Genomic DNA, 220087 nt, shown 5'->3' with positions numbered 1-220087 from the left:
ACTTGTTGGACTAAAATGCTCACACCTCTCAAGTTGTTGGGTTACCGGTGCAATTACATCCAGAAAATAACCAATCGTAAGCTGCACTTACCTTGCAAATAAAAATAACAATCTTGGTAGCACGTTAACAGACGAATCAACTCATTACTGCATCAACACCAGAACACTCCATTTGCAATAGAAAATCATGATCGAGGACTATTCAAAACGATGTCGATATATAGACCAATTATACCATATGGGTCTCCCTCAAAATTTCCTATAAAAAAGATATGTAGACCAATTTTTTGGGACAAGATCTCTAGATATCATATACATACAGAGAGAATATGAATCTATCATATATCAAAAGTACATGACGGAGCAACTACAAAAAAAAAAGATAGACCTCCTAGAAAATCCCAAAAAAGCAAAACATCTGAACGTTGATTAGTGTGGGACTAGCAGTTATAACGGTCTAGATTAAATAGGAGGCCCTCCACGATTCAACCAAAGCAACATTACGGTGGTACCATAGCATACCAGGTTCGATTCTCCACGCCGTCAAAACAAAACATGGTCTGATTCTTCATGTCATGACGTTGCATGCGCTCCAACCCAGCTCCAATAAAGTCTTGCTGCATGCTCGTTCTTTTTTTTTACGGGCAAGCAGGATTCACTGGGATTCAATTAGAAGGGAACAACCGTACAAGGTTAACAAAAGTAAAAAAGTAAAAAAAAAAAGGAGAGGCGTCAGAAAGACGCCTCCAGTAAAGCTTACTACTCTCGCCTTGCCTCCCTTTGGAGGCTTAACTCATTCTTGATCAGGGTGCCTACTCCTTTCGAAATGGCCTCATTTTGAAAAATTCTTCGATTCCTCTCTTTCCATATGTTCCAAATCGTGTAGACGGCCACTGTTACGTCTTTGTGCTTCTCCTTTTGTTTCCCAATCTTTATACTTCTGTTCCACCAGCACTTTGCATGCTCATTCTCTCTCGCTAATTAATCTCATAAACTTACTCTATTAAATCTGATTGATTCTGGCAGCAATCTTATAGCCAGGCTGGGTGACGCACGGGCAATAGAATTTGTCCTGTATAACTTTTGCATGATTTCTGCATACATTTAATGCATACGCTATATAGTTTGCTAATTAGCTGCACCTACCATTGTAGCCATTGCATTTTTTCTGGGCGGCGCCAATAATGTTGATTCCAACTTAAGAAAAAGCTGGTGCTTGATAAAGAAGAGATTAGTGATTTTAATATAAGGTGGCTTGCTCGAAGTTTGCCTTTTCAAACAGATTAGAGATTTACTCCTATGTTGTTAATTATAAGTTTTTTTATTTTTATTCAAGTCAAACTTCTTAAAATTTGACCAAATCTATTAGACTCCCTCCGATCCATATTAATTATCTCAAATTTTTCCAAATATGAATGTATCTACGTCTAAAAAGCGTCTAGATACATGTAATATTTCGACAATTAATATGGATATCGGAGCGAGTATAATGCACAATGAGAGACATCGGAGAAGCACGACATTAAGCCACATCATCTGAATTATTTCAACCATCGGTTGTTATATTTAACAATCAAGATTTAATGACCGAAATATGTTAGTTGGACTATCATCAAACATCAAAGTGGTTTAGGGCCTACCTAAGCCTAATATGCTAGGGTTAGTGTTATGCTGGACGTCTAGCATTTAACATCAAACTGGCTTAACACTCTCCTAGACCCAATATGCTACCAACATCAATATTTTTTAAGGTGCAACATACTCTCCGTCGATCGAAATGCCCCAAATTTTAACTATGATTACTAATTAACATCATGAATGAGCTACTAATTAGCTAGTGAACCAAACATTTACTAATCAAATACTGCTACAAAGAAAATAAAAAGATTAGCTTGTGATTTAAACTTTAACCTGGGTATCGATAGAACAGTCACGTAAATAAAAATCATAATCGCATTATTTTATTATCGTCAAACTTCCTACTAATATAACTTGGCGCAAACATGACACCATCATGTAAGTTTTAATTTTGTGTACAGACTGATCCATATCATGTATATATGGTCAACCGTCACAGGTAGAGATCAACAACTGGCCGGTGATCTAAAGTTTCCAAACTTTAGTTGTGAATTACTATCTAAAACCGCATGCAAGATACAATAACATGCTTTTGAACTTTTTGGTGTAGTGAGATTGGTAATTTTACTTTTATAAGGGTATTGGGCGTTGATTGATCTTGCCTTCCTACTGACCAATCGTGCTCATGATCCGAACTTCATGTGAGTTTACTACTCTAAATAACATCAAACACACATGCCGTCTCTCTTATAAACGCTTCCATCTACCTACTATGACCTAAGCTATAGTTTCTTATACTGATATAATATCACATACAAATGATACACACATACACAAATTATCACGACCATTTTAATGTCTTTGTAATTTATAGTTATGATTGTTTCGCATACTAGAAGTTGGAAAGTAAAAATGCATGAAAATGTTTCCCGTGCAATTGCGTGGGACACATTTATGATAAATCAAATACAGTTAAACCTTCCATACATGAAGATTTATATAAACATATCAGGACACTAAAGATCATCCCTCGCATTTGCGAGGGCCACGGTACTAGTTACTTATATTTACCATAGAATATTAATTACTTATACCAAATCAATAAAACACACTCAACCCACGTTGGACAAGAACTTTACTGCGACACAATTTAAAATATTAAGAATATAAATATTTGGAATGTGAACCTCCACCAGCTAGCATTAAGACATTAAAACCACATAGCATGAATTATTTTATTTCAATGTACCTAGGCATCCCAAATCACTGGTTACCATGTGAAGTCTTACGAAAATTCGGCAGAATTAAATCATATAAATATGGATATTCAATACTATTTAGCGAGCATGAATACCAAAGAAGACAACTCACACAATTTTCCTCATCAAAATCAACAATAGAATTAGACCAGAACTTGATTCATAGATGCAGTTGCAGTAAAGCACGTAAACAATTAGGACAAACGCTTTGAACTTCATGTGTGATCGAACTAACTAGGAACCATAGAAAATAGAAAAGGAACTATCTCAACCTTGGTTTTTCACATAACACATGTAACATAAATCGGTACCTTTTGCAATATCTCTGAGTTGTTTTCCATGTAACAAACTTGTAGCATTGCAACTTCTGCATAATCATGAATATTGCAATTTGTATGCAAACTAAGGAATCAAGCATATCACATCTGATTTGTAAAATATTAATTGTGATGCATTCTGGACCAATGCATTATATCAGATACAATTATTCGTTGTTTTTGCACAATCTCAACCCAATCACAATGCATTTAAAGACCTATGATAATAAAACGTGCTACAACATCTAATACAAGAATAATTGGTAAATGCCACAGGATTGCGTTTCATAAATTTGACACACCAATCAAATTTAAATGCAGACCAAATTAATAATTAATACAAACCATACTCCTATACGCGCTACTATACTACTCATGGAAAACATTACTAGCAGCTGGTACACTTGTTAAAAACAGAGCGCGTCCAACATAAATAAGCACAACCAAAACCACACCTCATCAGCATCCAGCACAATCAAAATGATCCTACGGTTACGGTTAGACCAAGCTGACTTTATGAGCCTATCAAATGTTTAATTCGTGGGCCTGGCAGAGTTAAATGCGATTAGACTGTATCAAAAATCATAAAGTAGTAAAATCCTAGGCGAGGCAATTCCCATTCCTACGCACACGGATTCTAGAGTCCAATGAAATCAAAATAGATCGACAAAATCCATCCGCTGCATTTAAATCCTCCGAGCAAGCGTTTCTTTCGGGTCAGGTGGGCGTTCGGTTATAACTGAAATTTTGGTTCGGTTCTTCGGGTTTTCATGAAATTCGGTTCTTCAAATATGAGGACCGAAGTTATCTTAAAAATTTTGAGAACCGAAAGTTCGTTCACCGAAAATTCGGTTCGGTTTTCGGTTCGGAACCGAACTAACAGAACATTGTGTTTACGGCAAAAAAAAATGAAAACAAATTTAGTTCAATCTTCTACTTACAACAAAAAATAGATTTAAGTTACACGCAAAAATAAACGCATAATCTTATGTGACACAGACACACGTAATGAGTAAATATCATCTAACATGCAATGAAAACATTAAATTTTAAAGATGCAGCAATGAACTTCGGTTCTTCGGGTTTTTTCGGTTAACCGAGGCAAGAGACCGAATTAACCGAACAAACTTCGGTTCTTTGAGTTTGCTGACCGAAATTTTAAACGGTTCTTCGGTTTCTGGTTCTTCGGTGATCGGTTTCGGTTTCTCGGTTTTTATGCCCACACCTACTTTCGGGGCCCTCTCGCAAGCTGACCCACGTACGGGTCCCCTTCTCCGCCTGCTTAAATTCCCCCCTTCGCTCCCTCCCTCCTCCGGCAGCAGCAACCGAAGAAACCGCCTTCTCCCTCGCCTTCCTTTTACTTCATGCTCCTTTTCGTCCACTCGCTCTCGAGAGAGACCTTGTCGTGCGTGAGAAACTCACAGATCAATGGCGGCGGCGCTGCTGCCGGAGACGACGGTCGGGGCGATGCTGGCGGCGACATGGGAGCAGGTGTGTGCCCCGGTGGTCGTGCCGCTGCTGCGCGCGGCCGTGGCGCTCTGCCTCGCCATGTCCGTGATGCTCTTCGTCGAGAAGGCCTACATGGCCGCCGTCATCCTCGCCATGCGCCTGTTCCGCCGCTGCCGCCCCGAGCGCCAGTACCGCTGGGAGCCCATGCGCGAAGACGAAGGCGACGACCTCGAGCTCGGCGGCAATGGCGACTACCCCGTGGTGCTCGTCCAGATCCCCATGTACAACGAGCGCGAGGTGAGCACGTGACAGAAGACATGGCTCATGAGGCCGGCCGGCCGGCTGCCGTGGTGAATGCAGCATTGTTGCAGTATCTTTCAATTCTCTGGCAAACAATGATTTTTTTGTTTGTTCCCTTTCGATAAGGGAATGTTCCGCGGTCTCTGGATTGGTAAAAATTGATTACGCGCGTTTCTGTTTTTGAGGGGAGGTTTTGACTCCTGCCTGGCTGGCTGTGGCTGCAGGTGTACCAGCTGTCGATCGGGGCGGCGTGCGGGCTGTCGTGGCCGTCGGATCGGATCATCGTGCAGGTGCTCGACGACTCGACGGACCCCGCCATCAAGGTAAAATTAACCCGGATGCACGCACGCACGGGATTATTATTCTTCCAGTTCATCCCGGCCTTTCTAAGCCGGTGTTCTTCTTTTTTTCCTGCACGCTACTCTTTCTTGGCCCCAGCTGTCAGTAACGGTAGCTCGCCGCAAGTAATAATCGTGCTGAGCTCTGACACACTGACGGTTGCAACTGCATATACACGCGCCAGGTGGCACGACGGTTGCACCCCATGAAAATACATAATTAAAGCTTATCATTCACTGACAAGCAATACTACTATTAGTACTCCATCTGGGAAAATTTAGCAAAGCTTTGCACCTGCTTGCATGCTTGCTTCCAAGTTCCAACCCGGATCTAGCTGAGCTTGTGTCATTAATTTAGCATGCTGTAATTTGGCTTTTCTCCAATTTTATTGATGGGAATGGCCCTTAGAGACTGGCAGCATCTTTTCTTTGGATGTCCCCTGGAGAATATGATCGATGTGGTGCAGTGCACGCATGCCACTCTCTTAATTCCAGCTCGACAAATTAATTCCTCTGTATACATCCTGGTATTTCTGGTTATTTTTCCGAGTTTCTTGCATAAATCTTTTACCACCTTCCTCTCTCTCTTGCCTGTATATATGCTCGCTGTCAAATTGCACCTTGCAGCTAACCTTTTTTGAGTGAAAATTACAGCTAACTAGCCGTGCAGTAACACTAGGATAGTTTTGGCCTTAATTGCCTGTATATGCATGGACTGATGTGTGTGGATCATGGATGCAGGAGCTGGTGCAGGTGGAGTGCCAGCGGTGGGCTCGGAAGGGCGTGAACATCAAGTACGAGATCCGGGAGAACCGGCGGGGCTACAAGGCCGGCGCCCTCAAGGAAGGCATGAAGCACAGCTACGTCAGGGACTGCGACCTCGTCGCCATCTTCGACGCCGACTTCCAACCCGACGCCGACTTCCTCCGCCGCGCCGTCCCCTTCCTCGTCCACAACCCCGACGTCGCGCTCGTCCAGGCCCGATGGAAATTCGGTACTACGAAGCGTCCTCCCAGCACGATGTCTTTGTGAAAAAGTTATGTTTGCTACACGTGCTCCTGATGCTGTTTTGTGCTGCGCATGCAGTGAACGCGGATGAATGCTTGATGACAAGGATGCAGGAGATGTCTCTGGACTACCACTTCACGGTGGAGCAAGTAGTAGGCTCCTCCATCTATGCCTTCTTCGGCTTCAATGGTAAACTTGATCTCAACACATATATGCATTTTTGCATGCGTCTTTTGGAACCGCTGGTGTCTTAACAGGCAGAATATACGCTCTCTGTGAGCACAGGTACCGCTGGCGTGTGGCGAATTGCTGCTGTGAATGAGGCAGGTGGCTGGAAGGACCGAACCACGGTTGAGGACATGGATCTGGCAGTCCGAGCAAGCCTCAAGGGGTGGAAGTTTGTATTCCTGGGTGATCTCATGGTAAGTTAACATGCACCGGTATCCTATCAGTCATGAAGCACCTGATGCATCGCTGGTTTGTGTGTGCTACGTCGCTGTTAAGATCCAAAGCTAACGCAGAAGGGTTTTCAGGTCAAAAGTGAGCTCCCGAGCACATTCAAAGCGTTCCGGTACCAGCAGCATAGATGGTCGTGCGGGCCCGCAAATCTGTTCAGGAAAATGTTGATGGACATTGTCAGGAATAAGGTCCATTGCGCTAAGCTTTATTCTGGGACGAAAAATAGTACTGGCATATAGAATTTGTTGCTGACGAGGTATTGATCTTGATGCAGAAAGTGACGCTGTGGAGGAAGATCCATGTCATCTACAACTTCTTCTTGGTGCGCAAGATTATCGGGCACGTTGTGACCTTTGTGTTCTGCTGCCTTGTTATCCCGGCCACAGTCTTAGTTCCCGAGGTTGAGATACCAAAGTGGGGTTACATCTATATTCCCAGCATCATCACCCTTCTCAATGCTGTTGGGACTCCAAGGTGCCAATCCTCTAAAGAACTATACAGTTCTTGTTCCTGACTTCTTGGATAAGACTTACCTGAATACTGACATGTGAAACAATCAAATGATACAGGTCTGTTCACTTACTTGTCTTCTGGACTCTGTTTGAAAATGTCATGTCATTGCATAGAACAAAGGCCACCTTCATTGGTCTATTGGAGATAGGTAGAGTGAACGAATGGGTGGTGACAGAAAAGCTTGGCGACGCTCTGAAGATGAAAACGCCAAGCAAAGTTCCCAAGAAGCTACGGATGAGGATAGGAGAAAGGTATATGACCACAGTTTGCTTACTCTAGTGCATTTCTCAACTATCGGAACTAAACTTTAATACGGAATCAGGTTGCATCTCCTGGAGCTTGGTGTTGCAGCTTACCTCTTCTTTTGCGGATGCTATGACATTTCATTCGGGAACAACCATTACTTCATCTTTCTGTTTATGCAATCCATCACTTTCTTCGTTGTCGGTGTGGGATATGTCGGGACATTTGTCCCGCACTGATAACATAAGCATGATGAGGGTATCCGTCTTCAATTTACAACTGTCTTCAACCCTTTCGTCTCATGGTTATAAACCACATGAAAGATAACATCAGGCAGCCTTCTGTTGGGTGTAATGTTGTCAGAAAAATCCAGTGTAAAAGCACTGCAAGACAAGAAATCGATATGTAGGTGGTTTTAGCTGCTAGGAGTGTGGTGAAGCACCGAAGCTCATGAGATCGGTGATGATCAAGCAGGCTGTCTAGAGTCTCTGCATCACCGTAACAAGTAGATAAAAAATTCCTCAAGTTTCATCCATTCTTAGCAGGAAGATTCGTTGTGACAAGAAAATAAAATGACTGGTACCTGCACATCTTCAGTTATTTCTTTTACCATTTCTTTCTCCTGTGTCAATGTAAAGTGCAATAATAAACATAGGAAATCGGGCAGATTTCATCTCAGGCAACTGTGGTAACATACAGAGATAGTATCACAAAAGCTGATCTCTAGTCGTTGCTTGCCGTGAGATCAACTGTGCATGACTTGTCTGAGTTCACCGGACAAATGATTGAGTTTAATGTTTCCTTCAGACAGCACTGCCAGCAATGCCTGTCAGTCCGGTTATTGACAGACTGTCTGTGGATTTGCCCGACCAGCTAACAAATGAGAGGGGCCTGCATGCAACTCAACAATTCATAGGAGTGCTACACATCCAAAAGTTACGGTTCCACAATTATGCAAGTGTCCAAATCACGGGGAGTGCATCTGTAGATCTGTAGATGTGAATGTGTGATTGAAGTGTCCGCAGGCTGAGCCTCAATAATTTGGGAAGAACCTGAACAGGCGATAAGATCTTGTGGTACTTGCTGTTGCATCAGAAAGCAAAGGTAGAAGAATCCTTTTTTTTAAGGCAAAGGTAGAAGAATCCTAGTGACAACTGACATGCACAGCGCAAAGGGCAAACAAAATTGAGAGGTGTACCTAGTAACACCTGTCCTTTGCTCCACATGCTTCTCCATGTCGAGTTTCATGCTCGCTCTAACCAATTCACCCCAAACCTAACCGTTGACGAAAGCTGGGCAATATGCTCTTCTTCAACACTCTGTTATCCCTCAATTTACCTTGCTAGCTTGGGAGAGGTAAGCCAATGTTCAAAATGCAATAGCTTCCCACGAATCAACAAGGATTGTTCACATCTCCAACCAGCTGCAATGGTTGACGCCATCCGTAACTTGTACGGACTGCTCGGTGTGACTGATCGCACCAGCCAACGCAATGCAGGCCTCACATATCGCCGAGCACTCGTCGTGGTACAAGTCCCCAGAAAGGAAAATGTGCTTCTTCCCCTGGAGCTCGACAGCGCTCCAGGCAGGGTCTTTCCTAATGCCGAGCGACTTCATGGTCTCATGCGTGCTGGCCACACTGTCCCACATCTCGCAGGCGGCATACGTGTTTGCCAGGACGACATATTTGCCAGCGTTCCCAGGCTGCAGCCGGAAGAAGCGCCGTGCGGCGAGCTCGACCAGCCTCACATCGCCGTGCTTTCTGCAGGCGCCCAGCAGTGCACCCCAGACCACCGAGTGCTCCTGGCAGTCCGGAAGGTTCTTGACGAGCTCGTACGCGTCGTGGAGCCTGCCGACCCTGGCAAGCATGTCAACCACCGCCGCGTAGTGCTCGCTCTTCGGGGTGAGGCCGTAGTCCAACGGCATGGATGAGAAGTGCCTCAGCCCCTCATCGACGAGTCCGCCGTGCGCACAGGCTGAGAGCACGGCGAGGAACGTCACATCGTTCGGCCGGAACCCGTCCCGCGTCATCTGGTCGAAGAGCGCCAGCGCCTCACCCACGTGCCCGTGCTGGCCATGCCCGGAGATGACCGCGGTCCACATGGTCACATTCCGCTCCGGCGCGGCTGCGAAAGCCCGGCGTGCATCCTCGGTGCTGCTGCACTTGAGGTACATGTCGACGAGCGCGCTGTTGGCGAAGACGTTGCCACCGACCACGTCCGACTTGACCATGACGCCGTGCACACGCCAGCCGTGCTGCAGCGCGGCCAGCCTCGCGCACGCGCAGAGCACCGACGAGAACGTGAACTGGTCCGGCCTCAGCCCCTCCGCCCGCATCGAGCCGAACATCTCCAGCGCCTGCGATTCCAGCCCGCCGCGCGTGCACCCCGATATCAGGGCGTTCCATGCCACGACGCCCCTACGCGGCATTCCGTCGAACAGGTTCCGGGCGACGCCGAGCTCCCCAATCTTCGCGTAGAAGATCAGCAGCTTGGTGGCCATGTAGTCGTTGCAGTTGAACCCGGTGGAGATCATGCGCGCGTGGATCCTCTTGCCGACCCTCGCGTCCCTCCGGTTCACGCATTCTTGCAGCAGAAGAGCGTAGGTTCTTGAGAAGGGGCACACGGTTCTCCGGTGTAGGAGACTCACGGCCTGGGATAACTCGCCTCGGATGCACAGCGACCTCAACGTCCGTGCTAAGCTAGTCGAACCCATGGTGGCGTGGCCCAAGGAAACCACAGGTTCCTACTACTACGGACTGCGGTCTACGCTTACGGGACGTGTGCTCAAGACGTCCAGCCACAGCCACGCCCACTCGGCAATCGGGTATAGGCTCAGGTTGCCCGAGGTGAGATTCTTATTATTTTAATTTTTGCGTGGAGAGATTTCACTATTTTAGCCGGTTGTACTTTTTCATAAAATGTTGGCATATTTTCCTCCTACTTGTGAGTTGGAAGCTATGTAGAAAATCATAACATGGAGTTTGGTATTGTACGAGAACTTAAATGGCAATCAAAGAATAACGGTCAATCCCCTTTCAGGCTTACAACTGTATAATTGGTACCCAGTTTTATCCAGATTTTTATTTGAGTAATTCTAGGCCAGCTATGTGTGGTTATTATACAGTAGTATAAAAAATCTTGTTCTTTTTGGACATTAGCCTTCCTTGTTTTTTTTTTTGAGGACACATTAGCCTCCTGGCAGGATACTGAACAACTTCTGGACCACATTGGTGCTGAAAGTCTTGGCCCAAGACAGCAGCTAACAACAATTTTCCAGTCACAACAATACATTTCTGATTGATTTAACCCAAAGAAACAATTTTGAATTTCTGAGGGAGATTGCTTATGGCTGAGTCCTTTTATACGACAATACGATGGAAGCCATAGCCTAGGTCGGAGGGTTTGTGCGCGGCGGCCCAGCCCAAGGCCCAGGGAGACCGGCCCGGAAAAGTGTTTCTTCCTTTCTTTGTCATGCGTTTTCCTTTCTCGCGGGTGGCGTTCTTGTGAGCGTTACTAATTTGTTTCCGGGAGAGTTACAATACTCCTTAAAAAAGAATCGGCCCAACGTGGATGTCTTCGTAGGCCTTGGGCTGCGCGGCCGGCGCGTCGCACAGCGTTGTCGCTTCGCCCGCGCAAGCAGACGGGATGGGCGCTAGGGTTACTCGCCTCCTTGTCCACGACTCCTGGGTTAGCCGCCGCTGTCAGCCTGTCACAACTCTCTTCCTCTCTCGTGCGATTCTCGTGCGACTTCCTTTTCTTTTCCCCACACATTATTTGATTTCCTTCCCTCCCCTTCCGTCTCTCCCCCTTCTCGCTGCCGCCTTCCCTCTCCGCGAGCCGCCTCGCCGCCCGGGTCGCCGACGCCAGCGCCCCGCCCGCCGCGGAGCAGAAGACGCCGGCCGTCCCCGACCCTACGCCGCGCGCGGCGCCGCTCACCCCCCCGAGACGTAAGTGAAGAGGTCAAAACCCTATCCCTCCCCTTCCCGCGAAACGGATCTGGTCCCAATCCCGATCTGCTCCGGATCTCTCCCCCGCCCCGTAGATTCGATCGCTCTTCTCGGTTAGCTTCCGTTTGCGATCCCCGATTCGTTCGATGGCTGGCTGGCTGTTTCGATGTGCCTGGGCTGTGGGTGGAGTGTGCTGCTAGATCTGGGTTGGTTTCTGGGGTCAACGGTCGAGAGTCGAGCGGTTCGGCCCGTGTGGTTGATAGTTAGATTCGTGGGCGGATGATGATGATGCGATGGACCTTGACGACTTGTGTTGATGCGTGGGGAGTAGAGTATCTCACGCTATGCTAGGCGGTTGTTGAGTCTCTGATGAACTGGACGCACGTTATTTATCTGTCCATAGAGTTAAATTGTTGAACTATTGCTGACACATGAACTGCCATGTGGATGTTCCTGCCTTTATGCTGCCGTACTGTGAAGTATGTGTAGCTCTAGCCTCCAAGTTGGCTTCATACCTGTTATTTAGTACCGTGCAACTGAGAGCCCAAGCTTTGTTTCTGATCATGCCCTGATTTTGGCTCAACTCTTACTTTCCGTGTCTGCAAGGCTGGAGTTTTGAAGATGCTCAACTCCTACTTGTTTGCTGATGCTCCATTTATTTTTTTAATTTAATTCTATGTTTTGAAGAGACTTGGGAGCTGACAGTCTAATTGTCTGAAGCTGGAGTGTTGTATATATATTTATTTTTCTTGCACTGCTAATTAACTATAGTACATGCTCTTGCGAACCACACCAGATTACATGTGAGCTGATGACTTGTAAATTGTATTGCATCATTTACGTTCCCGTGGCATGTTATTCGATTGTTACATAGTATCATATTCTTCTCCATCATTCTGCTTCGTTATAGTTTATTTCTTCTGCATCTTCCATACTTTATTTGTCTTGTTAATGAAGTAGAATTTTGTCAAAGTTTGTGTTACCTATTTTAGCAATTGTGAATGTTTTTGTTTATATGGATCTGTAGGATTAAATATGTTTAGTAACAGCATGCTTCAGTCACTTTGCATTGTACACGATTTTAGTGTGTATTGCTTTAGCCTTACACAAAAGAGGACTCTACTGTGTTGTTTATTGTCTATTTACATTTGAGAGGGTTTATATTTCTTTCATTATGCGTTTACTTCTCATGTGATGAAGCTGTATATAACTCCCTATCTTTTCTGCAGAGTCAATATGTCACTGGATGTTACTCAAATACTCTTGAGTGCACAATCTGCCGATGGCGCGATTAGGAAGCATGCTGAAGAAAGCCTCAAGCAGTTTCAGGAACAAAACCTCCCAGGTTTCTTGTTCTCCCTCTCAAGTGAGTTGGCCAGTGATGAGAAACCTGAGGAGAGCCGTAGGTTGGCTGGTTTGATCCTGAAGAATGCACTCGATGCAAAGGAGGAGCACAGGAAGAGTGAACTTTTTCAGAGATGGCTGGCACTGGATGCTGGTGTCAAGGCGCAAATTAAAGCATTGCTGCTGCAAACTCTCTCGTCTCCTGTTGCAAATGCCAGATCTACCTCTTCTCAAGTTATCGCGAAGGTTGCTGGTATTGAGATCCCTCAGAAGCAATGGCCTGAGCTTATAGTATCACTACTCTCAAGCATACATCAGGTGCAACCAAATGTCAAGCAGGCTACGCTTGAGACACTTGGCTACTTATGTGAGGAAGTTTCTCCGGAAGCTGTTGACCAAGACCAAGTCAATAAGATACTGACTGCCGTTGTTCAGGGTATGAATGCTTCTGAAGGAAACTCTGAGGTGAGGCTTGCAGCCACACGAGCATTGTATAATGCGTTGGGATTTGCTCAGGTTAACTTCTCCAATGACATGGAGCGTGATTATATCATGAGGGTTGTTTGTGAAGCAACCCAGTCACCAGAGGTGAAGATAAGACAGGCTGCTTTTGAGTGTTTGGTGGCCATTTCATCCACTTACTATGATAAGCTGGCCACATACATGCAGGACATATTTAACATCACTGCAAAGGCTGTAAAGGGAGATGAGGAGTCAGTTGCACTTCAGGCCATTGAATTCTGGAGTTCTATATGTGATGAGGAAATTGATATTCTGGACGAGTACAGTAGCGAGTTTACAGCTGACTCTGATGTTCCTTGCTACTATTTTATCAAGCAGGCTCTACCGGCCTTAGTGCCAATGCTGCTGGAGACTCTTCTCAAGCAGGAGGAAGACCAAGACTTGGATGAAGGTGCTTGGAATCTTGCAATGGCTGGGGGAACTTGTCTGGGCCTGGTGGCAAGGACTGTTGGGGATGATATTGTTCCTCTTGTGATGCCTTTTGTTGAGGAGAACATAACGAAGCCTGAATGGAGGCAAAGGGAGGCCGCAACATATGCATTTGGATCCATTTTGGAGGGCCCATCCGCTGATAAACTTGCACCCCTTGTTAATGTCGCATTGAATTTTATGCTGTCAGCATTGATAAAGGACCCAAATAACCATGTCAAGGACACGACTGCTTGGACCCTTGGAAGAATATTCGAGTTTCTTCATGGTTCTGCACTTGAAACTCCTCCCATCATTACAGCTGAGAACTGCCAGCAAATACTTACTGTGCTACTTCAAAGCATGAAGGATGTCCCAAATGTGGCAGAAAAGGCTTGTGGGGCACTCTATTTCCTTGCTCAAGGCTATGTGGATGCTGGATCTGCATCACCTTTATCTCCTTTCTTTCAAGATATTGTTCAGAACCTTCTTATGACCACTCACAGGGAGGATGCTGGAGAATCCAGGCTGCGTACTGCAGCTTATGAGACTCTAAATGAAGTTGTCAGGTGCTCAACTGAGGAGACAGCTCCTATTGTTATGCAGTTGGTACCTGTGATCATGATGGAACTCCATCAGACACTTGAGGCGGAAAAGTTGTCAACTGATGAGAGGGAGAAGCGGAGCGATCTGCAGGGCCTTCTTTGTGGTTGCTTGCAGGTCATTATCCAGAAGTTGGGAGGAATGGAGTCAACAAAATTTTCGTTTTTACAGTATGCAGATCAGATGATGGACCTCTTTTTGAGAGTTTTTGCTTGTAGAAATGCCACTGTGCATGAGGAGGCTATGCTTGCTATTGGTGCATTAGCATATGCAGCCGGTTCAAACTTTGCAAAGTACATGGCACAGTTTTATCAGTATTTGGAAATGGGTCTTCAGAACTTTGAAGAGTATCAGGTCTGTGCCATTACTGTGGGTGTTGTAGGTGACTTGTGCAGGGCACTGGAGGACAAAATTTTGCCCTACTGTGATGGCATCATGACCCAGCTCCTGAAGGATCTATCCAGCAATCAGTTGCACAGATCTGTAAAACCACCTATATTCTCCTGTTTTGGTGATATTGCACTGGCAATTGGGGAGAACTTTGAGAAGTATCTAATCTATGCCATGCCCATGCTTCAAAGTGCGGCAGATTTGTCGGCGCACGCAACTGCAGCGGATGATGAGATGCTTGACTACACAAATCAATTGAGGAATGGCATCTTGGAGGCTTACTCTGGTATTCTTCAAGGATTTAAGAGTTCACCTAAGACACAATTGCTGATGCCATATGCTCCACATATTCTTCAGTTCCTTGATGCTCTTCATAATGGCAAGGATATGTAAGTCGCCATCACTGCCTCCAGTTTCCTAAATTTCTTTATATTTTCATGATCTTTTTTCTAATGATCTCTTATGGTTTCAGGGATGATTCTGTGATGAAGACTGCAATAGGTGTCTTGGGAGATTTGGCAGACACATTGGGTGTCCATGCTGGTCCTTTGATCAGTCAATCCACCTCAAGCAAGCAATTTTTGGATGAGTGCTTATCATCAGACGATCCCTTGGTCAAAGAATCAGCTGACTGGGCAAAGATTGCAGTTAGCCGTGCGGTTTCAGGTTGATGTGACGTTGTTCTCGAGTCTGCACATGCATCCATCCACATGTTGAGTCCGGGTCTTCGGTTGCATCATGTCTGGGCTTGCTCTTCGGAGAAGCCCACACATCCTCACAGCAGAGTCGGGGGGGGGGGTCCTCACTAACCCATGCATCAGTACATGCGTCAGCCCAGCCTTTTCAATTCTGCGGAAAAGAGGGTTAAGTTGGCCGCCTGCTAACTTTTCTAAAGGCATCTGGAACCTTCATTTCTTACTGGAGGTCTGATGAGATTCTATTGTAGCTTGTCATGCTGATGGTTTCCTCGGCTTGGCATGCATGGTTGTGGTCTGGGTGCTATCGCTTTCCTTTGCATTCATTGCATGCATCGAACATCTGTGTCATGGTCTACAAGGCCCGGTTGCTTATGGATATATTAAGCAAAAAGGGGGGCTCGCATGCATTGTCACCGGATTATTTTGTACTGCTCTGGGCTAAGTTCGCTGTGTCGGACGTGTCCGTCCCTAGCTGTTAGATTGTTTGTTTCCTAGTATTTTCCTCACGTGCATTGTCTTGCATTCATTCATGGTCTTTTTGTAAGGGTTTCTTTTGGTCAAAACTTTGACGGCATGCCGTTGTACAATGCCTTGCATGCGTCGGTTTATTTCCAGGTGTTATTGGGGCAATGCAGAATTGTGCTTTTTTTTGTCATCTATGCTGCTGCTCCGTTTCTGCTTCTTTGAAGCTTTGCTGGTAGGGAGGAAAAAACATTATAGGTCCTGAGTGGTGTTTTTCGGGGGCTGTTGTCGAGTGTGAGTTGGTTACAGGAATTGTATTATTCTATGGATCTCTGCTGCCTCCTACCCAATGTGTCATATCATTTGCTGGGCAGATTGAAAATATATGATGATGAATGATATGGATTTTACTTTCCTTTTATTTATCCATCTCTTCACCGGCACACGTGCATGAATGATTGCCATTGGAGACGGGGAAAATATCACGTGGAAAGCCACCCATTCGGTAGAAACTCTTACCCTCCGTTTATCTTTTTAGTCCCAGCCACCCAGTAGGCAGTAGCGGAGTACAGTACAACGGTGTCGTGCTTGGACGTCCACAAGTCAAAAGAAGCCGATTCGTACCATCAACAACGTCGCCTGGACGAGGATTGGCACTCTTCCTGGTATCAGAAGTGGACGTGGACTGGCACAACATAATTACTATCCCGATAATAGAAGCGGAGCTGATATGATCAAATAGCTAGGGTATGTTGATTTGATTTGATAGAACCTCGTGTTTCTTTTCCAGTCTCTATCACTATGATTCTAAGTGGAGGAGGTACACTCGTTCAAAAACAAGTGAAGGTGGTACTCGGTATCTGGACTTATCGTAAATGTTTCTTGCACTATTAACAAAAATTCTCACTAGAATCATGGTATTAGTACAAAATAAATGTATGATTGCATGCAAAATTTTATGCAAAATTGCCATGTATAATGTACTGTACAAGATAAGATATTAAATAGACTATGTATTGAAAAAATATCTCTTTTTTTTGTACAGCACAATTTATAAGTTAAAATTGCACAATCTTTTTTGATGCACTCTTACATTTACATCCACTACTAACATATGTACCTATAATTCTTCTATCCACGCTCATAGGCCCTTACTGATAGGGGTAAAGGTGTCCGATGTTTCGATGAGAAGATAGCTATCGATTTTTGGGTGGATGTCGATGTTGACGAACCGGCTACAAACGTGCGAGACGTTGCGCCTTAGCGATCGCTACAACAACTTCCGAGGTTATTGACCAAGCCGGAGCTAGATCAACCTGATCACGAAGGATCAATTCCTGCATGCAACCGAAGAACAAGCAAGAATTATAGATGCAATCAAGATATGCGAATAAAGGCGAAGCTTTATTGATGGGATTCTGCAAGCGCGTAATACAGAAGGTCGATTTGACACTTGTGCCTATGGCGAAGAGTAGCAAATAGCTAAGTCTTAAACTAAACAAAATCCGAGTCTAAACGAAGACCTAACGGGGGTATATATGGAAGACTAGAGCGATATGCGGCCAGCCTTGAGAAAGAAGGCCGAATCCTACTCTAGGTTGGTTTCCTTCACCTATACGGACTCTAAAAGTTCAGCCCATGTATGTGGACGAAATTACATGGGCCTAGCCCAAACTTAAAAGGTGACGCAGCACCATATAATTATGTGGACGAAAATATGAAGGGAAAAGCTCTATATTTCGCCCACGTCTTCATCTCTCATTATGGTGGCTTCAACGTTCTAAAATCTCCCGTTGCGGCGCCATCTTCAATCCTCACACGCTTGCTGCCTTCATCTCCATGCGTGGTCATGCTCCAATGCTTGTCCCTCTCATCCATGCTAGGTCCATCATTCCTAAGTGTGACAAACACATCTGATTTAAGCAGCATCATATTCTCATGTATGTGAAGAATCGTTCCAAGAACCGAAAATACTTGATAATTAAGTTGGCGTGCACGGGCTCTTGTGATAGGTCCTTGTAATGTAACTGTAGGTGCTGCGGGTGTATCAACATGTGGATGTCCTCGTCACTTACAATTTATAAGGTACATGAATTATGGGTTTAGATACAACTACGACTTGCATAATTGGCCGAAGAGACAAAGAGAGAAAGTGCGGCGAAGCCAAGTGGCGACTGGCAAGACATGTTTGGGGATTTGAAGAATCTTTGAAAGCAGAGCAAACCAACAACTCAACAAAGCCACCAAATATGAGCGGCAATCCCAAGGAGAAGAAATCCTATCGATCAGTGAGCTTCTCCCCTCCTCCTTTGATCAATGCACAGGCTCACACTTTGAACCCTTGCTCGTGTCAGGTCGATCAACCGTGGAGTTGAAACTTGGGGAACGCGGGCTGTTGAGACTTGAGAAGGGGTGGGGTGGGAGGGAGGGGGCGAAGGGGTGGTTCGAGCAGGATCCGCTTATGTGCTGTTTTTCTCGGTAACCAATGCAATGGATCACCTATGCATGGCACCTCAGAGTCCGGAGGATTGAGACTAGTGGAGAGTAACATATATTAGTAACATGCTTATGTTACTGGTCTAAGTTATCACCTTCATAGTAAAGAATAATTTATATGTGGTGTCATGTATTGTGTTATTTATTGTGTTGTAGACGCATCTTATCTTGATTTGTCACCTGACGCCAGGACAGGTCTCCTGGCCGGAGAATCCTACAGGCCCAAACACAACTCTAGTCGACCTGACACATGAGAATTCAGTGCCAAAGCTGACTCTTTCCGCCGAGAACTATTGTTAGTTTCCTCTTTTCTAGTTTTCCACAATGCTCAATAGTTTAGTTTGACTCTACAGGCCGCTAATGAACTGACACAAGGGAGATCGCCACACTAGAGCTACATGCCAAGAACAGAGAGTAATATGCCCTCGCTATGAGTTTAATTTAGTGAAGGTGTTTGCATATTCAGTTATTGTATTTGATGTCCAAATAAATCCAGAAGAGAAAAATGCATCTGGACTTTGATCATCATAACGCCACACATCCTCGGGGCCTCGCTGAATCCGTCAAAGGAGGCACGCAGAGGCACTATTTGCCAGGACGACGTACTCGCCTGGATCCTCTTCGGTAGTTCAGTAGCTTCGCATCCCGCTTTCACGGCGCTTGAGATCTCTTCTGAATTCTGATGTACAGAGAGCTCAACATCGGTTTTCTGTAGTAGAGCTTCTAATTTGGGCTTCCCAGCCTCTCTAATGGCGTCTTTGTATGGAGTACTACTTACAAGGAGAGGAAGGGAAAACAGGCTACATGTAACTCATATATCCAAATCTAGCATATACAACTGAAAATTCGGTTCCTTTCCTTTGCCTTCTAGCTTTGTTTTTTCTTCTTCCTATCTTCTTCTTTAGAAGAGTTCAGAGTTCAGACATAGTATATCATGCCGACCTCGAGGGTGGAGGCGTGCGGGACGGTGACGGCGTAGTTGGGCCCCCGGCTGTTCCTCCTCAGGAAGTCGTAGCCGAAGTTGATCACCAGCCGGCGGAGGAAGCTGGAACCGTTCTTGGCCTTGACGTAGGAGTGGCCCAGGATGAATGCCATGCCTGCCTCCCGGGCGTCAGTCAGGTCCTTGAGCTCCTCCTGCACGCCGGCGTTCGGCCTCAGGCTCGTCGCCGGCAGCACGAACCTCACCCTCTTCTTCACACCCAGCTGCACTGGCACCGGTGACGGCGATGGTGACGGGGACTGTATCTCCCCTGACCTGGCACGCGAGGAACCGATGGCGATGGTGCCCCCAGCCATGGCATCATCCTCCTCCAGCATGCGCATGCTGCCTGAGGCAACGACTGACATCCGCTCCTCGTCAACCTTGTCGTGCTCTTCACCATGCCACACGCCGTTGGCCTTGGAGGCCGCTCCAGCACTGGCACCGCCTCCTGAGGAGCGTATGAACTCGGCGACGCTGCACACGAGGTCCTTCTCGAATTCCTGGTCGTCCATGTGCACGTCGTGGTACCCGTACCGGACCACGCACCGGTAGATCCTGTACTCCTTGGGCCCGATCCTTCCGACCAGGAACCGCTCCTCAGGTGACACGTGTGGCACCGACACGTCCTTGATGCACATGAAGATGAGCACCTGATCATCACCAACACCAACAAATTAACGGTGAATGTCTGAACGACGGTCAATGCGATCAAGGTTCAGAAGGAAAAGAAGAAGATTTTGTCAAGTACGTACCTGATGGAATGCAGGTAGGTTGGTGACGAAATGGGAGAAGATAGCAGGGATGCCGCTGTCGATCTCGGTGTGTATGAGGCCGATGCCCCGGACACGGACGATGCCAAGGTTCGGGCTGAGGCTGAGGAGCCAGTTGATGGACACCTTGTTCTGAAGGTCGAACTCGTACTTCTTGATGGTGCCATAGTGCCAGATGCACATCACCAGCATGAAGAAGAAGGAGAGAGCGATCGGTGCCCAGGCTCCTTCCCTGAACTTGATGAGCGATGCCGAGAAGTAGAGTGCCTCAATGGTGCCGAAGAACACGATAAACCCGAGGGCGAGGAATATGCTCTTGTGCCAGCACAAGACTATCACCAGCGACATCAGACATGTCGTGACCAGCATTACAGTTATAACAGCCAATCCTGTTTAAAACAACAAGCACCATCATTCAGATGGACTGTCCATACTCCTTCACTTTGTATGCAATGGATAGGGTCAATTTGAAACTAGAAGATATATACTGTACTGTAATAAGGTGTCAAGAAAGGAAACAGTAACATGGTATACCTGATGCGTTGCCCAAGTGTTTCGTGTCTCTGAATCCAATGGTTGCGCCTAAGCACAGTATCATCAGGATCCAATTGATCTCCGGAATGTATATCTGTCCGTGTACTTTGGAGGATGTGTGCACGATCTTCACCCGGGGAAAGCAGCCTAGAGCAGTGCACTGCTTGATCATTGAAAATGTACCAGTGATAACAGCTTGGCTCCCCACTACTGCTGCGAGAATGGCGATCGCGAGAACGGGCCATCTGATTTGTTCTGAAGATGACAGATTCACAAATATTAAAAAAAAGCAGCACTAGGAGAGGCGATAAATATAATATTATTCTTGCTTCTGATGAAAGATCTGAGGAACATGACTTGCCAGGCACAGACACGTAGAATCCGATCCTGTAGTCTCCTTCCAGGATATGATGCTTCGACAGATAAGCAGCTTGGCCCATGTATGCAAGGATCAGTGAGGGATAGACCATGCAAGTAAAAGCAATCTGCATCCAGGAATCACTTATCAGAGACAGACAGTGGTACACCAGTGCTGCTTCTATAATGAAGCACTGGAATAGAAAAAATTTGAGCATGCAGCATCTGTTTCTTCACCTGTATCGACAACTGATTAAAATGCCCCAGATCTGCAAACATAGCTTCAGATCCTGAAAGAGCAAAGCAATCATATTAGAAGACAAGAACCAAACTAAGATCCAGGAATTTAAAAATGGTTGCGGAGCATAGTACCAGTAACACATAGCAGTATTCCTCCCAGGGACATCCAACCTCCTCTCTGTGTTTTCTTCAAGAACTTGTACATGTAATACGGGGATAATGCTCGATAGACATGAGGTTCCCATATCACAATATTGTAAACACCAATCATGCTTATACAAAGAAGCCATGCTATCACAATCGGAGCAAAAAGGAATCCCACCCGGTGTGTCCCATAGTGTTGCAGTGCAAACAGGCAAACCAGTATGAAGCAAGCAAGGGGTAACTCAACATCTGCAGAATCGCATTAGGAAAGTAAGATTAGAAATATCTTTAGACAGAGCACAACAAATCTACAAAAAATAATCAGAATAAAGTACAGTACACATGTGCAGGACTAAATTAAGTATGGAAATGCTAAATTATTGGTTCCAGAGTGAAGAATGGAGTTCATCTGCTCTGAATTTCAGAATTCATCACATGCTAACTTCTTCCAGACGTCAGCATGCGTTGCCTTTCGCAGGTTATAAACCTTATTGTTACTGCCTGGCAAGGATCTTATGTATTCGAATGTAAATTTAACCGGTGAGAGGTGTATGACCAGTAACTGGAAATACTGATTTTTACTGCTGGTAACTTAAACATTCAAATGCTATTTGATATTACCTGTCAGTAAATAACCAAAAAATGTCAAATTTGCATAAACTTTGATCAAAGTGGTTTTTGTTCTCCAATATGACTATTTAGTATTTAGCAGAGGGCACCGGTAAGGCTGGTAACGGTCGGTAACCAAAAATACTTCCCAGTTACCACAAATACCGGTCAGTTACCAAAACCTAACCTTCTTGTCTCATCCTTGTACCAACAGTACATGAACTAAATAGGCATAGAGTTTTCAATAAGATCATCGTTTCCACCCGAAGTTCCATACAACTACACGGAAAGTAACATTTATTGGAGCCATCAATGACGAGGAAATTAGTCTATTTTCCTGCTCAAAACCACTGATAAGTGTTAGGCCTGTGATGACTAGCTTGTGATAGTACTGCCTTTATTTGATATCCACACATCCCTGTTTGTGGTCATGCTCTGTCAAATACCTTCCCAAAATGAACTGCAGTACCGCACAAACACCGCTACGATCAGGCACGCAACTGATCAACAGGGTTGGTCATATCCTTGCAGTTAACATTCGCAATCCATAGTTCCATTCCCCATGACGCAAACTGCAGGTCACATCAGTCCTGGTTTTGCCACGACCACCCGGATTACCGCATTATCTACCATTGCTTTGGCATAGTAATACAGGTAAAAGTTGCAGGCATAAAGCAATCGTTGACATAAGACTAATAGCCTAACAGTGCAGCAATTCTACCACCAGTGGATCTGCACAATTGGGAGTGGACCAGACTCCTGAGTCACCTAGTTCAGAGCTTGAATCAAGAAACAGTGCCACACAAGACAGGGAAAACAAATCTACACAACGAAACAGAAAGGGCCATGGCCATGATTGGATCCTTACATTTGTGGTGTCCCTTTTCCATGGACAGCTCCAGCCCAGACACCGCGGAGAACACTGCAATAAACAGAGGAAATCAGCATTCCACATCAACCGCCCCCAAAAAATAACAGATATTAATCAGGGGGGTCGCGGACGACGCACCGGAGATGGCGGGGGTGAGCACGCCGTCGCCAATCACCATGCAGGTGCCCACCAGCGCCAGCACCAGCAGCACCCGCTGCAGCACCTTGTGCCGCTCCAGCATCCGCCTGACGCTGGCGGCCGCGCCCCCGCCGCGCCCGCCCAGCGTGGCGGCGGCGGCGGCATTGCCGTTGGTCTCCAGGTACTTCTTGGCGACGGCGCCGTCGCCGCCGTCCTCGTCGCCGGCGGCGGCGCGGCCCGGCGGGAGGAGGGTGGCGCGCGCGTGGCGGCAGAGGAGGGAGTAGAGCGCGAAGGTGCCGCCCTCGCCGTTGTCGTCGGCGCGGAGGACGACGCAGACGTACTTGAGGAGCGGGAGGAGGGTGAGCGTCCAGAAGACGAAGGAGAGCACGCCCAGGATCTCCTCGTTGGTCTCCGAGTGCTGGATGTCGTCCGCGAACGCCGCCTTGTACACGTACAGGGGAGACGTGCTCAGGTCGCCGTACACCACCCCGAGGCTCTGGTACGCCAGGCTCAGCGTCATCCGCCATGGCAGCTTCTTGCGCCCCTGCCTCCCTCCTCCTCCTCCCCCAGGCTTCTCCTGCAAACAGAACGCACGCAAACATCAGAAGCAAAACCAACCGAGATCACAGGAAACCGCCGGAAACTCCCAAGATCAGGGGCCAGAACCGCACAACAAAAGATTGACCCTCGATTGAAGCGTTCAACCTCAAGCTTCAGAAGGATTCCCAGCACCATACCTTCCTATCTGGCGGAGTGCCCGGTGGAGCCGGCGCCTCAGGATCCATGGTAGAGGGGCTTTTCATTTCAATTAATCCACCGCCCACTGGTCGAACCCGGTCTGTGCACTGGAGCAAGCAACAGAGGAAGCAAGCAAGCGCTACTACTAGCCTACTACTGTGGGGGAGTTGGGAGTTGGGATTAGGTGCTGGTGACGTTCTTGAATTCTTGGATATATGTATCTATGTACAGAGATCAGCAAGAGACTCAAATGAGGTGGGATTAGGTGGGATATGTTCAGAAATCTCGAGGCTTTGAAGGGGGGGTCAAAGGAGCAGAGCAGGGGCAGGTTTGAAGGGCGGCAGGCAGGCGGCAGCAGCACTGGTGTGAGCCTGCGGAGGCAGAGGAGGGAGACGGAGGGAAGGTGGAACTATATGTGGAAGGAGTTGAGAAGCAGCAGAAGAAGGCTAGAATATGGGGGAGTGGGGCAGGAGGAGCAAAACCGCAAAAATGAAAGATTTTTTTTTTTTGCAAGAAAGGCTTGCTCAAAAGCTACTTGTATGCTAGTTGTTGTTAGTGACGTGGCCGACTACTCTGTAAAATGCTCCATATGGTCTCTTGGGGAATTTATTTTCGAAAAGGAGGAGATTTGTCTTGGGGATTTTCTATCCTCTTCAACTGAGTGACTCGAATATCATGGGACAGAATGCATTACTCCAGTTTGGAATCGTTATGAGGTGGATTGTTTCAGACACAACAATCTACTATCTATTCTGAAATAAGTGACCTGAATTTGTATAAAAATTTATAAAAATCAACGTCACTTATTTGGTGACGGATGTAGTATCTAAATGCAAGGTTACATATAGGAAGAATTAATAGTTTTGCATACTTGTAATATAATATGTGCACAATAAATTGGCGTGGACTCAGTGGTTTGACTGAGAACGGATTACTGTACTAGTTCAACCTCACATACTAGCTATTACACTGGATGGGATGAGAGATTGGGAGATTCTATGGTTGCTTTTGGCTTCAAGCATGTACAAGTCATGTGACGTAGTAGATGTTTTACGTGTAAATTAATATTCTTTAAGTACACAGACAGTCAATCATATTGCTATTAGTGCACTAAACTAAGATTCAAAGCATTAGTTTATACTCAGATGCTGGCAAGGGCATCTCTTCAAGGGGAGTCTCCATTTTCTTTCCAATTTTCTAACAGAGGACATAGACAAATAACACAATCCCGTGAGGTCTCAAGTTTTCTCATTTGTTCAAAACTGTTAATCATTTATGTATTTTTCTCCGGTTCAGGGGGTGAAATGCGGGTCATTTTTTTCCCTCACACCGTCAATTCTCTTCCTTCCGCTCTTTTCTCTCCATTGCTCTTCTTGCCTGCACTCATTCGTCTTCCTCTTCCCAATCTAATTATTTGTGATGATCAAAGCATGTATTATTTGTGATGATCAAAGCATGTATGTACGTGTAAAACATTAAAAAATAGTGAAATGGACAAATAGAATATTCTAAAATACCATGGAAACCAATGAGAGCTCTCATATTTCATCCCCGTTTATATGAACAATCTCACAAGTGACAAATAGAGAAGACAAATGAGAGCTCTTTTTTGGAGATGCCCTAGGAGCATCCACTGCGCTATACTTTTACTCACAAAGACATGTTCATACCGGTTTTAAACTCTAATGAAATTACCAAAAAGATGCCAGAGTAAACAGGGTCAACAGTCCCATTAAGTTAGAGAAACAATGTGCAAAAAGAATTTACAATTGCACTGTAACCACTCTTTAAGAAATACTTCATACTTTTCACAAATGTTTTGGTGGTCTTGGCATCCCCAATTTACGAATGCTCGATGTAGCTGTCCAAGCCAAATGGCTCTGGCTTCAGCGCACCAAGAGTATTCCGCAGCAAGCAATCGACATATTAATTTGAAGCTGCTACCTCCGCCGATGTCTCCGACGGTCGTTCTACTACGTTCTGGACTGACCCATGGTTCTTCTCCTCTCGCCTCAAGGATTTGGCACCCAACATTTTTGCTTCTGCTCCGAGGGGAGATCACAGCCTGACAATGATGGAAGCGAAATCCAATCACAGATGGGTCAGAGTACTGAATCTCTCTCAGGTTGCTGATCATTGGGACGAGTTTTTATGTCTCTGGGACATTGTGATAATACCGTTCTGAACACTAGAGAAGACTCCTTCTAGTCGTCAGCTACAGGTAAATTCTACATATGGTGTGTTTTTCGGCGGTCGCGAAACCATGCCAGGTTTTGACCTGATATGGAAATCTAAAACCCCCACCAAATGCAAGATCTTTTTTTGTCTGGCTTGCCGACATCAATGTTGGACTGCGGATCGCCTCGAGAGGCGGGCATGGATCATCCTGCAGCTTGCCCACCTTGCGTCCAACTGCCAAAAACCATCAACCATATTCTCCTAGGCTGTTCATTCTCGAGAACTGTTTGGTTCGACATTTTTTTCCAAATGGGGCAAGGAGCAGTGGGTGCCAGGAGATGATGCGACGTTGGCGGCCTGGTGGACAGAGATTCAGATTAGGGGCAAGGAGAGAAGAGACTTAGCGATGACCATCAGTCTAGTTTGTTGGACACTCTGGAAGCACCGCAACAGCATTGTGTTCGACAACAAATGCCCGAGCATCGCTTCGCTCATGGCAGAGGTAAAAGACGAATGGAGAAACCGGAAGGACACGAAGCTGTTCAATGGAGAAAGTATTTTCTATAATGTTCAGGGCTAGCTGATAGTGTAATGTGGAGAGACACGGGTTAAACAAACTTGTAATTCTGTAATCATGCTTCTGAGCAATCTTCTATCTATAAACAACAATGAAAAAAAAGTTTGACAAAGAATCACTTTATAAATATGTTTTTTTTAAACATGAAATTTATAGCAATGCATTCGTATCAAAAGTTCTTGCGGATAACTGGTGATTTATTATCATATAAATTACATATCAATAAATTAATTATTGGTAAAAGTTTTGTCCTAACGAAATAAAATACCTTTATGAAAAAAAAAGTAGAGTAGTACTAAGAGTTTTGTCCGGTACTACAATCTTTAACTTCCTCGAGTAAAACAAAGACATCACATTTATCTTGAAAACTTCCTCAAGTAGGGTGGACATGTCTACGTCCCGGATCGCTTAATTAACCATAAAGTTTTTCATATTATAAAAATGTATCTGTCCCCTCGTCCGATTAGTCAGCTAGTACTACTACTACTCGTATGGGAGGAAAAAAATTCGCTTTCCACCTTAGTTTTCATAAAAATATATTCAACCATTAATTTGAAATCATTTATAGTTGCAGCAACCGAACCTATGAAAACAATCCTATTTTCATCCGTCAACGGTACTCATCCCATTTCAGCCACATCATCAGATAGTCTCTCTTTCTATACCTAGACCGATTTGTTTGCTGATGTGTGGCAGTGAGACTTGACTTCTGTATTTGCGTTTCATGTCAACCAAAACTCCTTGCGAGGCAGCCACAAGTTGCAGAAGGAAAGCTTCAGGGCATGCACAGTATCCGGAGAGAATTCCATGTATTTGCCACCGAGAGTTTGTTCTAGATGTGTCACTTAAATTTTATATGGATACAAATATGCCACTGCCGTTTCGTTAACCGTTAGTTGACCGTCAATTATTTTAACTGAAAGACAAAACAAAATGGTGGTCTTGCCGACCAACCCCATGAAAGCCGGTCCTGCGGGCCGCAGCATCTCCACACAGAATCCACCAGAAAACCAAACGATCTCTCGTCGGCCCCACGGAACCCCAACCGGCCCCAGGCCTCACGACCGGCTACTACTACTGTAGAGTAGAGTAAAGATCGTGCGTGGCAGCCGGCCAGGCGGCGTGCGGAAGGACGCCGCGAGGAGGGCGATTGATATGCGAGTGCGCTTCTCACACTCGGCCGTGTGCGGTCCTCCGTGTGGCCTCCTACTCTACTCCCCGCGTCTGTCCCTCCACCACAAAACGGCAAAAGGAAAGAAAGCTCCAGGCGTCGCGGCCGAGACGTCAGGGGCTCCACCTGGTGGCGACCTAAAACCGTGACCTGTTGCGCACCACAGCTGACAGCCCACAGGACGGGACACTAGGACAGGAACCCCGATCGCACGGCCACGTATATACACGACCGCACCACGTCTTTAAAGTTAAAAGTAGTAACGGGCTCCGAGCCAGCAAAAACAACAATTGGGTACATTCCACTTTCTATTGAATTTGGTGATTTTCATTGGGTTCATCTGAACCCAATGCTTGTATTGTAGCTCTGCTCCTGGTAGTACTATTTCCGGTTGCTTGTCGAAATATTACATGTATTTATACTTTTTTACATATAAATTTATTTGTATTTGGGCAAATTTGAAACAAATAATACCGGCAGGAGTTAGCAGTAACTGGCCCATTCTACGTACTCCTACAACGTTACTACCCCGTTGCCACGTCCGGGTCTTAATTCTTCGTTTCTCTCTTGTCACCAAGGCAGTTACAGTACAGTAATTGTTTTTTTTTTCAGAGTCTCCGCTCTCGGTCAGGTGTAGTCTTCGAACGCGCGGACGGACGGATGGTGACGCGGGGACGGCCTGTTTGGACGGCACCGGCTCGGAGTTTTGCTCCGTCGAGTTTATTCGGCCCGATGGTGCCAGGTCAAGTACCGTCCTGATTAAGAGGCTTTTTAATTTGAAGGGAACCACGGGCGTAAAGCATTCTGGAAAAAAAAGGCTTTTTAATTTGGAATCCTAGGGCGATGGAATTAACGTCCTGCTAACACATGTATCATGTAAGCAATTAAGCGCGTGAGCGGGGCTAACGAGGCACGGAGACAAAAATGGCATAACTCGAAGCGCTTGATCTTTTCTACTCCTGTTTGGACTTGGATCTCTTCCATTTTTTTTCCGTCCCGTGTCTCTAGCCACTCTGGCAGCTAGGTCACAGCGTCCGTGACGAAGAATAGTCATGTATCACTAGAGGAATAGCATTTTTTTAAAGGAAGGAATACCCCCGCTCTGCATCGATCTTAATATTATTAAACAAAATATTGTAGCATCATCAAAAACTACAACTCAATAGTGCTAAAAAGAAATCGCAAAAAAAATGAAATAAATCAACCATTATCCAGTCTAAACTCGCGCGCCACCCAAACTGGCTGTAGAATGTCCGTGAAGTCGTCTTCAAACGGCTGCACCCAAAATTCATAGAATCTATGGCCTCCATCGGAAGCAGTAGGCTCAAGGAATAGCATAAGTGAAAATAAATAAAATCATACTGCCTAATTATTCCTCCCGTCACATAATTCTTGTCGTGGTTTTAATTTAAAGTAATTTATTCTTATTTTGCCTATGTTACGAATTACGACTGATAAGACATAGTGACGATATTCTACTATTTAAGAAGATGTATGATTATCACACACTCTATCCCTGAAACGCCAAAACCAATATATTTTTGAAACGAGACGGCAAAAAGGAATTTTAGCATTGGTTAGTGCATCGACGTCTTCACGTAATATCCATTCCTGTCTATCTAGTGCCACTAAGCTTTGGCCTCTCCTTTGCAAGCACGACTTCCCTTTCATAGCAATCATACAGTGCGCCTTCCCTCTCCAACCGAAACAATATCGCACTCAACTTCCCCTCTTTACCATGAATGAACTCAAACAGAAAAACAAACAACACAATAACATAGTACTACTACGGTATAATATAAAGACCTCTCATTGCACCTTTCCTAATAAAACCTTTTCATGTCCCCCGCACCATACAAAAACGAGTAATATAAAGTGAGTCGTAGAAAATGCCAAAGCGGCTCCTGCTGCCATCAACAACGAGATGTCACGCATGATCGATCGGTGCGTCTTTTCTCTGGCTGACCCAATTAAAATTTGGTCGTGCCTAGCTCCATCAGCCGCTTGTTGTTTTCTTTTCTTGCGATTTGGCTTTGTCATGAGGATGACCATATATATATCCTACGTACTTTAGACCAATATTGGTCGACGCGTATATATATGGGGTCACTTGGCACTAAATCGTCACAAATATACGTACGTGTGTTAACTTTCAGAAATGAAAGCGTATATTGCCATTCACTAAAAAAACGTTGTTGTTGGGTCAAGATTGAATTCCTTTCTTTCCGAGAGTCTTATTGTACGTTTCGGTCTACTTCATCCGTCACATATTAATTGTCGCAACTGTGTGTAGATACACATTTATCTAGACGACACTTAATATGAGACGGATTACAATTTTGGATAAATATATCTTACTCGCAACGCCAGGAGGATATCATTTTAAACTCAAAAGTATCATATGTTTTTATATGCAACATTAATAGTGAATTATTGCATATATTTTTTGTTCCTTTTGTGTAGAAGGTGTTCCTCTCTAGTAGATTGGCACTAACAATTAATCTCGTGTTCGATCTGCTCAGCAGGACCTTGTGCTGCTTTGGTCATCACAGCAGCAGCATATCCGACCCATATAAATAAGAGTATACGCATGTTTGCTGGCACACCTTTTGGATGCTCATGAAGATGAGCAGATGAAGATTGACATGCATCCAGCTAGTCTCAATTGCATCGATCGAATCTTACGATTTTAACATTTTTAACATGTGTGCGATAGGAAAACACTAGGAGGACAAAAGTACAGAGCCCCCCGTCCAGCATCCTATAACTAGAACCATGCCCCAAAAGGGTTCCTGTCTGGTGTCTGCTAAACACATGTTATTCCTGATTCACGTCCAAACCTAGATCCACTACGACCAATAGTAGTATTATAAGCTAGTGCAATCACCATGCCTGACGCTCGAACATTACGTGTTTTTTTTGTATTTACCAAAAGAGGGCAACAGTACGTGTCATGCCTGACTCTCGAACATTGAAATTTAATTAGTACCATATATATTTCTTAATGGATTGTTCATCAGGGAGCCTAGAAAGCAACCACTGAAACTATTATCCACTTGGGAGGCATCACACCCCCTCGGAATATAGCACCTCTGATTCGCATTTTTGTTCGAGTCCCTTTGTTAATTTTGCCTCAACGGAATGAAGTGTCTCCCTGCAGGTTCAGGTTGCTCAAGTGTTTAGACCCTTTTGTTCTTGAACAGTTGGTGTGTGAAGACTTTTGTAGCTGCCATATGAAAATATCAATGACCGGTACTCTGTGGCTCTAAGAATAAGAACATGTGCTCAAGGGATGAACTCCCAAAATACATAGAAATTTCAAAAATTACAAAGTAAAATAATCACACACATAAACATTCCAATCTTTCACATGCTTGAAACTTTTCATGGATTTTTTGTTTTGCGACACGGAAAATCAATTGCATAGAAGCACATGTACAATTACACATGTCCTCAAACCCTGAAGGGATGTATTTATATCAGGCAGGATATATTCTCTTGTTTCTTTATGGCAGCAGCGCTTGCAATGTGGGTGCAAAAGTTGCACGCGTGCGCGACGTGCTTGCACATTTATACATATAATCCTGGATGGAACCCATCACCAAATCTGATTAACAAATGGTCCGATGACGATAATACCCAACATTCCAGCTTTTGTGCTAGAACGCTGCCGGACTCGTCCGTCCGTTGTTTCAGTCTTAGAAGAAACAAAGTCAGACAAAGAAATCATCGGCAGCTTTTAAGCTAGCTAACAATCAATCAAAACACTTAATCAATCATGGTATTTGCGTTGGCAGGTTACTGGATTGCCGACAGGGCACAGCAAGTTTGAAGACATTTTCTTACACGCGATGCCTTCTGCAAGAAAAGTTTTCCTTAGGTTATTACATTCTGCGTCAGGTCATGTGGATGGAACATTTGGATCACTGGGCATCTAGGGAGATCACCGCTGACGGGAATGTTGGAAAATAAGGACAAATAATAAATAAATTAATTAATTAATAAAATGGACGGCAACATCGGTGTCTTGCGCGTCATGGTGAGTCATAACAGACCGTGGGCGGTGACCGGATCTGATCTCTAACGAATAAAAGAACAGGGGTAGCAGACACATAGACAGTTGTATATTTGACTTCGTGCTGTTAGAAAAAAGAACACATAAATGTGATTGATCCTGCTCGACTTACTAGCGCCCATAGTATATGCTTGTGGTAAGTAACATTGGCAGCCTCGAATTCTACAAACATGAGCTCAACCACCAGCTTTTGCTGCCTGTGTATGTATATGTGGTTCATGCTCACTGGCTGCCGTGAGATCATTTGTTTACTAAGATCCATGGGATTAAGTAATGAAATTATTGGAGAGGGGAACTTCTTCTCCCCGATCGAATGAAGCATTTCAATATGGACTGAATCTTTTTTTATTCCCTCCCGATTTCCGCTCAGGATACCTATACGATTAATAATATTCCCCGACATTTAGGCACTTTCTTATTTGCCATTTGGCCTGGCTTGAATTGGAAGGCCTACACCGTTAGAAGGTTTTCTAGAGACGACCAGCAAGAACGAACAAGCTAGTACTGGAGTAGTATCACCAAGCTGAACAAAAAACAAAAGGGTCTCATCAAGCACGCCCTCGATGCAACCCGGCATCATATATTTGTCTATCGAACCCCAAAATAAGATGCTCGTGTCGCCGTCAGCCGGCCTCTTTCTTCACATATAGCACAAAGTGGAGCCGGAGCTTCGGGCCACGTTGAAAGCCATTTCCAGGACACGGAAGACAACGACTGCACTGCCAAAACCAGCAAAGGCCACAGATGGTGGGGGGGAAAAAGAAGGAGAATGAAAGAAAGAACTCTGCTTGTGTTTCGCTTGCCTCTCTGGAACCGGTACGTGTTTCCGGTGGCATGCATTTGCGTGTGAGAACTCACGAAATGGAGATGCCCCCGACGTGGTGTGGAGAGAGGGTTCTTTGTCATGTAACCGATGTCAAAAGTCGATGTAACCAAAGGGCAATAGTGGAGCGGAGCAGATCAGGGATCGGTCTCTGTTACTTACGTGCAGAATTCTCGAATTGCCTGGCAACCGTACAGGTTTCATGGGGGGATCGGCGCAGCGATGCTTTCGGGCTCTGGAGGTTTCTGCGAGAACGGCTTTCTTCGTAGCGGTCGTTCTCGTATCACGCAACTTTCAGTTCAGTCCCAGTGGTCATTGACAGTGCGCCGCGGACTACCGTGTGATCCGAAATCAACGGCCCCAAGCCATACACGAATTCCACGTGAGATACTCAGATACGTACACTCAGGACTTTGTTGTCACGAGATTAGTGAGGAGATCACGATTGATAATCCGCGCTTATATTAAATCCGTGTTACGCAAATTGGGATAATCGAATTGTCTTGAGAGACCCCGCATGCAACGAGTTGGGGCTCCAAGTTGGCTACGGAACTCGAATAGACATGGGGGCCGGGCATGGCAATTATTGGAGAATATCTCGGCTCTTGGCATCAATCCCGTATCAACAACACTTGCATTTGCAGAGCCAGATTCCCCTGTTCACCCGGAAACAGCATCGTCGGGCCTTATCTCTTCTCCGGGGGCAAAAGGGCTTAACTCCAGACATGCATGCACGGACTCTCGCGCCGGTGATTAGCTTAGCTAGCTTGCATGCCTCCCCTGGGACCAACACTGCAAAAAGAAAATCATACAACAACAGTGTACGATTGGACCAATAAGCCGTGGATCCGTCCACTCTTTGAGATCTTCCCTTCTTTTCCCCAGGCACGTGCGCCATGCCAGCCTACATATTCTCAGTCGAGTCAACGTGGAAAGACTTGTCATGTCCTCACCAGTACTAAAAACAGCCAGAAGTATTTAGAAGCGGACGATCAGTTTGACCGATCAGACGGGCATGATGGACCGTACGAAAACCGTAGGACCGATCTTCACCTTCACTTCACCCAAGAATACAGACATCTGTGTACCCAGCGGCCAGCTCGATCTTTCTTCTCACGCAGCAGAGGTTGTCTTTTCATGGCGGCCAAACGACCGAACAATGGAAAAGAAAGAAAGAAAATAGAGTACATACGTGCCACTTTTCACTGTGCGTTTGGATGTCGATATATCGCAAGCAACTTGATCGAAGCTAGCCGGCGTGTCCAATCCATGTATGGCCGGGGTTGGGTCTCCTTATCCCAGCCGGCAACTACAACAACTCGCTATAGCTAGCTCCTGATCTCTCGCGTGACTCATCGCGCACTAAGCAGCGTTGCCCGCGCCGTCTTTTCGGGTGATAAACCTTGATGAGAGCCTCTAAAGGTGAAAAAGGGGATTAGCCAGCGAGCATATGCTTTGCTTATCTCGGTGGGCAAGTTGATCACTTCCGCTGCTTGGTTTTCAGTCGATATCAGGATCGATCGAGGATTCCGCTGCGACCGGCCCATGGATGGATCACTGGGGGATCTGCACACCCTTTTCCTGCCGATCTCGACTGGGTATTAGGTATGTTGGGCGCACTAATGCACTAGGCCTTTTTGCAAGTGTGCTAAGTGAGGATGATTAATTAGAGTGATGTGTGTGTGGACGTACATCAGCTGCTACGTGCGCATTCTTGGGTGCCGCGTTAGTGGGAGTGCCTGACTTGATCGATCTTCCTTTTTTTATTCGGCAAACTTAACGCAAGGTATGTTTTGTCGTGATATATATAAAGGAGCTTTAATTACCTTGTTCATTTCGCAAAATTGTTCTGTCTATTCGAGACCCGCGTAAAATGTCTTGCCCCGCGCTACGCAGAAACTTGGGACAATTTCCCTGTTCAGAATGGGGAGCATGCATGCATCATTTTGCAACACGCGCGAGGTTCACCTGGAGGAGATTTGGCGACGGTCGCCGGCGGAAGAGCCAAAGCACACGCAGCTGCAGCTGCTGCCGGCTGACCAGACTGTTGCCATTTGCCGAAAGCGAACGTCCTAAAACATGCTACGTACTGGTAGCACGTTTTTTTCTTTCTTTTTTCTTTTGAGAGAAAGCGTACGGGTAGCACGTCGTTACCTCGATCCCTGATGCCGGCCTTTAGGACCGCTGGGCCCAATGGGCTGCGTGAACCCTATTTGGTGGCTGACAGACAAGCAGCCCGCCAAGTTGGGTCGGCGCAACTAGCTTCGGTACTTTCCTTTTGTATTTCCCATTTTTTCTATTTTAAATAATATTATTTCACTTTAAAAAATTGTGTTTCTTCTTTCTTTGCGAGAAATACAGACTTCGTTATGATGTACGTACATGAATTTTTCTTTTGAAGTACATGAACATTTCTTTTCAAGGTCATCAACATTTTTTTTGTGAAATACATGAATATTTCTTATTCATGAACATTTCACATGAACTTCTTTGAAATGCATGCATTCTGTTTTGAAATTCATGAATATTTATTTTAAAACACATGTACATTTTTGTGGAATACGTGATTGCTTCTTTGAAAGCAGATAAACAAATAAAATAATTTCTTACCATATTTTAGTTTGTTTGAGTTATATAGGAAAATCGTGCCAAATGGGCGGCGCAAGTAGTGGTCAGCCCATTCAAAATCCTTTAGGCGGCATACCATTTAGGGGCTTTGGAGAGGAGATCGATCCGTTTGTCCCACACCGACCAATTGACCTAGCAAAAGCCGGAATAACAGTAAGACCTAATTATTTTTCTCTTGCTGCGCCTCGTCTTGCGGACTTCTTACTCAAGATTATTTATGGGTGAGCAAAGCCTCCCTGCCTAAGACCCTTTTCCTTTTGAAAGCCCCTCAAACTATTTGGTCTCCCGTGATAAAATAAATATTTAATTTTATTAACATTCGCGTGCATGTTCAATAAAAAAAGTTCAAGATGGATTTGGATGACAAATCATCGTGGTGATTTTGCACACATGGAAGTCCTATTGGAAAACAAAACGCATTTGGCAAAATTTAGGAGTTTATATATTGAAATTCAGATTTCTTTAGGACAAAAAAAATAAAAGGTGGTCAATCAGGAAAAAACCGGAGGAAAGAATTGAAATGGGCATGAAATATCCCGGAGCTTTTGGAACCAGAAAAATAAATTCAGAATTATGTACCACTCGGATGTGCGGTACATGCTAGACATCAGATCCAAACACCCTTGAAAATCTGTTTTTTGTTCCTTTAAAGCAAAAGAGGCTGATGAACTGCAATTTCTAACTAGTTTCGGACTTGAGTTTTGTTTGTAGAACCTTGTAATCGCTAGCTGGCGATGCTTTGGCAATTTTGTCAAGTTTTTTAACTCCTTAACTAATGAGAAGAAGATTTTTATTTTGCCTTTGTTTCATAAAGAAAGAAAAATAGTACTCGTGTGAAGTTTTGTTGTCTAATCCATATTATAAATTCTAGGCAATGATCTTTCCTCGAGCATAATTTCATGGAATATTGAGCTACATGATTATCACCAACAAGCTAGTATGTGATGTAACTTCCAGATTGTGATGAACTTGAGCTTTGCAACTAAAACAAAAGGTTAAAATACATGATTATGTTAGAACATGCTGCACTGCCCTATCTCTTTGGGCCTCTCGTATGTGAAGACCGGCCTTGTACGTGCACACCGAGCGTCATTGACTGGTATGTCAAGTCATCTTATAAAACCGAAGTCACCCTCAATGGCGCCGACATTGCACAATTACTTTCTTACTTACTGCAAACTATGCACCGACAACATGTAAGAAACTGATTCACAACAGGTGATAATCAACTGGTTTATGTATAACATATATTTGGTTTACTCCAATGCCCCGCTGGAGACATGCATGCTTCCTTGCAAGACGATCTGTACAATTGCTGATTTCTCACCACTTTTTTTTAGGAAATGATTTCTCACCACTTACAAGATGCATGTGTTTCTAGCTCCGCTATTTATATTGGAACATTGAGTATTGCGCTTGACAGCCAAGATCATCCGTCTTATGCCATGTTATCATTCATGCATAATGAACTTTTATAGTTACCTCCGAGCATTTCACCAAGCGGTGAAGAAACTTGTGGTTACATTCAAAATGCATGAGTGCCTCTTCTTAGATACGATGCTAACCTGGGTGCAACATAGTTTTCTCTCATGTTGATGGTACCAGTGGCGGATCCACATACAAGTAAGAGGGTTCAGATGAACCCACAAAAATATAGTATCTGAAAACACCCTTATATTTATCAAATATTTGCAAAAAAAAAGTACTCAGAGCACAATATTTTAGATATTTTTAAGGCATTGCACCCATAGATTTTTTTTTTCTTTGGGTCCGCCAATGGGTGGTACCTAGTTTTGCCGGAATAACGACTGAGTACGATGGTGGCTGTAGTATCCAGAAAGGGATGAACTACCACAGACCCATATGTTCTGAAATTGGGATTATTATTATTTTGAGAGGAAAGACAATAGATCAATGATCTATGATAAATATATTAATGAAAATGTATGTTACAAATATACAAGATAACAAGAGTTGTTATCTGAAAAAATTAATCCAATCCCTAAAACTGGCATAGGTCTTTCTTTTGGTTCGGTGGAAAACAAGATTCATTTCATCTTTGAAATGTCTTCTGCATCTAAAGAGAAATGCATGGGTCAAGCGGATGCCTTTGCAATCTATTGCTTCGTTATTGGGATGTAAATCATAACGTCATGAAAGTAGACTATGTAGCTTTGTTTCTTTTTTCCATATAGTTAGAAGGCCAGGTTTTACAATTAGAAGATAACAGAACAAAAGAATCAGAATTCACCCTCCATACACGTAATTTCAGATAGACTTGCTGTCCTTGGCGCACAAGAACACACGCAAGACCTAAATTAGAAGTTTCGGAACAACTAAAAGAAGGAACAAGTTCCATTGATACACATAAGGTACCAAGGACCACCGAAATGTCATTTTCGACCCATCAAATATCATGACGTTTAAGAGCTTTTTTGACAAAGTGTCCTCTTCTTTAGTCAAATGCCTTCTATGTTGTTCAAAATACTCAACCGCCAAACCATATCTTTCCAAAACTAACAGATATGCCATTTAAGACGAGTATTTAAAAATGATAAAGCATAACCTGCAATCGCGGAGCGTAGTAGATTGAATTAACTTCTTTCCAAAACTAAATGTATCTCTCCCGTTCAAAATACTCAACCGCCATACCACATCACAGATCTACTTGGCACGGCACTTGCAGAAAATTATCTGCTTTATTTGGCTTACTCCAGTATTCCATTACGAACTTTACACCCAACCATTACTACAGGAATAATCATCGACGACTAAGAATTCAAAAATTAAAAAGCGTCTGAGAGAGCTTTGGAGAACTTTGAATAGGATATGGACCGGCAAACCATGGTTCATATATTTATAGCGTCTCTAATTTGTACGCAGTCATGTGTATTCCTCATCGAGTTTTCGCCCCTGTTTCATTTTCAAATCACCCTTTGGTGCCCCAAACCAACTTTTGCTGAAGATCGAGAGCGGGCAAAACTGTGTGATAATTCATACAATTCTCTCTCGGTTGTTCCAACTGTCTCAAGAGGACGACGTTGATGAGGTAATGCAGGGGCTGCTCGTATAATAACTTCAACGATCTTCTGAGACCCAGCCATGAAGTGGCGGAACCACGGTGATCAGGAATAGGGTTGTGCTTTTATGTACGCTTGATACATTTCAGCTCACCTGTGACCTGACCAGTGCACCTGAAGTATCCCACATTATAGCAAGAGTACGAATATGCACCACTATGCAGAAAATAAATAAATTCTTACAGTTACATGAGCTAATCCAACAGATCTCAACCCAGGGTATGACAGACTCGCTAAGAAATAGTTATTTCTCGGTCGCCTAAGAAATAGCAAAAACCGTTTTACCTTTTACTTTCACTTTTGTGACACAATTTACTCAATTTAACAGAAAACAAAGGGAAATGCAATTGTGAGTTTGTGACACTATTTATCCTATCTAGTAGTATTGGTTTTTCGTTCTCCATGAATTATGACAGATCGGACCCACTTGTAGGGCCTAGTTGGCTTTCTCTCCAAAGTTTTGTTCGCTCACCAAAACTCTCTCCTCTTAATTCTCTTCAATGATCCTTTGCCTCCGTATTAGTAGCACGCATTCCATTACGCTAAACCCATCATTCTCCAGCCCCAGAGCACTTCAATTCAAGAGCTTGTTCCCTGAATTCAAATATACATATAAAAACTAGATGGAGTAATTAGTGTCACAAATGTGGTCAAATGAAGTAACATTGTAGAAATTCTATTAAATGTGATAGACAGTGTCCGAAAAGTGAAAGTACTACCTCCGTCCAACAATAAGTGGCGTATTAGCTTTTCTTTGACCAATGCTTTGACCACAAATTACTCTATTAATATATGATTATATGTCATAGATTCATATTCATTATATTTCTACTCAAGGATATTTCACTAGTACAAAACAGACTATCAGTGTCGTGCGAAATTGCCTATCAGTGGCGTGCAGGCCGCACGCCACAGACTTCTGGCCACTGATAGGTGAGCTATCAGTGGCGGGTGAAATACACGCCACTGGTAGGGAGACCTATCAGTGTCGGGTTTTCTTGACCGACACTGATCGGCGCTACGGCCTGACAGAGATAGATTCCCGGCCGAGCCGCGCGACAGGCCTAGATGGTCTATCAGTGGCGGGTGCAGTGTAAGTATTAGTGGCGGTCAATGCCCGACACTGAAGATTTACGGCACTGAAAAAAATTGTTTAATTTATTTAATTCCCAGGTTAATATACACAGCAATATACCAGAATTATACACAGAAATATACACAGAAATCACACAGTTCATTCCAGAGCATATATATATCACAACAGCATCCATATGCATAATAAAAACCTTCATGCATCACTACATTATTAAGTTTAGAGGCAACAAAAGCAAATCATCATATTACATGAATGGATTACAAAGTTTAAGCAGGATATGACCGAACAACCGGTCCTGCGTAGAAATCGCCCACGTCATCAATCACCTTCCTGTTGATTACCTTGGCCATGTTCCTTTGAATGTTGTAGACAAGCCAACCTGCATCGTGTATATCCCGCATCTCCTCATTCCATTTCTTGTGCAGCTCCTTCAATGACGTCCTCCATGCGGGCTTGAAGTTAGTGATTCAATTCTCGATGTGGTGGGCGCAGTAGTAGCCGCAGTACACGGTGCCTCGAGGCTGTTGCAGGCAGCGGAACCTATAATTGTGTTGGAGCCTAGGCCTGCCATAGGTAGGAAACCCGTCTTTCTTTGCTGAATCCCAAGCCGAATCGATCAGATTTCTGATGGGTCCCCAATGGCGTTGTGGTTCTTCTTTGCCTTTTCGGAGTGAATCGAAGTATGTGACCGTGCCCCACGGTACACAAATGATTATTAGGACCCAATGTTCCCTGTTTTGAAAAGAAACAAATAGTTATAGGCAAGGATAACAATGTAGTGGATCAACAAATAGATATATGTTATTAAATAAACTTACTCCAAATGGTAGGTTAAAAGGATGAAGTCGCGGTCTTGGTATTTGAGCATTGCTTGCTGAAGGTACAATTGCGACATATCTCTTGAAACATCTTTATGCTCTCCAGGACCCATCATTTGGTGGGAAAATGGTAATGGGTCGAGTACGACCACATCATGCTTCTTTATCCGCATGGCCTCCCTTATGTAGTACACACACCACAGCCTTAGCATGCTGTCATCAAGCTTCTGGCGGTTGAAAAGGTGAAACATATCCACGAAATCCCGTGCGGAGGTGAAGGAACCTTTCTGCATGCCCCCGTCTACTGGGTTAAAGAAGCCATAGTCCTCTGGCACTAGAACGTTTAGTTGCTGGGCATGCTGTGCAGAACCCCTCGATTGGCTCATATAAAACTCGTGAAGTTGTTGCATCTCTCGTGGCAAGCCACGAAGGTTATTGGGCCCTACGATCGGTCGTCCAGGGTAGTAAATAAGATATTTGTCCCCCATTCTACTCACGAGATAGGATCCATCATCCAATCTGGACCCATATTGAGGGAAGCGGTTCAAGCTTGAAATATCAGGGCTTGTTTCCCAATTCTCATCGACTTCTGGCACATGAAATGGATCCTTGCCCTTCTCCTCGGTGTCCTTTCTGCAGCCCTTTCCCCTACTCCCTCTCTTTGTGTTGCCTCGCCTACTTTTGAAAACTTTCATCTCCTCATCTTTGTAGACCTGGGGGATCTTGCGGCCAAACGCTGACTCTGCGGCCCCCGACAGTGATTCCATCTGAGGTGGAGGGAGGCTTGGTTGCCTAGTGGGTAGGCGTGCTCTCTCATATGGCGGCGACACTTGAGTGTTTTTTGCGCCATCAACGTCAGTAGGGCACGAGTTTAATTCAGGGTATTGGGAATCCGAGGGGTCAACAGGGGACGGCATACCTGGGGAGTAGCCAAGAGGCGATGAAGAAGGAGCTCGCTTGTTTGAAAGAGCTGGAGACACACCTTTTCTCGCTGATGGAGATGGAGTAGGAGAAAGCATGCTCTGTGTCGCTACCAACCTCCTAGGCCATGCAATGAAGTTGCTCTCGCATGCGCCTAGAGTATCCATGTCTTCCTTTGAAGGATAAGGGACTATGTAGTGAACATGTTGCTCGACGACGGAGTTTACCTGCACCTTCACATGGTCATCAGGCATGACTCTTCCATGCAAAAGCGCCGGTGTTTGTCTGGGCATCAAGATGCCGTGTGCGCCCACCTCAAACGTGCCATCCTTGTCCACAAGAATCCGGCAAGGGATGCCATCCTGAGCGTAACAATGTAACATTGTGTGAAAGCATGTTGAGCAATGAAAGGAGTGAAGTAGGTAAGGCAAAGATGCTTACCGTGATGTTGTCGCTTGGACCCGGATTAGGTATTGGAACTTCAGTAGTGGCAGACCCGGAAGCAACGCTACTGCTCCTCGGCAGACGCTGCAGACCCCGACTGCGCGTGGGGAGACCTTGAAGCAATAGACCCTGAATGCCTTGCGCACCAGACTTTTGCAGCACCACATTAATGTCCACGCCACTTTCGTGTAAGCCATTGAGTAGCACAGAGAGAGCTTTCGCTGCGCCAACTGCTTCGGCCTCCTTCGCCCTTTCGAGTATTTCATCGTTGTCGCACACTTCCTTTTTCGGCACTTGGAATCATCCTTGCCGAAAAATTTCTTCCATGGTGCACCTTCTCCCTCCCCTAGTATACGGCTTGTATGCTCGGGCCTGTTTAAGCTATAGGTCCGAGTCGACTCCCACCTCTTGCTATGGACCGAGTAGTTGGAGCCATCTGACATCTCCTTCTCCTTCCTCTTCTTGTAATTAATAGCTCGGTCCTGTAATAGTAAGACAAAGGTAAAGTGAGTATTGACGGTGTTATAGGAAGCTACACTATAACATGAGCACTTGTAATCATTGCCTTACCCAAACTTCTTGGAGGTCCTCTTGCATATCCTCTTGCCCCGCCCACTGTTCCTTTCTCATATGCACTCACATGAAATCTTCGGTGCGTTGATGCTTAAGCTTACCTTTCAAAGGAGGCACTATGCCATCTTTGGCCATCTGGGCATCCTCCTTGTCCCAAACCTTCTTCTTGCTCTCTTTCCCACGACTTCTGAGATGGTGGTTGTGCTTCTTCTTCTTGCGCATCTCAATATATTTCTCTTGCCTCGCAATAAAGTCGGGGTCCTTTGCTTCCTTCCTGAAAGATGCCCAATCTTTTGGGGTAATGGAAGGCCATTTTTCCTTAACCTTCTCAATGGGAACATCGAGCTGATGCTTTCTTGCAGTGGATTGCCAGTTACTTATGCCCGTACGCATTCCTTGGTTGGCGGCTCTATGAACTTCTTTGACATGCTCGGGCTTAACCTTGAACCTGGCCTAGACATCCGTGAAGCAAAGTTCTTTTGTCATCTTAGGAACGGTGGTCCACTTGTGAACTATACGGCAATTTCGCCGGACAATGGCTCCTAGGGTGTTGCTGAAGGTATCAGCTGCCTTTTTAGGACTCTCAGGCCGGCCTCTAGCAGAAATCCTAGTGACGACATAGACATCGTCCTTCAAAATGTGGCTCCCTCGCTTGGTAACCTTCTTTTCCTTACTAGCCGAGGGAGTAGGTTCTACTTCCCCATTGGTGGGTTGCTCTTTGTCACTTGGGTTTGAAGAGCCGACACCATTAAGTGATGAGCCCGAAGAAGAATATCCACTTGAATATGTCTCATTCAGACCTTCTTCAGGTTCCTGGTTGTGATCTTGCGGAGGTGCTTCTTGAACAACTGGTTCTTCAACCATTGGTTCTTCACGGGTTGGTTTTTCACGGGTTTGTTTTTTAGTCCTAGACATTTTGAGTACCTATATCATCAACGTAAACATATATAGTATATGGAAAATTTGGGCATAACTTAGTTGGGAAAATGAAAATATCGGCATGACCTATGCTATAAAACTAGCAATTTAGACTACGGAAATTTATACCTGCATTGGAAAGCCCCCACCCTCAGATTTAATTACCCCCTCGGCACAATGCCGGACCCGCACGATGGCAGGGAACACATTCATATGCAAACACCAAAACTAACCAAGCTTGCACATAATACCAATGAGATAAATTACGCATTGACATGATGAACATCTAAACAATTTACACATTGACATGATGAACATGCAAACACCAAAACTAACCAAGCTTGGACATAACACTGGCATGATGAACATCTAAACAATTTACACATTGACATGATTAACTTCTAACACAGAGGGGGGAGGAGATGGCCGGCGCCAGATTGTATGATTTTCTAAGCCATTTTGTAGTAATTTAATTTTATAAAATTCATTTGACATCAGAAATAGCTCAAATTTGGTATGAAAGCTCAATTTGTCCACTTGAACATACACACAAAACATTGGAAAATAATAATAAAGTTAAGTACAAAATATGTTCAAATTGGGATCTCAGGTTAAAAGGTATACTGGATATTGACTCATAAGAGCCAAAGTTGGATGAATATGTACTTCATTTCATATTTTTCACACCAATTTTTTTGTGTAGTTATATTACTGTAATAATTGTTTCCATGACAATTTTCAGAATATTTTGATCAAAAATGAATTTTATAAATTAATTTTTAATGAAAGTAACCATCAAAATCATACAAATATGTGTTTTTTTTTTGTAATTTTGGATTCATTTTTTGGTTGGGATAGAAACATGCCTAAACTCACACAAAAGTATAGTCCATTCAGTTTTTGGGAGAACAGAGAATTAAATATGAATTTAACAAAACAATCCATCAGATCTATTAGTGGCGGGTTTCATAGTAGAAACCGCCGCTGATAGGTCACCAAATTTGTCCAAAATCCTAAGTCTTGCAGGTCAGCTATCAGTGACGTGCACAACAGAAAATCCGCCACTGATAGGTCACCAAATTTGCCCTAAATCCTGCAGTTCAGCTATCAGTGGTGTGCGCTATAGGTAATCCGCCACTGATAGTGCTCTCTGATCCTGTTAACTTGCTGTTTATAATTGAATAAAGGCTAAACAGAAACTTATAAACTGCATTTGACACAGGACATATAACAAGCATACAAATAGCTTAAAATTCAAATATGGTTCAAATTGAGTTGCTAACACATACATATATGCATGGTTTCTGACAAATACACACATATAGGACATAAAACATAAAGAAATAGAATTCTTTAATCATCTTTCCTACTCTTCTTCTTCACCCTCGTTCGGTACGTCAGTTTCTCACGGTGGGTTTTCCTGACGTATGCTTGTGTAGTTACTTTCTCGTTACCGGTACTTTTCCTCGCCCGTTTCCTCGTCTCGATTGTGCGTTCCGCCTCTTCGTCATCTGCGGCCGTCGTAGGATCATGGAAACCGTCATAGTCTTCTTGCGAAGTAACTCCGTTGAGTCCCACGATGCTTCTCTTCCCTCTCCTTACGACTACACGGCTTTTATTTGACGGATCTTCTATGAAAAATACTTGCTTGCATTGGTTCGCAAATACCCATGGTTCTTGGCTTGCTGGGATTGCTTCGACGTTAACTTGGTCACGAAGGATCTCAGGTGGTAGCATCATGGTTGTGAATCTATGACCATCAGGTTTCACGTTCGTAGCCCATCTCACATGAAAAAGTGGGATCCTGGTGATGGAGTAGCCCATCTCACACGAATGCTTTAGTCTTGGCTTGGCTATCAGTTGCAGTTTCGGAAACCAATACTACACCGCTATTTTGATATTGACTTTTACAATCCTGAGATTTCGTGTAGTATGTGTACCCGTTAATAGCGTAGGCTTGCCATGTGGCGACGTTATAAGCTGGTTCCCACGACAACCTTAGCACAGTCTTTTCGTTTTCATCTACCGGCTCTGTCTCATACCAATACTCCTTTAGCCACTCAGCGAAATGTTTATTGTGCTCTCCGTGGATCCAAATTTGTCCTTTGGTAGGGTTGTTGTTTTGAAGCTCTTGCATGTGCATTTCCTGGTAAGGCCGGACCGCATCAATGTGTTGAAGCACCACCAAATGTGCTCTGTTAAAGTCAGCTGCTCTCCTCTTTGAATGTACTTCGATATACTTCTGCCCCAAAAGTCCTTGGCCAGCTAGCTTGCCCTTGTGCCTTGATTCCAGCACGCCTATTGCTTTCTGATCCGCCAGCCAATCTGTGCAAAACTCGACGCACTCTTTTACCAGGTAGCCTTGGAGGATGCTACCTTCAGGACGCCCTCGGTTATGAACATAGCACTTCAAAACCCCGTTGTATCGTTCGGGCCCATACATGTTGTGCAAAAAATATGGCCCTAGGCACAATATCTCGTCGACGATATGGACCATTAAATGGACCATGACATCGAAGAATGTCGGAGGGAGGACTTCTCAAATTCACACAATATCTGTACCGTCATAGGTTGCAGTAAGAGACAACGCTTCACGGTAATTGAGTTTTGCGAGATCGTGTCAAAAAAGTAACAAAGCTTCATCACCGTCTCTCTTACCCCAGGCTCCATGGCACCCCTGATTGCAACTGGGAGTAACTGCGTGATAATCACATGGCAGTCATGAGACTTCATACCAACTAGCTTGTGACTCTTCATGTCAACGAGCTGCTTGATGTTGGGGGAGTAGTTCGAAGGGACTTTGATGCCTCGAAAGCACTCGCACACTCTATGCAGCTCGTCCTTGCTCAGATTGTAACAAGCAGGATTAAAACGTGTACTCACCATCACGAAACCATTTTTGTCTTCCGGTGACACTTCTTCTTTTGCCCACAGTTCATTCCGTATCTACAAAATTTCCAAGTCTTTCCTTGCGTTCGGTCCGTCTTTCGTCTTGTCAGGGATGTTCATCAGCAATCCCAACACGCTGGCACATACATTTTTCCCGACGTGCATCACATCAATGATGTGTCGGCATCGCAAGTGTGGCCAGTATGGCAGGCCCCAGAATACAGACCTCCTCTTCCACACGGAGGTGTTCGGGCCGTCCTTATCTTTGACATTTTCTGCTTTCCCAGGCCTAACCTTCAGATCCTTGACAATATCATAGATTTCAAAGCCAGACTGTTCCCTAGGTTTACCCTCGTGCTCTTCCTTTCCGTTGAAGCTCTCCTCATCAAGCCTCTACGGGTCTTTAGGGTGCAACCACCGTCGGTGTCCCATGTACACAATTTTGCGTGATGTGGGCAACATCTCCGATATTGTATTCTCCGTGCACTTTGTACATGCCTTGTACCCTTTTCTGCACTGGCATGATGTATTACCGTTTGCTGGGTAGTCATGCACACAAGTCAGCAACGCTTCTCTAAGGGTGAAGTACTCCTTCCTGCGAGCGTCCCAAACCTTTCTACCTGTATTCCAAAGTTCAGCAAGCTCATCCTTCACTAGCTGAAGATAAACATTTAGGTCAGCTCCGGGTTGCTTTGGGCCTTGTATGAGCATACACAGGTGGATGTACTTCTTCTTCATGATTAACCATGGAGGAAGGTTGTACACAAATATGATCACTGGCCATATGTTGTGCGTGCTGCTCATGTTGCCGAATGGATTGATTCCGTCAGTGCTCAGCCCTAGCCTTAGGTTCATGGGATCACTGGCAAAATCTGGGAATTCCGCGTCCAAGGTCCTCCATTGAGCTGCATCGGCTGGGTGTTTGAGGATCCCAGCTTCAGTATTGTCTGTACGGTACTCTCCATTTGGATCGTACATCTTCTCACGTGGATCGTGATAGACCAGTCTCACTGCATCCTTCAAGTTCTGAAACCAATGCTCAAACCGACTACCCATCGGAAGATACCAAACGATCTTCGCCGGCCGACCTTTCCTCTCTTCTTCCTCATCGACTTCATCGTGATTGCCATCTTTCTTCTTGTATGATGAAGTACCACATATTGGGCATTTGTCCTTGTTTTTGTGCGGTCCCGTGTATACAATGCAGTCCAGTGGACATGCATGATATTTCACAACGTCTAATCCGAGCGGGCAGGTAATCTTCTTCGCCTCGTATGTGCTCTAAGGCAATTTGTTGCCCTCTGGAAAGACTGTAGCAAGGTAACTCAACATCTCCGTGAAGCCCTTGTCAGAAAGCGCAGATTTTGCCTTTATCCTAAGAAGTTCAAGTGTCACTTCTAGGACATTATTGTTGATGCCGCCATTGTCAGACACTGGTGTGTTTGTGTCCTCGACTAGCTTCTGGAACTTCTTCTCATCTGTGGCATTGTCGGGGTCCTTCAGTTGATTCTGTAAGTGCACGTCATCTAGCATTTCCCCCATCTGACCACGCGGAGCTTCATCGACCGATGTTTCTTCATCCATGGCATCGTCACCACGATATTCTTCACCACTTTGGTCGAACTCTATGTGTTCTTCTTCAAAGCCACTACCCACTTCTACCGCAACCTCCTCGTGCGAAGTCCAGCAAAAATAACCTTCTACGAATCCATTTGCCATTTCTCAACATCCACTGGCAGGTGCATCACTGTGTTACGACATCTGTCACATGGACAACACATCTTTACATTGCCCCTACTCTTCATATCAGCTACCGCGAAATCATAAAATGTGGCCCATTTCGCAACCCAAGAAGTCGACAATCTCTTCTCATACATCAAACCACGGAGAGACGAGCTAAGAAAACATAGAAGAAATTGAAGCAATTAGTCACAAATTACATCATCGGGTATGAATTGAAATCACATTGCATAGAGTAGGTGGAATGTGGCGGCGTGCTGCCCGGAATTTGACCGGCGTCAGTGTGGGCAGTGGGGAGGGCGTGGGGGCCAAATTAATGGGGATCGAGAGCCTGTACCGCCGCCGCCTGCTGCGGGAGAGAGCTAGAGGGGGAGAGGAAGAAGATGGGACAGAGAGAAGGGCGGGGGCCAGCCGGCCAGCCGGCGCCGCCGCCTGGGGGGCCGAGACAGATCCAGGGGGAGAGAAGGGGGGGCCGGGGAGAGGAAGAAGAGGGGGAGGAAGGAGAAGAGGAGGGCCGGGGGAGGAAGAAGAAGGAGAGGAGGATTACCTGGTGGTGGCCGGCGCCATTCCGCAGCAGCGCTCCGCCGTCGAGGAGGAGGATGGCGGCCGTAGCTGGTCAAGAAGACGCGCAGCGCGCGACCAGCAGCCTCCGCTGGGCCTATTTATATGGCCAACCTATCAGTGGCGGGCAACAAGTAGAAACCGCCACTGATAGTCTACAACCATCAGTGACGTTTTCACGTTTGAAACACGCCACTGATAAACCACCTATCAGTGTCGGTTCAAATCCTCGAACCGCCACTAATAACCACCGCCACTGATACCTGACTATCAGTGGCGGTTTCCCTGCCGACCGCCACTAATGGGTGACCCGTGGGACGAGACATGGACCATCGTCGGTCCATCAGTGGCGTGTTCAGTGTCGTGTCCTTGTCGCCCGACACTGATGGGGGTCGCGTATAGCCTGTTTTGTACTAGTGTTTTCTTATGGTAATAATTTTGATCACATTAGTCGCATATCTATGAAGTAATTTGTGGTCAAAGGGTTGGTCAACCAAACCCTAATATGCCCCATATTGTTGGACGGAGGGAGTAGTGGGTAAAAAAAAGGAATTTACTCTAAATTTTTCTGACAACTGTTTCCTGGCGTATTCCATCCGTATCTAGAAAAACATGGCATTGGAGCTCAATGCTAAGCCCCCAATTCAGTCCACACCTTAGCAAATATGTTTAAGAAATGTTGAAGCTAGCTACATATCCTGATAAACATTATAAAATGAGATACTTAGTTGAGAGAAATGAACTGAATCTTTGATACACTTATTCTATATAGGCATGTTCTCATTTGCACAAACTTATCATTAAAAACCAAAACCTATATTGTGAAAACCAGCAGGTTATTTAGATATCACTCTCCTCACAAGAATAAACAATAAAAAAAAATAAGATGTTGGTTTTTGCCAGTAAAACAACTATGGCAGTAACCTGCCGAAACCGTTTGGTATCAGTTACTAAAGCATATTGAGCGTATGTCCTGCTATGGGACGGAAATTTCACAAAAGCACATTTTTTGGGACAGTCGTCTCACTGAGTCCGAGTTTTTGCTAATTTGTCCGCGGAACCACACATTTTTTGGGAGTCCGTATCAAGTAGCCCAAAAGAGAGGTTTAAGCATGTTTGAGATTATTCCTTACAGGTGAGCTCCACCTGTCAAGTGTCACGTCAGCATAAAACCAACCCGAACCGACATGTTCCTTTTGAGAGAAGTGCACATATTTTCAAACAGGTCGGGTCGGGTTTACGCGGACGTGGCACCTGACAGCTAGGGCACACCTGTAAGGAATCTTGTCAAGCGGGATTAAACCTCTATTTTGCGCTACTTGAGACAGACTGTCTGAAAATATGTGATTCGGCAGACAAGTTAGCAAAAACTGGCGCTCGTGAGATGGTTTTGTGAAATCTTCCGGGATTTTGATTGGTAAAAGGATTGGGGTGGAACATGGAGACCTAGGATGTAGAAGATCCTAACATGAGCGATTCGGCGACCGTCGCAAAAACTGTTATTTTGTGAAATTTACTCCTATTATTTTCAACACAACCTAAGCTCTTCCTTCTTTACCAATGGAATAAATTGAAGGAAGTATCTGGATATCAAATCTTACACAAAAATACTTATGGGCAAGATTAGTAGACCGGGCATAAGGCAACACCTACAAAACAATTGTAATAGCTCAGGATATACATGATATCAAAATACATTTATATTGTGCACAAAGTTGAAAATCCACCCACATTCCATATAACATGATAAAATTCTCCTGCTTATGAAATGAAAAGCAGCTGCGTTTCGTCAAAAAAAAAGGGGGACTTCAGACGTCATGAACGCCAAATACAATGCCGTCAGAACGGTCAGATAGAGAAGCTAGATCTGAAGGTTCTTGCATGGGGTCTCTCTGACTCCGTGTAAGAAGCAAATGATGGAATTCATGTCACTCTGTTAACACATGAATAATCCAATATTGCGTGCAAATATTTGTGAAAAAAGAAAAGGTGATAATTAAGGACTCGACAATCCGCAAGCCTATGTATTGTGTGTCGTTATAATTTTCGCAATCAATATACTAGGTATGGAGTACCGTTACAGACTTACAGTGTCCAACTGAGAATCTGAGATGTTGATGTTATAATAGTTGCTATTAAAAATCTAACCAAACAATACCAAGATATATAATGAGGTATACTGACTACTTGCCAACTCGCACGCCGTATTTTCAGTCCTTTCTTGTTCCTCCGGTCCTGTGGTTCTTGATGTCCGCCAGCTACCTGGAAGAGTGTCCGCCCCTGCAGTCAAATCCCATGAATCTTCTTCAGCTTGAAGATGGGCGAAAACATATTTGCCCGTCTGCTTGCCACCCCACTTACAGAAATGTATCTGGTTTATTTGGCTTACTCCAGTATCCCATGACGAACTTTACACCCAAACATTATTACATGAATAATCTCCTTGACGACTACGAATTTGAAAAGTAAAAGCGTCCAAGAGAGCTTTGGATACGAATATGGACTGGCAAACCATGGTTCATATATATAGCGCCTCTAATTTGTAAAGAGTCATGCGTACTCCTCATCGAGTTTTCGCCCATGTTTCATGCACAAATCACCCTTGGGCCTTGGTGCCCCAAGCCAACTTTTGCAGAAGATGGAGAGCCGCAAAAACTGTGTGACAATTCATACGATTTTCTCTCGATTGTCCCAAATTCCGAGTCTTACCAAGTTTCGGACTCGGCAGCCCAAATCACCGAACGGTACCATGAATCCGTAGCAGGCGAAGCATCGATCGATAAAAGCACATGCCGTCTACGCTTGACTGCAGAAGTGCAGAGTGCTGAGCCTGACAGAAGAACGAATTGAACTCGATCGATCGCGGATTCAATCGAAGCATATATGGGGCGCAGGACGAAGAAGCTCCTCGCGTTGCTCACGCTCGCCGTAGTAGTACTGCTGCTGCTGTCTCTGTGCAGTAGTACCGCTCTCGGCGGCGGCAGGGGGCGCCGGAGCTACCGGCTGCTTCGGCCGCGGTTTCACTACGAGTCCGGGTACCTCTACATCGCCGACGCTTACATGGGGCCGATGAGGGTCGGGCCAGGCGGGTACCTCCACATGAGGCGACAGTGCTCGCCGTGGGAGCTCACGGTTTGCCCCTTGGCTTCACGGATGGAGCTGTCGTTGATCAGGTGATCCATCCATCATCAGGGCCGGCGTCGTGTGTACTTCGGTTCCCTCTCGCGCGGTTAACATTGCCACACCAATTGAATCATGTCGAGAATCTCCATGTTCGCTTGACGCAACTTCCCAAATGTTATCCGTGATAGTTCGAGAAAAGCGGCCCACACGAATTGTGAAAAGGAAGGCTTCCTTAAAAACATGAAGAGAAAGGAAAGACCACCCTAATCTTGCTTCTCTCACTCACAATTCACAAACAAGTGACCGGTGAAAATGGTTCTTGCATGCTTTTTGTATGTAGAACAACATAGCTAAAACTCTCACCTCTGCATAAAAGGGGTCAACCTAAGTGATAAACCATTCATTTTCCTTCCGCGGTTAGTAGCTACCATGGTCATTATGGAGGCATGGAGTCATGTAAACTTCTAGGTTGTAGAGCTCTAAATCATAGGGACTCTTCAGTGAGATATTGGAGTGAACCAAATTGTCACCGACAAAAAAGAAAAGAGAGAAGCCAATCACAACAATGCTTGTAGAAGCCTAGCATATGAGTGGATATGATATATGCATATCCAATGAGTTCACGGACCTGGCTGCTGCTCATAAACAGGCTCGTGCAATGCTTCAATAGAAACAATTCCACCTCCCTTCATATGACGGCATTCTTTGTGGATCTATGCTCTTAGAAATAGGAGACTGCCTGTTGTTCCAATGCGCGTTTGCCAAAGCCTGTTGGTCCTACCTATGCCCCATCTTCTTTGCCAAACATAACGTGCATGAAAATGTCTCATCTGAAGGCAATTGAAGGTTCCGTTCCACTTGGAAATTATTTTCATTGCTGCGTGGAGTATCTGGAAAACCAGGGATGACTTCATATTGAACCAACGTCAGCCTAGCCTCTACAGATGCAGAAAACTTTTCACAGAGGAATTGAATTTAGTTTTCCATAGATCCAACAGAAAGAAATATGCTTACTTTGGAGCATGAATTACTTCCTTAAGATAGTACTCTAGATGATAACTAAGTCTTGATTTATCATGATGGTTTGTCAATCTTTGCGGCACCTTAGTACAAATTGCATGTTTAGCACTTGTTTTCTTGACGTGAGTTGACCAAGTAGTGTATGCCGAACTACCGATCAATGCTCCAGCAGGTAATTATACTTCTGCATTATACTCTATATAGCAGCACGCACGTGCCTACTTCTCTGACATTTTCGTTGCTTCATTTGAGTATTGATCAGTCAGACACTTCCTTGTTCTTAGTTTGCAATCTAGCAATTTGTTGTACCATTAGGCGTACAAGGCGGAGCACTTTCACGGTTAATTGATACCCTGACCTATTTTAAAACTATAACACCAGACTCAAGAAATTTGTACACATTGTTCTAAAAAAAGGCAAATTTTTAAACAGAAGATGTTTAGTTGAATTATAGAGATAATTCCATATTTGCCACTAAAATTTTGTCCATATGTCCAAATGCCACTCAAAATTTTCTTGTTCCAAATTTGCCACTGAAATTGTGCATGCTGTACAAATATGCCACTGCCGTTAGTTGACCGCCAGTTAACCGCTAGTTGACCGTTAAGAAAGGGATGAAAAGACAATTTTGCTCGTGCGCAGTATGTTGATTTCTTTTACAACAAAGTGCTCATATTAGAGAACTTATATTTCTAGATTTTTAAGATGTCTGTAACACAATATTTCGAAGTAAGTTTCAGTAAAAAATTGAAATGGGTAATAATGATTATGGCATGAAAAATTAAAATACTACCTAGAGGCAAAATCTGAAAATATAAATTTCTAAAATGAGTACTTTGTTTTAAAGTAAATCAATATACTCTCTTCTTTCCAAATTAAATGTCATTTTTGTTTCTTATATTATTCCAATTTTTTTTGTCGTATTAGAGGTTTAATTGCCGTGTGGCAAGTTTCTGTTGCAGCATGACATCGATTAGTAAAGCAATCAATCAATGCAGCGCATGCAGTGGCCAAATATTGCCTGCATGCGCGTTGTTCATGCGCGTAATTAATAACTGCTCCAGCCTGTTTTGATGCCTGCGATGCTCCTTGTATTAGAGAAAAATCTAAGACGACCTTTAAACTGGAACGGAGCGAGTACTTCTAATGGGCAAATTTGTCTTTTTTGCAAAAAACCAAAATTGTCTTTTTATGTCTTACTTAACGGTCAACTCACGGTAGTGGCATATTTGTATCTCATGCAAAATTTCAGTGACAAATTAGTACAAATCAATTTTAAGTGGCGTTTGAGCCTATGGACAAATTTGGAGTGACAAATACGAAATTCTCTCTGAATTAATGGCTGTACTATGGGAAATATGAGGAAGAAAATCCTAAACGACCCCTATCCAAGTATCCACGCAATCCTATGCTGGACCCAACTCCCCGTCGTTTGATCTTTCCATCAGCGGCAAAAGATCAACGGCAAAAGAAAATCAAAACTGTTGATGCTCAGTGATGCATCCCAGATCCAACGGCCGGTGACTGGGTCCAGCGCTGGGTCGGAAGCATGGAGGTCGTACGTATAGGAATTTTTTTCCCGAAATATGAAGATATACATAGATGGCGGTGTATTAAATGAAAACCAATTTCATGGTGAATACTCCGTGAAACCATGGTAAGAAGTTAAAAAAAATCTCGATTGTTTTTGCATCTGTAATATGTGTAAACTTTCAGGTCTGGACTCAATAGTCTTTAGCAGAAGGAGAAAATTCAGCATAAATAGTGATTCATTCTTCACTATTTGGTACTATTCATTTGCATTTTTTTTAGTTTTAATTCCTTCCAAATGCTATCGAGTTCTTCTGACTTGAAATTTTACAAGTTTGTAGTAGAAGGTTACACGTCGAACATATTGTACTCTTGTAGCAATTTTTTAAAACTTTTAAACATGATTTTTATGAAAATTACACCGTAAGGAGGGTTTCACTTGATATTTTGCCTACACAAATAAAGTAGATATTTTAGAAAAGATGCTTCGATCCATCCTAATCAAATTAGTTGCTTCTAGGAAGTTTCTTAACTTCTAGAACTATCTTCTAGGAAGTTTCTTCACTTAGAGTCTAAACCTCATACTTTGAAGCACCCATGACCCAAACCAAGCTTTTTAATAATTTGTCCATTTTTTGAGTTGATCTGTTAATCAGTCCTTCTTTTAACATTCATAATGAGCAACATGAATTAAAATAACCACTTGTTATGTAAAAATCTTTATTTATCATTTTTTAGAGTTGTTTAATAGGAAAAATGAAATAATACCTAAAACTTGGCTAGAATTAAAAGTTTTGGGCACGGAGGGTAGCTCGAAGATTACAAGCGGTGTTCTGGACTTCTTTGAGATTTTAGTTGATATGGCCACATGGGCCTTTCTGGCCTACCTCACTCATTGTCTATGCCCCGCTAATCTCACGAGGAAATCTGGATGTGATCAGCATTGCCATAGCCGAAAGAGAAGCGAATCGAAAGAAGCAAACGGCAATGTCTGCATGAGATTGGGCGCAAAGTGTAGGCTTGTGTGTTGGAATGCACCAGTCTTGTGTATATAAATAGTGTAGGTGTAGTTAGAAGATTAGCATGTCTTTCTAGTCCAGAGTGATCAGCTCATAATGCTCCGAAATCCTTCTTTCTTTTGTTGCTATAGGCAACAAAATTCGTTCCTTCTAATGTTGCTATAGGCAAAAACACGTCTCTTGAGATGTTCGAGGGCAACAAATAAATAGGATCAAGTCCAATGTCGAAATTGGAACACATATAACTCTACAATCCTAAAGACGGTGGTTTGTTCGTCCTCCCATCGACTTTCACGGACTGTAGCACACAGTGTATTTACGGGGAATGCCACCGCCGGTTACTGTAGCTGCAGTTTTTTTTTCGCGGGCGCGTGCGATAATGCCTGGTCGGTGTGTATGCAGGAGGACGCGTGGTGTCGTGCGCTGGCATTTTTAATTCGTTGCAGGTCCCTTTTTTTCCTCGTGGTCTTATTCTTCGTGCTCACTCGTTGCTGCGCGCACGCCGCAGCCATTTCGCCTTCGCCGGCCGCCGCCGTCCCTTCGCCTTCGCCGGCCGCCGCCGCCCCAGGTCGCCGGCCGCAGCCGTCCCTTCGCCTCTGTCGGACGCCGGCCGCACCCGCCCCCTCGCCTCCGTCGGCCGCCACCGCCCCTTTCGCCTTCGCCGGCCGTCCCCGCCCCAGGTCGCCGGCCGCCGCCGCCCCCTCTGTCTTGGTAAGTTTTCTCCGTTGTTTCTGCATCTTCTCCAGCGTCCTCCTTTTCGATCTCGAGCAACGACGGACGAGCAGCGGGGCAGGTCCTCCCGAACTCGCAGGATCCGGTGGGCGGCCCGGCGAGATCTCGACGAGCCAGCGGAGAGGAGGGTGGCGGCTGGGCGCTCATCTCCCTCCGGCGGCTTCCTTCGTTCGCCGGCCCTTGGGAACGTCATTCGCCCTCGGCCCCCCTCGCTGCCATGCCGACGGTCACACGGGAGGAGGACGCGGCTGCTCGCGTGGAGGCGGATCGTGGTGGCGCGGTGTCCGCCGTGATTCTCACGGATGCGCGCAGGCGCAGTACAACAAGATGCTCTAAGACTGCTAGGAGAGACTGCTAGGAGATAAAGCAACACGCGAGGAATTGAGAATTTCTTGGTCTAGAGGAAAGTGGTTTTGTCTGCTATTGCTATAAATTGTTACCATTATTTTCAGGCAAAATAATGTATACTATTATTGCCGCCTTCTTTTCTTTTCATATGCAAGCTATTAATATTTCAGTGATATATACCTTACATTGTGACAAAAAGTTTGATGCTACAGAACCTGTCGGCATGGAGCGCCTGGAACTTTGTAGGGATGAAGAGCAAGCGCGTCTCTGTTGGTTAAATCTGCTTAAGGTAAAACTCGAGTGCCAGCTATGTATGCGACTACTTTGATTGATACACTTGTACACAATGATAGCATTCCACCTATAAACAACTCTTTACTTGATAATTTAATGAATTATATTTAAACAGCTATTTATGTGAACCGGAGATTGTACGTTTGTTGTTGACAAATCCATCATCATTTAGTTTTGTAATTCACACGTTTGTAGCTGACTACTAATTTTGTTTTCTTCCTTTCTCTAAGGGAACAGGTATGTTTTTATATCTCTGATAAGTTCTGTCGCCTGTGCCATGTTTTGAAGGGAAAGATATCAAGATGTGCTATGGCGTCCTTTGATTCCAGTTCTTTTTTATAGAAAAAGGTATATATACATGTTTAACTGCCATCTACCTTTTTGATTGCACTTGTGTACATATTATTTATCTAAGTTCATTATTTGTGTTACCTGAGACACACAAACGGTGTTCCTGTTGTTGCCAGTTCCTGTGGTATGGTAAACACTGTTTTCACGTTTCTCTTGCCAGTGTTACTATATATTTAGGTGAACAATGATGTTGGGTCAAAGAACTGTTGGGTATGTTCTAATTAACATTGCTTTTGTTTATAATTCCCATGTTTGAGGCCTTAAACCTTTCTTATTGTAGTGATTTGCATAGCTCATTTGCACATTGTTTTATCTGACTAATTTAGTGTGTATCATGATAGAATTTCATTATTAATTTGCACATTGTTTTATCTGGCTTCAATTTAATGAATTTCTTTCGCTGTTATCTGATAGAATTTCATTGCTCCCTATTTAGTTTTAGGTCTTTATGTTTTAGTTGCATACTAGAATTCTCATGTTTTACAAAATTACACCCCAAGCTTTATAATATTAGAACATATCAATGATGTTTTTGTCGAATTATGTGGGGAGGTGAAGAACTCTACTGTTTGGGGAGGACAACTCAACATTTGATTATTTATTTATTTTATGGGAAAAATTTCATGTCACGCAGAAAGGTTAGGTGATTCTCAAACCGTGTACTTTCCACGTTCATGTCTAGAATCATCCCAACATGGCATGGGATCTGTTTCTGAGCCATTTCGGTCCTGATAATCCCCATCATCTACCTTACATGTTCTGTTGTAAACATGTTTTTTCTATTTATGTTTTAGTTGCATAACGGAATTAAAATAATATTTGTTTACAAAATTACACTCCTGAGCTTTATAGTATTAGAACATAGAAATGACGTGTGTCAAATTATCAAGTAGAGGTACTCATACAGCTGTCTGGGAAGCACAACTCAGCATTTGATTATTAATATTTTTTTTGCTGGGAAATTGACATACCGATCAGAAAGATAAGGTGTTCATCAAGCCGTACACTTTCCAGGTTCATGTCTAGAATCATGGCAACATGGGCACAGGATCAATTTCTGAGCCATTTCAATCCTGATATACCTTCATGGTGTATCTTGATCTAGCGGGCAGATCAGAATTTAATCTCTCTTCTTTTATTAAGAAGCAAACCAATTTTGGATTCTTCTTCTTGATTCATTCTTTTGTATTTTTTTTCTGTGGGGGCTTCTATCTATTGAATTTGTACATTCTTATATGTGTACTCATGCATTCTTGCAGTACACAAATGCAGATAGAGTTGTACCCCACGGGCATGGAGCAGTAAGGGAAGAACAGGCAAGCTAATTTCGTGAGGGTTCATATTGGTTCATGAAACCATATATTATGAGTTTGATTGTGCATGTATGTTATTTCATGGGGGTTCAAAAAAAAAATTCAGCTCCGCTATTGTGTTCTCACAAGAAAGAAGAGTTACATTATTGTTGTACAAGTCATTAGCTTCTGTATGCAAAATCACTTGCGGTGGCTATTTTATTTCTAGGTAATTCGTTAGATCTTCCCAGTGATACAGGTGTGCAATGCAACTACATCAGATTTTAGTTCATAATTTTTATACTCCCTTCATCCCGAATTAACTGAATTGGATTTGTATAAGAACCTATACAAATCCGTGTCAGTTAATTTGGGACGGAGTGAGTAGTAGAAAACATTCAAGGTATTAGTGTGGAGCATGGTATTTTGAAAAGTGTTAATTTGGGACGGAGGGAGTAGTAGAAAACATTCAGGTATTAGTGTCGAGCAGGGTATTTTGAAAAGTGTCAGGACTAGGTTTGTAAGTCCATATATTTTTACAGTGTTATCGAAGTGGTTGTATTTGGTCTAATAGAGTTCGTTTTCCCTTCTACGTATCATTATGTGAGATACAATGTTTTCATATGAGACATGAGACGTTGATGAATGAATCTGCTTATAGTTAAAACAAAATCCATAAATGAATTCAGTATTGGAAGATATGGGACGTTTAATGACTTCTTCTACTGCCACTCGGACCAAAAAATCGACGAAAGAAAAGACCTACCAAGTCGACGAAAGAAAAGACCTATCAAATGGTGTAGCTCAAAGTCCATAAAGCATCAAGTATATCAGCCACGCACATCCGTTTAATCAGAAGTCTTGCATTTTTCTCTGAGATGGCCAGATTTCGTTGGAGAGCATGATCTAACGGCCGCAAAGCTGAGAGCGTGAGAGGGCTGGGAGGGTGTTCGTTTTACCGTCCTAAATACGAATTGTATCTAGAAGTACGAACTATAGGTGACCAATTAATGTAGAAGCAAAAGTATTGCGGCCGAGTCATGAACTGATCTATTCGATTTTGCGAGCAGCGCAGCCAAGCACGCGTACACAGCTAGTCCAATACAATTCGGGAGACTTCTTTACAGTTTATTAGGGACTTGGTTGCTGAAATTGCAGCAAGAATCCAGGACACCTCTTTTCAAAAAATTTAAAGGAAAGTTATATGACACCTTGTATTTGCAATTCTTTCAATTTTTTAAAGGAAATTTATCTGACACCTTGTGTTCGCAATTCTTTCAAAAAAAATTAAAGGAAAGTTATTTGACACCTTGTATGTGCAAAAGTTATCTGACACCTTGTATATGCAATTCTTCTTATTTAGAAAATTGGGACAATTCAGGACCTGTTTGTGTCTTTATTATGGTCGTCTGTGTGCGCCTCCTATACATGTGTTGTTTGTGTGTGCCTCCTGTGCATACGCATTTTATGGTTCTAAGCCCCTCTACTTTATACGTTCTTTTAGTTGCTAGTGCATGCAAAAAGTTACTACAACCATACTAAGATAGAAAAAGTATTTTATTTCTTTTGACGCTTTGATCAAGAATTACTCAACATATGACTTGTGTGATACAAATCATAACCATAGGCAAATACTTATGAATATAAATACAATGATATCGGTTTTATTTTACAAAACATAAATTGTAATAGATTAAGGTCACAGGCTCCGTCGAAGAAAAAGTGCTTTATTAACAAAAACCACAAAAGTTTAATTTATTAACAACAAAAAAAACACTATGTGCGGCCTTACCAGAAAGAAAAGAGAAAAATGATACTTAGAATCTCACCCAGTAAGGACAATTAGGGTGCATTAAGAACGGTTGGGGCACATTGCGCAACGCTGCTTCTCAGGATCTAAGATGAAATACGGTCGTCCGGACAAATGGTACCTGCTGAGGTAAAATGTTAAGGTAAAACAGCAGGTATGTGGAAGTCTAGACATTGAGGAAACAAAATCACATGAAAGCTCCATCAACCACCCACGTTACAAAATCACAGCAGCAAACACACCAGTAATTACGTTGGAAGCTAGTAACAAGGAACAATCCACAGTGCTGACGCACTTCAGTTACTAGATTTATTCTGGAGAGTGTCAAGTATCAAAGCCAGAATAGACGCCGCTCCCCCTCAGGAGCCGCTTCTCCTCCTCAACATAGTTCTTACCCCTGCTGGCCTGTCCACGGTCTCTCTTCCGCTTCTCCTTCTGTGAGAATGAAGCCTCCTTCTCTTTCTCCGTCTGCCTTGGCTGAGGGTTCCGCACACCGATAAGCTTCTCTCCTTCAGTTACCGCAGCCCTTGTGCGTTCCCGCTCTTCATAAGACTCAGTCAGAACTTCCTTGTCATTGCGATCTTTCCCAGTTGACCAAGTCCAGTTAGGCTCGACCTTTGGAGGAGCAACTGTCAATACAGATGGTCCGCCACGATACCCATGCCGGCTCAAAGCACTGAAATCCACACCACCAGGTTTCCTCTTCTTTGTAATGGCTGCTGTTCAGAGAGCTAACACAAGTGTTAAAAGAAACCCTGCCAATGAAATATCAAACTTTTAACAACAATGACATGTGGTTATATTGCTTCTAGCATTAGCAACCAAACTGTGCCAGGTTACAGCAGTAAAGAACAAATTTGAGATAATAAGGAGGCCCAGCTTGTAATGTTCTCTAATGCAACTCTGTGGAGGGGAACACAGGGTCTATGCGAGCATGATACATCGGGTCTGAGGCCCAGAGCTTCGCTAAGTGGCGGCTAGAGGTGGTCATCCTATGGACTTCTTCCGTGGCCCAAATGAGGGCTTCAGCTTTCATAGGACGGATGATCACATCCAGAGGCTGGTGCTCTTCATCGCTCCCGAGCCTCTGTTGATCCCACTGTCTCAAGAGGACGTTGGTGAGGTAATGCAGGGGCTGCTCGTATAATAACTTCACGGATCTTCCGAGTCCCAGCCATGAAGTGGATGGGATTAAGGAACTGCCGTGATCAGGAATTGGGATTTGCTTCATGTACTCTTGATACATTTCAGCCCTCCTGACCAATGCACCTGCAGTATCCCATTCTATTAAGAGGACAAATATGCAACTCTATTCAGAAATAATAAATTCTTAGAACTACATGAGCTAATCGGACAGATCTCGCTGGTGGGGGTAAACTCTAACTCAGGGTCCCAAGCAAGCAGTGCTCTAGGACTGAAGTCAGCGTTAATAATCCTTTTCGCGGACACTATTTCCTGGTTTATTCGATCCGTATCTAGAAAAAGCATGGTATCAAAGGTCAATGCTAAGCCCATAATTCAGTCCACACCCTACCAAACAGATTTCAGAAATGCTGAAGTTACATACCCTGATAAACATTATAAAATGACAAACTTAGTTGCGAGAAATGAACTGAATCTTGGATACAGTTATTATAGGCGTGTTCTCATTTGCACAAATGTATCATCTATTATATATTAAAAGTACATGACGGAGCAACCAGGAGCAAGAGAAATAGGGTAGAAAATCCTAGAAAATCCCACATTAACAGAAAATATTGACCCTCCATCCAGTGGATCTTTTAATCTATAACCGTTCAGTCTACATAACATGGATATTATGGTGGGCCTCAGATAATCTTGCGTGACAAAACATACATATACTTCCATATTTACATGACCCGGAAACAATCAAATTCCTGCTCATGCACGAGTCATACGCAGCACATCCTGTCCATCGGCTTGTCGGACTCCATTAGGAAACCAAGCTGGACTACATGCACACAAGCGTAGCTATTAGAAGGCTTTGATTCCTGCTCACGTATACACACATCCAGATTCACCGGCAGATGGACACTCAGATTTAGGTTCCGACTAATCTAACGCAAAATCAAGCTGGCCGTCTCAAAACGTATCAAGTCGATTCAAATAGAGAGGTGAAACACGGTGTGGTGCATGCAAGTATAGGGTAGAAAATCCTAGAAAATCCCACATTAATCAGAAAATATTGACCCTTCCTCCAGTGGATCTTTTAATCTATAACCGTTCAGTCTACGTAACATGGATATTATGATGGGTCTCAGATAATCTTGCGTGACAAAACGTACATATACTTCTGTATTTACATGACTCGAACAGGCCGATAGGCAACCATCCATGTGCACGTCCCCTGCACGTGTAAAGTGGTGCGTCCAGCCTTCCCTAAATAAACCGGTGCGTTCAGCCGAGTCAAGCCACCATGCATGCATTTGGTTTGTGCATCAAGCAGATGCAGACATGACGGATGAAGCATCACTATGCACTAATTGTTGATTGATCACTACGATGATATACACTGCGGTCTGCAGGACAAACATATAAAATCTATCTATCTTTGAGACACACATACTTATTTGATTTTGTATATATTAGTACATTTTTCTATAAACTTGGCAAAATTTTATGAAATTTAACTTAGGACAAAGCTAAAAACTTGACTCAGGACAAAGCAAAAATATCTTATACTTAGGAACAGAGGTAATATTATTTAACATACTATTTCCAGCATCCGTCGTACTAGAACTTAATTGGAGACAATAGTAATATTAAATGGCGACAATAGTAATATTCAAATCTACATTAATTGGCGACAATAGTAATATGATGGTGGGCCTCAGATAATTTTACAATCTACATTAATTGGCGGCAATAGTAATATTAAAAACTCCCATTTGAAAGATTTCCATACCTATAGTTAGAGAAACCACAACAGTTATATAGCACGATTGCACTTGGACAGATCTCAAAAAACTAATATTTGTAATATATATTAAAAGTACATGGCGAATCAACCAGAAAAAAGACAGACCTCCTAGAAATCCCACAAAAAAGCAAAATTTCTGACCACTGATTTTCTATTCAAACAAATATCAGCCAATGGATCTTTAAAATAGCCTTTTCCATTTCAATTTGAGGAAAGTTACCAACCAATGCCATCCCTGATAGTGTGGACTCCAGATCCCTTTGCTCTCTCCGTTTCAATTGGTGAATAACTAATCAACTAATAATCCATTTGTATAGCTTTGAATGAGCGACTCTTGGAAAAATATATTCCACGTCATGAAAATGTTCTTTGTTGCCATATATAATGACTTATCTCCAGCGAACATGAATCTCTTACTGTGAGATTATATATAGTAATCAGATTTAAGGGGCCATGTATGATTTCTTATATTAAGTTCTTATATAATAAATTGCAAGCAAACAATAAATACTCCCTCCATCCACAAAAGTGCTTTGGAAAGAGAGAAGTACACTCTTTTGTGGACAAAGCTCATTCTATTTCTTATGTTGGCTATTATACAATCAAATAAAGTGGCGTGACCGGTTGACATAGAAGTTAATCATGGTATCAAGAGTTACCAGTTGAAGCACACAAACTTTTTTTCAAAATCTCAACAAAGCAAGTAGGAAAATATTGAATATGTTGCCCGCGCAATTGCACGGGCCGTGGCCCTAGTTAAAAAGCAAAAACATATTGTGACAATCAGCAGGTTATTCAGATATTGCTCTCACAAGAATAAACACAAAATTAAGAGGTTGGTCTTGGCCAGTAAAACAGCTATAGTACATTGGCATCAGTTACTTCGAGCATGTTGAGCGTATGTCAAGCAATGTGACAGAACGTAGGAAACTATTATTTTCAACACGACCTGAGCTCTTCCTTCTTTATTAATCGTAATAAACTGAAGCAAGTATCTGGATATCAAATCTTACACAAAATAAACTGAAGCAAGTATCTGGATATCAAATCTTACACAAAAATACTCATGGGCAAGATTAATAGACAGGACAGCAGGCAACACCTCCAAAACAGCTGTGATATCTCAGGATATGCATGATAAAAAAAATACATTTATATAGTGCACCAAAGTTAAAAAAAATCACTCGATTGCATGAATTCCATACAACATGATCAAAGGGGACTTTAGATATGGACCTATGCAATATTTTGCTAAAGTAGGCGGGTTAACATTAACACTTAAGCAGTTTGTTCGGTGGCATGTAGAATTATTACACCTCAAATCTAGAGAGATGGGATCAATTCTGAACAATCTTCACGTCGGGCTGGGGAAGCAATCCTATTAGACTTTGCTGAACAAACACAAATTGTTGGTACTCTGAGAAGGTGGAATACAACGAGTCCCTTACTACTAACCCTGCATCTCGACTAAATTGCTAAGATCTGCACTAATCATACAAGGAAACCAGGACTAAGAATCTATACTTGTTTAATTCATCTTAGAGCCATTGGTGAAAACAATAATATTAGTATAAATCTGCACTAATTATACTTGTTTAATTCATCTTAGAGCCAATTGGACCATATTGTGACAATCAGCAGGTTATTCAGATATTGCTCTCACAAGACAGCGTATCAAAGTAATGAGCGTTCGAATGGATTAGAGCGATAAGAACAAATCACCGAAATAGTCAAATAGCTCTCACCTTCTGCTGAAGCTGCAGGTTTGGAGGAGTTGGGCAGCCGAAAGGAGCCCTCGCCTTTACCCTCCCCGGCCTCATCGTCGGAATCCGAGCTCAAGGAGTCGTCGGAAATGACCTCCAGCGTCTCCTCCCACGGCGCGGCCCTCTTCATATCTACCACACGGCCCACGACGAGGTCAGCCGCCAGCATCAACCAGTTCGGAAATCGTTGAGACTGTATAAGGGGAAGAGTTGGGACTCACCTGGACCACCGGACGTGCCGACGAGAGGGCGGAGGTGGAGGTCGCGGCGTCGGAGACGAAACCCTCGAGTCCTCGACCTTCCACTTGCCCTGTCCGCTTCTTTCAGAGTTTTTTTTTTTGGTATACTTTAGAAGACGCTTTGTCCTTGGGCTTGGGATTTTTTCTTTTTGAGCGAAAGGGCTTGGGACTTGAACGAGGGTAGTTTCAGAAAGATTCTCTTCTTGGGCCGAACACAGTAGAAAATGATTTTTCGAGCTCGTTTTTTTACGTCCACAAAACTTACACTTTGAAGGTCGTTGCAACTTGCAAGTGGTCCTATATCACGGCCCCCCGAAAATGTGGGCCTATATTGCTCAGTGTATCCATGTGATTGGTATACGATCACATACTGTCCATATATATTAGTCAAATTTTGGTTTTAATTTGGATGGTTATCATTTGATATTCCAATTCTCTTTAGCAAACTTTTTTTTTCCAAACTTTATCAACTTGTGGACAAGCAAAACCACGACCAATTATTTGCCTATTTGGCTACGCAAATTTTGGTATGACAACCTTGGGCTTAAAACAAACACATCATGTATCTTCATGGCGTATAAGATCGCCACGGTATCTTAAACATGTTTTTGATTTACTGTTATATTTATGATATTTCTTACTTTCTTAGTATGATCCACCTGTTATATTTATAGAGTTTAAGAATTATATACTTGTCAACCTAGCCATACTTATGGTGGTTATTTTGTTCACCTACTTTTTTTGTCTGCTAGAATCACCTTCAGGTTAGTTGTGCCAAAGCTAGTCATCAACCAAACATACCCTCGGTCTCTAGATGCTAGTAATATAGGGCTTAAAAGGTGGGGATGTTGGATGTCGTCATGGGAAGAGAATGAATAGAGGAAAGATCGGCGAAGAGCCATTGGTGGTGGCGGTGTGGTTAGAGACCAGTGTTGAGGTGGCACAGTATTAGTCCCGCCTCGCTCATCGATTTAGAAATCAAGTACTCACTTCGTTTCATAATTCTTGTCAAAAATTTACATGTATATAGACACTTTTTAGGAATAGGTACATCCATTTTTTGATAAATTGAGACAAGATGAAACGGATAGCTTATAAGAGAGAAGGATCGCATTTTTTGTTGTGCCAGAGAGAGAGCGAGCGCGCGCAACCAAAAAAAACAATAGTGAAGGAATGTAACATCGTAATGCGTCAAGCTTCTGTCTTGATCATGGGTGATCAATAAGCAAGCGGAGTTGTGTCTTGGCGATATAAGGGAAGGGGAGGAGTGGTGTCTCGTGGATGCAAGGATAACGTGCACATCTCCACTCTGAAGGGAGAGGTATATCAGGACTACATGTGTTAGGTTGCCAACACGTGGAGCTTGGCCCCACATGCCAAGGACCTCAGGCTCTCACGTGTCGGCAACCTCCATTGGCGCACGGCACGGGATCAAGCCACCTCCGTGGCAAGGCAAGATGGCACCGTTGGGAAAATATTTTGGGTGCAAAGTTTGAGAGCTAGGATGGCATATATTTGGAGATCGAGGGAGCAGTAGAAATTCTTTTATTGATTCGGTTTTATTTTGGCCATGCACCCTGTATAATTTTGGCAGCAGATAAAACCCGACATGCCTAGGCTCATCAAGCTGTCACGTTATTCATCTTATTTTGTTTCCACGGTGCTATTTCTTCTGCCAATCTCCAGGTAGCATCAGACCTTGGGAATGGCGGCTAGCGACTCCTTCAGCTTCTCGGAGGAGTGCGACAGATCAACCATGTCGCCTCTCAGGTACCGGTCGTAGGCGGCGAGGTCGAAGTGGCCGTGGCCGCACATCGCAATGAGGATGACCTTCTCCTCCCCTGTTCTCTTGCACTCCAGCGCTTCTCTGATCGCCGCCGCGATGGCGTGCGTCGGCTCCGGCGCCGGGATGATCCCCTCCGTCCGCGCAAATTGCAAGGCAGCTGCAGCCAATTCACCGAATCAAAAGAAGCAGATTGTTATGTAAATATCTGAATGTTCAGATAGATTGATCGAGAGACAAGTAAAAATCGACCGCAAGATTCAGAACAGAGTAATTTCTCTTCGTACCTTCGAAGCATTCGGTTTGCTGTATGGACATAGCTTCCATGAACCCAAGCTCATACACATGAGAGATCAGAGGTGCCATTCCATGGTAACGAAGCCCACCTGCAAATTAAAAATGTCCGGCATTAGCACAAGAACACGCAAAACAATCGAAACAAGCAGTACTACTCAAAACCTGCAAATTAACGATCGTCACCTGCGTGGATGGGATCGGGGACAAAGCCATGCCCAAGCGTGTGCATCTTCATGAGCGGCGTGAGCCCGGCCGTGTCGCCATAGTCATAAGCATAAACCCCCTTGGTGAGCGTCGGGCAGGCCGCGGGCTCGACGGCCTTGAACACCGGGTTAATCCTGCCAGCAAGCTTCTCGCGCATGAAGGGGAACGCGAGCCCCCCGAAGTTGGAGCCGCCGCCGGTGCAGCCGATGACGACGTCAGGGGTGTCGCCAATGGCGGCCAGCTGCTCCAGGCACTCCTCGCCGATGACGGTCTGGTGAAGCAGCACGTGGTTGAGCACGCTGCCGAGGCAGTACTTGGTGTCCCCATTGGTGGCCGCGACCTCCACCGCCTCCGAGATCGCCATGCCGAGGCTGCCCGGGCTGCTCGGGTCCGCCGCGAGAAGCTTCCGCCCGGACTCCGTGGCCTCCGACGGCGAAGGGTGCACCTTGGCTCCCCAGGTCTCCATCATCAGCCTTCGGTACGGCTTCTGGTCGTAGGACGCGCGCACCTGCCAGACCTCGCAGGTGAGGCCGAAGAGCGTGCTGGCGAAGGAGAGCGCGCTGCCCCACTGCCCGGCGCCGGTCTCGGTGACGACGCTCTTCACCCCCGCCGCGGCGTTGTAGAACGCCTGCGGCACGGCCGTGTTGGCCTTGTGCGACCCTGCCGGGCTAGTGCCTTCGTACTTGTAGTAGATCTTCGCCGGCGTGCCGAGAAGTTTCTCTAGGCGTTTGGCCCGGATGAGCGGCGTGGGGCGCCAGAGCTCGTAGACGTCGCGGACCTCTTCCGGGATGTCGACGAACCGCTCCTCGGTGAGCTCCTGGCGGATGAGCTCGTCGGGGAAGAGAGGGGACAGGTCGCTGGGTTTCAGCGGCTGGTGCGTCTGCGGGTGCAGCTGCGGCGGCGGCTTCACCGGCAGGTCGGCCACCAGGTTGTACCATTGCTTCGGGATGCTCACGTTCCCCGGATTCGAGCCGGCTCTGGTGGCGAAGCTCCTTGTACCGCTGACAGTGACTCTGCTCCTGTTTGGTATGCGAGGAGGGAGTGCAGCTTTCCCTGGGCCTGATGCAATGTAGGCAGAAGTAGGAAAATGTGACGGATGTGTAAACAATCGATCCATTACCACGTTGAATTGAACCAAAATTTACAGCCGAAACCCTGGTTTGAATTTAGTTCAACCTCTCAATTTGGGTGGTTTTCTAGTACGTTGCTGCGTTAAATGTGGAGTACGTAGTTGATCGATCCATTGAATTTGTGGGGTTTTTTTCGTTGCTAAAATACCGGCAGCAATTAAGCTTATCCATCTACACTCAACTAACTTGGACCAGAGTGCTGTCGACACCTAAAGCAAATGTTTACCCAACACCTCAATAACAGGCCCTAACTAATATAATCCGGACTGGCTAAACATCTCGAGACTCCAGGTCTGGCAAAGAACTATACTCTGAACTTGATGAATGGAAAAAAAAAGGATGACCACCAGCTGAGGGGGTACTTTTTTTAGATGAAAACTGAGGGGGTACTTGGACAAGTTCATCTTGAAAGAACGGTGCGGTGGTACTTCCCAGGACTTGGACTTGGCAACAAGCACGACAAACTCCTTCAGATCCAAGCACAGAAGCACATCTTTCTTGTGTGTGTTTGTGGAGCGAGGAGGAGAACAGAACCCGCCGGTTCTTGCCCAGTTGCCCTCCTACCAATCTAGGAACCGATAATTAACAAAGAATCAAGATCCACGGGCGCACCTTGGAGCCGTGGAGGGTGAAGCGCGATGGAAGCGGCGGCCATTTCTCCTCCGTTCCGGAGCCCTTTGCCGTTGCCTTCCTTCCTTCCTGAATCGGCGGCACTCCGGAGTGAAGTAGTGGTAGCAGTCGCGAGTCAACGGCGAGCTGCGTGATGCGCTCTGCTGCCGCGGTTGGTGGCGTCGACAGGTTTATAGATGTTGCAGGCTGCTGCTGTACGTGCTGCTCAACTATAATAAAGCTCCCCGGCCGTGCTCCAGTCCAGTCCAGGCGCAGCGTTTTTCTTTTGCTTTTACTCCTATTCATTCTGTAACGTGCGCGGCGCGGCGTCTACTACGCTGCGGTGCGTGCCGCATGGGTCGGCGACGGGGAAGACTGACGGCTCCCGTGACCCGTCAGAGTTTTCATTTTCAAAACCGGATCGGATCACAGCCCCACTGGGCTATCGGTCCACGACGTGCTACCGTCAAACGAGATTCTGATCTCTATTCTTTAAAGGGATTTTGATCTCTTGTAAATGCAACATCGAAGAGAGACGATCTATCATGAACGACGCAGAATTTTAATTTTAATGTTAATTTACTGGTCGAAAAACAACTAAACGAGGCAGATGTATTCTTCTACGGGTAGCCGGAGGAGCTAAAGTGATCGGCACCTGTCTTCTTCGAGGCAACGTTTTTTTCCTAGATTGTTGTTAGAGTAGTAGTTTTTTCCAAAGCGGCGTGGAGACGTCGCGGTAGCAGCCCCTCCTTAAAGTCCATCATTATCTTCTCTTTGTTTTTTCCGGGAGTGTCCATTATCTTCCTGGCCAGTTTCACCACGCTGATCCAACAACCACGGGCCCCGGCCGTGAGCCAGTGAGGCTGCGTGCCGCGGCAGGTATCGTGACTAATAGCAACCTTTTGGTTGTCAATCGTTGTTTTGATTATCGGGCGACGGGCCGGTCAATCGTTAGTGCAGCTAGTTTCGGGAAAGTAGTCTCAGAGTCGGATACATTTTGTTTAAAAAAATCTGGAGGAAGAATCGGATAGATAAGGTATTGACTAGAAAGTGAACTGATGAGCCCGTGGTAATCTATTTTAACTTTGCGGGTATACCACCGCAACTCTAATCTTCTACACAACGAATTTGTACGTGTGATGATCTGTGGACGCGTCCACTTTGTACTTAAAAAAAAAGTTGTTGACTTAGGTGTTAACTTGATGGCCAGGTGCCACCAGTCGTTAGTGGAATAATACTACTCTACAATTTCATAAGATAAGATTATAGTGTTCGTCCAGTTCATGTTTTTCTATCGAGCAAACTATAAAAAACAATCACATTTGATGGAGGGGTCTAACTTAATAAAAAGAAAATCTTTCTAAAAGTCTCCAGTTTTGAGGCTGGGCCTTTTGTCTGTAGAACGAAACGCTCCAAAGGCCCAAGGCTAAAAAAGGGAAAAAGAAAAAAAAAATACTCTGGCAGCCCTAGGTCATCGATCCAGGGTGAAATGGCCACTGGGCCAAGCCCAGGCGCGCCGACGGGGAGCTCTGAAGACCCGACGTAGACGTGGAAGAGGATGATCAGGGCAGTCGAGGCACAGCCCACACCATCTGTTTTGTACTCAGAAAGTTATAGTTTCGTAGTATTGGATACTGGATGCGGATGATATCTGTATGATTGGATCTCCGCCTAAATTCATTGTGTTTTCCCCGGAAAAAAAGTTGATTGTGTCTCGTAACGACACACAGAGGCAATCAGCCGTGTAATGGTGTGTTTCATTGACGTCGGCCGCAGATGGACCTGACTGGGCTAATGACAGCCCAACAAGTCAGAGCAAATACCGAACCATTTTGTCGATTAAGCCCATCAGAGCTCGGCCCAAAATCATGGGAATGCACTCTGTCAGTCCAACCTCGATCCACAACAGAGCCACAATCAGCATTTCGCAAAAACAAAAAAAAAAGCCACAATCAGCAGAATCCATGACCTCTCCAATTCTCCATGTCCAGAAACCACAAGGCTAAAAAAGCAGAGAACAAGACGGAACAAATAAGTGTCCAAAGTTCTCGTTTGGACTATCTTAGGCCTTTATATATATATTTCACATTTCGCTTACATCAATTAAACCCATGCTCCAATGCTGAGGTGGATGCCAAGAGCAAACGAAGGGATACAAAAATGTAAAGGGGGAGCATCTTTTAGGCCATGCAAAAGCAGAGAATTTGCTCCTCATGTAAATGGATGGAACCTGGAAAATGCTGATTGCCTAAACCCTCTTCTGTCCCAGGTGTTGCTTTACATTCTGAGCAATAACATAATATGTAGGTGTTGCTTTATTCGTAATATAAAGGCCATTTTCGCAATGCATATGATCCCTCTCTCTGGTTTGATAAGGAAGAATGTACATCGGTGTCCATTAGTTATTGTTTGTTGCATCAGAAAAATCGTCCAATTGTGTGGTCTCTTTTATGGAAATCAGGATAAACCCTTTATTCAAAAAAATATTGAGTACAAAACCATGTTGCACGAGAGTACCGTGTCATCACAACTTTTGTCATGAATACTTGTATCCTACTAAAATTTATGTTCCGCATGCACCATTTCAAAAATGTATGTATAAAACCGTACACTAATTACATGATGAAGCTGGTATGAACTGAACAATGGTGCCATGCAATTTTCCCCAACGTTCTCTACCATCCCCATTTCTATCCACAATTACAGATTGTGTTAACATATTAATTAACACATAGGGCTGGTCCCTCTCAACATAAAAAAAAAATGCAAACCACGGCGTCAAGTTACCTGAGAATTTGATTAGAATTCTGATAAAAACTTGACCTAGACCCTGACCAAACTCCACCTTTCCAAAAGGAAAAAAGGAAATATAAATAATCTATAGTACTTTCAAATCCTTACAAAGTGTTCATCTGGCCTAAATTAAAAGCTTCCTAGCCCAATGAAAGTTTGAACTTGCTTTCTGTCGTAGCCCGGGCCTTAAACACCGGGGTTGCGAGTCACCCCCTTTTTGGTTGGCAGTAGGCCTTGGGGATCGTTCCGGCGATCGCCGGCGAGACCAATGACGAGCGTACAATGCACAAGCTCGTTTACCCAGGTTCGGGCCACACGGAGGTGTAAAACCCTACGTCCTGCTTTTGAGTGTTTATTAGCCAATGAACAAGCGTTTACAAAGTTGCCGGGGGAGCCCCCGATCGCTCTCTTCCCTTTCTGCTAAGTGGCTACTTACTACTTCTGGACTAAATCTCTCGGGATTGCAATCTACGCTCGAGTCTAACCTTCGGAAAACGGAACCCCTTGACCGGTGGCGCGGGTCCTCTTTTTATACTCAAGGGGATACCACAGGTGCCTCGGTGTATGGGGGACAAGTGTCGAGCAAAGACCCTAAGCAACTTGCCCTCGCTGCGCTGGCATGCATGCATGGTGCAAAGCGCTGTACCTGGGACGGTACGTGCCTTAGATTCATTGCGAGCCACTCACTGTGGGCAGACTAGACAGGGAACCACCCTTATGTCGGAGCATTTAATGCTTGCTTGTGCCATACTCCACGCCCTCACCAGCCCTGCACAACAGGAGCCTGCCGGGCGGCCACGTGGCGCCAATACTCTGCTTGCATTGGGCGTCGGTCTTATTGTAAGCGCCTGCGCCAGGGCACACCCTCCCCGGCAAGTGACCTTCCCGGGGGGCACCCTGTCGAGAACCTCCACGCCGCCACTCGGGGCAACCCCCGCAGCCCGGCTACCTGCCGGGCCAGTGGCTTCCCGGGCAGCTTGCACCTCGCTATCCGGGGTGCCGTCCTTGCGGGGAGCAAGTGAGGCAACCCACGCGTTGGGCAACGGTGGTACCCCGGGTGCCACTAGTGCGACAGTAGCCCCCGGGCGTGGGCCGGCAACGCCTGTTCCCGGGCAAAATCTTCCTTGGTCGGTTGCTGGGCTACACCCTAACCGACGCGTGGGTCCCGGGTTGTTTCGGGCTTCCGACCATGCGCCGCTCCAGGGACTCCGCCGTTACGGGTGGAGCGGTGGGGGCGAGATTTCCGCCCTAACCTTCCCTTTAATCGTGGGTGGTTAAGGCCACGTCTCGCATTCCCCTCTTAAAACGTAGTTATCCCCAATGCACCCGTAGGGTGCGGATGTAACCGTTTCTCAGCGCAGGTGGTGCTATAAAACTCCACCGCTGCATTGAGGGGCAATCACTTAGCCCCGAGTTCATCCTCCTCATCCCCATCCCTCCTTGCGCTCCTAATCTTGTTCATCGCCACCCACACTCTCCATGGCGTCCAAGGACCCCAAGAGAGGGAAGGGTTCCACGAGCTCCGCGGTCGATAAGGGCGAGAAAGCCCCCAAGAAGCCCTTGTCGGAGAAAGACTAGAAGAACCGGGAGATGAGGGCCACGCGGGCTTTCTTCAAGCCCGGCTACAACAGCGAGGGGGTGGACAAGCTTCGACACGCCGTCGCTTCCTCGTTCAACGAGTACGGCGAGACGCTCATCTTCCCCGCCGGGGGCGAGCACTAGGACAACGACTTCCGGGTGTTCGGCCGCTTCATCCTTGCCGGGTTCGTACCTCCGTACTCTCTCTTTGTCCAGGCTCTCATGGCGGCGTACCAGCCAAAGGTTGCGCAACTCCACCCCACTTCCCTCTTTCTTCTCGCCGTCTTCCAATTCCTCTGTGAGGGGTTCGTCGGGGTGATGCCCTCGGTGGCGTTGTTCCGCCATTACTTCTACCCGCGCGTCGAGCAGTCGGGAGCGATGTCGTCAGGGGTCTCGTTCCGCGCTCGCGACAAGATGAAGTCGGAGTTCATCGTGCGGAGCGAGAAGAAGATCGAGAAGGAGTGGCGCGGGAGCTGGTGCTGGGTTCGCGTGGATGAGCCCGACGAGTTCATCCATGCGCCCACCGATTTGCCAGCAAGTAACGACAGCTGGCGGGACTGCTACAGCCGTGACGCGGAACTCCTTCCCATCATCCAGAAGATCAAGGCCCTGCGGCTAGCGGGGCTCACCGATCTGGATGTGGCGCGCACCTACATCAGCCGGCGCATCGCGCTGCTGCAGCTGCAGTCCCGCCCCGCGTGGATGTACACGGGGGCCGGCGACACCACGCGCCTGCAAAGCGTGGGTGTGACGCCGGAGGTGATCCAGGAGTGGGTGAAGGGAATCACTGGCGAGGACGTTCCATTCACGGAGCTGCCCCCGGGGCCTCCATCCCTTCACGCCGGCGTCGCGGGCCTTCACGACATCATCGGCAGCTACCCACCCTGCCACGAGTGGGGCTGATGTCCGATCCCCCGGTCCCAGCCCCGAAGCCTCCGCCACCCGCAGCCCGTGGGAAGCAAGCGGCCGAGGAAAGCGAGGGGGGATCAGGTTCCAGCTGGCCCGGCGACGAGGCTGGCGGCATTGCCGGAGCCCGGACAGTCCTCCCTGAGGCGGAGGGTGAGGACGAGGACGACGTGCCGCTGGTGCGGCGACCAAGAGCGCCAGCAGCAGCGGCCACCTCTGCAACGGCCGCAGGCGCCTCGGTGGCTTCTGCAGCAACCGGGGCTGTGGCAACTCAGCGAGGGTTCACGGTCCTGCCCAAGCGGGGAATTTTCACCGGCTACTCTCTGAAGCTCAGCCCCCCAAGGCAAGTTGACGTCTTTCCTCCCCCTTTACTTTCAAATTCGTGATTGCCTTGATTCCATCGCCTCTTCATTGATGCCTTGCAGGGACAACGCTCCGGCCGGAGCCGGCAAGAGGGGGAGAATCGACGCTGCACCCGCCGCGCCTAGCAAAAAGCCGCGCACCCGGGCCAGTGTCGGTGCCAGCCAGGCCAACACGCGGGCCAGCGGTGCCGCCACTACGCCAGCCGTCGACCCGGTCCCAGAGGAGGAGGAGCCCGCAGCAGGTACAGACCCCTCTCCTGATTCCATTGTACACGCTCCTCCTACACGTTGACCCATGACCGTGTGATTACCTTGGTTTGCAGGCGAAACCCGGCCTGCAACGGACAGCCCGGCAGCAGAAGCCGGGACAGAGGGGGACAAATCTACCCCCGCAAGCGCGGCGGCCCCGCAAGGTACTTGCCCAGAACTCCCTTGCGCTCGTCGCCGGGTACCTCAATTTGGTTTGGAGTACTTATCTTGCACTTGCCACAGGTCCCAATGCGCCCGCCACGGGGGTGGAGGATACGGTGATCGACCTCACCTCCGACGTTGAGGACGCAGCGCTGAGGGACGTGCCGGAGGCGGCTCCCGCGCCAAGCCCCGCCGCCCCAGATATGACGGTGATGGCACCCACCGCCACTACCGGAGTGGGGCTCGACGGCGCGTACCCGGCCCCGCAGGCCGGAGGCGCGGACCCTGCAGGCCGCTTAGCAGGAGGCGACTCCTGCTGGGGGCGTGGCCCCCCCACTAGATCCGTAACCCGCCGACACAGGTGTGGAGGAAGACGCGGCTGGGGAGCAGCAGGCGGCTCCCCTGCAAGGGGATGATGCTCCCCCCGGCCAGACCAGGGCAGCGAGGGTCTCACCCTCGTCTGCCGCTACTTCCAGCCCGGACCTCGGCGTCCTTGCCGGGGCGACTTGGGACCCAATCATCTGGGACCCAAGTATCTACGATCAGGGGCACCAGTTCCTCGACGCCATCAAGGAGCAGCAACTAGCGTTCGTCACCTCATTCAACCAGGTGAGGGAGCACCACGAGCTCACGAAGGGTCATCTGGGCGAAGTGCGGTGGGGTGTCGAGACGGAGCGGCAGGAGCTCTCCCCGCTGAGGGAGGAGACCCGCCGGGCTTGGCAGGCCAGGGACGAGGCCGCAACGCCGGTCATCCCTGAGGCAGAGCTCCACCGGCAGCTGGAGGCCCAACGCACCGAGCACCAGCAAGTACTGGACTCACTGGCCGCGGCGTGGGAGAAGGCCAACAAGGAGCACGAGGAGGTGCTTGCAACAGCCCAAACTCGCCTCAACGAGAAGAGCGAGCTGGTCAGCAGCTACTCCTCCTAGCTCCAGGCGTTGCGCACGAAGCTGGAGGAGCAGGCCAAGGCCACGGAGGACGCGGCAGTGGCGTTGGCACGGCGGGAGAAGGAGCTCAATTCCGCCAAGGAAAGGAGCGCCCATCTCGAGTCCGAATTGGCCACCGCCCAGGGCGAACTCGTCAAGATGGGCGAGGACAACGTTGGAAAGGCCAAGAAGATCGTGTGGATCACAGATCTCCTCCGCAAGGCCAAGCATGCGCGCGGCAACCACGACAAGTTGGCGGAGCAGCAGCGGAGGGAGACCGAGAAGCTGCACGAGATCGCCCAGGCCGTCCGCGAGCTGCTGCCGAGGTTTGAGCTGCAGTCCGCGAAGGTGGATGGCACGGACGTCAGCACCCTGATCCCATTCTTCTCCGACATGGTAGGGATGCTCGGGGCTTAGACACTGGGGATGCGAGGCCAATGACGAGCGTACAATGCACAAGCTCGTTTACCCAGGTTCGGACCACCCAGAAGTGTAAAACCCTACGTCCTGCTTCTGAGTGTTTATTAGTCAATGAACAAGCGTTTACAAGGTTGCCGGGGGAGCCCCTGAGCGCTCTCTTCCCTTTCTGCTAAGTGGCTACTTACTACTTCTGGACTAAATCTCTCGGGATTGCAATCTACGCTCGAGTCTAACCTTCGGAAAACGGAACCCCTTGACCGGTGGCGCGGGTCCTCCTTTTATATTCAAGGAGATACCACAGGTGCCTCGGTGCATGGGGGACAAGTGTCGAGCAAAGACCCTAAGCAGCTTGCCCTCGCTGCGCTGGCATGCATGCATGGTGCAAAGCGCTGTAACTGGGGCGGTACGTGCCTTAGATTCATTGCGAGCCACTCACTATGGGCTGACTAGACAGGAAACCACGCTTCTGTCGGAGCATTTAATGCTTGCTTGTGCCATACTCCACGCCTGACCAGCCCTGCACAACAGGAGCCTACCAGCGGCCACGTGGCGCCAATACTCTGCTTGCATTGGACGCCTGCCCTGTTGTAAGCGCCTGCGCCAGGGCACACCCTCCCTGGCAAGTGACCTTTCCGGGGGGCACCCTGTCGGGAACCTCCACGCTGCCACCCGGGGCAACCCTTGCAGCCCGGCTACCTGCCGGGCCGGTGGCTTTCCGGGAGCTTGCACCGTGCTGTCCGGGGTGCCGTCCTTACGGGGAGCAAGTGAGACGACACACGCATTGGGCAACGGTGATATTCCGGGTGCCATTGGCGACACTTTATTGTCATTTGTTTTGGCAACTTGGTCTCCTGTCTCTAAACCAGCTTACGCGAGAAGCTAGCTAGTTAGGTTTTTTAAACAAGTCAGTCCCCCTTTGCTGACAAAGGTGGAGTAGAAGGGAAGGAAAATGCTCAAGTTGGTCAAAGCAAGTTTGAGCTGGTACAATACTAGTACAATTGGTCGGTACTTGGTAGTACCGTTGGTTGGTACTTTGGTAGTATACAATTGATTGGCAGTAGCTATAGCTCGCAAGCAATATGTAAAGGTCGTAGAACAGCCAAACAAAGATGAAGACTTGGCCATGCAGGAAGCAGTTGCAGGGAAATATCCTCTAGCTCCTTTCTTCAAAAGGCCAATATATGCATGCAGCATGCGTGAGAGAGGTTCGTCTCTTGCGAGTAACCTTTTCCTGACCACAGCTGGAGAGATCAACACAAGGACATAATTGGTCCAACTTCACTACTGGCTAAAAGATAAATAAAAGAAATCGATCCAAACATAAAATAAATATTAATCAACTATATAACACGCATGTAGGCTTCGCCGAACAAGCATAGACCTCTGATCAAGTGATCATCAATCATACATACATGGGATTCTGCCTAAATTAAAGCTTCTTATTATAAGCATTGTGGTTACAGCCCTGCAAGCACAATACTTGCACGGATGTGATGCCACTAAAAATAGAGGGATGTAAAGAGTTTGCAAAGAAATTTCATCTCTAGAACGACCGTGCAATTCTTTCCAAAAAGGCGGTGAAAGCTGTAAGCGTGCATCCATGCAACTTGCAATTTGCAATTACTTAATTTAGTGGGGGCTTTTGGGAGTTCCGATCATATGCTTTGGTACAGTCCTTCCTTTTTGACTGAGTGCTACCTCCTGCCTTATTACTTACTGGACTACTGCTAATCTTTAATTTTATTTTAGTTTCATTGACTTCATCTAGCTACATATGTAGCTTTCTTCCGGGACATGCATGTGCGATAATTCAAGTAAAAAAGGAGAAGAACTTAATTTGATCTATGTCTGTTTGGCACCGAATATGGTACTTTATAAGAGAGCTAGAGTATGAATGCTAGCTGCTGTTTTTCTTTTTGAAGAACTTATGTGTTCACGGAATGCACGCAAGATGTACGTACATTCGCTTACTTTGTCTAATTAAGCTGTTGATGAACTTACTAAGTTTATGCCTTGCATTCACTTAGTTACTCAGACTCTTTTCTCAACCTTGAATATTGCTCAATTAATGTTACCGACTCAATTGCTCGTAAAAAAAATGTTATATACTGACTCAACAGGTAAGAATTAAGTAAAAAAAACTTGGCAACATAGTCAGTAAAATAAGACAAAAAGAACATCAGTATATATCCTTTTCCCCTTCTGATCTTGAGTTGCAGCATATCGTCACACAACTTTCGAGCTAATTAACCTTTTTTCGGAGAAATCTCAACGGGGTAAAATTCCAAGAGAGATGTGCTACCGGAAACGATCTTAACGCATTTTACTTGTTTAATTAGTTGGAATATAATGGCAGCATGCAAAGTGAGGAAAAGCAAGGCAAGTGCAGCACTGCTTGCAAATCAAGCTTGAATGCAGCTATAGCTGTCCTGCATGCATGCATGCAACTTGTACCATTGGTTTACATGCAACGCAGTGAGTGATCTGATCAGCGCATATATGTAGCGATAGACCAAATCTTGATGGACGAACGCTAGCTAATTAGTAATCATATAAAATTGCCCCTGAAATGACTAAACGTATTAGTGACTCTGAGATGCCGGCTTATCGCCAATAAAAACCTTTTCCCTTATCTGAACAGTCCTTAATAATTCCCTTATCTGAATTAATATATTATGATTATATTACGCCATTCCAGAAAAAGAAATTGTTCGATCTACTGCCACAAAATGCACGGCTAGAAACCAGAAAAAAATACTACTTGGCCGCTATTATGACCATAATATATTCACGACACTTCAAATCCATCCAGTGATCCAATCCGGGCATTGTTCGTTTGCCACCGTTACCTGTTCAGACTTCAGACTTTCAGGTAGTTTTCAGTAACACGACAAAGCCAGCCAGCTAGCCCGAAGAAAGAAGAATCAATCCTTCAGTTCTTTTTTTGTTGTTTCACCCGTGTGCAACTTGCACCGTCAGTCACTAAGTCTCCGGAATCTTCAGGTATATAGCACGATGTACGCACGTTGTGTCCGTCAGATCGTGGCGAGGGGAGATCCTGTCCATCCAATAAGAGCTCGAGGGGTGCCTTCTCTCCCCTATAAATTGGGGAGGGCTGGGCTGGTTGCGCTCTGAACTTGAGCAAGAGCAAAGGCAGGCAGCTATCGAAGCTAGTGTGTAATCAAGGCAGCTGTCCTGCATCCCAATTTCCTGTCTCCAAACAACAAAGGTACTGTAGCCTAGGAACAATGGGAGGGAGCATGTCCTGCTTCGGCGGCAGCGGCGGCGACGGGCGGGACTACTACGGCGAGGAGCCGCGCCGGTCGTCGAGGAAAGTGCGGCCGAGCGACGAAGACAGGCTGTGGTACGTCGGGGAGCGGGACGTGGACAGGAAGGCCACGGAGTTCATCGCCAGGTTCCACGCCTCCGCCAGCTTCGTCGACGCTGCAGCTTAATTGAGCTGCCATCGACCAGAAGCAAAATATATATCTGTTCAGTTCTGTCCGTAGGTCGTCGCCGGCGAGCTCGATCAGCCGGAAGAGGCTGCCTGGTTACTCCACTTGGTTCATTCGCCATTGATTTGTTCTCCTGCTGCATGCTTCCTTAAATTTAGTTTTATTAGTTAGTCGTCAGTCCCATCCCATGCATGGGCAGCTATCTACATGAATTAATTTAGTTTAGTACTCCGTATGTAAGTAAGGGTGTGTAAAGTAAATTATCTGTATTACTACCACTAATAATAAGATGCTATAGCTAGACGCGTGAGCTTCTCTATGAAAATACAAGTAAGTACTTTATATATATCTGGCGAGAAGTTGGCATTTCAAATGCATATGCTTAATTGTTTTTGTCATGCTGTGCTTCCACACGTTGATGCGTACACTTTGCATATTAGACAGCTATATGATGGATGAAAGATGATAACATTGAACATGAGTACATTCTCTATTTCTGACAAAATAGTACTAGTACAGTATAATTCCCAAGACTTTTACTACTCATCTTAAATTAAGATTACAAGAACATTATGGCGCTCTTATTCAATTCCTTACGCTTCTTTTTACGTTTTTACACCTTCACATATATATTTTTATTCTTTAGCAAGAAGATAGTGTATCTTTACCTTGTATAATACCCCATATAGATCCTCCAGAAATATAAAAGAAACTATTAGGGGAAAATGAGAAAATCTTTTTGTTAAACTCACAAAACCACAGAGGAACAAAATCGTGTCACGAGGACTTGAACTCATATAGTGGGACAGTACATCCATGCACTCGCACCATCCTAGTAATCACTTCCTGAAAAAAAAATCTACGAAGTACTTCATAAAGAAAATGGTAGCCGATTCTTGCATATGGATGGTTTCTTCCTCGGCATCTTTTATTAATTCACACACATAAATTCCTCGATAATATCATAAAAATCATATGAAAGAGAGAAAAAATTAATCAAAGAAGTGGCAGACTAAGATTAGGTGGAAGTGAAAATAGTTATGCAGACCTAATTAATTATGTATTTGAAATGGGGCACGCTGGTTCATCTCTTGCTAAGATTTCAAAAGTAGTCTGCATATTGTTAATCCCCATTTCATATTCAAAACAAATAATCCCTCCGATCCTAAATTGTTGTCGAAATATTACATGTATCTAAACGCTTTTTAAGAATAGATACATTCATATTTAGACAAATTTGAGTCAAAAATTTAGAATCAGAGGCAGTAGTTCAGTACACAGCAAACTAAAAATTACTATAAAAACAGTCTTCGTGCTAATGATCTTACATAAGCACTCAAGTTACTAACAAATAAAGAAAAATCAATTCTCAGCAAAACCCGGAGCAGTTAATTTGCAGATACATGAGCACTAATATAATTGAATGGAGAGAATTGAAATTTTGCAGTGGGAATCTGTTCAGTAACATACTCCAAGCCATGAGTAGTAATTAAACATCTTTAGTTGAGAAGCACTTCTTGGTGTGGTGGTGGAGTTGTGGATGCATGACTCCACCCACCAAGATTCAAATCCTAAGCTCCAATCATATTTAAGGGGTTTTTTTTCCCTAAAGTCTTTTTTCCGTAAAAAAGCATCTTTAGTTGAAGGCTTATAGCCTTATTCTCACGGGATTCTCACAGCACGGTGCTTGGAAAAACTATTAGATGCCATTAGCAATGATTAGAAAGAAATCGAAGTGCAGGGGCAAAAACCTTACACCGCCTTTTGTTTTCTTACTCCTTAATACCATGAAATTTGGCCTAATCAATGGAGTGCCATTTTCGTTTTGAATAATGGTCTAATCAGTGCAATGAACGTATTTTACTTACAGCTACATGCCACTCATAATTAAAGGTTCTACCCACGAAATGAAACATAGAAACACAAGAGGTACGACTACAATGATCTTCCCCGACAAAAGTTCAATCACAAACAATTTGTCTCGTTAACCTGTTCCCATTTTCATGTATAGTGGTATCTAGGGCAGAACCATGTTCCACCCTATCAATGTAACCATGTTCCTGCCTAGCAATGTGCCACATTACATCATTATTAACCAAGTTGCAAATAGTCACTTCAGTGTTTCCGCTCATGACATTTCCTCCAATCCTCCATGCCGTCGCAAATTGGCCAATCTGATTCTTAGTCCTGACCACCAATGTGATTACTTTTGCATTTGTTCTATGTCATATTCTCCATGCAAAAAAATCTTCTTTGGTTGAAATTGCACAAAACATTTAAAATTTCGTCTGGACAAATTTTGGCACCCACCAAAGTGACTCAAATTATAGAAATTAGGGAATTTTGAAAACTATTTCAGATTTTGTTGTTTGAAATTCACTGAAAATTTACCAAAAATATCAAAATCGTAGCGAACATAAGTCTGTCCAGCACAAGTTAATTACTCTGTTCTCTTCTCATTCAAAAGGAAAAATGGCATACAAGATTTAGGATAGGGTAAGTTTATGTAAACTATTTTGGTTGGGCTCAAATTGTGGCAAAATCAAATTTTTATACTGAAAGGCTTAAAATTTCGAGGACCACCGACATTTTGGAAATTGCACTGAAATTCGTTGTAATTTTAAACCTTGGCACAAAATTTCCTCCAGAATTGCCCCACCATTGTTTCGTGAGCGTTCTTCTCTGCGGTAGACAAGGATCTTCTCCAATCTAGGCTCCCAAGAATCTTTGATGTAAACTTTCCCGGCAAAATGTTCGAACCCACTTAGAGGGATCGCATGAAATTGTCTCCGAGCTCTCATCCTTTCTTTCCGTTAACGCCCAAAATTCCAGCTCTCTAGCCATCATCAACTTGAAGGGTATCAAATCCTACCATGGCAGATGTACCTTTTTGTAGATAAGAACGAGCCCAATGATTTGTGACAATTCATTGGACCTTGTGTCCCAAAACGATCAGAAAAGATTGCTGCTTTATACCAGTGGCGCCGAATCATCCTCCCAAGGTCAGATCCCTTTGTACTGGTGAAGTGCAGTTACCGGGGTCTTTGACTGTTCATCTACTGGTCCTTGAGCGATAACATGACCGGTGAATCTGAATATTCTCAAGAAATGGTGGAGAGATTGCTCTGAGAAAGCAAACAATTCCACCGGCATATACTAGAAACTTCCATTCAACTCTGCCGAAGTATGTGAAATATCTGCAGGATTTTTTCCTGCGCATGTATATTTATCAGAAAATAAACAGCCTGTGTATGTGCTGCAACTGTTACATGATTTCGTGTTGATGATCAGATCATCAGACCCACTTTGTACCAATGAATTATTAGTTGTCAAACGGGGCCAGTCCGCTTTCCCAAAAAATTATCTGTTAATGGCACCCTGTTTATGGAGTTCTGAAGAGCTAAATGATCACACGAAGATGGCAAGGGGCACTTCTTTTTCCAAAGTCTAGCTTCCTTCAAATAGCCTCTGCAACGTTCTTTTCTGTTTTCTTTGCTGGAGGAACAAAAAGAGAGAGAATTGTGTCATCACTTTGGACAACATTGGACGGAGGAGAGCCATCTCTGCACTGTGTTGTCCAGCTGTGATGTGTGAACAAACCATCACATTAAGGCATTTCTGTACTTTGGAAGTACCAGTTCCTCTGGGAAAAAGTACTGCCATGTTCCTGGAAAATTTTGGCCAGTCTAAATGTTATCCTTATTAGAACATACAATTTTTTTTACAGTTTTTACTAACCTAGGTGTTCTGGTAGCACAAGTACGTACGATGGAATGGACTTTTCACCTAACAAGGGTTTTTCCTTTTTTTCTGTTATCGAATGATTCTGCTGGCACCTTGAAGCTAATAAATTATGTTTGTTGATGTTGTCATCATAAGCACTGTGATGTGTTCAGCGAACCAAACATGAGAACCCAATTCTCGTCTAATTAGGATAGCCCCTCAGTCGCGCAATCTTTACTGAAATCTTCACATAAATACCATTATCTGGAAACTGACAAGAACTTGGCTACAAGCAAGATTTGCATTGCTCTCTTCTTGGCCAAGCTGTAACCCAAAGAATTCCAAAAAAGAAAAGAAGGTGAGTAAGGAGGGACTCTTGCTTTGTGGCAAATTACCAAGATTGGCAATGTCATGTATGACAGAGTTATGTGATTCCATTCCCTAATGGCAAATTTAGAGCGCAGAGTTTGCGCCTGTTCGTGAGGAACAAGTTCCCTTCGGAAGTCCATCCTGAAATTTTGCTTTTAACCAGCTGACAAAAGCTGCCCCGGGAATCGGTTCTCTGCTACGCAACGAGCTCGTGTAGCATGTGCATGACTCCCTTATCTCTTCTGAAGTCTGAAACCTCTGCTTCTTGTTATCCATTCTGAATTTCTTAACAGATAACTTCTTGTTATCCATGATGCCTCAGATAGTCTAACAGCATTCAACAAACACTGATGTTTCAGTGACCAAAACATAGATGAACTTGTCCAGTACCTCAATACATACTCCCTCCGATCCATAATAAGTGTCTCAGATTTTGTACTAACTTGGTACAAAGCTGTACTAAATCTGAGACACTTATTATGGACCGAATGGAGTAAGACTAATTAAACTACTAACATTCAACAATCAGTGATGATGTCACAGTGACCCAAAACACAGATTAACCTGTCTACTGGATTTACCCAAGTACCAACTATTCACATGACAAATCACTTACCAAGTACTGACACTACCAAGCTTACTGGAAATAGTATTTTGCTTGTACTAGCCATGCATCAGAGCATATGATCAGTTGATCACAACATGCCAGACCGTGGTTTTGACGATGTTGAAGGTGCAGAGGTCGCCTTCTTTAAGCTTGTTGTCACGGCAAAACCTTTTCCACCTTGGTCCGGTAATGTAGCCGTAGGTGTTGGCGGTGTTGAAAGGTACCGACCAAGATCTTGTGCTATCCATGGATGTTTGAAGCTTGATTGTACAGGCACTTACAAGGCCAATTGATGAGCAAAAGGTCCTTTTCACAGCCTGCATCATTACCAAAATATGAAGCTGTAGAGATATGTACGAAATGTATGATTATTTTTTAAAAACTAAATGTTCAAGAGTACTCCCTCAGTCCAACAAAGGATGTCTCAACTTTGACTATATTTGAATGCATCTATACACTAAGTCATGTCTAGATACATCCAAATTTTGACAAACCTGAGACATCCTTTGTTGGACGGAGGGAGTACTACATTTTTCATTCACGAGTACTATATAGAAAATAGCATTTCTGTGAAGTTTCTTCTATGCAGTGTTGTCCAAAACTAGCCTAGGTTGAAAAGAAAAGATATGTGCCTTCCCAGTTCCCACATAATTTTGCAAAGGAACTTCTCTCACAAAAATTCTAGAGGAACTCAATTACACAGAGTAATATGAAACGAACAGTAATTCTGTAGACAAAGAAACGCATGATTTTGACTTTCAGATCAGAGAGGAATCTGAGTTGCAATGGTTCAAGTCATTAATTTAAGACTATTCCCATCAAATAAATTAGTCAAATCCATTTTTGACCCTTAAGTTCCAATGTTTTGACAGTTTTGACCCCATTTAGTGGGATTTTTGTTTTCTGACCCCACTGATTTAAGACTAATGACCCCATTTAAGCTTTTGACCCGAATCCCCTCCATTCTGACAAGTGGGACCCACTTTCCAGGCCGACATGGCATGCCAAATTGGATGCATCTTTCTTCCAGATTACATACTGTACAGATTTGTCATATTGTGGAGCTGCAAAAAAATATAGTAAGCTCCAAATCGGACACATTTCCATAGTTAGTGATCTGGACGCTTGTAGTGATCACATATATAGAACGATCTAGCTAGCTAGATGTCGATATATGTTGGTGCAAGGAAGATAAGAGTTTCTATTTGCCGATCGATCTATTGTAAATGTCTAATCATGTTTTAATTTGATTGATGAGTAGACTATACTCTCCCTCTCTCTCAATTATTTGTGAGCGTATAATTTGATCAATGAGTGTAGAATTAAATTGACTAGCAAGGGGCTAATTAAGGACAGGCTCATGAGTCATGAGAGTATTGATTTCATAAGCTTAAGTGGGGCCATTAGTGGCAGAACTTTTGCTAAATGGGGTCAAAAAATGGAAAACCCACTAAATGGGGTCAAAATTGTCAAAAGATTGGAATTTGGGGGTCAAAACTGGAATTCACTCAATAAATTAAGGTAGTGTTTGGTTCTAGAGCTAGGTGGAATGGAACGGAACGGTTCTATTCTTATAGGAATGGAATGTAATGGAACGGTTCTACTTTTCTATATCCTAAGAACCAAACATTTAGATCACTGGTTCTACTTGTAACCAACTCATTCCTACATTTTTGAGGAATGAGATGGTTAGGCATATTGAGGGAATATTCCCTTTTGAGGAACCATATGGTTCCATTCCATTTCTCTGTGTTCTAAGAACCAAACACGGGAATCATCTCAACTTTTGGAACCATTCCATTACATTCTAGTTCATGATCTCAACCAAACACTACCTAAGACTTCACTTCAGGATAATGTCAACCATTTGATTGAAGACATCTGCACATGAATTGACATAAAGTACAAAACCATTGAACTTAATAGCACATTTTTGTTGTTTGTACTTTATAGTGAAAAAGTTCATAATTGCAGTTGCAACAGTTCAATATAACAAAATGCTCAGTACAAAGACCTCTATGAATTGTTTCAGAAAGCAAGGAACAGAGTAGCTGTGATATTGCCTCGAGACTAATTTCTAATTCCTTGACAGTTGTATCCACAGTCTGGACCCTAATAAACTGAAATATAAAGGGAATAAAATGTAGTCCTCACCAAAAAGCTTTTAAGAGAATAGCGATTTATCTGCTTCTTGAATGAGGGCTTTCGTAAAGTGTTGGCTAGTTTGCACTGTGACCCAACCTTGTTTGCAGAATTTGGGGAAACAACTCGTTTCGTGTACTTCCTTTTCTTGCTGGCAGTTGCAACTACGAGTTCATTGCCACCTGCACAAACACATTTCACATGACAAAATAAAGATCCATGAGTGTTCAAGTTGGCCATTTAGAACAACAAACAGGAAATTTTGCAGGAATCCCACATGAAGCAGTTCAATTCTGGCAAGACTGTATTAGCTTACTTTGTGGGGTTCCAGTTCTTGGGCCATTTGGATCATCAGTTAGGATCAGAGCACCTGCTCTAGTGTACTCCTTCAGACACCCATTCTGCAGGAACACCTCAACCGAAAACACCATATTACCTTCATACCGGAAGACCAGGATGTTCCCTTGGGAGAGATCATGCGCCATCAGAAACCGTGCCCAACCACCTTTGAATAGAACATCGGATTGCCCTCGCTCTAGCTCGACTCGCCAGAACTTACTGAGAGGGCTAAGGATGATAGCGGTTTGGCTGCTTGGGCAACTTTCAGTTTCAGTCAAGTGCTCCTGCACAAACTTATCAGGGACTCTCTGAAAGAACATTTTGAGGGGAAAATAACATGACCTTCAGTTCAGAGCTTGTTAAGTTGATAAATAATGGTACTGGGTTTGTAATGATTATCAGAGGAGACAAGCAGGTAATGGTATATCATCCTTACCATCTTCTCTAGGTCATCTGGTTGAAGCAACTTGATGAACCGAGGCCTATTCTTGAACATTACACCTATGCAACCATACACACATTGTTAAAAGAAGCTACAAGTTTATGAAATTTGCACAAACATAGGAATCTTCTATTATGTACTAAACGTGCATGATGGGTTAATCAGAAAAAAGATAGATCTCTAGAAATTCCCACAAGAAACAGTAAAATAGGTTTCAATGGTTCAGATCTGTTTTAAAATATGGGTATTCCATCATTGAATCGTTGGCACAAGCTAGCCGATGGAGTCCTCATCATATATATGCCTCCTCTCGGTCATGCTTCTTCGTGAGGTCTATGCCGCGAACAAGCTTGCTTAACACGCCCAGGCTGTAGAATCCTCATATAACTACGCCGTTTTTGAAAAAGTCAACTTAGACGCACGCGCTGCATGGTCGAGGTGGTCATCGTTGGGCCCTGCATGCATGTGTTATTTTTCTTTTTTGATATCATCCTGCAAGCAGCCATGCATCTGTTGGTACGAGAGAAGCATCATCAGTCACAAGTCACAACTGCATGCTCTGGCGGTGTTCCTTAGAAGTTGGAACTGCTCGTATATAGGCAGTGGCGGTGCCAAACCTACAAACCTGTGATGTCATTCCTTTCAAAACCTTCATGATCATATGATTTTTTGGATAATTAAGTCAAGGGAATTTTAGAAAAGCTGTGATGTTAATTAACATCACAGCTTACATATGGAGCTGCCACTGTATAGGTTTGATCTTTAACTGGTGCCTTGGCTCCGGCAAAATTGAAGTCTATCTAGGCCACACAAAGGTCGTATTTGAGGGATCCATCGTCTACATGACTTATTTTGTCTCAATAAGTGGTGTAGTGTTGTGAACCTGGATAGGACAATGAGAATTTTGTTTTTTGACGGAACGGGCAATGAAATTTTCGATATTTGTTTTGACTGCAGTATATATTGGGGCATATATTGATACGGAGTAACATTAAAAGGTTACAGGTGGGTGGGGACAGAGACCAGCCAAGCTAGAAGAAGCGCATCTTTGACGCCATCCTTAGGCCTGACACTTTGAAGGAGAGGTCCTCTTTGACATGGAGGAGGCAGTCAGGCAGAGGGCGGGATCTAATTGAAGATGAGGCCATTGCATATTTGCATTGCTTCCAGATGTGCCAGCAGGCGGTAGTAAAAAAATTCCGAGGAGCGAGGGATAGCAAGTGTGGCCCAGTGAGGAGTGCACATAATAAAAAACCTGCATTGTCCGTAATTAAAAAGACATTTCGCGATGAAGGAGGGGAACCTGGGCGAGGAGTGCAGAGGCGCGCGAGGCAGCAAGCCGGGTCGAACGCGGCCACGGTGGCCACCCCACGCCGCTCCCGCCGGAGCACCACGGACCAGCCCTCGCCGACGCCGTGCGCCGCCGCGAGCTCCGCCCATCCGCCGCCCAACCACCACACCCCGCCGCCGCCGCCGCCGTCCTGCTGCTGGCAGAGGAGCTCCACGCGCCAGACCTTCCCGAGCGGGCCCACCACCAGCACCTCCCGCTGCTCCGCGCCGTCTTCCTCCCCCTGAACCCCGGCGCCGGGATCCAGCCCCGCCGCGAACTCGGCCGGGACGCGCTGCAGCAAAAACACACACAAGCAACAAACAAATAAAGCCGGCGGTCAGGATTCAGGAATGTGAATATGTGATCGGCTAGATTAATCAAGAGCAAGAGGGGAATGGCGGTGTCTCGGTGGTTTGCTAGCTGCTAGTGTGTTACCGACCAGCTTGTGGAGGCAGCTCCAAGAGAGGGACGGCGCGGCGAACTTGGGGCGTAGGCGGCGGGCGGAGTGCGCCATGCTCGCTCTCTCAGAGTTGCGCGGTGGTTGATCAATGTGCGTGTGCTGTGCAGCAGAACGCGGATTAGTACTAGTAGACTATAGGAGTGCATGCTAGTACATGGCGGGTAAACATGAGGAGACGGGGAGCGGTCGGAAGGGGGCTGCGCGGTTGGAGTTCCCGAGGAGAGGGAAGGGTCTGGATACGTGGAACTGGATAATCACGGATCCTATGTCCATGCAGTTGCAGAACGAGTGCTCCATGGATGGATTGTCGTGTGTGGCTGCCTGCGAATTTATGAGGCGACATGGATACTCAAGTTTTGAAAATCATGAAGAACGAGTTAATTAATTGCTCTGTCTGGTTGACCGTACGCTAGTGAAGTTTATTAATTTAGGTTACTGAAGGCTAATTCAGCCAAACATGCACGGCCGGTAAGGGGAAGTACAGCGCTTCTCCTAAAACGTGGGAACTCTCTTAAAAATGTTATTACCTAAAAATTGTTCAATTCCAGCAGTTTCCTTAAAAGATCTTCCTTACTCTTTTTCATTACTCTTTTTATTTCAGATCACAGCACAATATGTATAACCATCCATCGACGAGCAGCCCCATCCTTCCATCCATCTCCACTATGCTATCCGCAGTCCCAAATCGAGGAGCCGACCTCCTCCGCCGCCGCCACCACAGGGCCGGCCGGACCATGGCCACCACGCCCTCCTCGCTCTCAACCCCGCGGCGCGACGAGCTCCTGGCCCTGCGCCACCCGCTCCTCCCCTGGCCCATGGCGCCGCCGCCGTGCATCTCCCCGTCGATTTGAGCTCGATCCGAATGAAATCGGAGAGAAACGGGGAAGAGGAGGAACTTGTCGATGGCTCGGGCTCTGGCTCGTGGCGGGACAAAGAAATCCGGGGCGAGCCGCCCCCATGCGCATCTTCCTCTCCCTCACCCTCTCTGCTTCTGGCCGCCGCCGCCGCCCGCATCTGTGCTTGCCTCCGCGCCCGCCTCTGGCCGCCGCCCCTCGCATCTGGCCCCGGCCGGCTCGTGGCGGGAGAAAGAAGAAGGAGGGCGGGGACGTGGTGGCAAGCTCGTTTTGGCGGGAGGGATGACCTCGCGTCGATTGTGGGGAGGGATCGGGCTCCCTGATACAGCGGGGAGAAGGAGCTCTGGATCGGGGACGCCCAAATATCGGGGAGGGTTTAGGGGAACTGCTGAAAGTCATTTTTGGGCTTTCCCCTCCCTAAATTTGGTATTGGGGAGGCTTTAGGGGAACTGTTGGACTTGCTCTAAGGACCAGTTCTTTTCGACTTCCTGGACCGGCTTCTCTGAGAAGCTATCCTCCCCTACCTTCTTGGAAAAGCCGCCACATAAATTTGATTGGGCTACCAAACTAGTTTGGTCTAAACTATTTTGGAAGTTTAGCTAAATTTGTGACGCGGTTTCTCTAGGAAGCTAGGTGAGGGCAGCTTCTAGAACAAACCGGTCCAAGAAGCCGAAAAGAACGCACCCTAAACCCATTTTTTTTAGATGATCAGGGGCTCGCCCCCGTTCCCAACCTTTTTCATTGAGACCCATTGTGGGGCCAAAATCGCATCGCTGTAGCATAACAAGTTTGTCGCAAAAGATCAAAAGCTATTCCTCGCTAAACCTATCTTTCTAGCAAAAGCAGCTATGGAGTTCATTACAGCCGACGCCGGCGAATTCAGCCAGCCTCGCAGGGCATCGAGGAAGATCTTGGGAGCATCGCCATCTTCTTCTTCATCATGGGGGACGGCTGCGGAGAGGAGCCACCAGCGTCCAGTGGGGAGATCGGGCTCAGCAGGGGCGACCGGCGAGCATCCACACGCGGGGGAGATTGGTGCGTGTCAGAGATCTTCAACTTGGCGTAGTCCCCTAGGAGCGTGTCGTCAGGCCTTGACACCAGCGAGCGAACTCTACCTCCAGTAGAGCTAAAAGCCGCTAGCATCAGCCCAAGAGAGAGGGTGCCTTCAGCACCGAGCGGAGGAGGGAACAAAAACCCTCGACCTGTTCCAAAACCTCCAGCTTGAAGATAATCTTCTATTTCTGGAGTGTTCGGAGGATAAGCCACCACAATTGGTTAGAGCTAATCCAAACAGCATTATCAAAAATAAAGCTATTTCTAAATTTCCAGATACACCAAAGAATAGCAGCACATATAAAATTTAAAGCTCCATGCTTTTTGTGTGAAATCCATAATCTGGAAATGGATTCCAGATCAGCCCCCAGCTCTTTAGTGAAATGGAGAGAAACTACTTGCCAAATAATTTTAGCAACTACACATTCAAAAAAGAGAAGTTGAACAGTTTCATTTTCAGCACAGAAAACACAGCTCTTTGGTTTCTCTATATGTCTTTTCTTCAGGTTATCTTTGGTCATAATCTTATTATGGGAGACCAGCCACAGAAAAACTTGAACTCTGGGTGGTACAGGGATTGACCAAAGAGAAGGGATGAAAATCTGTTTGACACCTCTAAAGTTAATGATGCTATAGAGAGAGCTAGAAGAATACTGCCCCGAAGCAGTATACTGCCAGATAAGAGAATCTGTGTCCTCTCTAAGCACAATACTACAAGCAATCTGTTCTAAAGCATACCAAGATTCCATCATGGTTTGGGAAAATGTTCTTCTAAAAGTAAGCTTCAAATTTTGCCCATCCCAAACATCAGCAATGGTGGCATTACATTCATTGCAGATAATATAAAGAGGCCAAAACTATACTGCAAGAGAAGAGGTACCAAACCAAGTATCTTCCCAAAACTTGACTTTGGTTCCATCTCCAACAACCCATCTATAGCCACATCTGGCAGCTTTGGTGGCCAACATCACTCCTTTCCAGAAGTGTGAGACACCAGAAGTTTTGCTACAAAAGATATTGGGAGTTGTCCCATATTTGTTATCAACTATTGTTTTCCAGATCTTCCCCTCACTAGAGATGTATCTTTTGACCCAGGAAGCTAAGAGGGAAAGGTTAAGGTTCTGGAGATCAGGGACACCCAGCCCACCAAACTCCTTTTTCATACTAACTAGTGACCAGTTGGCCAGGTGGAGCTTCGTGTGTCCCTCAAAATCATTCCAGAGCCACTGGGCCATCTGGGTGTTTATTAGGTGCAGGGCCCACTTGGGGAATTTAAAGAAGGAAAGCAAATAAATGGGTATGCTAGCTAGACAAGATTTGATCAAGACCAGTCTGCCTGCATAGGAGAGAAGTTTTCCTCTCCAGCCAGCAATACTTTTAATGATCTTATCTACTGGAGGTTGTATATCCTATTTTTTGAGCTTGTCATAGTGTAGGGGAATTCCTAGATATTTGATGAGGAAAGTATCTTCAGTGCAAGCAAAAGAGGTGAGAAAGGGGGATGTCTGTGCTGCATCCAGGCCAATGGAAATTAGTTCACTCCTAGAGTAGTTAATTTTCATCCAAGAGACTTGTTGGAAGCAGGTAAGGACCCATTTCAAGTTAGTGGCTTTCTCAATGTTACTAGAGGAGAAAAAGATGGTGTCATCAGCATACTGCAGACTGATGACACCCCCAGGGCAGATGCTCTCAGCAAGCCCACTGATCAGGCTGTGGGAAGCAGCTTTACATAGGAGTTTTGTGAGCACATCAACAACAAGGTTGAAAAGCAAAGGGGACAAAAGGTCCCCCTGAATGGTGAAAAAGTTACCTTCAACATTGTTAATTTTAATGCCGACTGAGCCTTGATGAGTGATCCGGTAAATCCAGATTCTCCATTTTGGGCCAAAGCCACAAAGAGCTAGGAGATCTCCTAAGAATTCCGGGTTCACTGTATCAAAAGCTTTTTCATAGTGTAGTTTGAGAATTAGCCCACTTTCTCCTGAGCTATGAACAGAGTGGAGCACCTCATGTGTAGTAACTACACTTTCTAGAATGTATTTGCCCTTAATGAAAGCAGATTGGTTGCTGGAAATGAGAGAATTCATGATTAGAGAAATTCTATTTGTAAGTACTTTAGTGAAAATCTTAAAGCTACAATTAAGAAGACTGATGGGTCTAAATTTCTTCATGGAAGAAGCATCAGGTTCCTTAGGAATTAAGGTGAGGATGGCAAAATTCAATCTAAAGATGTCTAATGTTCCATTATGAAAATCTTCAAATAGTGCCATTAAATCGGATTTAATTATGTCCCAATAGTGCTGATAAAACATAAAGGAGAGCCCATCAGGCCGGTGCTCCATCAGTGTAAGAATAAAAAATAGCTTTCTTAATCTCTTGTTCACTGAAAGGAGCCTGTAAAACAGAGTTGTCAGCCTCAGTGACCTTTTCTCCTTCAGAGAAAAAAATCTTGGGCAAGAGAGAAGCCAGTTCTGTCCTCCAGACAGTAAAACTCCTTATAGAAACTAGTAGCTATTTCTGTCATATCTTTAATGTTTGTCACTGTCCCTTGTGGACCATCTAAAGCATGGATGAGGGTTTTCCTCTTCCTGATTGGTTACTGCATGAAAGTAAGAATGAAAGTAAGAAGTATTTCTATCTTCTTTAATGTTCCTATCTCTAGATCTTTGTATGGTTTTTGTTTCTTCCATCAGCCAGATTTTTAGCATTTTTAATTATTTTTTAAGAATTCTAAACCCATTTGTGAAACAGACATGCTACCGGCTGTGCATTTGATCCGGGCTTTGTTTCACAAGATTCCAAGCCCATTTGATCCGCGGGGATAAGAAAACTCGGGGACAGAAAAAATAACGTACGAACTGGCCTCATGGCATGTTGATCCTGCACTCCTGCAGTGATCGTATGAGTTCCATCCTACAACATACAACATCGAAGAAATACAGAATACCCTGAAATTTCTACTAAATTCCTTTGAATCAAAAACACTTTGAAAGCTCACGAGGCATCGTTTGCAGCAACTTCATGCCAACCCGTGACTTTGAACTTTGAGAAAAGGAGCATAAAAGCAGTAACGACTAATGATCCGTCTTAAGAGCTTCAGAGCAATATCTCATCTTGCAGCAGGCAAAAAAATTACATGATAGATGAACACTCCATATATACAGAGCAATATGGTGAAACAACTTCGATATATGCAGCACGGGGGCAGTATGATGATAAAGAAGATGGCAAATATGGCAAAGCAACAAAATTTCATTACACACCATGTGCCGTGGTAAAATACGGCTCAATGCACAAGTACTTGAGAAATAAGAAATTGCTTCTGGCAAAAAAAAAAGGCAAATGATGCAAGCAATTACTAGTTGCAACCAAATAATGATGGAAAGTTAAAATGCTCTGAAAAAACAAACTTAAGTTATGATGTACTATTTCTTTGCCTTGTTTGAAACGATATGACGACAGCATAACAGGAGGAAGGGTTCAATACAGCAACAAACTGGACATGGGAACATAGCAGAATTTCCCTGGCCTCTTTAATGATGTCCATATTAAATGTTCAATTTACAAACTGAATGTAGTTATCCTACAAAATGCAGCGAATACAAAGCAGCTTAGATGAACTAGAATCAACAACTATCCACCTTAATTTTGTACATCAGAGAGCTCAGCCAATGGTAAGGCTTCGGTGATTGGAATTTTGCAGGTTGCTTTGTTGTGACCATAACCCTTACATCTGCTGCAGCGCACTGCTCTTTTAATTGTGATACGCGGATCAGCTGGCTTCTCTTTTGGCCTGCCAACACGTCGTCGAGTTCGTATTGGGCATGGGTATGTCGCTGGACTCTGAGAAGGATTGGTTAATGTAACAGGAGGCAGAATAACATCAGGTATAGGATTTATGGATATGGAGTAGGTCAAGCGGTAGCACTCCGTCGTGAAATACTTCAGACAGTAGTCATATGCATACTGCCCGGTGCGCTCAAATACTGCAACTGCATGCATACACGGCAACCCAGAAACATGCCACTTGCGGCAGGTGCAGTCACACGTATCAATGTTAACAACATTAACTGAGTCATCGCACACCTTAAACACACTGCCTTGTCCATCACTTTCTGTGGGGGTAACATTTAGTGTGTGGGATTTGCTCACCTCTTCCTGCAATTTCTGGTTAGCTGCAGGCGTTAATACCTCAGTCCATTCATTAGAAGATTCTCTACGAGTGTACATCAACTCCATGAGCTTGCATCTTATCGTATCAACCAACTGCACAACTGAAAGCTCATATCTTGTGGGGATCCAGTCAGCAATGGTGTTATAAATGTTGGATGAGTACTGGCCATGCCGTGACCCCTTGAAAAAGGCATCTGACCACCGCTCAGGTTTGATCTCTAAAAGCCATTCAGCAAGCTTGTCAGATTCACTTCTAATTTCCTCAATATGCTGATTGAACTCATCAGCTGTGCATGAATATATGGCCTTCTTACAAAGCTCGACCATGGCATCTCTTACTTCTTCAATCCATGCATCTTCCAATTGCATCTTAAATTCTTCAATAAGAAAGTCCACACAATATCCATGATGACTCTCAGGGAAAACCAAAGGTACTTCATCCCATAGTCCATTTTCTCCATTTGATATGAATGTTATGTCACGAGATGCCAACAGAGAAGATTTTAGTTGCTCAAGAAACCAATGCCAATTTTCACGGCTCTCCTCATCCACCACAGTGAACGCAACTGGGAACACATCACCTTCCCCATCAACTGAAGTAGCAGCCAGTAACTTCCACTGCTTATTTGGTTTTGCAGATACTGCATCAAGAAAAATGAGTGGCCTGCACCCATGCTCAAAACCGTGAAGCGATGCATGGAATGCAACAAAAAAACAGAACTTCGAATCTTCCATGGTCACTACTGTTGCCACACTTCCAGGGTTTGTTTCTTTAATCCTTTCACAAAACCAAGGTAGCTGGTTGCACGCCTCATCATGTGAGCTATAGAGTTGTTTTTGGGCAATTGATCTTCCACGCCAAGCCTGTGAATAATTCAGGCACAGTCCATATTCTTGTTGGAGATCATTTGCGATATCTCTTGGCCTGTAGTTTGGGCTATCACGTAACTTTTCTTTTATGACACTAGCAACCCATCGTTGAGACGCCAGACGATGACTTTTGACTGTTTCAGATTCACAGGTGTGGCTTTCTGATATTTTCTTGATCATGAAATCCTGCTTGGCAGGGGACTTGGAAGCATGTATTCGCCATGGGCAATCTTCACCAGTACATTCCGCAGTAACACGAGACGAGTCATTCTTGACAAATCTGTAATGAAACCTATGTGCAATGGCATACTTATGCAAGGCATCACGGAAATCCTTAGGACCTTCAAACACTTGACCAACTCCAGTGATCACATTTTTCCAAGTTGCACAGACCTTTTGTCTCTTAGACCCATCCTCAGTCGTTGGGACAACGGCAGTTGTCTCTACAGGAGTGCCCGAATCAGCAACGACGCCCTTTGCCCTGCAAATGCCTTGTGTCATTCCGGCAATGAAATTGACAAGAAAAAAAAGAGAGAGATTCAGACAGGTACCTGTTGTCAACCTTCTTCATGACATAAATGTATGTAGTCTCTGACTCTGCATGGAATTCAACCATGCGAAGTAGGTCCTTGTCGTTGGATATCGAAATCAAGGTTTTGTTATTCTTTGGAAGGAAATACTTGAACAAGAACTGATCGATTTTGAGATTGTTAAGTGTCGAAGATATCTCGTGCTTAAACGCATCAAATGTCCAATCACTTTTGACAAGCATGGCATGCGCCTCTCCGCCAGAATAGGACATGTGCCCATCAGCATCTGTGGTGAATTCTCCACCTAGCTGAAGAACAGCCACTATTTGTCCCTTCCCCATGAGTGTCCTGTTCCTAACAAGATGCAATGAAATAGAACAGTTAGGGAATTTGATACGAGTTGAACAAAGGAATGAAATAATCTAGCCAGAAAGGCAACTTTTGCAGAGTAGTTGGTTTGAGCAATTTCTAGACTATAGGAATAGGAATTTCCTAGCAAAACAACTGAGCCTTGTGATGACAAAGTGCATAAAGTTTTGAATTTAGGGGCAGGGCTAATCATGGAGTTCTTGCGAAGCCACAACTCAACTAGGGTCGCAGACATTAGAGCAAGGCGAAGCAGGAAAATGGCCTTACAAAAAACACCCAAGCAAACCAAAGGGCCAGAACATGAATGCAAGGAACTACAGAGTGGGCTAAAAATTGGAAAAAGAAGGAATCTTTCTGTCGTTTCGTACGTTTTAGTTTTTCATTTAGTGCTACCTGAATTTCGGGTTTATCGTGCCAATTGAAAGCAACATATTGTCAACACCCAAATCTAAGAACCAATCCATTACTTCCCGTAATGAAAGCAGGCACGAATTACCAGGATACGATTCGCGGTCGCGGGGCCCCCGCCGGCGGCGGCGCGAGGGCGTGGGCGAGGAGGGTGACGGCAGCGGAAGCCGCGTCCGTCCCCGACCCTCAGGAGAATACGGCGTCAAAGGGCCCCGGCGAGAGGGGGCCAAGGGGAGGACGGTGGCCGGCGGCCGCGGGCACAACTCCTCCAGACTCGAGAGATAAGCCGGAGGCGGTGTGCGTGTGTCTGCCTGCGGCTTTGGATCTAGGGTTTGTGCGGTGGTGGGCCGTACGTGTCATAATCTTACACTGCCGTGGCCCATGGGCACCGCTTAACGCTAACGTGGCTGTGCGGCCTAGCCGATCCGAAGGCTGGCTCAAATGGGCTGACGAGGCCCAGTTGCGAGAACAGAACCCAAGAACAAAAGGGCCAGGCTTGGTGGCACGAGGAGTCGGCCCATTACGCGTCCACGCGTGGCCTAGCTAGCTGGGAAAGTGCGTCGGACGGGGCTTCTTGTGCTCTAGGAAAGCCGATCAGATCCATGGCACGACGTGTAGGTCGAGAGCCCGAGAAGAAATTTATGATGCTACAGTAGTTTTTTCCCCCGTCTCTTCTCGGTGCCAACAAAGTGCGGTGCCATTGCCATGTTTCACTTTCACACATTCAAGTTCGATTGGATCCATCATCCATGTGCATGGGGATGACGGGAAGACATAATGCTAGTATAAGCAAGCATGGACGTGCACGGTCGGTTCTAATGGAAGCACGTACGTGTTGCACGACATGAGTCCACGGCTACAATTCGCGCCTTCACGATATGTCGAGTGTGTTGCACGTGTAACTCGCCCGTACTAAGCACCACTATAGTATTGGTACGCGCGAAGCAAAAACAGGGGGGCAAGAAACGCCTTTTTATCAAAGCCATTCACACAACCGCACCGCACCACCGTCTTGAGACCACTAGCTCCTCCCGGGCAGGGGCACCTTTCGTAGGAAGACGCGATCGATCGATGCAAAGGAATTAAGGAACACACACCTTACCCACGTCTCCCGTCACCAACCAAAGCCACCATCGCCTCACGGCCTCACCCACATCACCAACACCTGTCACGTCAGAATTCTGCGGCGGATCAGTCGAGCTAGCAGGACGATCGATCGAGCGGAATGTGACGCGCGCATGGTATTTTTTTTTTTAAGGATGGAATGGATGCTGTGATCCCCGTTTAAAATTGACCTCGCCGTACGATGCCCGCGGCGCATGCAGACGCAGGACTTGACAGGGGAATGTGTGTGGTTGTTCGATTCGATCGATCGTGTGTCTTTTCTGTGTAGTGCTCGTCGAGCCGCCGCATCTCCACGTACAAATGCTAGCTACGTATACTTGACGGTGACGCCTTTTGGACTCTTTTGGATTTGTCAAAGATCGATCGGGCACCAAGAGCTGTCGGCCGGCTACGTATACTTTCGCCCGCAACAAACCATACGGGCTAACGGGCCAGGGCCGCCGCATTTGGAGGGAGGTTAGCAAATCTCAAATCCGCCATGGCGTGGCAGACCACCAGGGCCGGCGGGCCGTTCGTTTTGCGATTGCGCGCATCGTCGTCGGTGCTGCGGCCGTGCTGAGGTAACGAGGCTCGATCTGGCGCGTGGACCCGCGGTGGCCGAATGCTGCGGCGGTAGACCGGCCCACGGATATTTGCTGGCTTAGTTTTGACGTTCGCGCAGTCTCCTAGACGTGGTCGACACGCTCGTGAAAGACCGAGAGAAGATTTCGAGCTCGACGAATATGACGCCTGAGTTGTTCTTTCCGTCTCGTCTCGATCGGCGCTGGAAGTGAAGTCGTTGTTACGTGCCAAACATTCGGGTGCAACTCGGTATCAACATGGCGGATACATCATACATGTCGTAAATACAGAGTACGTATAAACACGCACAGCACGTGCTGGATAGGTGCTAATGGAAGCACGTTTTCCACGGCATGGGAACTTCAAATATGGTCCTAACGGTTAACACGTGAAGCATAGATGATAGATTTTTTACTGGATGTCACGGCAGTGTGTATATGCAAATAGCCTCACTTCATACTCTCTTACATCAAGATGCTGCAACAACAGCTGAATCGGAGAAAGATCAGCCGATGATGATTTACAAAATACAGCAACGGAATTTGAAAGTTTATGTAACCGATTTTAATCCTTGCAAATGCAAAACCAATTGTGCAGTATTGAACCTTTGCAGATGCAAAATGAAAGTACAGAAGATTTGCAGCAAATCATTTGTCTGATATACATATACATCAATACATGTACATGCTGGATTCAGCCTACTAAAAACTTTATAAATCCCAATTCCCGTAGTGCTAGTTCTGTTATTCCCAATCCTCGTATCCTGGTGGAGGCAGTCAGGGGGAGCAGGGCGGCTATACCTGAGGGCGTGTGGGAGCAGGGGTCGGCAGTTCCATTCCACCTTCCAGAGGAGGACGGCTGCACCGGTGGCAGGAGATTGAGAGCCGGCGGGCGTCTGGGAGCTTGGAACGGTGAGGCAGGGAGGGGAGACAGCCGAGCAGGGGACAGGGAGACCCCGGGGCTGCAGAACCTGGAGGCAGCATCGACCAACATGGCAATTATGGCGGAGCAGGGGGTAGGGAGACCCCCGGGCTGCAGGACATGGAGGCAGCGTCAACGGACATGGCGAATCCGTTCTGCCGACCGGAGGAGAGCGACCGCGCCGGGGGCCGGAGAGCGGAGATCGAACGGCGTCGGCCTCTAGGGGCCGGGAGCTCGGAGCAGTGGCAGTTCCGTGCCTCGGCGATGCCCCAGACCCACCATCGTTGGCCCTCCTCTGGTCAGAATCAGGATGCATCGAGCCCTGTCTTTTAATAGGGCATGTAGACTGCTCAGCTTCTACGTCATGGAGAGATCGATTCCTGAAATTCCACCTTCAGTTTCAGGTGCATTAATTTGTGGTGGAGGGAATGTGGGCGGGAGAGCATCCGTCGTGGCTGGCGGCCGGAGTAGATGCGCAGACGAAGGATCGGGATAAATTCCCCTGCTGGCTGCTGCATAGGTGCGCAATCGACAGTTTCTAGTGTGTTTCGTGGGCTGCGAATTTGGCCCAGTTCCCTCGGGCGTTGGCAAAGCCTTTGAACGGAACGCGGTGGGCTGTGAATTGGATCGTTGGATGCTCGGGAAGCTGGAACTGGTCGTTCGTGGGAAACATTTGTGCCCGCATCTTCCGCTCCCTTGTGCTTCTCTCCCCGCGCCAAACATTTGCCGGCGACGAAGTTGGCTTTTATTCGCCAACAATCCCCGGATTCAGAGTCGGTGAGGCCGGATCCGGTGGCGCGGGACGCCATGGTGTCCGGGGAAGGCGGGGGTGCCAAGCACGAGCTCGCCATGATCCGCCACCACCGCAGCAGCAGCAGCCTGAGGAGGAGAAGCAGCAGCGGAAGGGGGAGGAGTGGGCGCTCGCGGCCTTGTGTGGCTGGATCCAGCTCGGCGACAAGAACGCCATGCTCGGCCGACGAGTCCATCACCTGCTATGCCGAGGGCTTCGAGATCCAGATGGGCGTACTTGGCTAGCGCGATCCCCGCGTCGCCTAGACCTGCAGGTCGGTTTCGGTGATTTGGATTTGCGGCTGGCTCCCGTGATTTGGATTTGCGGCTGGTACCTGGGATTTGGATTAGCAGCTGGATCCTTGCTGGCTCCAAGTATTGTGATTTGATTTTGCGGATGTAGCTCGTCTCTGAGATCGTCTAATTTGCTTTTGCGGCTGTAGCTCCTCTCTGATTGTGTAATCTCAAATTGTTGAGATCATAAAGTGTAATTGTAAGCAATTGTTGGACTTAATTGGAAATGTGAATTGTGAAGGCCTCTGCGCCAACCTTTTCGGCATGGAGGGAGTACATATTTGAGCAAATTTGAGACAAGTAATATGGATCGGAGGGAGTACTAAAAGTTGAGATACGGATTGCTTAGAGGTACAAGCGAATCGGGCATTGACATGTGTCATGTTTAGTTGCCCATGCGGCTGGTGTCTTCGCTGAAAACCCCCTGTGTTTTTTTATAAATTAGTCACATGATCTTTCATTCCCCTCTGCACCGAAAACCCCACCAAATCCGCACCAAAATCGAAGCCATGCTGCGGAACAATGAGCTCACCGTACTAGGCGATCCATCATCGCATCTATGAAGCCGAGGCTCGAGCAGCTTCATCGCAAATTGCTGTCAGCAAGGTCGACTGATCGCCCACGGCATCATCGAGGCCCGAAGACAGAGAGAAGGGGGAGGCGAAAAGGTTTCGGGAGACGAAGAGGGTATGGGGGACCCGTGTATCGGGGACCCGTGTACAAACTGTTCTACTCCAGTGGGCCTTTGTGCAAAATACCACGGCTCGACGGGACTCGATGTTGATGCCACGTGTTCAATTTAGACTAATTGGACTAAAATACTCTCACATAGGACTAGTTTTTCTTATTTACAAGAAACTAAAATATTCACACCTATCAAGTTATTGGATCAGTGATGACTCTTGTTAAAATTGACCTCGCCGTATGTGCTCGCCAGCGGCGGGGTCTGCGTCGGACGTGACAGAGGGGAATGTCGTGATCATTATTCTCTCGTTCTCCTGTGTGTAGTGCTCGTCGAGCCGCCGCATCGCATGCAACAGCGACCGGAATCGTCGAGAGATTGACGCTTTGTGGATTTGTCAAAGATCGGGCACCAAGAGCGGCCGGCCAGCTAGCTACCTTTGCCTCTATTGAATTAGTTACTCCTAGCACTATTTTTTTTTTGCAAAGATAGTGACTTTGTGTATCGGATTTGTTTACAACTCTTAACAATTTGTAATTAGCATACCTCACAATTTGCTGTCGATCTGCAACTAGTACTGCTTTTACTTTGTGATATAGGACCACAGTACAGGAATATATCCTTAGATCAGAGACGACTTCGGTTTCTTGTTTCTGGTATTTTAAATTTCCTTGTTGTGTTCCTGTTAGGGTGTCAGCTAGCCCTGGGGTAAAGCTTGCATGATCGATGGAATCGGCAACCCCATTTAGTTAACTTCTGGATAATCTCAAGAGCCGGACGAATCCACAGATCTTCTAGGGCTAAGCATCCGGATGATTCTTTCTACCATAATAGTTTTCTGAGGAAGATGGAGTTCGTAAAAAAAAAACTTTACCAAAAACTAGAGAAATATAAAGATGGAATTTAAGAAAAGAAGAAGAGTGAGTTTCGACGAAAACGCGGATGATAAATGTTGACCAACACTTCATTTATTTTTCGCAAACTTCAACTTTTAGGATAAACTTCTAACTCTTTTTTTTTACAAACTCCCAAATTATCTAGGATGAAACTTCCAATTGTTTTTTTCTTGACTTTTTTTCAAATGGACTTTCATTTTCTTTAAGACACAAAACCATCATATATTTGGTAGCACAGTCGTTGCACAAAGCCACCACTTCATAACCTTTTGCAATGAACCACCACTTTCTAGGTAAAAAATTGTACGAAACGAAAATGATCGATTTTGTGCAATTTACTCTTATTATCTTTTTTTTTACTCTTTAGGATAAACTTCTAACTCTTTTTTTTTACTTCAGATTTTCAAGGATGAAAAAACAGAGACAAACTTCCTTTTTTTTCTGTTGACAAAGTAAAACTTAGCTGGGCTGCTTCACGCTGGGTTGCCTTTGCTTTCCCCGCATAGGACTGCACAGCACGGTTTTTTGAGAGAAAAAGACCATAGATCAAAAGACCTACTGCCATATTATATTAAAAAGATCGAAACTGTTCAAACTGGAAAGAAAAAGGATCTACCTAAAGGTGGTGATCCATGCACCAAAATCAGCATAAGTCTTTCTTTTGGCCCTATGAAAAAATTTAGTCCCTCCCCGAAGAGCCTTTTGCCTCTGTATAAGCTTGGCTGGACTTGGTTGAAAATGAAAGAAAACGAAAGTCATTTCGAACTCTCCATATGCTCCGGCAGCCAATGTGATCATTTCCACGTGGAAGGGAATTTTCAGCTCAGATTTCAGATGCTTGACATTCTCATGAATGTTTGCCTTGTGAAAGAACAGAGGCCAGGTACAATTATAAGTATAACCAGCAAGCTTTGGCAAACGGACAGACGTGATCTCGAGTTTCCAAAGTTCTACCACCACACATGACACAGTCATATGATGGGATGTGGAATTGCTCCCTCTGGAACATGCACGAGTTTTCAACGTGTTAATGAGAAGGAGCTAGAAGAAAACTTTGTGTTTCAGCTGACACAACAAGAGCTCCAAAACGAGTTAGACGCCAGCAGCGAGAGATCTCGCCTTGTGTTCAGTTCCAAAGCATGCATGGATGATGCGAGAATCAGTGTACGTAACCCTGTTCAGTTAACTTCTGGCGCGCGCGTGGACCATCGGTGGCCGCCGAGTGCCGCGCGTGGCGTCGTTGCGTGCAATATCGGTCGCAGGGAGTCGGCTGCGGCCCACAGATATTACTTGCTTAGTTTTGACATTCGACAGTACGCACGCCGTAGCGCAGACGCAGGGTGGTAGAATCCATGGCACGACTCGGAGACCGACAGCAAGAAAAAGAATTTTGGGCTCGAGGAATGACGCTGAATTGTTTCTTTCCGTCTCAGCTCGGAGCCAACGATCTGCTGGTCCGTGTGTTCAGTGACTCGAAGTGAGGCCGTCGTTCCATCACTCCATGCCACACATTCAGGTCCAATTCGATCATCATGGCAGATACATGTCGCAAAATTCAGAGTACGTATAAACACGCACAACACGTGCTCGATGGGTGGTAATGGAAGCATGCATGTTTTGCACGGCATGCATGATGAGACTAATCACGCCTCCACAATATCTCGATCGATCGATCCTTTCGTGCAGAACGCGTGTAACTTGCTCTCTCGAATTAAGGAAGCACACTGTACTAATGCAAGCAGGAGGGACAAGAAACGCCTTTTAGCAAAGCCATTCGCACATGCAACAAAACAGAAACTTGCCTGGAGGCAACTCCGGCCGGGTCGGTCGTTACGAGAAATCGGAACGTGATCCTTTCATCCGCAAAATTAAGGAACGTGATCCTTTCGGCCGTTACAATGCGGATTAATTTCCCCAGCTTTTGCCCATCTCCTCATATCTTCCCTTTTGCGTATGAAGACGCGATCGTTCGATGCCCGGCACACATCAACGTCACCAATTCACCGTCACCAAACCAAGGGCACACCATGGCCGCGCATCTCCACGTGCAATTGCTAGCTACTCGGCTAGCTGGTGATGTTGATAGAGCAGAGTGGTCAGGCTTCGATAAGGTAGCTAGGCACGTCTGTCACGTCGGAGTTGTGCGGCGAATCGATGGAGCACGAGATGGCGCGTAGCGGCGTAGGTACGAAATTGAGGCTCCCATGTTAAAATTGACTCTCCTCCGTTGCATAACTTTTGTCTCAAATTTACCTAAAAATGGATATATCAATTTCTAAAATGCGTATAAATACATGTAACATTTCGACAAGACGAAGGAATACCTAGGTGCCTGCAAGCGGCGGGGTCTGCGTCGGACGTGGCAGAGCGGAATGTTGTGATCATTATTCTTTCGTTCTCCTGTGTGTAGTGCTCGTCGAGCCGCCGCATCGCATGCAGCAGCGACCGGAATCGTCACGGAGGGTGACGCTTTCTGGATTTGTCAAAGATCGGGCACCAAGAGCGGCCGGCCAGCTACCTTGTGTATTGGATTATTTGTTTACAGCTCTTTAGCATCATGTCTCTATTGAATTAGTTGGCTATCATTATTTTTTGCAAAGATAGTTTACAACTCTTAACAATTTGTAGTTACTATAGCTCACAAATTGTTGTCGATCTGCAACTAGTACTGCTTTTCCTTTGAGAGTATACAATGAGTCGAATGAGATATAGGACCACAGGAATATATCCTTAGATCAGAGACGACTTCGGTTTCTTGTTTCTGGTGTTGATCTATCCTGCCCGTTGTGTTCCTGTTAGGGTGTCAGCTAGACCTGGCTGGGGGAAAGCATGCATGACCGATGGAATCGGCAACCCCGTTCAGTTAACTTCTGGATAATCTCAAGAGCCGGACGAGAATCCACACTTCTAGTGCTAAGCATCCGTGTTATTCGTTCTACCGTATTTTTTCGAGGCAGATGGAGTTTATAATTTTTCTAGATAAATCATAGAGTTTTACCGAAAAATTTAGAAATTTAAGACGGCATTTTTTTTATAAAAAAAGTGAAGTTTCAACAAAATCGTGAATGACAAATATTGACCAACTTTCATTTATTTTTGACAAACTTTCAAATATTTATGGTAGACTTCTAACTTTGTTTTCGTAAACTTCTGAACTTTCTAGGATGAAACTTCCAATTCCAATTATTATTTTTTCGATAAAAAACATTTTTTTCAGATGGACTTTCATTTTTTCAAGAGTAAATTGCACAAAGTACTACTCCCTCCGATCCTAAATTGTTGTCGAAATATTACATGTATCTAGACGTTTTTTAAGAATAGATACATTCATATTTGGGCAAATTTGAGTCAAAACTTTAGGATCAGATGAAGTATTTTGGTACACTCGTTGCAGAAAGCCACCACTTTGTAAATTTTTGCAATGAACCACCACTTTCTGGGTAAAATTTCGCTCAAAACTCAAATTGCTGATTTGCGCAATTTACTTTTTTTTTACTTTCTGTTTTTCAAGGACAAAAAAAATCGGAGACAAACTTCCTTTTTTTTTCTTTTGGCTAATTTTTAATTTTTTCGGATGAACTGAGTTGGGCTATATCGGTCTGGGTTGCCTTTGCTTTCCCGCACAGTATCGCACAGCGCAGTTATCCGCCAGCAGCGAGAGATTTCGCAGGGAGTATCAGCCCTGGTAAAGCATGCATGGATGATGCGAGAATCAGTGTACGTAACCCCGTTCAGTTAACTTCTGGATAATCTCAAGAGCCAGACGAAATCCACAGATAATCTTCCAGTGCTAAGCATCCGGCCGGCTATTCTTTCTTCCAGAATATAGTTAAACTTTCGCTTAATGCGCGCCAAGGGGTTAAACTACTCTTAACTACACTATCATCATCATTGCTAAAGTGTTTGGATGCTTGAATTATTTCCCAGCTCCACTTTGGCCCGGGCCAATAACCATTGGCGGCACCAACTGATCTAGTGCATAGATAGATATGCCTGCGCGCGTGATGTCAAAAGTTTGAAACTACTCCACAAACTGAAGACGACGTCTTCCTAGCTTGTCTCCATATATCCGTGTACGTTGGAAGAAAGTAAGAAACAGGTCGTTAGTAATATCTGACTTTAGTTACCATCGCTTTTCAAAACTGGCGACGTGTTGTAGCACAATCGTCAACAATTCGTCGACGACGACGTACGCCAGGTCGCGCCATGTTGACGGCCGAGTCGTGCACTCCATCTTGTTCCTTCTTCACTTTCCCTTTTTTGCATCAGCGACACGAGACAGCACGCAACATACGTAGACAAATGATTTGATTGATTTCTCGTGGAAAATCCAGCTGAGACGAGAGATATCTAAGCTAGCCAGGGCGCCACGGCTGCTAGCTAGGAGGACGAAGGAGGCGAGGTCCTTGGCTACGCTAGCCAGCGGTGCGTTTTATTGCCACGCCTTGGCAGCATGCGTGCGAGGATATCGATGCAAAAGCTGCAAACTGATGGTCGTTCCCAGCTGGAAATTCCATCTGTGGATTGCGAAATCCGGCGGCTCGATCCATCATCGCGAGAGAGCGCGATTGCTTCCTTCGAGACGCGCACACGTCACCCGCCCCACGCACGCATGCAACGGCAGGCAGCTGGCCTCGATTGCTTTGCTTGCGACCGAGAAATTTCTCCTGCCCGTCCAATTACCCATGCCTACTTGCCTGCCCGGATGATTGAATTGAGGAAATTGAATTGAATGCGCGCGGGGACTCGTTCGGGGGAATGGAAAAGCGCGGGTACACGGCTCGATCGGTTCCTTGACGCCACATACACAAGTGCCCATGCATGCTCTGTCAGCTTGTCTAGTACTCGATCGAAGAGTTTGATTTTGGCTCGTGCAGCAGCGCCGCCTTAGCCTCGATCGCGTGGCTGCGGGCATCCATATCGATCGTATCATGGCGTGCACGGGGCGCGCGAAACTAGCTAGTGTGGACTCGGAGATGGTTTTTAGCTGACTAGAAGAAGAAGGAAGAGTTTTGTGATCTCTCCCCATTCATGGATCCATCGTACGTAGATGCACTTAATCATAACTCAGTGCAATGCATGTATTCCTCCGTTCAACAAATGATGTCTCAACTTTAACTAACTTTAAATGTATCTATACATTAAGTTATGTCTAGATATATCCAAATTTTGATAAACTCGAGACATCTTTTGTTGAACGGATCGAGAGAGTATGACACTATTCATGGGTGATGATCAGACCAAATGAATCACCCACGTTTTCTGGTCCAATCAGTGAAGGCCAATCATCTTGGGGGAGAGGGGAGGTGCGAAGCCAGAGTGTTCGCATGATGAACCCAATGAAAAATGTCAAATTTGATAGAATTTGCATCCAAAACTATATTTGAATCCCATGATTACGACGGAATGAACCCAATGCTTGGTTTTTCTATCTCCGACCATGTTGGAGGGTAGTGTGGTTCACAAGTGAGCTGCAGTTCAGACACACCGCTTCAACCAGCTTCATAAGAGTAGGTCAACTAATCGTCTTCAACCAGCTTCATAAGAGTAGGTCAACTAACCGTCACAGTCGCCAGATCAATAAGACATTCTCTCACATAGGCTTAGAAAATTCTCGAACCTCATGCCCCACCCATGTGAGATCAAAGCCAGTCTTAGACCTGTGCTTTTGGTATGTGACGGACGAGAGGATTTTTTTAACCCTTCGGCCTCAGAACCAAAAGAGTGTTACCAAAGCCACTAGCAATTACGCTAGAAGCTCATTCGCGCCTTCAACATTAAGGGCGCAAGGCATTCCATGCATCCGGACGAGCCTGCCTGTACTCCACTAGTACTCTCTCTGTCTCATTTTGAGTGTCACAACTCTGTCTAAATACGTATGTACGTACACATAAAAATGATGTGTCTAAATACATGCGTATATAGATAAAGTTGTGACACTTTATATGAAAACGGAGGGAATATATCAGACGGACGGCGTATATATGGATCATCCCAAGTTCTTGTACTAGGTTCGTCGAGAACGGCGAGGTTCACTGAATCGCCATCTTTTATCGCTTTCCATCCTGGCCGACCTGGGTGCTGCACATTGCTTTCTCCAACGACAGTGCATGGGTTTAACTCGGGCCGATGGATTTTCTAAACCGTTAAAAAGCATAGAAACCTGAAGTTGGCAGAATGGTTTGAGTTGCGCGTATAAAACCGTTCGTCATGCGTCCAATTGACAAATTACACCGCCAGGGTGGTAAGTGCAATATTTCCCGTGGGCCAGTTCTTAACATCATCATCAACAGACCGTTGTAATTAGAGTTTGGTTAGATAGCAGTGGGTCCCACGAGAACTTGCAACGTGCCATATGCTGACATGCGGGTCATGAACTAGTTGCACAAGACGCCATTCTTCCTCTGTTTTCTTCCTCGTCGCAGAGCTCGAGCCCGCCACGACAGTCCCAAAGGCGGCGGCGCAGTTATTCTGGAAGATGCCGGCAGCGGTCCATTCGGGAGCGGCATTGCCGTGGGCAAGAGAAGATCCGATACCCCCAGCCCACGAGCATGATCTATTCCATTTTTTTTTGGATTTAATCGAGTCCAATTTCGCTGATTTCATTCGTTCCCCTTTTCTAGGGTTTGTCTGGGGGGCTGGATTCTACCTTGATTTGAGAGATGGAGTCACCCGAGGAAGCTCGTACTGAGTAACTTTATTTCTCTGATGCAGTAAATTCATTCAATTCTCGCCGATTTGATTTCTTTCGGGCATTTTTGGTTGCATGGGGAGGAAATTGATTTGGCTCCGGTAGGGATGAACGACCCCGCGACGGCCAGGAGCCAGTGATACTGAGGTTTCGTCCGTGCATTGCCAAGCTAGACGACGGCACTGTGAAGGTGATTTCGAGGAATATGCACGTTGAGTTGAGAATCAAGGTGGATGGCATCAGTGTTCAAGATTTCATACGGGAGTTGGGTAGAAGGTGTTTTGGGGCTCAAGGCAAGAGGTGGAATTATGTAGCTATGTGGAGAGGCAGAGGGGGCAGAAATATCGGAGAATCACGATAGTACCGCAGCTTGTTGAAGCGATCGTACATGGTCGGAGAGTAGACGGGGATCCTGAAAAAACAATTTATGCGGAGCTAATTGATGGCAGCGAAGACTCACCTGTAGGATTTGTTCGGTCGCAAGCTGCAGATGCCCTCCTTGCCGCAGCATTTCTTGCTGAGAGTCATCCTGTTAGGAATGTTGCTGATTTCGGTCCGAACAGTACAAATGGGCCATCTATTGATTATAGTCAAGTAGATATTGATGAGCCAACAGATTTTGCTCCACAAATTTTCTGCGAGAGAAAATGGGCCAAACTTCTTGGCATTCCATCGGCTGATGAAGAAGAAACTTTGCCGCCGCCCCCTCCTCAACTGCGTGTGCCCCTAGAGCAACGTGGTGCTGACGAAGATGAAGTTGCCAGGATGTTTGAAGAAGGGGGAGATGTAATAGATGACATACATGATGAAGAGATGCGTGCGGTGCATGACGAAGATAATCCTGATATATCAGTTGGCACGTTTTGGTCTAGTATGGAGGAATTGAAGATGGCTTTCAGATCTTATGCTCTGAAGAAAGAATTTCAAGGTAGGACTGCATGGACTGACAAGAACAGGTTCACTGCGAAATGCAGGGGTAAGGATGGCAATATGTTTCCTTGTCGATGATATATGTCTGCGAGAAGGCAACCAGATGGGAAGCTCATCAGGGTCAATCGGATGCCACACAAACACACGTGTATGTCATCCTCGAGGAAAGTTAAAAAAAATGACTTCTCAAGTCGGGTTGCAGAAAAGGCTAAGCCCATTTTGAGGAAAAAACCATACACAACTGCAAAAACACTTCAAGACGATTTGGAAAGAGATTACAAATGCACAATGAGCTATAGCACTGTGTGGAAAGAGAAACAAAGAGTCATGAAGGAGCTGTTTGGTGACTGGGGCAATACATTCAGAATGTTGTACAACTTTAGAGCCGAATTGCAATTGAGGTCACCTGGCAGTGTATGTGAGATAGACACCTATGTACAAGATGATGGAAAGGTATTCTTTTCTAGGTTCTTCATGGCCATGAAGCCTTGTCTAGATGGTTTTAAAGCAGAGTGCCGTCCATACTTGAGCATAGACTCCACTGCATTGAATGAGAAATGGAATGGGCAGTTGGCTGCGGCCATTGCTATAGATGGCAACAATTGGATGTTTCCAGTTGCCATGGGCTTGTTTCAGTCTGAGACAGAGGCTAATTGGACTTGGTTCATGACTCAGTTGTATATCTCACTAGGACATATGAATCCTTTGGCAATATGCACTGATGCTTCTAAAGGTCTTGAGAATGCAGTGAAAACTGTGTTTCCACATGCAAAGCGGAGGGAGTGCTTCGTCCATTTGTGGTTCAATTTGGTTAAAATGTTTCAGGGAAAAGTGTTTGGAAGAATGTGGCCAGCAGCAAGAGCCTATAGGCAGGACACTTTCAAGTACCATATGGATAAGATGTTGTCAGTCTCTAAGGGGGGTTGTCCTGAATTTCGTGTATATCTGAAGACCTACCGTTCTTTGTTGCGGTACAGAAGTGTCTTCAATACAGATATCAAAGTTGATCATATCAACAACCACTTGGCAGAAAGTTTTAAGAGTTGGATAAGAGATCTGAAGGACCTGCCTGTTCATGAGTTAGTTGACAACATCAGGACAAGAATAATAAATCTTTTCAATATCAGCAGACAAATAGGTGATAAATTGCATCATTACAAGCTACCAACAGTCGTTCAACAGCTTGTATGCAAGAGTAGAGGACTTGGACACTACCATGTTGTGAATGCCTCAACTAACTAGGCTGAGGTTATGAATAAAACGAACACGAGGAGGCATGTGGTGCAGATTGATTTACAGGAGTGCTCCTGTCTTGAGTGGCAAGCAACAGTGAAACCTTGTGAGCATGCTATTGTTGTGTTGGCAGCGAGAGATCAGTTGATGATGTGGGATTTTCTGCATGAATATTACTCAGTGGCCAGGTTTAAAGCAGCATATGCAGGAATTGTGCCGCCATTTACAGATGCATCACAATGGCCTGAGGTGGAACTAGGAGTTGATATGCATGCCCCAAACATAACTAGAAAAGCTGGCAGGCCTAAACAGAAACGTTTCAAAAATTTCTTTGAGCGTGGTGGTAAACCTGGGACGAAAGTACAATGAAAGGAGGCAAAGGGGACAATGAGAAAGAAGAGAAGGAAAAAGAGGAAGAGAGACTGAAAACAAAGACAGCCATAAGCATCAAGCACAGATGCAAGAAATGTTTAGAAATAGGACATCGTGTGAAGTCCCCTCTCTGCGTTTTCACTCCACCAAAACCTAGAAGGCAAGTTTATGTCCATTTCACTTTGCTTTTATATTGTTGTCCCAACTAGCATGGTGTCCCGCGCAATTGCGCGGGAAACATCTTTATATGTCCTTAATATTCTAATTCATAGATATTTATATTGTTGTGCTTCTGTTGATCCAAATTAGTTATCACGGTTCTTTTCCAAAATGATCGAAGCTACACACTGAAACGCATTTAGATACATGCATGTAACATATCTAGAATTTTTTTTACAAAACCTACGAAAATTAATTTGGACCAGATGGAGTATTTAATGGCGGCGTATCTGGTGAAAACCACTCTTCAGTGCAAAATATGCAAACTCTATAAAAAAACATATGTATATATAAAAGTTTAAAAACATTCTTACAAAAATACCATATGTTGGCGGTGTGATGTTGTACAAATGTGCAAAATTTCAAGTTGAAAATCAAATGCAATTGGAACAATAAACTGAGAAGTATAGAAATGAATAGTGTTAAACAGTGAAGGACCACTATTCATGTCGAATTATTACTTTTCGCTGCTACCAAACGCAATTGAATTTGGACTTGAAATTCTACACATATATAAAAGAAAAAGTATGTTTCAAACCTCAAACTTGTAGAGGAAGTCTGGAGACAACCTCATCTTCTTAATCGCTAAATTTGGAACCTTGACCTTACAATTCTAGCTAATCGCAGCGGGTTTTTTCTTGTAAACCCGTTTCCCTATCTAGGATGATGACGTGGCGGGGATAAAACACTTGGGCCCCCACTTGCCACAAACAAAATTTTCATGTTGTAACATATTTGTCGTCTAATGGCACCATAATTTTTGTTTGTCTTATACAACATATTAGGGCTATATGGGCCCCCAAACCTCTTTGGTGTTTCCTTCTTAGAATCAGCATACCTGCTCATTAAATCTTAACCGTTAAATATAAGATTTGACAGTTTAAATAATTCAGATGATGTGAATCAGCGCGATGTCTACACTTAGCACCCCTCATTATGCTTGGGCCATATGGCCCAAACCTGTTTGGTGTTTCAATTCTAGCCCATCAGACATATCCTACTCATTAGATTTTATGATGGTGTGGATCGGTGTGGAACCTCTCCTCAGTGTGCCTCATATTACTTTTAGTATATCGTTCTTATCCCATCAGCATACTTGCTCATTAATCTTAAACGTTAAATGTAAGATCTAACAGTTTAAATAATTCAAATGATGTGGATCAACGCGGTGTATTCAATTAGTACCCCTCATTGTGCTTGGGCCTATATGGGCCCAAACATTTTTGGTGTTTTGTTTATAACCCATCAGACATATATTGCCCATTAGATTTTAGGATGGTGGATCGGTGTGGAGCTTCTCCTCAGTACCCCTTATATTGCTCTTACTATATAAATCCATATTTTATGATCGATGGAGTCTGATACAGGGAGTAGCTCACGCTGCCGAATCTATGAGGGACGGCATGTGTGGTGCTAATCGATTACGTGCTGATCTCTGTTCTGCCGAGAACGCACGTATGTGCCAAAAATGTATAAAGGCAAATTTTTTTAATTACCTTGTTTTGGGTTTGGACTCGGTTTCCTCTAGCAGTCACGCACATCGTTTGTCTTCGAACGTAACATGTACACGTATCGGTAAGGTGCCAATCATGTGTCTGAAAGGAAAAGGTTAAACGTTTTCAACATCTTTCTATGGCTCTTAGATCTCAGATATTCTAACGGGCAAATTAATTGGGGTAATGTGAATCAACGCGGCGCTATAAATTTAGTTATACTAATCTTCATTATATGTGGTACTGTTTTGTTGGGATCGATTCGACGTCGGGCATGGAAAAATCTGACTTCAAGTTTTAGCGTTAGTGCAGACTAGGAGCAGTCAGTTTTCCAGGATCATGTATATACTACTGCTGTTGTTTAGAACGGGGAAGACGACGAGAGGTAGGGGACGGAGGCTATGCGACAGCGTATATGGGATAGAGCAGGCCCCATCGATCAGGGAGATTTTTTGAAGGACACGGAGACGTCGTGACTGGTTCTGATTTGTTTTGGAAGACGTGCACGTATCGGTAAGGTGCCAATCAGCGTGTTTGAAGGAAAGGTTAATCGTTTTTTTGTGTCTTTCTATGGTTCTTAGATCTCAGATCAATCGGCTGCAATAATCGTGATGACGTGGATCAACGTAGAGCCTCCCCTCGGTACCCCTCATATTGCTTTTAGTATATAATAGATTCAAATGATTTTGACATATTTACCAAGGGTCGTGGAAAAAATAAGACTGCAGAGGGAGCTGAAACCTGGGATGAAGATGCCCCTCATCTAGAGAAATACAAGAGTTGTCTAGAACCTGGACATCGTGCTGGTTCTCCTTTCTGTATTCTGACTCCACCGAAACCTAAGGGGCAAGTTTTTGTCCATTTAACTATGTAAATTTCCTATTGTAATGTTTTGATTTCTGACATTCTAATTTTGCAGGGCTCGTGGAAGAAAGAAGAAGAGTGTAACCCCAGTTGAAAATGCTGAAGCTTCAGCCCCAACTGAAAATGCTGAAGGATGGACATTATCAGCCTTGGGTAGCTGAAGAATGGACAGCTCCAAATGCTGATGTTGCTGCTGAAAATGTTGATGTTGAAGCTGAAATTGCTGCTGAAAATGTTGATGTTGAAGCTGGTACTGAAGTTGAAGTTGATGATGAAGTTGAAGTTGAAGCTGAAGTTGAAGTTGCTGCACAAAAGGTGAAGAGGGTGAAAAGGCTAGCCAGTAAAAAGTCTCCCATCAAAAGGACCCTTAAAAGGAAGAGAGTAGCATCAAAACTTTATTCTAAAGATGTGCGGCAGATGTAATTTGTACCAGATTTGTATGAGAACCATTTGTGTGAGCTATGTGTATTTGTACGAGAACCATTTGGACCATTTGTAGGTCAATCTTGTGTGTGTAAACATTCAGATTTGTTGTTATTCATGTTTGTTGATATTCATGGTTGTTGGTATTCGCTGTAAAGTAACTTCATCTGCTCAGCCACTCAAGCACACTAGTTGCAAGTGAAGTGAGGTAAAAAATGGGGCTCAAGCCTACCAAAATGACCCATTGTGTAGCAACCCTCCAAAACTCGACATTCTCTAAAGTTAAAAGTGAATGAAAAAATGGAATCTCGTCGCAAAGTTATCAGCACAGCCGAAATTTCAAAACATTTTGACAAAGTTAACTTGCTCAAAAGCACATTTTAAATTTCTCAAAATCACACTTAAACCGCCTCTTAAAACCACACCTTGACATGAAAATTGAAATGTGAATGCAAATATGGCGTCTACTAACAAAGTTATTGCCATCTGCCAATTTTCAAATCATTCAGAGCAAGTTGATTTTGAAATAATTTTCAAACAAATTCGACCGTTTTCAAAATTTCATACCTTTTGGCATGTTCATTTTCGTTTTACATCATAAATCAGCACATAAATTACCCTACTCCATGCCAAATTTCATATCATTTAACGAAGAATTTAGGTCTCTCTATTCAAATTTGGTTCTTTTTAATTGAATTTCAAAATGTTTAAAAATAATATTAAACCGAAAACTCAAATTTTATTTTAGTTCTCATAAATACTATCCAAATGGAGGAAGTGTATCAAATTTGAAGTTATTTGGATAAAGTTATAAAATGAAAATTTGAAAATGTAACTGGATCCCGAAGAATCAGGTGAGTGTTTCTAAAACATCTCAGAGAGATGTGCTACTTTGAACACAAGTTATGTTCATACATATTCAAAAAGACCTGAAAATTTGCATGAGAGCAAAACATGCCAAACAATGAATACATGCAAGTTTTCAGATTTTTTTGCTCATTTCTTCATATTATTGTTATTTTTCCAAAATCAATAAACCTAAAAAGTCTCAAAAACATGCCTCACAAGTCTCAAATCATGAATTTTGTCATGTATGTAACTTCCATCACCTTTCAATCAATCAAATGAAACTTTCATACCACTGGTAAAAGTGCATTTGACGAGTGTAGCAACCATTTTTGAATTTTCTACCGAAATCTTGATTAATTCAAAACATGTACGAAATATAGTTTCCTGCATCGATAAATTCTGAAATTTGTACACATGACCCAAGTATCACGCAAAATAGTCTAGAAAAAGTTTCATTCCAAATAGCATTGAACTTGTACACATAATTTCCTACTGATCAATTTCTGCATCAAAAATTCCTTTTCTTATCAGTGGCGGGCCTTGCTTTCCTGACCGCCACTGATAGCATCTATCCCCTGCTTCCCCGCCCGCGACAACACATGGTTATGAAGTGAAAGTTTTTACTTTTACTTTCTATTCCTCATCTCCGACTCCTCTCTCTTGTATTATTCACTGTCACTCCCCTTCTCCTTCCTTCACTGCCATGCTTCCACTCTCTCTTCCCCACACCGAAATCCCTAAATACCTAGCTCAAATCTCCCATTCCTCTCACCATTGCTCACCTCAAGCTCGGAATGGAAGCAATGCCGGCCGAAGATGAGCTTGTTGCTGCTTTTGAGCTCCTCCACATCGGGGATGCGCCAAATCCGCCCCAAGCGCCGGCACCGACAGTCATTGGCGGCATCGTTGCTCGGTGGCCTGCTCCCAGGCTATGGAGACTATGCCCCCATTGTCGGCCTGCTTGCAACCGTAGCTATAGTGGCTAGGGTTTGCGGCCAGCTCCGCGGCCTAGCAGCGGCGGCTGGCGGCCCGCTCGCCATTGCTCAGGGCGCGGATGGGCGAGGCGGCCCCCTCGCCATTGCGGCTCAGGGCACGGATGGGCGAGGCGGCCCACTCGCCCTTGAGGCTCCGGCCGGTGCCGCGCGTGCGGGGCAGCGTCACGCCTCACCGACCGGTGGAGCGCGCCCGCCCGTGCGCCAAGGCCCAATCGATGTCAGTGTACGAGCTATCATTCGCGGGTACCCAGTACGCTACGATGGCTTAGGATTGGCCGTGGTTGGCTCCGGTCAGACAGTTGTTGCCACCATTGCAACACTAGTTGGCTTAGGATTGGCCGTGGTTGGCTCCATTGTGCGGCGCTGTATGCCCGGTTTCTACTGGATTTCTGCAGGTTGCCACCATTGCAACACTAGATGGCTAAACTTTATCTAATCAAAACCCAAGGCTCCATAGGGGGGCTCATGGGGTATAAATAGGAGGAGGGACAGATATTTTCGTCCACCTTGAGTAAGGAGGCCGAAATCCAACTCTATCCCTAACTTCCCTAACAAACTACAACTCTTTAGGAAACAGAAAAACAGATCCGTCAGCTTGTTTTGTCCGCCACGGTCAGCACGAGTCGAATCTCTTGATGGGGCCAGATCCGTTTCTTGTAATTACCTTTCCAACAAGTACTTGTTTGCTTGATTTGGACTCCGTATGCGGCCTGGGTGATTAAAACAAATTCGGGTCTCCTGACAGTTCGGACCCGAATCGGATTCAACTTTAATTCGTGATATCTTTCTCTAGCAAGCTCCGAATCATGTGCCGTTTGATTTGTTGGAAAGTAGACTTGATAGGCTTCACTTTGAATCTCCCTTTGCAGGCTATCACACTTTATCTTCACTTTGGACTTGTAAAGTTCAATAAGATGCCTACATAATAAGATTACACAAGATAGTAGCTCCGCCTCTTTGCAAGTAACATATTGAAAACATTTTGTAATTGAATTCACCTGATTATAATTGTTATTAGATATACCAACAATTAGGGTTCTAATGGTCGTATCCATGGTTAGCATGTGCATATCAAACCATCTCCTAACTACAGCAACATCCCCTCTACATGTAGGGGTTTCTCACAATCAAAATAAGACCCAACATCACAACACAAGCATAAAACAATTTGTAAACATGAATCTCTTCTTTCTTCAACTCCACAATCTTGGTAAGCTTCTCATTCATGATCTTCACCTCTTCCAAAAAGGGCAAAAACTCATTTCCAGCACTTTGAGCACCTATGCCATCATGCCCGTGCTCTCCTATCTTCTTCACCGAGAGCCCCTTCTTCACCTCTTCCTTCCTCTCACCCATCTCACGGGCTCTCCCCATCTCACACCCCTGCAAAAATCCATCTACTTGAAGCTTCTCCACATAAGCATCCATCCACATGAAAAAGGTACACTGCCTCAAAACCTACAACAACAACAGAAACGCAAATCAATTTGAGAGCCCAATCAATTTCGGCCCCAAACTTTGCAAACCCTAGAATTCTTAGAATGCAAATTATAGCAAAATTGAATAAAAAATCTATGAAATTGAATCCCAAATCAGAGTAACAACCTTCCCTTCTTGTGGGCGGCTCTCACATTTCACAAATTCGCGCCTGAAATTGCCGTTCTCCCGTTTCTTGCACGTCGGGCGCACCACGGCTCCACTCGTGGGCAATCGGGGCACTGAGTTAGGGGAACCGGGCCATACCTCAGCCACGGGCTGCTTGGAGAGGCGGAGCTCGTCCTAGACATCTTCTCGACCCAAGATTGACGGCGCCTTGACCTAGCGACGGCGGCGCCCACGAGCGGCAAATGGCGAGTGCGGCGAGCCTCCACGGGCCGCTGGCTGGGGCCGCCACTGGGGGCGGCCACCTAGATAGACGCGCTAGAGAGCAGCGATGGACGAGAAGGAAGGCGAACCAGCGACGGGTTTAGAGACGCGACGGGCGCGGCGGCAGTTTGTCGGAACAGAGGAAGCAGAGGGGCTGAGCAGAGTGGGCTCTCGAGCAGAGGACGGCGTCGCGGGATGGGGACGAACACGCTGCCCCTTTTATTTTTCTCCACGTGGGACCACATAACGGTCAACGGCTGACAAGTCAGAACCACTAAAAAGTCATGACATGTAGGACCCACACGCAACGGTTCAGTCCTGACATGTGAGGCCCGCAAACTAACTAACAATCTCCGGATCGCATCTTAGAACGTCCCGATTTGGTTTCCTGCACTTTAACCCAGATGGTGCAGATTGTGACCGCACTCGTCGCCCAACGATTCAACACGTGCTGCGAGACGTTTGCCGTCATTGTTTTGTTCCTTCCACCTTTGACGGTTTCCAAAAGCAATTATCTCGTTTAACTCACCGGTGACATGCACAATTGACAGACGGTGCATGCACGATTTTGTCGGGTATATACAGTATGCACACACACAAGAACGTAGGTACGCCGACCATTAATTGTTCCAAATGCGTCTCGGTACGAAACGGCGGACGTGGGATCATCCCGAGTTCCTGACCAAGTTCGGCAGGGGCCCCATTTCCCACATGACTAGGTTCACTGAACCTCTTTTCACTTCACTTCCTTGACTCATCTCCCCACAGCTCACACGGATTAATTAGCATGCCATTACTCAACAGTCACACACAGCTTGGCGGGGCATTCTCGAGCTTCCGCTTCTCATTCCTACCCCACGTCTCGGCAGAACCTTCTGGATCCGTCAATAAATCACCTCCTCATAAATTTCTTTCACACAAAAAAAAATCACCATAAATTCGAGATTATATTACGTTACGTACTGACAGTCGTCGTCTGTCTCGAAAGGCAAAACCAGCTCGAGGTTCCAGCCAACATCCATCTATCTGTGCATGCGGCCGAGATCCAGCCCGTGTTGCTGTCATCCTTGATCCTTCGTTTGCTGGTGTGCGCATGCAGCCGCGGCAGCAGAAAGAGACCACCCACCCAAACCCAGCAACAGCGCCAGGAGCACCTGGGGGAGGCAACCCAGCCAGGCAAGAAGAGCGCGCGGCTTCTTTTCTCCCCGCTCCTCCTCTCTCTCTCCCCGCGCCCCTATAAATACCACTAATCTCCCCCCTCCCCTTCTTCGCAGTCACACAGAAGAAGAACAGAGAGCACAGCTCGATCTGAGTTACACAGCAGAGAGAGAAAACAGAGAAGGCATAGCCGCAAAGCACAGAGAATCAGAGCCAGAGAGATCGAGAGAGATCTCCAGAGATCTGTGTGCTGGTTTAATCGATTATGAGGCCGGTGATCAGAGGAAGCGGGGTGATGGCGGTGGGAGGCGGCGGCGGCGACGGGACGGTGCAGGCGCCGGTGGGCCACGGGCACCCGGCGGGGCTATGGAGGACGCCGACGCCGTACCTCTTCCTCGGATTCGCCGTCATGATGGTGCTCATCGCGGTGGCGCTGCTGGTGCTCGTCTGCACCCGTCGCAAGCCCTCCTCCTCGCGGCGGCCGGGGGAGGACGAGGAGGCGGCGGCGGCGGCGCGGGCGATTGCGATGGCGCCGCTGGACAGGGAGCCCAAGGTCGTCGTCATCATGGCCGGCGACCGCCTGCCCTCCTTCCTCGCGAGCGCCAGGCCCTTCGCCGCCGGGGAACCGCGCGTGGCGGACGCCGCGTAGGACTGCGCCGAGATAGCTTGGCCAGGGTCCATCCAATTTTGTTCGCGAGATCTCCAGGACCATAAATTTTGGAGGAGTACTAGATTAGTTTCCGTTTCTTCTTTCTTGTGACTTGTTGGTGTGGTTGAGCGTTGGGCCAGAGTGCCGGACGGCGGCTTTCGGCTTTGAGGGAGGTCCTTTGGAGAAATGAATGAAGTTTGGCTAGCTTCCATCGTTCTTCTTCAATTAATGCATGACGCCATGGCTTGGCTGCGTCTCGATTCTTCTTCGCTAACAACTCACTCCTTCCTTCCTTCCTTGGAGTATTTTTCCCACCGCAGTTTATTTAACTCCCTCCGTCCGCCTCTCTCGAAATTAAGGCTTGACGCCGAGTCACCGCGCACTAAACCATCCTCTGGAGTACTGATCAAGGAGTGCTGCTGACGTTCGTTCTCTGAAACGCTTGCTGTAAAAGTTTGTGCGAAGTGACTGAGCGGCCATCAGGGCCAGGCCGGCCCCGTCGCCAGGTGAACTTTCACTTGACCGCTGTCTAGGTGCATGCCTGTTGAAACGCATACAGTGGCCCGATCGAGTGGGGCTTCTTTGCAGTGAACTTTTGTTTGCGCTCCGGATTGAAAGAACAAGCAACGCAGAGGGTGCACAACAGTGCAAGTTACACAACACACGGCCGAAGTTATCACTTTTGTTTGCTCTCCGGATTCAGAGAAGTGTTCGTGCCGTAGCAATGGGACAGCTGTATGACTCGCGGATACACAGCTTATCACTAGTAGAAGAGCATACATCGGCCTCTGCAGCAGGGGTTTGTATATCCTCCTTTTTCCCGAAAAACATCCGCGTCATCTTAAATTTCCAAAGTGTGCCGAAATGAAGAATAAAAGAGTCGATTGCAGCTTGTCTCGACACGCCAGTTTAGAATTTATGCAACGGATATAGTAATGTGCGGTGCGCTGTACAGTACTTTTGCAAACCATGCAAATTAGTGCCATGGCCTGTGTTACAATGGACTAATGGAGGTTACTTTGGGTTTGGGGGCACATATATAAACCGTCTCTTGTACTACAATCTGTACTACTCCTCCTCCTCCGCTTGTACTGCTTCTTTCTAGCTTGCTGCCTCCGCCCTGCACCTGTTCTAGCTTAAATCAGTGACACATCAGGAAGTGGGAGCCGATGATCTGTTTGATCGAACACTTGAACCACACCATGTCGACATCACATGCCACGGGGCCATTAATTTTCTCTGCTAGCCATTATGTCAACGGAACATATGGTATCGATCTATTGCAACTTTGCAACCGAGATCAATCATATGCGTTTCGCTTAACTAGCAAATGAAGTTTGCAGTATGCTCTCACCTTGAAGCTATCTAGAAAAGCTAAGTATCAATGGATTAATTAGCTAGTACGTATCGCCCTTTGGGGAAAGTGCTCCTATTCTTTGCCACAAAGCAGTAAGAAATTGATTAATTGCCGTCGTATGACAGGCTGATTCCTTCTCTTCGCTTGGATCATTCCCAAAGGTTTCAGCTTAATCCTGCAGCGCAGAGCTGAGGAAATCTTTTGAAAGTAGTTAGACTCCTCGCAAAAACAAAAAGGAAGAAAAGAAAAGGCAGGACAAGAAAATTGAAGAAAAGTGAATAGAGAGGTCCAAATCCAATACTGGTACTTATGGAAGTCAAGTCACCTAGGCCCTGTCAGCACTCGGCAGCCCACTGCTTTGCGAAAAGAGACCACCGCTTTGTGTTTTGCTGCGGCTAGCCTGGAAGCGGCGCCTCGAGCCCGCCCGCCCGTAGGAGCAGGGTGACCGGAAAGTCTTTGCTCTTCCTCCCTTGGTCCTAGCCATCATATTCCGTGTCTATCAAACTAGCCATATAGGGGCGTACTGTTGATGCCTCTAACTTTTGTACAAGTCCGGATGGTATTGTGTCACCCGCAAATTCCCAAATCAACACCCCTTTTTCACCCGTCAATTTTGCACGATCCGCTTACCATTTGACCGCCTTTAACATTTCACCCTTCGTAGCGTAACGCATTTTTTTCCAGAACTGTCCATTGTTTGGTTAAAACCTGGCCGGCCTCTAATTCCTGCGTGACTCCAGCACTGTAACGCAGAAAAAAACATGGTCTGACGCGACGGATCGATGTTGACGGTGGAAGCGGCGCATCGTAACAGCTTAAGCTTTGATGAAGTCTACGAGCGAGCAATCGCAGCAGCCCTTTTTCTTCAGGAGTGGGGGCCTAGTCAGAAACCAAAGGAAACAGTTTGCAGTACACTTGTACCCGACTACGCCCCCCCGGCCATCATTGCCTCCACAAACGAGAGCTTAATTCCTGCTCCTTTTCGCCCTTTGCACCGCAGAATATCCCGCGGCATATGACTCTCTCTTCCCGTCTGCCGTCCTCCCATGTTGCCGTGCCCGGCCCACCTCCCGCCGATGATCATGGCCGCGGAGAAAATGTGTCATTAGACCGTGCTTAGCTTCGATCCTGTCATTCCTGTGTCGTCAGAGATGCTGCTGCACTGCGCGCAAAGCAATAATGCTTGGGGAAAATAATGGGAGTATAGTGGTAGTACTAGCAGCTGCCTGGCGCTGTTGCAAATCTATCTGCACGCTTTTGTGTAGCTGCTCTTTTTTCCCTTTGGCTTGATGCTTTCGGCCACTTGAGACTTTCAGAGTTGTGTACTTGTGTTAGCTCGTCGTAGTTAAGAGATTTAGGTTAAATCTGGAGAGGAGTACTTCCAAACTCCTACATTTAGTTTCGGGAATCGGGAGGCACGCATAACCCGGCCTCTTTTTCAATGAGTAGAAACCTTTTACTGACATGAGAAACATGAGAAAGAGGGGGTTGATTATAATGGAACTGGAACATTGGTCATTGGAGAAGAACATTTTGGTACTGCACATAGTACTACATACGAATTTGAGAGATCGAGCTGACAGTTGCTAATTTTCCAAAAAAAAATCGCAGTTCTATACGAGTTAAAAGCGAACCCACTACTGGTACTGGTAGAGTAGGCATTGCTTGTCTGTACGTGCGGCCTCTGGATGTCAGATAAAGGGATCGCGATGTTGGGACTTGGGAGCATTATCCTCACGAATATTCGGGCTCAGTACCTCTGTGTCGAATTAGTCCGATCTGCTTGAAACCATCAAACAGTGCGTCCATTCACGCAGCAGAGAATCCCGATTGCATGCTGGCGATCCTTTCGATGAGCCAACTAACAGTAGCCATACCGCTCAGGGAGAACAAACGGAAAGAGGATGAGGGCGACGATGACTCGTCATCCATGCTAGAAGTTCGTCGTTGCCTTTTCTCCGTCCCTTTTTGACGCCCGGACGGTTGGTTGAGCCACGGCGAGTGCTGATTTACTAAAAAGAGCAGAGACGGAGAGTTTTGTTTGTGTTCCATCTCTCGCTCCACCGATCAAAATCCCCCCGGCAGGCCAACGCATGCGCGAGACGTTATCTGGAATGGACGGCAGGAGCGATCGTGCTAGCAACTCAATATCGTAGCGTCACTTATTACCAGTGGACGATCGATCGATGCAATGTCGGAAAGTGCAGCGATGGACTCGACGGGACGCACGTGTGCTATTCCTCGGTCGGTAGTGCGACCGCCGCACAGTGACCCGTTCCGTTTCGACTCGTGCGCCGCGCACCGATCGATCGATTCGTCGTACGTGCGTACGAAATTTGTACGAACCACACACGTACGTACGCACGTACACGAGTGGAGGTCTATTAATTGGGCCGTTCGTTCGAGAGGCTCTGTCGCGGGCTTGATGGGCTGAAAAATTCTGTTGTGGGCCGTTGGTCTAATTGGCCCGCGTAAACTCCCACTTCCGTTACGGTGTGACTGTTGCTTGTTCTTATTCTCAAAAAAAAAAAGACTGTTGCTTGTTCTTCTGCTTTCTGAATGATCATGAGCTGATCGGCAGCGTTGCCTGGTGCTCCTGCGTACGCGTCCGTGCCAGCGCCGATGGATCCCTCTCACTGAAAGGACTCAAGGAAAGCACCCGTGGAGCGATTACTTAGGCCACTTGTTTTCTTTCTTTCTTTTTGTTTGTTTGTTTGTTTGTTTGTTTGTTTGTTTGTTTGTTTGTTTGTCTGGGCGAGCAATGGGCCAGTTTGTTTCTGGGATTGATTACATTGTATTCCATAGGGTTCAGATGTAGTAGTTCTGAATCTAAATTCGATGGAATTTGACAGTTCTTATTGGGTTCATATCTGAACCCATGCCAACACTGGCTCCGCCCCTGCTTGACTGATTATGCTGAAACGGACGAGGCATACATGACTCCTTTTCTTAAAGCAGTTACGTTAGCATTCCTGCGTGCTTCGGAGAGAGGCGGCTGATCGAGACAAGTCATACCAAGATATTTCCGGATTGCATAAAAGTACTCCTGCTAGTTCTAGCACACACTACACTGACCACGTACGACCTACTACTCTACTAGGAGGATTAGTCTGCGATTCAGCTCAAAGCCTGAACCAAATCCCAGACTAATCCGTCCTCCTATATAATCCAAAACGACAGAAAGTTCTTCCTTTTGACGGGCAACGCAGCGGAGAAGATCCCCAGTTCCCCACTGCGGTTTCTTCCCAGGGACTACTAATTAAACATGAGCTAGCTTAATCACCACTTGTGGCTATGGGTGTTTGACATCTTGGGTGTAGATGTAATCCGTGTGGATCTCCTCCCATTTCGTTGGATCACGCTGCAGCTGTTGGCTCTGTCGCTGCTTGGCACCGCCCGCGTGTCCCCCGTTCTCACTACATGGTCCCTGCTTGATAGAAAATAATAATTAAGGGCACTTAGCGACAGAAGTAGGCATACTTAACGTGCATGCACAGATAATTAAGGGCATGGACATGTGGATCATTATCGCATCAAGAATGGTGCTGCCGCTACGGCTGGTATGGTGGCCTCCGATGTAAATGCCCTCCGAGATTAACTAAGAACAGCTTAGATACATACAGTATGCATGTATATGTTGTGCTGTTCTCATGCATATGCTTGTGTTGCAAAGTAAATAGGAATATAGCAACATGGAGGAAGCATCGATTATCTCCAAACACAAAAAGAGGGAGTAAACACATGTTTGTGCTGTGCAGAGCAGTGAGGAAGATTCAGACAGGAATCAGAGCATGCAATTCAGAGAGAGAGAGATGCTGACCGGGGCAGCTGTGTGCTTCTTCTGCAACTCACATGGGAGCTTCCGGGCATGGACATCTTGGACCAGCACCAGCAAGAGGAGGAGAGCAAGGCAGATCGCCATTGCCGTTTTTCTTGCATTCACCATCCTCTCGAACGGTCTCTCTCAGAAAAGAATGGATTTTCTTCTTCGCGCACAACTACAAGCCTGAAGCTGTCTACAACGGTCAACGCGTACATGAGCAGGACGGACATATTTATAGGCAAATGGAGGTTGGAGAGAGGCATCGAGTTTCTTGGGGAAACAGTCATCAGCTACATGCGCAATGCGCATGCACTGGCTCTGGTGTGATGTTGTTTTTAGGAACAGTAAAAGCAAGATTTGGTACGTGTGCCGCCTTAGCCTTACCTTGGGACGCTGAAACGACCCGACAGTCCATTTACCCGGCAAAGCTACGAGTCGCCGGATTATTTATATGCGATGTTCAGAGCTGGCCGGTTTCAGTAATTCTTTGTCATGTTTGGCCGTGATTTCTAGAGAGAATTTAGCCACTGGCTTCTGCACGATTGAAGAACTTACCGTTTAATTTCCGTGAGATCTCGACGCTCCAAAATAACCCAACAAGGTTCTCCAAATCAGCTTAAATTCGAGTGTTTCCCAGCTTAATTACGCCCATCTGATTTGCTAGCTGGTGTGGTGTTCACCAAATCAGCTTAGTTTGCTAGCTTGGAGTAGGAGTAGTACTCAGCTTAAACTGTTACTCATTGACTACGAACATCGACTACAGTATGCATAGTGTAAGAAGAAGAAGAAGAAGAAAAAACGTCCTTGCAAATACCGAGGCAGGCAAAAAAAAATCAATGTGGTTGACCAAGTGGAGAGGAGACACGAGTGAGGGAGACCGAGAACCGATCGTCCATCCGAAGTAAATTTAGCATGGGTTCCCGAGCCTAATTTGCGTCGGGAGGGTCGCTGGATCGGAGGGCCCGGGCTAATCAATGGGTCACCAATATAGTCAAACCTCAAAGGTTACGCGCGCACGTACGACATGGGAGGCAGCTTCCATTCCCTTCCCTTCGATCGATCTCCCTAGCTTGGAGACTTGGGCCGCCGTTCCCTCCAACAACAACAGAAAAACCAGATTAATTAGCATGCAAGCTAGAGCTAGCTAGTCCATGCATGCATGGGTGGCTATGTGGCATGTCACAGTGTCATGTACATGTAGTTTTGCTGTGCAGTGTCATGTACATGTAGTTTTGCTGTGCAGTGCATGGATAAAATTGTATTTCCATCTATCCTAAATTTTTGTCTACGAGAATTTAAGAATACCATTTACGACGTGTCACGCTGTCCGGAATTTTGTCTTAACGAATCAGTCAGAAGGCGACCATGTTCAGGAACAGAAAGAAAAATTACCCCTGTGCCTATTTAGTCTTTAGTTGCGATGTTCTTCTTTTTGATGATATAAATTTTGACAATTGCTACCAAAAAGTGCCCATTTTCAGAGGTACGCCAATATATACTACTCCGTCCCCAGTTGCGTTTTATCTGTAGTTAAACTGCATTCACAGGGAACACAGAGGGATGCCCTGAGGTTAATATGCAGCACCAGTTGTTGTCTGCAGGTCTCAACTTGTCCTTAATTAGTATAAGCACATGTTACTATCTACCTGAAGAAAAAAATGTGGGCATGCATATATGCTTGCTGGTTTAGACTTTTTCTTGGTTTTACATAAGACCTCCTTTACGGTACAGTTTATGCAATTTGCTGTTTTATTTTCATGCTGGCAAGATATGGCCTTCTTTTCTTTTGCAAATTTATTAATATCTCTAATCGCCATGCTTATCATGTTAAGCTATAAACGGATTGCATGTCGCAATCGTTGACAGGCCACTGCACTCTTAAATTTCCGTAATTAGTAATCTCGAGGAACATTTGCAATTCTTAATCTTTCCTTCCATTGCTTTGCTTTGGCAAGATGACGTTTCCCATATGAGTACGGTAGCTGATCTTGCAGAATCACGGGTGGCCTGGAAAGTTGGAGACACTAACAAGTTCTGGATGATCAAAAGGCATTTAGCCCAGAAATTGCATTTATATCTTCTACATTTTTATAATGACAAAGTTTCTCAGCTAGACATAGGAGAAATTTGTTAGCCACGGAATGTGACTTGATTTTTCATTTTGTGAGCCAATGTGTTTGTTCTTGCTGCTTCTGATGCTTGTATAAATTTTGGTCGTGGGTTCGACTCCTAACTGGAGCGAATTTCAAGCCGGGGTTTAAAAATTCTCCTCGCCCGTCCCATGCCAATGCACATGTCTAAGGTCCGGTCCGTTTTCACATGGGTTGCAATGTCGCTGTGTATGGGTGGGACTGAGGTTCGGGAATTTTCAGACTTGCTTGAAAAGATTTTCTTCTTATAAAAAAAAATACCCGGGGGTTGTTTGCTCCTCGTGAATCATGTTTTTGGATGTGTGCCGTAAGGTGTATAAACTAGTCTTGGAGCCTTGGATTAAAACTTCCGTCATCAAGGTAGCTTTAATTAACCACATTTTTGGATGATAGATGACACAAGTAGGGCGTGGCATACCGAAAGCTAATTAAACTGAATATTCAAAAGAAAGAGAAAAGTTCCCCGCAAAAAAAAAGAAAGAGAAAAGTTCACAATTTTTTTTTTGCGGGACACACAAACTAAATTTAGATGTTACATAGTATGGATTCCTATATACAACCTCAAAACACAATTTGTTTTGCGCACAAAAAATGATCACATCAATTTGGAGGAATGGAGAGAGAGAGATTAAATTTCTCTACAAAAGAAACAAAATAAAATTTGAGCTCATCTTGAGATTCCTACGGAATGTATTCATGTAATGGAACAGTGAGTGAGCGTTCGCTCTATAGCCTTCCGACGCGACGGTAAAGTTGTCATCCACAAAACTAAAGTTGTCACCCTCACATATTAAAGTTCACATTCACACATAACTAAACTTGCCGTCCCGCAGAACCAAACGTTCGCTCCATAGCCTTCTGACGCGACGGGATAAAGTTGCCACCCGCACAGAACTAAATTTGCCATCCTCACAGACTAAAGTTGAAGTCCTCACATAACTAAAGTTGTCACCCCACATAACTAAAGTTGTCACACCACAAGACACGTGGCACGATCTCAAGCACAGTCTTTCCGATCGGATGGCCCGTAGAGATTTCGCTCCGGGAGACTAAGTCATTATAAATTCCGTTAATAATAATTTGGTAACTCCTATCCCATTTTCGCCTTCATAGGAACAAATCAAAATAACTAAAATCCTCCAAATTTTATTAAAGTGTTACAATCCAAAAATTTGAACCTAAATCAGAAACGCACAAAGTTCTGCTTCTTTCATTGACAAGTGTAGATTATGTGTGTATGCGGTCTACGCTCTCTAGAAATAAGTGATCTCTGTGAGCAAAGTTTTCCTGGATATCGTTAAGCATGCATGTATCCAGAAAGCACAAAAGTTAGGAGCCATTTGTTTCTTATGGCACCGAAGCCAATTGTGGCTGGGACCATGACATGTTGTGTTTATCTTTATTAAGAAAATTCGAAGGAAGACACGGTTGGTGTTCCAAAAGTTGATAGTCAACAAGAGTCACCACAAACAATTATTGCCGTCTGATTGGTAACCTCTGCTTTAGACATGTACTGACTACCACCCAAATCTTTTTGTTCCTCCACGAGTCTATGCTTTAGGCATGTCCATTTGTCTTTGCTCCTAGAAATATGACACACCAAACCGGAACAATTAATTATTTTCCACTAATGGCATTAGTAGGTAAGCAAATCAAAACTTCTGATAAGCATGGGCTAATTGAACCTAGGGGACCTAAAACCTACAGTTTCATATAGGACCACATAAGATGTTTCTCCCTTTCGGTTTGTAAGCTCCAAAATCACACTAATTAGAGTTCTTTTACGGTACCCTGGATTTAATACGGACCGTTTATTTGTTCCGATCTGCTGGCTAGTATTATCTGGTACTCCCTTCTTAGTCCCACGGAGTACCGAGTCAAAAACAACCGGAGTACCTCGAGTTGAGGGCAAAATTGTAATTATGAAGGATAGTTTGGTCTTTTCCCGTGCTCAAGCAGAATTTGGTTTGCAATTAATTATTATTAATTAAAAATAAAAAAACTTCGTGCGACCTAACCCAGCCGTTGGTCTGAAAAGACGAAAAGCCACAGCCTAGCGGCCATGCCGGCGGAGGGACGAGGCCACCGCGCCGATCGATTGGACGGCCGCAGGAGGCACACAACGCACGGCAGAGCAGGCACGCAAACGGTGGCTGATGAGAACCCAAACCGTGACAGATCCAATTAAAATACGCCAGACGAGCTAAACAACAGGATAAACTGAGGACACGCCAAACGCCATGCCACGCTGCAGCATGACGTCCGCAAGTCTACGCACGACCGGCCGGCGCACAACAATTTGAAAGCAAAAGCTACTAGCATGGAGAAGGTGGAGTGCAAGGGGTCCTCCACGTCCAGCGAGGTCCTCCACGTCCAGCAACGAGCTGGACCTTGGGCCGGAGCGGCGCTCTTACTCGATGGAGATCCAGCGGGAGGCACGAACTGATCAGGACGATAGGAAAACAGGAGAAGAAAAGATCAAATTACTTTTCACAAAATGACTAAGTTACCTTTTTGCTACCAACGGTTGGATACGTTTGGTACTCCGAGGTAGACTTTTGAAATACCGGGCACCGTAAGTTAACACATTAACTAACAGGTTGCATGTAGTGAATTATTTCGGTTCCTCACATAAAGCGTCCACACAGCTCGGCTAACCTCAAAAGCTGTGATGCATGCTGATGCAGTAAAAGGCTTCTTCAACCTGAGGTTATATTCAGAAAATTCAATAAAAATGATCACCTGTACTACCTTACGAAATGAAATGGAGAATCAAGTCAATAGCAATATTTTTGCTTACTCTATACTGTGCCATTGTAATCATGGAACACACCACATACCACTGTCAATTTTTTTAATGATTTTGCTATTTCGAGGTTGGCACCAACAATTAAACTTGGTCACTGAGATTAAGGGATGAGAAGATCTTTATGCACCCCGTTGATGTTGTGTGAAGACTGAAGACCAGGTTATCCACGTAAAACAACGCGACGTTTCGCCCCTTGAGTTTGTAGGTAAAACTAGCTATAGTTAGCAATCTGTGAACCTAACCGAAAGACTGCACGCCGGTGGGCAGAAACGGCTGGGGTAATGGCATTTGGCCTTGTTTACACTACTCTGGGGACTGGGGTGTCACTACACAGTGCACATATTCCAGTCATATCTTGGCACGGAAAAGGTCTAAAAGGCATTGCAGTACTTTACCCGTTGCCACGACAACAGAAAAGGGGTTACTCCACTGCTGTTTGCAGAAAACAGTTCAATTCTCGCGAGAATCGGCCGAAAATTCCGCGTGGACAAGGAAAGAAGGCAGGGTCGTGGTTCCAATACGTGCTTTAAAACCTCTACAGCCAAGCAAACAAACGGTTTCGTTTGCAAATTTCATCCCAGAAAAGCGGAGCCGCAAACTAGCTAGCTAGCTAGGCGTGACATCTCCTGATCTCCACGGGGTAAATTGAATTCCCCGCACCCAGACGGGAACAGCGCTACTGAAAGAAGAAAGGGTGAGAAATGAGAAGCGCTGTCAAAAAAGAAAAGAAGGAAGAAGGATGAAAAGAGCTACCTATCCGGACGATCGATCTACGCCAACAAATCGCCACAAACCGAACCCAGGACAGCGACGGATCCCAGGAAAATCAACGGGATAATACTCGGAACGCAGACGCAACGAGCCGGAAAAGGCAAGCAGTTTGCTGACCGCATCGATCAGCCGGGCCGGGGGACCAGCCAGTGGCTCAAGCTTTTGCAGTTTAAAGCAGCAGCAGGTCGATCTTCTTCTCCGCCGTGGCATTGGGCATTGCCGACCGAGCTACTCTAGGTACTTTGCAAGGTTAGAGCAGCTTCTTCCAGTAGAGGAGTAGTAGTACGTCATGCAGCGAGACCTCGCTAGCCTGGCCTGCTACTCGTCGGCAGCCGGCGCGGCGAGCTTCTTCTTGCCGCAGGCGCAGCAGCAGCCGGGTAGCAGCTCGAGTGACGTCGTCGTCGATGGGTTGCTGGGAAGCGTCAGCGTCGGCGGCCATGGCCATGGCCACCATGGTCCGCAGTGCAGCGGCGGCGCTGGCGCATCATGGCGTGCGGCGGGTGCGCCCGTCGACGTGGCCGGCAGCTGCGAGGAGGCGAGGAGGAAGGCTCGGCGGCTGGCGTCGAACCGGGAGTCGGCTCGGCGGTCGCGGGTGCGGCGGCGGAGGCAGCTGGATGAGCTGTCGGCGTGCGCGGCCGAGCTCCGGGCCGACAACCAGCGGCTGGTCGTGGCGCTGAACCGCGCCGAGGCCAGGCACGCGCGGGTCGTCCGGGAGAACCAGCGGCTCCGGGAGGAGGCGCGCCGCCTGCGTGAGAGGCTCGGCGAGAGCGGCGACGACGACGAAGAAGACGAAGAAGAAGCTGCTGCCGGAAGAGCACCGTGAACAGAGCGATCCGTACCTTACTGTGCTGTAGTAACTAACTAGGATGACGAGGACGGACAAGGAGATTGATAGTATATATTTGCTGTGTATTTCTGGATTTTTATGTTGAGCAACGTACTTGGCACGGGATTAATTTTGTTCGAGCCTGCTTCTCTCAACTTTCTGTGTCTCTCCGGTAATCACGTTGGCTGCAAGATAATCGTCGCTCAAGAGTCGTTACCGTGGGACGATCACTCGACGGCTTGGAGTCTGGTGAGAGGCACCGGCTAACAGTTGGTGACGTCGAGAGCACCGGCAGCCAACTTACCGGACTAGCTACTTGCACCATAAGGAGCAGTAAGCCCGAGCCAACAGAAACAGTGGCCCTGTGTCACAAAATGCTGCATCAGAAGCTGATGCGCGTCGCGTCGCCTCTTCTGTTCTCGAAGAAATGAAGAGAGATCGATGGCGGCTGTGTCAAGTGCTAGCCATCGGTTTTCTGGAGCAGCAGCACTAGAGATCGAAGAACAATGGGGGCACGCCTCAGTAGGTGATCAAGCCCCTAAAATGCCTGGCAGCTGGCATTGCCCTGCTCCAGTTCTCCGCAGTGTAAACAGCCAGCTCTGCTGGAGTGAGACTTCGGTTGACCACACAATGGCCACCGGCAAAGTCTTATATGCACAAGCCAAGATTTTTTTTTCTGAAACTCTGTAATCGCATACACACTACCAAGAAACGAAAGAGAGACAAATTTTATTAAAAACGCACTGAATAACACCCCTACACTCATAAGAATCTCGGTGCAGCCAGGATGCATTATGTAGCCTGAACCATCAATAAAAAATAATTAAACCAGGTAAATCATTTGCAAAATTGGCCAACTCTGGAAATTTTAAAAGAAGCGACATTTGTATTTCTCCACAGCGATATATATTGGAATATTGGATCGGCCTTGGGCACAACAAATGTAGTACTCCCTCCGGTTATTTGTACAAGAATCAATACAAATCCAAGTAACTTATTTCCGGATGGAGAGAGTACTACCAGATACTCATAGGCTCATCTTCCCAGAGATTAGAGGCACTTGTGAATGTAATAAGCATAGTACTTCAAGCCCATAGATTCAATTTGCAAAAAGCTTAGGAACAAGGTGAATAAAAAGAGCAATGCAAGTGAAAAATTTAGAAACAGACAGACAATCACTTAAATCATGGAAAGCATTCAGTAGAGTATGTATTTCCATCTTGCGAATAACTTTTGATGTTCACAGTGATTGGCCAGGTCAAATTTTTTTGCTTTAGTTTTACAATAAGAATAGCAGTTTGTGACAGTCACTCATCGCGAGCTGGTGTCGTCGAGAGCACCGGCGACCAGCAGCAAACTTACCAGACTAGTTAGTTGCACCATCAGGAGCAGCAAACCCAAGTCAACAGAAATAGTGGACTGCGCCATAATGAAATGTTGCATCAGAAGTGATGATGCGCTTCGCCTCTTCTGTTCTCGAAGAAATGGAATTGGTGCTGTCAAGTGCCATCAGTTTTCTGGAGCAGCAGCACTAGAGAACAACAATGGCTGCTCCAGTTCTCCGCATTGTAAACAGCCAGCTATGCTGGATTGAGACTTTGGCTAACCACAAAGTGGCCATCGGCAAAGTCTTTGTATGCACAGGTCAAGAAAAAAAATCTGAAACTTTGTAAACACATACACAACAAAATTGGATCTATGCATGAAGAAACAAAGAAACAAAGAAACAAACAAACAAAAAGAGACAATTCTAATTTGAAATAGCATTAAAAACAACGTACATTCCTCAGAATCTCGGTGCAGCCATGATGTATTATGTCGCCTGGAGACCAAATACTAAAACATGGCATGCAAATCATTTCCAAAACTGGCAGACACTGGAAATATCAAAAGAAGTCGCGACGCATGCCAGGCTGACAAAAGGCAAGTGAAATTTGCATTTCTTCTTCACTACGACACATGTTGGATCGGACTTGAGGCATCACAAATGTACAAGATACTCATAGGGTATCTTCCCAGAGATAACACACACTTGTGCAATGTCATAAGCTTAGCACTTCAAGCCCGCAGATTCAGCTTGCCAAGAGCTTATGAACAAGGTGAAATGAAAAGAGCAAGGCAAGTGCAAAATTTAGAAACAGACAGAGAATCAAATAACTCATGGGAAGCATTCAGTAGAGTATGTATTTACATCTTGCGAATAACTTTGGATGTTCACTGTGATTGGCCAGGTCAATTTTGGCTTCAGTTTTACAGAGGGAACAAACCATGGTCCAATGCGATTAGTCTGAAGAAAATAGCAGGAGCAAATAACCGAGTAAAGGAGTAGCATTTCAATTTCATCTTTTCAGTAAGCTGCATCGCATGTTTTAATAAAAGTTAGAGCTCCTACGGAATAGATCTCCCCGTACTTTGCTCCTCACACATAACAGATACCGGATGTGGTTTATCTGCTACTCCCTCCATCCCAATTTAAATGTCGTTTTGGAAAAATCTCTAATACCAAGGAGCAGTTAAAACACTGGAAAGTAGGAGTAAATACGTGGCTGAAAACGCTTCTTTTCCATAAATTATGTCAATAATTTTATCCAGCCTTTCTCTGCCCGTGCAATCATATCGGTTGTGTACGTGAAAACCAATGCGCCGTTTTAGCCAGCGCAAGTGCGACACTTAATTTGGGAAAACTTCTAAAACCTAATAGCACGGCATTTAATTTGGGATGGAGTACTAAACATACATATGAGTAAATGAGAATTAACAAATAAATTGCCATTTCTAAAGAGCCACCTTGACTTCCCGCACAATCATATCTGTTACTGAACATATATGAGTAAATAAGAATCAACAAATAAATCGCCGTTTCTAAAAGGCCACCTTGACTTCCAGCACAATCATCTACTGGGTACTGCTTGCCTGAAACTGGCACTGCGTCCAAATTAAAAAGCCCAGCATACTTACAGTGCAGCAGAGAGGCCCACATAAGTAGCCTGACCACATAGAAATGGCATCTGGCACGTAAGAGTAATACCGATGTTTAATTAACACAGACTAGATTGAGATTTCTAGTACAAAAGAGTAACATCTATAATAATGTTTCTAAAATTATGATGCCAGTAACTCATGCAGATGGAAAAAGCAGTTGTCCAGTGCAAGAAAAATACTAATAACTCTGCCCCACAATACAATAAGAGAAGCACCAAGTGAGTAAAACAGTTTTCTGTATTATTGAAGCAGCACGACATATTTACAGAAGCTCTAACAATTGTCCTTATGATTCGATTCCAAGCAGAACAGCTACATCAACACTTAAAACCAAAGAAGTATGACTTAACAACCTCCAAGCATCCTAAACGAGCAGTCAGAGTGAGGTTTCTCACTTCCATGGAATTGCAACCAAGACATACCTACCACCAAGACACTCAGAGCTCAAATCTGCATCGGTGTACCCAATTGCGGCGTGGAGCCTCCAGCAGAACGCCGCCTCACCCGCCGCTGCTCATACTCGGGGTCATCAGTGGGCAGCTCATAACGACACACAGGGCATGAGTTACGAATGGCGAGCCATGGGCCAATGCATGGCCCGTGGTAGAAGTGTGCACACGGCAGACGTGTGACAAACTCGCCGCGTGTGATCCCTTCCTTGCACACAGCACACCCCTGCTTCGCATCCTCCCCTCTGATGGCCACCACCTGGAGCCGCTCCACTGCTGCACGTGCCGCAGGTGGCGCGCCCCCTGCCGCCACATCCACCATATGCCCTGGCAGCACCTCGAAGTCCTCATCCAGCGGCACCGGGAGCACCTCCCACCCCACGCTCTGGAAAACGTTGTCGAGCTCCGGGCCATCGTCACCAAAATCGAACGGGGACTCGTCAGAGAAGATGGACTCGTCCCCACTGTCGATACCATCCATCACGCCCAGGATGTCCCGCTCGCTGATGAAGCCGAACACGTCGGCATCGGCATCGGCTCCGATTCGTCCCCCTGGCACTCCTCCCGTACCAGTTCCACCGGCACCCCCGCCGCCGGGAGCGGCGTCGGTGGCCGAGGCGGCGGCGTCGATGATCTGCTCCCATTCCAAGGCGTCCATCTCGTCGGCGAGTTCGTCCTCGAGGCAGTCCCAGAAGGGCTGGGAGCGGGGCGGCGAGAGGCCGCGGAGGTCGTGGTCGGACTCGAAGGAGAAGGGGGAGCCATGGACGGGGGAGGGGGTTAGGGTTTCCATGTCGAAATCGGGGGAGACGGTGGAGTGGGTGTACTGGGGCTCCTCCTCGAAGGTCTCGGAGATGGAGAAGTAGGACGCCGAGCCGAGCACGCCGGGCCCGTCCTCGTCGATGTCGAGGAAGAGCTCGTCGGTGAAACCCGCCATGGGGGGTGGTGGCCGGAGGAGGGGAACGGGAAGGGGGCGGGGTTGGTGGTGGTGGTACGGCTCGCGACGCGTCCCTCGTGCGAGGCGTGGCGTCTCCGTTCTCTCTCAACAAGTTGTTCGGTTACCGGGCTCACTCGGCCCACTCCTCACGCCGTAATACGCCGTTAGCCCGTTACCCATCATAAAGGCTTCCGCCTTCGAGGCAACCATGGATTACGCTTTCACGACATGACAAGTGCCTTCGGAATGAAAGATAAAATACGCCTTCTGCTGAAGACAGCGTTTTCACTTTTCAGTAACGAAAGGTTCCGAGAGACTGAGAGGGAGTAAAGCTGGCAGTATCAAGGTGTCGCGGTCGCCGGAAATGCGAGATACCCGATCACGCCGCCGTCCACGCACGCGCGCCACGCTTTCGCCGGGATCCGCCCTCCATTTCCACCGGCGAGGCTAGCACTAGAAGAAGACGCTGCGCCACAAAACCGAGCGAAGCCCGGCAAGCAGCGGGGCCAGAAGAGAGAGAGAAGCCGTACAAAGCCTCCTCAAACCCAATCATCACCCGGCACCACCTCGCCGGCCCACCCACCCGCAAGATTCCAAGGAGCAACGCGAGAAAGGGACGCGAGCCCAGAATCGCCTCTTCTTATTTTTATTTTCCCCGCGGTTGACAGCGGCGGAATCCACAGGGGGACGAGCGAGCGAAGAATCGAACGAGGAACTGTAGCGCGTGGCAGCGAGAGGTTTGGATCGATCCGATTCATTGGTTTTTATTTGCCTGACCTGGAGGCAGCTCAGCGTATCTTGGCTATAAAACGAGGAGGGCTGGAGCCGCTCTGCGGACAGAGAGGCCCTCCCTCCACAAGTTCTTCCAGGTTTTTGTTTGGTTCTGGTTTCCTTTTGCTCGTTTGGCTTTCAGATCCAGGAGGCGATTGAGGGAGCTTTGTATTGGAAAGGTAACGCCCTTTACTCCCTTTTCCCTTTCCTTGAGTTCTTGGTGAGAATTCTCTTGCCTGGAATGGGGAAAATATTCATGTTTATGTGCTGTGCTATTGAGATGTCATGATACTGGGTTCACCGGAAGTGAGTTATACTGGAAAAAATGGTGCTTTTAGGACAGTTGCTAATTTGCTCTCTGTGTGTGCTAGGTGGCATGGAATGTCTTTCTATGGTTATGCAGAAATATTTATATTTAACCATGGTTGTGTTTGTCTGTCGTGTTTTTGAGGAACGGTGTTTGTCTGTCGTTGCAAATTGTTTTCAATGGATTTTGGGCGAGCTTTGGCTGATTTAGTTGTGCTTCGATTCTATAGTTGGGAGTTTATTTCTCCTTGTCATTTTGCCTCATCTGCAAGACATCAATAGGTTTTACTTCACCTGCAAAAAAAAAGGTTTTACTTCACGGAGTATTACTTAGCGATTCTCTAATTGCTTTTGCTGTAGGATGCTTTGGTGTGTGTACTCATATCTAATTTATGAGTTTTTGTCTTCTGAATGCTATAGCAGCTATCAAAATTTTCTTGTCTTCCCCTAGATCCATATTTTTTCAGTAATTCGCACATGCTACATTTATTTGAAGAGAATATTCGAAGTAAATACATAAAACATGGAAATCAAGTGAAGAAGTGTGTCTAATTCAAAGCAAGTTGAATTTCGTCATAAGAATTATTCAAGAGAAAACACAATGATACTGGTTTAGTAAAATCAGTAATCAATTGCTTTGTACCATTGACTAACAATCTTTCATCCAGGAGAGTGAAAGAGAAAATGGGGATCAGGAATGGTTCACCAGACGTGAACCAGCAGACGACCAACAAGGAAATACGAGATGAGACTACACCACTTCTCCCGGTCAAGGTGGAGGAGGAGGGGTTCCATGAGCTCAATGGAGCTTCATTCTCCGGAGCGGTTTTCAATCTCTCGACCACCATCGTTGGGGCTGGAATCATGGCCTTGCCAGCGAGCATCAAAATGCTTGGGCTCATCCCTGGCCTTCTGATGATCATCTTTGTGGCATTGCTCACAGAGGCATCCATTGACATGCTTGTCAGGTGCAGCCACCAGGGAAAGATCACATCATATGGGTGGCTGATGGGAGAGGCATACGGGCAGTGGGGGAGGATAGCACTGCAGGGCTCTGTGGTGATAAACAACATTGGTGTGATGATTGTTTATATGATTATTATTGGTATTCCTTCTAAGCTCAATACTTCCGCTCTCTATTCTCTGTGTTATTTTTTCCCATTTTGTGCTGCTCAACTTAAATTCACCGAGCTGGACTTCTTATGGATAATCTAGTACTCTTTCAGCACATCTTTTATTCCAGTGAACTGATGGCACAATTTGGCATACGTTTGAGAATTGAGACGAGTCACAAGTAATTCCAAGATGTTCTTAATATTTTATTTAGAGCATATTTTTAAATTCATTACTTGGCTTTCAGACTTGGGTTGCTTTAGTGCACGCTTTGAAGATAGTTCAAACAATTCATTCATGTGATCCTAATAAGTACTTTCTCAAGTTGCTTACCAAATGACAAATGGAACCCAGCTATCTCTCAGGAGAAATAGTTGGTCATTTGAGCGACTTGAGCTAGTTAGAACTTAGAATTAAACCTTGTACCTTAATAATTAAGTCGCCCATATTTACTTACATGAACTGTGATTGATACTGGTTATTTAAACGTTTGGTAGGTGATGTATTATCCGGAACAACGTCAGATGGTATTCATCATCGCGGCATATTGGAAGGCTGGTTTGGAGCTCATTTGTGGAATTCTCGTGCCATTGTTCTGCTTGTGACAACTCTTTGTGTGTTTGCACCATTGGTGAGCTTTAAGCGTTTGGGTATGTGTTCATGTTTGCATATTATGAAATAAATGTCCTTCACCGTGTTTACTATTATTAAGCTCCGTGATATTAATCTTAAATCTTGTCATTTCCTGTAGATTCACTGAGGTACACATCTGCCCTGTCAGTTGCTCTTGCTGTGGTTTTTGTTGTCATTACTGCTGGGATTGCCATAATCAAACTCATCGATGGAACTGTAGCAATGCCCAAGCTTTTCCCAGAATTAGATGGTGTTAGTTCTATCTGGAAGCTTTTTACGGCTGTCCCTGTTCTTGTCACTGCCTATATCTGCCACTATAACGGTATGCAGTTTCAGTGTACAGATATTGTTGCCATTGTTCAATTATGTTGATTCTAAATGCATGTTTTTATGATTCTTCAGTTCACAGCATTGACAATGAGCTTGAAGATAAAACACAAACTAAACCGATTGTGCGAACATCACTAGCCCTCTGCTCCAGTGTTTACATTGCCACAAGTTTCTTTGCTTATCTTCTCTTTGGAGAAGGTACACTGGATGATGTGCTTGCCAACTTTGATTCAAATCTTGGCATCCCGTTCAGCTCTGTATTTAATGATGTAGTCAGAGTGAGCTATGCTGCGCACGTCATGCTTGTCTTTCCCATCATCTTCTTTGCCCTCAGGCTCAACTTGGATGGACTGCTCTTTCCCACTTCTAGGCACATTTCTCACGACAACAAGAGATTTTCCATCATTACTATCTCACTCCTCACGGTTATCTATATTGCTGCCATCTTCATACCAAGCATTTGGGATGCATTCCAGTTTACTGGTGCCACAGCTGCTGTCTTGATTGGTTTCATCTTTCCTGCCATGGTCATACTAAGGTAACTAAATTACATTCCTGGTTGGTATATTTTTCCTATGTGCCAAGCATTCTCATTTAGTCATGTTTTATTAACACAGAACAACTTGCCCTTAATTTTCAGGGATCCTTATGGAATTGCAACCAAGCGTGATAAGATCTTGGCTGTAACCATGATCGTGCTTGCTGTTCTCTCAAACTCTGTTGCCCTATATAGTGACGCAATGAACATCTTCCGTAAGAAAGAGGCAGCCTGAACTCTAGACTTCAAAGTTCAAAGGAAGGGTGTCATTGATGCGGCAATGTTGCTTCAATATTTCAAAATCCAGCTGTTTTGAAGGAAGATGATTTCTGGCTCAACAACTCAGCACCCAGAGCAGTCACATGACAGAACTGGATTGTCACAATTGTTGGGTTTTCTGTACATAAACCGGCTCAATTCGAAATTGAGTGACTCGCAATATATGTATCTTTTGTGTTCATGTATCCAGAAAAGAAAGCATGGCGTTGGAAAGTTTATTGTACAATAATTTACGGTGTTACTAGCATTTGAGTTGAGTTAAATATGTATCATTTGGTTCTGAGCTCAATTATCCAAATAAAAATATATAATGGCCATTGTTACCATCCTTGCATTTCTGTGGGAACTGTAGATTTGTTGAATTACATGATAGTTTTGCATGAACTGTTGAACTCTGTTCCGTTATTATTCAGAGAAGGGAACCGGCTACATTGTTTTTGTTATGATAAGTAGTGGAAAATGGGAGTACCCGGTTGGAAAAAAAAGAAAAGGAAAAGGAAGGTGATCGCCAATGATGTTGAAAAGTAACATGGTGACCTGTGTTGTGTTAAATATGGTAAGAGAAATTCAGAAACACCTCTTTGTACAGGTGTCCTACAAGCAACAACATCAGTGTAATATTACCAATGAATGCTACATGTCGAACTGCGGATTTCAGGGAAAATGAGATTCATCACACAATTGGTTTTGCCTTCTGCTGTGACCAAGAGGCACCTAGCTCCTCAGCTGAATCTTTCTGCATCTTCAAAGGTCAAGGCGCCAAGCAATCAAAGGAAGCCAATTGGACACTCCGGGGCCCAGGTATGCTAATGTAATGTCCCGATGAAAGAAACGTTGTTCTTTGTCTCACGTTTTCTCTTCAAATATTGGTTTGTCGGGATTAGCAATTGGCTATAGGATTATCTTTCATCCAAACAAGTTGTGCCTAGCAGCTAGTACTAGCAAAATAGCAGCCTTGACACCTACTTGCATGATTGATGAGTTTATAGTTTATTGCAATGAACTATAAAAAAATGAGAGTTTAAACTGGAGGAAATTCTTCGCTTGGAGACGACTTGATCAAGGGATGGATATGATAAATTTATGGCAGATGGCATTGGCGGGTTTACAGCCACAAGTTCAGGTCGTGAGATGGGAGTTATCCAGAGATTAGTTCATGGAGGGCCGCAAATGATGATTCCCCTGGTACTAATTTACTCTGCATTTGGCAAGCTAGCTGTGATTTGATTAAGGCCTCCTCTCCACATCAATCTACATCATAGCTGGTGAACCGATGATTCTGGTTAAATTCACTGTCGTCACTTGGACAAACAATTGTTCTCCCACGTGCCAGAGGTGTAATTCTTGTCGTAAGGAAATAATAACACCATGGAGCTGGAGCAACCGGAATGTGACAAAACTGACTATTATTTCATCACAAACACAGTAGAATTAGAATCAAATATTTGATCTTGTTTAATTACCCGGACTATAGGATTTTGACAATACTGACTCCGAATCTCTGAGTTTGCAACTGTGTGTTCCGAAGAATATCATTAATTGTTTTTCTGTAAACCTGCAGCTAAATTCTCAACTGGCTTTGGACTCTGCAGAGACTAAAAAAGACCCAACCAAACATTCAAGTGCAAACCAGCTAGCCCTTATCTGAACTGATCACTGACACATTAAGTTGGAAGTGTCTGCCATTGATTGAGCTTCTTCAGTGAGATTGAAGGGGAAGGGCCCTTTAGACCATTTTAAGCGTCACTTGACCAGACCTTTTTTCTTCTTCATCTGCATGATTTTCTTGGCTGAGCTGGCTGCATGTTGACATGTTCAGATTTCTCAGCAGTAACATGCAAGCTCGTGCCTTATGGTGCACACTATACTACCAGAGTCTTTTAATTTTCTTTCATATTCTTCGAGACGTAGATGCGTAACATGCAACCTCGTTATTTGACCTCGACAATGAGTTAAATAGTTATTTCTTAAATTTCATCTTCTTATCTGAACTGGTACCGCTGTCTAAGAGTCGAGAGTTCATCTCTTAGGTTCAGTTTACAGTTGTTGAACCGTAATTTGATGTGACAAAGTGCACACGAAACCAAGCAAAAAATTGGTCAGCCAAATAGTAAAATAGACAAAAACAAGTGGAGGCAAACAAGAACATGTGAATCCACCACAATGCCAAACGCAACATTGTATATTTAGGCTAAGTTTGGCATTGAGATAGGTTATGATTATCTAGCTTTATCAATTTTTTTTTTGCCTTTTTTTCATTTGACTAAAATGTTTTTCTGCTCTTTTACAGAAAATTATGAAATAAATTGAGCACACAGTTCAGAAACAACAAAATGCTAACACGATGTGGGCCCACAAGCTAGTGTCTACTGATAACATTTGGCTGCAGTTAACAAAGCTAATCAAGGCCCGCATCTCCAAGCTAAGCTCCCTAGAGAAAATTATGAAATAATTTGACACACTGACATCTCCAAGCTAAGCTAAGCTAAGCATCAAGTTGCTCAACATGTTTGCTAAATAGAAGTTCCTTTGATCTCAAAAATGAAAAAAAAATCTAAAAGAAAAGGTTGCTTCACATGTTAGCTTTCCGCATCTTTATGAAGGTTTGTCGCCAAAATTGGGGCATCGCTTTTCTGTTGCTCACAATGTGTTCAGAGTTCAAACTTTCATTTTTGATAATGTTTTTTCTCCGAAAAATAGGCTTTCCTTTTGGAATCCATCATGCTGATCCTATATATGAATTTATTCCACATGTAGTAGATGGAACACAATGATGGATACAACAGAATGGAGAACAAAGTTTGTCGAAAAGAAACTAACGTACAAAATAGGTGAAATGGCAAACCAAAGCATGCACTCTCGGGAGAACATGAAGAACAAAAAATTGTAAATATCATGTCATGCACATTTGATTCCTACAGAATTTGTAGTCCAGCTATTTTCATCGCACCTTAAGAAACTAGGAAATCATTCCAATGTATTTGAGTCCCTTTTTTCCCGCAAAATTTGTGTAAATGAATCCTTGGGAAAAGTTATCAGGATTCAATACTAAAAATCAGACAAACTACACAGGATCAATTCCTCCAAATTTCATCTCCAAAAAAAAAAGTTCCTCCAAGTTCCATTTCTTTTTTCATTAAGAATACTACTACTAATAATTCTTAATGATAATCCTTCCTCTAATTAAGATCACACTAGTAATCACTAGACCGGGAGGCCCCACCAGCAGCTTAACAAACCTCCCTCTCGCCGTTGTCTCCGTCTTCCTTTTCCCCTCCGATCGCAGCAGCTTCCGGGAAGAAGGAGCCGCCCCCCATTAAAAAACCGAACTCCCCAAGCCCATCTCCCTACTCGAGCCCCGCCACCTCCGCCTCCCGCCGAACCCTAACCCTACCGCGCTCGCTCCCTCCCGCCCGGCGGCCGCCGAGCCAGGCGATGGGCGCCGTCGCCTCGACGGTGGCGGCGCGCTTCGCCTTCTTCCCGCCCTCCCCGCCGTCGTACGGCGTCGAGCCGCCACCCTCTCCCGCGGCCGCAGCCGCCGACGGGGCGGTGGTGGAGCTCTGCGGGGTGCCCCGGCGGAACGGCGTGGAGGCGCGGCGGCTGCCGACAAAGCGCGGCACGGAGGTGGTGGCCATGTACGTGCGCCAGCCCGGCGCGCGGCTCACGCTGCTCTACTCCCACGGCAACGCGGCGGACCTGGGGCAGATGTACGAGCTCTTCGTCGAGCTCAGCTCCCACCTCAACGTCAACCTCATGGGGTATGCCATACTCGCCTGGAGAGATACTGTTTGTTAATTGTCGGTACCATTATGCTATGAATCATAATGCTGTTTTGATTGCTTAATGAGGGTGGAAGGTTGGTATTTAAGTTCGCATTTGTTGGACGCTGATTTAGTTTAGAATTCGTCTGCTTGGTTTTGCTTGTCGGGATAATGTTTAGGATCTTGAAGTGGGTCAGTATGAACGCTTGAGGCTCCGTTGTTTTGTAGTTTACATCCGTGTTTACATGTTTTACCGGGGACCGCTGGCATTGGCCTCAAGTCCTAGGTAATGAACTGACGGCAGTTGGTTTTCTATTGACGCCTCCACAGAAAGTAGCATTAGTTGATAGATACTGTTGCGATTTGATTGAAGTTGTTGAATCAATGGGAATGTCTGTTGAGGCAGCTGTTACCTGGCTATGTGGTCCGAAGTCTAGGCTAAAAATAGGTAGATTTGATTGAAGGTTATCATTATTTTCTGATTAAAATTAGAGAATTTAGTGCTGATTGGAAAGTTTGGCTCCTAGTGTACTGTACTAGTGTCTTCTTTATGTCATTGTCACCACTTGCGCCATTTGGAAATTTTAGGATCTGTAGAGGGAAGGTGAAATATTTGGATTCGAGTGTTCCGTTGTGAATCTTTTGATTGCAACTTAAACAATTAAGTTGGTAAGAACTGAACAGTTATTTATCAGAACACGTTTTTGTTACCGTATTTGGTCAAAAATTTGAACTGGCGCATTCATGTTATTTTTAACAGATATTCGGAAAATAGAAAAGAGTTTCTATTAGCTTTTTTGGTCAGTTTGTAGATTAAATTTTCCGAAAATAATGGCGTCCTATGGCCAATTTTCCCATTTAGCTTTATAGTTATGTGCAGTGATGAATATGTGATTTGTCACTTCGATGTTTTTGTTAGATTCTTGTATAACTATCATGGCATATCATTTCTGTTGCACCATCAGTTGTGATAACCATAATTCATTAGTTTTGATCAGAAATTTCATCTATAAACTTTTTAAAAGTCTGTGATGTGCTAGGAAATGTGAAGACACTGAGTACACATTTCACTCTTTGTTGTTCTATTTATTCATTTGTCGGAATGGAACTGATAAATTTAAGATTGGCAGGGAGATCTTTAATGAAGTTCCCATTTTGAGCATGCTTGGATTAGAGCTGTTGTCTGTTGACTTTTCCAAGTTTATATTTTATTATTAGTTTTGGTGTACGTAGTAATGAATAACTGTTTACACTTTCTGTTCCATACACCCATTTGAACGGGCCAGGCTTTGATGAGGGAATAGGATTGGGCATCCCTGATTTAATAATGATGTTTAGTTGTAGGCCTCACGGTCTGGCAGTGAGCTGTTCGCTTGTCATTATTGTGGATATTATGCTTATAGTCAATTCTATATCTTGTGGTGTGGACTAACTCTTTTGAGTAGTCATTTTAGTCTCCATGTTAACTCCTTGGATTAGTCATTTTGTTTTCTGTTGAGTAGTATAAACACTGTTTACCTCCGTTGATTTGTCATTTTTCTGGTGGAACCTATCTATAATTTTATATGTAGTTTCACTTTTATATGGTCTATCAGCTATTTGTTTGACCTTATTCTTAGAATAGACCAGCTGTTGCTTTGAAACACGGCAGCTATAGTCTGTTGATATTGACAAATTTCTACGAGATCTCTTAAATATGTGCATAGCTTATTTTTAAATCTCTGTTTCTGTTTATGATATGTATGTGTTTTCCATATGATAGCAGTGATGGTAGCTGATACTAGTATACTACCTCGCAATCGCAAGTCATGATGCTGCCAATGCAATATTAGTTTCACTGTCCTCAGCCCATTTTGGTTTCACATACGGTTACTTACACAGTAATTTTTATTTTGTACAGTTATGATTATTCTGGGTATGGGCAATCATCTGGGAAGGTATAGACTCAATCTTTCTTTAGGAAAGTACTTTTCCTTCCCTCTCTCTCCCTTTGCTTTCTGTTTTATGAGATTCAGCTATCATCACTTTCCTTTACCGACCTGATTTATTCCCATTCGATTCTGCAGCCAAGCGAGCAGAACACTTATGCAGATATAGAGGCTGCTTATAGATGTCTCATTGAAACTTACGGAATATCTGAGGAAAATATCATTCTTTATGGTCAATCAGTTGGCAGTGGTCCTACTTTGGATTTGGCATCTCGTTCGCCTCATTTGAGAGCTGTTGTTCTACATAGCCCAATTTCATCTGGCTTGAGAGTAATGTATCCTGTAAAACATACATACTGGTTTGACATATATAAGGTGATTACTTTACTTTGTTTCTGTCAATTTGATCTTTTCCGTGATCTAATCTCTGTATGTTTATTTGCAGAACATTGACAAAGTTCCACTGGTCAAATGTCCTGTGCTAGTTATCCATGTGAGTATTCTGCTGAAAGCAAGATTTCTTAAAGGTGTTACACTCCATATGCTCACATGCGTGTGCATTTGTATTGATAATTTTGGTGTAGTGTTTTTCACCTATCATAAGGACATCAACAGATGGACCAGTTCCAGTCTGGTGTCATGGTGCCTCTAAATGGATCATATTATATATTGATACCATCTTTGTCTGATATATGTTTCAAGTTTGTTTCCTGTACCACATTTTTTAAAACAGACCAGTAAGTCATTGACCGAAGCAGCCAGGCCAGTTCACTGCTTCAGTCGCAGGTTTTATAAGTACTAATGTAATATTAATTTGGCATCACATAATGCAATTAATAAATAAATTTGCGTGTAAAGTGATAGAGTTAACAACTTCAGAAAAAGCGTGTATTTGTTAGCTCGAGTAGCTGTTCTTGGGTCCACAATCACTTGCTGGAAAAATGGAATGGTGTTCAGCCATCCAGTAAGGTGACACAAGATGTACTTTGAACCTTGCAATTGGAGACACTTTAACTTCTTAGGAGGAGCAAAAACAAATAATCATGAAGGTAATGATTTTCTCACATATTTATGGTATTAAAATTATTTCATCTGCAGGGTACAGCTGATGAGGTTGTTGACTGTTCTCATGGGAGAGCACTGTGGGAACTCTCCAAAGTAAAGTATGAGCCTCTGTGGGTCAAAGGGGGAAACCACTGTAATCTGGAACTCTATCCTGAATACATTAAGCACCTAAAGAAGTTTGTCACAGCCATAGAGAAATCACCACCATTAAAAGATGGATCTCCAGAAAGCTCAGGTCCTTCAGATCTTGAAACAGGATCTGAAAGTATGGAGAGTTCAAGAAGAAGCACAGATGTGAGGGACAAATCAAGGTCAAGCATTGATCACAGGCGGAGCACAGATCAACGGGAGAAACCAAGGGGCAGTGTAGATAGGAGGGATAAAGGCAGAAGGAGTGTAGATCATGCTGACAAACCACGGCCTAGTGTGGATCAACCTGATAAGCCACGGAAAAGCATCGACCGGTCTGTACATTCTTATATACTCTCTGTTTACATTTTAATGTGGATTCCTGTTACAGAAAATATCATCGCTATGTCTTCTCTCTTGGAATTCTTTGCGTTCCAGCATATCGTTGTTACGTCTTTTGAACTCTTGCAATGCTTTGTGTTACAGCTTTGGAGGAATGATGAGGTCAGTCAAATTGTGCAATATTGACTGCTTCAAAGTGACCTCCACTTCTGGGAGCTGAAAATAGTGGAAGGTTAGTTTTTGATAGTACTAGTAATATGTATTTATTGCATTTGTATAATATATTCAATTGGGTGTTTTTAGTTTTCCTGTGGAAGGTGTATTGATTTTGGTCAGTGTCCATCTTGTTCACCCTGAGTTATTTCTTGAGAAGAAATGACCCGTTCATTCCAACCCCTTCAAGTTTGCGAAGTTCATTTGTTAAATGAAGGACGCCCCCGTCCCACAGAGTGTCAAGAACACGGTGTTACACTGTACATATGCTGTTGTATCATTGCACTGTCGTGGTTTTGAATTCCATAGAAACATTTCATAGATGTTACCAATCTCAATTGGAATTTTTGTTTTTCCCTCTGGGAAAGTAAGTTCTCTTGGAATGTGATTTCGTGTTGCTTCATCATCTGCCGTGGAGCCTGAGCTTGAAATGAATAATCACTAATTGATTGGAATGGCTTCAATGTTCTTAACCATCTCCTTTGTTCAGTTTAACGCCCCTGCTTTAGTAGTTTAGTTAGTTTCAGCAGTTACTTTATTAAAAACAAAATACAGGAGCTGTTACTGTGTTAAGAGAACTTCCTGTGGTTGATTCCGAGTTGAGTTTTGTTATGGATCGATCGACAAGGGCTTTAAAAACTTGTACTCCACTTAAAACTCCCAACTAGAGACTGAGACGGCAATACGATCAGACGTTGATCTAGAGGTGTCGAGGATACATTGCTCCAACGTCAACAGAGACTCGAGACTCACAAAACTAGAGCCGCTTTTGCTGCCCCTGCAAGGAAGAAGAAAATCTGTCGCCGCCGCGGTTCCTACCTCTGGGTCATGGAACGCGTGGGAAGTGAGAACTCGTGCTCCGGCCCCGAACCGACTCCGCCGATTGCCGCGCAAATGATGCCGTCCCTGCCCGATGCACGTTCACCCGGCGCTCCATCACATGCTCGCGCCCCCCGCCCCTCTCTCTCTTCCTGGGAATCCGGCGGGCGTGTCCAAACTGATGCGTTGTTTTACAAGTTCTGCTAACTTTTGGCCTTTTCTAGCTTTAAGAAAAACTTACGAGCTTCACTGGGTTAGTGAAAAAAAAAATTCAAGCAACTTATAAATAGGCGGTCGCCTAATTTAACTACGTGATGGATTCCTATTGATCCACGCATCAGCAATCTAATTGATCCATAATAAGTATCTCAGATTTCGTGCAATTTGAGTACAAAGTTGTGCTGTACTAAATTTGATACACTTAATATGTATCGGAATCTATATTTATACCTACTTAAAAAATACGGACCGTTCCTTTCACCGTAATCTGTCAAACTTCCAAAAAAATTGTGGGCCCCCAAGATTGCATGTATATTAGGGCTAATAAGCTGGCTGGTCCGTTACATGCACCGAATTGGACTGGAACTCCGCCGAAACACTACGAGAGTCGGAAGATGAGACCCGATCGGGTACCCATCGGGCAAGGAATCGAAGTCACGGCCGTCCCCTTTGTGTCCCAGGCACGGCCACGGCTGGTCCCCTCTTCCGTTTCCCAGCAATGACCGTCTCCTCCTAGGGCTAAATTATACGAGGAGATGCCGAATTGTTAGAAGAAGCTGATGAAACAAACTGCGAGAGAATGGTGGCGGCACTTAGGACATAGTAGAGAGAACGAGAGATGATGCCCAAGTGTAGAATGGGAGATGGGAGAAGGCGCCTCGATGACTTTCTTTTGTGAGCCTGACTGAGCGAGAGAGATGGCCAAACATGCCAAATTGATGGGTCATCGAGTCAGGGGTGCTAGGCCAATTTTGCACTTGGTCTTTGTTTATTTTTTTACAGCAGGGTTCACCCGTTAATCCTTATTCATCAAAGAGTCCACATTTCGCTAAAAAATATATCAAAGAGTCCACAAATTATATAATAAAAATTATATTTATTTAATTAAAATATTAACTGGGCGACCCATCGGGTATCCATGGGTATAAACGTCGACCCATATCCTACCCATTTGGGTCGGATATCCGCGGGCGAGTGCCTTCTCCCATCTCTCATGAGCGTAAACGTCGACCCATATTCTACCCATTTGGGTCGGATATCCGTGGGCGAGTTGCCACATTTAATACTGGCCGGCCATATAAGACGAACTCCAGCCGTCACGCAGAGACATGACTACGAGCAAACAGATAGCCGAGAGGCCAACGATGTCAAGTCGTCTGAAGGGACCACAAACCAGATCCGCCGAACAACTCGATCAAATAATGGGAAAAAATTTACACGCGCACTGCCAGTTTATTAATTAGGCTTGATTTAATCTAATATTGATAAGTTCCTTCAGAAAACCATGAAAATCAGAATAGGCATACTCAACAAAATAATCAAATGTCTATACTCATAAACGAACATCGAGCTACCAAAACATAAATTTGTTGCCCCTTCTAACTCTTTGTTTTAACGGTTGAAGTGAGATAGTGGAGAGAACTAAAAAAATTAAGTGATTCCGTCTCAAAACTTCTTTGACCGGGTGATGTTATATAATTTTCAAAAGGACGTGTATTGTTCTATTTTGAGAGACTAGAGTATGGAGACACAATCTTCGAAATAAACCTTTTTTAAAGGGGATATTTGGTGATCGTTAAAGAAGAGCGAAAAGAGGTTTTGATACATGTTTTTGAATATATCATTTTATTTTGTTGTTCTGTTACAACGCACGGGCATTTCAGCTAGTAAGTACAAAATTATCGCCTCACTCGTGGAAAGCTTTGAATCTGCTCCATCATGTTTTCAAAAAGACCTCATTACCTCAGTGTTCAATCAAATGTGTATACCATCAAATATGAAAGTACTTCCATTTTCTGTAGGCTCATTGAGTAGACAAACAAGAACGCAATGCCACCTTTCTAAACCTTTCATGTAATGTGAATTGCGACCGCACGAACACGCAGCTGGCACAGCTTGAATCTGAGAAGACCCACTCGATTGTCTGAGGGAATACATTCCAGGTACGACATGAATATTCGCACCAGGACCAGGGGCCTGCCAGGGCCTTCAATCAGCAGTACCAACGCTCAAGCTGGCGTCCTGTCAATGCTTTAAGAGTCATTTTCCATGATCAGCACCTGGAAAGAGGAACCTTCAAGTTAGTCCACGCTTGAAAGCCTAACCGTGTATGTTCAACTCTGAACACAGACCAAATTCAATCGACTGCAAATGGATTCGACGAGCGTTCACTCCTAAGCTCCCACCCCATTCAATGCCACCGACAACAGCCGCGTAACACCAGTATGATCTTGTGAGGGCGTGTGGTTCGCCGCACCATCAGTTATTTTCGGTCATCATCTGGGAGTCTGATGCATCAATATGAATTTTAACTTTTAAGGTACATGTGGGGGCACCAAAAAGCATTATTTTCAGAGTAAAAAAAGAGCATTATTTTAGGTCAAAGAGAGGTGAAGCCCTAGGTTGTAGCCTTGGTCACCGAAAACCTTTCTAGTAGTTGGCCACTACACTTTGCTACCCAGTGCAGAACGCCCAAGGTACTCAAAATCTTCTATCTCAAGCAATGGCAGATCCTTGGGAAGTACTGGCTGGCAGATGAACAAGGGACAAACTTTGATTACTTCCAAGTACATGAATATACTCAAGGCAATAAGAAAATTCTGAGTCCTCAGATTATTATATGGACTACAAGTACAAATGCGGCATTCTATGCACAGGAGATACTTCAAGTCAGAGTTTGACCAATGGGGTGTCGAACTCTCAATGTCGACACGGCACTATAAATCCACCGTTTTGTGTTGTGCTTTCTCCTTCCCTTTCCTGTCAGTTACAAGACAGACATACCAAAGAACAGTGCCACCATTAGTTATGCGGTCTTTAAAATGTGTAAGCTTCTTGCTTTGGATGGTCATCCTATTGGCCACCATTGGGTCCTTCGGCACCACTGCCCATAGAGGTAGACACTGCTACTTCTTTTTTTTGCATGTGCATGCTAGAGCCAAAGCTTTTCATTCAAGTTCATTTCCTCCTTTAGTTCTTGGTGTTAATTGCATGTGTGTGACACACTGGTATACTCTTTTTGATGAAAAAACACTGATGTGTTTACTGTCTGTTCTTAGAATTGCTGATGGCAACGAGAGGAGTAGAAACCAAGCTGGTAAGAACTGTAAGAGCTGGCATAACTTGTAATTATTTTATGAAATGCACTATCCAGGGCTCATGCCTAATAAAGTTACTACTGATACGTAGGAGCTCACTGTTGAGAAGACCAACATAGATGAGGAAATCAGAAACAATGTGCCGACAGTACGAAAGATGGATTTTGGAACTGCCGACGCAAATGATGCTAGAAGCATACCAAGCTCAGGTGCAAAACATTCTGCTGGGAAATGTGGGCATGGAGGAAGGAAGGATTTGAGTATGAACTGTTATTTTAGAAGTAGAAAACTTCATCCAGGGACTTATTTTGATGGCCACATACCCTTCACTGCTGATTACCGTCAACCACGGAACCACCCACCCAAGAACAACTAGAATTAGATTGGGTACAGCCAAGTAACTAGAGCTAGCTCCTAGCTTGTTTTCTTTTCTCTTTTGGTTGGTTATTATATTTGTCAGCTATGACCTTCCTTGCTAGATATAGGTGTTTACTCATGACTAGCAGTAACATGTTGTGTTTCCCCTGTGTCATAATAGTAATATCAGTGTTCCTACTTAAGAAACGGTAACGCTTATGCTCCAACTGTATTAGATATATCCCGTCAAAAGAAAACTGTATTAGATATATCTCTTCATATCTTTCTACCTCTGCAGCTTGATTCCACAAATATTCCTCAACAAATAAAAGGAATAACTCATGAAATGGTACACTAAAGTTTTCTAACCGGTTTGAATATTCTCTTGTTCTAAATGCAGGAGATATTAAGAATAACTCAACAAATTCATGTGCTCCTTCCAGTGTAATAAAGGTGATCTTTTCCTCCTTCCAGGACACCATACATGCCATACATGTTTTCTCTTAGTTACCTACTAAGATATGAGTACCATCTCAAAATTCATTGTTGCTATGAGTACCATCTCAAAAGAAAAGAAAAGAAGCAACAATGGACATGTGCGTCTATGAGGAAAAATATAAAAGTGTTAGGTAGATCCAGAATCTCTACAGAATGCCAAATAACATAGTGAGACATGCATACTTGTAACCTTTGATATTCAAGAACACATGCACTCTATATTTGACCGATGTTTCTCAAATATAGACAATCTGTCCAAGAAAGTCATCATGAGCACCTGTCTTCAACTTTCCCTATTATCTTATATTGACTAACCAACGGAATATAGGCCACTGCTAATTTCAAAGCAAAATATCTCAGGATAGTGGTAGCTCCAGGATGAAGGCACGACCATCCATGGGCAGCATAAAACTAGAAGGAAGCATATCAGGGCAAGTACTGAATGTTCCAAATCCTCGACATATCCGAATATTGCCATCCAGGAATCCGAGTTCAGGCTCCAAAACAGAACTGGAAGACTCCATTGTTCCCAGCACCTTATATAAAAATAATGATGACAGGAAGCACAAAATGCTAGAGGCCAGTGATGAAGTTCTCAAATTTCTTAACAGGGATTACAATCGCTTTCCTCGTAGGAGGACACCAGTCCATAACTAAGAATAAGGTGCTTATGCTGATTTTCGGTAAAAAAAAGGGGTGCTTATGCTGAGTCCTAGTTTTGTGGCCTATGTTATTTCTCTTGTGGTGTTTCGGTATAACTATTATCTTATGTTTTGTAATGTACTACATTGAATAATAATTGGGCCACTTGAGTTAACTTCTGACATGGCATGGTAGCATAATCAACTCCATGAAATAATCATCTTAAGAAGAAATCAAATGTGACATAAGTGTACAAGAACCACCATGAATGGTTTAGATGGAGGGCATGTAGAGAAGCATGAAAGCAGAAAACAGTTGTACAGATTGATATACCTTTGTGAATGTCCATTGATTCGAAATCAATACATGTCTGTAATTGCCCCCATATGAAACTGAATACATGTGCTCTGTTCTAAATCAAACTTTCTTGGGGATAAAACGAACTCCTCTCCCCTTCTCATTTCTGTTTTCACACATACATATCACAGAATTAATTGACAGATATGTCCAGTTATGAACTTATCATACAGCTAATGTGTCAAACTGCCAGTACATATGAGTGAACCAATAGTGTAGCAAGATGACAGTGTTGTCACTCTATATCCCTGCTTTAATGCTTTGGAATAGATTATTTGGTTGTCAATTGTCATTTCATAGGGTGTGCATGGTCTTTCTCTTACTCCCTCCATTTCACAAAGGTTGGCGTATTTTGTTTCGTTAAGACAAGGCTTTGACCAAAAATTACACTATTAATATGTAACATATATGATACAAAATCATGTTTATTAGAAAAAACTTTTAAAGACGAATGTATTGATATAAATTTCATGTATGTAAAAACACATATTAATAGAGTTATCATTGGTCAAAGTCTTGTCTTAACTAAACAAAATACGCCAACCTTTGTGAAATGGAGGGAGTAGATTCCATGCGATTAGTTTGTGCATCACAAATACAGCAAAAGGAACAGAGTGAAATATAACCAACTAGTCGACTGGTAGTACCTGCATAATTGCATTATAATAGCATGTCAGGATAATATAATGTCCGGTGGATATTATAATTCAATATAAATGTGGGAGCAAACTAGAAAATCTAAAATAGATTGATATGTGCTCTGTTCTTTGACTTCATCGTTATTCATGTCCATGCGATTTGTCTGGGTGCTGTAAGGTGAACTTGTTGGCTATGATCGCAGCTAATCACCAAGAGAAAACAGTAGGAGCAACATATTTGGCCGCTGCTTAAACTGTGCGCCTCCGAGTCAGAACGAACAGCTTGTTTTGTTTATCATGAGATGAATGGAACAGGGGCGAAACCCCTCTTATTCTCCAAAAAAGAATAGTCAATTAGTTTCTCCAATTAGATCTAACAGCATGAAACTGAGATGATAACGATCTACTGATACCCCCATTTATTTCAACCAAATGACATAAATTGGTAGCAATGCATTGCTGGAATGCTGGTACCAGTGCATTTACGGAAAAACATTAATTAACGCGCGTCACCACATGGCGTACCAGATGCTGTCCATGACCTGGATGTGGCAGCAATTTGGCATTGCCATGTGCCAGTTAAAGTGAAAATATTTGGCTGGCTTCTCTACTGTGATCGACTAAATACACGAAGAAACCTCAAGAAACATATCATCACTGAAGATGCTTGTCCACGCTGCAATCATGCACCGGAAACCAATGACCATTTGTTCTTCCAATGTCAATCAAGCCGGGCTGTGTGGAATCAGCTGGGACTTTCGTTCCCCTCATCTCATACTGCACCTTGGACGTCAAACCCACCAGATGCTGCCGTCCCTACACTTCTGTGGCCGGCCATGGTGTTCACTATCCTATGGAAGATTTGGGACTCAAGAAATAGTATTGTTTTTCGTCGTATATCTCTACCACCAAATGTAACAATTAGGAACATTTTAGAAGACTTTACTTTATGGTCTCATCGGCTAAGGAACGCCGATTCAAAGATAGCCGCCATCATATGGTGCAACTATCTATCACAAAATAGAGAAATCTTCTCCTGATGGATAATTTTTTTTAAGGACAACAGGAACACCACAGCTTTCCTAAAAAAGGAACTGTTGTTATGTGGACATCATATGAATGACTGAAAATACAAACAACAGTTGTCCTCATATACAAAAACAAATAGAATGGCAAAAGACTGGCATTAAACCAAGAAAAATACCATGCGGCAGTGCATAAAGAAACTGTGCTATTAACTATCAGCAAGTATACTGAAAAGTGGATCTTATCCACACATTAAGGAGGCGGTGGTAGACTGGTAGTATTACTGTCAGAAATTCCTTATGCTCATCCTGAAAAGAAAAGCAATACAGAAACATAGACTTAGAATAGTTGTTTCTGGGAATATGCTTCCCATGTACCAAAATGAAAGTTCATTTTATTTTTAACAATATGCAAGAATGTTCAGTGCATTTCCCTCACAAAATGATATAATCGAGCTGCAGCCATGTAAGAACTTACAAACAACGGATATACTATTATATACCAGTAGAAAGCCATCATTCTCCTGAGAACCTCAGGAATCATCTAATCAGCACACCAAAGTCAACTGACTGAAGGGATATTTGTCCTAAATATAGATTTTTAACATGCTGGGTGCACAACCCAAGTCGTCTACCATTCAAACTCCCATGAATTGATGATGAGAAACCTGTCCTCCATCCTGGAAACCGCTGTTTCTCCTTCACATGAATAATGTACATACTTGGTGATGAAGATTGGCAGCCCATGACAAAGCAGTTGAATTTCAGAGCAGAGACACTAACTCGTGAGAGGGTTAGCACACATAAACCACTACTAGAAATGCCATACATCAGAGCTTCATCACTGGAAACCAAAGAAGAACTGGACTCTAACTGTGCCATCACTGCCTCAAAGTCCTCAACCATTGGAATGCCATAATCATCAAGTTCAAACCGCTTTTCTGTCAGTTTTTCATACATCCGGTACTTTGCAGATAGTGTCCTGATGCAGGATTTCCTAACTGATTCAACTAACATAAGTTGAAGTTCTTTAAAATTGTCAACCTCAGAGAACCATCTTACCCAACGATGAATTATTCCTGAAAACCAACTGACGATTAGCTCATCATCTTGCAAGACAAGGGCTGAAACATGTCTAGGGAAACCTTCAAGATTAACTACACCATAGCGATTGAGGCACATCTGGATATAACTAAGAGGTGCGTGAATCTTAATGGCAGTGCCATCAGTGCAGGTATTGATTGATTCCGTGTTCTTTAAGCTGGACACCAGTGCTTTTGTAGCAGCAGTTTCTGATGAGATGTAGTCTTTTGCTTGCTTCTGAAAGTTGTTGAAAGCATCTCTGAGTTCTTGCGGAAGTGCTGGTTCAGCAATGTATTTTGAAAGGAGCACCTCCTCATGTAATTCATTTTTGGCATTGATGTCCTGCATCCATACCTTGAGTAAAGTTTTGAACCAGTGATCTGTCTTCATCCCTTCTTTCCTGAATTGTGCAATGTGATCCAGCAACGGAGTGCTCAGACCAAGTGGTTTGATCTCAGACTCTTTTATCCTCCTTAAACCATATGCCAACCACTTCTTTCCTAACCTAGTATTCATAGCATCCCATATCTCTTGCTTCTGACAAGCGAATAAATTGACCTTCTGCTTCAGCTTATGCACACTTTTCAGAGCAGCACTTTCTTTTGATGTCACTCTGACTACAGTACCAGCAAACTGTAACCCCCGGGAGTTCTTTTTTACCGGCATAAGATACAACCCATCATCAACGTTCAAGTAAAGTGATGTTCTTAAGTAATCAACAATCTCAGACTTAATATTATCTGCTACGTCTCTGGATCCCACAACTGCGACAAAAATCTCATCCATGTATCTGCAAGCGTATAGTCTTATGTTTGGCGAACCCTCTCTTTGCTCTTCATAATTTACATCCCTGTCCTTCAGTTGACTTCTAAACCAGAGACGCAAACTAGAACCCTGATTGTCTGCAACATTTGTTGCCTCGGAACAAAGGCCTTCGTGCTTCATGCAAATCCTAAATACTTCATGGTCAAAACTGTCAAGATATATATTCATCAGGATAGGTGCAAGTACTCCTTCTTGAGGAACTCCATGGCCCTTGGGAAACCCTCCAAATACCAAATTGACCACCTCTGCATCAAACATATCATGCATGAATGTAACTAAGTAGTCGTCAACAATCTTTTCCTGTATTTGTGAAATGAGCTTAGAGACTACATTACGATCTACCTCTTTGTACAAGGGGACAGTAAAGCACCAATCTGGAACCCCAATTTCATTGGATATGAACCTCAGAGCTGAGTGATATCCTCGCCCACTGCGACAACCATGTGATATCCTGGAGAATTGAGGTCTGTACACAACCTCAAGCACCACCCTAACAGCTTCCTGAATAACTTTCAAGTTCAACCGCGGAAGAACAAGGTGCTCCCCTCCTCGCCTCTTTGCAGTAACTTTGAAAGCGTTTGCTGCGATATCAAACTCGCCGCTCCTTAGTTGCTCCGCCAATGCGGTAAAGCAAACATCATCCCTAGCAGATGCTAGGTCGACATTAGAATTCAGCCGGACAATGTCGTAAGCATCTTCCAACGTATCAGCAGTAGCCACAACCTTACCCATGAGATCATAAAACTTTCCGTTCAGATACTGTGCTTTGACCCTCTTTTTTATCCGGAGCTCGGCCAGCCTCTTCTGCTCCATCCTTGATAGGGGCTTCCGCTGCCTCTGGGCAGCCAGGGTCGATTCCTCGGCAAGAGAGGCCAGACTCTTTGCCAAAGACACCGGTGGTTGCTGCGATTCGACAGCGTTCTCTGCCAAGGGCAGAGGACCCGGTACCTTGATTTTTGCCTCAGTTACGAATTGGCGAATATTAAGGAGATGAAACGGGGAGCTAAAGGGCGGGATCTGTTCGTGGCGTGACGAGAGCGAGAGAAACGAGTGGAGATAGATACCTGCGGTGGAGGCGCTCGCACGAGGAGGAAGACGAGAGACGGAGCGAGGGGGCTGGGGCGCTGCTCGGCAGCGGGATGGGAAGGGAGGGGTGGCGGCGCTCGCTCGAAGACGAAGACAAGCGACGGGGTTCATGTTTCCAAGTCTGTCTGACCTCGTCCGAGGGGCGCATTTCGAATTCCACGTTATCCTCTTCCTTTCCCATTTCATTCCCCACTAATCCTGACTGATTTTTTTAATAATAAAAATTATTTAATATTTTTTTAAATAATATGCGTTTTAAAAGAATTACAAAACTAAGCCACCCTCGGCATGGGCTAGGCTGATTAGGGCCAGTTGGCGACTAATTGGTTTGGGCGAAGCTGATTAGTTCCAGTTGGTGTCGCCCAAGTCGATTGAAACTAATTAGCTTCCCAAGTTACTTAGTTGCACGATCAATGCATGTTTAAATGGACGTAGCTTGTGTTTCGTACACAAACCCAACAATTCGACTGGAATTAAGGCACGACCGAAATTAAGAGAGCAAATTAACAGAAGCTGGTTACAGAACTAGGACACGATTGGACTGAAATTGAAAATTAAGAGAGCAAATAGTTCAATCGTGCCTTAGTTTTGTAACCAGCTTCTATTCAATCATGCCTTAATTTCAGTCCAATTGTGCCTCAATCGTGACTTAATTTCAGTCCAATCGTGCCTCAGTTCTGTAACCAGCTTCTGTTAATTTGCTCTCTTAGTTTCAGTTGTGCCTTAATTTCAGTCGAATTGTTGAGTTTGTGGACGAAACACAAGTTACGTCCATTTAAACATGCATTAATCATCCAACTAAGTAGCTTGGGCAAGCTACTTAGTTCCAATCAGCTTGGGCGATACCAACTGGAACTAATCAGCTTCGCCCATACCAACTGGAACTAATCGGCTTCGGTCGGCCTGGCCCAGATTGAGGGCATATTATTTTTGAAAATTCTAAAAAACGCGTATTATTTTCAAAAATGATTTTTTTTAAAATTAGCCTAATCCTGGCCATCAGACCGACTCGGCACGGCCCGGACAAGAAATGAAGTCGTGCCGTGCCGGTTTGGCCCACGGGTCTGATTTAGGAAAAAGGCCTGGCATGCCGTCATTTTGGGCCTGGCCCAACGGCCTGAAAGCACGAAGGCCTGAGCTGTATACGTTCGGGCTGTTTCGGCCCCGTTCGGGAAATTTTGGCCCGTTCCGGGCGTTTTTAAGGAATTTTTTTGTAAAAATTAAAAAACACACACTTGAAAACACATAAAAAATATTGTAAAAAATTAAAATTGGCTTGTTTTCGTGTCATGCTTTTGGTGCCGGGCGTCCGTGTCGGGCTCGTTCCCGTACCGTGCTTGTCTTGGTGCTTTGCGTGCCATGCTCGTGCCGGCCCATGGGCTAGAATCCCTAAAAGAGCCTGGGACATGGTGGGCTTCGTGCCTGGCTTGACACGATTTCGCCCAGGCTGTACCGTGCTATGGGCCGTGCTTTTTTCACGTGCCTCGGGCCGGCCTGAAAAAACTCGGCCTGATGGCCAGGACTATTCCCCACCCCCACCCCAAATCATCTATGTGCCGACGGTTCTCTCGCTGGCCATGTTCTTCTCCTCTCTAGTGCCGCCGCTGCCAGCAACCACGGGCCAACATCGTTCATTTTCCCTCCATGAACCTCACATCTCTCTCCTTCTCTGCTAGTGTGGTTGCCGCTGGCAACCGCCATCGTCGATAGTCACCTCTCCCAACATGTCCCTCCCTCTCAGCGTGTGGGGCGCCAGCAAGCATAGGAGCAGGTAGAAGGCGCCGCCGGCAAAGACCGTCTGAGGTCTCGGAGTCTTCCCTGATCCCCTCGGGCCTGAGCCCTCCCCGTTCCCTCGACCTGGTTACCAGGGTGCCAAATATCTATGGGTGTGTCCATATCTCAAGTGCCTAATTTTTTAAGCAACATGGTTTCTTCTTAGTCGATAATATCTGAGCCCCTCCCTTCTCTTTTGTTATGAATCTTAAAGAACAATGTACATCTAACGGCTGAACAATCAACTGATTCCTAACTAAAGTCATGTGATTTAGATATAGCAAACCCGAATATCTTTTTTTAGGTATGTAAGTATGGAGATGTTTCTGGAAACAAAAAAAACTATAACTATATATTTACTCTTATAAAGAACTAATTTGGTAATCCATCTCCATGTGTTTTATCATTCCATGAAACATTGGATTATTAGAAACATTGTTTTATCGCCGTCAATGGATAGTGGTTCTCCGAACTTATTCGATGGTATGCTCCCTCTCGCACCCCTCCCTTGCCCACCTCTTACTGTGAATGCGCGCGATTTTTAGGTTGTGCTTGTTTTTTTGGTTGCTTATGTGCTTATGATTTTAGGGTTTTCAATGTCACCACATTGTTGTAAATAGATGTTTCATATTTATTTTTTGTTTGAGTGCTTGATGTTGTAGATTTGTACAAAGTGTTGCTTGCATTAGAATCAGGTAGGTGTATATGATTTACTAATATTTTTACTCGCATGTGAACTTCATGTGTGCTAAATGTGAACCTCCTTCTGTATTTTGTTGGTTCTGAGATTTAGCCGTTGCACTGATATGCGAACTTCCATATGTGTCAACTATGAACTTCCTGTTACTGAAATGTGAACTTCCTGCTGTCCATGTTGTCCTGTGAACTTCATATAGGCATTTATAAAGCTGGGTTGCAATTTTATTTGCTTGTGCACTGCTTTAAGGATTAAGTGTGAACCTCCTGCTGGCTATGTTGCTTTGCGAACTTCAGATGTGTTAGATGTGCTCCTTATGCTGTTAACTTCACATGCTGTATATGTTGTATGAGTGAAGCTCTGGCATCTGCAATTGCTTGTTTTTTAATTTATCCCATGTGCTGATATGTGAACTTTCATAAGGATTAGATGTGAACTTCTCTGTTACTGAAATGTGAACTTCATGATGTCCATGTTGTCATGTGAACTTCATATAGGCATTTATAAAGCTGGATTGCAATTTTACCTGCTTGTGAACTGCTTTAAGGATTAAGTGTGAACCTCCTGCTGCCTATGTCGCTTTGTGAACTTCAGATGTGTTAGATGTGCTGCTTATGCTGTTAACTTCACATGCTGTATATGTTGTATGAGCGAAGCTCTGGCATCTGCAATGGCTTGTTTTTTTTAATTTACCTCATGTGCTGATATGTGAACTTTCATCAGGATTAGATGTGAACTTTTTTGTTTGCTGTAAGGTGAACTTCCTGCTGTCTATGTTGTCATGTGAACTTCATATTAGGTTGCCTGTTCATTTTTTAAAGTTGGGTTTGCAAAATTACTGTCATGTGAACTGCTCAAGGATTTAAATGTGAACCTCCCTGCCGTCTATGTTTGCTTTGCGAACTTCACATGTGTTCGATGTGCCCCTTATGCCGTTAACTTCACATTTTTGTTTGATTTGAACCTGTATCAAGGCATTTTACTGTGCTAGTCCTGTGTGTCTCTTTCTGTCATTTCTAACAGTGTAATATATACCTTATTTTTTCCACCAAGTCAGGTTGTATTTTATATATGAACTTCATCGTGTTGTTTTTCTGAACTATCCATTTTTACTTACATCATCTTTTCTTTTTTTACGATTGCAGCTGTTGATAGCATCACGCAGTCATTAAACGAGTTGAATGCCGAGTTTCCTCCGGTGGGAACAACAGACAAACAGGCTGATTGTACTAATTCACCTAATGGTAGGAGCACACACCCTAACAATGTCGGGACTCCTTTGTTTGATGCAACCCCAACGCTGTTCGCCCATGTAGCCCGAGATAATAGTTGGGAATCATGTGAAGGGACAACAGGGCCTACTTTTGACGAAACCGAGACGCAGCACAAGAAGGATGACGCTAATGCAGGCGTTGCGGATGAGCCCAGCCCCCCTGATTGCACTCCTGTTTGGTAGGACACGCCGTCCCAATCTGTAGACAGCACTGAGGAGGTCACGCAGGCATGTAATGTTGGTGAACAGCTTGAAAGGTATAAGAAGGAACACGCTGCAAGGGTTGCCAAGCATGCCGAGGAAGTCAGGCAGTACTACAGGAAGTTTCCGAAAAGGAAGAGGGGTGCACTTGATGTCCCAGCCGATCACACTGAAAACGCCCCTGTATCAGCTGCTTCAGATGATGATTTTGAAGCCCCGTCCCCACCAAGAGTGAGAAACAAGGTTAGGTTTGCTGTTGCGAAACGGAAGATCTCAAGTATACTGTCGCAGGAGTCTCCTGGTGTCGTCAACGTACGACGGAGCCCTCGCATTGCGACCTCCCCTGGTTCTGTCGCTGCACACCCAGCTCGATCTGGTTAAAAAGCCTCTGGGAGCAAGCGTCGCCGAACGGTTGATAAATCTTATGCTCCAGACGGCGAGGATGACGCCGCTGATGCGGGTGGTGAAGTTGCTGTTGCCAAGGTTTTCCTTCTACCTATTTTTTATTCTTTAATCCATTCTTTTTTCGCTGTGCTTTTGTGAACTTCATTCTCATATGAATCTGAACTTCCTCATATTTATGTGAATCTGAACTTCCTGAACATTTTTTTTTGTTATTATTATCCAGAATGAGATGAGATGGACCGCAGGTTGCAGCAGAAGAGGGTCTGGTAATGCTGGGAAAAATAGGAAAGGTGGGATTATCAAGAAAGCTAAAACCGGCAACGATGACGATTGCTCGAATGACGGTCCTAAAGGACGTTTCCAGCAGACTGTGCGATGCTCTTTGGGCGAAGTAATTGAGGCTGCGAGGTTGCTGAAGGATCCTCACAGAGAGAGAGTGCGTGCAACGGGTTTTGGTTGTGTATTTGATCGGGTCCTAGAAGGCAACGTGTCGCGTGTTCTGTTGTGCTATTTGTTGATGAACATGGACACACAAAGGATGAAGATAGATTGCGGGCCTGGCAGGGTGTTGACTGTTAACAGAGACTCAGTCCACCATATATTCGGGTTCCCGTGCAGAGGTGAAACAGCCCCAAGACCGTCCGATAGCGGTCATGATGCTGCATTGGCGAGTTCTGAAGGCAGAACTTGGTTTTGAGAGAACTGCCGGTATCAATACCAAGGATCTCCGCAAGCTGTTGTCTGACTTGGTTAAAGACGAGACCAGAGTTGATTCAGCCGTCAAAGTTTTCTTCGCTATCATGTACAACAAGCTTATATGTCCTGGTTCAGCAGTTCGTTTGGGAAGGGAGGCTGCGATGCTTGTCAACATGGACTACAATAACATGGCCAGAATGGATTTTTGCTAGCTAGTAGTTGATGAGCTGAAGCGAGCAGCTGAGAAATACCAGAACACACATATCCCACAGGCTGGGCCTGAAGGTTGTGGAGCTGGGCCCGTTATCATGTGCTTGGACAGCTGCCACTCAAAGGCTCACTCTGTCATGCACCGTCTCACTCCTCGTGCCAACTTTCTATATGAGAAACTGCTTAAAGCAATATTTTCACAAGATATTATCAGGAACGGCAGAAGCAATCTTTCGAAGTATGTCTTTGGGAAGTTGCCGGTGAGTTAAGACATATACTCTTAACATTAATGCCAACCTTTTTTCCAAGTCATATTGTGTGTGAACTTCCATCTTATACATATGTGAACTTCTTGACTGTTTTGTTTTTTTATCTGCAGTGGAAGGGTCGCAATGATATTGCCTATTCGTACAATTTGCCTGTTGAAGAACTCCAGGTTGAAGCTAGCCCCGAGCTTAACGCAGATGATGGACATGTTCCTATTGACCGCTCTTGCCATGACGAAAATGTTCCTGTTATTTCTTATAGGCGCACAGTAGCTCCGGAATGCTCAGGTTCCACCTTTGAGAATGCCATTGCAGAGATTGATCAGCTGTTGGTGAAAGCTGTGGAAATGTCGCGTCTTGTGCCAACAACTGAAGACCGCCTTAGCAAGCTGTCTGGTCTTTTTCCCACTGGTCATGGCCCCAGTCCCAATGATGTGAAACAAGCTACCGAGCGCGAAGCCAGTGTCATTGACAGTTTTAAGACCGCCCTAACGTATCTGCGCAAAGGTTTTGCTGACATGGCGGCAAATCAAGATTTGATGTGCTGGTTTTGAAAGAGAAGCTGTGATCATTGAGAAGCAGATTCGTGAAGAAGCTACGAACAGAGTTCAAGCGTCGACCGAACATGTCCTTGGCCAAGATGCAGCTGCTGCCGAGGTTTTTTTTTTTTGCTCGTCTGCGAAATCTTTTTTTTTATCTGATCTATGTGTGAACTTCTGTAGTTGTGTCATGTGAACTTCCTTTCTTATCTCATGTGAACTTTGATATCTCCGTAGGAGGAAGCAAGACTAGCTGAAGAGAGTGCTGCGGCTGATGCGGCGGCCGAGGAAGGTGATGCTCACGCAGCTGACCATTGGGAAGAAGAATACCAGCCGCACGTTAGTCGCGCTGCGTCTATTGAGAGTCCACCCGAAGATTACAGCAAAGAAACTCATGAGAAGTCCACTGGAGATGGCGACGGAGTTGACAGCGCTCAAGTTGATGCACCCATTGCAGGCATAACCCTTCAAGCTGAAAGCAGAGTTGCTGAAGAACCACCACTCAATGTCCTGGAAGAAGCTGTTGGTGATGATTCTGACGGGCCCCAGGGTCACCGTGATGGTCCTGCAGCAGAGTCTGCTGTTGACAATGAACCACCCGCTGCTTCTGAACATGCAGCCACTAGTGCTGATGCTATTGCACACATCACAGGTGGTGACCATCCAGGTGTAGGCGTCGTAGAGATCGATGGCCAGGTTTTAATAGGTGCTCCCGCTGCCGACGTGAACAAACAGATCAGTGATATCCCGGACGGTGATGGTGGCATATGATGCACCCCGGATTTCCCTCAGAGCATGCAAGATACAGGCAAGTATCCATAACACACAAAATCCTTCCCACACCCATATATGTTTATCCTTATTTTTGCAGGGGGCTTGTCTACATTGAACTTCTGGATGCAGTGATGTGAACTTCTTCTGTTAATTATTGTGAACTTGCATGTTTTGTATTTATTTTTTGCTTACTGCTTTGTGAACTTTTCATTTGCCTCTCTTCTAGCAGAGTCAAGTGCTTTTACCACACCTACCACATCCGCGCTACCAGCCGTGCAAAGGATAAGACAAGTGTATGATGCTGTCTGTAGGCTAAGGAATGACCCCGCAAAAAAGTATGTTGGTCTCATTCTTTCGTTCCCATTTTTGTTTTTACCATACTTGTTATGCATCAGAACTTTTCTCTCTTATTTTAAAAAGAAATTGAACCTCCTGACCCACCCATTTGTGTGAACTTCCTGGCCCACACATTTGTGAACTCCCAGGGGCTACCATTGTGAACTTCCTGATCCACCATTGTGAACTTCCTTTTGTCTTTTGTCTTTTTCTGTTTTTTTATCCACTGGAACTCACTGAACTTCCTAGTTCCACCAGTGTGAACTTCTAGTTCTTTTTCATATATTTTTTGTTCTGAATTAACTGAACTCCCCCAGATCCACCTTAGTGAACCTCCAGTTTTTTACAGAATTTCTCACGCGAATGTATGATTTTTACTTCTAGCAGGGATATCGTCCTTTTCCAAAATGACGAGTGCGAATGTACAATTGGGCAAGTCGGAAAAGCTTTCCATCCTAATGGCATGATATGCTCCTTTGTCGTGTCGGTTGGTACATATCTGCTGGGTCAGAAATACAAAAATTCCGACAAGATGGTTGTGCCATACGTTTGCTGCGTAAGCGTTTTTGTAGTACTTGTTTTTATTTATTTTTGTTTTGTTTTTATATGGTGTGTGAACTTCCATGTCTCATTCCTGGTATGGTGTGTGAACTTCCATAACTCATTTGTATATTTTGTTTCATTTTTACCGGCGGCAGCTTCTTGAAGGAAATTACCAAAGCAGACGCTTGCAGAAACTGTTTAGTATTCATGCCGAAGAGCGTCTAGACAAAAAAGAAATTGTAAGCATTAATGTCACCCTTTTTTTCTGTTGCAAAAAAACGACTTGTGTTTTATGTTTTTGTTTTACATACTTATTTAACTTTTGTGTTGTGCAGATTCTGTTTGCTACATTTGATCCACCCGACCCTCCAGTACCTAGGAATATTGGCCACTTTTGCGTTGTTGACGTCAATCTCAAGCTGAAGCGCTTCGAGTTGTTTGACTCGCTTCGTGGTTCCGACGACCCAGATGCGCAGAAGGTATTTCATAAGATGGTACCTGGCATCAAGAAGCTGTGGAAGCAAGCTGACAATGCTAAAGGGGAGTCTTTCATTCCAAAATCCATTGATCACTTCACCATGGAGTATGTCAGAGTGCCGAAGCAGGAACCGCGTTAGTATCATTTTGGCCTTATTATTTTTTCTCTTACAATCCTTTTTCTGCTGGTTGGCATGCACCATCACATCATTTCCCCTCACTAACCTCTCCCTTTCTTGCTTGCATACGCAGACATGACTGCGGGTTCTTCATGCTTCAGATACTGCAGTCATGGGATGGGGAGAGCCTGGTAATTTTCAAACAAGCCGACATCTTGAACATCAGGATGACCTTACTATATAGCTGGCTGACGACGGGGGATTTTAACATCGACCTACAGGCTGTATTGGGTGTTGATGGAGGTAAATTCTTGTCCTTATAAACCCATCACTCCACTACTAATCCCTCTCTCTTTTTTATTTTTTTTTAGTTTTGAAGTGAACTTATTTGTAGTTCTCAGCTGAACCTCTTCTCAGTTCTCAAGTGAACTTCCTTTTTTTTTTCCTTCAATCAGGCACACCTCTTGGGTTAGAGGAGGATAATTTTACTTTTTTTGAGACACAGTTCTGCACACCCGAGGTTCATGTGACACCTGATATAGATTACTTAAATCAGACTAGCAAGGCGAAGAAGGCCCTATCTCATTTGTACCCCGCCGAAAAAAAAACAGGCAAGAAAGGAGCCCGCGCATCTGCTGAGGAGGCTCCGGTTTTGCTTTCGGACGATGAGGATGACTTTGTGTCACGTGTACCACCAAAGAGGAGGAGCAAGCCTGGCAAGAAGCAAGTGGAAATATGCTCAACGACCAGCAGCGATGACTTTGTAACTCAACAAGCCAGGAGACAACCTAGCGGCGTCTGTGTTTTGTCAAATAAGAGGGCGACAAAAGTTCCCAAGAAGTTGAGAGTTCCTTTGCCGAAGCTAGTCCCCTACACTTTTCCGCTGCTATCCAAGGCATCCCAGATTAAAAGTCTGGTCCTGAGCAAGGAGTATCTTGATGAATTCGGGGAGTGAGTGTTTTTCGATCTATCACACATTCTATTCTGCATTTTTATAATATGGTTTTTGTAATATTATCCTTAACACATTTTTTATTTTATTTTCTCCAGTGTTCCTTTGTGCAAGTTCACATCCCCCGTGGTGAATCTTCGGTCATTGATGGAAAATTCATGTACAGGTTGTTCGGGCGCTGCGAGATGTTGGAGGCTGATATCATTGATCTCATAATTTCTTATTGGAAGGGCAGCCCATACATGAAACATTTGTTCGATTCCGCGGACCGTGTTTTGCTTGGACCTTATGCCATCACGGTATGCTTAGTACTATATCTTTTACCAGTTATCCATATTTGGGTTTTGTACCATCTGAACTACACCGTTTATTCATTGTGAACTTCCTTCTTATATCCCCTGCACTGCCATGTGAACTTCCGTAGGTGTTAGATGTGAACTTTCTATTGCTGTAATGTGAACTTCCTGTTGTTTTTCTGCAGTACATGCTTGATGTTATAATTTTTTTAGCCCCCCTTTTGCTGTTTTACATGTGAACCTTCATGTGTGTGGTTACCTATGAACTCCCTGTGTGCTGTAATGTGAACTTCCTATTGTTTTTCTGCAGTACATGCTTGATGTTTCCCCGTTCCCGCCCGTGGATAGCAAAGGCAACCCGATTGAAAGGTCTCCATTTGATGTGAAGGTGTGAGGGAATGTGAGAACCGGTTGACGGCAAATTTGGTAACTAGCAGCGAACTTTTCATACACTCTGTCCTAAACTTCACTATTTTTTCCACCAGCAAAATGATGCGTGTGACTAAATGAAACTTCTTTTTTATTTCTTTTTCATAGGTCCTGATTCCTTACTTCAAGTCATCTCACTACATGATTTACGGGCTTAACAGGATTACCGGTACATTTGACATTTTCGATACAAGAAGATATAGTGGTTTTCATATCACAGGGGGACAATATCATGCAGAACGCGTTGAAGTTGTAAGTTTTTGTTTGTTTTCTAACCCTTATTGTTTCTGTTTCTACCCTTTTTTCACTCATACGCATCTCATGCAGGCGAGGGGGCTGGTTGCTTTGATGAAGGAGGTGTACGGGGAAGAAGAGTACAACAAGAAGAATCTGTTTGACTGGGTGGCACTCGCAGAAAAATGCAACTACATGCAGACACCCGAGCAGGGCGCAAACGAGTGTGCTTTCTATATCTCGAAGCTGGCCACCATATTTGATGGAGAGAAGTTTGTTGAGAAGATAAAGTCAAAAGATGTTAGTAATTTTTGTCATCTTTTATCTTATCACCAAGTTATTTCTAAAATGTTTTTACTCGTACCCTTAACTCTGTTTTTATTCTGAGGTTTTTGTTCCCTTTTTTTTCTTGGCATGTGTTAGCGACGTGTGGAGGACTGGAAGTCAGAGTACATGTACCAGGTGATGTACCACCCGAGGAACGAACTGTCTCCTGATGACGGACCAAGCATACTGAGAGATCTTGTGCTGCTGCTAGATATTGTGTCGCAGTCTACCGCCGATGCCACTTGAGATTCTTCTCAAGCGCGTGGTCTTCAAAACTAGGCTTTTTTTTTGTCGGCGCCTTCGTGTATGCAATGTATCGACCCATGTGTTTTGTGAGCTGACACTTATGTTTATGTTCCTGTTGTGAATCATCCCAAACACGCTGCGAGTTTAAGCTTTTGTACCTGGTGACTTTGTGTCTTGTATATTATTGTCAGCAAAACTGATGTGTTTTGTGTGTCTTGTATATCTGGACTTCTGTGTTTATAAAACAGAACTTCCAAGGCAGTAAACAGTGAATTTCCATATGCATCCCTGTTTTGTTGCTACATTTTTTGCCTCAAGGTCATGTGTGTATCTGGACTTCTGTGTTCATAAAAGAGAACTTCCACGGCAGTGAAAAGTGAACTTCCATAACTGTGCTTTTTCATCCCTGTTTCCTTTCGCGCTGTGTATCATAACTTCTTCAGTATGTACATATGAACTTCCAGTTTCTGCTTCATTCATTGTAACTTTCTCTTTTTCTTGTGCTTCGATGGACTCATGTGTTAGAAGAGACAGAACATTCTCCGAATACAAAAAGAGTGAACTTCAATTTTTGATCTGTTTTTATTTATGCCTTGTTTCTCAATTTTTTTCTTGTTTTTGGGCACCTGCGTATTGTGGACTTCTGTCTGTTGTAAGATAGAACTTTTGAGTGGTAAAGAGTGAACTTCCACAATAAGTCATGACTGAACTCCCAGTGAAGTCTACACATTAATCACAGTAACAAACTAAACTTCTGTATATTATAGGACAGAACTTCCGAGCAGTAAAGAGCGAACTCCCCTAACAAGTTATGACTAGGGCTGGACATTTTACTCGGTACTCGGGGAGCAGCTCGACTCGTTAGGTGCTCGGCTCGTTTAGAGCTCGGTTCGGTAGACTAACGAACAGAGTAGAGCACGTCCTGAAACTCGTTATCATTAAGGAGCTTAACGAGCCGAGCACACCAGTCTCGCAAACATGCTCGTTAGCTCGTAAAAAATCTGTCTCCTCTCACCCATAGGCCGTAGCCCAACCAAAGGTCCAGACAAACGACTCCCCTCCCAAATAGCCCAAGCCCACACTGCCACACACGACCACGAGCGGACGAGCAATAGCTAGGGAAAAACCAAAATCCCCCTGGTCTCGAGCGAATCAACACGAAGACGGAGCAGTCACACTCGCCGCTCGGTCCCTTCCCCTCACGGCCTCTCGTCCCTGTCCCAGGCGCCGCCGCCGCCCGCCGTCTGCCCGTCCACTAGGACCAGATCCAGGCATCCAGCCGAAGGAAACCACTCCTCTACTGTCCCTCCTCCCTACCGGCTACCTCCCTCAGTCCCTCTCCTCTCCCTCCTTCCTTGGTCCAGGATGCTCGACGACGGAGGCATGGCTTGCGGCCTCGCACCGCTGCTGGCAACGCGCCTAGCCGTCTCTCCCTACGATGCGCCTAGCCACCTCTCTCTGACAGCTGCCCTCTTTTCGCTGCTAACGAGCTGAACAAGCACCCGACGAGTGCTCGTGAGTAGTAAACGAACCGAGCGGAACAGGCTTTGATGTTCGTTAAGATTAACGAGCATAATGAGCCGAGCTCTTAATGAGCCGAGTACTTAACGAGCTAGCTCTTAACGAGTCGAGTATACTCGTTAGTCAGGTCTAGTTATGACTGAACTCCCATAGGTAACACAACGAAGTCTGCACATTAATCACAGTATAAAGCTAAACTTCTTTCTATTATAAGAAAGAACTTTCGAACATCAAAGAGTGAACTTCCCTAAAAAGTCATGACTGAACTCCCACAGTGTAGTCTGCACATTAATCACAGTAACAAGATAAGCTTCTTTCTATTATAAGACAGAATTTCCGAACAGTAAAGAGTGAACTTCCCTAAAAAGTTATGACTGAACTCCCACAATGTAGTCTGCACATTAATGACAGTAACAAGACAAACTTCTTTCTATTATAAGACAGAACTTCCGAACAGTAAAGAGTGAACTCCCCTAAAAAGCTATGACTGAACTCGCACAGTGAAGTCTGCACATTAATCACAGTAACAAGCTAAACTCAGACGATTTTACGTGAACTACCCTAACAGTTCTGAATGTATTTGTTTGGAACGCGAACTACTGCAGCCTTCCACTACGTCTTGTGGTACGCATTGGTTGTACCTGGTCTTCGGGGCTGCTCCTTTGAGCAATATTCTGTGATTCCAATTCCATCTGCGCGCGGAGCTGTTCTTCCAGCTAACTTCTTGCAAGTCCTAGCATTGTGCCCTCTAATATTCCCACAGTTGCTACAAGTTCCCTTCCCTTGTGGCACCATATCCTTATCCCCCAATTTTTGTTTCTCTTCAAGCTGCTTTTGCAGGATCTCATCCTTGTCAGGGCATGTCCGTGAGTTGTGCGAAGCCTTCTTTTTGCATATACTGCACATTCTTTGTCCTTCTGGAACAGCGAGAGATGGTTTGTTGTTGTCAGCAGTTTCAACAGTTTGCTCATTCGTCACTTCTATCTGGAATTGTTCTTCCTCCTCGCCTTCTCCGTCTTGATCTTCTTCATTTTCATCATAATATTCTTCATCGTTCTCACCATCATCTGTTTGGTCTTCATAATCCTCATCCTCATCCATGTCCAGAAGCTGTTCGTTATCTAGTATTCCTACATCCTGTTTTACAAGCACATTTCTGATGCATATCTTTACTCTCTCTGTCGCGGTGGAAGCCCCGTACACGTTTTGATGGGCCTCAAGGAGCTGTTCCGCCATCTGCCTCTTTTTGCATGTTCTTGCATTGTACCCTGCTATCTTGTTGCGATTGCTACACAACCTTTGACCTTTGGGATTTCCATTGGCGTCGAGCTCTGGTTCTGGATGGGCAGCGGCAGTGGCAGGGGCAGGTGCAGGCGCTTCATCCTTCTTCTTGTTCCTACTTTCTTTTGTTTTCGCGACTTTAGGCGGCTTTGCATGAGCATACATCTTTGTTGCTTCTTTCACCACATCATCCTCAGTATGATTTGTCGTTGGAATCTCATCGGAGACAGCTGGCCCTTCGGGATAGCATTCTTCTGTGTGATGATCTACCCCAGCGTTTGTTTCGATCCCTTCTTCATCCATTTGCGAATTCACTTCCTTGAAAGCTCGCATGCCTACGTTGAACATGTGGTCCGATGACATGGCTTCGTTCACTGTCTTCATCACCTCGTTGAATAGCATCGTTCGCCTGTACTCTAGGGATGTCCCGTCCTGCGCCGTCATTTTGTAGTCTCTGCGGTTAAATACCGGGTCGGTAACTGCATTTTTTGTGTACCTCTTCAGGATGTATCGCCGTGGAATTTCGTCTAGCCGCAGGTGTTCAAACACAGCTATCACATGGAGGCAGAACAAACCTGAAATTTAAGAGTTTTGGTGTGTTGTGACAGTTTTTCTGTTAAACTTTAAATGCACACACGTCATTTATATATCTCCTACAGATTATACGCAAAAAAGGACAAAAAATAACATCTGTGAACTCCCACAACTTGCATTCGCACTCAAATATGCCTACATCTTCGTCTGCTAGCACACAGAACTCGTGCCTTGACCACGCAAACACTTTGCTCTTGTTGTAGTGGTGCAGAAGGAACTCAGTTGTGTTATGCGGAGACGTTTTAATTTGGAAACCGGTGCTATGGAATTGCCGTTCCCGGAACACACCATACACGGCCCTAGTGTAATGCTCTAGGATTTGTGCCTCGAAGCCATATCGTGTCAATGGCTTCATAACTCCCTGCAAATTAGTTCAACAAAAATTAGAAAAACAGAAGATAACTTCACACTGTAGACAGGTTAACTTCAGGGCTTTGCTAAATGAACTTCCATTTTTATTTCTGCATACCATAGAAGCTGTTGCCTCCGCTGCTTCCGACTCACGCCTTGTCTGTATGCAGTTGTTAACCTGCTGTGCAAAAATGTGGAGATCATGCTGTTCTCTCACAAATCCTTTCTTCAGCACATGGTTCATGCTCTCGCTTCGCTGCATAGATGACATGCGTGCACATAAAACGTCTTTCCAGTAAGCGGAGACCCATGTTTTCCTCTCATTCCAAAGGTTAACCATGACGTTGACATCGTGAAGATTGCACTTGTTGACCAGTTCATGCCATGCCGCTTCAAACTCTGTCGGCATAAGCGGATGGTTCAGCACCGCTGCCAGTTGATCCTTCAGGTCAGGAAATAGCTTGTACAACTTTCCCAGCGAATCTTTGTGTTTTCTCATAATGTGCCACCTGCACAGTTTATGAAGAGATCGTGGGAATATCTGCGGTATAGCCGTCGCCATCGATGGACACTGGTCTGCATGATCACACAAGCAGAGAATAATTCTTACATTGTTATACTAAACCAAAACAGCAGAGCAACAACAAGTGAACTATCAAGTCCCTATGAGAGAACTGCAATCCTAACACAACTGAACTGCCAAGTTTACATAATACTATCAAGATATTAAACTAGTGAACCTCCCTGCTAGCACAAGTGAACTTCCTGGGTCCCAAAATTTGAACTACCAAATTTCCAACAAACGAACTGCCCAGCTGATAAATCTGAACTTCCAGGCTCATAAAACAGAACCTCCCTTTTCACTATCCAAAAGTAGATAAAAAACGGGAAGTTCTGGGTTTTTTTCACTAAACTGTCAGCATGCAGATTGGTTGCTTCCCACGCATGCATTTCAAGAATGTGCTGAACACCCACTTGAATGAATCTACACTTTCGTCACCCATCAATGCAACACCAAATATCGATGAGAGCAAATGGTTACTGACACCGACAAATACCGCCAGGGGTAAGTGGTATTTGTTCGGCTTGTAGGTAGTGTCGAAAGTGATGCAGTCGCCGAAATCAGCATAGGCAGCTCTACAGCTTGCGTTTGCCCAGAAAATGTTATTTAGTCTGTTATCTTCGTCGACATGCACATCGTAGTAGAAGTTCTCATTTTCAGCTGTCATGTCATCAAAGAATTTGAAGAGTTTTTGCACATCACCCGCATACTCCTTGCGTGCATTTTTCGCTTTCCTGCAACACATGTGTTCACAAAATTTTCAGCCATTTTTGCTACTATTAAATTGCACCACTAAAGAATCATGCCAGCAGGGGGTAAAAACATACGTACATGTTCAACACATCTCTATTATGACATCCCAGCTTGTCACGGACACCACTCAGCCTGGTAAGCAAACTCATGATGTTAACATGCTTAAAGTTGCTCAATTGGAGGTCTTTTATGTAGTCCTGCAAGGTTGGGTTCACTCTTTTGTGTGAATGGAGGAAAACTAGCATCGACGGGCTGAGGGACAGCTGGTGGTTGTTCTCAAAGTGGATGCTTTTTATGATGCAACCACCATCACCATTCACCTTCAGTCCCATATGAGCCTTGCACCCAATTTTCTTACTTGCCCTGTCACGCTGTCGTTCGCCGTCACGAACACTTGTCGTTTACTTACCCTCCCTCATACATCGTATGTAGCTACGATACGTGTTGCGCTGGCTCCTCTTCAAACCAAAGACTATGTGCTTGGCGTATGCATTGTAGAATTCGAATGCTTCATCAAACGTACTGAAATGCTGACCAATGACTGGTATCAGATTTTTTGGGAGCTCTGGTGCCTGCATGTTTTTAGCAATATTTTTTTTTCATGCGTTAGTAACGTACTCACACAGACTTTTGTTTCCCATCAAGCACTACAGTGAACTTCCATTTTTTTACTCAACTGAGATCAATTACGTGTGTGTAGCATCGTTGGGCTGTAGGAGTACCATGCCGAAGATCGATGGGACAGGGAGGTGTGACATTTGCCTTGTGCAGCAATGGATCCCTAGGAGGCATATGACTTGAACCTTGGTTTCTGCCTGCAGTTTCTTCTACTCGAGGCCTTCTCGAAGGATGCGTGTTTGACTCTTGCTCCTCCTCGGTGTTGGACTGCACACATGTCCCGTATCTCTTTTTAATTGGCAAATTAACAGTTATGTCGCTGTCTACGCCATTCAACGATCTTTCTGGAATGCGGTATACTGGCTCTGCGATAGCTATCTGCCCTTCAAACGGAATAGGTGAGCGTGGTGTCTTAGCGGGACCAGACCAACACAGCATCTCAACCTCTTCTTGTTGCATGGACGATGTGGTTGCCTGCATGTGGACTGTCTCAGTGGGGAGAGTGAACCTATCTTTGTTGTTCAATGTGTTTGCATGCTGCCACACCCTCTGAACTTCTTCTACACCCAGCCCTGACCCCACCGGGATATCTCCTTGCTTCTCATTTCTGTCAGGAACTCGACGTCATGGCACATGCATCACAGGTTCAACAGCAGTTATAGGGGCAACACAAATGATTGGAGAGCGTGGGGTCGGAGGAGGACCCGACCACATTATAATTGGGTCCTCCTCGACTGCGACTTTTCTGCGATCCTCCCCATACTCGGTACGAATCTGCAAAATAAGAAGTTTTGCCAATGGATTAACAAGATTGTTACTGTCGTAGACCGGGGCGTAGACATCGCGGGTGTGTGCGGCACCCCCTTTTAGGTTCGCAGAGGGCGTCGGGGATCGCTCCGGCGATCGCTGGTGAGGCCAATGTCAAGCATGAGGATGCACACAATCGTTTTACCCAGGTTCGGGCCACCCTGAGGTGTAAAACCCTGCGTCCTGCTTCGGTGTTCTTATTAGCCAGTGAACAAGGGTTCACAGGTTGCCGGGGGAGTTCCCGGGCGTTCTCTCCTTTTCTGCTAAGGGCTACTTGCTATTCTCAGCTAAAACTAGTAAGGAACCGAACCGAACTGAACCCTTTGACTGTTGGCAATGGTCCTCCTTTTATACTGAAGGGGATACCACATGTGCCTTGGTGCATGGATGACAAATGGCGAGCAAAGAACTCGAGCAGCTTGCCCTCGTTGCGCTGGCTTGCATGCATGGGGAGTAGCCCTGCAGCTAGGGCGCTACGTGCCTAGAATTCACAGCGGGCCAGTCACTGTGGGCTAATTAGACGGGAAATCCCCTTTTTGTCGGAGCATTAAATGCTTGCTTGCGCTTCACTCCTCGCTCTGACGAGCCCTGCGCGCAGGGAACCGGCCAGGCGGCCACGTGGCGTCGATGCTCTGTCCGTTTGGTACCGTCCTGGTAGCGATCGCCCGTGCCCGGGGACACCCTCCCCGTCAAGTGACCTTCCGGGGAGCACCCAGACGGGGATTCTCTTGTTGCCTTCTAGGGCAACCCTCGCGGCCTGGCTAGCCCTGTCGGGCTGGTGGCTTGCCGGGCAGCACTGTGCTGCCCGGGGCGCTATCCTTCCGGGGAGCGGGTCAGGCGACCCACACGTCATGCAACGGTGGTACCCCGGGTGCCACTGGTGCGACAGCAGCCCCCAGGCGTGGGCCGGCAACGCCTACTCCCAGACGAACTCACCTTTGGTCGGTTGCCGGGCTACGCCCTTAACCGACGCGTGGGTCTCGAGCCGCTTCAGGTGCCCGTTTATGCGTTACTCTAGGGACTCCGCCGTTACGGGCAGAGTAGTGGGGGCGAGATTTCCACCTTAACCTCCCCTTAATCACGGGTAGTTAAGGTCACGCCCTGCATTCCCCCTTTTTAAGCGTACTTATCCCTAGCGCACCCGTAGGGTGCGGATGCGACCGTTGCCCAGCGCCAGGGTACTATAAGACCCCACCGCTGCACTGAGGAGCAAACACTTAGCCCCCAGCCCTTCTTCCTCATCCCCATTCCTCCTTGCGCCCCTGATTCTTGCCAATCTCCACTTGCGTTCCCCATGGCGCCCACAGCCCCCAAGAGAGGGAAAGGCTCCAAGAGTTCCGCGGCCGACAAAGGCGAGAAGGCTCCCAAGCAGCCTCTCTCGGAGAAGGATCAGGGGAAGCGGGAGTTGAGGGCCACGCAGGCCTTCTTCAGGCCCGGCTACAACGGCGAGGGGCTTGACAAGATCTGGCATGCCGTCGCCTCTCGGTTCAACGAGTATGGCGAGATGCTCGTCTTCCCCGCCGGCGCCGATCACTAGGATGACGACTTCCGGGTGTTTGCCCGCTTCATCCTCGCCGGGCTGGTACCTCCGTTCTTCCTCTTCCTCCACGCGCTCAAGGTGGCGTACCAGCTCCGGGTCGTGCAGCTCCACCCCACCTCCCTCTTCCTTCTCGCCGTCTTCAAATTCCTCTGCTAGGGGTTCGTTGGGGTGATGTCGTCAGTGGCATTGTTCCGCCACTATTTTTACCCGCGCGTCGAGCAATCGGACTCGATGTCGTCGGGGGTGATGTTCCATGCCTGCGACAAGATGAAGTCGGAGTTCATCGTGCGGACGGAGAAGAAGATCGAGAAGGAGTGGCGCGCAGATTGGTGCTGGGTTCGCGTGGAGGATCCCGATGAGCTCATCTACGCTGCCTGCAAGCAACGCCGGTTGGCGGGACCGCTACAGCCGCGACGCGGAGCTCCTCCCCATCGTCGAGAGGTTCAAGGCCCTGCGACTAGCGGGGCTCACTGATCTCGACGTGGCGCGCACCTACATCAGCCGGTGCATCGCGCCGCTACAGCTGCGGTCTCGCCCCGCGTGGATGTACACGGGGCCCACGGACAACACGCGCCTCCAGAACGGGGGCGTGACCCCGGACACCATCCGGGCGTGGGTGAAGGGGATCACCGGCGAGGGTGCCCCCTTCACGGATCTGCCCCCAGGGGCTCCTTCCCTCCATGCCAGCGTCGCGGGGCTGCACGGCATCGTCAGCAGCTACCCGCCCTGCAACCAGTGGGGGCTGATGTCTGATTCCCCCGCTCGAGCCCCGCAACCTCCGCCAACCACAGCCTGCAGGAAGCGAGTGGCCGAGGAGAGCGGGGGGGGGGGGGGGGGGAATCGGAGCTCAGCTGGCCCGATGTCGAGTCCTCCGGCGACGAGGCTGGCCGCGTTGCCGGGGCCCAGACGGCCCTTCCTGTGGCGGAGGAGACGGACGAAGACGACGCACCTCTGGTGTGGCGGACGAGGGCGCCTCCGCGGCGGCCGCAATCGCCGTGGCAACTTCCACGTCGACCGGGGCTGCGGCTACCCCACGAGGGTCCGTGGCTCCGCCCAAGCGGGGAATCTTCATGGGCTACACGTTCAAGCTCAACCCCCCGAGGTAAGCCGGCGTCTCCTCCCCTCCTTCTTCCTACAAGGTTTGCTCCAGCTCTGCTTTCCTTATTCCTTTGTCGATGACTTGCAGGGACAGCACCTCGGCGGGAGCCGGCAAGAGGAGGAGGAAGGACACTGTGCCCGCCATGCCGAGCAAGAAGCTGCGCACCCGGGCCAGTGTCAATGCCAACCAAACCGGCACGGGGTCCAGCGGTGCCGCCGCCGCGCTTGCCGCCTACCCGATCCTGGTGGGGGAGCCTGCAGCGGACAACCCGGCCGCTGGAGCCGGGACAGAGGGGGACAGGGCTCCCCCTGCCCGTACGGCGTCCCCGCAAGGTACTCGTCCAGGGCCTCCTTGCGTTCGTCACCGGGTACCCCAGCTTAGCCTGAAGCACTAATTTCGTTCTTTTTCTCGGGCGCTGTTGCGCCCTCAACGGGGGCAGGCGAGGTGGTGATCGACCTCACCTCCGACGTCGAGGACGTTGGGGCGGGGGGCAAACCGGAGGCGGCCTCCGCACCAAGCCTCGCCGCCCCAGACACAACGATGGCGGCCCCCACCGTCTCTACCGGAGCGGGGCCCAGCAGCACGCCCCCGGCCTCGCAGGTCGGAAGCACGGATCCCCGGCAGCCCAGCAGGAGGCGACTCCTGCCGGGGGTGCGGTTCCTCCACCAGCCCCACAACCTTCGGACGCGGGGGTGGAGGAGGAGGTGGCGGGGGAGCAGCAGGCGGCTCCCCTGCAAGGAGATGACGCTCCTCCCGGCCAGACCGTCGTGGTGGGGCTCTCATCGTCGTCCGCCGCTACCTCCAGCCCAGACCTTGACATCCTCGCCGGGGCGACTTGGGACCCGAGCATCTACGATCACGTGGGACCCGAGCATCTACGATCAGGGGCACCAGTTCCTTGACGCCATCAAGGAGCAGCAGCTGGCGTTCGTCACCTCCTTCAACAAGGTGAGGGAGCACCACGAGCTCTCCCGGATGCGGGAGCTCGACGAGGTGCGGCGAGACGTCGAGAGGGAGCGACAGGAGCTCTCCCGGATGTAGGAGGAGACGCACTTGGCTCGGCTGGCCAGGGATGACGCCGCAACGCTAGTTGTCCCCGAGGCGGAGCTCCACCGGCGACTGGAGGGCCAACGTGCCGAGCACTAGCAAGCACTGGACTCACTGGCCGCGGCGCGGGAGAAGGCCAACAAAGAGCACGAGGAGGTGCTTGCGACAGCGTAGGCTCGCCTCAACGAGAAGAGCGAGCTGGTCAGCAGCTACTCCTCCCAGCTCCAGGCGCTGTGCACGAAGCTGGAGGAGCAGACCAAGGCCGCGGAGGATGCAGCCGTGGCATCGGCGCGGCAGGAGAAGGAGCTCAACTCCGCCAAGGAGAGGTGCGCCCACCTCGAGTCGGAATTGTCCAGCTCCCGGGGTGAGCTCGTCAAGATGGGCGAGGACAACGTGGCCAAGGCCAAGGAGATCACGTGGTTCACGGAGCTCCTCCACAAGGCCAAGCACGCGGTAGTGCTGGCGCGCGGCAACCACGACAAGCTGGCGGGGCAGCGGCGGGAGGAGACCGAGAAGCTATGCGGGATCGCCCAGGCTGTGCACAAGCTGCTGCCGAGGTTTGAGTCGCGCAGGTGGACGGCACGGACTTCAGCACCCTGATCCCCTTCTTCTCCGACATGGTGGGGAAGCTCGAGGCGCTGGACGTGTCGATCTCCAAGTTCTGTGACGGGGAGATAGCGTCATGCGCCAGGGAGATCGCCGAGACGATCCTCCCCCGGGTGCACTACCACCACCCCGACTTCCCCTTCGAGACGCTGCTGGACACATGGTCGGACAGCGAGGACGGCCCCTCCCACACCAGGGCGGTAAGCCATCTCGTCGATGAAGTGGTGGACCGGATGCAGAGGAAGCCGGAGCCCACAGCGGAAACCCCGGCAACCAGCCATCCTAGTCCCCTGCTAGTTTTTGTCTCTCTTGTTCCTTGCAAGTGTCGCGCTTGGCGCCGTTTGAACAATTATGGTTTTCATTAGTCCATGTAATCGTTCGCTACTTCTATGAATTTCGTTTTCTGGTTCTACTTGGTACTTGGTTCTTGTTCCCGGAGTTGACTCGCGGGGTGGATCTTCTGGTCTTCGTGTGCTATGCCTTGTGTTGCTGGGGACTCATGCGCTACCCACTTAACCAGACCAGGGACCCGGGACGGACCCACAGTGCCAACCTGGGGTCAAGTTGCAGCGGCGAGCCACTCCGCTTGCAGGGTAGCTACTCCCAAGCATGCGCCCACGGGACGGACCCGCAAGCCGCATGGGGAGCGCACTCCCCCTGCAAGTGTCCTTCTAACACCCCAGCCACACGCAAGACTGGAACCACACCAACGAGCCAATCGTTAAGTATCGGAAAGCTCGGCGGCTAGGATCATGTACTTAGCTGTCCGTTCTCTTGTCGAACGCCTCGGTTCTGCACTTGGATCGCCTGCTGGAGGGGTGCGGCAAGGGCACGATGGCAGTGCACCCATCGGCGCTGAGCACTAATGCCATGCACCACCATCGCATCCCTGCGGCCTCCCTCGCCTTCGTAGCCATCTCCTGAGCTTCGCTCCGAGTTGCTCTGTGGCCACCATGCCCTTTTATAGGCGTGGCGAAGAACGCTACCACCGCACGTGCCAAGCTATCGCAGCACACGTGGCAATACCCTCCTGCGGTAAGAATCTTGAAGTAGTCGCCATACACCAGTGGCTACCCGCTGAATGACACGGCCCGTGAGCACTCCACGAGTGTCACAGTGCGCTTGATCCCATCCTTATCCTGCATGTCAGATTCTTACCGCGCCCGAGATGCTGTAATTTTTTTTCGAAACGCACGAAAAAGGACGCAGCCTAGATAGAAACAGGCAGAGCACAGGTCGCTCTCCTGCCTCCCAGCCCCCGGGCACAGAAGGGTCGATACCAAACTTGGGTGTGAGCACTCTTCCAATCCCAAGACACATACACTGCGTGGTGCACGTTGCGGGGAACCCAGCAACGGCACGACCCAGTGCCGGAGTGATCCGGCAACGGGGTTTTTGTTTTCGAGGCTCCGGCAGCCCCCTGCTCACAGCCAAGGATGGAAGGAGACTTATGTGCACTCAGAGCAGGAGACAGAAGGAAGAACATGCAAATAACGAGACAATCTGAAATTCAGGAGAAACCACTTATCTTTATTCATAGAAACTAGCGGATTACAATCGGGGGTTGTCCAGCTACACTAGTTCGAGAGGCATGCTGCCAAAGCATCGCCTGTGGGCCGGGCTCCACCATTTCATGGGTAGAACTTCCGCAAGTGCTCAAGGTTCCAACTGTTTTGCACCGGCAAGCCTTCTTTGGTTTCCAGCCGGACAGCGCCCGGCCTGGTCACCTGCACTACCCGGAAGGGGCCCTCCCATTTCGGAGCCAGCTTGTTCCCGGCCTTCGTTCCCTGTATCCGGCGCAGGACAAGATTTCCGATCTCGAGCTCCTGAGGTCGGACCCGCCTGTCATGATAATGGCGGAGCCCCTGCTGATAGCGCGCAGCTCCGACAGCAGCCCGGCATTGAAGCTCTTCGATGAAGTTAAGATCGTCAACCCTCTGCTTGTGTTGGCTATGCTTGCCGTACGCGTGTACCCGAGGGGATCCATGCTTGAGCTCGAGGAGCAGCACCGCTTCTGCCCCGTAGACAACTGCGAAAGGAGTTTCGCCCGTTGCCCGACCACGTGTGTCATGATTGACCACAGCACGGGCTGGAGTTCTTCGACCCAGTGCTTCCCATGGCCTTTGAACTTGTCAAAGGTTCTCGTCTTTAGCCCCCGCAGCACCTCTGCGTTGGCTCGCTCCGCTTGTCCGTTGCTCCTCGGGTGAGCGATAGAGGCGAAGCGGATCTTGGTGCCCATGCTCTCGCAGTAGTCCTGAAACACGGTGCTCGTGAATTGCGTGCCGTTGTCGATGATGATACCATTGGGCACGCCGAATCGGCACACGATGCCCTTGAAGAATTTGATGGCCGCCTGAGTGGTCACCTTTCACACTGGTTCCACTTCCACCCACTTGGAGAACTTGTCGATGGCCACAAGCAAATACTCGTAGCCACCAACCGTTCTCGGCAATTTGCCGACGATGTCCATCCCCCAGACCGCGAACGGCCAGGAGGATGGAAAGACTTGCAGGGCCTGCGCCGGCTGGTTACTCTTCTTCGCGTGAAACTGGCACGCCTCGCATGTCTTGACTAGTTGCTCAGCATCGGCTAGCGCTGTAGGCCAGTAGAAGCCGTGTCTGAAGGCCTTGCCGGCTAAAGCCCGGGAGGCCACATGGTGTGAGCACGTGCCTCTGTGTATGTCTTCCAGAAGTGCGCGCCCTTCGTCTTAGGGCACGCAGAGGAGCTTCACTCCGTTTGCACGCCTCCGGTAGAGATCCCCGTCTACCAGAGCGTACATATTGGCTTGCCGGGCACACGCTCCGCGGCAATGTCATCTTCTGGGAGGGCTTCCCCTTTCAAGTAGCGGGTGATGTCCGCTGCCCAAGGTGGGGTTTCCCTACTTACGCATGCCGCCTGTCGTCGCACGGGGCTCCGACACCGGGAGCGTGCTGGCACACCCCCTTTTAGGTTTGGCAGGGGCGTCGGGGATCGCTCCGGCGATCGCCGGCGTGGCCGATGGCGTCCGTAACCTGCAAAGAGGTGCACCCAGAATGTATGCAAGCTAGGAACACATGCACGCACGTTTTACCCAGGTTCGGGCCACCCGGAGGTGTAAAACCCTACGTCCTGCTTGTTTGAGCTTGTATTACTGAGAAAACAGCCGATTACAGGGTTCCCGAGGAGGGACCCCGGGTGATCTTTTTTGGCTAAGTGTTCCCTACTTTTCTCTGCCAATGCTAGAGGCTAACTGTGAGCTGATCGAGCCGAACCGAACCGAACTGGGGCTGAACCTTTTGACCGTTGGCGGGGGTCCTCCTTTTATAGCCTAGGGGATACCATAGGTGCCACGGTGCATGTATTACAAGTGGCAAGCAAGGAGCTTGACCAGCTCCTCCCCGGTGCGCTGGCATGCATGCATGAGCGCAAACCCCGCTGCTAGGGGTCTAGGGCCTAAGAGAATAGGACTGGACAGCCACTGTTTGTCCGACAAGACGGATAACGCCCTTCCTGTCGGCTTATCGAGCGCGCCATGCGCTTCACTCCTCACCCTGGTGAGACTGCGCCCTGGGCGCCTAGCGCGTGCCCACGTGACGCCGCTGCTCTGCTCGCCCGGCCCCACCCTCGTGGTGGGAGCCTGCGCCCGGGAACCCCTCCTCCCGGCAAGTGACTTCCCGGGAGGCGCCCAAGTGGGACTGCGCCCGGGAACCCCTCCTCCCGGCAAGTGACTTCCCGGGAGGCGTCCAGGTGGGAATATTCCCCAAAGCCCCGCTAGCCCTCCAAGGCTGGTAGCTTGCCGGGCTACTTGAAGTTGCCGCCCGGGACAAGGTCCTCCCGGGAACTCAGCGACGAGGCCCACGCGTCGTGCAACGGTGGTACCCCGGGTGCCACTGGTGCGACAGTAGCCCCCGGGCGTGGGCCGGTAACACCTGTTCCCGGACAAGTTTTCCCCAGGTCGGTTGCTGGGCTATTGTCAGGCTACGCCCCAACCGACGCATGGGCCCCGATCCGCCTCGGGCCCGCATCCGGGAAAGCGGAGGCCGGCAGAAGCGAGGCGGCCGCCCCGGAAGAAGCGGGAGATGAGGGCCTCACAAGCCTTCTACCGACCGGGCTACAACGGCGAGGCGCTGGCCAAGATCCAGCACGCCGTCGCTTTCCGGTTCAACGAGCACGGGGAGACCCACATCCTCCCCGCGGGCGCCGAGCACCAGGACAGTGACTTCCGAGTGTTTGGGCGCTTCCTCCTCACCGGGCTGGTGCCGCCGTTCTCGTTGTTCCTTCACGCGCTGATGGAGTCGTACCAGCTGCGGGTGGCGCAACTTCGCCCCACGTCGCTCTTCCTCCTCGCCACCTTCCAATTCCTCTGCGAAGCGTTCGTAGGGGCGATGCCGTCGGTGGCGCTCTTCCGCCACTACTTCTACCCCCGGATCGACAACGCAAACGCGATGTCGTCGGGGGTGGTGTTCCGCGCCCGCGACCGAATGAAATCTGAGTTCATCGTCCGGTCGGAGAAGAAGATCGAGAAGGAGTGGCGCGGGGACTGGTGCTGGGTCCGCGTAGAAGACCCCGAGGAGTTCATCCTCCCGCCCACCGAGTTGCCGCAACCCCACGCCGGCTGGTGGGACCGGTACCACCGCGACGCTGATCTCCTCCCCATCGTGGAGAAGATCAAGGCACTGCGGCTGGCGGGGCTCCCTGACGTGGACGTGGCGCGTACCTTCATCACCCGGCGCATCACGCCGCTCCAACTGCGATCCCGGCCCGCGTGGATGTACACGGGTGCCGAGGACAGGACACGCCTCCGCCGCGAAGGCGTGGATTTGAAATCCCTCCAGGTGTGGGTGAGGGGGATCTCCGGCGAGGACCTCCCCGCAACGGGGTTCCCGCCGGGGGTCATTTCCCTCCATGCCGGTGTCACGGGGCTCAACGACATCGTCGCCGCCTTCCTGCCCTGCAACGAGTGGGGATTGATGGACGATACCCCCACTCGGGACCCGCGCGCTCCCCCGCCGGCACCTTATGGGAAGCAGGTGCTTGAGGAGAGCAGGGGCGAGTCAGAGATCAGCTGGTCCTCCCTCCAGTCCTTAGATGACGAGGTGGGCCAGCCTGCGGCGTCGCAGGCAGTCGTTCCTGTGGACGATGATGATGAGGACAGTGACGACGCGCCCCTGATCGTGCGGAGATCAAGGGCGTACACAGCGGCCGCAGCTATCTCCACGGCGGCTGCGGCGGTATCTTCCCCAGGGGCGACTGCCAGCCCTGCGGTGGCAGCCGCTCTAGGGGCATCCGCCGGTAGCCCCGCGGTGACCGCAACCGCTGTATTCTCCGGGGCCACGGCGGCGACCACCCCGGTGACGACCGCCAGCGGCCCGGGTCACGGCAACCCCACGGGGGCAGCCCCCGGCGCCGCGGCAGCCTCATCGTCAACTCCCGCGACGCCCCGGGTCATGGCAACCCCACGGGCACCCACGGCGCCGCCTACTCGGGGGGTCTTCCAGGGATTCGCGCTCCGGCGCAACCCCCCAAGAACCGTCTCGCCGGCGAGTGCCAGCATGAGGGGGAGGGGCGATTCCCCGCCTGCCGCACCGAACAAGAAGGCGCGTGCGGACGCCGGCTACGCTGCCAACCCCGGCGTCACTGGGGCCAGTGGCGCCGCCATCGCACCCGTCAGCAGCCCAACTCCAACGAAGGTGGTGCCGACAACAGGTACGGCTCCATCCTGTCTCCTTCGCTGCATTTTTGATTGTTAGTTAATCATACAACCGTACCTTCACTTTTCCATAGGTGGTACTCCGCCTGCGGCAAGCCCGACGGCCCTGCAAGGTAACCCTCCTGAGTCTCCTTATCCGTCCTCGGGCAACTTTTATCTTGCCGATTCTCACGCTTCTTGCCGCTGCAGGCCCAAGCGCGCCCGCACCGGGAGCGGGCGCTACCGTGGTTGATCTCGACTCCGATGTCAAGATCACAGGGGCGGCAGAGGAACTGGCATCGGCTCCCGCACCAAGTCCTACCGCGCCGGCCACGGCGGCAGCGATGACCACCGCCCCCGCCCGGACGGCGCCTGGCGAAGCGCCGGCAGCCGCGGACGCAGCTGGCGTGGATTCGCCTGCCGCCCACCAGGGGACGGCACCTGCCGGGGGCACGGTGGCTTCTCCAGCCCCGGAGGCCCCGAGCACGGGTGGAGGGGAGGTTGCCGGGGAAGGCTGACAGGACGCCCCGGAGCAAGCAGGCGACCCCCCGCACAGCTCTACGATGGCGACAGGGGCCTCTTCGTCATCGGCCGCCTCCCTCAACACCGATCTCGGCACACTCGCCGGGGTGGCTTGGAATCCCATCACCTGGGATCCGAGCGTCTTCGAGCGAGGACACCGGTTCCTGGATGCCGTCAAGGACCAGCAACTAGCCTTTGTCACCTCTTTCAACGAGGTGAGGGAGCTCCACGCCATCGCCAAGAGCCAACTTGGCGAGGTGCGGGAAGCCGTGGAGAAGGAGCGACAAGTGCTCTCACGGCTGCGTGAGGAGACGCGCCTAGCCAGAAAGGAGACGCACCTTGCCCAGGAAGCCCTGGAGGGTGCCGAGGAACCGGTCGTCCCGGAGGCTGAGCTCTACCGGCGACTGGAGGCTCAGCGCGCCGAGCTTCAGGGGGCGCTGGACTCGCTGGCGGCGACCCTCGAGGAAACCAAGAAGGAGCACGCCGGGGTGCTCGCGGCAGCCCAAGCCCGGCTAGACGAGAAGAGCGATCTGATCGCCAATTACTGCGGCGAGATCCAGGGCCTGCGCGTCATGCTGGAGGTGCAGGTCCAGGCCACCGAGAGCGCGGTGGAAGCAGTGGCCCGGCATGAGATCCAGCTCGGCTCTGCCAAGGACAGGGCGGCCAAGCTTGAGAATGAGCTGGCCACCGTCCGAGAGGAGTTTGCCAAGGCCGGCAACGACATCGCGGTCAAGACCGCGGAGCTTGCGGCACTAGAGAGCAACCTCCGCAAGGCCAAGAAGGCCACACATGACGCCTGGCTCCACCATGGCATGCTGATCGGGCAGCGGCAGCTGGAGACCGAGAAGCTGCTCAAGATCGCCGAGGCGTTGCGCGACTTGCTGCCCCGGTTCAAGCTGCAGGCCGCGGCGGTGGACGGCACGGACGTCTCGACGCTGACTCCCTTCTTCTCCGACCTGGTGGGGAAGCTCGGGGCCCTCGACGTCTGGATCACCCAGTACGACAGCAACGAGTTTGACAACTGCGCCCGGGAGGTTGCCGGGACGATCCTCCCGAGGATACACCTCCGAGACCCGGAGTTCCCCTTCGAGACGCTGTGGGACGCCTGGTCGGACAGCGAAGATGAGCCCACCCGCACCCAAGCGGTGCGCAGGTTCGTCAACGAGGTGGTCGAGCGGATGGAGCGGAAGCCAGACCCCGAGCCGTCCCCGGAGCCCCCGGAGGAAGATGCTGGCAACTAGTTGCCGCAGCCCCCAGCCGTCCTTGTTGTTTTCCGGTGTATCTTCTTTTATTTTTGTCCTGCAAGTGTGGCGCTTGGCGCCGTTTGAACAATTACATTTCCATTAACTCATGTAATCATTCAATACTCAGTTAATCAAGCTCTTCAATTTGCTTAATTCTTGCTCCTTGTTCCCGGGGCTGCCTTGCTGGGTCGCTCCCTTAGCCTTTGCATGTTGTGCCTTGTGTTGTCGGGGACTCGCGCGCCTCACCCTCGACCAGACCAGGGACCCGGGATGGACCTGCAGTGCCGACCTGGGGTCAAGCGGTAGCGGCGAGCCACTCCACTTGCGGGGTAACTACTCCAAGCCATTCCCTCCCGGGACGGACCCGGGAGCCAAACGGGGAGCGCACTCCCCCCGCAAGCGTCCTCCTAACACTCCGGCCACGCGCAGGTTCTGGGGTCACACTTGGCGACGCAGCGTTCAATTACGTTCAGTTCTTAGAGGATTTGTCATTTAGGTTCCAGCACTTAGCTTTTCGTTCAGTCTTACGCTCAAAGTAGTCGCTGGAGGTGCACTCCTGGTCCGCCGCCCTTGCAAATGCCTGATAGAGGGATGCGGCGGGGACGCCGCGGCAACCCTCGCCCTCGGAAGAGCCTGTTCTGAGGGATGCCGCAGGGATGCCATGCGTTCCTCGGCACTGCCGCTGGCCGCGGGCGATGAGGACTTCACGGCGTCCCCACAGCAGCCCTCGCTGCTTGGAGAAAACCTGCCTGAGGGCCGCAGCAGGGACGTCGTGGCTTCCTCAACACCACCGCCGAACGCAGGCGGCAAGGATGCCGCAACATCCTCGTAGCAGCCCTCGCTGCCTGGGAGCAAAACTGCCCGAGGGCCGCAGCAGGGACGCGGTGATGGGCCAGAACGAACGGCGATCGCCGGCACCGGCGCCATCACAGCGTCCTCGCGACGACCCCTTCCTATTGAGGCGCCCTCCAGAGGGATGCGGCAGGGACACTATGGTAGTGCACCCGTCGGCGCTGAGCGCTGATGGCATGCACCACCATAGTGTCTCCGTAGCAACCCCTGCTCCTTGCGGAGGTACCCTTTGAAGGGATGTGTCAGGAGCACTTATTGCAGTGCACCAGTCGGTGTCGAGCACTAATGGAATGCACCACCACAGTGCTTCCGCGGCAGCCCTTGCCCCGGAGTTGCTCACCAGATGAGGCGCGGCAAGGACATGGCGGCAGTGCACCTGTTGGTGCTGAACGCTGATGGCATGCACTACCACCGTGTCTCTGCGACGCCTCTTGCAGCGGACTCGGTGGAGTGAGGCGGCAAAGGCGCGACGGCAGTGCACCCGTCGGCGCCGAGCACTGATGGGATGCACCACCCTCGCGCCTCTGCGGCTCCACTCCCTCCCTTTCCCGGTTGCGCTCTGAGCCGCTCCATGGCTGAGGCGCCCTTTTTATAGGCGCGGGGGGAGGGCTTTGCCACCACGCGCGATGGATCAGCGCAGCACCCGTGGCGCCCCACCCCTTGAAGCGCGGTACAGTCTTCGCCACTCCACATGCCAAGTCGCTGTGGTACACGTGGCGGCCTCCTCAGAGTCAAGGGCCTCGGAGTGCGGCGAGTCTCTCGTGGTGCGGTCACTCCGCACCACAAGGCACCGCTACACGCCACGGCCGGTGGACGGTCCACGAGCATTATAGTGCGCTAGATTCCAGCTTATCCCTGCAAGTTAGATTCTTACCAAACCCGAGGTGCTACAAGTTTTTTTCGAAGTTCACGAAAGTACAGAGCGGTATGAATAACCATAATCTCCTGCCTCCCAGCCCCCGGGCTAGGAAGGGTCGATGCCAAACTTGGGTGTGAGCAACTCATTTCCCAGACGCAGCGGCTGCGTGGTGCACGTTGCGGGAAGCCCGGCAACTGCACGTCCCATGATGCACGTTGCGGGAAGGCCCGGCAACTGCATGTCCCGTGATGCACGTTGCGGGTGGCCCGGTAACTGCATGTCCCGTGCCGGAGCGATCCGGCAACGGGTTTGTGTTTTTGAGGCTCCAGCAGCCCCCTGCTCACAACCAAGTATGGAAAGACACTTCCGTGCACCCAAAGCAGGTGACAGAAGAAGGAGGAACACGCAAATAAACGAGGCAATCTTAAAATTCAGGAAAGAAACACTTATCTTTATTCACAATAACTAGTGGTTTACACACGGGGGCTGCCCGGGTACACTAGTTTGAGAGGTATGCATCGGCGGCATCACCAGAGGGTCGGGCTCCGCCGCTTCACGGGTAGAACTTGCGCAAGTGCTCAATATTCCAGCTATTTTGCACCAGCAAGCCATCTTCGGTTTCCAGCCGGACAGCCCCCGGTCTGGTTACCTGTACTACCCGGAAGGGGCCCTCCCATTTCAGAGTCAACTTGTTCCCTGTCTTCGTTCCTTGTATCCGGCAGAGGACAAGGTCTCCGTTCTCGAGTCCCCGAGGACGGACTCGCCCGTCGTGATAACGACAGAGTCCCTGCTGGTAGCGTGCGGCCCCCGCACAACTGCTCGGCATCGAAGCTCTTCGATGAAGTTCAGATCGTCGACCCCTTGCTCGTGTTGGCTGGAGTTGCCGTACGCGCGCACTCGGGGAGACCCGTGCTTGAGCTCGAGGGGCAGCACCGCTTCTGCCCCGTAGACATGGGCAAAAGGGGTTTCGCCCGTTGCCCGACTAGGTGTGGTCCTGATCGACCACAGCACGGGCTGGAGTTCTTCAACCCGGTTTTTCCCGTGTCCTTTGAGCTTGTCAAAAGTTCTCGTCTTGAGCCCCCGCAACACCTCTGCGTTGGCTCGCTCCGCCTGCCCGTTACTCCTCGGATGAGCAACGGACGCAAAGTGCAATTTGGTGCCCATGCTTTCGCAGTAGGCCTGGAATGCTGCGCTCGTGAATTGTGTGCCGTTGTCGGTGATGATGCCGTTAGGCACACCAAACCGGCACACAATGTTCTTGAAAAACTTGAAGGCCGCCTGGGCGGTCACCTTCCGCACTGGTTCCACTTCCACCCACTTGGAGAACTTGTCGTTGGCCACGAACAGATATTCGTAACCGCCAACTGCTCTTGGTAGCTTGCCGACGATGTCAAGCCACCAGACCGCGAACGGCCACGAGGAGGGGATGACATGTAGGGCCTGCGCCGGTTGGTTGCTCTTCTTCGAATGGAACTGGCACGCTTTGCATGTCTTCACCAGCCGTTCGCATCGGCAAGGGCCGTGGGCCAGTAAAAACCGTGCCGGAACGCCTTGCCAGCCAGCGCCCGGGAGGCCACATGGTGGGAGCATGTGCCTCGATGTATCTCTTCCAACAGCGCGCGCCCTTCGTCTTGCGGCACGCAGATGAGCTTGACCCCATTTGCACGCCTGCGGTAGAGGTTTCCGTCCACCACGGCGTACATTTTGGCTTGCCGGGCCACTCGTTCTGCGGCGGCGACGTCTTCCGGGAGGGCCCCCTCCTTCAGGTAGCGGGCGATTTCCATCGCCCAGGGAGGGGTCTCCCTGCCAACGCACGCCGCTATGTCGGCGGCATGGACCCGTGGTGTTGCGGGGTTTCCTTCGGTTGCCGAAGGGGCTTCCCCAACAACCGGCTTGGGGGCGACTGAAGGAGCCGCTTGCTTCTGGCAGAACACCCCCGCCGGGGGCTTCCGGCGCTCTGTTGCCATCTTGGACAGCTCGTCAGCCGCGAAGTTGTCCTTCCGATTGACGTGCTCAAATCGCAAACTCTTGAACTTGCGTTCTAGCTTGCATACTTCCTCCACGTACGGTGCCATCTGCGGGCAGTCGTAGTCCTTGTTCACCTAGTTGATCATGAGTTGGGTGTTGCACCAGTGGCACCCGGGGTACCACCGCTGCGCGACGCGTGGCCCCCTCCCCCGGGTTCCCGGGAAGGTCTCATCCCGGGGAGCGCCAACGAGCTTCCCGGCAAGCTACCACCCCGAAATGGGCTAGCGGGGCTTCCAGGAATATTCCCGATTAGGCACCTCCCAGGAAGGTCCCGGGCGCGCTGGGCCCGGGTGCTTCCCGGGCCGACTTGCGGGGACTGGAGGCTCCCGGACGCGTGCCCCCGCCTCGGGTCGTGGGGCCCACTGGACAGCTCCACACGGGCGCGTGGCGGGCGCGGAACGCGCGGTCCCACCAAGGCAAGGAGTAAGGTGCGCGGCTCAGTAAACGAGCCGACCGACGGGTAGTTACCCGTCGGGTAGAAGGAACAGTGGTTGTCCAATCCTACCCTAGGGTCTTAGGCCCCTAGCAGCGAAGGTGGCACCCATGCATGCCACCAACTCACCAGGGAGAGTCGCATGCCTCCCCGTCGGACACTTGTAGCCCATGCACCGTGGCACATGTGGCATCCCCTTGTGTATAAAAGGAGGACCCATGCCAACGATCTAGGGGAGGGCGGGGTTTTGACGGGTTAGTCAGTTGGTCAGTTAGTTGGTTCGGACGAAGCTCGCTCGATAGATGCTTAGTGGCTCCAGTAGGCCGTGAACATTTGATCCGTAATCAATATCAGCTCAGACAGGCAGGACGTAGGGTTTACACCTCCGGGTGGCCTGAACCTGGGTAAAAATCGTGCGTACGTCTGTTCTTGGACTAGCGCGTACCCCTAGCACTTTGCCTCCCCTGGGTGGCCTGAACCTGGGTAAAAATCTGGTCTCCACCCCAGACGCCCCTGCCGAACCTGAAAGGGGGACGTGGCTGCACGCCCCCGGTGTCGGAGCACCGAGCGACGACATCTGGCGCGCCAGGTAGGGGGCGCGGGAGTGGACGGCGCCGGAGATCGCCGGCAGCGGAAGTTCCCATCGGCATCGGCTTCACTCTTCTTCGTCGACGAGCCTTGTCACCATGCCCCCCAAGTGGGCTGGTGATTCACGCATAGACCCGCGTGAGGCCCCAGCGGCGCACACGCGGTCGCGCGACGTGCGACCCGAATCGAGAGCTCAAGAGAATCCCAAGCCCTCGAGGGTGCAGCAAACGCAGCTGTCTCCACCGCCTCCCCGACCGTCGACCGACAATCGGCCGAGGAGACCGGCTGCCCCCAGCGCTGGGGGCACTCGGGCGAGCACGCATGGCATCGTCTGGGCTAGCCAACGGGTGGAGACGCAACCCGAGGATGCCCCGCGGTAGCGGCACCCGGAGCACGCCGCGTCCCGGGCGACCCCTGGAGGTTCGCACCCTGCACGCCCGGAGGCGTCGGGGCCAGGGCGGGAAGCAGCCGTTCAGGAAACCGGTTGCCCCCCGTGCAAACCCCGGCTGAAGCCATCGTCGCCGCGCGTGTCATGGTGCGGTATGAGCCGCAACAGGGCACGCCGGTGCACGAGACGTGGGGTGAGGAGTTGGAAGCGCTTCTCGCCCTGGCCGCCCAACAGCCGCAAGGCGAGGGCGCCCCGGTAGGCTCCGGCCACAGGCCGAACTCAGAGCGCGAAGGCGCGCCGCCCGCCTCGCAACAGGGGGAGAACCCTCCCCCTCCTCAGCGGGGACTGGTAGAATGGAGCCCGGAGGGGTCCTCAAATTCATCGCCCACCGTCCCAGGGGGCGATGCGCGTGGCATCTTGAATGCCCGACAACAGGAGGATCTGCGCCGGCGCTTGGAGCGCCGGCGCAGGCGCGAGGTGGAGCGCCGGCGCAGGCGCGAGGTGGAGCGCCGGCGCCCACTGGAGCAAGAAGATGCTCCCCTGGGCCTAGAAGATGGCAGCACTGCGTTCGCGCGCGAGTTGCGGCGGGTGGTGTGGCCCCGTAAGTTCCGAGCGCCTGCGCTCGGTACGTACGACGAGACCACTAACCCCAAAGATTTTCTCCTGACCTATACGCTGGGCATGCATGCCATCAGCGCCGACGACAAGGTCAGGGCGAACTGGTTCCCGATGGTCTTGAAGGGATCTGCGCGAACCTGGTTGCTCAACCTGCCCGCCGGATCCGTCGCCACCTGGGCAGACCTGCGTGAGCAGTTCATGAGCGCGTTCCAGGGCGGCTATAAGCGCCCGGGAACCATGGCGGAGCTGCACACCATCGTGCAAAAACCGGGAGAGACGTTGCGGGCCTTCGTCAACCGCTTCTCCAATCTCTCCTATTCCATCCCGGAGGCGGAGGTGGCCGCCATCATAAACACCTTCGCCATCAACGTCCGCGATCCCACGATGCGTGAGAAGCTGTGCACGCATCGGATCCAGACGACGCAGGACTTGTACGTCTTGGTGCACAAGTGCGCCATGGCCGAGGAGGGGCGCCTAGCGCCCGAGCTGGCAGCCCAGGCTGCCGCGAGCCCGGGCGAGGGCTTGCAGAAGAAGGGTTCCCGTAAGCGCAGCGGGAAGCAAGTCCTCGCTGCGGACTCAGGGGCTCCTGCCGCGAGGCCCAAGAAGAAGGCCTCGCCGGGGGGAGAATCTGGCGGGAAGCACGGCGACGCGTCCCGCTGTCCTATCCACAACAACTCCACCCACGACGCGCAGAGTTGCCGCGTCCTGCAAGGGATCAAGCAGCGGCGGGAGCAGCGCCACGAGGAGCGCCGCGCCGCCGGCGCCTGCTTCAATTGTGGCGACATCGGGCATCTCTCCCGAGATTGCCCGAACGACCCCGGAGCAGGTCCGAGGCCGGCCGGCGGGGGTGCCGGCAGGGTCGAACCCCAAGTAGGGCGCAGCCAGCCCCTCGCTGTGCGGGAACGCCCTCCTCGCGGGCGCGACAGGGTGCGCGCCGAGGAGCAACGCGAGTCCAACCGTTCAGGCGGCGACGAGCCGGGCTTCCAGGAGCCTCGTGGCATCGCCTGTATCCATGGGGGATCTTACGCTCTCCCATCCCACACCGCGGTGAAGCGCCTCACCCGCGACGTGTGCGCGTTGTTGCCGGGTGCGGAGCCGCAACAGCCGCTGAGGTGGTCGCACGTGCCGATCACCTTCAACGCCGACGACCACCCGGTGCGACAATTGGGTTCCGGAGTAATACCCTTTGTCGTCTCGCCGATCATTAGCAATATGACGGTGACCAAGGTCCTGGGGGACAACGGAGCGGGGCTTAACCTCCTGTCCGCCAGGCTGGTGGAAAAGCTCCACCTGCCGATGGAGCAGCTGAAGCCCACCGAACCGTTCCGGGGGGTGAACCCCGGGATCGTGCGCCCGCTGGGACGCATCACCCTGCCGGTCACCTTCGGGTCCCGGGAAGCATTCAGGACCGAGCACATAGTGTTCGACGTGGTGCATACCCCGTTGCCCTACAACGGGATCCTTGGCCGTCCGGCGCTGATCAAGTTTATGGCGGCTACGCATTGCGCCTACGGCGTGATGAAGATCCCGTCCGTTTACGGAGTCCTCTCCATCGGGTGCGATCTCAAAGACGCTGCTTGGTGCGTTGGCGAGGTCGTCGGGGCCGCTGCTGCAGCTGACGCCGGCGACGAAGGTGTTGTCGAGGACGACGCCCCGGCAACGAAGGCCCGCGCCACCCCGCAAGGGCTAGCCGGAGGAGGTGCGGGCTCGAGCGCGCGTCCCGGCAAGGGGCGGGGGCTCCGGGAGGAGGCCGCCAAAGTGAAGAAGCTGCCCCTCCAAGCCGGCGACCAGGAGCGCACCGTTACCGTCGGTGCGAACCTGCCCGCTGAATAGGAAAGCGCCCTCGTCACCTTCCTCCGGGAATATGCCGACGTGTTCGCCTGGGAACCGTCGGACCTTCCCGAAGTCCCCAGGGAGGTGATTGAGCATCGGCTCGCGTTGCGCCCGGACGCGCACTCGGTCAAGCAGAAGATCCGGCGGCAGGCACAAGAGCGGAAAGATTTCATCAAGCAAGAGGTGGGCAAGCTCAGGGCTGTCGGGGCGATCAGGGAAGTTTTGTACCCCACTTGGCTGGCTAACCCTGTAGTGGTGCCTAGAGCGGGGAATAAGCTTCGCATGTGCGTGGATTTTACCGATCTTAATCGTGCATGCCCCAAGGATCCCTTCCCTGTACCCCCTATCGACCAGATAGTTGATTCTACCGCTGGTTGTGACCTGTTGAGTTTTTTGGATGCTTTCTCCGGCTACCATCAAATCAAGATGGCGGTCGAGGATGAGGAAAAGACAGCGTTTATCACCTCGGTTGGCTGCTACTGCAATACATGCATGCCTTTCGGGTTGAAGAACGCGGGCTCCACATTCCAGCGCGCCCTGCGAGAATGTTTGGGCCCCAGCTAGGCCGCAACGCGGAGGCCTACATGGATGACATCGTCATCAAATCGAAGCGTAGGGACTCCCTGATTGATGACCTGCGGGAGACATTTGACAACCTCCGCAAGATCAAGCTCAGACTGAACCCGGATAAGTGCACCTTCGGTGTCAACTCCGGGCAGCTTCTGGGTTTCTTGGTTTCACACCGGGGGATACAGGCCAACCCGACCAAAATAGAAGCCATCGAGAAGATGGAGGCCCCCCGCAAGGTGAAAGATGTCCAGCGCCTCCACGGCTGCGTTGCCGCGCTTGGACGCTTCATCTCCAGGCTGGGCGAGCGTGCCCTGCCTTTCTTCCGGGTAATGAAGAAGAAGGGTCCAGTCGACTGGACTGTCGAGGCCGAGGCGGCGCTCCAGGAACTCAAGCGATACCTGAGGTCACCGCCCATCCTCGTCGCCCCCAAGTTGGGCGAGCCGCTGCTACTCTACCTAGCGGCGACTGACCAGGTGGTCAGCTCGGTGCTGGTTGCCGAGAGGGAGGAAGACATCCCGGGGATTGGGGCTGCGGGGCAGGTGGCTGAGCAGCCTCCGGCAACCACCTCAAGCCCAGGGACCACCCCAGAGTCGGCAACCTCGGCGCCGCGGAAGCGGTTGGTGCAGCGACCGGTGTACTTCGTCAGTACGGTGTTGCGCGACGCGCGGACAAGATACCTGCAAGTACAGAAGCTCCTTCTGGGGATTATCCTTGCGTCCCGCAAGTTGCGCCACTACTTCCAAGCGCACCGCGTCACGGTGGTGTCCGGGTTCTGCCTCGGGAAGACCCTCACCAACCGTGAAGCCACCGGGAGAGTGGCCGAATGGAGGATGGAGCTGTCGGAGTTCGACCTCCACTTCGCCAACTCCAAAAGCATCAAGAGCACGGCCCTGGCGGACTTCGTCGCGGAGTGGACATCCACGGGCGTAGAAAAAAGTGAGTCGGTGAAGCGACCCCCCTTCACAAAGGGTTCGATCTCTATGCTTACTTGTGCTAGTCCCTGGATCGACTCACTAGCACACACAGTTCAAGATGTAATACCAAGATACAAAGGTCAAAAGTACTTTATTACATCGTATCATCCAGAACTTAAATTGTACTTACAAACTTGCATGACCTCTTAGGCCAGCATAAACAAATAATGTTCAAAACCATGTCAACAATGTATCATGAAGCTGCAGCGGAAAAGTAGAGTAAAAGGGCCTCATCTACTCCCAGAGAAGAGAGCATGTTGGAATGTAAGCACATGACCCATGACAAAACGACGAACCTCACTCATCGTCGGATCCACCTGCATTATTAACCGCAGCCACTACGTGGTCAATACATTTGAATGTATTGGCAAGCTCACTAGAGTTATAAAGGACCTACCAAGTACATGCATAGTTTGGCTAAGTGGGGTTTGGCTATTTTGCATAAAAGCATCATTATTCAAATCCTATCATTTTTAGACAAATAGTTTTGAATTCTATTGGACACGGGGTAGAAACACCCATGCTCCTATTAACCTAGGCACATTGAGTAGAAACATCAATGCTCCTACCCAGTTCAAACCATTCATTTTATTAGGAAATTGGAATGAGTGAGACTTTCCTTACAGCTCCGATATCTAGTTGCTCATAATTGTCCGTAACCGGGGACACGGCCAAGTACTTAGTTTGACACTCTCGAGAGGTGGTACACTTTACCCACAAGAAATCGACGTGTTAATCCCTTGCTGTCCTCAGGGTAGAGTAGCAACGGCATCGATTACAGGAATTTTCAGAACATATTCCCCCAAACCACCTGAGGGACGCGTTCCAACCTACACTGCTACATACCGATGTCACCTCGGATCCAGGTTCATATTTCTTACATCCATCCTGGCAGAGCCCATAATACCATGTGGTTGTACTGGAAGCTACTAAACCGGAAACTAGTCCAGTCTCAGGTTACCCCGGGTGGCATCCCACATTGTGACGCAGGCGCTCCCCGAATCGCACGGGGAGACGACCATGGACGCTCCCGAATCACACGGAGAGACGACTCAGCGGGCCCCATAGAAATGGACCTGACGTCACGACATCCGAAAACTCAAAGCAGCCCACCCAGGATGGTTCATTGAATTACTTGTTTTGCCATACGCTAGGAAATTCATATTGTAATTCAATAGTATCACATTGTATTAATATCACCCTCGTATATTATCATAGCATAGCATTTTACTACTACGATGGCAATTGGTGGTAAGGTCATGACAAAGGGTATCATATACTACTAGGACGGATCACAGCTAGCATAGATACAATAATAATCCTAACAATGCAACTAATAAAATCTAGTGCATAATAAAATAATAGGATGATGGTCCAAGTGAACTTGCCTTGATAGTAGTTGGAGTTCAAACACTCGTCACAATCGCAAGGTTCGCTCTCCGAGACTATTATACAATCAACAAACATATACACACACATAAACACATAATACAAACATGACAAAAGAATATGTATGCCATGATGCGATGCAAAACATATGACATGGGTGGGTTGGTTTTATTTGGGTGATCTACTGGTCCAAGGCATTGATAATTAGGCACATGCAATTAGGGTTTTTAAATGAATTGCAAAGCCTAGGGTTTAAACCCTAAAATGAGGTTTTATTAGCATCAGTCAATTAGATTAATTCAAAACATTTATTTCTCTGCCCATTGGACAGAGGACATTAAAACAAAATTTTGGGCACTGGTTTCATTCAAAAAGGACTTCTAAATAATTAGTTATGATTTAAATGGTATGAACCCTAATCTGTAATTTGAATGTGATTCAAATATTCAAATTTAAATTTGGACAGTGCCAAAATATTCTACACTTTCTAAGGATTCCAAAAAGGTGTGGATCATTAAATTTGGCCAAACAGATTTAAAGTTATGATCATTTGAAGTTACAGGGGCCTATCTGCAAAAGTACCTTTTATTAATTCCGGGGGATTAAAATTACATTTTTATTTTATAAAAACCGGGTGCCACGTGGCGCATTATTATTGGACGGTACCGGTTCGGTTTATAAATGATCTAATCCTAGCCATCGATCTAGATCGGACGGACGAGGGGAGTTCTAGGGTTTACCGGGCGGCGCGGCTGCCGGAGTCGGAGGAGACGGCGGCGCGAGCACGGGCGCGGCGGCGCGGGGGCGCTCCGGCGACGTGGGCGCGACGGGGAAGACACGGGGAGACGGCGCGGCACGGCGGAGACGGGGCCGCGGTCGGCGTGGGCTCGGGCGGCGCGGGTCGGCGCCTAGGACGGGACGAGCGGGCGGCGCGGTCGGCGGACGGCGGCGCGGGCACGGGAGCGGCGGCGCGGGGACGCTCCGGCGACGTGGGCGCGACGGTGAAGGCACGGGGAGGCGCGGCGCGGCACGGCGGAGACGGGGCGCGGTCGGGGACGGTCGGGGATGGCGCCGAGGACGAAGATGGGCGGCGGCGCGGGCATGGCTCCGGCGAGAAATCGGGGCAGCCCGGCGGCGCGATCGGATGAGGAAACAAGGGGGAAAGAGAGAGGAGGTCGCGGGGGTTATAAAGGAGTGCTCGGGCATGAAAATGGAAGGCCGGAGGAGCGGATTGCGGCGGCGGGCGCGCGGGGACGGCGGCCGGAAATCGCGCGCGTGACCGGCGGCGCTTTCCTTCGGGGAAGACGCAGCTGACAGGTGGACCCCACCTGTCAGCGACTGCGGGCGCGCGCGCGCGGACCGGGCGGTCTGGACCGGTCGGGCGCGGTCGGACTGGGCCGGTTCGGCCCATTTTGGCCGGGCCGGTCCGGTTTACCCCTTTTTTTTTCTTTTAGGCCTTTTCTTTTTCTGTTTTTCTCATTTCTTTGATATCTTTTGTGTTTGAACTCCAAATTGGTCCAAATAAATTCCAGAAAATTTGTAAAATCATGTTCTACCATGATACAACTTTTGGAAGTAGTTTCTCTTCAAAATAAAATATATAAAAATACATTTGCCCTATAAATGACTTTAGGGCTATAGATCTGTTTGAATAAAATATTTTTTCAACTCCAATTAGTTAACCAAAAATTATGGGATAGCTTACATATGCATTAAACCCTTTTTATACATCAACCCTATTGGTTTGAAAAATCCAAAGGTTACAGGGATGTAAACAAAATCTCTTAAAGCTTTTTGTGATTCAAAATTTGAATTCAAACATGCAATTATGTCATGATGCTCATGGATGCAATGCACATGTAAAGGTTTGAAATTTTGGGATGTTACAGTCGGAGACCGGCCTTCCCGGCAAGCTGGACGAGGGCCCCTGGGTCCTCTACTTCGACGGTGCGTTCAATCTCCAGGGAGCGGGAGCCGGGGTCGTCATCGAGTCACCCACAGGGGACCAGCTGCGGTTCGCCGTCCAACTCGACTTCGCTAACTCCACCAACAACACGGCGGAGTACGAAGGCCTGCTTGCCGGGCTGCGGGCTGCGGTCGCCCTCGACATTAAGCGCCTGGTTGTTCGCGGTGATTCCCAGCTTGTGATCAACCAGGTGAACAAGGACTACGATTGCCCTCAAATGGCGCCGTACGTGGAAGAGGTCCGCAATCTGGAACGGAAGTTCAAGGGTTTGCGCTTCGAACACGTCAAGCGGAAGGACAACTTCACTGCTGATGAGCTGGCCAAGATGGCAGCAGAGCGCCGGAAGCCTCCGGCGGGGGTGTTCTGTCAGAAGCAACTGGCTCCTTCAGTCACCCCCCAGACGGCTGCCGGGGACGCCCCTCCGGCAACCGAGGGAACCCCTGCAGCAGCAGGGGTCCATGCCGCTGATAAGGCGGCATGCACGGGCAGAGAAATTCCTCCCTGGGCGGAAGAGATCGCCCGCTATTTGAAATGGGAGGCTCTCCCGGAGGATGATGTCGCTGCGGAGCGCGTAGCGCGGCGAGCCAAGATGTACACCGTGATAGACGGCAGCGTCTACCGCAGGCGTGCGAATGGTGTAAAACTCCTCTGCGTGCCGTAGGAGGAAGGGTGTGCACTGTTGGAGGACATACATCGAGGCACATGTTCACACCATGTGGCCTCCCGGGCTTTAGCCGGCAAGGCTTTCCGGCATGGTTTTTACCGGCCCACGGCCCTGGCCGACGCAGAGCGGATGGTGAGGACGTGCGAAGCGTGCCAGTTCCACTCGAAGAAGAGCAACCAACCAGCCCAGGCCCTGCATGCCATCCCGTCCTCATGGCCGTTCGCGGTCTGGGGACTAGACATCGTTGGCAAGCTACCAAGGGCGGTTGGCGCTTACGAATACTTGTTTGTGGCCGTCGACAAGTTCTCCAAATGGGTGGAGGTGGAACCAGTGCGCAAGGTGACCGCCCAGGCGGCCATCAAGTTCCTTAAGGGCATTGTGTGCCATTTCGGGGTTTCCAACAGCATCATCACCGATAACGGCACGCAATTCATGAGCGCAGCGTTTCGCGCCTACTGTGAAGACATGGGCGCTAAGTTGCGCTTCGCGTCCTTCGCTCACCCGAGGAGCAACGGACAGGCGGCGAGCCAACGCAGAGGTTCTGCGGGGGCTCAAGACGAGAACCTTTGACAAGCTCAAAGGCCACGGGAAGCACTGGATCGAAGAACTCCAGCCCGTGCTGTGGTCCGTCCGGACCACACCTAGTCGGGCAACGGGCAAAACTCCTGTCGCCCTTGTCTACGGGGCAGAAGCGGTGCTGCCCCTCGAGCTCAAGTACGGATCTCCCCAAGTACGCACGTACGGCGACGCCAGCCAACACGAGCAAAGGGTCGATGATCTAAACTTCATCGAAGAGCTTCGGTGCCGGGCTGCTGTGCGAGCCGCACGCTACCAGCAGGGACTCCGTCGTTATCACGACAGACGAGTCCGTCCCCGGGGGCTCGAGAACGGAGACCTTGTTCTGCGTCGGATACAAGGAACGAAGGCCGGGAACAAGTTGACTCCGAAATGGGAGGGGCCCTTCCGGGTAGTGCAGGTGACCAGGCCGGGGGCTGTCCGCCTGGAAACCGAAGACGGCTTGCCGGTGCCCAATAGCTGGAATATTGAACACTTGCGCAAGTTCTACCCGTGAAGCGGCGGAGCCCGACCCTCAGGTGATGCCTCCGATGCATACCTCTCGAACTAGTGTAACCGGGCAGCCCCCGTGTGTAAACCGCTAGTTAACTGTGAATAAAGATAGGTGTTTCACCCCTGAGCTTTGTTCTTGCCTTGTTCATTCACTTGTTTTCCCCCTCTTGCCTTCTGCTTTAAGTGCACAAAGGTGTCTTTCCCTACTTGGTGTGAGCAAGGGGCTGCCGTGGCCCCGAAACGAAAACACGTTGCCGGATCGTTCCGGCACTGGACATGCCGTTGGCGGGCTTCCCGCAAGGTGCATCACTGGTCGTGCCGTTGTCGGGCTTCCCGCAACGTGCACCACTAGGCATGCGGTTGCTCGGCCTCCCGCCGCCCGCACCGCGCAGTCGCTGCGCCCGGGAAGGAAACGCTCACATCCAAGTTTGGCATCGACCCCTTTGTGCCGGGGGCTGGGAAGCAGGAGAGATGAGATTTATCTGGTTTACCTGTGTTACTTGTTTTCATAAGTTTCGAAAAAAATTCAGCACCTCGGATCTGCTAAGAGTCTAACCTGCAGGAAAGGGAGGAATCTTGTACACTGTGGTGCCCGTGAGCTGCCCACGGGACGCACCATACACTGGTGCCTTGTGGTGCAGGAGGACCGCAACACAAGGGGTTCACCGCACTCCGAGGCTTCTGGGTTGTCGGCTGGCCGCCACGTGTGCCGGGGTTACCCGGTAAGCATGGCGGCGGAAACGGCGCCGCGTTCGGGGAAAAGGCGCCACGGTGCCACGCGGATCCGTCGCGCGTGGTGGCAAGCCCCCCCCCCCCCCCGCGGCGCAGGAGACCTCCGCAAGGAGCAGGGTCGACCACGGAGACTCTATGGTAGTGCGTGCCATCCGTGCCTTGTGCCGGCGGGTGCACTGCCACAGAGACCCGGCCGGATTCTCTTTGAGAGAGTCTTTTTCGGGCGCGGGTCGTTGCAAGGACGTTGTGATGGCACTGGTGCCGGCGCTCGTCGCTCGTTCCGGCCCATCACCGCGTCCCTGCCGCGGCCCTCGAGCAGTTTAGCTCCCGGGTAACAAGGGTCGTCGCATCCCTTGGGGTGAGTTCCCCAGAAAAACCAGGTTTCCCCAGTTGCGGGGGCTGTCACTGGGAGGCTATAACTTCCTCGCCACCCATGCCCGCCGTTCGGGGTGGGGCGAAGTTGGCGGCGAGGACGTTATAGCCGTCTTGCGGCTGCTCCCGGGGCGGAGTCCTCCTAAACCAGGGTTCCCCCCTGAAGGCCAGGGTCTGTCCCTGAAGGCGAGGGTTGCCGCATGGGCATGGTGGTAGCATCGGCGGCGGTGGTTGCCTTGAACAGGTACCCCGGGAGGGTCCCAACCAAGGCGGTGCCCCGTCTGCACTCTACCGCAGAGCATCGCGGAACGTTGGACCAAACAGAAAGCTAAGTATCTGAACATGAACGCTGAATTCGCTAAGAGCTGAACGAAACTGAGCACTGCCCCGCTGGGTGCGGCCCCGGATCCCGCGCGTAGCCGGAGTGTTACAAGGGACGCTAGCGGGGGGAGTGCGCTCCCCGTGTGGCTCCCGGGTCCGCCCCGGGAGGACACGGCCCGGGGTGGTTACCCCGCAAGCGGAGTGGCTCCCCGCTACCGCTTGGCCCCAGCTCGGCCACGCGGGTCCGTCCCGGGTCCCTGCTCTGGTCAAGGGTGAGGCGTGCGCGAGTCCCCCCGCAACACAAGTCAAGACACGCACAGGCTATGGGAACCACCCCGCGAGGCGGCCTCGGGAAATAAAGGACAAAAATTGAGCAAACCAACGAGCTTGATTGACTAGGTGTCGAGTGGTTACATGGACTAACCAAAAGATCATTGTCCAAACGGCGCTAAGCGCCATACTTGCAGGTAAAGCAAACAAGAAAGAGGTACAGGGGAAGCAACGAGTATAGCCAGGGGCCGCGGCAGCTAGTTGTCGTCGTCTTCGGTCGGGGGGTCGACGGGGGGTTCAGGCTTCGGCTTCATCTGCATCCGCTCGACGGCCTCGTCGACGAACGCGCGCACTGCCTGGGTGTGCGTGGGCTCATCCTCGCTGTCGGACCAAGCGTCCAGCAGGGACTCGAAAGGTAATTCTGGGTCCCGGAGATAAATCCGCCGGAGGATTGTCCCGGCAACCTCCCGGGCGCAGTTGGCGACTTCGTTGGCGCCGTACTTGGCGATCCAGACGTCGAGCGCCCCGAGCTTCCCCAACAAGTCGGAGAAGAAGGGGATCAGCGTCGTGACGTCCGTGCCGTCCACCTCCGCCGCCTGCAGCTCGAACTTGGGCAGCAAGTCGAGCAGCGACCCGGCGATCTTCGCCAGCTTCTCCGTCTCGAGCTGCCGCTGCCTGATCAGCGTGCTGTGATAGAGTCGGGCATCTTACGCGGCCTTCTTGGCCATGCTGACGCGGCCCTCCAGCTTCGCAAGCTCTAAGGCCTTGGCCGCGGTTGCGTCGCCGGCCTTGGCGAGCTCTTCCCGGACGCGGCCAACTCGTCCTCAAGCCCGGCCGCTTTGCCTTTAACCGAGTTGAGCTCGGGCTCGTGCTGAGTCGCCGCTCTCGCCGCGCCCTCGGTTGGCTTGACCTGCACCTCCAGCAGGACGCGGAGGCCTTCGATCTCGCCACGGTAGTTGGCGATCAGCTCGCTCTTCTCGTCCAGCCGCGCCTGGGCCATTGCGAGCACCTCGGCATGTTCCTTCCGGGAAGCTTCTAGGGTTGCCGCCATTGCGTCGAGCCTACCTTGGAGCTCCGTGCACTGGACCTCCAGTTGCCGACGGAGCTCGGCCTCCGGGACTACCGGCTCCCGAGCAGCCTCCAGGGCTTGCCGGGCCAGCCGCGCCTCCTCTTCGGCGAGGCGCGTCTCCTCGCGCAGCTGGGAGAGTTCGCGCCGCTCTCTCTCAACGGCCTCCCGCACCTCGCCGAGTTGATTCTTGGCGGTGGTGTGGCGCTCCCTCACCTCGTTGTAGGAGGTGACGAAGGGGAACTGCTGGTCCCGGACGGCGTCCAGGAACCGGTGCCCCCGCTCGAAGACGCTCGGATCCCAGGTAAGAGGATTCCAAGCGACCCCGGCGAGGGTGCCGAGGTTGGTGCCGGGGAGAGCCCCCGAGGATGACGAAGCCCCAGCTGCTGAAGTGGAGCTGGGCGCGGGGTCGCCAACTTGCTCCCGGGGGTCTTGCCGTCCTTCCCCAACAACTTCCCCCGCGCCCAGGCTCCGGGACACCGGGGTTGGAGAGGGTTCCCTGCTTCCGGCGGGGGTCGTCCCCTGCTGGACGGCGGGTGAGCCCGAGCCGGCCACGTCCGGGCTTCTGGCGCGTCGCCGAGTGCCGCCGCCGCTGCGGCGGTCCCCACTGTTGCCGCTGTGTCCGTCGCGGTGGGGGCGGACGGGAGTCGTTTCCGACTCCACCTCCGCCCCCGTGGCCCCGACGACCGTGTCGGGGTCGACCCCGGCCGCGCCCGTTCCGGGCGCGGGCGCGCTTGTGCCTCAACTCGTGGAGAAGCATGAGGGTCGGCGATGGTTGGTGTTATCGAAGGCGAATAGGGGAGACCAGGGCGGTTACCTTGTGCGGCCGTCGGGCTTGCCGATGCAGCCTCCGCTACCTCGCCTGCGCCAGCAGGAGCGTCCAAGGGTCTTGCCGCGGGCGAGTTGCCGCTCGCTGTAGAAAGAGAAGGCATGTTTGTGAATTTGGCTAGCAGGAATTGCAGTTGCAGGGAATCGACAAAGACATACCTGGTGCTGGCCCTGTCTCCGCTTGAGCTGGGTCGCCGAGGGGCGCGCCCGTGCCGACGCTGGCCCTCGAGGCAGCGGGGTCGGTGGCGCCGCCAGTGTCCGCGCGCGTCCTCTTGCTTGGCGAGCCGGTCGGAGAATCACTCCTCGCCCTCTTGCTGGCGCCCGCCGGCGAGGAGGACTTCGGAGGGTTGCGCCGGAGCGCGAAGCCCCGGAAGACCCCCCGGGCGGGCGGCGCCGTGGGCGCCCGCGGTGTCGTTGTGACCCGGAGAGCTCCAGGTGTCGATGGCGATGCCGCCGCGCCGCCCGGCGCCAAGCTCGCGGAGGCCCCCGCTACCGGAGCGAAGGCCGTCGCCGGGGTGCCGAAGGCCCCCGCAGGTGCTGACGTTGCCGGGGTGCCGGCGAGCACCCCGGAGCCGGTTCCCGCCGCGGAGCCGGCGGCCGCCGGCAAGACAGGGGCCGCCGCCGAGGCACTCGCGGCCCCTGTTGCCGTGGATGCCGTCGTGGTACCAACGGGCGCCCCAGGAGTGGCGGCCGCCGCCAGGGTGGAGCTGCGCCACGGCGACGACTCTCAGGATCAGGGGCGCGCTGTCGCTGCTTTCCTCGTCGTCGTCCTCCACGGCGACGACTTCCGGGGACGCAGCCACCTGGCCCGCCTCGTCGTGCAGCGACTGGAGGGAGGGCCAGCTAGGCTCGGACCCGCCTTCGCTCTCCTCGAGCACCTGCTTCCCGCGGGGTGCTTGCGGGGGAGCGTGCGGGATGCGGGTGGGGGTGTCGTCCATCAGCCCCCACTCGTTGCAGGGCGGGAAGGCGCCGACGATGTCGCTGAGCGCCTTGACGCCGGCGTGGAGAGCGGAGACCCCCGGTGGGAACTCTATCGACTGGAAGACCTCGCCGGAGATCCCCGCCATTCTTTTTCGATCTTCTTCCCCGACCGGACGATGAACTCCGACTTCATCTGGTCGCGGGCACGGAAAACCACCCCCGACGACATCGCCTTCGCATTGTCGATGCGCGGGTAAAAGAAGTGCCGGAAGAGCCCCACCGACGGCATCACCCCCACGAACGCCTCGCAGAGGAACTGGAAGGTGGCGAGGAGGAAGAGCGAGGTGGGGTGGAGCTGCGCCACCCGCAGCTGATAGGACTCCATCAGCGCGTGGAGGAACAGAGAGAAGGGCGGCACCATGCTGCAGAGGAGGAAGCGCGCGAACACCCGGAAGTCGTTATCCTGGTGTTCGACGCCCGCCGGGAAGATCCGCGTCTCCCCGTGCTCGTTGAAGTTGGAAGCGACGGCGTGCCGGAGCTTCCCCAGCGCCTCGCCGTTGTAGCCGGGGCGGAAGAAGGCTACTTTCGCGCGCATCTCCCGCCTCTTCTGGTCCTTGGCGGCGGCCGCTTTGAGTGCCGCCTCGGTCTTGCTGGTCGCGGGCTTCTTCGAAGACTGGACCTCCTTCCCCTTTCTGGTGGTGGGGGGCGCCATGAGGAGCGAGGGTGGAAGCTGGCAAGAGTGCAGGGATGCGAGATGCGGAAGAGGATGGAGGCGAAAGGGCAAAGTGTTGTTCCCCATTGCCAACAGTGGAAGCTTTATGACGCTCGGTCGTTTGGTAACGGCCGGTTCCGTACCCTACGGGTGCGCGGGGATAACTCCTAATCACTGGGAGTAATGCACGGAGTGGCCATAACTACCCCATTTAGGGGGGGGGATTAGGGCGGAAATCTCGCGCCCACTACTCCGCTTTTGGCGGTGCCGTACACGGGGCAGCGAAGGGACGCGGGCCCGCAACTGATCGGGGGCCCACGCGTCGGTTAAGGGCGTAGCCCGGCAACCGGCTAGGAAGAGACCCTTCCGGGGACAGGTGATGCCGGCCCACGCCCGGGGGCTACTGTCGCACCAGTGGCACCTGGGGTACCACCGCTGCGCGACGCGTGGCCCCCTCCCCCGGGTTCCCGGGAAGGTCTCATCCCGGGGAGCGCCAACGAGCTTCCCGGCAAGCTACCACCCCGAAATGGGCTAGCGGGGCTTCCAGGAATATTCCCGATTAGGCACCTCCCGGGAAGCTGCTTCCCGGGAGGAGGTTCCCGGGCGCGCTGGGCCCGGGTGCTTCCTAGGCCGACTTGCGGGTACTGGAGGCTCCCGGACGCGTGCCCCCGCCTCGGGTCGTGGGGCCCACTGGACAGCGCCACACGGGCGCGTGGCGGGCGCGGAACGCGCGGTCCCACCAAGGCAAGGAGTAAGGTGCGCGGCTCAGTAAACGAGCCGACCGACGGGTAGTTACCCGTCGGGTCGAAGGAACAGTGGTTGTCCAATCCTACCCTAGGTCTTAGGCCCCTAGCAGCGGAGGTGGCACCCATGCATGCCACCAACTCACCAGGGAGAGTCGCATGCCTCCCCGTTGGACACTTGTAGCCCATGCACCGTGGCACATGTGGCATCCCCTTGTGTATAAAAGGAGGACCCATGCCAACGGTCTAGGGGACAGCGGGGTTTTGACGGGTTAGTCAGTTGGTCAGTTAGTTGGTTCGGACGAAACTCGCTCGATAGATGCTTAGTGGCTCCAGTAGGCCGTGAACATTTGATCCGTAATCAATATCAGCTCAGACAGGCAGGACGTAGGGTTTTACACCTCCGGGTGGCCCGAACCTGGGTAAAAATCGTGGGTACGTCTGTTCTTGGACTAGCGCGTACCCCTAGCACTTTGCCTCGCCGGCCCAGTAGGGCCTCGCCGGCCGTGCTGGCGATCATCTGGTCTCCACCCCAGACGCCCCTGCCGAACCTGAAAGGGGGACGTGGCTGCACGCCCCCGGTGTCGGAGCACCGAGCGACGACACTGGGAGTCCCCGCGAACAATCAGGCGCTTGATGTCGAGGGCGATCGCTGCCCGTAACCCGGCGAGCAAACCCTCATACTCCGCCGTGTTGTTGGTGGAGTTCGGGAAATCGAGTTGGACGGCAAACCTTAGGTGGTCCCCCGTGGGTGACTCGATGACGACCCCGGCGCCAGCTCCTTGGAGACTGAACGCGCCATTGGAGTAGAGGACCCAGTGGCCCTCGTCCAGCTTGCCAGGCAGGCTGGTCTGCGGCTCCTCCTCTTCTACGCTCGTCGACGTCCACTCCGCGACGAAGTCCGCCAGGGCCGCACTCTTAATGCTCTTGGAGTTGGTGAAGTGCAGAGCGAACTCTGATAGCTCCATCCTCCATTCGGCCACCCTTCCGGTGGCTTCACGGTTGGTGAGGGCTCGCTCAAGGCAAAACCCTAACATCACCGTGACGCCGTGCGCCTGGAAGTAGTGGCGCAGCTTGTGGGACGCAAGGAGAATCCCCAAGAGGAGCTTCTGTACTTGCGGGTACCTTGTTCGGGCGTCGCACAACACTGTACTGACGAAGTACACCGGGTGCTGCACCAGCCGCTTGCGCGGTGCCGGAGTTGCCGGCTCGGGGGTGGTCCCTGGGTCCGAGGCGGTTGCTGGGGGCCGTTCAGCTCCCTGCCCCGCAGCCTCAGTTCCCGGAATATCTTCCTCCCTCTCAGCAATCAACACCGAGCTGACCACCTGGTCAGTCGGTGCTAGATAGAGTAGCAGCGGCTCGCCCAGCTTGGGGGCGACGAGGACGGGCGGCGACCTCAGGTACTGCTTGAGTTCCCGAAACGCCGCTTCGGCCTTGGGGGTCCAGTCAACCGGACCCTTCTTCTTCATTATTTTGAAGAAAGGCAGGGCGCGTTCGCCCAGCTTTGAGATGAAGCGGCCCAACATGGCAACGCAACCGTTGAGGCGCTGGACATCATTCACCTTGCGGGGAGCCTCCATCTTCTTGATAGCCTCTATCTTCAGCGGGTTGGCTTGTATCCCCCTGTGAGAACCCAAGAAACCCAGAAGCTTGCCCGAGTCCACACCAAAGGTGCACTTCTTAGGGTTCAGCTTGAGTTTGATCCTGCGGAGGTTGTCAAACGTCTCCCGCAGGTCATCAATCAGCGAGTCCCTACGCTTTGACTTGATGACGATGTCGTCCATGTAGGACTCCACATTTCGGCCTAGCTGGGGTCACAAACATTCGCGCAGCGCGCGTTGGAATGTTGAGCCCGCGTTCTTCAACCCGAAAAGCATGCATGTGTAACAGTAGCAGCCAACCGGGGTGATGAACGTTCTTTTTCCTCTTCATCCTCGACTGCCATCTTGATTCGATGGTAGCCGGAAAACGCATCAAAAAAGCTCAGTAGACCACAACCAGCAGTGGAATCAACTATTTGATCAACGCGGGGTACAGGGAAAGGATCCTTGGGACATGCACGATTAAGATCAGTAAAATCTACGCCCATGCGAAGCTTGTTCCCTACTTTAGGCACTACTATAGGGTTAGCTAACCAAGTGGGGTACAGAACTTCCCTGATAGCCCCGGCAGCCTTGAGCTTGTCCACTTCTTGCTTGATGAGATCCTTCCGCTCCTGCCCTTGCCGGCGGATCTTCTGCTTGATGGGGCGGGCGCCCGGGCGCACCGCGAGTCGATGCTCAATCACCTCCCTGGGGACTCCGGGAAGATCCGACGGCTCCCAAGCGAACACGTCGGCATTCTCCCGAAGGAAAGTGATGAGGGCGCTTTCCTATTCGGCAGTAAGGTTCGCACCGACGGTGACGGTGCGTTCCTTGTTACCGACTTGGAGGGGCAGCTTCTTCACCTTGGTGACCTCCTCCCGGAGCTTCTGGCCCTTGCCGAGGCACGAGCTCGAGCCTGCGCTTCCCCCGGCAAGCTCTTGCGGGGCAGCACGGGCCTTTTTCGTTGCCGGGCCATCGCCCGGCGAGCCTTAGTCTCCGGCATCGTCTTCGTCACCGACATCAGCTGCGGCGGTGGCCCTGACGACCTCGCTGACACACCAGGCTGCGTCCTTGAGATCGCACCTGACGGAGAGGACGTCGTACACGGAAGGCATCTTCATCACGCCATAGGCGCAATGCGTAGCCGCCATGAACTTGATCAGCGTGGGCCGACCAAGGATCCCGTTGTAGGGTAACGGGGTGTGCGCCACGTTGAACACTATGTGTTCGGTCCGAAATGCTTCTCGGGACCCGAAGGTCACCGGCAGCGTGATGCGCCCCAGGGGGCGCACGATCCCGAGGTTCACCCCCCGGAACGGGTCGGTGGGCTTCAGCTGCTCCACCGGCAACTGGAGCTTCTCCACTAGCCTGGTGGACAGGAGGTTGAGCCCCGCTCCGTTGTCCACCAGAACCTTGGTCACCGTCATGTTGCTGATGATCGATGAGACCACGAAGGGTATGACCCCGGAACCCAGCTGCCGTGCTGGGTGATCATCGGCGCTGAAGGTGATCGGCACGTGCGACCATCTCAGCGGCTGCTGCGGCTCCGCGTCCGGCAACAGCGCGCACACGTCGCGGGCAAGGCGCTTCACTGCGGCGTGGGATGGGAGAGCGTAAGCTCCCCCATGGATGCAGGCGACGCCGCGGGGATCCTGGAAGCACGGCTCGTCGCCACTAGTGCAGTCGGACTCGTGCTGCTCCTCAGCGCGAGCCCTGTCTCGTCCCCAGGGAGGGCGTTCCCTGCCAGCGCGGGCCTGGCCGCGTCCTCCCAGGAGTTCCTCGCTGCCGGCGCCATTGCCGGCGGGCCACGGTCCCGCTCTAGGATCGTTCGGGCAATCTCGAGAGAGATGTCCAATGTCACCACAGTTGAAGTAGGCACCGGCTGCTCGGCGCTCCTCGTGGCGCTGTTCGCACCGCTGCTTAATCCCCTGCAGGATGCGGCAATCCTGCGCGTCATGGGTGGAGTTGGCGTGGATGGGGCAGCGGGGTGCGTCACCCTGCTTGCCACCAGGCCCGCCTCCCGGCGAGGCCTTCTTCGCCGGTCTCACGGCAACAGCCCCCGAATCCGCAGCGAGAACCTGTTTCCCGCTACGCTTGCAGGAACCCTTCTTCTGCGAACCCTCGCCAGCGCCCGCGGCAACCTGGGCTGCTAGTTCGGGCGCTAAGCGCCCTTCCTCGGCCATGGCGCACTTGTGCGCCAGGGCGTACAGATCCTGTGTCATCCGGATCCGATGCGTGCTCAGCTTCTCGCGCATCTTGGGGTCGCGGACGTTGATGGCGAAGGTGTTGACGATGGCAGCTGCCTCCGCCTCCGGGATAGAGTAGGAGAGGTTGGCGAAGCGGTTGACGAAGCTCCGCAACGTCTCTCCCGGCTTCTGCACGATCGTGTGCAGCTCTGCCATGGTTCCCGGGCACTTGTAGCCGCCGTGGAACGCGCTCACAAACTGCTCGCGCAGGTCCGCCCAAGTGGCGATGGACCCAACGGGCAGGTTGAGCAGCCAGGTTCTCGTTGATCCTTTCAGGACCATCGGGAACCAGTTGGCCCTGACCTTGTCGTCGGCGCCGATGGCATGCATCCCCAACGTGTAGGTCAGGAGGAAATCCTTGGGATTCACAGTCCCGTCGTACGTGCCGATCGCTGGCGCTCGGAACTTGCGGGGCCATGTCACCCGGCGCAGCTCGCACGTGAACGCGGTGCAGCCGTCCTCAGGGCCCATGGGAGCATCCTCCTGCTCCTCCGGGCGTTGGCGCTCTGCCTCGCGCCGACGCCGGTGCTCTAAGCGCGGGCGTAGATCTTCTTGCTGGCGGGCATTCAAGATGCCGCGCGCGTCACCCCGTGTGACCGTGGGTGACGAGTCCGAGGACCCCTCCGGGTCCCCGTCTCCCTGGCCTCCCTGCAAAGGAGGGTTCTCCCCTTGACGCGAGGCGTGGGGAGCGTCTCCACGCCCCGGATTCTGCCCGCGGCCGGAGCCTGATGGGACGCCCTCACCTTGCGGCTGTTGGGCAGCGAGCGCGAGGAGCGTATCCAACTCTTCGCCCCACGTCTCGTGAGCCGGCGTGCCCTGTTGCGGTTCGTACCGCACCATGACTCGCGCGGCGATGATGGCTTCGGCCGGGGTTCGCGCGGGAGGCAGCCGGTGTCCCGAGCCCGCTTGGGGGGCATGGTGACCGGCTCTGTCGGCGCAGAAGATGAGGCCGACGTCGATGTAGACGCTGCCGCCGGCGGTCACCGCCGAGCTCTCCTCTCGCGCCCCCTACCTGGCGCGACAGATGTCATCGCACGAGGCTCCGACACCGGGGGCGTGCTGGCACACCCCCTTTCAGGTTCGGTGGGGGCATCGGGGATCGCTCCGGCGATCACCGGCGTGGCCGATGGCGTGTGTAACCTGCAAAGAGGTGCACCCAGAATGCATGCAAGTTAGGAACACATGCACGCACGTTTTACCCAGGTTCGGGCCACCCGGAGGTGTAAAACCTTACTTTCTGCTTGTCTGAGCTTGTATTACTGAGAAAACAGCCGATTACAGGGTTCCCGGGGAGGGACCCCGGGTGATCTTTTTTGGCTAAGTGTTCCCTACTTTTCTCTGCCAATGCTAGAGGCTAACTGTGAGCTGATCGAACCGAACCGAACCGAACTGGGGCTGAACCTTTTGACCGTTGGCGGGGGTCCTCCTTTTATAGCCAAGGGGATATCTGCTCGCCCGGCCCCACCCTCGTGGTGGGAGCCTGCGCCCGGGAACCCCTCCTCCCGGCAAGTGACTTCCCGGGAGGCGTCCAGGCGGGAATATTCCCCGAGGCCCCGCAAGCCCTCCAAGGCTAGTAGCTTGCCAGGCTGCTTGAAGTTGCCGCCCGAGACGAGGTCCTTCCGGGAACTTAGCGACGAGGCCCATGCGTCGTGCAACGGTGGTACCCCTGGTGCGACACCGCCACATCAGCGGCATGGACCTCCGCTGTTGCGGGGTTTCCTTCGGTTGCCTGGGGGGCCTCCTCGGCAGCTGGCTTGGGAGCGACCGAAGGCGCAGTCTGCCTGTGCCAGAACACTCCAGCCGGAACCTTTCGGTGCTCTGCTGCCCACTTGGACAGTTCGTCAGCCGTGAAGTTATCCTTGCACTTGACGTGCTCAAATCGCAAACCCTTGAACTTGCGTTCCAGCTTGCGGACTTCATCTACATACGCTGCCATCTGCGGGCAGTCGTAGTCCTTGTTAACCTGGTTGATCACGAGTTGGGAATCCCCGCGAACAACCAGGCGCTTGATATCAAGGGCGATCGCCGCCCGCAACCCGGCGAGCAACCCTTCGTACCCAGCCGTGTTGTTGGTGGAGTTGGGGAAGTCAAGCTGGATGGCGAACTTCAGCTGGTCTCTTGTGGGTGACTCGATGACGACTCCTGCGCCAGCTCCCTGCAGGCTGAACGCGCCGTCGAAGTACATGATCCAGTGGTCTTCGTCCAGCTTGCCGGGCAGGCTGGTCTCCGAATCTTCTTCTTCTATGCCCGTCGAGGTCCATTCTGCAACGAGATCAGCCAGAGCAGCACTCTTGATACTCCTGGTGTTGGTGAAGTGTAGATCGAACTCCGTCAACTCCATTCTCCACTTGGCCACTCTTCCGGTGGCTTCACGGTTGGTGAGGGCCCGCTCAAGGCAAAACCATGACACTACCGTGACGCGGTGCACCTGAAAGTAATGGCGCAGCTTGCGTGATGCAAGCAGAATTCCCAGCAAGAGCTTCTGCACTTGCGGGTACCGCGTGCGGGCGTCGTGCAACACCGTGCTGACGTCATCGGCTTGACGGCGGTTCCTGGGTCCGAGGCGGTTGCTAGGGCTGGCTCAGCCCCCTGCCCCGCAAGCTCAGCCCCCAGGAGGTCTTCTTCTCTCTCGACAACTAGCACCGAACTGACCACTTGGTCAGTCGCCGCTAGGTAGATTAGCAGCGGCTCGCCCGGCTTCGGGGGGACGAGGATTGGCGGCGACTTCAGGTACTGCTTGAGATCCTGGAACGCCGCCTCAGCCTCGGGGGTCCAGTCCATTGAGCCCTTCTTCTTCATTACCTTGAAAAAAGGCAGGGCGCGTTCGCCCAACCTCGAGATGAAACGCCCCAGCGCGGCTACGCAGCCGTTGAGGCGCTGCACGTCCTTCACCCTGCGGGGAGCCTCCATTTTCTCGATAGCTTCTATCTTCTTTGGGTTGGCTTGAATCCCCCTGTGTGAAACCAAGAAGCCCAGAAGCTGCCCCGAGTCTACACCAAAGGTGCATTTCTCAGGATTTAGCTTGAGCTTGATCCTGCGGAGGTTATCGAACGTTTCCCGCAGGTCATCAATCAGCGAGTCCCCGTGCTTCGATTTGATGATGATATCATCCATGTAGGCCTCAACGTTTCGGCCTAGCTGGGATCCCAAACACTCGCGTAAAGCACGCTGGAATGTTGAGCCCGCGTTCTTCAACCCGAAAGGCATGCAGGTGTAGCAGTAGCAGCCAACCGGGGTGATGAACGCCGTTTTTTCTTCGTCTTCGACTGCCATCTTAATTTGATGGTAGCCGGAAAAAGCATCCAAAAAACACAAAAAATCACAACCGGCAGTGGAATCTACTATTTGATCAATGCGAGATACAGGGAAAGGATCTTTAGGACACGCACGGTTAAGATCAGTAAAATCTACACACATGCAAAGTTTATTCTCCCCCTTGGGTACTACTACAGGGTTAGCTAACCAAGTGGGGTACAGTACTTTCCTGATAGCCCCCGCTGCTTTAAGCTTGTCCACTTCTTGCTTGATGAAATCTTTGCGCTCCTGTGCTTGCCAGCGGATCTTCTGCTTGACGGGGCGGGCGTCTGGATGCACCGCGAGTCGATGCTCGATCACCTCCCTAGGGACTCCGGGGAGGTCCGACGGTTCCCAAGCGAACACGTCCGCGTTCTTCCGGAGGAAAGTGATGAGGGCGCTTTCCTATTTGGCATTGAGGTTCGTACCGACGGTAACGGTGCGCTCTTCGTTGCCGGCTTGGAGGGGCAGCTTCTTCACCTTGGCGGCCTCCTCCTTGAGCTTCGGGCCCTTCCGGGGTATGGGCTCGGGCCTGCGCCTCCCCCGGCAAGCTCCTGCGGGGTAGCGCGGGCCTTCTTCGCTGCGGGGCCGTTGCCCGATAGCGAGCCTTCACTCCCGGCGATGCCTTCGTCACCGGAGTCGGCTGCGGCGGCGGCCCTGACGACCTCGCCAACGCACCAGGCCGCGTCCTTGAGATCGCACCTGATGGAGAGGACCCTGTATGTGGACGGCATCTTCATCATGCCGTAGGCGCAATGAGTTGCCGCCATGAACTTGATCAGCGCCATCCGACCAAGGATCCCCGTTGTACGGCAACGGGGTATGAGCCACATCGAACATGAGGTGCTCAGTCCGAAATGCTTCTTGGGACCCGAAGGTGACCGGTAGCATGAAGCGCCCCAGGGGGCGCACGACCTGGGGTTTACTCCCCAAAACGGGTCGGTGGGTTTCAACTGCTCTAACGGCAGCTGAAGCTTCTCCACCAACTTGGCGGACAGGAGGTTCAACCCCGCTCCATTGTCCACCAGCACCTTGGTCATCGTCATGTTGTTGATGATGGGTGAGACCACGAACGGCAAAACCCCTGAACCCAGCTGTCGGGCTGGGTGATCGTCGGCGTTGAAGGTGATCGGCACGTGCGACCACTTCAGCGGCTGCTGCGCCTCCATGTCCGGCAACAGCGCACACACCTCCCGGGTGAGGCGCTTCACCGCGCTATGGGATGAGAGAGCGTAAGCTCCCCCATGGATGCAGGCGACGCCGCGGGGCTCCTGGAAGCCAGGCTCGTCGCCCTCGCCGTAGTCGGACTCACGCTGTCCCCGGGGAGGCTGCTCCTTGCCGGCACGGGGTTGGCCGCGTCCCCCCTGTGCTTCTTCTCTGCCGGCGTCCCCGCCGGCAGGCTTCGGCCCCGCTCTAGGGTCGTTCGGTCAATCCCGGGAGAGATGCCTGATATCCCCGCAGTTGAAGCAGACGCTGGCCGCTCGGCGCTCCTCATGGAGCTACTCGTGCCTCTGCTTGATACCCTGCAGGATGCGGCAATCTTGCGCGTTGTGTGCAGCTCCGCCATGGTTCCCGAGCGCTTTTAGCCGCCCAGGAACGTGCTCACAAACTGCTCGCGCAGGTCAGCCCATGAGGCTATGGACCCGACAGGCAGGTTGAGCAACCAAGTTCTCGTCGATCCTTTAAGGACCATCGGGAACCAGTTGGCCCTGTCGTCGGCGCCGCTAGCGTGCATCCCCAACGTGTAGGTCAGGAGAAATCCTTCGGGTTCACGGTCCTGTCATACGTCCCAAGCGCTAGCGCTCGGCACTTGCGGGGCCATGTTACCCGGCGCAGCTGGCGGGTGAACACGGTGCAGCCGTCCTCGGCGTCCATGGGAGCATCCTCCTTCTCCTCTGGACGTTGGCGCTCTGCCTCACGCCGGCGCCGGCGCTCCAGGCGCTGGCAGAGGTCTTCCTGCTGGCGGGCGTTCAGGACGCCCCGCGCGTCACCCCGCGTGACGGTAGGTGACGAATCCGAGGATCCCAAGGGATCCTCGGCTCCCGGCCCTCCCTGTGGGGGAGGGTTTTCTCCCCGCCCCGAGACGTGTGGCGCGTCTCCGCGTCCCGGGTTCTGCCCCCGGCCCCAACCGGCTGGAGCGCCCTCGCCTTGCGACGCGGTGTGCTCGTGGCGCAGTTGCCGCTGCGCGTCTTCGGCCCGCGAGTGAACTCGCCGGCCAGCGCGGGCGGCGTCGTGGCCGCTCGCGCGACTGGCTCCGGCGCTGGGAGCCGTCGGCCCCCTCAGTCGGTTGTCCGTCGACGGCCGAGGAGGCAGGGGTGGCAGCTGCGACGCGGGTTGCGCGTCGTGTGACCGCATGTGCGCCGTTGGGGCACCACGCGGATCAATCCGAGAGTCACCAACCCGCTTAGGAGGCATGATGGCTGGTCTTGTCGGTGAAGAAGACGATGCTGATGTAGCTGCAGACGACGGCGCCGGTGGTCTCCGACGAGCTATCCACACGCGCCCCCTGCCTGGCACGCCAGATGTCGTAGCCCGGGGCGTAGACACCGGGGTGCGCGGCACCCCCTTTTAGGTTCGGCAGAGGGCGTCGGGCATCGCTCCGGCGATCGCCGGTGAGGTCAATGTCAAGCGTGAGGATGCACACAATCGTTTTACCCAGGTTATGGCCACCCTAAGGTGTAAAACCCTACGTCCTGCTTCAGTGTTCTTATTAGCCAGTGAACAAGGGTTTACAGGTTGCCGGGGGAGTTCCCGGGCGTTCTCTCCTTTTCTGCTAAGGGCTACTTGCTATTCTCGGCTAAAACTAGTAAGGAACCGAACCGAACCCTTTGACCTTTGGCAATGGTCCTCCTTTTATACTGAAGGGGATACCACAGGTGCCTTGGTGCATGGATGACAAATGGCGAGCAAAGAACTCGAGCAGCGGGCCTAGAATTCACAGCGGGCCAGTCACTGTGGGCTGACTAGACGGGGAATCCCCTTTCTGTCGGAGCATTAAATGCTTGCTTGCGCTTCACTCCTCGCCCTGACGAGCCCTGCGCGCAGGGAACCCACCGGGCGGCTACGTGGCGTCGATGCTCTATCCGTTTGGTACCGTCCTGGTAGTGATCGCCCGCGCCTGGGGACACCCTCCCCGTCAAGTGACCTTCCCGGGGAGCACCTAGACGGGGATTCTCTTGTTGCCTTCCAGGGCAACCCCCGCGGCCTAGCTAGCCCTGTCGGGCTGGTGGCTTGCCGGGCAGCTTGTGCGGTGCTGCCCGGGGCGCTATCCTTTCGGGGAGCAGGTGAGGCGACCCACGTGTCATGCAACGGTGGTACCCCGGGTGCCACTGGTGCGACAGTTACATTCATTTTTTTTTCTTTGCATTATACCAGCCAGTGAACTTCCCATCCTTCAACATGTGAACTCCCCCCAAAAGGACATGTGAACTTCTAGACAGGAAATAGGTAACCCCTACGACGCGAGAACAAGTGAACTCTCATAAAGGGGCATGTGAACTTCTTTTAAGCAGGGGAAATATGTTGAACAGGAATTTTGTTCAGAAAAATCTGACAATCCAAATTAACAATGCTACTACACCCCTGTTTTTGCAGCATACAAGCCAGTGAACCCCCCAACAAGAACAAGTGAACCCCCCCATAAGTGCATGTGAACTTCTGTTAGGCAGGGAAATAACAGAAAGTTTTGCCAGAACGATTAACAAGACTGCTACACCCTCGTTTTGCAGCCTACCAGCGAGTGAACTTCCAAGTAATAACATGTGAACTCCCATAAAAGTGCATGCGAACTTCTGTCAAGCAGGAAATATGGTGTACACCACTTTTTTGCAGCGTACTAGCTAGCAAACTTCTCAATCTGCATAAGTGAACTTCTCCCAAAGCACATGTGAACTTCCAGCGTACCATGTTAGGAAGCATCCTCGCCCGAGCCGGCGGAAGAAGGTGGTAGCCGAGGGCGCGTCAGGAGGAGGGTGGCGCCGGCGGAAGAAGGTGGTAGCCGGGGGCCCGTCGGGAGGAGGTGGCGCGGGCGGCCGCCGCGGGCTCCCTTGCGTCGGCCTCCGCCGCCGCTCGCTCGCCCACGTCGGGAGGTGGTAGGAGGTGGTAATTGGGATCGGGGGTCGGTTTCTCGGGATCGGGATTGGTCGGGTCGGGGGTTGTTTAAATAGAGAATAGTTCATGTTTTAGGTAAATAGGAACTCTTAGGATAGGTTCCTATTAAGTCCGAAGGCGGGCGTACGCCGCGACACAGCGGCCAGAGTACGTAGTGTTGTTTCACCTTTAACAAACGAACAAACAAGATTAAAGATTGATCGACGCACTTTCAAACAAATCAATGATCGGCAACACAAGTACCTCGATGCATAGATCTCCATGAGGTGAGCGAGCAGGAAACGGGATAGAAGAATCGTGGGACGCTAGTGCAAAACCAATTCTCTCATCGGCAAAAAATATTGATCGGATTGATATATGTATAAGAGGTTAGCAGGCCCAAAAAATGGGAACAAACAAGGCCGGAGGAACCAGGCAATAACAAAAATATTTATTTCTTGCAAAAAAATTAATTAATTTTTACTGTACCCGCAACCCGTTAAAGGGGTGGAAGTAACTACATCCAGGAGTACCGTGTAATTTTCATACATGTACATACATACATACATACATATACACATATATATGTAGCATCAAGATTATTACACATTCGACACTCTATACTTATATGAGTTCGGATAGTACAAATATTGAATGTAAAATACAAAACATATAAGAATTATTAAAATATACAAACTAAACACATTAGAATACATTTTTGCAATCATAAAATAAACATTTAAATGTTATATGTTTTATATACGAATTCGCCCTACCTCGACTTATTTTTTGCTTCGCCCATGTTGTCTGCGGCATCCTCGATTCCGTCCAGCAACAAATGTGCCTTGAACCGCCGGAAGTACGCGGTGTAACCTCCTAATTCAAAAAGAAAAGAAAAGAAACGAAACGAAATATTAGCAGCATAATTGGTATGTTGCGGCGGACTTGGGGACGAGGGATAGGTTGCGCACCCAGCAGTGGATGACGGTTTCTGGAGATATCCCGGAGCAGGCGACCGTGACTAGATGCTAGGAAGAAGGACATGAAACCAAAGTGACTGTCGAGCAGTTATTTCGCAGAGGGACCATAGGAACCGAGGGAAGAGCAGTGAACGGCGAAGCCATGAAACAACAGCAAGCGGCGGCGCCTGTTGTTGCGAAAGAAGAAGGGGTGGCCGGATTGGGGGCTGTCGCCGTCGGGGTGAGGATGAAAGGGGCAAGCCAAGTTGGCCTTATTCCATGCGCTGCGGGCTGCCTGGCCCAACTGGCAACTCTAGAGAAACTGTACTGATGAC

The 220087-nt window shown here is 48.2% G+C and overlaps 19 protein-coding genes and 1 long non-coding RNA gene across 37 annotated transcripts; 10 read left to right on the top strand and 10 right to left on the bottom strand.

Moving 5' to 3' along the window:
* Nucleotides 1-4687: 4687 nt before the first annotated feature.
* Nucleotides 4688-8142, top strand: LOC100843829 (probable mannan synthase 9). Its single transcript, XM_003560517.4, has 9 exons — nt 4688-4900; nt 5128-5226; nt 5983-6235; nt 6328-6438; nt 6535-6671; nt 6783-6896; nt 6983-7182; nt 7278-7472; nt 7544-8142. Exons 1-9 carry the CDS (start codon nt 4703-4705, stop codon nt 7701-7703), a joined length of 1467 nt encoding a protein of 488 aa, XP_003560565.2. The 5' UTR covers nt 4688-4702; the 3' UTR covers nt 7704-8142.
* Nucleotides 8138-10406, bottom strand: LOC100843519 (pentatricopeptide repeat-containing protein At4g16470). The gene has a single exon (XM_003560516.4). It carries the CDS (start codon nt 10177-10179, stop codon nt 8872-8874), a length of 1308 nt encoding a protein of 435 aa, XP_003560564.1. The 5' UTR covers nt 10180-10406; the 3' UTR covers nt 8138-8871.
* An 825-nt stretch (nt 10407-11231) lies between these two features.
* LOC100845669 (importin subunit beta-1) lies at nt 11232-16263 on the top strand. The gene is made up of 3 exons (XM_010229182.3): nt 11232-11413; nt 12643-15069; nt 15153-16263. Exons 2-3 carry the CDS (start codon nt 12650-12652, stop codon nt 15349-15351), a joined length of 2619 nt encoding a protein of 872 aa, XP_010227484.1. The 5' UTR covers nt 11232-11413; nt 12643-12649; the 3' UTR covers nt 15352-16263.
* A 2504-nt stretch (nt 16264-18767) lies between these two features.
* LOC100845368 (potassium transporter 10) lies at nt 18768-23784 on the bottom strand. The gene is made up of 9 exons (XM_003563544.4): nt 23719-23784; nt 22982-23558; nt 22841-22894; nt 21352-21612; nt 21217-21269; nt 20984-21107; nt 20623-20877; nt 20071-20477; nt 18768-19968 (listed from the first exon to the last, which is right to left on the bottom strand). Exons 1-9 carry the CDS (start codon nt 23782-23784, stop codon nt 19255-19257), a joined length of 2511 nt encoding a protein of 836 aa, XP_003563592.1. The 3' UTR covers nt 18768-19254.
* Nucleotides 23785-55323: 31539 nt separating this feature from the next.
* On the top strand, nt 55324-58510 carry LOC104581512. 2 transcript variants are annotated; one of them, XR_002965403.1, is made up of 4 exons: nt 55324-55614; nt 55697-56272; nt 56566-56625; nt 57888-58510. It is a non-coding gene; the product is annotated as an uncharacterized LOC104581512 (long non-coding RNA). The 2 variants fall into 2 exon arrangements; XR_002965402.1 differs by lacking the exon at nt 55324-55614 and having other exon boundaries at nt 55628-56272.
* A 1342-nt stretch (nt 58511-59852) lies between these two features.
* On the bottom strand, nt 59853-64816 carry LOC100845060 (protein RDM1). Of its 3 annotated transcripts, none has more exons than XM_010229180.3 (3): nt 64656-64816; nt 64417-64566; nt 59853-60449 (listed from the first exon to the last, which is right to left on the bottom strand). In XM_010229180.3, exons 2-3 carry the CDS (start codon nt 64562-64564, stop codon nt 60055-60057), a joined length of 543 nt encoding a protein of 180 aa, XP_010227482.1. In that variant the 5' UTR covers nt 64565-64566; nt 64656-64816; the 3' UTR covers nt 59853-60054. The 3 variants fall into 3 exon arrangements, with proteins under 3 accessions (XP_010227482.1, XP_003563591.1, XP_010227483.1); XM_003563543.4 differs by having other exon boundaries at nt 59868-60446; XM_010229181.3 differs by lacking the exon at nt 59853-60449 and adding an exon at nt 60506-60999.
* A 1371-nt stretch (nt 64817-66187) lies between these two features.
* LOC100844752 (tryptophan synthase beta chain 2) lies at nt 66188-69009 on the bottom strand. Its single transcript, XM_003563542.4, has 4 exons — nt 68700-69009; nt 66937-68016; nt 66744-66842; nt 66188-66616 (listed from the first exon to the last, which is right to left on the bottom strand). The coding sequence occupies exons 1-4, from the start codon at nt 68740-68742 to the stop codon at nt 66366-66368; spliced, it is 1473 nt and encodes a 490-aa protein (XP_003563590.1). The 5' UTR covers nt 68743-69009; the 3' UTR covers nt 66188-66365.
* A 14956-nt stretch (nt 69010-83965) lies between these two features.
* Nucleotides 83966-89186, bottom strand: LOC104582143 (putative B3 domain-containing protein Os06g0632500). Its single transcript, XM_010231491.3, has 6 exons — nt 88937-89186; nt 88471-88789; nt 87162-87226; nt 86703-87033; nt 86399-86568; nt 83966-84561 (listed from the first exon to the last, which is right to left on the bottom strand). Exons 1-6 carry the CDS (start codon nt 89009-89011, stop codon nt 84325-84327), a joined length of 1197 nt encoding a protein of 398 aa, XP_010229793.1. The 5' UTR covers nt 89012-89186; the 3' UTR covers nt 83966-84324.
* Nucleotides 89187-94270: 5084 nt separating this feature from the next.
* LOC100844444 lies at nt 94271-97518 on the bottom strand. 2 transcript variants are annotated; one of them, XM_003563541.4, is made up of 3 exons: nt 97303-97518; nt 96459-96791; nt 94271-96388 (listed from the first exon to the last, which is right to left on the bottom strand). In XM_003563541.4, the coding sequence occupies exons 2-3, from the start codon at nt 96776-96778 to the stop codon at nt 94507-94509; spliced, it is 2202 nt and encodes a 733-aa protein (XP_003563589.1). In that variant the 5' UTR covers nt 96779-96791; nt 97303-97518; the 3' UTR covers nt 94271-94506. The 2 variants fall into 2 exon arrangements, with proteins under 2 accessions (XP_003563589.1, XP_024313078.1); XM_024457310.1 differs by having other exon boundaries at nt 96459-96785.
* A 12873-nt stretch (nt 97519-110391) lies between these two features.
* LOC104582142 lies at nt 110392-111345 on the top strand. Its single transcript, XM_010231490.1, has one exon. It carries the CDS (start codon nt 110392-110394, stop codon nt 111343-111345), a length of 954 nt encoding a protein of 317 aa, XP_010229792.1.
* Nucleotides 111346-119532: 8187 nt separating this feature from the next.
* On the top strand, nt 119533-120449 carry LOC100842297 (protein GLUTAMINE DUMPER 6). Its single transcript, XM_003560513.4, has one exon. It carries the CDS (start codon nt 119841-119843, stop codon nt 120222-120224), a length of 384 nt encoding a protein of 127 aa, XP_003560561.1. The 5' UTR covers nt 119533-119840; the 3' UTR covers nt 120225-120449.
* Nucleotides 120450-124593: 4144 nt separating this feature from the next.
* LOC100841997 (phytosulfokines 1) lies at nt 124594-125593 on the bottom strand. Its single transcript, XM_003560512.4, has 2 exons — nt 125402-125593; nt 124594-125008 (listed from the first exon to the last, which is right to left on the bottom strand). The coding sequence occupies exons 1-2, from the start codon at nt 125525-125527 to the stop codon at nt 124874-124876; spliced, it is 261 nt and encodes an 86-aa protein (XP_003560560.2). The 5' UTR covers nt 125528-125593; the 3' UTR covers nt 124594-124873.
* Nucleotides 125594-131142: 5549 nt separating this feature from the next.
* Nucleotides 131143-132100, top strand: LOC104582141 (bZIP transcription factor 44). Its single transcript, XM_010231489.3, has one exon. It carries the CDS (start codon nt 131424-131426, stop codon nt 131955-131957), a length of 534 nt encoding a protein of 177 aa, XP_010229791.1. The 5' UTR covers nt 131143-131423; the 3' UTR covers nt 131958-132100.
* A 1072-nt stretch (nt 132101-133172) lies between these two features.
* LOC100844152 (E3 ubiquitin-protein ligase RING1) lies at nt 133173-136456 on the bottom strand. Its single transcript, XM_003563540.4, has 2 exons — nt 135365-136456; nt 133173-134968 (listed from the first exon to the last, which is right to left on the bottom strand). The coding sequence occupies exon 1, from the start codon at nt 136323-136325 to the stop codon at nt 135387-135389; it is 939 nt and encodes a 312-aa protein (XP_003563588.1). The 5' UTR covers nt 136326-136456; the 3' UTR covers nt 133173-134968; nt 135365-135386.
* Nucleotides 136457-136743: 287 nt separating this feature from the next.
* On the top strand, nt 136744-140621 carry LOC100843851 (amino acid transporter AVT6A). Its single transcript, XM_003563539.4, has 6 exons — nt 136744-137275; nt 138071-138507; nt 139013-139165; nt 139267-139470; nt 139551-140016; nt 140119-140621. Exons 2-6 carry the CDS (start codon nt 138087-138089, stop codon nt 140249-140251), a joined length of 1377 nt encoding a protein of 458 aa, XP_003563587.1. The 5' UTR covers nt 136744-137275; nt 138071-138086; the 3' UTR covers nt 140252-140621.
* Nucleotides 140622-140759: 138 nt separating this feature from the next.
* On the top strand, nt 140760-142149 carry LOC112269717. Its single transcript, XM_024456633.1, has 3 exons — nt 140760-141096; nt 141386-141480; nt 141857-142149. The coding sequence occupies exons 1-3, from the start codon at nt 140922-140924 to the stop codon at nt 141941-141943; spliced, it is 357 nt and encodes a 118-aa protein (XP_024312401.1). The 5' UTR covers nt 140760-140921; the 3' UTR covers nt 141944-142149.
* A 1425-nt stretch (nt 142150-143574) lies between these two features.
* On the top strand, nt 143575-148139 carry LOC100843541 (alpha/beta hydrolase domain-containing protein 17C). 2 transcript variants are annotated; one of them, XM_010229179.3, is made up of 7 exons: nt 143575-144053; nt 145957-145993; nt 146123-146359; nt 146430-146477; nt 147083-147513; nt 147665-147752; nt 147824-148139. In XM_010229179.3, exons 1-6 carry the CDS (start codon nt 143731-143733, stop codon nt 147738-147740), a joined length of 1152 nt encoding a protein of 383 aa, XP_010227481.1. In that variant the 5' UTR covers nt 143575-143730; the 3' UTR covers nt 147741-147752; nt 147824-148139. The 2 variants fall into 2 exon arrangements, with proteins under 2 accessions (XP_010227481.1, XP_003563586.1); XM_003563538.4 differs by having other exon boundaries at nt 143576-144053; nt 147665-148136.
* A 2229-nt stretch (nt 148140-150368) lies between these two features.
* Nucleotides 150369-158534, bottom strand: LOC106865894 (nuclear intron maturase 4, mitochondrial). 12 transcript variants are annotated; one of them, XM_024456484.1, is made up of 5 exons: nt 158359-158534; nt 155865-158217; nt 154268-155695; nt 150904-153829; nt 150369-150831 (listed from the first exon to the last, which is right to left on the bottom strand). In XM_024456484.1, exons 1-2 carry the CDS (start codon nt 158489-158491, stop codon nt 155927-155929), a joined length of 2424 nt encoding a protein of 807 aa, XP_024312252.1. In that variant the 5' UTR covers nt 158492-158534; the 3' UTR covers nt 150369-150831; nt 150904-153829; nt 154268-155695; nt 155865-155926. The 12 variants fall into 12 exon arrangements, with proteins under 12 accessions (XP_024312252.1, XP_024312253.1, XP_024312242.1 ...); XM_024456485.1 differs by having other exon boundaries at nt 155865-158242; nt 158359-158500; XM_024456482.1 differs by having other exon boundaries at nt 150472-150831; nt 154268-154370; nt 155566-155695; nt 155865-158534.
* Nucleotides 151536-153541, top strand: LOC100841694. 2 transcript variants are annotated; one of them, XM_010229178.2, is made up of 5 exons: nt 151536-151667; nt 151831-151868; nt 151961-152078; nt 152627-152679; nt 153085-153541. In XM_010229178.2, the coding sequence occupies exons 1-5, from the start codon at nt 151580-151582 to the stop codon at nt 153379-153381; spliced, it is 594 nt and encodes a 197-aa protein (XP_010227480.1). In that variant the 5' UTR covers nt 151536-151579; the 3' UTR covers nt 153382-153541. The 2 variants fall into 2 exon arrangements, with proteins under 2 accessions (XP_010227480.1, XP_024312254.1); XM_024456486.1 differs by having other exon boundaries at nt 151831-151877.
* A 15294-nt stretch (nt 158535-173828) lies between the features above and the next one.
* Nucleotides 173829-174567, bottom strand: LOC112270032 (protein FAR1-RELATED SEQUENCE 5-like). The gene is made up of 2 exons (XM_024457666.1): nt 174314-174567; nt 173829-174216 (listed from the first exon to the last, which is right to left on the bottom strand). Exons 1-2 carry the CDS (start codon nt 174565-174567, stop codon nt 173829-173831), a joined length of 642 nt encoding a protein of 213 aa, XP_024313434.1.
* Nucleotides 174568-220087: the final 45520 nt, after the last annotated feature.

Source organism: Brachypodium distachyon, chromosome 1, assembly GCF_000005505.3.
Source record: "Brachypodium distachyon strain Bd21 chromosome 1, Brachypodium_distachyon_v3.0, whole genome shotgun sequence".
Taxonomy (NCBI): Eukaryota; Viridiplantae; Streptophyta; class Magnoliopsida; order Poales; family Poaceae; genus Brachypodium; species Brachypodium distachyon.
The sequence above is the reverse complement of the archived record's forward strand: the minus strand, read 5'-3'. Positions and strand labels throughout refer to the sequence as shown.

Excerpts from the sequence above, each read along its gene's own strand:
- LOC100843829 (XM_003560517.4), top strand. The coding sequence starts at position 4,703 with ATGTCCGTGATGCTCTTCGTCGAGAAGGCCTACATGGCCGCCGTCATC. Across the intron at positions 6,439-6,534 it reads TGCCTTCTTCGGCTTCAATG|GTACCGCTGGCGTGTGGCGA; the intron begins GTAAACTTGATC and ends CTGTGAGCACAG. Across the intron at positions 6,897-6,982 it reads TGGACATTGTCAGGAATAAG|AAAGTGACGCTGTGGAGGAA; the intron begins GTCCATTGCGCT and ends ATCTTGATGCAG.
- LOC100843519 (XM_003560516.4), bottom strand. The coding sequence starts at position 10,179 with ATGGGTTCGACTAGCTTAGCACGGACGTTGAGGTCGCTGTGCATCCGA.
- LOC100845669 (XM_010229182.3), top strand. The coding sequence starts at position 12,650 with ATGTCACTGGATGTTACTCAAATACTCTTGAGTGCACAATCTGCCGAT. Across the intron at positions 15,070-15,152 it reads CTTCATAATGGCAAGGATAT|GGATGATTCTGTGATGAAGA; the intron begins GTAAGTCGCCAT and ends TTATGGTTTCAG.
- LOC100845368 (XM_003563544.4), bottom strand. The coding sequence starts at position 23,784 with ATGAAAAGCCCCTCTACCATGGATCCTGAGGCGCCGGCTCCACCGGGC. Across the intron at positions 20,478-20,622 it reads ACACTTGGGCAACGCATCAG|GATTGGCTGTTATAACTGTA; the intron begins GTATACCATGTT and ends TGTTTTAAACAG. Across the intron at positions 19,969-20,070 it reads ACCTACCTGCATTCCATCAG|GTGCTCATCTTCATGTGCAT; the intron begins GTACGTACTTGA and ends GGTGATGATCAG.
- LOC100845060 (XM_010229180.3), bottom strand. The coding sequence starts at position 64,564 with ATGAAGAGGGCCGCGCCGTGGGAGGAGACGCTGGAGGTCATTTCCGAC. Across the intron at positions 60,450-64,416 it reads ACCTGCAGCTTCAGCAGAAG|CAGCCATTACAAAGAAGAGG; the intron begins GTGAGAGCTATT and ends CTCTCTGAACAG.
- LOC100844752 (XM_003563542.4), bottom strand. The coding sequence starts at position 68,742 with ATGGCCGCCGCTTCCATCGCGCTTCACCCTCCACGGCTCCAAG. Across the intron at positions 68,017-68,699 it reads TCACCCTCCACGGCTCCAAG|GCCCAGGGAAAGCTGCACTC; the intron begins GTGCGCCCGTGG and ends ACATTGCATCAG. Across the intron at positions 66,617-66,743 it reads GCAAACCGAATGCTTCGAAG|CTGCCTTGCAATTTGCGCGG; the intron begins GTACGAAGAGAA and ends AATTGGCTGCAG.
- LOC104582143 (XM_010231491.3), bottom strand. The coding sequence starts at position 89,011 with ATGGCGCACTCCGCCCGCCGCCTACGCCCCAAGTTCGCCGCGCCGTCC. Across the intron at positions 86,569-86,702 it reads AAGAACTGGAACCCCACAAA|GTGGCAATGAACTCGTAGTT; the intron begins GTAAGCTAATAC and ends GTGTTTGTGCAG. Across the intron at positions 84,562-86,398 it reads ATTCTCTTAAAAGCTTTTTG|GCTGTGAAAAGGACCTTTTG; the intron begins GTGAGGACTACA and ends GTAATGATGCAG.
- LOC100844444 (XM_003563541.4), bottom strand. The coding sequence starts at position 96,778 with ATGGGGAAGGGACAAATAGTGGCTGTTCTTCAGCTAGGTGGAGAATTC. Across the intron at positions 96,389-96,458 it reads ATGAAGAAGGTTGACAACAG|GGCAAAGGGCGTCGTTGCTG; the intron begins GTACCTGTCTGA and ends AGGCATTTGCAG.
- LOC104582142 (XM_010231490.1), top strand. The coding sequence starts at position 110,392 with ATGAGCTATAGCACTGTGTGGAAAGAGAAACAAAGAGTCATGAAGGAG.
- LOC100842297 (XM_003560513.4), top strand. The coding sequence starts at position 119,841 with ATGAGGCCGGTGATCAGAGGAAGCGGGGTGATGGCGGTGGGAGGCGGC.
- LOC100841997 (XM_003560512.4), bottom strand. The coding sequence starts at position 125,527 with ATGGTGAATGCAAGAAAAACGGCAATGGCGATCTGCCTTGCTCTCCTC. Across the intron at positions 125,009-125,401 it reads AGAAGCACACAGCTGCCCCG|GGACCATGTAGTGAGAACGG; the intron begins GTCAGCATCTCT and ends TCTATCAAGCAG.
- LOC104582141 (XM_010231489.3), top strand. The coding sequence starts at position 131,424 with ATGCAGCGAGACCTCGCTAGCCTGGCCTGCTACTCGTCGGCAGCCGGC.
- LOC100844152 (XM_003563540.4), bottom strand. The coding sequence starts at position 136,325 with ATGGCGGGTTTCACCGACGAGCTCTTCCTCGACATCGACGAGGACGGG.
- LOC100843851 (XM_003563539.4), top strand. The coding sequence starts at position 138,087 with ATGGGGATCAGGAATGGTTCACCAGACGTGAACCAGCAGACGACCAAC. Across the intron at positions 138,508-139,012 it reads TGTTTATATGATTATTATTG|GTGATGTATTATCCGGAACA; the intron begins GTATTCCTTCTA and ends AACGTTTGGTAG. Across the intron at positions 139,166-139,266 it reads GGTGAGCTTTAAGCGTTTGG|ATTCACTGAGGTACACATCT; the intron begins GTATGTGTTCAT and ends CATTTCCTGTAG.
- LOC112269717 (XM_024456633.1), top strand. The coding sequence starts at position 140,922 with ATGAATGCTACATGTCGAACTGCGGATTTCAGGGAAAATGAGATTCAT. Across the intron at positions 141,097-141,385 it reads TTGGACACTCCGGGGCCCAG|ATGGCATTGGCGGGTTTACA; the intron begins GTATGCTAATGT and ends AATTTATGGCAG. Across the intron at positions 141,481-141,856 it reads CGCAAATGATGATTCCCCTG|CTAAATTCTCAACTGGCTTT; the intron begins GTACTAATTTAC and ends GTAAACCTGCAG.
- LOC100843541 (XM_010229179.3), top strand. The coding sequence starts at position 143,731 with ATGGGCGCCGTCGCCTCGACGGTGGCGGCGCGCTTCGCCTTCTTCCCG. Across the intron at positions 145,994-146,122 it reads ATGGGCAATCATCTGGGAAG|CCAAGCGAGCAGAACACTTA; the intron begins GTATAGACTCAA and ends TCGATTCTGCAG. Across the intron at positions 147,514-147,664 it reads CCACGGAAAAGCATCGACCG|CTTTGGAGGAATGATGAGGT; the intron begins GTCTGTACATTC and ends TTTGTGTTACAG.
- LOC100841694 (XM_024456486.1), top strand. The coding sequence starts at position 151,580 with ATGCGGTCTTTAAAATGTGTAAGCTTCTTGCTTTGGATGGTCATCCTA. Across the intron at positions 151,878-151,960 it reads AAACCAAGCTGGTAAGAACT|GAGCTCACTGTTGAGAAGAC; the intron begins GTAAGAGCTGGC and ends ACTGATACGTAG. Across the intron at positions 152,680-153,084 it reads CTCCTTCCAGTGTAATAAAG|GATAGTGGTAGCTCCAGGAT; the intron begins GTGATCTTTTCC and ends AAAATATCTCAG.
- LOC106865894 (XM_024456474.1), bottom strand. The coding sequence starts at position 158,491 with ATGAACCCCGTCGCTTGTCTTCGTCTTCGAGCGAGCGCCGCCACCCCT.
- LOC112270032 (XM_024457666.1), bottom strand. The coding sequence starts at position 174,567 with ATGGGACTGAAGGTGAATGGTGATGGTGGTTGCATCATAAAAAGCATC. Across the intron at positions 174,217-174,313 it reads AATAGAGATGTGTTGAACAT|GAAAGCGAAAAATGCACGCA; the intron begins GTACGTATGTTT and ends CATGTGTTGCAG.